We start from the raw sequence: 284,512 nt of genomic DNA on the forward strand, positions 1-284,512 counted from the left end.
AGCAGCAGGCCAGGTCAGTGAGTCTCAGAGCCTGGGTCTAGAGCAGCAGGTTGCTGCTTGCCATATAGATGTACCCTGAGATGACAGGGCACACAGGGAAATCAGAGAGAGGAACTTGGTGGTATGGGGGTTTATGTAGCATCCTTCTTGTGGACAGCCCATCAGCTGTGACTCTGCAGGAGGGATGGGGTGGGGAAGGTGTCAGATGCATTAGGGAGATGTGGGAGAAGAAGATGTCTGGGCCACAGACACTGGCTTGGATGTGATGGGATGTTATAAGGCACAAGGCCTGAAATGTCATCTGGCAAGGAATCATGTGATGGGTGGAAATTTTGTTTACATCCCTTGCCCATGGAAAACCTGGATCCCTAGTGTTATTGTCCAACAAGTACACATGGGTGTCCCCACTATGTGTATTTATTTTTGTAATCGGAATGATTTATTTGGGATACGTGTCATAATTTACTCCTTCAAAGACAAGTTGCTGTTACAATCTGACCGATATTGAAACCCTGGCTGCCTGGACTGACTGGAACATCCTACATGAAGCTGAAAATTCAAGTGGTCTCTGGCTTCAGGTTGTATCTCAATGCCTCTGTGTGAGCTCGATACACCCAACAGTGCATTCAGAGGAGACTGCATTCAGGACTAGCCTGTGCACTCTTCCCAAAACACAGGGTGGATGCGCAAATGGCTGAGTGGAGCCGCAGCGGGAAGAAGTCAGCAAAATAATAGGCTGGCTGGGTGAATCATCCATTTCTTCTGCTATCTGGTGGCATTTACATGTGATGTGAGGCAGGAGGTCAGTTTCCAGTCTCAGGCTAGGTCTACACTACAGACCTACATTGGTATAACGAATTGTGAAAAAAATCCGCCCCCCTGAGCATCATAATCATACCGGCCTAACTCCCTGTGTAGACAGGGCTATGTTGGTGGGAGCGCTTCTCCTACTGACATAGCTACTGCCTCTCAGGGAAGTGGACTAGCTACGCTGACAGGAGAAGCTCTCCTACTGGTGTAGGAGCAGCTTTGCTATAGTGGCTGCAATGGTGCAGCTGTAGCGTTGTATAAACTCTCCGTAGTGAAGGGCCCAAATCAAAGCCGTGAACACACGCTGCTTTTTGAATCTGTATCTGAAGTTTGCAGCCCAGGCCCTTACCAATATTCCACCTTGAGACAAAGGGGTCCATCAGTCAGTGCACCCAGTTCTCAGCTGAATTCTGCCCTCAGTTAGGCCCCAGTTCACATACACAGGTGTTTAAAGTTTAACAAGTGCTTAAGTGACTTGATCAAGAGGGATGGATTTAAGTGTGTACTTAAAATTGTTTGTATTTAAGCGCTTTGTTGAACTGGGGCCTGTCTGGTTCCAGGGTGCAATCCAGACCAGTGAGAGGTTGAGTCACCACCTGCCCAGTAACCCTGGGTGCCTCAGAATGCTTTGCTGTTGTAGCTCCCAACCTGGGCCACTTACAAACAACTTAAGAGCATGCAGGTAAGAGTCTGAGTAAGGGTATATAGACACAGCCCTGGCCCAACAGCTCTGACCACAGCAGCCTGTCAGCAGCACTCCAGTCACACACTGGCTTCCACCAGCCTTGCAGGGTGACCCCAACATACCCTCAAAATGTGTGTTCTGCACTGACCCACTCCTGAGCAGTTCAGATCTCAGCAGTCTGTTGCCCCTGTAAGGGGTCAATATGCAACAGTTGGCTACTTTAATTGGAGTTACCCAAACAACACTGAATTAGTTTAATTAAAAAAATAAAACAAGTTTATTTAACTGCAAAGAGAGATATTTTAAGTGAGTACAAGTATATGGCATTAAAGACAGAAATGGTTACAAGAGAAATAAAAATAAAATACTTTCTGGTAGCTAAAACTTAATAAGCTAGCAATGTTGCTGACCAAAATCTCAAGTCAGGATCCCCTCAAAGTCAAAGGGCTGATTCTTTTGATTTTGCGGGGATGGGGGGGGGAAGAGAGAGATGGGAAGAGAGAGAAAGAGAGAGATAGGGACAGAGATCAGGAGAGATCCCTTGAGGTGTTTTTTGTCTTTCACTTTTATAGTCCAGTCACCCTTCGAAGTGGATTCTTCTGGGGATTACCCCTCAAAGCAAAGTTTATGCAAACAATAACAAAGGCGACTTTGTAGAGTCTGGTGGTGAAGGTGGCTCCTTGCTCTTTCTTCTCCCCTGTGTATGCTGAAATGCAGATTTGCCTTGTCTCCCACCGTTTCTCCCCCCCCCCTGCAGTCTCAAGAACCCTGTTTACTACTTATATGTAAACTGAGATAAACACATGTGCTCGTGTCTCTTCCAACCCTAATATTCTATGATTCTAGGACAGATCTGTTAAACAACCTTTGCTTAGTCAGGGTTGTGTGGGTTTGAACATGTGCTAACAACATCATACCAGGGAAATTCATAACTTTCCATAGACTGTTGCTGCACACATTTCACCATGATATTATTGACCAGCAAGATATTAGTTTTCAAATGAGACCTTACAAGGCATATTTTGTACAAAGGTTATTACAATGATGTGTAGGATGTGAATACGGGAGTGCTTTCAGTCACAGAGCCTTAGTTTGCAGTATGCCTTGTCCTGTGCTGGTGGGGTATAATTTCTGTCCATTGTGCTCTGGGTTTTGTTTTGTTTTGTTTTTTGTGGGGGTGGGGGAGTGGCACTTCTTTGTACCACTTGGAACTGATTTGAACCTCCAGTGACTCCAGAGAATTAGATTTGAGTGCCTCATCTTATGCTTTCTTTAGTACAACTGGGGAAAATAAAGGTCTTTCCTCCTCACGGTCTAATAATACCTGAATTACAGGGATCTGGCCCCCAGTCATATATCTAAGGCCAACCTGATATGTACAGCAGTAGGCTGAAATCTGAGGACACAAAGAGCAGAGGTAACAAACTAGACTTGCAGTCAGTTCAGCTACGCTGCTTCCCACTTTGTTTCATAGACTCCATTTGTGAATGGCTGCCCAGAGGAAACATTTAGTAATGGGGGGCTTTTTTAAAATAAATCCAAATATCCTTTTTTCCTAGCCATATATTTAAGCAGGTCACTGCAGTGGCTGGTCTCAAATCGAAATCATGCGCTGCTTTTCCTAGCCTCACATACCCATGGCGTTTGCTGCTCGGCAAGATTGTGATGGGCAGGGCTCCGAGATGGAAAGTGAGCAGCATAATTCAATTGATACATTTAGTAAGTAAGCAGAGTTCCCCAGGTGGAAATGCTTGTTATACTAAAAGAGTGGGGTCAAGTGACAATATTGGAAAGGCAACCTTACCCTGCAATTCTGGGGTGGAATCCTGGACCCATTGAAATCAATGGAGGTTTTCCCCTTGATTTCAGTGGAGACAGGATTTTATTTTACCCCTGGGATCGAACGATTGATCATCCCTCATATACCTTGCTCATCACCCTGGAATCTGAGCTGGGGATCAGCAGTATCACAGAAATATTGTACCCCAAACTAGAGCTCAAACAGCTTTGTAAACAGTGAGGACTGCTATTAATTTGTATGACTGATCCAGGAGAACTCATTACTTATCTGTTGAAATTGATTAATTTTTGTTTTTTCACAGCACCTAATTAACCTGAAGAACTCATTTGCACAAAATCTTCCAGTGGCCAAGAGCTTATTAGCATTCAGAATAGAGTTAGATATTTACAGTGATGATGACATCCACCGTTGCATGAGATAGGATAGAATTGTGTAACAGATATAAATCCCAATGCTCCGGGGCATAAGCCAACTCCTAACTGACAGAGGTTAGGGAAAATCTTCCCCAATGCGCAGATTAGTCTATAATTGTTCTTTATGGGGTGTCTTGCCCTTCCTATGCAACATCTGGTACTGGCTATTATAGAGTTTTTTAAGCAGGGATAGAATTCTCTATTCAGTTCTATAGAATGGTTCATAAAGCCTACAGAAGGGCTATCATTTTCTATTGAATTCTATGGGGCTTTTCCATACACTACAATAGTAAGGGAAAGTTCTACCACTGAAGATTTGTTTGACATGTGCGCCCCCTAGAGATGAAGGGAGGGTCAGCATTCTCAAACAGACAAGTCTTTGCAGATAAGCAATGAAACCTGTAAGATACCTAATGGGTGATGTGCTTAGTGGAAACTCGTTAATTCTAACTTTGTTAAGCCACAAACTCCACCGCTCACACAAACAAAAAGCTTTCTCTGTCACCCAGCAAAGATTTAAGAGTGGAAGCACTGTTGTAACCAGAGACTTTCTCATTTCTACAAAATAGCCCCTGGAACATTTTCTGCTTCAGTGTGAGTGTAGGAGCTTAAATAATTACCATGAACTACACTCATCTCAGATAAAGGACCTAAGTACATATTGTGGCACTTATTTATTGTGTTGGTTTGCTTACTTGCTATTTAGCAAAATTAATTCATTTGCTATGGGTATCTAGCGATCTATCCTAGGCTTTTACTGCTGCCCATGACTGTAGTATCTGAATGCCTTCCATACAAAATCTATAGCAATAGCAAAATCCCTAATGTGTCTTTGACTCGTCTCTCTTTTCAGGGTCTAAGTTCTGCATGGGGTAGGCTTTTAGTTTTTTTGGCTTTTAAAATTTTTTTATTAATTCACCTTTATTGTTTTTTATGATTGGTTTATTAAAGGTTTTTGTTTGGTTGGCCAGTTTAGGGTTTTTGGGGTGTTGTAATAACTGGGCTGACAAATGTACCCTAATTGTGGGAAAGTGGATAAAAGTTTACAGAATGTTTCAATCACCTATAACAATATATGGTGATGGGAAAAGGGGAGACAGAGAGACTGAGTGGTGGGTTTCAGTCCAGCACCTAATAGGCCGGTGCCCACATCACACAAAGCACCACTCAGCTGGCACTAGCTGGCACCCTCTGCAGAGAGGTTGAGCATTGAATGGACATGGAGACTGAACTCCAGTCTTATCCCTGGAAATGGTTTCTCCAGGTCAGGTCATTGGTGGGGGGCACTGGTGGGTAAGGGTGAATGGCTGGTGCCCATGCTGTGCCAGGCCTCTGGTTAGACAGAGGGTGACATCCAGAGGCAGTACAGTCATGTGATTTAGTGAAATGGTCTGTGAGACCTGGATTCTATTTACACATCTACCATTTACCTTCTGTGTGACCTCGGCTGACTTCACCTCCATTTCCCCTCCCACGCTTTATCTCTCAGTCTCTTTGGAGCAGGGACTCTCCCCCCCCCCAGGGTGTTCATATGGTACCCAGCACACTACACTATTGTAACATTAGTAATAATTAGGAGGTCACTCATGAGGGCTTTCACCAGCACTACGCTTTCTGGGGGGATGGAAGAGGGGGAAGAATCCTGAGAAAAGCAGGGGGGAAACCTCTGATTTCTAATGTAGGGAAGATGCTCAGGGTTTTTCCTGTGTTATAGATTATACACCTGCAGGTTAAAGAGAACATCTACACATGAGCAGATAAACCCCAGAGGTTTAGAAATGGATACTTTGTATACTTGCTACTTTTGCTTTTGTTCCGTCTGTTTCTTTTAGAGCAGTATACATTTTGGCTATTTAAATTTTGTTACAATTCATGGGTTGAGTAGGGCCCTAATAATTTTACAGCATCTTTTAATAATAAATGATCATCAGACCACTTATAGAATGTATTACATATTCAAAGTATTATACACACACTTATTAATTAATCTCTAATTAATCCAAAACCTCTAGCTAATTAGCCATTTAAAGTTAAGGCTGGTACTGCCTGTTGGAGATGCAGAGCTCTGTATCAATGCTAAGTATGATCATATTTTTATTATTAATTGTGAAGATTCAACAAACGCCATTAATGACCAGTAATGCTAATACTGTGTTCACTGAGGCACTAGTGCCTGATTCTGAACTCACATCTGTGTAAATCAGGAGAAACTCACTGACATCTAATGAAATCTGTCCATCTATCTATAGTGTACTATTGCTGTGGTTTCTGTGCAGCTGGAGTGGAGTTATACCAATGTGATAGCTGTACCTGTGAGATCAGAACCAAGCCCAGGATCTGAATTTGTCCCATTCTTTATTATTATTTTATTTGTTCTTTGTTAAGTGCCAACAGGAAGCCTGGCTCTGTTCTAAATCCAAAATAAGATAATCCTTATCACAAAAGTGTAGAGAAGACAAGATGCAGTGGGGAATTTACAGAAGGGCATAAAGAGAATTATTTATTTATGTTATTAGCTCCTTCACAAAAGGGATGAGGCTTTGGGTCTTTCATCATTTAGTCTCACCTTAGCTATCATCTTGTATATGGTATAGTGCTCCACCACTGATGCCAACCTTTAATGCCCATTAGTCAAATTTCCAACAAGCACCAGTGTACTTGCCGTCATGGAAAGAGCTCTCCATAATAAAACCACAAAGTCACTACACTGTCCTTCAAATGTTGTCTTAAAACAACACAGGGGAAAGCTCCGCTCTGGTACCTACAAAACACTTGACAATGGTTAGGCAGCAAGCATGATGTGATCACTCTTTATGACACTAATGAAAATCATATCACTGATGCCTTAAGTTTCCCCGTCTATTTGTTGTAGCCACCTGTTTGTCTTTCATCATATAGACATAAAGTGCAAGATCTTTGCAACACAGACTTTTATTATGTGTTTGTACAATGCCTAGTCCAGTGGCGCCTGTTCCCTCTGGCACTGTGGGTGTACAAAGAGGAATAATAATAATTTTAGAAAGGGCTTGAATGGAGATATGGAGGCAGCTTTGTGAACTCTGCTAGATGGGGCATTTAGCACGGAAGAAAGCACCAAGACAGGAGTCGGAGAAAGAAATTAACCAAGTTCTGCTCTGATTTGTATCCCCATTGCTTCTGACTGCCCAGGCCGGGGCAATCCTGGGCAGAATTTGGCCTTCCCATCATGCAAGCTCATTGTTAACAAAGTTAGCAGCTTGCCCCAGGGATCAGTAGCATATAAAACACCCGGGAGACCCAAGCGGGCTGTATGATGGAAACACCGCCATTCCTTCCCTCCCGCCCCCAACACTCAGCCTCCCTCCAAAGAAACCTCAGAGGGGCCAGACGAAACAACTACATTTCCCACAACCCCCTCTCAGCCTCGCGAGAGGTGAAACGAGACTTGGCCTGGATAGGGCGGAACACTTTCGGCTGCTGCGGTCTGTTCCGCTCGCTGCCGGCCGGCGTGGTGGCGGTGAGTAGATTCGGAGTGTGGCAGGATCCGATGCCATCCTCGGTAACGGTGTCTTGTGGGCAGATACGGTCTCGTGATATGTGAGCGGGTGGCGATTGTGCCTCGTCCCGGCGATGTATCAGTTGGGTTGGTGCCCGGTTAGCGTGTCGCTTTGGTGGTGTAAGGGCTGCCCCGCTCCCCATCAGCCTGTGCAGAGGATGCTTGGCCGCAAGTCCCATGGCTGCTTTTAGCTTGTTCTCTTCCCGCCCCCGATGGTGGAGTGACTAGGGCCCGGGTGCCCCCGTGTCAGTTGGCGCTGTTCCCTCTGAAGCCACTGGCCCAGCTGGGTATGGGGAAGGTGCTGGGCCAGTAGCTTCAGAGGGAACAGCGCCAACTGACTGTTGGCTCTGGGCTGGTGATAAGATGCCCCAGTTAACCCCCCTGGTTTCTCCTATTGCAGGTCCCTGCCAAAATCATGCACGAGGGAGGAAAGCCGAGAAGCCAGCAGCACCCTGCTGATCCTGGTAAGCGTGCGGCTTAAATGACAGTGCAGGCGCAGGGGAAGGCTGGCAGCTCCCCCTTCCCTGCCTCCGGAAAGCTGCGTTCAAGAGCCTGGGCTGAGGCGCACCCAGTCTCCCTGTAATTCAGGTTTAAAACCCACCCCTACTAGGTCACAGTGACTTGCTGGGCCATTGAGTTGTCTCTTAAAAAAGTTTCTCAACCTTTTTCTTTCTGAGCCCCCCTCCCCCCCCCAAACATGCTATAAAAACTCCATGGCCCACCTGTGCCACAGCAGCTGTGTTTCTGCATATAAAAGCCAGGGCGGCATGCCACAGGGAGCACTGATAAGTTGCTCAGGCTTTGACTTCAGCTCAGGGCCCCCGGCTGCAGTTTTGTGCTGGGATGGGGGCTTTGGCTTTCTGCCCTGGGCGATAGGGAGTCTAACACCAGCCATGCTTGATGGACCCCCTAAAACCTGCTCATGGCCCCCTAGTTGAGAACCACTGCCTTAAACTACTGTAGGGTTCTCTGTATAATATGCACTCATAATGGTTCCTGATTCTACCCACTGGGCATTGCTAATGACCTCTGCTAAATGTGTCTGGGGTGCGTATATGTCACATGAATGTTAAGGTTTGTGATTTAAAGGGACACCACCTATTCAGATACGCTGTTCCAATGACTCCTGTATATTATTGCATACTTTGAAGGGAGAGCTTGAATCCTGCTTTTGTTGCTGAAATCATTTCCTTTTGTCTGTAAACTGAAAAGCACTTCTGGTCTTGGTAGCTCATGGGAAGTGTCTGAGAATTTTCACTTCTAAAGGGAATGGTTTTCCCAAGGAACAGAGACTGAGTCTGTTTTCTTCCTTGCTCAAACTTAAGCATTTTATGCGCTTCTTTGACACTTTAACAGGAAGTCAAGGTAGGTGAAGTAATATCCTTTCAGTGGACCAACTTCTGTTGGTGGAAGGGACAGGCTTTTGGATTGCATGGTGTTCTTAAGGTCTCTCTTGGGTTCCCTTAACAGGGAACGGTCAGTGGAAAATCCAGTCAATATAACAAAGCTAAGTCATGCCAGGTTCTGCTGACTGCTCATGCTAACTACTGTTATACAAAACATGAACATGTAATTGTATACGGTGTGTTTCTCTCTTGCTATGTGGGAGAACTGCACAAACGGAAAACCAAGAGGTTTTGGAAGAGTTCTTTAAAGTCTATAGGGATCTTTTCATTCACGTCAGTAAGGTTTCACCCATTGCCCTAACTGATTTGGGTTAGCAGTAAAGCTAATGATACAATATGCTGCATGTATCTATGATGGACAAAGTAAGCTTTTTAAAAGGTAAAGTCGAACCCAGTTATGAACACCGGAGTTACGAACTGAACAGTCAATCACACACCTCATTTGGAATTGGAAGGACACAATCAGGCAGTAGCAAAGATTAAAAAAAAAGCAAATGCAGTGCAGTACAGTACTGCGTTAAACATAAAATTTCAAAGCTGTATTAAATTTGTTCAACTGTAAACTTTTAAAAGAACAATCATGTTTTGTTCAGCGTTACAAACATTTCAGAGTTATGAACAGCCTCCATTCCCAAGGTGATTATATGCTGAGGTTCTACTGTAAATAAACTTTGCCTTCACTCTTTTCATTCCAGCTAATCTTAGGGGGTTCTGGTAATGGTGACACTTCTTCAGAAAGAAGTGATTGATTTCTTTTTAAGCTGACTTTCCCATCAGCATGAAGTGCTTCTCTAAGCAGTTCTGGTGTGAATTCTACTACAAAAGCAATACTCTGATACAAGAAAGGTTTGTTTTTGGAGCGAGTGATGAGTTTGGCTAATAAACAGCCTTCATGCTGAACTTGCATTGCCTTTGTACAACACAACCTCCAACTGAAATGTCCAAAATAGAAAATGAATAATATTGAAGGTGCATACTGCTGATGCCACCAGGTGTCGTCATCACATAGAATCATAGAATCTCAGGGTTGGAAGGGACCTCAGGAGGTCATCTAGTCCAACCCCCTGCTCAAAGCAGGACCAATCCCCAATTTTTGCCCCAGATCCCTAAATGGCCCCCTCAAGGATTGAACTCTCAACCCTGGGTTTAGCAGGCCAATGCTCAAACCACTGAGCTATCCCTCCCCCCCAGGGTGGAGAGCATGGTAATCAAAGGAACAGATACAGTTAGAGCAGAACCTTTGGCTTTGCATGCGCCAGCTTTTCCAGGTACAGGTCTTAACTGTTTTGAAAACTGAGCTGGTGATGATACAAAGTTATCCCTGTCTGAAAAAGATCTTTTCACTTGTGGAATTGTGATTCTGAGGCTCAGCACTGCAAAGTTGATTTAAGGAAACCCAGAAATGAAAGTTTGTCTGATCATATGTGACTAACCCTAACCCTGTGACCCTGTTCTTAAATTCCCAGGGTGCCGCACCTCTTTCTATTTGGAAATCAAGGATGAGGCTTTTGGATGAGATTATCCCTCCCACTAACTGCCCATGAGTCTCTAAGGAAGGAGGTGAAAATTCCTTTCATCAGCCTTGTTTGTCTGCTCATCTGCACAATGGTGAGGCATATTAGCATTTGTCTTCTGCAGTCAAAAAACTAGGTGCCTTTCATTGTTGTTGGGAAATGGAGGCAAGGCTGCTCTATTTAGTGGTTTTGGATGACTATGTTGTGATCCCTATGGCTAATGAGTGCAGATATAAAAGCTCAATAGCTTGATTATTGTAATTACTCCATCTCTCCCTCCCACCAGTCATGGCTGCTGCTGTGGTGCAGTAGACTCTTGAGTGCAAACCCCTTTGCTTTCAAAGACCACAAGATGAAAGGTAGTGTTCTGTGAATGGGGATTTAAATCTGTCAGTGTGCTAGGCTGGACAGCTGGGTGTTGTGACCGTAAAAGGTGAGTTGGAGAATGGAATATGAAGGGATTAGGTAACACTTCGCGATGGAGACACTTGATGCAGCTCATCCCACAAATATATTTGTTACAAGAATAGAGCTAGTGAAAGAGTAATTAGTTTGTGAATTGATCCAGACTTACACTGAAGCCTTTTTAAGCTTTCTTTGGCTGGAGGGGAGGCATAGATCAGAATCACCAAGTGATGACTCAACAGGGAATATAAAAGCTAAAGGCACCTCCAAAGGATGTGTTAGTTTATTTTCCGTATGTCCAAGTGTATTTCATGTAATAAGCCCTCAAATGTCTTACAGAAAGTGCTGGTGGATTCTTCCTGTATGCGTGAGTCCGGGGGGATTACAACATTTCCACATAACGATTGCCAGAAGCTGGGAATGGGCGACGGGATAGATCACTTGATTACCTGCTCTGTTCAGTCCCACTGGAGCACCTGGCACTGGCCACTGCTGGAAGACAGGATACTGGGTAGATGGACCTTTGGTCTGACCCAGTAGGGCCGTTCTTATGTTATGTTCTTAATGTAGCGCAGGGTGGTCCAACGGTGTCCCCCAAACGTGTCCACTCCACAGCAGACCTGCTCTAGAAAATGGTGTCCGCGGTGCAGCATGACCTTGCATGCACTGTATGTGACGACACATTGTGTGGAGGACATTGGTTTGTAGAGCACATATTTCTGTATGTGTCTGGTGGAGGTGCCCCAAAGCTAGCATCCAGCCATGAGCACTGAAAAGGTTGAACCAAGAAGGATGCTGTTGGCTTGAAATATAGTAAATAAAAATGAATGTTAAAGTAGCTTCAGGTAATGGACCGTCCCCTTCTTGTCCCTGTCAGTGGATGGTTTTACAGCCTTGTCTCTCATGCAGGGGAAACTAACTCTAATCACCCAATGTTGATTGTACAAAGGGCCCAAATTGGGAGGGGGTTGGGGAAGTGGTAGACTTTTTTTTCATTTTCGTAACTACAGGTAACACTTTAAGTTGGTGTCCCAGAAAGCAAGGATTTATAATGAGAAATCTTGGGGTGTGGATGCCTACTCTTGAGTGGGTGACAAGTAAACAGCTGCAAAAAGAAAGTCCTTTGGCCTCCTGCTGGGCAGGTATCTAGCCTGAGCGCTGAGCTGGTGATGATGAGTTATCCCTGTCTGAAAAAGAAACCTTCCTTTGTGGAATTCTGACTCTCTGAGGCTCAGCACTTTCACATCTGCTTTAATGAAACTGGAGGATCAAAGTTTACTTTAAGGACTACTATGATGAATCTTTAACATGTGGCTTGTACTTGCATTCACAGGATGCAATGTGTCTTCCACCCACTGATCCTGCACTAAAGAAAGTGCCTGTCTCAAGCCAGGGGCTGGTAACTTTGACTGCAAGCTGGTAAGGAATTGCTAGAGAAATGTTTGCCTCGGTGCCTTGTGAGAAATCCAAAGGCTTTCTGGTCAGCCGGGGTGGGTCATGGTGTGCAGAGTGCTGATTTCTTGAACCTATTCCTTGCCAGGGAAGCATAGGAATGTAGTGGGTGATCCTTAGTGTGTTCAGCTGTTGCCCTCCTGAGCAGATCGAATCCTGTCTCTTAGCAGGCTATAACCTGACATGTTGAATAACAAAGGGCTGAGGAAATGATGGTCCAAGTGTTGTCGAAAGGAGCAGAACTCAACTTGATGTTGATCATACTTTGAGTCTAGTTTTCCACACATTCCTCCTCCCTGCCAGTTGCTTAATCTTAATGATCATATCTGCGTTATACCTGCAGTGGGAAAGGCTGAAACACTGCAGAGCTCTTCGAGTGTATCCTAACTAGGTTTTCAGTCTGCTTTTCTGTCCCTTGAAGCCTATAAGCCAGTGATGTGAGTTATCCCTGTCTGAAAACTCAGCTGTGAGGGGAAAAACAAATATTCTGAGGCTTTTGGAACCCCCCCCCCCCCCCTCTGCAGTTTATTTTCTTATCTTGGTGACCTTTGTAGAAGATTAAAATCTGAAAGACAAGATAAAGGATAGGCTGTCCTTTGAGTGTCCCATGTGTCTGTGCTGAATCCTATGGGGCAACCATCACAGCTTTGTTCTTGGTGAAATCCTATAGAACGTGCACTCCGTGACATTTTCCAGGAACCACCCTTTTTTGACATAATGGATAAATGGAACCCTTAAAAATAGGCATTGCCCAGTTTAATGTATTCTGTAAAATCTTTGGCAAAAAAAAAAAAATTGGTTGTGGATTTCATGTGTGACAAAGGGTTTTTTAGAGACACTCATGTTGCTTGTCCTGGCTAGTGGGAGAATTTGAGACACGTTTGTGCTTAACTTGAGTGACCAACCTTCTGTTAACCTACAATCTGGTTTTTGCTGGTTACCTTGACCCTGCAATAACACTGTCATTGTTTCTGGCCAAACGAGCTTTGAAGCTTGTTCTGTTGGCAAAATGCTGATTTAACTAATTCTAACAGGTGGGGAGACGTATAGGCAAAACAATGGCTATAATAACTGGATCGTGCCTTCTGTGGTGTGTCTCTTCCTATGGTGTCAGTGAAATCATGATTTGATGGGACATCAGAGGAATGTACTCCTGGAAGCCAGGATTTGGATCAGTCTTTAACTACTTGTTTATCTATGTGCTGTACCACTAGCATGTCAGAGCAAAACCAGTGTTCTACCTCCCCCCTACACTTGGGCCAATAATTACTTCCTATCCCAAAGCGATAGTCAGCAGCCAGATTTGGGATAGTGTTTGTTTCAAGTGCATTGCATAATGCTCTCTTCAGTACGCTGCCCTGTTCAGTGCAAGATGCAAAGTCATTGCTTTCTCCGCAGGGAACACAAGAGCCCTACTGTCCTTTGGTGACACTTTATTTCTCCATCCCCAAATAACACCTTGATTCTTTTATGAAAACAGTAAGAGTAATAGCGTTGAGAGCAAGAGGATTTTCTTGCTCTCGAGGCTAGAGCAAGAGACTGGATATCAAATCAAAGATTTGCATTCTATTTCTGACTCTGTTACTGATTTGCAGCTTGACCATGGTCAAGTCACTTAATTTCTGTAGCCCATGTCACAATGAGGAAAGAGGAGAACTCATACTGACCTTTTTAAGCACTCTGAGATCTTGGATTTAAAAAAAAAAGAGCTTTCAAATGACTGACAATTAACTGTGTTCTTTCTAGCAACACACCGTAATCTAAACTTCAACAGGATTTGAATGTGTGATCGATTTTGCTGGAGGTCCTGGTAACACGTGCATGGTTCCCAGATCTGAAATGAATTGGACAATGGATCCAAAGATAACAGAACTCCTCTAGGCTTGGAGGTTGGTATATGGGATGGGGAGGAATATAGTAGAAAAGCAGTGCATTTGTTTTAAGTGTTTGGTGTTTGATATGCAGTAGATTTGCAGTGAATTCCTGTACAAAACTTTGTTCTGTCATGTGGATTTTTAATGTCACACTTTGGCACAATGTCAGCATTTGTTTAATTAGAAGGCATAATTTATTGGGTAAGAGAAACTGGAGCTGTCTGCTCCCAGGTTGCAAGTAAAACAAAAAGAAGAGAGGGGCTAGAAATAGAAAATTTTAGAAAAGTAAATAATGTTCAGTACTTGTGGAGATTCAGGAACTGGTTCAACGCAAATCTTATTTGCTGTATCTAGGTAGCAGCTGTTTTTTGCAGACTTTACATGTCAGTTGACTTTAAGTCTCTAACTTGAGGATGCTGCTGCAAAAGAGGGAGAATGATCTGAAGCAAGGTCTCAGTCTGTCTCGATATAGTCCTTGTTGATCATTAGTTCTCATTTGGTACCTGATATGTGCTAGTGAAGTCACCTGTGGGCAACTGCAAGATTTCCTTTTTGCTGTTGAGTTTGACATAGCTCCATGGTGTCTGTTAAGGTGGGAATGGGTCTTAGACTTGAGTGCTGCTGAAAAGGGATGATTGCTTGGAGTGACAGGAACATGGCTCCAGGGAGGCTAGCTGTGACGTTAATAGATGCAAGGCTATTCCTGTCAAAGTGCAGGTCTTTTATCATGCCAGTCAGAACTGGCCTGTCCATCATTTCAGTTAAGTCTTGCCAACCTCCTCAAACAATCATCTTTGTATTCCTGGTAAAATAAAGATGGAAGTCTCTTTTGTGTCCTTGGCGCTTGGCCACCTTCCCTACTCTGATTTTTTTTACAATAGATTTGACAGTACAGAAGAAAAGGGCTTGTTAATGTCTCTCTCTTTACTGACTAGATCCTGTTCTGTTTTTTTTCCCCCAGCAGGGCTGGCTGGAGAGAAAGAGAACTGTTGACCAAGGAGGTTTTATCTTTCAGAAATAAATAATAAAAAATATCCAGTGTCTGAGTTTTGGTGATGCTCTAAACTCAAAGTTAAGTGAGTCCAAACAGCCCTTTCACCTGTGATATGTCAGACTCCAGTCTATACTATGACTGCAAGCTGAAGGGCGAGTCCCTCATTACTAAAAGAGGCTACATCACTAGGCTATAGAAAAAGCAAGTACCATGCAGCACTTTACAGGGTTTTGAGAATGTAAGACCCTCCACACTGGGGCTTATGGCTGGAACAGTTTTCAGACTTGGTTACTGCTTTCCATGACTAGCCTACAGCTGCAGAAGGCAAGAGACGTGCTTGCCACCAGTAGGGTATAGTAGAACTGTTCCCTAACTGAGCTAAAGTTCTAGATCATCCACAGCGGGCACTGATGTGGACTTGGACAATTCTCATCTGTCTCAGTTCCCCCATCTGTTCATAGAACCATAGAATATCACGGTTGGAAGGGACCTCAGGAGGTCATCTAGTCCAACCCCCTGCTCAAAGCAGGACCAATCCCCAGTTTTTGCCCCAGATCCCTAACTGGCCCCCTCAAGGACTGAACTCACAACCCTAGGTTTAGCAAGCCAGTGCTCAAACTACTGAGCTATAACATGTGTGCTTTACAGGTATGGAATGAGTCAGTGTGAACACTATTTTCTGTATTTTACAATACAGAAAATCAAACCTGAGACCAGACCCAGTGGCACAGCTAGGTTGAGTTTCTGGGTATCCTGACACTTAGTCTTGTACCCTAGCTGTTCTCCTTTACAGTCTGCAATGCTGAGTGCTGTTCTACAAGGATGACTTGGCCAAACCAGGACTAAACTATTTTTAAATGTTAATTCTTAGGCTCAGAGCAAAGCAAGTGAGTGCTGAGCCCCTGGCTGTATGTGTTAGGATCACTTCCCTCAGCCCTTGCCACTCACAGAGTTCAGAACTATTCATCCTCCCCTCCCATATAGAAATTCACGGCAGCAGTACTCCCAGGTCTAAACCCTGCGATCCTCTGCTGTCCATTCACACTGTATTGCTGCTCTGCTTTCTGTGCCAGCCTCTGCCAGTCATATTCTACCCCCTTCCTTCACCCCAAGCGAAAACAAAAGAAAACATAAAAGATCATTCAACATTTATGCAATTATACAAAGTGGGAGAACGTTTCAAATTACACTCCTCCACTGTGCTTTAGCATCCATCCATCACTAGTCATTACAACCTCCCTGTAGAACAAAACCAACCTGTTGCTGATCTACTCTTTCTAGTTACATGTAATTAACTTACAAAATGTAGCTTCAGGGTAAAGAACTTTCCCTCCTCACTGCAGGCTAGTTGGGTTTTTTATTTAGGTTGATGAGGATTTAGTTTTAAGTAATGGAGTGGTGGGTTCTATCCACCTGTACTAGGGCTGGGGGCCTTCCTCTGAATGTACACAGGCCCCCTAGGTTTGCAATGCAAAAAATGCCCAGGGTCCCATCCGATCAGGTCCACCTGCCCCCAGATTGCTGCAGGGGCCTAATTAAGCTGTGGCAACCCCACTTCCATCTGTTTGAGACCCTCTGTTGACATCACAATGTGGAGTGAAAACCCAAGGAGTGTGGCTGAAGCACAGGTGGGAGAGGGCAATCAGCCTCTGCTGGATTCTGCTAGCAATGGGAGCTCTGTCTGGAAAGTGGAGTGTTTATGTGCATGTGATGGCTCCATAGGCCTTCATACAGTTATGGCTGCCCCCCCCGCTCTACTGAGGAGCAATGTCAACAAGCTCCATCCAGGTCTCTTCAGCTATAGGATTGTGGCTGTGATGTGTCCCATCATGAATGAGTTTGAACACAGAACAAATTAGGCTTTTCAGGGTTGTGGCAGACCCTTGTGATGGAAAGGTGGAAACGGCAGGCGGGGTATTTTTCACACCCAAGCTCTATGCTCAGCATGTAACACTTGAAGGCGATGGGAAGCTGGAATTTGCTGGTGAGCGAGCATCTTCTCAGGGCCATCACGCCCCTTTGGGAGACACGCATTGAACATTCGGGCTTATTGCTGCTGAAATCCCTTTTTCATTTCCCAGTGTCAGAAGTTGCTCCCCACAGGTCTCTTATTTGATGGGAGGAACTGGGGTGTGTCTGGGGTCTGTTGTCTTGAGCCAATCAGCAGGTTCCCTAGAAAGAGACCTCACCACACTTGCTTTGCCATCTCAGCAACATCTGAGCAGAATCCTCAAGGCAGCACCCTCAGCTCGCAGAAGGCAGCCTTGCAATTCACGCAGTCTCCAGCTTGTAAGGCTGGTTTTGGGTGAGCTCTTCGTTTGCCACCTTTGCCCATGAATTCTGGACGGCCCCTGCCAGGGAGAAGGGAGCCCTTGGGGAAGAGGAGGAGGACTACTTTTGTTACAGCAAGAAGGGACGTGCCACCCAGCCTCACCGCTGATACAGCTTCATGATGCCTGCCCTGTACAGGCTCTTCCACAGCTCCGCCTCCAGCAGCATGTCATGGTTGGCATAGAACACCAGAGGCTTCTTCTCCCGCTCGTAGTAGTGGTCTGAAAACTTTCGGTAATTGTCCGTGATAAATCCATAGGCACTGACCTGCAGACAGGGGGAAAAGGGTAACAGAACAGTTGGGAGGCGGGATCAGTGCCCAGCCTGTCCTAGGCAGACTGGACCCCGGGCTTCGGATAAGGAGTTACCTGGTCAGTCAGACGTTGCTGGAGTAGCTGTGTGGGGCACAGTGCTGCCCCGTGTACCTGGTACAGACTTGGTGCTATGTCCTAAATGGTACATCCTGGAAGCCATGTGGCACACTGGAGCAGGCACCATCAGTGAAATAATTCATACCAGGTTGGGGCTCATGTGAGCTCTACCCAAATATTTCTGGGTCCTACAACAGGAGGGTTAAGAACCAAGCCAGGAACATGCTTTAACTCCACCCCACACTCATTCCATCAGCCTTTATTCATGCTGACCAGCAGAGTACTAGGCACTGAAGAAAGGTAGCCCTGAAGGCTCTTACCTGGTCACAGGTATGTAGAGCTGTCAGTAGCATGAGGGCACCAGTACTGGGCATGTACAGATACCCATACTGAGTATTTATTATTTCAGATCTCAGAAATCTGTAACCAAAGAGGGATTATAATAGGTGAGATCAGTGAAACAGAGAGAGATGGGCTGCACTGAATCCCAGTGAACAAGGTGGGTTGCCGAGGAAAGGATGAGACTACATGGCAGTGAATGGAAACACAGTGGCCTGCAAGAAACTGGATTGGCTTGCAATGAATAGGAGCACGTGGGCATAAATCCAAGATGGATCACAGTGGGTTGGGCTCCAGTGACGGGGATGTAATGCACTGAGTGGGACTGGACTGCATTTCAGTGATGCGGGAAGACTGCAGTGAACAGGTGGGATTGAGGTTGGAGGGGTTTGATTGTGGGGCAGGCTTCAGTGAACAGAACTGGGGCAGTTCCAGAGCTATTTGCCGAATGAGCTGGAGTGTTTTGAGACAATGTTTTCCTCAAAGGTGGCGCCTGGTTTTTCTTACCTCGCTGTTAGATAATGTATGAAATCTGGGTGCAGCAGCTTGAACTTTTTTGCAGATGTCTCTGGTCCAAAATATTTCCGCGGGCTGTGGTGGGAAGATCAAAAGGAATAGTTTCATTTCAAGTCAGTATTTAGACAGCTCAGTGTTTATATTACAACCTGAAAAGAATCTGAATATTTAGACTGACCAGTGGTGCCGGTTGTCAGCAGCAGAGGTATCAGACAGAGAAAATATTAAAGAAAAAAAATACAACTCTCTGGAGCGCAGAGTTAACACTTTTCCTCTGAGGCAGAAACTCAGAGAGACACTGAAGAGCTTTCATTTTTATTATGGACTTAAGGTTGCAGCCAGATGTACAGTGTAAGCCTTGTTTTGATTCTGCTCCCCTCTAACTTTGCTTACAAATGAAGGGTGCTTGTGAAAAATTATTGTCATTAATAGAAGGAGGAGAATAATTTGTGTGCAGAGATTTTCTGCATTAAACTACTTCTGGGTTGGGCGTTGGGGAGGTCTGGGCGATACTTTCAGAGCTGCTTCAATCAGGGTTGTGAAAATGAGGTGCTGCTGAGGCCTGAAGACAGAGCAGAGAGAGGAAAGATGGTCCAGTGTTTAGGGCACGAGCCTGGGATGTGGGAGACCTATGTCCCTGCTCTGCCACAGCCTTCCTGTGGGACCTTAGTCAAGTCACTTAAGTCTCTGTACTCTAATCTGTATAATGGCCCTTCTCTCAAAAGGGTGTCGTGAGGATGAATACATATAGACAGTGAGGCACTCAGATACTATTGTAATGTGGGCCACATAAGTACCTTAGAGAGGGCTGAGACACCTTTGCAGAAGGCAGTATGCACTAATGCTGTCTATGCTGTATCCACCCTGCAGCTGGAGGACATCCATTGCCCAGTAGCATTGTGCCTGAGATGGCTCAGGGTGGGCAGAAAGCAGGCTGGAAGCATTACTCACTCATCGCCTCTGTCGTACCCCTCTTGGACACGGCTGCCCAGTATGGCTGACTTCAGCATGACGTAATCGCGTATGTCCGAGGGGATGAAAATATACCGCAGGTCCTGCAGCGGGGCGGGAGGCACAAAATACATACAATGCTTCGGTGTAGCGGGTGCTGTCACACCCTCAGCCCCACTTAGATGCAAGAGCCTCATTCACAAACGCAGGGCAACTAAACATACACATGTTCTTTGGCGGTAAGATTGAGTGTGGGGAGCCGTGGACACCCAGCGCTTCTCAAACATGGAGGAGGTTTCTGGTGGAGCTGAAAGGAACCAGGGAGACCTCACAGGAAGAGTCACGGATTGATGGTCTCAGGGTCTCCTGCACTTTATGTGGGTTCTAAGGTGGTATGTGTCAGTGGTCAGCAAGGCCAAGATGGTCAGCAAAGCTCCATCCCTCAGCGGGTGTTGCCACGGCCTGCATGACTCTCCAGGTCCAATCAAATATTTGCACAACACCTCCCAGCCCTGATGGCTTACCTTGGACTGGGGTATCTGGGTGAAGCCATACTCTCCGTAGGCGATCAGGGAATTCTTCATTGTGTTCACCGTGAAACCATAGAAGGATATCTTGGTCCCGACGTCATCTTCAAAGCCTTTGATCACAGCCCCATTTAGCCTGTGGGTGGAGAAGGGAGAAGACAAAGGCTCTGATTAAGGACTGGTCTTTCACCACAGAGCACTAAGTATGATTCTCCCCCATTGATGCTGCTACTAATTGGGGTTGTGTGCCAGTTTACAGCTGTAGAGTTGTTACCTAAAGTCCCTCACACCTTATTACACGGGGATGGCACAGAGGGCCACACGTGCAGTTTGAAAGGCCTAGAGTCCTGGTTCAAGTTCCCAGCAGGGATGACTCATCCCTCATCCTTCTGAGGTAGCCATGCTGGGTACCATGCAGTTATTGTATGAGGAGAGACAGGAGCGTCACTCAGATGGGATGCTACAAACTGAGGTCTCTCTCGCTTGGGCAATAAATATCTCACAGCCCCTTTACAGCACCAAGGATTTGCTCTGGTGTCCTTGGTGTACATTTCCTCTCCCCTCACTGGTGTGCAGAGTGCTATACTGATGTCTTCCCTTTGGCCGAAGTGCAGGTGCAGTCTTGGAAGCACCGACAGTGGTTACAACTTCCTCCTAATTGCACAAACCCTACCCTGGGGGCAGATAATCCCACAGGATGAGGCTGTGCTGGTACAAAGTGACTGGAACGTGCCTTACAATGGGGCATCCAGGAAAGACCAAAGCAGCCTGAAAGGGGAACTGTGGGATACGGATTTGCCATATGGTCTCTGTTAATGTCAAATAATCTGTTGGAGCATCGGGGCCACATGACAAGCTATCAAGCAGCATCGCCCACAATGGGCAGCAGTAATAGCCATGGCTGCAAGAGGGCATGAAATGTACAGCCGGAGTTGCCCTACTAAGAATGCCCTAGGACCCCATTAGACCTGCCCACTGTTAATACACAAGATCTTTAAGCAGGATCTTCTGCTAGTTAAGGAGCAAAACAGCCCCAATGACCCGGTCCCTGTCAAAGGTAAATGTCCCTGGTTTCCTCAAACTACAGCTCCCAGGATGTGTGGGCTGCTGAGCTCTCCATACCTGAAAACAAAGTCATGGGCATCTATCTCCTTGCCTTGCTGGGATCCATTGAGAATCCCTCCATTCCCGACCACGGCGCAGCGGACGCAGCCTTCAGGGAACCTGGCTTTGTCGAACAGCCAGCTGTTGGCAGAGTCGTTGAGCAGATGCAAGGCGGAAGCAATGGCTGCAGATCCAGGCAAGAAAGAGGCTAGTCAGCACCAGCCTCGTATTGCAAGAGCGGAGGTGCAGGTGTCTACAAGGTTTAAACTGGGCCCAGCTCAGAGCTCAGCAGCCCCGACTTCCACCGGCTCCCCAGCCCTCCCTGGGTGTGTCTGGCTGGCTTGGGAGCAGTGTAAAGGTTACCGTCGGAGTCATGGCTCTTTGCGGTTGGGGCGTATGGAGCTCTCTGCTCTCATTGCCCTACTAGGGGTGCTGAGACAGAAGCAACCCTGCCCTGTCCCTTTCAGGCACAACTCTTCGCAGCTGGTGCTGCCCACACAGCCCCCAAATGCCTCCGTTGTCACCTCACCATTGAGACAGTCGTGCTGCTGGCGGCTGGAGAGGTGCAGAGGGTGGGTGTGGGGTAGGAAGGGAAACAATTCCCAGCAGCCAGTCGCCAGCAACAATGGAGCATGTTGTTTGAGAGCCTTGTGGTTTGAGTTAATCATTGCACAGACACTGGGACCTTTTATTCAGGAAAATGTCACAAGATGTTGATTGCAGCATTTCCTAACAGTCCCCTCCTGCTCCATGGGCTCTAACTCCCTGGGGAGGAGGGGCTTTAGTTGAAAGGTATTTCATTCTCTGGTTACACAGCAGGCGTTTTAATCAAGGCCTAGGCTGTAGGATGATCTCTACCCAGCCATGCCCGTACATGTCCCTCTGGCTAATCTCTCTGTCTACGTGGCAAAGAAGTTCGTAAAACAACCAGTGCCCAGCATTTCCAGCCTGACCTGAGCCTCTTGTCAGAGATCACCCTTTACCCTCAGAGGTGGTTTGCCCAACCTCCCCCACTCCCCTCAGGCACAGGATGAGATGGCTGCTCTACAGAGACGCAGGGAGCAGGGGAAATCTTAGTGTAACCACTTGGTTTGTAAATCTGCTGCCTCACCCCACTCCTCTCATCCCATTCGCCCTCCCCAGCTGCCCTGCTCCCCCCTCCCATCCCGCTCCCCCACCCCAGCTGCCCTGCTCCCCTCCCCCATCGCATCCCGCTCTTCCAACCCAGCTGCCCTGCTCCCCCACTCCAGCTGCCCTGCTCCCCTCCCCCATCCCATCCCACTCCTCCAACCCAGCTGCCCTGCTCCCCCCTCCCATCCCGCTCCCCTACCCCAGCTGCCCTGCTCCCCTCCCCCATCCCATCCCATCCCACTCCTCCAACCCAGCTGCTCTGCTCCCCCCTCCCATCCCATCCCGCTCCCCGGCCCAGCTGCCCTGCTCCCCTCCCCCGATCCCTCCCCCCATCCCAGCTGCCCTGCTCCCCCTTCCCATTCCACTCATCCACTCCAGCTGCCCTGCTCCCCTCCGCCATCCCACTCATCTACTCTAGCTGCCCTGCTCCCCACCCATCCCGCTTGCCCACCCCAGCTGGCCTGCTCCCCCACACCCCAGCTGCCCCACCCCCTCCTCCCATCCCACATAGCCACCCAACTCAAAACAGGAAGCAAGTGCTGGTGGAAGGTGCCTGTCCCAATGCTGGAGGAGCAGTTCTCCCAAAAGCTGCAGCATGGGCAGCTTCCCTGCCCATGTGTCTCCACAGCAGGAGCCACTCCTCGAGGTGAGCAGGGAGCTCACGCTCCGTGGCCATGTTCACTCCTTGGCCTCTCTGCCAGTCAGAGCTCATTAGTTTGGAGGCTTCTATGATATGAGCGTCTGCTAGGAAGCTTGCAGGGGCAGCACTGGGATATAGGGTTATGCTGACACAACTAGAACTGAGCTAGGAATTATAGATGGAAAGCAGGGGACAGACGGCTAAGAGAACTGGTGATGAGATCCATAATCTTCCATCTCTACATCACTTTCCTTTCGTTCTTTTATCCAGCCTATTGTATTTATAATGGACCCAACACAATGGAGGTACCAGTCCCAGCCTCGATTGGCCTCAAGTTGTCCCCCTCAGATGGCTGTTGGGTAGACTATTCTATATATTTTAGCCTGCAGAAGAGAAGAATGAGGGGGGATTTGATAGCTGCTTTCAACTACCTGAAAGGGGGTTCCAAAGAGGATGGCTCTAGACTGTTCTCAATGGTAGCAGATGACAGAACGAGGAGTAATGGTCTCAAGTTGCAGTGGGGGAGGTTTAGATTGGATATTAGGAAAAACTTTTTCACTAAAAGGGTGGTGAAACACTGGAATGCGTTACCTAGGGAGGTGGTAGAATCTCCTTCCTTAGAGGTTTTTAAGGTCAGGCTTGACAAAGCCCTGGCTGGGATGATTTAACTGGGAATTGGTCCTGCTTTGAGCAGGGGGTTGGACTAGATGACCTTCTGGGGTCCCTTCCAACCCTGACATTCTATGATTCTATGATTCCTGGGACCAGGAATGGGGCGTCTGGCATGTCACAAAGGGGTTTGCAGTGTACCATCACTCCCATTACCTGTGTCGGACAAGCCCTGCCAGCCATATGGGACGCTGCGCTCCTTCAGTCTGTTCCGGGTCTCCTGGGTGACGTGCCGTGCCCACATCAGCACTGGGATGTGGAATCGAAAGAGCTTCCCAAACCTGGGGTCCGCCTTCACTTTTGACGTCAGTGACTGAGGGCATGAGCTGGCCTGAAAGAAGAATGAACCACATTTCGGTCTTGAAATCATCCCACACTTCTCCTTAACACCTCCATTCCTTACCAGGTGCCAGGGAGGTGTGAAAGGGATGCACTCACCTATAGACATCTGCTAACCCCACAGGGAAGTTTTTGTATTTCTCTTCAGCACCTGCAGCTGTTTGAATTATTCGTTATTATTGCGAGCCCTAATCATGGACCAGGAAGGTCCCATTGCACTAGGTGCTGTACAAACACAGAACAAAAGGATGGACCCTCTCCCAAGGAGCTTCTATACATATTGGTCTGAGCATAGGACTGTGAGCTGGGAATTCCTAGATCCTGTCCCTGGCTCTGCCACTGACCTGCTGTGTGACCATCGGCAAGTCACTTCCCTGCTCTCTGCCTCAGTTTCCCCATCTGTAAAAGAAGCATGGTGATACCCAATTCACAAGGGGTGTTGGTAGAATCAGTTAATCAAAGCTCACAAATCACTTAGAGATGAAGAGTGCTCTATAAACAATAGCAGTATTGTCTCCTCCACAGACTTATTCTATGTTAAGAGGCTTCCAATACCTTATTAATGATTCCTCATCACAGCTCAAATGTACTTTCCTTGGCTGATTTTAAAGCTTGAAGTCGTAGCCAGACCAAGCATGTCCATGGAAAGCATGAATACAGGGTTGAGGAGCTGAGCACTAGATAGATCCCATCTACAGTGGCCAGGCGAGCCAGTGTGAAAGCCATGCAAAAGCAGAATTCTAAATGGGGTTTTGCCACAGCTTGGCAAGCTAGTGGAGACGGGTAGAACAGTGGGCCCAGTGGTAAGCAAGAGCTGCAGGACTAGGTACTGTGGACCAGATCCGACTCCCACTGACTTCAAATGGCACTGGAGCAAGCTCCTGCCTTGGTAGAACACTGATGTTCCACCACTGTTCTACCATAGTTTGGCTGGTATGAACAGTACAGACCTGGGCTTAGCACTCCCACACGTGCTGCTTAACACTCCTCCTCTTCCACCCACCAGCTATGACTTCTTGCTTATTTATTTTCACTGGGAAGGTGCAGAGAAGGCCAGCTCCTTGCCAGTCACATCCTGGGCAAAACATAATAGAGCTCACATTCAACTCCTGCAGTAGTTCAGTGTCACCACGCAGGCTGTCACTGGTATAGCTGTTTGGATTAAAGAAGAGGTTTCCCCACCTTCACCCCATGCTACAGCTCTTCTGAGGTTCAGAAGAGTTTGGCTTGCTTTTTCATTCGTATCTTTCATGTTCTCGCTTCCTTGGGTTCCACCCAGAGCTGGGTTCTCAGGCACAAACATGCCGTGAGGAAAGTCATTGGCATCCAAAAGCAAATGCCTGTCTCTTGAGAGTCCCAATCCAGTTTGGCAGGAGGTCTGGAGAGAGCTAATGAGTGGCTGAAACTCTGTCTGCTTCTCTAAACCAAACCTCTAACCTTTTCAGAATTGCCTATCCTTCCTGCAAATCTAGGATGACTCAGTCTCTTAGGAGAAGTGCCATGGCGTGTGTGGGTGAGTAAGTCAAATACCTTTCAAATAAACAGACCTTATTTTCAGAGAACATTTCCCCTTCCTTTCTTTTCCCAGACCCCAAACTGACTAAAAACTTTGGAAAGACAAGGACAAAGTGATGAGAATGACAGCACTAAGCATATGCTTATTACCTGTTCCTTGGTGGGTTTAGCCTTCCCAGGCTCAGAAGAATATTTAGATGGCTTCCCTCTGGAAAAAAAGAAGAGAAGAGCTAAATATTCCTTTTGCACTGAATTTCACTTGTGTGCATTTCTCTTTCATGTGCGGGGAAATCATAAGAAGATCCAACAGCTTCTGCTGTAGCTCTTCCTATCCCTCATACTGGGATTCCTGATGGTCTAATGGTTAGTGAATCGGAGGCTGGGAGTCAGGAGACCCGGGGTTTAGTCCCAATTGCAATACTGGGTCAGTGTGTGACCTTGAACTAGTCACTTTGCTTTAAGCGTTCAAATCTATGCACTAATTTTGCGCGCCTTGGGTTTTGGGAGCCCAGTTTGAGATGCTCAGCGATTCAGAGGTGAGCCCTTGTGACTCCATTTGCAGTCAATAAGGAAGAAGATTGGTCCTCTGGTTAAGGCAGTGCTTAATTTGTAATGAAAGAGGTGCTGGGGCTCAAGCCATTGTTTTGTTTTTTTTTTTTTTTTTTTCCATAATTGATGTGGCAAGCCCAGGCACAAATTAAGCACTATCTTAAGGCACTAGACTGACTCTGTGATGGCAGCCCACCTCTATCCCATAGCATGGCCCTTTAAACTTTTGGCCACCAGGCAGATGTATGCAGAGACCTAGGAATAGGAGACATAGGGGGACGGAGTCCCAGGAATAAATAGTGTCTGTGGGGCAAACTTGTTATTATTTCTTTAAGGGCCTGGGACCAGAAGCCTTGCAGAGTGGGTGAGACAAGGCTCCTCTCCCTCCCAGCCAATTGGGATGAGCTTTGGGAAGGGGACCAGCATATATTCTGCTGCCTCCCGCAGAGCGGGGGCAGATGAGGCATTAGCTGGAGCCATTCCATCCCCTCCCTCCCTCCCTCCCTCCGACACACACACACACACACACACAAAGGTGAAAGGGCAGATGAGGGGGGAAAGGGACAACTGAAGGAGAAGCCGGCTGAGGACCTACAGCTGGCTTGAATGAGAACCTAGCTCTAGGAGAAGAGCTAAGGGGAGAGCTATTAAATGCCTGAGGCATAACCCAGCTGCCAGGGAGTGGACTTGAGGGAGCATCTGAGCGGATGGCTGGGAAGAAGACACATGAGGAAACTGAACTACAGACAGAGCAGGGGCAGTGGAGTCTGCAGCCTTGTGAGAGAGGCTGACAAACAAGGCAAAGGCAAGAGTAGCGGTGAGGGATTATAAAGAGCAGCGTTTAGCTGCCCCACGCGGGTCCCTCGGCTGGAACCCAGAGGAGCGGGTGGGCTGGGTTCCCTCCCCAAACAAGAGAGGGAAGTACAAGCCTTGGCACCAGGAGTCCCAGATGGGGACGGAAGGCTGGGCATCATGGCCTGGAGACTCTGGGTTTGTTTTGTTTGGACTTTTCCCTTACCCCTGGAAAGGGCCAGAAATGGAAAGGGGACCTGGCTGGAGGGCTGAGCCATGGAATCTGCCCAGCAACAAGGGGCATGACAGTAAAAAAACCCTGCCACACTGTGGCCTGGCACAAGGGGGGGATGGTGAGCGTGCTCTGGCACAGGCACTCAGGAGTTATGGATTTTGTTACTGCCTCGGCCGACTGCCCGCCGTTACTGTGGGCAAGTCCCTTAATTGTTCTCTGCCCCGGTTCCCACTGTAACTTGGGGGTGACAGCCCCTGTCCATTTAGGCTGAAAACTCTGTGGGGCATTGGTAATGTACAGGCCTGGTGCGGGCTCTCTCCTGGAGGTCAATGCACCAGGGGGAGGGGTGAAGGTGAGATGGGCTGCACAGCCTGGGGGAAGAGCAGCCCTTCCCCTCTCACCAAGGAGTTAGATGAATGGAAAGAAATAAACCACGCGGTGGCCAGTTCCCGTCCAGATAGCACGGAAGGCTGTCACCATCTGGCAGGTGCCTGGGGTCCCTTGTGAGCTGAGGTGCTGGCCTCCTTCCAGTCCAATCACGGGAAAGCAGTTGGGAGTAAGCAAGCCCTTGGCTGGCAGTCTCAGCACAGAGGCAGGGGACTAAACTTCCATCCCATCCTACAGATGGGCCTTCGAGGGCTGGGTTGGGGGCATTGGCAAGACAAGGTAGAAGCTGGTCCTGTTGCTGCCTGGTCTGGGGATACCTAGAGGGCTTTGCTGTGCAGAGCTGTCAGCCCAGTGCCTTCCCCTTGCATAACCGTCACCTGGGAAGGAAAACAACAAAACCCAGCTGTCTGATGCTGATGGAACCATCCCCTGTCTAGAAGGCCACAGTAACTCCCCTGCCCCTCCAATGAGAACAATCGGCAGGGAAAAAACATGAGAGATGGCAACTAATTTCCTCCTTATCCCAGCACTACTCACCTGACCATGCTGCTTTCTCCTCTCAGGTCATGGCTCCCAGTATGTCGGGACATCCCTCCAGGCACCAACAGCAGTGACTCTTGCTGCAGCAGGCTAGAACAGACCACACAGAGAGAGCCTCAGGGGGGAAGGTGCAGCCAAGCCATCACCTCCCGTGTTTATCAGGCCTCCCCGTCCCCTTCAAGTGAGAACAACTGAGCACAGGAGTACCAGCAGCAGCATAGACCAGTCGTGTAACAACCGGATTCATGAGACAACCTGAGATCAGATACATCTGAACATGGCCTGGATGGGCCAAAAGGTAAGGGCCTGAACAACCCCAACAGTATCTGTTTCAGGTAGAGGGGCACTAGACCTGCAAAAGCTGGGGGGCCCTATGGAAAATTCAGGGGCCACTGGCTTGGACAGGCTCCCTGTGACTTGGGTGCTACATCAAACCAGGGGTTTTCCCTCTTCAGTGCTGGGCCCTCAACAGTTTTGCCCATTGTGACATGTACATCTTCTAACATGAGACATGCAGGGAACCAATCTATCCTATAGCACTGTACAATACACCCAAGTGAGGAACTCCAGGCATGCCAGAGGAGCATGAAAGGTGTATAGTATTTTACACCATTAGCCGAGCATTTAGCACCTTTTATGTCTCCAGCACTTCACCAACATTAACTAATACCAAATTGATGAGACCAATGACGGAAGTTGGGGCAATCTGGGAAATTCAAGGGGTCAGATTTGATTGTTTTATTGGAAAAAGTGGGGACACTGGACCATCCTGCAGGTTCCTAAGGAGCCATTCACCTCCGGGAATAAGTCCTTAGTAGAGCTGGTTAAAATTTGGAATTTCCATCGTAGGGGAAACTCCATGATTCCAAAACTTGGTTTTGTCCCGATCTTGGACAAAAAGTCTCTCGAAGAACTTTTTGCAAAATGAAATATTCTGAAAATATTTCACTCTGATCTTATCAAAATGCTTCTTTTAATATGATATCAAAGTCAAAACAGCACAAACAAAACACATTTTGATTACTTCCCAGGAAACATTAGACCAAATTGGAACATTCCCAGGAAACAGTTTGATCTTTGTCCAATCAGCATATTCCGATAAAACTGTTCTATCAGGCAATTTCCGACCAGCTGTAGTCATTGGCATCTGATGGCTATTTCACGGCCCACACGAAATGAGTGGGTGGGTCTCAGAAGAGTTCCTAGTGGGCACATGTCCACATCTGAGAAACTACCCATTCAATTTGCCCAAAGTGGGCATTCTCAGAAGAGAGGCTAAGCTGTTAATGAAGAGGCCAATGGAAACTGAACTCCCCTCCTGCCCCTAGTGGGGTCCCCACACGCAGGAGCACTGACAGTATGGCACAGGGGAAGCTTGTACCGCTGCTGTCCATGCTGTAACTGTCCTGTGGGCAAACAGCAAACCTCAGCTTTCATGGCTGACACCCTTCACAAGCAGAAACGCCCCCTTAAAAAGAGAGGCCACAATTCCAGAGAACCAGGCTAGGTTTTTCTGTCTTTTTTGGTAGCTGAGAACAGAAGCAAGTGGGCTAGGACAGTGTCCTGCCTTTGCCCATGGCTGTGTCTGCTGGGGGTGAGTCTGAAGAGGAGGTTCAGGAAGATGAGGTCATGGTGTTTGGAGTCAGAGGCTGAGGAAAGGAGAGGCATTTTAGGCTGGGATTCAGCGAGCCAGCTTCGTGACCGGTATTTATCATTCAGCAAAAAATGTCCCTGTTTAAACATTAACTGTGGCCCATAAAGGCAGTGATGCAGGGAATGAGAGACAACCCAGCCCCCAAAGGGCACACAACAGGCCAGCCCAGGGTGGGGTGGGGTTAATCTGGCCTTAGCCAGTGCTAACCAGCAGAGAAGCCCCTGGTGTTCCCTCAATATGCTCTGCCTGGAGCAGTGAGAGAAACGGGCCTGCTGGCGTTTCATTGACCCTCAAAGGCACAGTAACGGGCCTGAGTGGGGCTCAGACATGCAGCTTTGCTCCGGCCCTGCATCCCCGGCTGCATCTACACTGGCAAATTTAAGATCCGTAATTACCACCAGTGCAGCTGTAGTGTAGACAGGGCTCCTGTGTATTTAGCATTGTGGCGTTAACCATGTTCTGAGCAGGGCTAGATTCTAGATGACAGAACGGTAAAGATGCTAGCTCCTGGGCTGCACTAGCGCTCTTGCTGCTCCATCTGGGCTAGCAATGGAGCTGGTGCCAGACCAATTCCCAGTTTAGACAAGGGCCCTGGAGACCTGGGTTCAAGCCCTGGCTTGGGATGTTAGTGAGGCTTGTTTGTGGTCTCTGCACCAAGTTGCTTACGACCTGGGACTCTGATCCTGAGAGAGACTGGGCCCCTTCCACTGAAGTCATCATGCTAAACCCAGGGAGGTGCTGAGGACTCATGGCTCCCACTGAAGCCCACGGGAGTGGAGCGTGCTCTCACCCGCTCAGGATTTAGCCCACTAGAAGTCTCTGTTATTCTGTGCAGGCACAAAGGGCAATGGGCTCACTGCCAGGTGGGTCGAGATGCCATTGTCCTGGAGTTCAAAGAAGCAGTGACTAAAGTCAACAGTAAATGCAGATCCAAATCTGCCCCTGTGCTCTGGAGAGATGCGTGGCAGTGAAATGGAAGCTCCATGCCAGCAGCTGGGTGCAGTGAGCTGGAAGTCTGACTTTCCTAGGCCCTCCTTTCTATCCCTTCATTCTGTCCTCAGGCCTGAAAGGTGAGGGGAGTGGTGAGGGATTATCTCCCTGACTCTGCCCCACTGAGAAGGGGCAGCAGCAATAGGTGGGAGTGGCGTCCCCTACAGGTTCATAGAATCATAGAATATCAGGGTTGGAAGGGACCTCAGGAGATCATCTAGTCCAATCCCCTGCTCAAAGCAGGACCAATCCCCAACTAAATCATCCCAGCCAGGGCTTTCTCAAGCCTGACCTTAAAAATATCTAAGGAAGGAGATTCCACCACCTCCCTAGGTAACGCATTCCAGTGTTTCACCACCCTCCTAGTGAAAAAGTTTTTCCTAATATCCCACCTAAACCTCCCCCACTGCAACTTGAGACCATTACTCCTTGTTCTGTCATCAGCTACCACTGAGAACAGTCTAGATCCATCCTCTTTGGAACCCCTTTCGGGTAGTTGAAAGCAGCTATCATATCCCCCCTCATTCTTCTCTTCCGCAGACTAAACAATCCCAGTTCCCTCAGCCCTCTCCTCATAACTCCATGTGTTCCAATCCCCTAATCATTTTTGTTGCCCTCCGCTGGACTCTTTCCAATTTTTCCACATCCTTCTTGTAGTGTGGGGCCCAAAACTGGACACAGTACTCCAGATGAGGCCTCACCAATGTCGAATAGAGGGGAACGATCACGTCCCTCCATCTGCTGGCAATGCCCCTACCTATACATCCCAAAATGCCATTGGCTTTCTTGGCAACAAGGGCACACTGTTGACTCATATCCAGCTTCTCGTCCACTGTAACCCCAGGTCCTTTTCTGCAGAACTGCTGCCGAGCCATTCGGTCCCTAGTCTGTAGCGGTGCGTGGGATTCTTCCATCCTAAGTGCAGGACTCTGTACTTGTCCTTGTTGAATCTCATCAGATTTCTTTTGGCCCAATCCTCTAATATGTCTAAGTCCCTCTGTATCCTATCCCTACCCTCCAGTGTATCTACCTCTCCTCCCAGTTTAGTGTCATCTGCAAACTTGCTGAGGGTGCAATCCACACCATCTTCCAGATAATTTATGAAGATATTGAACAAAACCGGCCCCAGGACCGACCCTTGGGGCACTCCACTTGATACCGGCTGCCAACTAGACATGGAGCCATTGATTATTACCCGTTGAGCCCGACAATCTAGCCAACTTTCTATCCACCTTATAGTCCATTCATCCAGCCCATACTTCTTTAACTTGCTGGCAAGAATACTGTGGGAGACCGTGTCAAAAGCGTTACTAAAGTCAAGGAACAACACGTCCACCGCTTTCCCCTCATCCACAGAGCCAGTTATCTCGTCATAGAAGGCAATTAGATTAGTCAGGCATGACTTGCCCTTGGTGAATCCATGCTGACTGTTCCTGATCACTTTCCTCTCCTCTAAGTGCTTCAGAATTGATTCCTTGAGGACCTGCTCCATGATTTTTCCAGGGACTGAGGTGAGGCTGACTGGTCTGTAGTTCCCAGGATCCTCCTTCTTCCCTTTTTTAAAGATGGGCACTACATTAGCCTTTTTCCAGTCGTCCGGGACTTCCCCGGATCGCCATGAGTTTTCAAAGATAATGGCCAATAGCTCTGCAATCACATCCGCCAACTCCTTTAGCACTCTCGGATGCAGCGCATCCGGCCCCATGGACTTGTGCTCGTCCAGTTTTTCTAAATAGTCCCGAACCACTTCTTTCTCCACAGAGGGCTGGTCACCTCCTCCCCATGCTGTGCTGCCCAGTGCAGCAGTCTGGGAGCTGACCTTGTTCGTGAAGACAGAGGCAAAAAAAGCATTGAGTACATTAGCTTTTTCCACATTCTCTGTCACTAGGTTGCCTCCCTCATTCAGTAAGGGGCCCACACTTTCCTTGACTTTCTTCTTGTTGCTAATATCCCTGACGAAACCCTTCTTGTTACTCTTAACATCTCTTGCTAGCTGCAACTCCAGTTGTGATTTGGCCTTCCCGATTTCACTCCTGCATGCCCAAGCAATATTTTTATACTCTTCCCTGGTCATTTGTCCAATCTTCCACTTCTTGTAAGCTTCTTTTTTGTGTTCAAGATCAGCAAGGATTTCACTGTTAAGCCAAGCTGGTCGCCTGCCATATTTACTATTCTTTCTACACATCGGGATGGTTTGTCCCTGTAATCTCAATCAGGATTCTTTAAAATACAGCCAGCTCTCCTGGACTCCTTTCCTGCTCATGTTATTCTCCCAGGGGATCCTGCCCATCAGTTCCCTGAGGGAGTCAAAGTCTGCTTTTCTGAAGTCCAGGGTCCGTATTCTGCTGCTCTCCTTTCTTCCCTGTGTCAGGATCCTGAACTCGACCATCTCATGGTCACTGCCTCCCAGGTTCCCATCCACTTTTGCTTCCCCTACTAATTCTTCCCGGTTTGTGAGCAGCAGGTCAAGAAGAGCTCTGCCCCTAGTTGGTTCCTCCAGCACTTGCACCAGGAAATTGTCCCCTACACTTTCCAAAAACTTCCTGGATTGTCTGTGCACCGTTGTATTGCTCTCCCAGCAGATATCAGGGTGATTGAAGTCTCCCATGAGAACCAGGGCTTGCGATCTAGTAACTTCCGTGAGTTGCCGGAAGAAAGCCTCGTCCACCTCATCCCCCTGGTCCGGTGGTCTACAGCAGACTCCCACCACGACATCACCCTTGTTGCTCACACTTCTAAACTTAATCCTGAGACACTCAGGTTTTTCTGCAGTTTCATAGTTGCACTCTGAGCAGTCATACTGCTCCCTTACATACAGTGCAACTCCCCCACCTTTTCTGCCCTGCCTGTCCTTCCTGAACAGTTTATACCCATCCATGACAGTACTCCAGTCATGTGAGATATCCCACCAAGTCTTTGTTATTCCAATCACATCATAATTCCTTGACTGTGCCAGGACTTCCAGTTCTCCCTGCTTGTTTCCCAGGCTTCTTGCATTTGTGTATAGGCACTTGAGATAACTCGCTGATATCCCTCTTTCTCAGTATGAGGCAGGACCCCTGCCCTCTCGCGTGCTCCTGCTCGTGCTTCCTCCCAGTATCCCACTTTCCCACTTACCTCAGGGCTTTGGTCTCCTTTCCCCAGTGAACCTAGTTTAAAGCCCTCCTCACTAGGTTAGCCAGCCTGCTTGCGAAGATGCTCTTCCTTCTCTTCGTTAGGTGGAGCCCGTCTCTGCCTAGCACTCCTCCTTCTTGGAACACCATCCCATGGTCAAAGAATCCAAAGCCTTCTCTCCGACACCACCTGCGTAGGTTGGATATCCAGTCTCTTTGGAATGACAGTGCTCACGGCAGTGATTTTCAGTCCAGGAGAACCACACGGGGAAAATTGGGTTTATTCACATTTGCCGAAGGGAATCCCACCCCCTTCATATGCTTCCTGGCATGGCACCAGGAGATCCAAGCTCGGATAGTTCTGGCCCTCCATACCAGCCCTCTGACTTAACATGGCTCCCAAAGTCACCATGGTAACACGACCCAGAGCAGAATGGGAGGTCACTGAGGGGAGGGTGCAGCCTTGGGGTTCCTTTCTTTAAACTACCTACTGTTCCCCTTGGGGTGAGAGGTCACCTGTCAGTAGATCACTTTATGGCAGGAAGCCAGTTGTCACCTGCTCACTGGGGCTGCCCTCTCTGAGCAAGGAGAATTTCTCTGCAAACAATAGTCTCTTTTAGTCACCAGCTCCTGGCCTACTGGATTATTTTCTTTACTCCTTTGCAATTTGAAAAAGACTCATGTTCCTGTTGAGTTTTTTTTTAAATAAACAAACCAAAGAAAGGCCAAGGCCAAATCCCTGGATAGAAACACACTCAAAAGTGGGAAGAGTTCAGTCAGATCCAATATTGAAATCCATGGCTGGCTCCTACATCTATAATGGGCTGAAACTAAGCCTCGGTGTGGACAGCATCTAACTTGAACTTCTCAGCCTCTCCAGTATCTTTTTCTTCCTTAAGCCTCTCTTGGGAGTGATCAGAACAACTGAGGATTAGCTATGACACATCTGCACATCAGCCCACGGAATCCAGCAGCCAGTTCCCGCCACTGGCCAATCCCTCATGTTTCCGATGGAGATAAAAAACACACTTGGGCAACTGTGCAATGCTGTGCCATTTGGGAGTATTCCTACCCTGGAAGCACAACAGTTAACCATCTGTACCACACGCTCAGGTTGCAGATCTACTCATCAAGCCTCCCAGACCTTTTCAAAATGGAGCCTACGTATGTGACTCGCTGACTCCCTGTGAGAATGAATTCCAAAGGCTGAATCTAGGCTGCTGTTCTGCAGGCTCCGGCTAGACTGACTGCATGGGTCCCGCAGGGTGTTGGTACATAGCTGCTGCCAAGAAAGAACCACAGACCTTTGATAGGAGGAGCAAAGGGCATATGCTCTCCCAACCGCCCCATCTCCACCACTCTGTCAACAATGACACCTGTCAGTATATCAGGATCACCTTCAAAACAAACTAAGCCTCAAAGCTGATCAAGGCTGTGCAACAGAGTTGGGGTAATGCCCAGACTGCTCTGAGCAACTGCTTTGACTTCCATGGAAAACCGCCCTCATCCTGAAACCTCTCCGTAGGAAATCGGAGGGCTTACAGTACCAGGTGCTCAGATTGTGTGCGCTGTGTGCAAGAGAGCGATGGATCTAGTGGATGAGAGCTTGCCTTCCCGAGGCTGCAGGCCACCTGCGTACTTGTACTTTCAGAGGCAGGAGAGATAAGTTTACAGCAGCTCCACATTCCAGCCTGCCAGCTGGGACCCCTAAGAAAGGGGAGAAGAGGTTCCTATTCATCAGCAAACAGAAGGTTCACTTCAAAGCGACTCCCGTGGCAGTCTCTGTTCTGGATGAAGGGGGCCATCTGGGGAAGGGATGCGTATCATGAGGTGCCTATATTAAAATGCCTTACTGTGGACGAGACAAGAAGCATGCTGTTAGAGACATTGTCTGAGGAGCCTGGGACAGGTAAAGGCAGGCGGATAATGTAGCCTGCCTCCTGGCCCTTCTTCCCAGGTTTCTGTATGAAAAATGCCAGAGCTCGCTCCGGGATTGGGTTTCCAGATAGCTCCACCAGGTTCCCAGGATGTACGCCATTCCCCAGTGCCCTCTGCCTACTTACCGTGATACCTGGGGTGGGTTCTTGTGTGCTAAACAGGGCTGAATGCACAGCTGCAACCACTGGGGAGCAAAGGGATGTGGCCCCCTCCTTTTGGCCTGCTGAGGGGTCCTCCTTAAACACTGTAATGATAGGGTTGCCTGTAGTGTCACTAAGGATGTCACTTTCGCAGTGGCCTCCTTCCTTGGAGTGAAATCCCTCTTTGTTTTCTAACATACAATACAGGCTGTCTATCTCCTGTGATATCTAGGCGCTGTTTCAGGCTGGGAAAACTTCTGATTTAACTGCTGATCAAACCAAGTGCATGTTTTCCTTTAACCAATGCTCCAGTTGGTGAGGAAGCAAAGATGCTAATTACTGAGCAGCACAAACATAGATCTTACCAGCATTGCCAACACAGTCCTTTCCCCGCCCTTTTCCCCTGTCTCCCCCTTCAAAGAAATCTGCTTTGTCTGCAGTTTGAGCTTCTTTCTGGGCTGAATCTCAGCGAACCTGGTCTCAGCCAGCCACGAGGAACATGGCTCATTCTTGTCTTTTTACCAGCTTAGCTGTTTCCCCCAGCTCCCCCATCGCCACCTTCTGAGCTGCTACTTTTCACTGACGTTCCAGTGGGCTCATGACAGATGGTTGTGCTCCAGGAATTACTCTGGGGGAGTTCTCTGGCCTGTGCTATACAGGAGGTCAGACTAGATGATCTGCGGATTGGTCTGGTACAGCTGGCCTGAATGGCTCTGAACTGGAGGGAAGGAGGAGTGAGTTCTAGTCCCAGCTCTGCTGCTAACCTGCCGTTTGACCGAGGGCAACTTTCTTTCTCTTTCTCCCCCTCTCCCTGCGTTGTCTGATTACATTGTGAACTCTTCAGGGCAGGGATGGTGCCTAACTGTGTATTCACACAGCACTTTGCACAATGAGGCCTGCAGACACTACTGTCATCTGAATAAACTAATGGTGGGCCTGTGTTTCGCTTGATACCTGGCAGTTCAGCAGGCGTTTTTGATTCCCTAACAAATACAGTAATGATGAGTTGCCTTTTTCCCCAGTATGCCTGGCAGGGGTTGAGGACTGCAGCCCCCTTTTAGCTGAAGTTCCCAGCACTTCTGCAGACCTGAAGCAGCAATGAAATGATTGTGATGCTTTCAAGGAGGTGGAAGATGTCCATAGCTGGCATAGCGGGTTGCAGGGTTGCAAAGTGGGCAGCAGAGAACAATCTACCGCTTTGGGTATTTTGGGAGGAGAAAATGACACAGAGTGGAGGTTTGGATTTGAAAGGTAGCCCTTGTACATAGACAGTAACCCCTTTTCATAAAGATTTCTTGTCCCACATACTAGCCTGCTCTTTCTAACTCCCTACGTGCATATTTACACATTCTGAAGGACTCTGGATTGCTGAACAGAGATTGGAGAGAATGGAAGGGGCTATGCAAACAGACTGGTACGTGGTGGGAGGAAGGGAAAAAACAAGACTTCTGATAAGCTACAGGGGAGGCTAGGGTGGAGGAGAGATTGAGATGAGGTTCCAAGTAGGGGTGCTCTAGCAGTGGCCTCTGAGGAGCTCAGGGTCTCTCATCGCCCAGTGGTGAAGATTAGTTTATGACACGGGCGGCCAACCTGAGCCTGAGAAGGAGCCAGAATTTACCAATGTACATTGCCAAAGAGCCACAGTGATACGTCAGCAGCCTATCAGCTCCCCCCGACTCCAACCTGCAGCGCCTCCTGCCCGCCAGCAGTCCCACCAATCAGTGCCTACCACTCCCTCCCCATGTCTCCTGCAATCAGCTGTTCCACGGTATGCAGGAGGCTCTGGTGGGGAGGGGGGAAGAGGGAGGGCATGGCAGAGCAGGGGGTTGAGCACTCCCTGGCACATTGGAAAGTTAGCATCTATAGCTCCAGCCCCGGAGTCAGCACTTATACAAGGAGCCGCATATTAACCCATGAAGAGCCGCATGCGGCTCCAGAGCCACAGGTTGGCCACCCCTGGTTTATGACATTACAGGGCTTTGGTCTGCCCAATCCAGACCCACTACAGGCTCCGGATATTTTTGGCTGACCCAGCGCACGTTCACCCTTGTACGGAAGGAGATTCCTGAGAGAAAGTTTGCCACCTTCAGGCAAAAACTGGAGAAAACCCAACCTGAGCCCCTGCCACCTTCTTCCTCAAGCCTCACCCCTCTGAGACACAGCTCACCCCTGACTCCTCCGCTTGGCCTTTCCTGATGTACTCAGGCTCTCTGGCAAGGCCTCAGCTTCAGGCCAGGTGTAGGCACTGTGACTACATCCGCACTTCAAGCATATAATTTTCAGTTCAAGGAGATAGACTGGTACTAGCTCTGATTGAACTAAAAATAGAGCACGGCCCCGGCAAGTAGGGCTAGCAAACCTGAGTAACTGTATCTGAGTACCTGTCCGAGAGCCTGGATACACACTCAGAACAGCTAGCCACTCTCACTGCTGGAGCGGCCGTGGCTTTGCTCTATTTTTAGCACGCTGGCTTGATTGGAGCTACACCGGGTACGTGTCCTTGAACTGAGAACAGCCCCCCAACTTGAAGGGCAGATATCCCCTGGCGCCTTTTGTGCGGCATGCACCAGGACTTACACTCATGGTGCTGGATTCTTTCCGATTCAGTGATGTGGACCAGATGAGAAACAGGTGCCAAAGACGCTGCTGCCTAGCAACCCGATGTGGGGGATGCCGTCAGCTCCAAGATGTCACCTGCTGGTGACCACATCAAGATGGCAGCTGCTACTGGCAAGCATGGAGGGGCAGGGGTCCCTCAGCACACATAGGAACAGGTCTGAACACTCAAAAATTAGTTATCCTGGTTAGAAACTGTCACAACACGTAGCAGGGTTAAAGTGGCTCTATCCACTTCAAGCCCATGCCTGAATCAATGCCACATAAAGTTAAGCATGAATTGAAAGGCCTTGCTCATGCAGAGCCTTCAGTTGATGCCATCCTCCTTGTGGCTGAAGTACAGAGAGGATAAGAGACCTGCTACTGGTAGCAGCTACGGGAGCTTGCTGTGAAGAGGCAGAGAGCTTTTGGAGTTACAGGAAGCATTCTAGTCTCAGCTCCCCACGTGTGGGTATGCGATCCAGAAAGCAAACTAAATAAATCTACCCTGCCCAAAGAGGTTTGCTCGTTCCAAACTGTCTGGGAAACCAAATTATACCTGTATAGTTTGTTCATAGTGAGGTGTCCATTGCAAAGGGTGCTCAGAGGTTAAAGTGCAGGGCAGCTGTCCAGCTACTGCTGTCCTTACACAGCAGGCTGCTCACTGGTACATGCTTCCTCAAAGTGCAAGCACTGCGGGCCCATCAAAGCAGGGGTCATTGGTGGAATGAGTTTGGAAGTCTTGGGCCGGCAGCAATACGTTTTTGTTTGCTGAACGGGATATGCAGCGGCAAACCACAAGGTGGGTCTTGGTTGTATTTTAATCAAGCACATGAGGCCCCCAGCGGCTGCAGTGTCCACTGCTAGCCAATCGATGGAGCACCTTCGATGGGTTCTGGAGGGAGCCCAGCTCTCCACTGTGACTCCAAGGGCAAAAGGGAGAAATTCACAGTGCTTTCTGGGGGTGATCCATCTAGCTCCCCACAGCCATATCCAATACCCAACATAATTTTTAAAAAATTCCCCATGCTCTATAGAAAGTGGCTGATAACCCCTGTCAGTCATCCCTGCCTGTGTTATAGGAGGGATGGTAGCCAGAGCTGCTCTGCTCTGAAGTTCTCAACCCCGAGCTGCTCCTGGGACAATGCCCTGAGACCACAGAGAGGTTGGGCCCAACAGCAAGGCTTTCCTCAGGTTCTGTATTGTCAGCCAGTCCACTAAAGGTTATACGCTTACATTTAAGCATGTACTTAAGTCCCATTGAAGTCACAGGGATGCTTCTTTGAACTGCGACCATTCCTAAGATCTGTCCCCTCCCAGTCTCTGAATGATCCATCAGACACAGGTAGTCAAGTCACCTGTGCTTAGAAATAGTGTGTCTACCCCAACCCTGCCAAACTGTGATCAGATATTGCCTGGGAAAGGGAATTTAGTTTATCTGAGACTCCCCACCCTTCTTTCTCAGACTCTTTGTTTGCAGAGATGATAAGATCTGAATCTCCGAGGCATATGTCTGTGAAACAATTGAGTGGCACAGAATATTTTGTTCCCTTTCTCCAAGAAAGGTCCTGACTAAAAAGAAAGATCGTCCCCTCCCCTCTCCAGACATTGCATTCCAGGGACCTTACAGTATGTGGAGTTATAAAGAGCTTTAAGTTCTGTACAGACCATTCCTGCTAAAATAAGGCTTAAGGCATATACGTACATCTGACTGGGACTCTACTGCAAAATGCAATCAGCTAAAAAGTAGAGTCAGAGGAGCAGAGTCGTGACATTCAGAGCCGGAATCAGATCTACAGTCGACTGTTCTCAAAGCTGAAGAGCCCTGGTCTGGGCCTATCTCTGATCAAAAACTTACATGTTTCAAGAGAAAGACTGGAAAAATCAAAACAGGTGGAAAAACTTGCAATCTGCCAACAAACCAAGTAACACATGTCTCTCTCCCTCTACTTACCTAGTGTAGGATTTTCACAAGCACTCAGCATTGGCCTTGATGTCAATGGCAACAGAGTTGGGCCAATCGTTTTTGGAAATCCCACCCCTACGATTTTTCTAAGGCTCCTGGCACTGGGAGATCTAAGCACTCCCAGTGGTGATTAAGCACTATATGGTGTCAAACCAGCAGTTTAAACTCACTAGGCCCAATTCATCCTTTTGCTTGCACAGGCACCGGTGCAGGGATCAAGGGAGAGAGAACTTGTGCCTGGCCTTTTAGGGGATCACAAGGGCATGTACAGGCCCCAGTGCTATTTAGAACAACTCTTTACCAGCTGCCCTACTTTGCATGCCCCCTCCCTCCCATAATGGTCACTATGGCCCATTGCAGGGGTGCAGAAGTGCCTAGGTGCAGGCCTGCCCCAGTCATACCAGTTCATGCTCCAGGACACTCCAGCACCCAGGGCTGGTGCAGAGGCTCCCTGCAGTAGGGGGGAATTCCCTGGAGTGTAGGGGAATTTACACCTGGCCTGCAGCCCCTCTGCCACAAGGAGCTGTGGCCCAATTTTAACTGGGGCCCACTCCCTCCAGAAAGTTATTTTTCCTTTAATGGGCTCTCCCTCCTCCCCACAACAGGCTTCCATAGGTAAGTAACTGTTGTCATGACTGTCAAAGGGCTTTGCAGACAGGAGTCGCTCCAGCTTCAAGCTGACTTGTGAGTGACTTCTCTGTCCAGGCCCGGGGCACAGCTTTGCAAGGGACTTCCACCCCATCAAAGGAAGGTTGTTCCCATCTGTTCTGCCTTCCACTGAACCCTCCCCTAATTCCTAGCATTCCTGCAGCAGGGACAGTGGAAGACAGATTAGCAAGAGGTGGTGGCTGCAGTGTTAAAACATCTGTGTTAAAACACCCCTAAGTGGCGGCTTAGGAAGGAGTCATCCCATCCCCCCCCCTTGGGGTTGCTACTACCCCAAAAGCTGTGGGTCAATCCTGAACCTGGGTCCTTCATCTTTAGCTGGAGCAACAGAGACCTCCCACATACCAGCTAAGACCTGATTCTTAGAACAGACCCTGCCCCCTCCCTCAGGCAAGGAACCGCACCCACTTCGCTGCAAGAGCATCGGGAGAGGTTACTCAATCAGGGCCTAAGCTGAAGGCTACTGAAGTCAATGGGAGCCTTTCCACTGTCTTCAGTGGGCTTTGGATCAGGCCCCTGGTGCATTCCTGGAAAGACAGGTGGTTCTGGGCCACTTTAAATTCAAGGTATTTACTGGTGGAGTAGCCGTTTGTTAAAATGCTGCCCCCAATAAGAAGAGTAGGTTTGGCAGGGGCAGTGAGGCTGCCTAGGGAATTAGGAACCTGACTCTCACTGAATTCCAGTGGGATTTGGGGGCCTAACTCCCTTAGGCTTGTTTGAAAATCTCAGCCTCAAGCCCGATGTATTTTATTCAGAGCTTGTCAAACCCTGAGGCATTCCAGGATCTCCTCAGGCCCTGTATTGCCAGGGTGCCTTCCTGTGTGATGTGATGCCTCACATGCACGCACACCTCTGCCGGCAGGTCACTTCCTTGCACGTTTCTGCTGAGCTAAATGATCATGGAGGGAGGCCATGACCTAAAGCAGTAACATCAGGGCCTTGCAAGGCCTGCCAGGAGCTGCAGCCACTCCAGATTCCCTGTCAGGGCATCACGTTGAAAAGTCATGACGTCACCACGTGATGCACCAAAGCACGACTCTGACCTTGTGTCTGCTGGCAACCCTTCCTGGGACCCTTCAGTGTCCCTAACGCATGCAGGTGGGTTGTCTTAATAGCTCTGGAATCTAAAAAGATGGCATTTCCTATGGCTCATTTCCCCATCGCATTCCCTGTAGATACCTCACCTGTGAGCCCGCAGTGGAACTCCGCTGCCTTAAGCACACACTCAGGGGCTAAGCAAATCCACAGGAGAGGGAGCCGAAGCAGGGCCTTCTGAAAAAGGCCTTGCTCTGCAAAGTGCTGAGCACCTGCTGCGAGATGGGGCACTCCCTCCGACGGCTGCCCACCCCTTACAGGATCATACGGGTGGAAAAGGGCAGACGGAGCTATGGAAATGTCAACCATCTTTTCCTATGTGCTAATGTGCTTCACCTCAGTCCCTGGAAAAATCATGGAGCAGGTCCTCAAAGAATCAATCCTGAAGCACTTGCATGAGAGGAAAGTGATCAGGAACAGCCAGCATGGATTCACCAAGGGAAGGTCATGCCTGACTAATCTAATCGCCTTTTATGATGAGATTACTGGTTCTGTGGATGAAGGGAAAGCAGTGGATGTATTGTTTCTTGACTTTAGCAAAGCTTTTGACACGGTCTCCCATAGTATTCTTGTCAGCAAGTTAAGGAAGTATGGGCTGGATGAATGCACTATAAGGTGGGTAGAAAGCTGGCTAAATTGTCGGGCTCAACGGGTAGTGATCAATGGCTCCATGTCTAGTTGGCAGCCGGTATCAAGTGGAGTGCCCCAAGGGTCGGTCCTGGGGCCGGTTTTATTCAATATCTTCATAAATGATCTGGAGGATGGTGTGGATTGCACTCTCAGCAAATTTGCGGATGATACTAAACTGGGAGGAGTGGTAGATACGCTGGAGGGGAGGGATAGGATACAGAAGGACCTAGACCAATTGGAAGATTGGGCCAAAAGGAATCTGATGAGGTTCAATAAGGATAAGTGCAGGGTCCTGCACTTAGGACGGAAGAACCCAATGCACAGCTACAGACTAGGGACCGAATGGCTAGGCAGCAGTTCTGCAGAAAAGGACCTAGGGGTGACAGTGGACGAGAAGCTGGATATGAGTCAGCAGTGTGCCCTTGTTGCCAAGAAGGCCAATGGCATTTTGGGATGTATAAGTAGGGGCATAGCGAGCAGATCGAGGGACGTGATCGTTCCCCTCTATTCGACATTGGTGAGGCCTCATCTGGAGTACTGTGTGCAGTTTTGGGCCCCACACTTCAAGAAGGATGTGGATAAATTGGAGAGAGTCCAGCGAAGGGCAACAAAAATGATTAGGGGTCTGGAACACATGAGTTATGAGGAGAGGCTGAGGGAGCTGGGATTGTTTAGCCTGCAGAAGAGAAGAATGAGGGGGGATTTGATAGCTGCTTTCAACTACCTGAAAGGGGGTTCCAAAGAGGATGGCTCTAGACTGTTCTCAATGGTAGCAGATGACAGAACGAGGAGTAATGGTCTCAAGTTGCAGTGGGGGAGGTTTAGATTGGATATTAGGAAAAACTTTTTCACTAAGAGGGTGGTGAAACACTGGAATGCGTTACCTAGGGAGGTGGTAGAATCTCCTTCCTTAGAGGTTTTTAAGGTCAGGCTTGACAAAGCCCTGGCTGGGATGATTTAACTGGGAATTGGTCCTGCTTTGAGCAGGGGGTTGGACTAGATGACCTTCTGGGGTCCCTTCCAACCCTGATATTCTATGATTCTATGATTCTATGAATAATTAATGACAAGATTAATCATTCCCATCCTGCCAACACCGGACATTTCTAAGTACATCATTTGGAAAAAAAATTAGGAGCCAGGCCTTTATGTTCCATGAACTCCTACGGACTTCGGCATATGAGATTCTGCACTGCTTTACACCCTGTGCAACTGTCACCCGTGAGTGAGTGAGTGAGTGAGTGTGTGTTACAGGTCCCCCTCCGTGCCAAGCCAGAGGATTGCACCTGTAACAAGTAGTCAAGGAGCTTGAGCTCAAGAAGTAGAGGCTCATGCTTGTAGCTCTGGAGCATCATATTTGGATAGTGTGGCATTTTACATCCACTTTGCACAGGTGTGATCAGCTGTGCAAAAGCACTGGAGAATCAGACTCATGGAGCGGAAGTGGGCATGTACATAGGTACGGCTTACATGTATGGAGCACTCTTACCTGGAAGGGTCCCAAACTACACACTAAACATGAGACAACAGTGAAATTCAGCTACCTATAAAATGAAGCAAGGCAGCAAGCTCATCTCCCAATCTTGTAGGTAGTGCAGGAACAGCATGCTTGCTTTAAACTGGGATTGAGTTCTGTGGGCCTAGCGCTTGGCTGTACAGACCAAACAAACACAACACAGCCCCTGGTTATAGAAATGGCCTTGAGGTCAGATACAGATTGACTTAGATTCATGATTCAAGGGAAGTAATTACAATCCAATGGAGTGCACAGAGATAAGGAATTTGGTTCCATGTCTCTGATTGTATCGTTTGGATTTAAGTTAGGGCTTTTGATTTAATATGGGGTGGCAGGTGTTGCTGTTTTGTTTAAAATGTATGGGGGTTAATGACCCAGGCTGGCACTTTGAACCTTGTTTTGGGATTAGGATTTTGATTTTACTAATATATTCCTCCTTTTTAGCATCCCCACTGCCCCCCGGAAGCAGCTCTGTCCAGTGGCTATGGCCCTGGACTGGGGGTCAGGAGTCTTGATTTCTCTTCCCAGCTCTGACACTGATCCTGCTATGTGGGATCTTGGGCAAATCACTTCACCTCGCTATGCCTCTGTTTCCCCATCCATAAAATGGGGACAATAACACTTTCTACAGCACTCTGTAGGATGAAAAGCTCTATATGAGAGCCAAGTTTTCTCCTTCTTGCCTCCTGATTACTAGATGTTGTTGTTCAGTGCAGACACAGGAAGTGTGTGGCTGCCCCACAACTTGTTCACTGCTGCTTGACCGTTAAACAGGGCTGCAGAGAGCAGCAGAGGTAAAGAGGTTTCCAGCTCTGCCACTTCCCAGCAGGAGAAGGATTTGCAGGAGTAGAAATGCATATTAGGGACGGAGAATTTAGCAAAGCTTTGCTAGACGACGGCTAGAAAGGAGGGAGGGTGTGGATCATGTCTGAGATCCTCAGTAATATCCAAATGAATCCCCAGTCCCTACAGCTGGGTGATTCCCACTGTCTTTACATCAGGGGGTAACCGTGTTAGACTGTATCCACAAAAACAAATAAATGCCCAAATAAATCTGTTAGTCTTTAAGGTGCTATTGGACTCCTTGTTGTTACTGTATTTACATATAGCACAGAAAGATGCCGGCACTAGCACCAATCACAGACTCACTTTGCAGGATGATACAGTAAAAACCATCACCCTGAGTTGCTTGTTACATCCACGCTCCTTACATCCATCTACTTGACCTAAGGCTGCGTGGTACAGAGGTGAGCAATGCTCCTAAAGGTAAATGCAAGTGCAAATACTGCGCAAGCTTTGTGATCCTCCCAGCAAAGCAGGATGGATTATGCCCCTGGAAGCAAAATGCCCTGCAGTGAAACTCGCCTCCCACATGCATGGCCACTACATTACAAGCTACTTCAACATTTTCACAATCTGGGTTGGCAGTGGATGGAACCCTCCTAGGGTCCTTTCAGGGCCTGGCGGCTGAGCAGGGTTGATCCCAGGAGATTAGGAAATGGTGTCCATGAAGTTTTGCAGGTGCTGGGAATCACTGCAGGTCAGTGATCACAAGGTGCCATAGGTACCTTCAAAGTGCTGGGGGCCAGGCCTCCAGCAGGTGTATATCAGCACTGCTCTATTGAATTCAGAGGCCTGCATCTCCAGCTGGGATAAATCAGCCTCAGCCCATTGAAGTCCAGGGTCCAGATCTGCAGCTGGGGTAAGTCAATCCGTGTAGCTCTAGTCTAGGTCACCGGAGCTATGCTGATTTACACCAGCTGAAGCTCTAGCGCTGTGTGTATGTGGGGCTCAATCATGTAAACCAATGTAAATGGAGGGCTCTCCGCACCTTGCAGGTTTGGGCCCAGAGAGAGACCTCTGTGCAGCACATTACACAGCCCTTGGCCAAAACATCCCGAGGCTTGACAGAAAGCTAAGGGCAGCCAGAAGCTTGGCTTATCCCTATGCACTTAACATTCCCTGTCTTTTTTACTCCCAGCCCCTTGAGGCCCAGATTAAAATGTCCCTCTTCTCTCCTGCCCTTTGCTGCCTGCCTCACTCTCCAGGGTGGTGTTTTCCACTCTGTTGTCTCCATGTGTGCCCTTTGCTCTCTGTGTGTCCCTCCGTTGCTCCATGTGTGTGTCCTTAGCTGTGTGTGTCTGTCTTTCTCTCCCTGTGAGTGTCTGTCCTTCTCTGTGTCTGTCTGTCTGTCCTTTGCTCTCTCTGTGTGTCTGTCCTTACTCTTTTGCTGTGTCTGTCCTTCACTGTGTCTGTCTGTCTGTCTGTCCTTTGCTCTCTGTGTGTGTGTGTGTGTGTGTCTTTCATTATATGTATCTGTCTGTCCTCCCTTCGCTCCATGTGTGTGTTCTTTGCTGTGTGTGTCCGTCTGTCTGTCTGTCTGTCTGTCCTTCGCTCTGCGTGCAAGTCCGCTGCCCCGGCCCCGCCGCAGAGCATGTGTTGCGCGGCTGCCTACCGCAGGACACGATGTTGTAGCCAGAAGTTCTCCGCAACTGTCTCGTCCCGTCCGCTGTGAGCGCCAACCCCCCCGCCGCCGCCTTCGCCTTCGCCTTACCTGGGCTTCGGGGGAGCCTGCGTGTCTCGGTCGTGCCCACACAGGAGCACCCACAGCGTTACCGCCGCCAGGAGCAGGAGGCAGAGCCGCGCCCAGCGCGGAGCCCCCATCCCGGGGCGAGCAGCCTGGGGCGCCGGGCAGAGCCGCGCCGCGCCGCCGAGCCTCGCCCCCAGCCCCCGGAGCGCAAACTCCGGCCGCCGGCGGGCGTGGAGCGAGGCGGGCACCCGAACGCGCCCAGCTCCCGGGCGGCTGCTTCTCCCGGTGCGCGCCCAGCCCGGCCGCTCGCTTCGGCCCCGCCCCGGCCCCGGCCCCTCCTGCCCTGCCGCTCTCGGGGTCCCTCCGGCGGGGGAGGCGGCACGGCGCGGCGGCGCTGGGCTCGCTGAGCGATGAAAGCGCTTCGAATTGGGAGCCAGGCGGTCAGCGGGTCCGGAGGGAGGGAGGAGATGCCATTTTCGCCCCCCCCCCCCCCGGGGCTGCTTCTTACAACTGTGCAGCAAATGCAGCTGCCTCTCGAGCCTACGCCAAGGCACACCAGGGTTGCACTCTCGGGCCCGGGCGCAGGGCCAGACGGATCTCCCGGACACCCAGAGTAACCCCGCTGCTCCCAGCTCCCCGAGCCAATCCTTGGAAGTGGGCGCTGGGGTCGGTGAGCTCAGAATCTGGCCTGGCAGGCGCCCAGTGTCGCATACCCAGGCTCACCCACTCAGGGGTGTCTCTAGTGTAGACACAGAGAGAGAGAGACAGGATGGGTGAGGTAAGATCTTTTCTTGGACCGACTTCTGTGGGTGAGAGAGAGAAGCTTTGGAGCTACACAGAGCTCTTCTCCAGGTCTGGGAAAGGTACTAAGCCCTGGTCTACACTGCAGACTTATATCGGTAAGCGTTCAGGTCACACTCCCCATCAGTAGCCAGGCTGGGGAAGCTAATGATCCAACCAGCAGACCAAATTCGGTGATGAATCCTGGTGACATGCCAGCTGAGGCATGTTGCACATATGCTAAGAAGAAGGGGTGCAGAAAATCCACACCCCTGAGTGACATAGTTAGATCAGCCTAACCCCCAGTGTAGACAGCACTATGTCAATCGGGGGGCTTCTCCTGCGGACATAGCTACTGCCTCTTCAGGAGGTGGAGTACCTACACCGACAGGAGAAGTTCTCCCATTGGCATAGGTAGCGTCTTCACTAAGGGCTACAGAGGCACAGCTGCACCGGTGCAGTGTTGTAAATGTAGACAAGCCCTAAGAGCATCACAGAGAAATACAAGATTGAACAGATTGTTTAGCATAAGTAGTTAGCACATATTCTAAGGGACAATTTGAGGTGAAGTGGCCTATTAACACCCCTGTAGTCATAGGACAAAAAGAGGAGTTAGTGGATTACAGCTTGTTGTAATAAACCATAAATCCAGTGTTTTTTAAGACCATGATTTTTAGTGTCTAGCAAAGTTATGGATTTAAGCTCCCAGGCTTATAGGTGCCAGCTCCGTGGGTGCTGGAGCACCCACAGAGAAAAATTAGAGGGTGCTAAGCACCGGCAGCCAAGCTCCCCCTGCCCACCAGCATCTCTCACCTGCCCATGGCCCTGTTGACCAACTCCTCCCCCTCCCTCCCAGTGCCTCCCGCCCGCTGCAAACAGGAGCCGCTGTTTCATGGCTTGTAGGTAGCTCTGGGAGGGAGGGGGAAGAGCAGGGATGGGGCACGCTCAGAGGAGGAGGCGGGGAAGAGGCAGGACAGGGTGGGAAGGGGCGGGGGCTTGGAGGAAGGGGTGGAGTGGGGGTGGAGCAGGGGTGGGAAGGGCCGGGGGGGGGCTTGGAGGAAGGGGTGGTGTGGGGGCGGGGCCTGGTGTGAAGGTGGGATCGAGCACCCCTCGGCTAGAGGGGAAGTCTGTGTGTATGCCCAGGCTGATCTTTTGAAAGTGGTGTGCAGGTTTCCTTTGAGGAAGAGGCATAATAAGGCAGACAGAGAGATCACTTTGTGACAAGTATTAACCCACAGGTGACAGGGTGTTTTATCATTTTCCTCGGTGAGTTCATTTGAAAGTGTTGTGATTGTCTCGTTTCACCTACTTAGTTGTTATTGGGGCATTTAGTGCACTGGATAAGGTACACCCCATGTTGTGATAGGCAGATATAGGACCCAGGGATGAGGGATCTTGCAAGGTATGCTGTGGGGAGTGTTGATCATTGTAATAGTGGAGATGTCTGCAGGTTTTGCATCCGTTGTTCTGGCAGAGTCTGGTGCCCCTTTGAGTTGGTGTGTCCTGATCCGTGGGGAGATTGCTTCTGATGATAAGGTTGGGGGGGTTGTTTGTAGGCCAGAAGAGGGGGTTCAGGAAAGATTTATTTCAGGATGGGGTCCCCATCGAGTATGGGTTGTAGTTGTTTGATGATACGCCATATGGATTCAGTGTGGTAGGTGTGGTGGTAGGTAACAAGTAGTGGGTTGAGGTCAGACGGGGTTTTATTTCTGTATTGAAGCAGGTTCTCTTGGGGTATTTGGGTGGCCTGTTCCATGATGTGATGTACTCCTCTGGTGGAATGTCCTTGTTTGGTGAGGGCAATTTTGAGGGCACTATGGTTTATTTCCCCCACTTTTTCCTCAGAGCATATCCTGTAGTATCTGTGTGCCTGGCTGTCGATAACAGATTTCTTGGTGTGTTTAGGGTGGTTACTGGATCTTTGAAGGTAGGTGTGGTGATCCATGAATATCATTGTTTGTAGCATTCCTTTGTTGAAGCTGATTATGGTGTCCAGGAAGTTGATGCTGGTTTGGGAGTTTTCCAGAGAGAGTTTAATGGATGAGTGGTGGTTGTTGACGTTGTGGTGGAAATCTATGAGGCAGTTGAAGTCGTCTGTCCAGAGGATGGAAATATCATCGCTGTATCTCAGGTATATCATTGGTTTCGTTGTGCATTTGTCCAGAAATTCTTCTTCAGGGAGGCCTATTTAGAAGTTGGCATGTGGGGGAGCCATCCTAGCACTCATGGCTGGTCCATGGTTTGGACAAAGGTGTTTGTTGTTTGAATGTAAAAAAATGTAAAAAATTAATGGGTGAGGATGAAGTGGATGAGTTTGGCGATGTGTTTGGGGTGATATCTGAGGGTTGTCCATTGTCTTGTAACTATTTGAGGCAGGCAGCTATGTCATCATTGTTTATACATTTACACAGATGCATATAAACACACTGACACCTGAGGAAGTTGGCTGATGTGATTGCAGAGCCATTGGCCATTATCTCTGAAAGTTTGTGGCGATCAGGGGAGGTCACGGATGATTGGAAAAAGACAAATATAGTGCCCATATTTAAAAAACGGAAGAAAGAGAACCCGGGGAACTACAGACCGGTCAGCCTCACTTCAGTCCCCGGCAAAATCATGGAGCAGGTCCTCAAGGAATCCATTTTGAAGCACCTGGAGGAGAGGAAGGTGATCAGGAGCAGTCAACATGGATTCACCAAGGACAAGTCATGCCTGACCAACCTGATGGTCTTCTATGAAGAGATAACTGGCTCTGAGGATATGGGGAAAGTGGTGGTTGTGATATATCTTGATTTTAGCAAAGCTTTTGATACGGTATCCCATAGTATTCTTGCCGGCAAGTTAAAGAAGTATGGATTGGATGAACGGACTATAAGGTGGATAGAAAGCTGGCTAGGTTGTTGGGCTCAATGGGTAGTGATCCACGGCTCGATGTCTAGTTGGACTGCCCCAGGGGTCAGTCCTGGGGCTGGTTTTGTTCAACATCTTTATTAATGATCTGGATGTTGGGATGAATTACACCCTCAGCAAGTTCGCAGATGACACTAAGCTGGGGGGTTAGGGTCCAGAGTGACCTTGACAAATTGGAGGATTGGGCCAAAAGAAATCTGATGAGGTTCAACAAAGACAAGTGCAGAGTCCTGCAATTAGGAAGGAAGAATCCCATGCACTGCTACAGGCTGGGGTCCAACTGGCTAAGCAGCAGTTCTGCAGAAAAGGACTTGAGGATTACAGTGGATGAGAAGCTGGATATGAGTCAACAATGTGCCCTTGTTGCCAAGAAGGCCAATGGCATATTGGGCTGTATTAGTAGGAGCATTGCCAGCAGATCGAGGGAAGTGATTATTCCCCTCTATTCGGCACTGGTGAGGCCACACCTGGAGTATTGTGTCCAGTTTTGGTCCCTCCACTACAGAAGGGATGTGAACAGATTGGAGAGAGTCCAGCGGAGGGAAACCAAAATGATTAGGGGGTTGGGGCACATGACTTAGAAGGAGAGGCTGAGGGAACGGGGTTATTTAGTCTGCAGAAGAGAAGAGTGAGGGGGGATTTGATAGCAACCTTTAACTACCTGAAGGGGGTTTCCAAAGAGCATGGAGCTAAACTGTTCTCAGTGGTGGCAGATGACAGAACAAGAAGCAACGGTCTCAAGTTGCAGCAGGGGAGGTCTAGGTTGGATATTAGGAAACACTGTTTCATTAGGAGGGTGGTGAAGCACTAGAATGGGTTACCTAGGGAAATGGTGGAATCTCCATCCTTAGAGGTTTTTAAGGCGCGGCTTGACAAAGCCCTGGCTGGGATGATTTAGTTGGTGTTGGTCCTGCTTTGAGCAGGGGATTGGACTAGATGACCTCCTGAGGTCTCTTCCAACCCTAATCTTCTATGATTCTATGACCTGTGCACACATCCTAAATTTTGTCTTTGCCGCTCATCACCTGCTTCAGAGTAGCAGCCGTGTTAGTCTGTATCCATAAAAAGGAAAGGAGTTAGTCTCTAAGGTGCCACAAGTACTCCTTTTCTCATCACCTGCTGTTATTTAAACCTAGAAACACCCACAAACGCTCATAGAGACTTTCTCCCAAATGCACCTGCAGTCTTTCTCATGCATATGAATAGGTGCTGGAACTAAGGTTGTGTGGGGTTCTGCAGCACCCCCTGACTTGAAATGGTTTACATTATATACAGGTTTTAGTTTTGTTCAATGGCTCACAGCCCCCCACTACAAAAATTGTTCCAGCAGCCCTGTGCATATGTACTCTCCATGTGCATGCTGGTATTTAAAACACACTAAAAGGTAGAGCTTCATATTCACACTTTTTCTGAGACACATACACTCTTCTCACAAATTTACATAAGCCATTTCCCACATACACGGATCTAGGAACAGCAACCGAAACTCTCCTTGACACTCATACACATACCTGCAAATATACACATCCACAGATACTTCCTCTATGCACAACACACATTCACAACCTCATGCTCTGATTAAAGCTAGTCAAAATATGAAAAGTAAAGTCTAGAAAAATGTTTAAATACTTTTTCATTTTTCAAAATTTTTTGTATCCAAAAATATATCACGATTTTTGTCATAAATTTTTATCAAATCAAACATTTTCATTTGTAATTTGTTGGTTTCCATTGTCAAAATAAGAAATATCTTACAAGTGAATTTTTTGGCCACGGTGGAATTTAATTTTTCAATTATACAAATCCAATTTTGAAAATGACTTATTTTGAAAATGGGAAACGATAAACAATCAATGAAAAATGTCAACAAAAATAAAAGCAACAACAATTATTTTGCAAAAATAAAAGTCACGGTCTTCAAAAAGATCGGGTGCCCCACTTGGTAAGGCAACTCCCATCTTTTCATGTGCTGTGTATTTATACCTCCCTACTGTATTTTCCACTCCATGCATCTGATGAAGTGGGTTTTAGCCCACGAAAGCTTATGCCCAAATAAATTTGTTAGTCTCTAAGGTGCCACAAGGACTCCTCGTTGTTGTTTTTTAGTAAACATACAGATACTCCACAAAATCTCCAGAAACATTCAATCCATGCGCTACCATCCATAACACAAGCAACCACACTGAACATCCCAATACACACATGTACACACTTACCTCTTTGATGCACACAATCATTGACACATGGTCACACACACTCACCCTCATCCATTCACTATTGGTGATATAGCAGCTGCATCATGATGTTGCTTTGCTTTGTTGACTACGTGAGAGCTTTGCACAGCACGGATGGGCAGCTTTATGGAGAGTCACAAGATGCTACTGCGTTCCTGAGAAACCAAGAGTTGAGGGAGCAGAGAAGCCTTACAAAGGGGCTAGATGCCATATGAGACTTATGCAGCAGAGAAATTACCCAGATGTTTGTATGCATGCCTGGGAGATGACAAAGAGGCAGATTCAAGCCCTATACTTAGAACGGTGCCTCGATATCTGATGGAACACTCATAAAAAGTTATGTAGAGCTTGTGTTTGCTGATGTTTTTGAACTTATGAGAAGGAGTTCATACAGAGCAACGAGAATGCAGCAATCCATCGAAGGCAGAATGCATCACTCTGAAACGTGGAGGAAAATTACAGGGATTAAGGAATACCTTGCATAGTTAATTATATATTTTCTAGATGGGTATATGGTCCGATTCTCCTTTCCGTTATGTAAGAATACATCAGGATGTCAATGGAGTTACATCAGTATAAAGCAGGTGTGCCAGGAGAATCAGGCCCGTCGTATAAGAGGTGCATTATCAATAGAGTTTCTAGCAATCCCTGACAGCCTTTCATGATCCCCATAACTGTGATCAGTGCTCTCAGTAGATAGTATCATTTTACTGATACTTCCCAGCAGGAGCTCCAGGCTGAGAAGTTGAGCAGGAGTCAGAGGGAATCCAGCTCCCACTTGAATGCACAGGAAGAGGGCGATTGCAAGTTGTTGCACAGTACATCCTGATATTTTTTGAAAACAAGTTTTGGTTAATTGAATATTGGAGACTGTTACATTTTTAAACAACTGAGCTGTAGCTCACGAAAGCTTATGCTCAAATAAACTGGTTACTCTCTAAGGTGCCACAAGTACTCCTTTTCTTAATGTACCTTGAAGCAGTTTGGAACCCCCTATTTTCATGTGTCTGCAAATGGGACATTCGTTCCCTGAGCCCTACGCACTCTCGTCAGATTGTCAATCTGGCAGCTCCCTGTTTGTTTGTTAACAGAGCTTGGTTTATGCAGCCTGTTCCAAGTAATTGTGTGGACTTTGTTAGTACTTAGATCTAGGAAATGACATAGCCTTGGGTAAAAATGATACTCGCTGTTTTCCTTCTGGATTACTACTTCTTTTGGGCTAGGATGCATTACGCCAGTGTCCAGAAATTAAGTGATGTTTATCTAGGAGCTGAATAAGTGTAAAATTTTGAGCACTAGTCTCTTAATACTGAAGTTGCCACATAAAAATTAATCCAGGAAGAAGAAATCGAGATAAAAAATAGAGAGTCTCGTTTTTGTCCATGACTTTTTATTGGAAACAAAGCCAGTGACGCTGCTAGAGAGAGAAAAACAAGAACATTTTGCATCTTGTGGCTGTTGGTAGCAAATTGCTGCTGGAAAGCTCTGAATTCGCATGCTGCACGGTGACGCGTCATCACGCTGGGGGAAGGTGATCTCCATACATCACCCAGAGGACTGTGTGTGGATCCAGTTTGTTCAGCAGAGACAAGAGGTGCATTCAGCCAACTGCAGAAAATTTGGCATGAGGAAATCTCCCTCCAGATCAAAATCTGGAGCGATGGAGCTTGTGTTCTGTCAACCTTGCTGTAGAAAGCAGAGCATATGGTGCTCATGAAGGCAATGCTGCAGCATACTGACAGATTCGATAGCAGATGTCCCGGGAGGCTTATGCAAGGCCCTTCAATAGCACACATAAGGAGCACAAACAGGGGAAGATGTGTCTAACAGCCCCTTGCCAGCTCACCCACCAGAAAAGGGGCATGCATTTATGGGCGGAAGCATCCTGCAAAACACCAGCCGGAACTGAAAGCTAGTTGGGAGGGAGTGGATTCCAGGGCTCCATTCCATCTCAGCTGGGGCTTTCGGTGCTACTGCAAGATGAATAATAATGAAGAGATGATTATGGGTCACAGAGATCTGGCAGTCATCAGCACATGTAAAACGCTGACTGCTAATAAGAGCTCCCATGTGTTCCAAGGACCTGTACTGATTGCTGGCCTTTTGGCTGGATGAAACATCAAGTCTGTGTTTGGGTTGGTTCCCTAGCTTTCTGGGGTGGTTTTTTACCAAAGTGACCAGACATTATGGATTCAGGGACACACTGAGCATGAAGATCATTAGTCCCAAGTGACACTATTATAGTGACAGTGGACATAAAGCGGAGCAAGACCTAATATGCAGGATCTGAGATGCTCAGGACAGTGCTGGACTGCTCACAGGCTGCATTAAAAGCATAAGAGCAATAATAATACTTTGCATTTCAACAGTGACTTTCATCTGAAGATTTCAAAATAGCATAACAGCATTAATGAAGAACCCCTCCTGAGTTGGTAGGTATATTTTTATTATCCCATGTTATAGATGGAGAAAAAGGCTTGGAGCAGTAAACCTGGTGAGTCAGTGGCAGAATGGGAATAGAACCCAGGAGTCCTGACCCCCCGGCTCCTACTCTTCCATCTGACCTCCAGTCTAGACAAAACACCCTCCACACTAAAGAAGACTGCTGGTCCGGCAGTGTAGACCTGGGGATGGGAAGTCCTAAGCTTGTCCTGGGTCTTATACTGACTCCTTGGAGAAGTCATTGAACATTTCTGCCTCAGTTTTCCTACATATCGAATGAAGCTAATATTCCCTACCGTGCTGAGGGCTTGGGAGGCTTAGTTAATCTGTGATCATATGCTGAGTGCGCCAGCTGTACTAACGCCCTGTGAGTACTGAAAAAAAGGGTTAATGTTTGAGGAGGAATGTTTTCTCTCTCTGACCATTCAGCCAGCCTCGGAGCCAGAAGAAAACAAGGTGCCCATGATCCGAAGATGTTTTGTACTCGGGCTGTCGCACAGAGAATGGTATTTACTTCAAAACACCCCCAGTGGATGGTTAGATACAATTCACACTTCCAGTGCACAAGGCCTGAGGCAAGGCAATGGAGGTGGCTCTTTCTGAGGAGGCTGGTGAGAGGCTGCTACTTGCGCCCATTACCATAGCATCTGAGCATCTCTCAATCCATTTGTCCTCCTCACCCATGTGAGGGAGGGAAACCCATTGGAGATAGTGCACTCAGGCCCAGGGAGTCGGTGCGTCTTGCCCAACATCGCACACCAAGTCTGTGGCAGAGCGGGAACTGGGACCCAGATCTTCTGGCGCCTAGGCTGGGGCCCCCACCCCTGGACCATCCTTCCTCTCTCCTGGGTGTCCAATTTCCATTGAATTTCAGTGGGGCTTGGGCACCTCACCCCTTACACTGAACATCCCAGCCTTGTTAGATAAATAGACGTTGTCGGGGCTCTTTCGCTGCCTAGGTGGTTCATGTCTCCGAGACATTTGGGTAAGAAACATCCATTAACCCTTTCCTTTGTGAATTATCCCGGAGCTGCTGGACAGCAGTGGGCTGCGGTGATGTTGTTCTGAAGCACAGAGGTTCCAGGGATGCATGGCGTCCAGGAGACGTGGGGGCATCTGCCTGAGGCTCCTGCATCCCTGGTGTGCTTGGCAGCAGACAAGTGGTTAACAGCTGTGTCAAACTACATGTACAGGGGCTGTGCCCTTAGCTCACACCAGCGTGAAATGCTGACAGAGCCATGGGAGGTTAAGTATACATGGGCAGCTGGGGGCCTTAATGCTGAATTTCCTGTCTTTTGTTGGCTTGTGTCACAGGCTGCCCAGAGAATCCCTCCAAACACTCCCATCCCAGATGGTACTGGGCACAATGCACCACGTGAGGAATTACTGTAACCCACATCTGTGGGCCCTTTGACCCTCAAATAAGCTAAACACACAGCCTCAGGGCCACTCCTCAGGCAGAGACATCCGGGAAGAGATGGGCTGTGCCCTAGAGGGCAGGAGGCTCGGGGGATGTCTCCTTCAACAGCACCTTGACTGCCCTGCACTGCAGAGCTGTAGATCCACTGGGGGTTCCCCTGCTCTGCCCCAGGTCACAGCAAGGACTCAGGAGGACACGACAGGGCTCTTTTATGGAGCCCAACAGCCCCGCTCACTGCTTCTGACAGTAGTTGCTCTTGACCCCCATGAGGCACTTTGTTGCCGACCCAAGAGGGGCTGGGAATACTGGCTTAGCACCACCCAGGGGTGGGGAGTGCTGCATAGCTGGAATGGTGTGTGCTGACTGGCTGGTTTCACCCCATCCGCACTCCCCAACCCAGATTCCCCTCCAGTAGACGTGTCCTGATGCTCCTCTCCATGGCATGGTGCAGAGGGGAGCAGGATGGGGCCAGCTCCCTCCCCCGCCAAGGACTGCAGAAGGGGGAGCTGCACCTCTAGAATACCCTATTCCCCCCCCCCAAGTACTGGAGAAGAGAGTGGGAGCAAGGGGATGCATGGGCCCTGCCCACCAGGCCTCTCAGCAAGGCGGGTAGGGCACAGAAGCTAAAGCCAGTGGCAGCATGGGCCTGTTAGCAGGAAGGAAGGACACCCAGCCATCCACACAGGGGTCATCCATGGGCATAAGCCAGAGTCTGTAGGGTTTTCCCAGCCCCACCTATTCCATGCTGCCCCCAGCCCCCCCGGGACATGTGCTTTTAATTCTGCGAATTAGACCTGGGACAGCTTTGGTCACATGCCTCTCCCTCCCACACGATTCCCCGTGGGTTGGCAGCCCGTGGCCTTGGATGAATGCTACCACGTCGGCGAGCCAGAGACGGCAGTGTGCTATTTAAAGGCCTGACAGGGAGGAATGCAGATCCTTCCCCATGGCTGTGAGAAATGCTGCCAGCAGGGAGTAGAAGGCTGTGCGCTGTGGTGTGCGTGGCACCCATGCCAAGGGGCAGGAGCAAAGCAAGGGCAGCCCACTCGCCATTGCAGAGCAGTGAGGGGTCTTCACTTTCCTAGCCAGGAATTAGTGCGTGGTGACTGGCAGTATGGAGCTTTCAGCACTGACCGAGCCCGGGAACCAACACGGGGCCTCCTCCAAAGCTGCCACCTACAGTGGACTCTTGTCTTCCCAAGTGTAGTGATACCTCCGACAGCAGAAAGAAGCTTTCTCTGGCATCCACAGTGCAGTGGGACATCTCAGGGTCAGGACACAGCAGGAGCTTACCTGTCTAAGGTCCCTATTGCTGTGGTATCTGAGCGCCTCCCAACCTCTGGGGTATTTATTCTGACAGCACCTCTGTGGGGAGGGCAGGGCTGTCCCCCACTATTAACAGCACTGACGGGGAACTGAGGCACAGGGAGGCTAAGTGACTTGCCCAAGGTGACACAGGAAGTCTGTGGCAGAGCAGGGCATCGAACGTAGGTCTCTCATGCCCCAGGCTAGAGCCCTAACCACCAGGCCATCCGTCCTCTCTGAGAGCTTAGCAGTCCAGGCCCTGGGCAGTTCTGCAGCAGAGAATGGGGATTTCCAAAATGGGCTTTCCACCTGCTGTGCATCTCAGGTGCAAAAACAGCTCACGTCGCCTGCCTCCACTCCCAGTATTACCTGCCCGTTATACCCCAGAGGGGCATTTTCAGGGGGGTATTAACTCAGTGGGCCAAATTCATCCCCAGTGGACTTATGCCAGAGATGAATTTTGCCCAGTGTGTGAGATGTCAGAGTGATAGATGCATAGCTACAGCCCAGTTAGCTAGCTAGGTATAAATCACCCATTTTACAGAAGGCACAGAGGCTTAAGCCAAGGTCACACAGCAAGTGAGCAGTACAGCTGGGAACAGAACCCAGGAATCCTGATGCCTGGTCTCCTGTGCTAACTCTAAAATATTAGACATACACCCATTGGATTGGAAGCTCTTTGGGGCAGGGACCAGCTGCCTGTCCTGTGTTTGTACAGCACCTTGGACAATGTCCATACTAAATATTGTTTAACATGTATTAATTATTTGTCGTGTGTGTTGCAGAAGAACCTCAGTGCCCTACAACTGGCCCAGGGCCCCACTGCACTAGGTGCTGGATAAACATAGACCAAATAGCTGGGCCCCGCCCAAAGATCGAACAAATAATAAACAGAGGCTTTCCTGGTGGTCACATTCAAACTAGAAAGATACCAAGCATCCTGGGGTGGGGAAAGTTCTCCTACAGCAGGGGAACCTACCGAAATCTGCACTAGGATCTGACCAGTGCAGGGAATAGTCAGAGGCTGTTAATTCCCTGGGCATAATTCCATGAGGGAGGAGCCTCTGAATTAACCTAAAAAATGCACTCTGGACCCTTACAAAGAAGTGCTTGCATTACATGTTTCAGAGTAACAGCCGTGTTAGTCTGTATTCGCAAAAAGAAAAGGAGGACTTGTGGCACCTTAGAGACTAACCAATTTATTTGAGCATGAGCTTTCGTGAGCTACAGCTCACTTCATCAGATGCATATATCCGATGAAGTGAGCTGTAGCTCACGAAAGCTTATGCTCAGATAAATTGGTTAGTCTCTAAGGTGCCACAAGTACTCCTTTTCTTCTTGCATTACATGGTGCTGTAGCCTAGTACCATAGACTCATGGACGTGTAGGGCTGGATGGGAATACACGAGGCCCTCTAGTTTCTGGTCCATTCCACCCCCATCACACTGAGGCAGGACCTCGTCCACCCCTGACAGCTAATCGGGTCTTAAAAGTACCCACTGACCGGGCTTATCTGGCCCTGGGGTGCCGTACTGTGGTGTATCTTGGGGTATCACATTGCACTGTCGTACTGGCCAATGTTATCATCAGTCATATTACTACAGTGCTGTTGAGAGCTGCTGCCATGGACTGTCTCACCATATTACCGCAGCCCTGTCAACCCTGCGTGGAGACAGACCTGAGGAAGATTTTCTGACTGGAGCTCACTCATACTGGGCTGACCCTGGGCACAGAGTAAGGCCATGTCGACACTAGCAAGCTTACAGTGACACAGCTGTGCCGATGCAGATCGCTTATGTAGCCATGCTAGGCCAACGGGTGAGCGCACGCGCCCATCGATGTCATTAAACCACCCCCCCCCACGAGCGGTGAGAGCTATGTCATGCTGGCCACACGGGCGTGACGGTCGGTGGAACGTATGCCGCTCAGAGAGGTGTTTTTTCACACCCCTGAGTGTAGGGCCGGCTCCAGCTTTTTTTTGCTGCCCCAAGCGGCGAAGAAACAAAACAAAATAACCCGATTGAACTGCTGCCGAATTGCCGCCAAAGACCCGGACGTGCCGCCCCCAACAACGGACAGAGTGCCGCCCCTTTCTATTGCCCGCCCCGGGCACCTGCTTCCTTCGCTGGTGCCTGAAGCTGGCCCTGCCTGAGTGACATGAGGTCTATTGACGAAAGCGCGCATGTAGCCATAGCCTTAGCTTGCGTCACAGAGTGGTGCGTTGCATCGTACTGTGCTAGCCAGTCCACCACAACGCACCCTTACGCTGCGTAACAGCAGACCGGGTTGAGCGGCACATGCTGGCCGGTGGGCCTGATCCCTGGCTGCCTGGCACCCTGTGTTGCCATATGGGCCGTCACTGTGCCAAGTAGGTGTAGGTGTGCAGTGCAACCTGCCGGCTCTCACTCTGTTTTACTCTCACTTTCCATGATGAGAAAGGGTGTTAGGCCATAGCGGAGCTACTTGGTATTTATTGCGAATTTAGCCTCTTTGTTGCCTAGTGAATCATTCACAAGTGGATCCTGCAGCCTTTGAAATGGGTTGTTTGTTTGTAACCAGTCACCGAATCCTTTGGACAAATCAGTTCCGCCCAGCCAATTGTGTGTTTGAGAAATGGTCACTTCACATCCTCTCTGCCGCCCTTCCCCCACCCTACTCCCTAGCTCTGCTCCCCGTGCCTGCTGGACTCTGCCCCTGTCCAGCCTCCTGTCCTGAAGAAAGCATAGCTGACGGTCTCCAAGGAGCTGGCAGATTCTAGTGTCTGATCTGAGTGATTTTTTTCAGATGAGGTCAGGCCGCACATCTTCAGTATGTGTGCTAGCCTCAAACACACGGCTTCACCCCTGCACAGTTCAGGACTGGAATAGCGGGGGTCACTGCAGGGGAGGATCGGGATGCATTGGCAGAGCTGTGTGGGGTTTCAGGACTGGAATAGCGGGGGTCACTGCAGGGGAGGATCGGGATGCGTTGGCAGAGCTGTGTGGGGTTTCAGGACTGGAATAGCGGGGGTCACTGCAGGGGAGGATCGGGATGCGTTGGCAGAGCTGTGTGGGGTTTCAGGACTGGAATAGCGGGGGTCACTGCAGGGGAGGATCGGGATGCGTTGGCAGAGCTGTGTGGGGTTTCAGGACTGGAATAGCGGGGGTCACTGCAGGGGAGGATCGGGATGCGTTGGCAGAGCTGTGTGGGGCATGCAGGACTGGAATAGCTGAGGGCACTGCAGGTGAGGTGTCATAAATATAAAGAGAAGGGTAACCACCTTTCTGTATACAGTGCTATAAAATCCCTCCTGGCCAGAGGCAACATCCTGTTACCTGTAAAGGGTTAAGAAGCTCAGCTAAGCTGACTGGCACCTGACCCAAAGGACCAATAAGGAGACAAGATACTTTCAAATCTTGAGGTGGGGAAGGGTTTTGTTTGTGCTCTTTGTTTACGTGGTTGATCTCTCTTGGGACTGAGAAAGGCCAGACAGAAATCCATCTTCTCCAACCCATCCTAATCTAAGTCTCCAAAATTGCAACCAGTATAGGTAAGCCAGGCAAAGCGGATTAGTTTATCTTTTGTTTTATGTGAATTTTCCCTGTGTTAAGAGGGAGGTTTAATCCTGTTTTCTGTAACTTTAAGGTTTTGCCCAGAGGGGGGGATCCTCTGTGTTTTGAATCTGATTACCCTGTAAAGTATTTTCCATCCTGATTTTACAGAGGTGATTCTTTTACCTTTTCTTTAATTAAAATTCTTCTTTTAAGAACCTGATTGATTTTTCATTGTTCTTAAGATCCAAGGGTTTGGGTCTGTGTTCACCTGTACCAATTGGTGAGGATTATTATCAAGCCTTCCCCAGGAAAAGGGGTGTAGGGCTTGGGGGGATATTTTGGGGGAAGACTTCACCAAGTGGGCTCTTTCCCTGTTCTTTGTTTAAAATGCTTGGTGGTGGCAGCATAGGGTTCAAGGCCAAGGCAAAGTCTGTACCTTGGGGAAGTTTTTAACCTAAGCTGGTAAGAATAAGCTTAGGGGGGTCTTTCATGCGGGTCCCCACAATTGTACCCTAGAGTTCAGAGTGGGGAAGGAATCCTGACATGAGGATTGGGGTGGGGCACCTAGGACTGGAATGTCTGCAGGTGAGGATTGGGGTGTGTTGGCAGAGCTGTGTGGGGTTTCAGGACTGCAATAGCTGGGGTCACGGCAGGTGAGGATTGGGATGCGTTGGCAGAGCTGGGGTCACTGCAGGTGAGGACTGGGGTGCGTTGGCAGAGCTGTGTGGGGCACCCAGAACTGGAATGGCTGGGGTCACTGCAGGTGAGGACTGGGGTGTGTTGGCAGAGCTGTGTGGGGTTTCAGGACTGCAATAGCTGGGGTCACGGCAGGTGAGGATTGAGGTGTGTTGACAGAGCTGTGTGGGGTTTCAGGACTGGAATGACACCTTAGCCCTGCACTGTGTGGCCAGAGCTATGCGGGGTCCAGACCAGGAGGGGTGCAGGTTGGAGCCTCCGTTGGCAGAGCCTTGTGGACTGGCTCGCGGGGGAGCTTACACTTACGTCCTTCCCCATCCAGCTCTGTCGGCCTCTCATGTGTTAAGGCCCCTCGTGCTCATCCATCTTCTCCCCACCATAGCCACAGTGTACCCCACATTAGCTATGGCGAGGAGACACGGGCTGATGTGAGCCTTGTTGGGGAGGACGGGGGTCAGGTGGTGAGCTGTAAAAAGGGAGGATTCCTGTCTTGTGCCTGCTGAGAAGGGTGCCTGAGGCCCAGTGTTGGAAAGGCCCCTGGGCACCAGCCATTTGCAGTGTTCCTAGCCCGGCGCCCTGGATTGCCCTTGACTCAGGCTGGGCCTTGTGGCTAATGCTTTTCTGGCCCTCATTGGTGACTGTACCCCTCCCCCCCCACATACCCTAATCCCCTCTTGCCAGCAGAGAAAAGAAAGGAGGGAAGAGAAGAGGAGGAGGGGAGGGCAGGCGACAGAGAAACTTCTTTCAACTTCTTGGGAATAAAAAGGCCCTATTCACTTTGAAGAATAACAGCGCAGAGACGGTCACCTAGCAACCTGGAGCGATTCGGCATGGCCCAGACACTGCCGGTAAGGAACAATGATTCCTTGCCACCCTCCTGAGAGCTCAAAGTCTGGGGGGGGGCCTTCCCAAGAAGAGTGGGGCGGGCTGCCGGGGCTGGGAAAGCCAGGCGTGTTCAGCATGAGAATGGGCTTCCTTTGAGAATGGAAGATGAGATTGTCCCAATCAGCGTGCAGGGGTGGGGGTCAGGCTGGATTCTGATACTGATGTAAATCAGGGACAACTCCACTGGAGCTATACTGGGTATAAGAGAAGAGAGTCAGACCTGCGGGTCTAGTGGTATGCTGGCATCTTTGGAGGGATATCGTCTGTCCTCACCTGCACCCTACACAGCCCTATTTCAGCCTCATCTACAGGGGGGAGGGATTTAAACCTTCTCTTCCCTCCTTCTGAATACACACCTGGACTATAGCGGCTGATCTGGACTCCCTGCACTGAGAAAGGAAACACCTTTAAACCACTTTGCCATCAGCACATGGTAAAGTCCTGCGTGGTACAAGCAAAGCCTTGATTTGCACTGGTGGAACTTACCCCTGCCTACGCTTGGCTCGAGGGTGGGCTAATCCTAATGTAGACAAGGCCAGTACATTTCTCCCACGCCCAGGGTAGATCCAGACAACTGAGGGATTACTGACAAACAGGACCCAGTCACAGTACCCTAGAAGGGCTAAAGGCATGATCCAAAGCTCATTGAAATCAATAGAAGTCTTTCCATTAACTCTAGTGGGCTCTGGATCAGACCTTTAAAGGGTCAAGCTGGATAGGTGCAGCTTTGGTGTGCCGGGAATTGTCTCCTTAGAGCAGCTTTGGGGGCTGTGCAAAACATTCACAACAGGTGACACTGCACGTTTCATCTCAACTCCAATGGGGATCCCAAGGGTAGCTGAAAAGCCCCAGGGAGCCCCCAGCAGAGGCCACACCCAGCCTTCATAAACACGAATAAATGGTTTGACAGACCAAGGTGTGAAGCTGGTCACCCTTTGTAAAGCATATGTATAAAAATAGTGAAACAACTCTGGGTCGAGCTGGCCAGATGACGGTGACAATTTGCGTTGCCAAACAGATCTGAAATTCCTCCCCTTAGAACTCAGGTGCTTCCCTCAGTGGCATTTCCGTGGTCCTGCAGAACGGCCTGGTAAAGGAAAGTCATGTCACTCGCAGCCAGAGTGTTAATAGGAACGTCCCCACATCCCTGCCCCTCCCGCCACCAATTTCTGCAGAGCATTAAAGTGGTTGGGTTTGCTGGAGCGTGCGTGCGTGCGGGTGAGTGAAATAAACACGTTTCTCTTGAGGTTGCAATGAGCAAAAGCCTCCCTAGCCAAAACACAGCTGCGTCGTTCGGCTGCAAACCCCGTCTAGCGTATAGCAGGTCCCAGCTTTGCCATCTCTATATGACACTCAGCGATGAGCGGCGGGGCAAGGAATTACCACAATCGTTTGCCTTGAAATATCTGGGAGGTGCTAACTGCTGTGAGTGCCTGATCCTAGGAGATCCTGAGCGTGTCTGACAAGGTGCTGAGCACCTCAACCACCCATTAGAACAGGACTGGGCCCCAAACGAGTGAGGACGATTCATCAGATGGGGCCCACTGACTGCAGCAAGAACAGATCATCTTACCCCACGCACCATTCACCGGCATAATTAAGCCACCCCCAATGAGCAGCGGTAGCTATGCCAGTGGGAGAGCATCTCCCACCAACATACCGCTGTGCAAACGAGTGCTATTGCTGGCAAAGCCTATGTCGCTCACAGGGGTGCCTTTTTCACACCTCTGAGCGACAAAAGTCTGCTGACATAAGTGCTAATGTAGATGTGGCCTAAACGTCTAGAGCTAAGAGTATTATATTGATAATACAGCGTCATTCTCTAGGATTTTCTGCCAGAGGAGCTCCCAGAGCTATTCTGCTAGTTCAGCCTCGTAAGTAGAGCTGGGCAAAATCTTTGGGCTGAAACTTTTCTTTGCTAAAAAAAAAATGCAGGTTTAGGTCAACTGAAACATTTCGTGAATTCATGTCAAACTCACCAAATTGTTTTGGTCTAAAAAAGCAAAAACAAACAAAAAAATCCCCCAAAACAGAAACAGATTTTTTCAGTTCAAAACAACTTTTCATTTAGAATTTTACTTCATGTTTTTAAAGGTTAAACTCAAAAATGAAACACAATATTTATTGCTGGGTTGATGGGAACATTTTTTCAACCTGAAATAAAATGGTTTTTTTTCACTTTTTTCAGTTTGCTGAAAAAAATATTTTTGTTTCAGGTCAAACCAAAACAATTTTCGGCCAGCAAACCAAAAAGCCAGTTATTGATGCAGCCCTAGTCACAAGTCCCTTAAGAAAGAAAACCTTTTTATACCCATTTTACTGACTATAAACCAAGGCAAAGAAAGGATATGTGACTTTCTCAAGATCACAAGGCAGAATCAGGAATTGAACCCTGGAGTCCTGGTGCCAAATTCCCAAGCACTAACCATTAGACCATATTGGTAACCGCCTGGAAAAAAACTAGCCCCATTTCGATGGGAGCAGTCTAATTGCACACAGGCAAAAAAGAGCTAAACCAGAGTGGGACAATCAGGGCTGGACCGACTTGGGCTGAGCTCAGGAACAAATCCCCCTCCCCAAAACAATCTCCCACCAATTACTCAGAGGGATGGATGGGGACACATGAGCTGCAGCAGAAGAGTGGGGAGCAGGGCAATGGTTATTCTGTGGGCTCAAGCAGGGGTGTTAAATGGGACTCCTGATGCACCATGCAATTGGGGCTCACCACAGCAGTCCAAGCAGACTCCCTGTCCCCAATGACTGCTGCACCTCTCCCAAGAAACCCAGCTGAATGCCAGTTCCGAACTCCATAGATATGTCTGCTGCTAGCAAAAGGCTTCTAGATGGAAACATTCAAGATCCCTCCAACTTGGAATCCTCTCTCCCAATGACAGCGCTGCAAACCAAAGAACTGACAATGGCTTTTGTAGCCCCTACAGTAACAATCAGCCCTGCACCGGCTACATGTGTGGTCTGAGTTGGGAAGGTCCTTGCTGTTTGCTTAGTGCTTCTTTCCTGGCCTGTTGCCGAGGTGCATGGGGTGCATATTACTGGAAGCAACGCCCTGAGACAGAAGATTTCCGTGCCAAAGAATTAACATAACTTCATGAAAAGAAGTAGTATATGACTTGAAGTCAGGACGCACCCCTGCCTTTCAAGTTTCTTTCCCATATGACCCTTTTGCCAGAGAGGGTCAAACTCTCCAACCAATGTCCCTTTGGCCCCAGGTCAGGATCGCTGGTAGAGTTTCATGACATTTGCATCGTGGAGTTTTTTCCACACCCTTCGCTCCAGATCGAAGTCATGATTGGTGTAGAAGATCAGACGTTTCCGCTCCTTGTCATAATAGTGATCCGAATACTTCTGGTAGCCATCTGTGATGAAGCCATAGGCGCTCACCTGGAAAAGCCAGAAGAGTCCAATGGGTTAGAGGGCTTCAGAAATGTGGAAGTCCGGGGCTGGAGGGGTGGGGGAAACAGAGCTTGGAGGGCATGGCTATCAGAGAGGGGAGCTGCTTCCAAATGGAGAGGTAAGTGTGGGGTCCCTGCAGCTGAGGCAAGGGGCAGTTTGCCTCCCAGATTGTTGTATGTAGGGTTCCAGCCAGACCAAGCTAGGAACTTTCACTCCAAAGATTGTCCTTCTGCTCTCACACCAATGCCTTGGAAGTCAGGGGAGTTACGCTCCCAGCCGCACAAGAGGAGGATCAGGTCAGGTCTTCTTAACCCATAGGGGTGTTTTTGCCATTTGTCTTGTCCCCAAGTCACTGGGACACTTAGACTGTCTGCCACCAGGTCAGTCTGCAATGTAGTTCCTTAACTGGCCAACCCAGGTGCTGATGCATGACTCGTACCATGCCCCTTCATCCCATTCCTTCCCCCGTCCTTGAGCATACCCAGAGGCTGAGTGCCTTTCCCATGGGTCTTTCAGGAATATGATCTTCCTGAGACAATATAATCAGGAGACTTAAATCTTCAAGGAGTAAAATCCTAGGTTTGACAGACAGGTCTGTTTTGCAAGAAGCACCTATCCCATACATTTTTATGATTAGGCCCCATTGTGAGTTCCTCACTCAGTTTTCACAGGGTCCAAACTCTCGTTGTTTATGAAGCTTATAATACATTTTTCAGATGGAGAAATGGCAAAGTTAAGGGCCCCTGATTTTCCTTAGTGCTGAGCACTCACAACCCCAAAGGAAGCCCACAGGAGCTGCAGGTGCTCAGTGCTTTTGAAAATCAGGCCCTAAATGACTAACCCAAGCCCAGAGAAGAATTCGGTGGCAGAGCTGGATTCGAATGGAGTTCCTGGCTACCAGCCCCATGCTCAATCCACCATACAAGCTCCCTCTCACCGGCTAGGGACTCCGGGACACTGCCTTTTGCCCATCCCAGGCAGTGTGGTGGGGATCAGTAGCCCTCTGGAGTCCTTACCCGGTCACAGAGATGGAGGGCAGTCAGCAGTAAGAAGGCCCCTGTGGTGGGTCTGTATAGTGCCCAGTAGGACTTATCCAGACTTTCGGATCTCAGAAACCTGCAGCAGGACATAAGAAGGAGGAGCATGGTCTCCAGGTGTGATGGCTTGATTGGGGAGGCAGCCTGTCCCTCCCCCTGTGTCTGATTCATGATGCACACATTCTGAAGGCCAGTGCTACCCACAGTATGTTGAGCATTTCAACATTGAGATAAGGGTCAGCCAACCTTTGATTCAGGTTTGGTCCAGTGCTTAATTTGTGCCAGGGCTTGCCAGGGCTGAGCCTTGGCACATCTAGGCTTGGCAGTTCATAGCCCCGGCACCTCTGGGCTTGCCGCTTCAGTTATGAAAGTACAAAAATTGCTTGAGCCCCAGGACCTCTTTCATTACAAATTAAGCACTGATTTGGTCCAACCACAAAATCAGGCCAGACAGCTGGAAAGTTGGGGGGTCTCTCTCACCCACATGCACCTCCACCCCTCTGAGATGCTGCACTCCCAGAGGCAGATTACGGTTTCCTGGGGCCCTGAGGCAGAGTAAGTGGGTGGCCCTCTCCCCACCCCTTCCACCTACAGTCCCCCCCATGACCCCCACCCTTTTGTGCCTCTTCCCCTGGGCCCCATCCCTGACCCACCCAGGGTCCCCCGGATTCTGCCCCCCCCACTGTGGCCCCCAACCCGTTTACTCCTTTTTGCCCTCCCCATCATGTGGCCCCAAGACCAGAGAAGCTCTGTCCCTGTGCCACATCAGGGCCGCAGCAAGGATCCGGATGCTGGGGCTTCCCCCTCCACTCCCCGTGCTTCTGCGGCGGGACCAGGGTTGGGGCACTGTGGCTTCTCCTGCCCCACCTGCCTGGCGCTTCTGCTGGAGTGTGGGTCGGGCATGGGAGTTTCCCCTGCTGCCCTGTTGCTTCTGCCAGGGACAAACTCGGGGGTGGGGTGTGCGGGTACTGGGTCTTCCCCTGCTGTCCCACACCTGCTACCAGGGATGGGGTCGGAGTGGGGTGTGCTGGGTCTTCCTGCATCCCGCGGCTTCTGCTGGGGAGCAGGGTCAGGACATGGGGGCTTCCCACCTGCCTGGCCGCCCAAGTTCTGGGCAGTGGATTTTTTCTGGGGGCCCCCAGTTGACCAGTGCCCCTGAGCATGGGCCCTGTGATTAATTTGCCACTGTGCACTCCAACAAGCCTTGACTCATCCTGACTCTGGGCTCACTATGTGCTTCTATAGAGCTCAGAATTACTCCCCCAGGTGCCTAACAGGACTTACCGTCCTTTCCCCGCACAGAGGGGTGGGGTGTTTGTCCTGAAGATTGGGTGAATGAATAGCTCCATGATGCATGGAGTCTCATCAGGAAGTACCACCTCTGAAAACAACATGGGACTGCCACACATGGCTGCAACAATGGTGCCCCATCCATCAGAAATACTGGCTTTGTGGGGCTGGTGTCTAAAGTTGATCTCATCCATGACGGTATGATGCACACAGACACATAGGGAGTCTCCTGGATAGCATTTACGGGGCGTTGCACTGGTCAGGTATCCCATGATCCTATCCACTTGTAGGACGCAAAGAGCAGTTGTAGAAGAGGCTCAGAGAAGGGGAATGAAAGCTGTTGGGGGCCCTGTGTGTTTTGTGTAATGATGCATTGATCAGAGACACGAGATAGGAAACAATAAAGTTCTAGCACTCTTTAGCTTGGAAAGGAGCAGAGTCAGAGGAGCTATGGCTGATGTCTGTAAAATAAAGGATGGTCCATTTGGGCTGCAGTTTGCCTTCCCAGGATCTAAGCACAGGTGGGCACTCAAAGGAATTGAAAGGCAACATGTTTTGAAGGGGGGGGCAAAGGAAGTAGTTTTTCCTACACATGGAACCTGCTACGTGTGGACGTTACCACGGCAAATCACTTTGTAGGTTTCTAAAAAAGATTAGACAATTATAAAAGAATAGCAGTGGCAATCACACTAGTTAGCGTAGTAATAAAAAATTATCCATCCTCATCCTTCAGGACATAGAATGCTGGAGGGGTCAGGAAGAAAGTTCATTTTAGGGGGTTTATGGTTTCTATTGAAATATCTAGCACTGGCCTCTGTCAAAAGCAGGACACCAGACAATTTGGCCCTGATCCTGCAATTTGACTTCAGAGGAACTCTGCATGGATGCAGGGGTTCCACCTACACTGATCCATTGGCAGGATCAGGGCATTAATTTGTTCTGATGGGCCAAATTCAATACTCTTTTCTCTTGTATGTTGAAAAGCAAACTGCCCTGTAATCATTCCCTCTCCGCCTCTCAGCTTCTTATGGGTGAAATCCACTCCTTGGTAGAGGGCCAGCATGAGGGCTAGACGACACTGAAGTTCTGCTTAAGTATTACTTGTGTTTGCTCTCTGTATGGGAGTCAATTTCACCCGCTATATGATTGGGATTGTGAGGCAGAGGGTGGGGATGAAAGAATGAAGAAGACAGAACCCAGCAAGCAGCCTTTCAGAGACAGTCTGACAAATGGCACTCGCCATGGCAAATAACCCCCTGCTACTGACCTGTTTTTCGTGTATCTGAGGAAATCAGGGTGAATGACCAGATAATTGTCCAGATTGAAATCCTTACTGAATCTGTCCCGTGGTCTGGGCCTAGGGAAAGGAATGGAAATAGGTGAGTGCTCTAACCACACATTTCACTTTGTGAAAATAATCAGGCCCCATCATGCAAGCTGCTAAGAGATGAAACAGACAGAAATTATGCTAACTTATTCTGGAGCATTTCCCAGAACAGCGCAAAATCTTCACCTTCTTGTAGCTTTATAATATAAGCAATTTGGGGCAGGGGCCATCTTTTCATGGCATGTGTGTACAGGAATTAAAACAATGGGGCCCTGATCCCTCAATGGGGGAAAAAGGAAAAAATAACAACAATAAAGATGTGCCCATAATGGGTTTTTCATGTCACCAGCAGCTCTGAAAAGCTCAAAGAAAAAATTCAGATAGTGTCAAACTGAAACTGAATTTGTTTTAGAATTTTCAGTGCATCAAAAAATTTATAAAAATACTAGTTTGGGGTTGAATAAAATGTGTAGATTGACCCAGAAGGAAATGGTTCATGTTGATGTTGAGAGATTTTCCCCCTTTAAGTTAAAATAAATAAATGAATATGGTTAAAGGTGAATTCAAATCAAAAAGTCAAAACGTTTCATTTTGAAAATGTCAAAAAACATGAAATAAATGTTTCCACGTTTTCAGATTTTTCCTTTTTTGGTTTTTCCTCAATCAAAACAATTTGCCCAAATCTGCACAAACTTGGGAAATATTTTGGTTGACCCAAATCTGCAGTTTTTTTGCTGGAAAAAAGTTTCAGTTGAAAAACTTCACGCAGCTCTAAACAGCACATTTCATTCAGGAGAATCACAAAGTCTTTTACAAGCTACTGATGTACAGGCTGCAGCATTCAGACACCCATCACTGACATGCAGCCACTTCAGGGGCAGCATGTGACGGCCGTTCCTGCAGCAATGCACAAAGGAGCAGATGGGAAGTCTGACTTCTCCAAATGAAATTACAAGGGGAATTTTTCATGCAGCTCTGCACAAAGGGAGGTGAGGCTGCAGCAAGCTTCACTATTCAAGGACAGGGTATATGGCAGCCTGTTTTACCCATACTCATCCAAAAATCCCTTCCTGACGTTCTTGTTCAGCAGGAGAGCCTTCAGCCACTCAAAATCCCTCGTGCCCTCCAGGAAGTGAAGGTACTTGATCTCCTAGAAAACCCACCAAGGAAGAGTTAGTGGCTGACATGAGAGGGAGATGAGCATTAACAATTAATAGCAAACAAGAGCCCGGATTCGCTATGATTCTTGGGCACAGAGCCAAGGTCACTTGTTGCTAATTATATCACCTGGAAACATTTTAAAACAATGTTTCATTTAGAAATGTAGCTAGATTTATTATAAAGAACAAACAAACAAAAAACAGTAAAAACCACCCCAAGAGAAAATGAACAAAAATTGTTTCAGGTCGACCTGAAACTAGTTTTTGGGGAGATTTTTCAGTTTGGCCACAGAACTGAAAAATCAATTGTTCACTCAGCTCCAGTCATGACCCCGATGTCTGTTCCCAACCCCCAGACTGACAACCTCTCAAGTCAGTTAGAAAAAATTAGATTCGATTGAACTGAAAAGTGATCCAAGGCCAACTTCCACCCCACAGCTTCCACTGGATTTCCCCCAGTAACCCAGACATCGGAGCAAAATTCAGTAATGTGATCTCACACCTGTATGGCATATTTCATCTCGAAGGTGCCCAAACCGCTATACAGTGATCAGCTATGAACACAGATCACATCATCCACCTCTGGGATTAATTACAGTAGCTGTTTAGCAGCCTAGAACAACACTGCCAATGCTTTAGAATAGGAAGTGAAGAACACTATTTCAAACTGAAATTGCAGGTGGGTGGATAAGTAGATGAAACATAATCCGGGCATGACACTGGGATTAGTGCCTAGCTCTTGCCAAAATAAATGTAAATAGATGTTTAATGACCACAGATGGTCAGGGCCTCAGTATGATGTCTCCTCCCAAAGAGGCACATCCAGTATCGCATGGAATCCTACCACCATGCCAGGTCATGGCTGACTCAGACGGAAGAGTGATCCAACATAGCTTCTCTACAGCACTTGAGCGTTCCATGAAGACTTGCCATCCAAGTATTGACCCAACCCATCTCCGCTCAGCTAAGGGAGCTGACAAAAATCACAGCACAAGGTGGCTGCAGGCCAAAAGCCTCTACCTTGGAGTGATATAGGGCAGAATGGAGTTGCATTAATGCCAACAGCTGGAACAGGTCACGGTCTCGAGTTGGATCCATGCCGTGCTACCAGCCGGGACAGAGGCCATGGAAGTGAGGAGCGTAGCAAGCCAGGGGTGCTTTGCTTTACTGTGTTGGCTGGCTCAGAGCATTTCCACAGCACACTGCAAAACAACTAGAGCGACACAGCTTAGTGCAGTGCTCAGAACCCTGGGCTACCCCCCCAGCACTCCTAAGCCCAGCTCCTCCAAGGTGCCTCACTCAGTGGGAGTTAGGGCCCTAAATACCTTTGTAGATCTGTACCCTCACACCTAAGTTGGGCTAGTGCAGCACCAGTTTGGCCATAGCTACTTGGAATGACTCAAGTGTCCCTTGCCAGTGTGGACACTTGACTGGGCTAACTCGGGTTCCCAGACCCAGGCGTCCAGACCTGGGCTAACTCTGCTGTGACCTCAGATGCTACCTCTGCCCTGTTGCCCTTCACATGGGTCAGGATCAGAAACGCAGGCCTAAGGCAAAGCAGCACCTTGCCAAGGGCACGTGTACACACGTCACGTGCCTGACTTACTTTTCCCATTGGGATCTTGCTGAATTTGCTCCCCAGCGTCACAACAGAGGCCACCAAGGAGAAGGCTGTGAATCCATAGAAGGACGTTTTTGTTCCCACGTCTTTTTCGTAACCTTTGATCACGGCCCCACTCACCCTGGGCCAGAAAAATCAAACAGAATTGCAAAGTCAGCAGCGTATTGGTTGAATCACTGGGCTGGCATTCACAGCAGGACTGGGGGAACTGGTTTGGCCAAAATAACCTTGAGCCAAAACTACCGTTGAACCTGAGCCATCTAGGAACCACCTCACACTCTGGGGTGGACAGCCACAGCAGGAAATGAATCCAGATGGAACCTTCCCTGAGGCTCAGAAACATGCTGTTCGCACTTTGTTTTGGACTCCCACCCCCATTTTCACTTGCAATCTCTGCACTTGTGGGTCCCAGTGTGGCACTGGAAGTGACACAATACCACAGCCACAGCTATACTTTTTTGTCCCTGCCAGAAATAAGACGACCTGGGAATAGCATAATAAAGCCTGTCCCTATGAGATTTCCAGTCTGAACTACAGACCAGGGAGGTTTGAATAAGGTTGAGCACAAAGGTTATTTAGCCTTGGACTTTGCAGGCCAGTAGCAATGATTTGGAAACATGGTTAAAACATGGCTCTGGAGTTTTTTTGTAGGATCATCTCTATAAAGGCAGTAGACGGGTGTAGAAGGAAGTGGGGGGATAAAGAAAAGTGCATGATGGAGAAAGGAAAGTAACAGGAAGCTGCATCTCTTACCGGAACACGTAGTCATGGGAGTCGATCTCCTGGCCCATTCCAGAGTTGTTTAATATCCCACCGTTCCCCACCACGGCACAGCTGATACAGGTCGGCCTCTGCCTGGTGTTGTTGGCCAAGAGGACCTGCTGGTAGGGGTTGGGTGGCAGCATCGTTATGACCTCCTTCACCACTGGAACACAGACAGGTGGTTTTCCATCAAGGAGGATGAGTGAATGGGGCATTTTGGGAGAGCTCTCAGGCTGGGAAGGGATCACAGAGAAAGTGCCATATGTGAACCAGCCTGTGGGCTGTCTAGCTTGTTATCCTGTTTCTAACAGCGGCCACATGGGATGCTCCAGAGGCAACACCTCCACATCTTTGGAAGGCAACAATACACCATGGAGGGAAATTCCTTCCTGACCCCAACTGGCAATCAGTTTATGGCCTGGAGCATGAGGGCTGACAGCTCACCTAACTGTTATCCTAACTAGCATGGCTGCTGCTGCCTTGCCTATTGGTATACTTGCCCATACCTTCTTGGATACTAAATACACTATTTACTTCAAGAGTCCCTCAACTAAAGGAGCCATCAAAAAAAACACCATAGTCTTTGCAATGAAAAGAAACCATGGGCCCGATTCACCACTGCATTGCTCTTGTTTGACTTCAGTGAAATGCCATGACTTCAGTGGGGTTATATGGGCGTAATGCAGTGGTGAATTAGGGCCCATGCCTCAGAATCAGCACAAAATTGGGAGCTGATGGAGGGGACTAGCCTGCTCCAGGAACTGACAAAGAAGTGGAAGACACCTCCCTGTCCCAGCAGGAGGAACCAGTGTTTGCCCAATGAGGGTGTGTCCCAGCTCGGAAGTTCTGACCCTGCACTTCAAGTGGGGAGAGGGCACCTTGTGAGCATCAGGGAGGGAGCAGGCCCAGCCCAGCCCAGCATCCCCCTGCCGGACTCACATGAGTAATTCATCTCCATAAAGCCGAACGGTGGTTTGAAATGCTCCAGACGTTCCCACTCGCTGTGATTGAAGTGTCTCCTGTCTATGAAGAGCGTGATGTTGGGCAGGAAAAGGTCCCTCAGCCAGGCAGACTTGGTGGCTTTGGCCCTCACGGCATCGGGGCAGCGCTGGAAGCACAGAAGACAGGGTTGCAAGGAAGCAGACTAGGGTTACATGATGGCCACCATCTTGGCCGCCACATCAGGGACTGAACTAGGGTCTTCATGCTGCAGCAGCTAAGAGCCAAAGTCTTCCAGACGCAGGGTGAGCTAGAATACCCACCCACCCAGGGGCACTTGTGCTTGTCTCGGAAAAATGCCATTATGGTTTTATGATGCAGTGGCTGACCAGGTCTTGCTGAATGGGCTTGCTGCCCCCTGCCCTGAATGAGGCCTCCATGGCCTTATGCTCCTCGACACAGAGCTCATGCCATGCACAGCTGGACATCCCCTTGCACGAGCTCTCAATGTGCATATCTGCCCAGGCCCTAACCACACCTCCTTTCCTTGGAGCCACTCCCCACTTCAGCCTCCCAGTCAGTCACCGTGGTGCACATCCCTTTACAGCTGCTTCCACTGGGTTACATGCCTCCCTGCTTTCTGCATCTCTTCCCACAGTGCAGGCAGCTGTCAGCTCTGAATTAACCCGTTTTAAAAACTGAAGATAAAAGCATCACTCCCTTCAGTGTGCTTCTACTTGCAATGACCAGGAGTCACCTGTTTGCGTGCAGTGACAACAGAACCCTGCACCTGATCAGTTCAATCCTCCCCTACCGTTACAGGCAAAGAGCAGCTGTGGCCTGGCTGATCTTGAGCACAAGCTGACTATATGGCTGTTTGCAGCACTGCTCTTTCAGAAGTTGCATCTCATGCAACTTGCAGGCCAGCCCTTCCTTATGTAACCCACACACCTCCTGAGTGTGGTGTTGGGTCCCCTCTAGTGGCACCGAGACCACTTACAGATTAATGAGTCTGCTCTACAGCCTTAGCTAAGGGCCACATGGCTTTTAGCTCATGCAGTAGAGGCTCATGCATTTAGCTTCAGTAGGGTTACCATACGGCTGTATTTTCCCAGACATGTCCAGCTTTTTGGTTCTTAAATTGCCGTCCGGGAGGAATTTTTAAATATCTAAAAACGTCCAGGATTTTGCCATTATTATTTTTCCCCAAAGAAGAGTTGATCATTCAAGAAAGAAAGTGAATGTTGATCACTTGAGAGAGTGCCCGCTTTTCCCCCCTTGCTCCCAGCGCTTGCACTGCGAAACAGCTGTTTCGCATGGCTGGGAGGGTGGAGGGGGAACGCAGTGCACTCAGGGGAGGAGGTGGGGCCGGGGCGGGGATTTGGGGAAGGGGTCCAATGGGCAGGGAGGGGGCGGAGTTGGAGTGGGGACTTTAGGGAAGGGGTTGGAATGGGGGCGGGGAAGGAGTGGCGTTAGGGTGGGGCTGGGGGGAGTGTCTTCATTTTTGAATGTTCAAATACGGTAACCCTAAGCTTCAGCGGTTCCCTGGTTTGATCCCGCCTACACCCAGCTCAATTCCTCCTTTCCAGCAAGTTAGGGCCCTGGGCTTAGGAGGCTGCCTTAGGCCGGCATTGTAGCAAATCTCACAAGCCACATCACCCCTTCAGGCTGCACTTTGGGCAGCTCAGCAAAGTGAGTGCTGATTGGCAGGAAGAAACTTCCCAAAATCTAGTTACTTCCTGCAGCAAGTTGGCTTTAAGCCCCAAGCTTCCGTGTGCAGCTTCACATCCCTGAAGCTTTACAGCCTAGTCAAGGATTACTGCAGTACACAGTGGGTTGAGTTCTGAGGCTATAGCATTGACTGGAAGATTAACTAAACTCTGCACAAGGCAGTGCGCTAGTTAAAGGCACCTTAATGCTTGTAGGGCAGCTGCTCAAGCCTCCCCTGCATTCATGCTCATCAGCACTTTTCAGATACGCAGGGAAATCATTGCGACATACCCTTGACTGTGAACGCTGCAGGCATTCTTTGGAAAGCTCATGGAGGGGCCACAGACGCTCACAGCCAGACGCTCACAGCCAGTCGCCTTCGGATCCATGAGACTCCCACCTCTGCCACCCAGTGGTAGGTCAACAAACCACAAGGGAGATGTGTTCAGTCTAATCCATGGGTTGGCTGGAGTTACACGTCCCCTTTTGTGGCCCCTCCACACAGAATGTGAGTCTGTTACTCAACCATCACATGAACATAGGGAAAAAACTGGATTGGGTGGCTGCCTGGATAGTTCTGTGTCTGTGAGCTTTTCATCCCTGGTTCTGCACGCTGACAGCATCTACTGTCCAAGGCTCCTCAGATAATTTTACTAGCACTATGGCCTCACTCCACTAATGTGAGTTATTGTTATTTGTATTAAGGTAGCACCTAGAGATCAGTGCCACTAACACACAATCAGGCAACCGCTGACCCCAAAGAGCTTACAATCTAACTAGTCAAGATAGCCAAGAGTGGGAGAAAGGAAGAATTATTATCCCCATTTTACAGATGAGAAAGAGAGGTGAAGTGACTTGCCCAAGGTCACACTGAAAGTCTGTGGCAAAGCTAGGCATAGAACCCAGGGCTCCTGAGCGATACCCGCATTTAATGGCTATAATCACCAGAGCCTCCTTCTTCTTGAGTTAGATGAGTATTAAGTCATGTTACAGGTGGGGAAACAGAGACATTGAACCAGTATGAGCTGGACTTTCAGTGGTGCTAAGCACCCACAGCTCCCATTGATTTCAGCTGTACATTCTGAGAAACTCCACTGCCTTCCACTGAGATCAGACTCCAGCCTGGTGAATACTGAAGGCAATGGGGACAACCACGGTGTGTGCCAGTGTAATACCGACAGACCCCAGTCAGCGGCGGGATCGAACGTGGGGCCTTGGGAGCTTAGTGCATGAGCCTCTACCGCATAAGCTAAAAGCTAACTCACTCTTAGCTAAGGCTGTAGAGCTGACTCATGTGATCTCTCTCTTTAAATGGTCTCGGTGCCACTAGATGAGACAACACCACAAGCAGAAGGTGTGTGGGTTCCAGCAGGTTCCAGCTACTAGCCGCCTCTGTGCACAGGTGGATTTCCTGAATAGCTTTGAAAGCTGCAAATGAAGACTAATGGTCTGGCAGAGGCCTAGAAGGCATCCGCAACCCTCTGAGCCCAGCAATGGCAAAGCAGGAAGGACGGAGGGCAAAGCCCCACTTGACGCTGCTTCGCCAACAGAGGAAACTCTGCGCTGTGTGGGCAAGCGCTGCCAGTCTCCTCTCTTGTGCTAACGAGGACACACCTAATTCTATTTGCTCGGTTTTTATGAGTGCAGCGAAGAGAACGGTGCAGGATGTTCCTATAGGCCTGCTGCCATTCATACAAATACTGTATCAACAGCAAAGTGTTGTTTAACCTCTAGCAGTTTGGCCTCTAGCGACTCAGGTCTTTCCTTCTCTGCCGGCAGCTTCATTACACTGCTCTAGGTTTAGAGCTTGTCACAGCTCCTAAATTCACACAGGGCCAGCGTGGCATAATAGGTGGGTGGATGATTTCTAGGGGAAAACCCAGTGAAGCAAGATGTGCAGGAGATGGTGAGTCAGTAACAAGCACTGCTTCTCCCCTGAGACTCACTATCGGAATCTATACATCCTTAGGGGCTGAGTGATGGATCATATTTTGGGTAAAAATGACGAGCAGTCCTTGTGGCACCTCAGAGACTAACAAATTTATTTGGGCATAAGCTTTCGTGGGCTAGAACCCACTTGAAATCTAAAATTTGAGGTCCCGACATGTGTTCATTAAAGATCCCCTGACACTTTTTGTAAAAGACTCTGGGGATGTCATCCCCCCTGTGCTGGCCAAAATCTAACGTGAGCAATTAAGTTCTGCCTAGTGAAATTTTGTGTAGTTTTAGCTGAATAAAGTGTCCTTAACTTCCTGTCATAACCTGCTACCCAGTGTCACTTTGTGCTGGTCTGCCAGCCGCTGCTCTCCACCCCAGAGGGGGCTGCATTGGAGCAGTGGGCACCGTGATTTCTATGGGGACAAAGTTAATACTTTCATTTGGGGATCCATTTGTGATCCAAGAACCCCTTAATAACAACTGGCAAGGCGGGTTACAGGATCCTGATTCTGGTATGTTCATTCTGGTTCCCCAAAGAATGTCATGGGAGTTCTTACTGGTCATTCATATCATTGTGACATGTATGTACAGATACTGTTGGAGTTATGTACATGTACTGAAAATATGTTTTAAAGTCTGGATCAAGGCGGAGCTGACAAGCAGGCTTTTTGTTAGATAAGGGATGTTGATTCACTGAGTTCGCTGTTGAAAAGTAAATTAAGTACTGTCTCATTCACAGTGGGTCTCCCATCCCCTGTCTATGCTGAAAGACTATAAGAATTTCAGAAAGGAAAACACAGTGGGGGAAGAGAACCTTATATGGAGATATGCTTCAAAGGTTTGCTGGACTATATTTGGGGAACAAAAAAGACACCCCAGCATCCTGCACCTAGAAAGTAAATGGGCAGTGCATTTACATTCATGAAAATGTGATCACAACCAGATTTGGTTGGAAACATTGCAGTAGACTTTGGGTGAGATAAGACTTCTTTAGACAGGAGGTTAGCCTGTTAAGTTTTGTCTCTATGATTTTGTTTTATGTGTAACCTTTTGTTTCCCTCATCCAGAGGTGAAAGTAAGCTGGTATGGTCCAGTATGGTGTGCCGGACCGGACCGGCTTCCTCAGGCTGGCGATTTAAAGGGCCCAGGGCTCCCTGCAGTGGCCGGAGCCCCGGGCCCTGTAAAGCACCACCCTAGCCCTGCCACCGCTACCCCGGGGCTCCGGCAGCCGGGCTTGGGCAGCAATTTAAAGGACCCGGGGCTCCTGCCGCTGCAGGGAGGATTTAAAGGGCCCAGGGCTCCAGCCGCCACCACCACAGCAGCAGAGCTCCGGGCCCTTTAAATCTCCCCTGAGCCTCAGGACTCCCAGCCGCCTCTGCAGCTGGGAGCTCCGGGGGTGATTTAAAGGCCCCGGGGCTCCCAGCCACAGCCGGACTGGGAAAACAGGGATCCACCAGGCAGTACGCTGGGGCAGAGGGATTTATTTCTGGTGGGATAGAAGAGGGATGGGGGGGGGGAAGGATTTCTTTCTCTCTCTTTTTTTTTTTTGCAGCAAAATAAGGACTGCCCCTCCTAAATATATACAATTGGCCTGTGTCAGAGGCTAATCCCAGGGTTGGGCTGGGCAAGATGTGTTAAGGTGATATATATATATCTCAAAAGTTATATATTAAACTTCATTGTTTTGAATGAAAGGCCAAATTCCGTCCTGCCTTACAATCCACACATGCCTCCTTCATTTGAGCTCGGGGCAGCTCCTCTGCATGTAGCTACCTGTCCATGCCAGAGGCTAATCAAGAAATCCATGAAAATAGGTGACTTGGAAAAACTAATGTGGAGGCTAACAAGGAGGTAGATTTATAGGAGACCATCCAGCTGTATACGTGGCCAGAACACATAGTAATCGCTTACCGACTGTGGGGCTGAACTGTCCAAGATATAGCGGTCCTCAAAATCCCACCGAGGCTCGGACTTGAAATCGGCAATCCTCAGCCTTCTCTTTTCTGCCACTGTAGGAGCCTGAGTCGTGACATTCTGCATTGTGGGAGGGGCTACGTTCTGCATCGGGATGCTGGGATGAACCTTGCCTTTTGTAGTGGGTCTCAGCGCACCGGGCTTAGTTGACACAGGGGCCTTTTTTGGTTTTGCTTGGTCTTGGGCTATGGTCTTTGCATTGGCTTCCTTCCCCTTGGGTGCTGGTGGGGCACTCTTATCCTGAGTTTGCATCTTATTGGATGCTGATATTACATTCTTATCCTCTGCTTGCTCCTCCGTGGCCTCTCCTTTATCTGACGCCATTCTCTTAACCATATCTTGCTCCAGCCTATTGCTGTCTGTGCCCAGTATCACATTTAGCTGGCTCGAGGAATCCCCTTCAGCGGGCACAGTGTGGAGCTTGCTCTGTTGGATGTCCCTTTCTGGCATTTCTTTGGCATGTTGCAAATAAATGAGTGGCCTAAATGTAATAAAAAAAGGCAAATATACCACTATACCAGTCGAATGAAGCCCCCTCTATCCCCTCCACCACATTAATGGCTATCTTACCCTCCAAGCATTTTATGACACTAGTGAGTACAGCAATTGCCCTCTCTAGGGCTCCACTTTTATAACCTTCATTGAGTTTCTGCAGGGAATTGTCATTATGCTTTGCTCAAAGGACACCTGCCTGAACTTGATCTTGTTTGTGATTTAGCCATAAAATGGTTATTCAGCATCTTGGACCCACCAGACATGAAATCATGTGATTTGCCCCCCTCCGCCTGTGAAATCAATCATACGTAATTCAGACTATTACACAGGTGGTTTTTGAAATATTAATGACCGTAGCTGGAAATCAATGTAGAGGAAGAGAGGAACCTATTTGCAGCTAGGCACAATCCATGACAATCATCCTAGGACACTGACACATCCCACATGAAAGAGACAGGACTATGGTGTAGTAAGCAGAGCAAAACCTTTATTCAGGATACTGGACAAACACTATACCTGTAGCCCACTTGCTCTCCAGCTCGCATTCTCGCTGAGTAATGCTGATGCACCTCACAATTCCCGGCCAGAATGGGTCTGACTCCTGGTCCAGATTTGGCATCCACGGACTAGATTGCTCACTATACTGCAGGTACTGCAGCTTTTCAATACTTAGAAGAACAAGCACAATGTTGGGAAGAGGTCGTCTGATGTCTAGAAAGACTTCTGTGCGGGCTGCAGGGATACTAGCTACACACCGCTTGACCGAACAAGGTGCAAATGTGGGGGACACTATGACCCAATTCTGCAACGCTGGATGTCCCCTACTCATACTGAAGTCAATAGGAGGGGACGGTGCTTAAGACATGGCAGGATGAAGCTCCATGTGTGACCCAGAGCCAAAATCAGGGACACAAGGAAGTGATTCGAGTAAGGTAAGGTCAGAATGAGGTGAGATTTGTTCCTGTAGTCTAAACGTCACTTTCTATGCAGTCTGCATTTCCGAAGTATGGAACGCACAGCAGTCTGATTTAGAGAACAGGGACTGCTCCTTCCTTGCAGACTGCAGTGACTAGGGACCTCTACTGAGCTGGTGCAGAGCACAGATAAATGCTTGTTTTAAAGAGAATCATCAGTAGAGCCAAAATGTATATTTGCATGCGATCCGCAAACAAGGTACACGGATGCGGATAGCCCCCGATTTGCAGGGCTCTAGCAATCAGTCCCAATGTAACCAGGTACATCCCAGCCTCCCAGTGAGCTCAATGGAATGTTAGTGGGCAATAGCAGCAAGGCAGAAGGAAAACAACAAAAGGGGATGAAGACACAGCACCAAATCCTGCCCTTTGGGGATTACAAGTGAAAACCCGTCTTGCATGTGTACTATAAATGCTGTGCCAGCCCAGGGCAGGGAGTAGCAGCAGCTGGATGGGCTTGTCATACAAGGGATCTCCAGCCACCTGCAAGCAATGGGGCAAAGCAGCTTCAAAGTCACAAAGCTTCATCTTTCACACAAATGGGCTTCAGGCTGCTGGCTCCACAGCATGGGTCTGCCTCTTCCTGCAGTTTCAGTTTCACTCCAGGTTGACTGTCACAGCCGGCTCATGGACAGCCAGACCTAGTGGTCAGAGCCAGGGTCCACAGTCATGAGACAGGAGTCAACAGTTGGTCATGTCAGGATACTGGGATATCAGAAGCAGGAGACAAAGTTGAGATCAGAATCATGAATCGGTAACCAGAGTCAGGCTGGGTCAGAGGCAGGAGGCAAACTGAGATCGGAACCACAAGTCAGACACCAGGAGTCAAGCCACGCTGGAATGCCAGGAAGCCAAGCCACGGGAGCAGGAGCGGGAGGCACCCAATCCAGAATAGGGTGACTCTCAGCTGCATGGACAACTTCCTGTTCCTGTGCTGGGTTTATGTAGAACCTGTGGACCAGCCAGGACCTCCAGCATTCTGTCAGTCAAGTTCCAGGCCTGGAGTCCTCTGGCAGGGTTCAGCTTTTGCCCTAGCCACTGTTAGCAGGTCCCTGGGAAGCAGGTTGGAACTTACTGGCATCTAGAGTCTAAGAAGACCCGCAGTTCCTGATGCTGACCAATGAATGGCCTGAAGTCCTACGGACTTAGCGGCATCGAGGCAGCTGAGCGGATGGATGTAAAGATAGCAGGCCACGTTTTCAGCTCATGTGAATTGGCAAAGCTCCACTGACTTCCTGGGGGAAGCCCAATGCGCCTCAGAGGTGTAACGCCTCTTGTAGCTACCCACCGTGCAGAGGCGCTTGCCTACTGCACCCTCCTGCAGGAAGGCAGCCAGAGTGCATGGTGTGCTCATCTGTCATTTACCAGCACACACTGGAACTGCAGTATGCAATAAAAAAACCCCATAGCAGTTAGCTACATATACCGCACATTACAGTACCCTGCAACAGGGCACATGGCTGGCATCCTGGGAGGAAGGCAGAGATGGACTCTAACAAGGTCACCTTGGCACAACCCACATCAAGTTTGCATTAGGGCAGTGGTCAGGGGTTCTGGAACAATTTGGACTGTGGGGGTGCTGAGTGGCATTGAACCAAACTGGAAACCCTGTTGATGATGGAAACCACTTGAAGTCAGGGGTCCTTTTGTGGTTTTTGAAGAAAAATGATCAAAATGAAAATTTGTGGGTTTTTAAAAATGCATAACAGTTTTCGTTTTTATTTTTGGAAGATTCCCTCACAGTTAACAGTGTTACTTTCTCACACATTTTTATTCCCCACCCCTTTTAAGTGGAAAAAAAAGTGAGGGTTCTCCCCCCACACACGTTCTCTAAAACCCCCTCCTCCCTCGAGATCCTTAAAAACCCTTAAAAAGCCAAAACATTTTTTTTTTTTTTTGGACAAATGAAAAGTAAACAGGAAAACCAACAAATGAAACAAAAATTACTTTCTGTTTTTTGACCATCCGAGATTTTTGCAACGTGTTTGCAAAGTGCTTTGAGCTCCTGAAATGGAAGATTAAAATGGGGCTAATCCTGGCCCCCACAATGCAGGACTACAAGGCTCAGAAAGCTAAGTTACCATGGTAGTTCCACGGTTCACATGGGGTGTCATGTCATGGAGAGGCTATGCAGGGGGACTCCACAACATCTGTGCAGAGCACTGATCCATTGATCTCTGCACTGGTGCGGACATGGGATTTGCAAACTATACACTGACATTTGCTTTTAAAGATATATTGGTTTTAAGGAAACATTGTTCCATGAGGCTTTACTGTATACAGGTAATAACTACCTGGGTCGTATGTCAGATACTAGTGCAGAATGCTTCTGTCTTTTGGCTCGTCAATCCAATGGCTTCATACACACGTCATTTGACATGCAACAGGCAAAGGGACACATCAGCAAGTCCCCAGGAATTTTAGAGGGGTTACATTTTTTAAAGGTTTGAAATACATGGTATTAAATGCCTACATTTTCAGAAATAGCCTCCAATACAGTGTGAGCATAATTACATCCATTTGGAAGCCCCACTGCCTGATTTACAGATACAACCAGGTAATTAGGTCTTTAAATGGATACAGCTGTAAGTGCCATTATTTCCACCTGCAGTAATGGAGGCTGGGGTGATGCCCAGCCAAAAAATCAGAGCCAAAATGTTTAAGTTTTTCTTTAGAAAATCCACTGTTGTCTGCATGCTTTCGAAAGTGACAGACAAGCCTTGTCCACATAGGAAAGTTTTTTGGTATAAACTAAGGTGTGAACTGAAATCAATATAATTTTACCAGTATAACTTCCATGAGGATACAGTTGTTCCAACATAAACCATCTGTTTGATAGGAGAGTTGGAGAGGGCTGAGGGTTTGCATCCCATAGGGATGCAGGGGTGGAAAGGAGTTTCAGGCGGTGACTGTGGGGTTGATTTCCTGTTGGGATGATTATTTTAATGCTGCTAAGATTATATTTGGCAGCTTGAGCCCTTGGACAGGAGTCTTTTTATCATCTGAAATCTAAAGAAAAGAAATAAAAGTGGGTTTTTTTGGTTTAGTTTATCTTGCTTATGGGTTTTAAGGTAAACCAAACAAAGCCATACTTACTCTGGAATAAGAGTGTCCACATGGAGGGTTATAATGAGGTCAGTTTAAATTCACACCTTAGGTTATACTGAACAAACTTCCTAGCCCCAGTCATTGAACTTAACCCAATACCTCTTCACTTCCACAGTGAGGACAGATCTTTGTGGGTTAAGCTGCATGGAACAGTTCCTTTGGGAAGGATCCTACAACTGTACTGCTGGGTTACTTTCTATAATATCATTATTTGCATTATATGAGTGCCTTGATTCTGAATCATACTTTCCTTTGTTTGTTTGCTTGTTTGAGAGATTACCAGTATAATTTTGGCTCAAACTCCAAATCAAATCAGTTTGCAGAGCAAATGTTATGATTCAGCTGCCCCAAACCTAAAGGGGCTCTTTGCATCTCATTCTGCACAGAGGCAGGGTTCTTTCCCTGGCTCCCGAAAAGAACTGAATTTGGAGAGTGGCAGAGTTGGCTTGGATGGTACTTTAGCCCTTGAAATGTAGTCTGCGTGCTTGTTTAGATTAAGGAAATTTGCACTTCCTGTATATTGATTCCCTTTGCATTAAGGGTTTGCTTTGATGCAAATTTCCCTAGATTAGACAAGTCCTGAATTAGAGGTTTTAGAAAACATTAAATATATTTTATGCATAAATAACAATTGTATTAATGGAATATCTGCAGTATTTTTGATATAAATAATGTTTTAATTTAATATTTAGATATCTATAGTCAAAAGACATGATGATATACATAATGTACCATCTTTCTTGTACCGATATTACTCAGATCTTGCTTTCTAGCACAAGGTTTTGGGTGTGTACACACACACACATAAGTATATAAAAGAAAAGGAGTACTTGTGGCACCTTAGAGACTAACAAATTTATTAGAGCATAAGCTTTTGTGAGCTACAGCTCACTTCATCGGATGCAAGAGCTGTAGCTCACGAAAGCTTATGCTCTAATAAATTTGTTAGTCTCTAAGGTGTCACAAGTACTCCTTTTCTTTTTGTGAATACAGACTAACATGGCTGCTACTCTGAAACCTGTCAGTATATAAAAGATTTCACACTTAGAGCTAGAGAGATTGGAGAGAGTACACTACCTGGATAGTTTGTCTTAGAAGGAGCTGGATCTCTTACCTGTGAAGACATTTTTCTGAAAAGCCGAAGAAGGAGCTAAAAGAGACAACGAGGAACAGAAAGACTGTCACAAAAATGGGCCAGAAGATCAACCGGGGCACCTTCACAAATCTCCTCCGGAGAGATCGCATGGCCTCGCTTTAGGCAGGACTGGAGCTGTTCCCCTTCCCTGCTACAGGTGTACTGCACAATGAACAAGCAGGCCGTGTGACTCCTTAGATATCCCTGGCCGGTAGGTGCACACCCCCTGTCCCAGCATGCAGGGATGGTAATAAATTCTGCATGCTGAGCTTTCTCTGCCAGAACAGAAGGCTGGGTGTTGGTTTTTTGGTTTTTGTTTTTTCCATGCCAACACTGTAGCAGCCTTGTGAGGATTCTGTGGGCTTGGCCGGTCCGTGGGCAAACACCTATTGTTCAAACTTGCTTTGCCAATGTTTCTTGATGGTTGATGTAAAATAAATACCCCCTTTCAATCTGTTTCAGGCAAAAACAGGAGCAAATAAAAGCTCGTGTGAATGACGAGGTTAACCATAGCTACACTTAAGAGACTATTTTTCAGAACAGCACCTAGCTGTGGGTTTGGTCAGTTCTAGTGATGTCTATATTATTACACTAGTGCTTGGAAGAGCCAACCACGATCAGGCCCCTGTTGTGCCAAACACTAAACAGACACATAGTAAGAGACCATCCTTGCCCCCCAAAGCTCAATCACTAGATACATAGATGCCAAGGCCATAGGTCTGACCTCTTTATAACCCAGGCCATAGTTTTAAACATGATCCAAAATGACTCATAAGCAAGTCCAAAGTTAAATCCATTATAAGGCATCAGAAATTTGATTGTTAAAGTGAATTTAGTACTTGGGTAAAGTGCCACATTAACAGGCCTGGAGGTGGAAACTTTCTCTTCCTCTCGAGAGCAGGCACAGTTTCAGTGGTGGCAATGCAAGCTTCCCCCAGCCTCCCCCGCTGGGCCTACCAGTCAGACTGCTAATTCAGTAGGTCCAGCTGTGGGACTGGGGTTTGAGCGACAGGCTTCTGTCCCACTGGGGATTGTGTTGAACGTCCACCTCTCCATTTCATAGAGGCCGCCGCTGAACAACAGCTTGTGATCACAACTGAGTTAGGCCACGGCTGGATTCGAATCTGGGTGGCCTACGGCAGAAGTGAAAAGGTCTAGATGGTGCTAGCACTCCCATAAATCACCCCGTTGGGCATGTTAAAGCCATGAAAGTCCAGGTCCCTGAATGGCCGGATCCAGCTTGGCACATTTGTGTTGTGAAGTGTCAGATTTTGGTGGGTCCCCTGTGCAAACATGCCAAGGTAGAAAGACTGAAAGAATTTCTCCCTGTCGGGCCCCAGTGATAGCAACAGTTTAGAGGGTGAGGGGCTGGGGGAAGGGATTTGTTTTACCATTATAACAAAAATACTTCCTCCTAGCAATGGCCAAAAAGCAAAGTCAGCAAGCTGGTTACAACTGCCTCTTCCTGGGAGTGGTTGTATCCTGGTCCTGAAGGATATATGGATGTGTAGCTAAGACAACAGTATTCACCCTGTGAATTCAAAATGGAGGAGGAGTATCTGAGACTTGATACAATGGGCTGGGGCCATTATCTTCCAAAGATAAAACCATCTGCTCTTTGGACTGTTGAGCCACATGGAGAACTATCATCTCTGGCAGGGGTGATTTAGCAGTTTGGAAAGGGGGAGTGGTGAACTCCTCCCGAGTTAAGGAAATCATTCCAAAGCTGTTTACATTTTCACAGGGGCATTTTAACAAGCGGCCCTCCCTGGCGCAACACTGCAGTTAATCCAGGTTTCATGGCTGTACTGCCGAATATGTGGCGCGCCTAACATATCTCACAAACTTTAGGAGAACAACACTGCACCGCCATGCTTTATCAAGGCATCTCCAACACTTTTCTAAGACACTAAAATGACAAAAACTCTGTGTAATTATTGAGCTGTGCAATCCCCTTCTCCTCCCATTTTTGTGTGCCCAGATCAGGTAATTTCCCACACTTTTACTCATTTGGGCATGCAGCCACCCAATTTTCATATGCAAACAAGATGCTTTGCTGTTATAAACAGGAATTACCAGAGTTTGCAACTCTCACTTGTTGCACTTGGCTTGCACAGTCCTTTCAATGTCTTGGCCAGAGAATCTTGTGTATTTGCACTGGTGTTAATGACCCTAGCAGCTGCAAGGAAATAGAAAATCAGGTCCATTGTGTCACGGACCTTTCTAATGATATCTCACAAGACCCATCTTGCATAAAATAGATCTTAGGCTATAATCATGTTCTAACAATATTTCCATGAAGCAGATGGGGTGTAGTGTCACACATTGCTCCTTTCAAACTCATGCACAAGTCAACCTAGTCACAGCTCTCCATTTACACAGTAGTAACTCTTTGCCTATAAAAATTGCTCAAAATGGGATTGATCCAGAGGGCTGTTACCCATCCCTCAGCTCCATTGACTCCACTCTGAGTTCCAAGTGCATAGTACCTCTAGAAAACTAGAATCAGCATGAAAGCTTGTTGTGTTATCATAATACTCCTGTCAAGGTTCCTCCCCCACTCTGAACTCTAGGGTACAGATGTGGGGACCTGCATGAAAAACCTCCTAAGCTTATCTTTACCAGCTTAGGTCAAAACTTCCCCAAGGTACAAAATATTCCACCCGTTGTCCTTGGACTGGCCGCTACCACCACCAAACTAATACTGGTTACTGGGGAAGAGCTGTTTGGACACATCCTTCCCCCCAAAATACTTCCCAAAACCTTGCACCCCACTTCCTGGACAAGGTTTGGTAAAAAGCCTCACCAAATTGCCTAGGTGACTACAGACCCAGACCCTTGGATCTTAAGAACAATGAACAATCCTCCCAACACTTACACCCCCCCTTCCCTGGGAAATGTTGGATAAAAAGCCTCACCAATTTGCATAGGTGACCACAGACCCAAACCCTTGGATCTGAGAACAATGAAAAAGCATTCAGTTTTTTACAAAAAGACTTTTAATAAAAAATAGAAGTAAATAGAAATAAAGAAATCCCCCCTGTAAAATCAGGATGGTAGATATCTTACAGGGTAATTAGATTCCAAAACATAGAGAACCCCTCTAGGCAAAACCTTAAGTTACAAAAAAGATACACAGACAGAAATAGTTATTCTATTCAGCACAATTCTTTTCTCAGCCATTTAAAGAAATCATAATCTAACACATACCTAGCTAGATTACTTACTAAAAGTTCTAAGGCTCCATTCCTGGTCTATCCCTGGCAGAAACCAGCATACAGACAGACACAGACCCTTTGTTTCTCTCCCTCCTCCCAGCTTTTGGAAGTATCTTGTCTCCTCATTGGTCATTTTGGTCAGGTGCCAGCGAGGTTACCTTTAGCTTCTTAACCCTTTACAGGTGAGAGGAGCTTTCCCCTGGCCAGGAGGGATTTCAAAGGGGTTTACCCTTCCCTTTATATTTATGACAACTCCTAACCATGTAAAGGTCTAACACAAAGAGCCTTGGAATAGCACTGACAAGCAGATCTTTATTCCATTGATTCCCTGCCATGCAGTGCACAGGCATTTAACATTCCCACCTCCCAGCCTGCCCATGGAGAGGCGACTTGAACCCGAAGAACCATTCATTTGCTTTTTAAAAGAATGACTTACGGTATATTCTCTCAGGTGAGACACTCTCCTAATTATTCATCAGTCCCCCAAGAGTCGACTTAGATCTCGATTCCACACAGTGTGATATGTGGGCAGACTACGGCACCTGTGCTCAGTGTGGCTCCATCCCCACCCAGCCACTATGCAATCCAGCATAGGGGCCTTAATGATTAAATACAAAATACAGCTTCAGTTGTGAAATATAGTCATTAAACTCCCAGGGCCAAATTCATCCCTGATGTGACTCCACCAACTTCAGTGGAGTTACACCAGAGACCAATGGGGAACATCCTCACAGAGTCAGGTTCAGAATGAATTCAGCTTCTGATTAATTTTTGCTGTGTGATGCTCTCTCTTGCCACAGATTCCATCAGATATCTCTCATCCCCTGTATGACAACCATGTTACCCTAGTTAACCTCTTGTGACACTCTGTACCCTTTTACAGGGCTATGATACATTTTGTATAAAGTATGCCTTGTGAGGTATCAAAAGTATAAAGTATAAAGTATGTCTTGTGAGGTATCAAAAACACATAACTTGCTGATCATTATTATCCTGATAAAATGTGTGTGATGACATTGCATGTAAAGGTATATGATTTCCCTGTACAGTATTACTAGACATGTTCTGAGTCTACAGAGAAGCAGACACAGACCAGTTCTGCAGAGACAAAAGGCTAGCCAACGCCTCAGCCAGGTGTCAGCAAAATCAAATGGAACATCACCTGGTTAAGTGGCCATTCTTTGAAAGGAAAGAGGATGTGGGTGAAAAGCTACATCTTCACAAAAAAACAGCTAGGGGTTCCCATCCACACAGACTTCCTGTCTCCTGAATCTCAGCTGGAATGATTCTTGAAGAAGAGAAAGGACTAGAAGAGGAGAAAGGATGTGTCCCATTTGATTTGTCCCTTTCTCTCTACTTAGGACATCCACACTTGAAGACCAAAGGAAGCAGCTTTGGAGTTGAAGAGGGATCCGGTCTTCTTTCTTGCATATGCACTTCAACTACATTGTAACACTGCTCCTGCAGAAAAAGTCCAGTCCTGCCAGCTTCTGATGCCTCCTGCAGAGTGCCTCCTGTCAATACCTAAGTCTTTCAGTTTATTTATTGAGGAATTATTGGTTTACTTTTACAAAATAAAGCACCATTAAATAAAAAGCCTCTTAGCCCTACCTACTATAGGTGGCACTCTGTACACTGCAGATGTTCTTAAAGTGCATCTCTGCTCTGAAAATGCCTCAAAAATGGCATTCTGGGGCTCCACGTTTATTGTGTAGCAGTGCCTCTAACCTAAATGGGTTCAGCTTACAAGTAAAATGATGTTTATTCTAATCTCCAGCTCTGCAAACTCCAACTAGAATGGCAGACTCAAGCTGGGCTCTTTGCCTTGTGCATTGTCACCAACTCCCGCAGGCCAAATTCTGCCCTCAGGGTATGTCTACACTACGGAATAAGGTCGAATTTATAGAAGTCGGTTTTTTAGTAATCAGTTTTATATATTCGCGTGTGTGTGTCCCCACAGAAAATGCTCTAAGTGCATTAAGTGTATTAACTCGGCGGAGTGCTTCCACAGTACCGAGGCTAGCGTCGACTTCCGGAGCGTTGCACTGTGGGTAGCTATCCCACAGTTCCCGCAGTCTCCGCTGCCCATTGGAATTCTGGGTTGAGATCCCAATGCCTGATGGGGCTAAAACATTGTCGCGGGTGATTCTGGATACATATCGTCAGGCCCCCCTTCCCTCCCTCCCTCCGTGAAAGCAAGGGCAGACAATCATTTCGCGCCTTTTTTCCTGAGTTACCTGTGCAGACGCCATACCACGGCAAGCATGGAGCCTGCTCAGGTAACCATCACCATATGTCTCCTGGGTGCTGGCAGACGCGGTGCGGCATTGCTACACAGTAGCAGCAACCCATTGCCTTCTGGCAGCAGACGGTGCAGTATGACTGGTAGCCGTCTTCGTCATGTCCGAGGTGCTCCTGGCCACGTCGGCTGCGAGCGCCTGGGCAGACATGGGCGCAGGGACTAAATTTGAAGTGACTTGACCAGGTCATTCTCTTTAGTCCTGCAGTCAGTCCTATTGAACCGTCTTATGGTGAGCAGGCAGGCGATACGGATTGCTAGCAGTCGTACTGTACCATCTTCTGCCGGGCAGGCAAGAGATGAGGATGGCTAGCAGTTGTATTGTACCATCTTCTGCCGGGCAGGCAAGAGATGAGGATGGCTAGCAGTCGTACTGTACCATCTTCTGCCGAGCAGCCATGAGATGTGGATGGCATGCAGTCCTTCTGCACCGTCTGCTGCCAGCCAAAGATGTAAAAGATAGATGGAGTGGATCAAAACAAGAAATAGACCAGATTTGTTTTGTACTCATTTGCTTCCCCCCCTCTCCTGACTAGGGGACTCATTCCTCTAGGTCACACTGCAGTCACTCACAGAGAAGGTGCAGCGAGGTAAATCTAGCCATGTATCAATCAGAGGCCAGGCTAACCTCCTTGTTCCAATAAGAACAATAACTTAGGTGCACCATTTCTTATTGGAACCCTCCGTGAAGTCCTGCCTGAAATACTCCTTGATGTAAAGCCACCCCCTTTGTTGATTTTAGCTCCCTGAAGCCAACCCTGTAAGCCGTGTCGTCAGTTGCCCCTCCCTCCGTCAGAGCAACGGCAGACAATCGTTCCGCGCCTTTTTTCTGTGCGGATGCCATACCAAGGGAAGCATGGAGGCCGCTCAGCTCACTTTGGCAATTAGGAGCACTTTAAACACCACACGCATTATCCAGCAGTATATGCAGCACAAGAACCTGGCAGAGCGATACCGGGCGAGGAGGCGACGTCAGCGCAGTCACGTGAGTGATCAGGACATGGACACAGATTTCTCTGAAAGCATGGGCCCTGACAATGCATGCATCATGGTGCTAATGGGGCAGGTTCATGCTGTGGAACGCCGATTCTGGGCTCGGGAAACAAGCACAGACTGGTGGGACCGCATAGTGTTGCAGGTCTGGGACGATTCCCAGTGGCTGCGAAACTTTCGCATGCGTAAGGGTACTTTCATGGAACTTTGTGACTTGCTTTCCCCTGCCCTGAGGCACATGAATACCAAGATGAGAGAAGCCCTCACAGTTGAGAAGCGAGTGGCGATAGCCCTGTGGAAGCTTGCAACGCCAGACAGCTACCGGTCAGTTGGGAATCAATTTGGAGTGGGCAAATCTACTGTTGGGGCTGCTGTGATGCAAGTAGCCCACACAATCAAAGATCTGCTGATATCAAGGGTAGTGACCCTGGGAAATGTGCAGGTCATATTGGATGGCTTTGCTGCAATGGGATTCCCTAACTGTGGTGGGGCCATAGACGGAACCCATATCCCTATCTTGGCACCGGAGCACCAAGCCGCCGAGTACATAAATAGCAAGGGTACTTTTCAATAGTGTTGCAAGCTCTGGTGGATCACAAGGGACGTTTCACCAACATCAACGTGGGATGGCCGGGAAAGGTACATGACGCTCGCATCTTCAGGAACTCTGGTCTGTTTCAAAAGCTGCAGGAAGGGACTTTCTTCCCAGACCAGAAAATAACTGTTGGGGATGTTGAAATGCCTATATGTATCCTTGGGGACCCAGCCTACCCCTTAATGCCATGGCTCATGAAGCCGTACACAGGCAGCCTGGACAGTAGTCAGGAGCTGTTCAACTACAGGCTGAGCAAGTGCAGAATGGTGGTAGAATGTGCATTTGGATGTTTAAAGGCGCGCTGGCGCAGTTTACTGACTCGCTTAGACCTCAGCGAAACCAATATTCCCACTGTTATTACTGCTTGCTGTGTGCTCCACAATATCTGTGAGAGTAAGGGGGAGACGTTTATGGCGGGGTGGGAGGTTGAGGCAAATCGCCTGGCTGCTGGTTACTCGCAGCCAGACACCAGGGCGGTTAGAAGAGCACAGGAGGGCGTGGTACGCATCAGAGAAGCTCTGAAAACCAGTTTCATGACTGGCCAGGCTACGGTGTGAAAGTTCTGTTTGTTTCTCCTTGATGAAAACCCCCTGCCCCTTGGTCACTCTACTTCCCTGTAAGCTAACCACCCTCCCCTCCTCCCTTCGATCACCACTTGCAGAGGCAATAAAGTCATTGTTGCTTCACATTCATGCATTCTTTATTCATTCATCACACAAATAGGGGGATAACTACCAAGGTAGCCCAGGAGGGGTGGGGGAGGAGGGAAGGAAAATGCCACACAGCACTTTAAAAGTTTACAACTTTAAAATTTATTGAATGCCAGCCTTCTTTTTTTTGGGCAATCCTCTGTGGCGGAGTGGCTGGTTGTTCGGTGGCCCCCCCACTGCGTTCTTGGGCATCTGGGTGTGGAGGCTATGGAACTTGGGGAGGAGGGTGGTTGGTTACACAGGGGCTGTAGTGGCAGTCTGTGCTCCAGCTGCCTTTGCTGCAGCTCAACCATACACTGGAGCATACTGGTTTGGTCCTCCAGCAGCCTCAGCATTGAATCCTGCCTCCTCTCATCACGCTGCCGCCACATTTGAGCTTCAGCCCTGTCTTCAGCCCTCCACTTACTCTCTTCAGCCAGCCAACTCTCCTCCCGGTCATTTTGTGCTTTCCTGCACTCTGACATTATTTGCCTCCACGCATTCGTCTGTGCTCTGTCAGTGTTGGAGGACAGCATGAGCTTGGAGAACATTTCATCTCGAGTGCGTTTTTTTTTTTTCTTTCTAAGCTTCACTAGCCTCTGGGAAGGAGAAGATCCTGTGATCATTGAAACACATGCAGCTGGTGGAGAAAAAAAAAGGGACAGCGGTATTTAAAAAGACACATTTTATAAAACAGTGGCTACACTCTTTCAGGGTAAACCTTGCTGTTAACATTACATACATAGCACATGTGCTTTCGTTACAAGGTCGCATTTTGCCTCCCCCCCCCACCGCGTGGCTACCCCCCTCAACCTTCCTCCCTCCCTGTGGCTAACAGCGGGGAACATTTCTGTTTAGCCACAGCAAACAGCACAGCAGGAACAGGCTCCTCTGAGTGTCCCCTGAAGAAAAGCACTCTATTTCAACCAGGTGACCATGAATTATATCTCACTCTCCTGAGGATAACACAGAGAGATAAAGAACGGATGTTGTTTGAACGCCAGCAAACATACACTGCAATGCTTTGTTCTACAATGATTCCCGAGTACGTGTTACTGGCCTGGAGTGGTAAAGTGTCCTACCATGAAGGACGCAATAAGGCTGCCCTCCCCAGAAACCTTTTGCAAAGGTTTTAGGACTACATCTAGGAGAACCGCAAATGCCAGGGCAAAGTAATCCTTTCACATGCTTGCTTTTAAACCATGTATACTATTTTAAAAGGTACACTCACCGGAGGTCCCTTCTCTGCCTGCCGGGTCCAGGAAGCAGCCTTGGGTGGGTTCAGGGGGTACTGGCTCCAGGTCCAGGGTGAGAAACAGTTCCTGGCTGTCGAGAAAACCGGTTTTTCTGCTTGCTTGCTGTGAGCTATCTACAACCTCCTCCTCCTCCTCATCTTCTTCGTCCCCAAAACCTGCTTCCGTATTGCCTCCATCTCCATTGAAGGAGTCAAACAACACGGCTGGGGTAGTGGTGGCTGAACCCCCTAAAATGGCATGCAGCTCATCATAGAAGCAGCATATTTGGGGCTCTGACCCGGAGCGGCCGTTCGCCTCTCTGGTTTTCTGGTAGGCTTGCCTCAGCTCCTTCAGTTTCACGCGGCATTGCTTCGGGTCCCTATTATGGCCTCTGTCCTTCATGCCCTGGGAGATTTTCACAAAGGTTTTGGCATTTCGAAAACTGGAACGGAGTTCTGATAGCACGGATTCCTCTCCCCATACAGCGATCAGATCCCGTACCTCCTGTTCGGTCCATGCTGGAGCTCTTTTGCGATTCTGGAACTCCATCATGGTCACCTCTGCTGATGAGCTCTGCATGGTCACCTGCAGCTTGCCACGCTGGCCAAACAGGAAATGAGATTCAAAAGTTCGCAGTTCTTTTCCTGTCTACCTGGCCAGTGCATCTGAGTTGAGAGTGCTGTCCAGAGCGGTCATAATGGAGCACTCTGGGATAGCTCCCGGAGGCCAATACCATCGAATTGTGTCCACAGTACCCCAAATTCGAGCCGGCAAGGCCGATTTAAGCGCTAATTCACTTGTCAGGGGTGGAGTAAGGAAATCGATTTTAAGAGCCCTTTAAGTCGAAATAAAGGGCTTCATCGTGTGGACGGGTGCAGGTTTACATCGATTTAATGCTGCTAAATTCGACCTAAAGTCCTAGTGTAGACCAGGGCTCAGTTACACCTGTGCTACCCTGCCCGCAGTGGAAACTCAATTCACAGTTCTAGGGCTGATGCATCAGTCAGACTAGGGTCCTGCTCCTACCCCAGAGGGCCAGGTTGGTTCTGCAGGGCTAACAGCAATAAAAAGCAGTTAGTCATTAAAATCAGCATGTGGAAATGACACATGCAGGGAGCAGAGCTGGTGAATGAGAATGTGCCATTTTCATTGTCCCTTTCCTGACCACAACTGCACTTGAACTTGACTTTTAATAACATACTTTCCAGCACTACTGTTTAAGTAACCTCAAGGGTGTGCTTTTGTCTCTAAATCACCCTTTTCTCTAAATGCACATATGCAACTGTTTGTAGTACTACCTTTGTGTATTTTGTGATCAAAGGCTGCATAGCAATCCATGCACACGAGGGGGCAGAGTTAAGGACATTAGGGGAATGTTTGTTGCTGAATGTCCCAACTCTTGCGTAACCAAATAGTCAACTTTATTGCATTAAGGTAGAGCTTTTATTATTTGGGATGTGTGCTATTTTTATTTATGTATTTAGTGGAGGGAGATGGGAAAGGAGATTTGCACTAATGGGTGAAATCTTGGTCACATTTCCCAGCATTCATATCCCAGCCATGTGTTGGCAAGTTTCTTGGGGGATGAATCCCTCCCCCTGCCACAATTCTTTCTCTATCCCCGTGACATTACACCCCATATTCTTCATAGATATATGATTATGATATGAATATGGCCTAAGATATATTTTATGCAAAATGGGTCTTGTAAAGTATCATTGGAAAGGTTATGATTTACTGAATGTGATTATCCAATTTGTATGCATGTATCATTTTTGTATCTGAAGTTAGGGAATATTGATTATAACAATTACAACTGTGTGTGTACTTGGAGAAGTGCCCACCAGACAGTACGCAATCAGCCTTAATCCATTGGGCCACCAGATAGAGACAATGAGTCTTTGGAGATGTGGATCTCCCATCTGCTTGGAGTGCCTTCCTGTGGACATTGCAAATAAACCTGGTTTCATAGTTGCTTTGACACTGCAAGATCACCAGATACAAAATACCACCTTGGCCACTGCTGACTGGTATTTTTCCTCTGTAGGGGGAGGGGGATCAAACAAACGTTTCTCGCTTTAGGTAAATCCTTTTTAAGGCTGGGACGGGGGTTCCAGATAAGATCTTAAGCTTATTATGCATGTTTTGTTTTATTTGCTCAGTAATCTGCTTTGTTCTGTTTGCTATCCCTTATAATCACTTAATACATTTTTGTTTATTATTAAACCCAGTTTGTACAATCTCTAGCTGGGGGACAGGGGAGAGAAGAAGTTGTGCATCTCTCTTTTCATAGTGAGGGAGGGAGAGGGCAAATTTTTATGAGCTTGCACTGTACAGATCTTTCTATACAGCACATGACAGTATTAGTTTGGGTTTATTCCCCAAAGTGGGTGTGCATGTGAGTGCTGGGTGAATCCTCTCACACAGAGCTGACTTCAGTCTGTATCTGTAGCTGGGTGTGGCCTGCTCCAAGAGGCTGGAGAGCCTAATTCAGCAAAACAGGGAGAGGGAATCAGGAGGGGCTCAGTGAAACCTCAGTACATCAGGTGGCATCCTAGAAGTGGGGTTGAAGCTGTCACACACACCCCTTGCTCCTCCCAAGTATGGCTATCCTTTGGCCCAGAAGGGAGAATGGCTGGTGGATCTGCGTGGTCCTGATCCTGCCCTCTACTCCTCCCCCTATAGGGGGACAGGAAGAACACCTGTGTAGCAGAATTATGCTACTTCCACTGTAGCCTTTCAGGACCCCTGATAGCAGCAGAGGCCAGGACTTGTCTCAATATGTTTATCTAGAACAGTGACCTGAATGGGTTCTTTCTCAGGAAGTTTAATGAGAAAGCTGGCATGCAGCCTGCAGGTGGTTTCACTACAACTATTTATGAGTTTTCAGTCTGACATGTGAGGTATTACAGGTACAGTAACTCCCTGTGCAAATAAGAGGGATGACTTGCTGAGCACTGGAGCCTCCAAAAAAGCCCTCAGCAGAGTACTGGGTAGTACTCACCCTTTCTCCATCCCTATTGTGCGGAGCCCACCCTAGAGCAGACCATGGTGCTCTTCCCCACAGCAAGATCCTCACTATGAGGTATCTACCAGAAAACAGCAACTTATCCAGGGAGTCCTTTGCTTGGGTGCCACCCTCAAGCTCAGTCCTCTTCAGGAAAGTAGAGAGTATTGCCCCTTTCTACCACAGGCTCATGTCCACTCTATGTGGAGTTATGTCTACACTAGACTTCTTTCCTTTTGCAATTTCCCAACATTACTATTGCTGGGGCCGCACTTTTGGTGGCAGCAACAGTGAGAGCACTAGTGCAGATAAAGATACCAGCAGCCACCAGCTTATCACATTGTGTAGACAATCTCTGAGCAGTGCGAGATGGCACAGTGCTCACCATGCTGGTGGCCACCCAAAGCCCTGGCCCCACAAGCCCTCCCATCTAGTACACCACTGATGGGAAATTTTACTGAGAAAGCACTAGCCATCTTTTTTCTGTAAAGTACAACTCTGAACCAGGACCCTTAGGTACTCACCCTCTGTGTTCAGGGTAGATGCAACATTTCTAACTTTCAAACAATGGAGTCTCCAACATGGGAATTTCTCTGAGGTCCAGACTGCATGGCCCAGAAGCAAAAGGTTGTAGCACAGCAAATGTTTTGCCATGCCCCGCCACTGCAGTAGACCCGCTAGTCTTCTCAGCTACATCTACAACCAGATGGTTTCCTCACTGAGTTGTTTTAAAAATAAGTAACTAACAGGGAAGACGGGTGGAGAAGATTTTTTTTTTAAATCAGGACTACAACCACCACATTTAATGAACTTAGACAAGAGCTGGGCCCAAACTTTCAAAACAGTCTTGTTTTCAGCCTTCCTCTGTTCTTCTATTCAACACCACTATCACAACAGTGGTACCTTCCATTGAGACACTAACAAAAACTGAGTATCAGGATCCCAACAAGGACAAATCAAGGCCAAGGGACAGACCAGGAGCAAACCTGAGGCAGGGTGTAGCCGAGGAGTTTGTAGTCAGGTCCAGGCCAGGGTCAATACCAAAGGTCAGAGTCTGAGTCAGGTGGTGAAGTCCAAATCAAGCCAAAGTCAAATCAGGAATTTAAGAGCAAGAAGCAGAAGCTATAGAAGATCTGCGCTGTTGCCTGGACACTTCCTGGAATGCCCCTGGGGTTTATATAAAGCAGGGAGCTGATCAGGAATGACGGGGCTGCTGTCTCTCAAACCTCTGAGGCGGTACTTCCCATGGTCTGTGTCCACAGTAGGTCATTGGAAGTGGAGTGCAAGTTGGTTACAGCTGCTGCTGGATGGCAGCTTGGAGTTGCCAGCTGTCTGGTAGCTCTATGGGTCTAGGTTCTAGATCTGTGGGGCCTTACTTTGAGATTGTGGAAACAGCCTTGAGAACTCCAAAAACCCCTCAGATGCCTGGGAACTATGCCCAGCAGCCAAGTCAGAAAAAAAATGAGAACTGTGTGTTAGGACTGGCTGAAAATATTCTGTTGAAACTGTTTTAAGGGAAGGTTGGGTTTTCAACAAAATGAAATTTTTTCAAAAGGGTCTGATTTCTGCAGAATACTTAAATAGCTCATCACAATACTAAATACCCAAGAAGCAAAATAATTTGATTCAAAATGGCACCACTGCATCCCATAGAAGTTGTAGTTTATGTTCCCATTCTTCTCTATGGGCTAAGCTCCCTGGTTAGAGTACATCTTCCATGATGCACCACTTTCCTGCCCTCTTTGTGCGGAGGAGGGGCTGCATCATAGAAGCCCCAACCATGGTGCATCATGGGAGACGTAGTCCAGCCAAAGAACCTAAGCCCATATTGGAGAACAGGAATTAATTCAGGGAGGACCCATAGGCTGTTTTATACAGGAGGTCAGACTAGATGATCACAAAGGTTGCTTCTTACCTTATGACTACAAATAGGAGGATAAGGCATCCAACTACAACTCCTATGAGGCACCACTATTTTGAGTCAAAATATTTGGAGTTTTTTTACAAAAAAAGTCAACATTTTCTACCAAAAATCTCCCTTTCTCATTGACTCCTTCCTTCCTGCCCCCCCCCCCACCCCAGACATTTTGTCAGAATGTTCAGTCGAAGGCCAAAAAAAATGTTCAACCAGCTCTACTCCATGTAGATATTTCTCAGATCTCCATGGCTCACTCTGTTACTATTAAGCAGAGCATCACATCTGTGCACTACACTCAACAGGATCACATCACCACATCATGCCAGAAAACAACAAAGCCAACTGACAACTGTTTCCAAGTGCAAGGTGTTATACCAATAAAATAAAAACCAGCAGGATCTTATTAAAGGGAAAAAGGCAAAATACCACATTTATTGTGACTACAGAAAGAATCATAGTAAGCAGTTAGGGTTTTACCACAGCAACTGGGAAATAGTTAGGACTAGAGAAGCAGAAATAGCTCACACTACAGTTGCATCTGGACACTATTTTTTTTGCATCCTTTCCTAGAAGTCACGATAGCATTGCTGTGCACTGCTAAATAGTTCCACCTTCCAAGTTGCAGATACAAGCACCCAACTAAAATACTTTAGGATCTGTCCAGAGAAAGAGTGCTCTATGAGCTAGTCTTTCCCCATTTTTAGTAAGACAGAAGTGAATTAAGTCACATTAACAGGATTTTACCAGGACATTAGAACAAGTCACAAGTACCAATCTTCAGATCCCCTAACTTCACACATGAGTGAGGCTGTCTGACCCCACAGGGGGAAAAACAAACAAAACTCAACTGTTGGGCTCTGGCTAAGCAAGGTTCCCTCTGCAAAACAGGAAATAATATAATGCATAGCAAGCTTTTCTAGGAGGATTCTGGGCTAACTTACTGCACCTTACTGATCCTGCAAACATACACAAAAGCTCAGCAATGCTCACATTTGAGGGAAAAGCTTCCATGTTAACCTTGAGCTACACCACATTACTTTCTTCTTAGGCACAATAATATCTGCAAGTAGTTTAATTTAAAACAAAAAAAACAAAACACACCAAGAAAACCCCAACTGGACATGTTGCTGCGTAATCACTCAAAGGCTGGAATTGTATGAGGATGATGAGGGCAGCTGGTTAGGGCACTAGCCATTTTCATCTATACTAATCAGAGTCCAGCCAAGAGGCTCTGAGGAATTTTGGTTAAGAGGCAGATCACAAAACATGTGGGGTTGGAGGGTGTGAGCTACATTTGAAATAGAAACGATTTGCACACACTTCTCTCTTCCCCCCCTCCCATTTTACCTCTTTGAAATAAAAGACTTGAAATAATCTTTGTTTTGAACTGCACAGGAACCTTCAGAATTAGAATAGTGAAGCATGCACACAGTGACAGTACCATCCAGTGGACTACTAAGTTATTACCAGTGCATTGTTTGGATTGTTTCTGATTTCTCTACGGTTGCTGGCAAGGTTCAATTCAAAGGATAACGCAGCTGAGCTGTGACAAAAGGTAGGAGAGCACCTAGCTAGATTTCACTGCCTGCTGGAAAGTCCATTTGCGTTACCTATTTCCATCCTTTTCCAAGTCACGTATGCATGAATTGCCTTTTAACAAGGAGATTTATTTTACAGCTAGGGCTCCACAGGCATTTCGCAAACAGAAGCTACCACGGTCATGAGTTAAATCAACATGTATTCCTGATACATGTCCCACTCCCACAGTCAGCGCTGCCAGTTTTGGGGCTGCAGTGAGATCCTATGGGTTCCCTTTCCCCACAAGAGAAGGTGATTGGCTTCTTCACATCTTCCCCTTCCTAATGCCCCCCGTAATTTGGTCTATCATATAAAAACCACAGTCATGGCCAATAAAGTCAACAGGCTGCTGCCAAGAGAAAATGCAGATTGTTTTATGTTTACCGGCCTCTTTGGAGATGGAAATAAGGAAGAGACACAAGACTATACAAGATATTTATCTTTTATTAGTTTTTTTTTTGTCATTTTCAGTACAGTTTGGCAGTTGACAAGTGTCAATGACTGGGAGCATTCAAAATCTGAAACACATGACACTTCCATTTCCTTCATACCCACAGAACGGTTCAACCACAGCCTTCCCAATCTACTACTGTGGGGAGAAAAGCACATGGAAAGGACAGGATTCCATTTTACCTGTTGGAAAAGCAATGCCCCATAGTTGTGGATACTTATTCCCAGATTTTTCAGCTTGGAATGGTCTCTAGTGTGCACCCATCCTTCTCACCTGGAAGTTTAACATTTACATTATGGTAATGCTTAAAAGCCACAACCAAGTTGGACCCCATTGTTCTGGGCACTAAAATGTAAGATACAGTCCTGGGTATAGTCTTAAGAACGGGGAGTCCAGAAGAGGACTGTTTTTCAATGGAAGCATTTAATATTTCTAAGTCAGCATACACCTGGTTTTTGGAAACGCCAAGCACCCACAACTTCCATTGGTGTTGTGGACCCTCAGCACCTCTGAAATGAGGCCCTGTAAATATTAGGCTTCTTAATTAACAGCTTTCACAAAGTTACTATGTTAAGTCTATAGTGGATATGAACATTAAGTTTCCACTAGATTTTATTGAGACAAGTTTGTTATTTAACAGGCTTCATTTTGTGATAGACTATAAAGTTCTCAGAGGTTAAACTTGTGTCATCATGACTATTTTGCACAGGGGGCTGGATACAAAAACCAAGTGCAGAAGACAAGATTGAGTACATCTCATTTTGGACTACAGTAAACAAAAGCAAGTTTATCTCCCTAAACACATCAATGCATAGAAGGTAAAGGTGGAAAAGACCCATTAGAATATCCCAGCAGTCTTCTTGCCAATTTCTGATTATTCTCTACATATTGCAGTGCTTTGCCTGGCCTATTCTTAAGTACTAGTGCTTCCACCTCTTCCCTTACAAAACTATCCATAATCCAAAAGTGTCTCACAATCCAGATTTTTTTCCTACAATTCTGCAAGTTTCCCTCTCAACTGCATAGTTCTATCCTTATGCACCTCACTACATAAACTCATCTCAAACAATTGTTAACTCACGTCACCTCCCCCTTAGCTGTCATTTGTAAAAGCTAGACACACTTACCTTTTAATTCAAGTCACACCCTCTCGCACTCTAATCATTTGTATTGTATCTTCTCTGAACTCCAACCAGCTTGCTGGTTCTGAGCTGTCTAAAAGTGAAAGGGCCATTTCCAGGTGCAGCTGCACTGGAGATGTGTAACAGAATGTTACTTTCTGCTTCTTGATGTGTGTTTGTATATGCAGCCCAAATTGCACTGGCTTTTTTTTTTTTTTTTTTTTTGGTGCAACAACATTAGAAAAACCTCTTATCTGAAGTGATGCCCATCACCACTTCCAAGCCTCTTTCAACATTCCTGTTTTTCTCTGCATATATTTTAATCGTTGCTCCTCAAGGATATTTAGCTAGACTAAGTTCTTTGGGATACAAGTTATTATTTACTATGTGTTTGTACAGGGTCAAATTTTTAAAGTGCAAGTGACTATGCTCAAGTCCCACTGATTTCCATTGAGACTTCAGCTCCTAGGAGCCTGTCTCTTTTGGGACTTAAGTTCGGTTGAAAGCTTTTCCCTTTAGTGTATAGTACAATGGGAATCCAATCTGAGTTGGGGACTCTGTTAGGCACTACTCTAATGCAAATAATAAAATTGCTGGTGTTCAAGTGACATTAATTTTCTGTATTTCTAACCTATGTTCCATTGTGTTGTGTGTCTTCTTCCCCATCAATCTTATGATCTCAAGCAGCACCTGCCTCTCAATAAGAAACAGGGTTCAGATTGCTTCTCACCTGGTAGAAAACCTCTACGTTCTGCACCTTAGCTTTGCCCTGCAGAACTCGGAATCTTTTGCTGTTGCTTGATACCCAACAGATATCTGGGCAGTTGAGATATCTCATGAATTCTTAGGTCTTGCTGTCTTCCTGTTCTGAATGTCTGTAGTAAATGCCCACAGTTCTGTTAATCATCCCTTGCATTATCTATACTCAAACAATTCCTTTCATCACACTTGATAACTTGGTGGTACCCTCCCACCTTCTCCTGTACAGATTAGTCTCCTCTTTACTGACATTCTAGTTCTCAGAATCATCCTGAATTTCTGCTGTGCCAACTTCATAATAATTGTCACAATTTAATCTCCGTTTTCTCTGCACCTGACATTTTTACCCAAATTCTGCCTTACATTATATGTTCAGCTCAACCCACAACCTTAGCACTCACTTTCTGGGGAACACGCTTGGATTCACAGTTTGGGATACATGACATCTGCCAGGAAAAAAAAAAGCATTCCTATAAATAGGAATGCTTCATTTTTATCTTTTGGACTTACCTTGAACGTTGTAGATTATTATTACCCAGTGTTGTTTCCACAAGTGTAGTCTGGAAACGTGCATGTCCCCATGAGCTAATAACTTGGCTCCTCCATTTGACATTGAAAGAGGACTTACAGAAGAGATCATATCCACAAAATCAGTCATAATGCATATAAGTCTTATCTTTGAGGCAAGAAACTAAATCCAGATAGTTGATAAAAAACTAAAGATAAACAGAAAAGGAGGACTTGAGGCACCTTAGAGACTAACAAATTTATTTGAGCATAAGCTTTCGTGAACTACAGCTCACTTCATCGGACGAAAGCTTATGCTCAAATAAATTTGTTAGTCTCTAAGGTGCCACAAGTACTCCTTTTCTTTTTGCAGATACAGACTAACATGGCTGCTACTCTGAAAAGATAAACAGCAGTCCTAATATTTTTCCAAGGACTGCCCTGTTCAAACCTCGCAGTGATCAGCAATCTTCTAAAAAAACTAGACAGATAATTTTATAACCTTAACATTGCAGCATCCAAAAAGGTTTTTTGTTCTTTCAATCCTGGTGCATTCCTTCTGCCTTGTCAATGCATGAGTCTTTGGCACCGATAATAATCTCTTAATATTGGGGAAAAACAAGTGCTGCTTTTGCAAATTTTTACAGATTGTGCTCTTAGGACCCTGGAAAATAGGAGTAAAATTGGATATGGTGTTTAGGAGATATGTTGCATCTGAATAAGTGAGGTTTTTATCCACGAAAGCTTATGCTCAAATAAATCTGTTAGTCTGTCCGGTGCCACCAGACTCCTTGTTGTTTTAATAATAAATAATAATAATAATAATAAAAAAAGTGATCTGACTTCTTGAACTAATTTTAGCTCACCATAACTCCAAAATGGGTTGGCCTAGGAACTCCTCATTGTTTTAGCTTGTTGTATCTTAGTGAGAACTGCTGCCTTTGATTAATTCTGAGGAACATATTAGTGGAAGTTATTCAAAATACCATCCACCATTCCTTTTGCATTAAATGCAGATAGCCACAATGAGAGAGTGTGGGAGGGAAGGCAGCAGGTAGGAAACAAAGAGGTGTGGCCTACGGGAAGAAACCCATGTGGAGCACTCAAATGCGAGTCTAGGACTGAAAGAAAGCCACATGGCTACATCTACAAGGGCTCCTGCTTTCTTTAAGGCCAAATGCCAGCAGAGTACTACTGCATCTCTTCACTGAAATGGATTATATTCAGAAAATTACCCAGACAATGCCCCAAAGAGTGCCTTACTTTGACCCCCTAGCACAGACGCATAATTACTGTACCTAGAACTACAAACGCAAGACTAAAAGTTAAGTAGCTTACATGAGCCACAGCATGAAGATCACACCTTCACATTGGATACTTTTGTACAAAACGAAACCCATGCACTCCACAGCTCGGCAAACAGGAGCAGATTTAAGATGTCTGCAGCCCCTGGCTGTGAACTTAGTCCTCATCAAAACCATCTTCATTTGAAAGCCCTGCATTAAAAGTTCTCCATCTTACACATTAAGTACAACAGGCCATTTCCAGCATAAATCCAAGTTTAACCAGAACGTCGGGGGGGTTAAACTTGGATTTATGCTGGAAATGGCCCACCTTGATTATCATGCACATTGTAAGGAGAGTGGTCACTTTGGATGAGCTATTACCAGCAGGAGAGTGAGTTTGTGTGTGTGTGTGTGGGGGGGGGAGGCGGAGGGTGAGAAAACCTGGATTTGTGCTGGAAATGGCCCAACTTGATGATCACTTTAGATAAGCTATTACCAGCAGGAGAGTGGGGTGGGAGGAGGTATTGTTTCATGGTCTCTGTGTATATAATGTCTTCTGCAGTTTCCACAGTATGCATCCGATGAAGTGAGCTGTAGATCACGAAAGCTCATGCTCAAATAAATTGGTTAGTCTCTAAGGTGCCACAAGTACTCCTTTTCTTTTTGCAAGTTTAGAAAAGCAGGCACAAACCAGTTCCTCAGAAACAAAAGACAAACCAGCAACTAAGCCAGGTAGCTTAAGTCAACAAAGTCAAGTAGATTATCACCTAGTTAAGTGACCATTCTTTGGCAGGAAGAAAGGTGTGAGAAATTTACATGAAATGGAAAACAGCTGGGAGTTCCCATGTAAACAGACTGGCTGCCCCCTGAATCCCAGCTGGAGATGATCTTCAAGGAGGGGAGAAAGGTACAAGAATAGAGAAAACACACACACACCACAAATTACCTCTCTCCTCCATTTCTCTATGCTCATGGCAGGAACAGCAGTGTAAAAGACACCCCAGGCTGGAGATCTGAGGGGACACAGCTGTCCATCTGTCCAGATTGTACCCTGGATAATGTCACAGGTCATCACCAAGGGCATGGCATACCCATATTCAGTATCCTACAAGTAACTGTTGCATAGACAAGGACTATGGGACAACTTGGATTCCCTATGTAGTTTCCAGGAAAATAGACTATAGCAACAAAGCCAAATATCTGGATATATTTCTTTGCATATTGTCTTTGAAGATCAAGCTATTAAATTGTCAGCAACAATCAAACAGAAGTGATACATACAGAATACACACATATATGCACTAATAATGATGTTCCGGTTTTCTTTTCTCTATATATTATTGATACTTACCCATCTCCGCAAAGTACTTTGAAACCTACAGATAAAAAGCTCCATGTAAGTTTAAGTATTATTAGACATTCAAAACTATATTCTAGACTTTCCCAAGTAAATGCAAGCATTCAACAAAAAATTTATGCTATATATCCATGGGAAAGTGCATCTTACCAGATAAGATGACAAAGACTTGTTCATAAATAGAAAAGAATACAGCAATTCATAAGAGTAACACAAACTTGTTATTTGACTCTGTATAAACCAAAAGAATTAAATTGTATTTGCATACCACTTCTTACCTCTTCTTATGAGGCTGTAACACACTTACTGCATCTTACCAAAGGCTAATTATATTAACTCCATAGAAGTTCATTAATATAGGTAATTTTACAAGATTCAGTGCTCTACAACAGCAAAAAAGTGGGGGCAAGCCTCTTATTTAGGAACTTAAATTTAGGCATCCAGTTTGAAAATTCTGGCCTAATTCAGTAACACTGTCCTTTTCCCCACATATGTTTTGTATGTAGCTAATACTTCTAGGGAATCAGTCTTCCGTTAAACATTCAGAATGGAAATACATTGCATTTGAAAGTTCCATTTAAAAGGTTAAATACACCCAAACCAATGACAATGTAACCATGGGCAGAGACCAGAGCTGGAAAGTTGAAGCCACCACTGGCCTTTGTTCCCTGTGCTAGAGGATCAATTATGTTACTGAGATGTCAGAACTGTCACCTAGACACAGCAGAAGGTCAAACTACATGACCTAACAGCATCTCTAAGGCCTGACTGCCCTTTCAAATCTGTGCAAGTCAGGAGTAGCTCCATTAAAGTAAATGGCGTTTATATCAGTGTAGAGTGAGACAAGTATCACACTGCCCTCAATTTCTTATTTTAAATTCTCTGCTTGGCCTTTGGGGAGGGACAAAAGAGAAGGCAACAATATAATAAAATAATTTGTTAATGCCACCTGACAGCCAGAGCATCATTCATTAGTATTTATTACAAATGATCTACCCTTTAAGGGGAATGGTCTGATCATGCTGGTTTGAAAAAGGAGCAGAGAAACAAAGGGTTAACTCCTTGAGAATCCCATTTTTCTAGGTATGTATATCAAAATGATTGTAGTAGCTCAGTACCACATGCAAGTTCTAGCCAAGACTAGATCAAAAACAGAGGCTGGTACAAGCTAATAAGTGAAAAGTTACCACAGCATTTACAAAGAAATACCGTGTAATTGCTTTCACTACAATATTAATCACTCTGGAGCACTGACATTTAGGCCTATAAAGCCTTATTCACAGAGCTACCAGGCACAGGCATAGGGAAAAGACTGGCACTCTAATTGCTATATTAAAAGTTTTACTCAGCACTACTCTGACGTTTCACTTCATACTAAGAAAAATTAAGTTGTCTGACAAATTAAATTTTAATTACATTTTCATTTCTGAGTGTCGCTGACAGACATCAAGAGTGGCATTGTGCCAGTGCCATTACAGAAACCAAATAGGGGTGAAAAAAAAAATTTGTAAGCATGCGTCAGTCCTACCTGAAAATCACAGGAATGCCAGTGTATGTTGTTTATAATCTTTAATGAAGTAGTAATGAATTTTACTTAAAAGTCCCCCACAATGGGAACAGCTCTCCCCTTCATGTTAACTTTCGGGTTGCAATGCAAAGCAAAATGCATGCAAGGTTCTGCTATTCTGCAGAAAGCTAAACACTGGTAGGCACTTCACCAAGGCATACAAATATATCACAGCTTTGAAGAGAACACAAAAGTCATAACTTTATTAATGTACAAAAGGGTACAGTGTTGTTCACACTACAAATACGTTCCTCCTACAAAAATGCTCAACAACTATGTATTGCCAATTGAAAGAGGTCATCAGCCAATTTCTCCACTCTTGGGAGATTCTGGTATTATTACAGCCTTGCCTTAGAGAGGTGCTCTGTAAACCTCCCAGACCACCCCAGATTTTCCACCTCACGTCTTCCAAAAGATGCACAGGTAATGGACAACTTTTCTTCTTGCCCATTTCTGGCAATTAAGCTTATGGTATTCTAACCCCCTTTTGCCCCCGTTCCAGACTCCCCTGCAAAGACAGGAAGTCGTGGAGTTACTGCCATTCCCAGTCTGATGACCTCTCGGTATAAGCCACTTAATAAACAAAATATACACGTGTTTTTGCCAGTGTATCATCAACAGCATTATTCTGATCCCTCTAAGCGATGACTTGTAGGCTTAACACAAACATAGGGAAAGAATTAGATGGCATTTCAACAGTCAGCTCTTTGATCGCTGTTCATATAAATGATCTCAAAACAAGAAAAAGTTTCTCACTGGATCCTCATGAGAAAATTTCCACTAGTTATGTGTTCTTTATAGAAGTACAAAATATATATATAATCCCTAGCTACTGGGCACTTAATATCTTTAACATACCCCTTGAGGTAGGTAAATGGGTAAATTTGAAATGGGACTACGAAATGGTAAGATGACTTGTTTGCAAGTCAGCATCCAAGCCAGTAGTGTGCTGGAAGGTAGAGTCCTTGAGTATAGCCAGAAATTAATGTGTTATTTGAGGACAGATTGCAGAGCAACTGATGGTGAGGAAGCCAGTTTTGTCAAAACCTCTATTGCAGAGCAGGTTACAGAATCAGTGTCCTGTTACTAGTCAGACACTAGATGGAAGCTAAACTCAAATGAGAGTGGGATATATGATACTTGTAAGCCCTATGTACTTCTTAGTGTTAACACAGGATTAATCATGAAGAGCAAGAGAAAGACAAAAGGAAGTGCAGGTCCTCTACTCAAAAGGGAAGCAGAGCGAATAACTGACTACATCAAGAAGGCTGAGTGTTTAATGCCTATTTCACTTCAGTCTTCACTGAAAAGGTTAATAGTGTGAGTATCTGGTCACAATATTAACAAAGGGGAAGGAACGCAAGCCAAAATAGGGAAGAACATGTTAAAGAACATTTAGATAAGTTAGATGTATTCAAGTTGCTAGGTCCTGATGAAATTCATCCTATGGTACTTATGGAAATAGCTGAAGCAACCTCATAACCATAAGCAAAGATCTTTGAGAATTCATGGATACTGGGTGAATAACTCAAAGACTGGAGAAGGGCAAAAATAGTACTTATCTTCAAAAAGGGGAACAAAGAGGACCCAAGGAATTATAGACCAGTTAGCCTAACTTGGATGTATGGAAAGATACTGGAACAAATTAACCACCAATCAATTTGTAAGCACCTAGAAGATAGCAGGGTTATAAGAAACAGCAAATCATGCCAAACCAACCTAATTTCCTTCTTTGACAGGGTTACTGGCCTAGTGGATGAGGGGAAGCATTAGACATGATATACCTTGATTTTTAGTAAGGCTTTTGACACAGACCCACATGACATTCTCATAAGCAAAACAGGTAAATGTGGTCTAGATTAAATTACTATCAGGTGAGTATACAACTGATTGAAAGACCATACTCAAAAAGAGTAGTTATCAATGGTTTGCTGTCAAACTGGTAGGGATGAATCTAGTGGGGTCCCACAGGGGTTAGTCCTGGGTCTGGTCACTATTCACGATTTTCATTAATAATATGGATAATGCTGTGGAGAACATGCTTATAAAATCTGCAGTTGACACCATGCTGGGAGGGGTTGCATGCACGTTGGAGGACATGATTAGAATTCAAAACGACTGAAACTGGAAAACTGGTTGAAGTTAGAATCCACAGGACATTAGATTTCTTTGCTTGTCTCACTCGACCTCCACCTTTTCATTCTGAATCAGCTGCAGTGCACTCTCTGCTACAGTTCCTTGCCATTCCTCCATTCACTGAAAGTCAAGTAATCGCCAGAGATGCAAGGTGGGTGAGGTAACATCTTTTATTAGATCAACTTCTGTTGGTGAGACTCTCTCTCTAACATCCTGGGATTGAAACCACTACAACGACACTGCATACAAGTAACCTTCAGCTCATAGCATGACTTCTTTTGACAGTTAGAAGTTTACATTTCCTGCACCTCCAAATCCAAACTGACTAAGATTTTCTGTTATTTAGTTACTGCTTACAGATCAACATCTTCCCTGCCACTCATTCACTGTTACGGTGGTAATACCACAGTGACATTAGAGGCTGCAAAGTACCCCAGTCATGTAAGCAAAAAAGAAGTGTCACTACCAAAGAAGAACAGAGGAAGACCGAAGCGCCAATGTGAAGATGGGGAAGGGGTAGCAGTGGGAAGGGGGCAGGAAGAGTCGGCAGTGTGCCAGGTATTCCCTGCTTTTGTTGGAGGATTCCTTGGAAGCCTCAGATGTGAACTTCAGTTCCCTCAGTCCATAATTTAAGATTTATTTAACTCAAACATCTGAGAATCTATTAGGAGAAAATAGAAGTGTTAACAAAAACAAGAAATATTAAACAGTCTGAATAAAAAATAAAAAAAAACAACAAAAACCATAATTAACTGAGAAGAGGTAGCCTGGCTTCTCAAATGTCCTATTCCTAATTTTTTCCAGTCACCCATCATCTTCTAGGGGTGACAGGGATCTACAGAAAATCATAGACTCATTTCTACTTCTCCTGCACCATCATATGTATATCAATCTCTTTAGGGTTTTTCTTCCATACATCATAAAGAAGCAGGAAAAAAAAAAAAAAAAACACACACAAATCATCTTTAGACTACTTCTAAAGATAAAGCATCATTCCCTGGAACCCACAGTCTCTACATCTTGTGTGGCCGCGGAGTGCATTATACGACTCCGTAGGCTGAAGCCCTCCCACTCCACTCACCTAGTACCATGCTTCTAATAGGGGACTCTGGTGGGAAAAATGACAATATGGGCTTCATATTGTAGGCCTCTGCTTGTTCCTCAGATCCCAGGGGGTTGGGCTTAGGTTCCTTTATCCTATCAATGGATGGTACAAGGTTCACTAAGGTTGTGCGTTCCTGGCTAATGGGCTTCTTCTTTCTCTTGCGTTCCGTCACAAGTAAGGTGGGGGTCCAGGTGAGTTGTTGTGGCTCACTGCTCTTGCCACTTGTGTCTCTGCTTCCCCTTCCTAGGTCCTCCTCAGAGGAACAGTCCACTTCCAGTTCTGTTTTCACTGCAGCCACTGCCACTGGGTCCAGCCAGCCACTCCCACCAGCTGCTACCACAGCCTTGAAGGCTTCCAAAAGGGCTGGACTATTGTTGTCATCAGACCAGGGCAATTTGAGGAGCTTGGCTTCCGGAGTCCCACACACAGGGATGTTGCTGTTGTGCCTCTTTGTGGCTGCCATTGAAACCACAGAACCCTTGAAGGCCAACGTGCTGCTGCTGTTGGGCTCCACTGTAGATACAGATGTCCCACCGTTGTCTTGGCAGTGGGGTGGCCGCCCGTGACCCAAAAGAGGGAGACTGAATGATCTCATTGGCCACCTTCGCCGTGGGACCCGTTGCTTCGGAGCTTGAGGCCACGGACATGGCCACAGGGCCTGAGGTTGCTGTGCTCCCACCATAATGACAGGTTTCAGAGTAACAGCCGTGTTAGTCTGTATTCGCAAAAAGAAAAGAAGTAGAAAGCTTATGCTCAAATAAATTGGTTAGTCCCTAAGGTGCCACAAGTCCTCCTTCTCTCTTTGTGCTCCCACCGGCCGCCTTCGCCTTAGGTTGCTGCTGTCGTCGCCACCGTCAACGTCCCACCAGCCACCTTCATTGTCGTCTCTGCTGTGCTCCAGTCAGCCTCCTTCGCCACAGGACTCAAGCCCACCCCCCCACTCCCAGCGTCTACCTTTGCCATGGGGCCCGGGGCTACCAGGGTCCCGCTCCCACCAGCCACCTTCGCCATGGGGCCCGAGGTTGCCGCCGCTGCCACTGTCACGCTCCCGCAGGCCATCTTCACCGAGGGGCCTGAGGCCGCCGCCGCCGCCTCCGCTGCGCTCCCGCCTGAGGCCGCCGTCAGTGCAGAGCCCGCCGCGCTCCCTGCCCCCCCCCAGCCATCTTGGGGGTCTGCCGCTCCAGCCGCCTTAGCCGTAGGGCCCGATGCCGCGCTCCCACCGGCTGCTTTCGCCTTGGGGGCGGCTGCCGTCCCTGGCCGCGGCCGCCATCCCCGCTGCCGGCCGCTCTCTTCCTGCGAGCGACTTGCCAGGGCTGCGGGCACCGGCCCTGGAACGGGGCCCGGGCGGGGGGGACAGCGGGCCCCGCGGGGCAGGCGCCAGACCCGGTTACCTTGACGCTGCTGCTGCCGCCGCCGCCGCCTCAGCTGCCAGTCGCTGAAATCTGAGAGAAGGGTGAGAACTAGCCGCCGGGCGGGGCCGCGCCAGCCGCCTAATGACCTGGCTTGGATTTACACAGCCGCCACTTACCCGTACCCAGCCCCACCATCTTGACACTGCACATGCGCACAACGCGCGGGGCGACATCGGCCGCTTCCATCCGGCCATTTCTTGGGCCCCCACATGGCAACTATGAAGTTTAGAGCGATAATATCGGGGAACCATCCAGATGTTACGCATGCGCAAAGCACGAGCATCAGTCGCCAGCCCCGAGTAGGCGCATGCGCAGAGCGCGCGTTAGGCGTTGTAGACGGCTCGCGCGCGGCGCGTAACGGTTCTCGCAGCCGCTTCCGGAGGCAAGACATATTTTCCCTGTCCGGGGCGGCTCTGCGAACACGCATGCGCTGTATTGGATTTAGGGGCTGTTCTAGTTGAGTCGTTGTCCTGCTGCGCAGGTTGACTACGGAATCCTGCCAGGGACAGTTCAAGCCAAAGTTACAACTGCGTTGGGAAAGGGGAGCCTGTCACTCCCTGGGATCGCTCAGAGTGCCTTCGGTCCTCCCACCGTGCATACCTGCCCCCGACGGCATCTTCCCACAGCCTGTGTGATGTTGGGGCGCCCCGGGGCCTCGCAGGTCGGGGTTACCATGGCAGCAACTCAGGATCTTAGGCGGGGTTGCCATGATGACAGACCAGGGAGTCTGTTCCCATGGCAGCCAAATGGGGTCTTAGCTGGGGATTCCCATGGCAGGGTCTCGCTGCGGCGCTTAAGCAGCCTGCATGTTTAGTCTGTGTGTTTGCCATCGCCCTGTGTACAATCAGTTGTTTCCCCTACCTGTTATTGTCATTCATCGTTTATATAGTGGCAGGGCCTAGGAGCCTCAGCTGTGGATCAGCTTCCCAGTGTGCTAGGTGCTGTACAAACATAACCAAAGGAGGGTTCCTGATGCAAAGAGTTTATACAGTCTCAGTATAAAATGAGATCAGCTAATCAGTTTTTTCCTTGCTGAAAACTCCTTATCAACATCAGCACAGGAGCTGAAAAAACCATATAATTTTTTTAATGAGCTAAAAAAGAATTGGGGCACACGCTTCAAAGTGGTTGCTATAGTGGAATCTTGGTTCTTTTAAAATTTAAATTAAAAGTGCCGTTTAACTTGTCATACCCTACACAGATACATTTCAACAGTAATATCCAAATTAAAGGTGGCCTGTAGATTTAAAAAGAAAAAATCTGTAATATTGAATCCGCAACCTGTCAAGTGGGACTTGCCATTCCTTGAACTCCCATCTCTGGATTTCAGGGCTTGCCAAACAGGAAAATTTACCAGCATTACTATACTGGTATAATTATACTGCTATATTTATACCAGTCTAGCTCCCTGTGAGGACACTTATTCAGAATAACAGTGGCCTCTTTTTAGATTTATTTTAGGAGAAAAAGGCTACTGGTATTCCTAATAAGAGTGTCTACATGGGGAAATATACAGTGTAACTATAGTACTATAATTATACTGGTATAGTAATGCTGGTAAATTGACCAGTGTAAACACGCCCTTTTTGATGGATCAGAAGTGGAGAGGAAACTTGTAGTCAGTTTATTAAAGAAGGGAATTTCCCCAAAGTTTTTGTACCTTCAAATTCTTGCACACAAAATGACTTTGTGTTTCTCTTCTACAAGACAAACTAATATCAGATAGATGTACAAAAGGCTTATCTTTATTAAAGCTTTCTAAGAAAGTACACTGTTTTCCCCACATGTTAAGAAACTGAACATTAAACCGGCAGAGGGTTCTAATCTCACAATCCCTTTAACTATTATGCTCTTAGCGTAGCTCAGGAAGATCGTAGTATAATTGGCTTAATTTCTTTTTACATTGGGTCTTGTCAGCTCTGGCAAATTTCTGAGAATCTTTCATCATTACACAACCACTGCCGAAATTTTAACCACCCATGTCACATACCTCTAAACAGGGTTGGACAGGACAGGGGTTAAAATGCCAGCAGATGGTCTACACTGGTGCTTCTACCATTGCTGTCATCAGTGATAGCGTATTGTTAGGAGATTTTCAGAACTCCACCTGTGTAGAAGCAGCCCAAATGTAAAGGAAAAAAATTTAAAAAGCCAAAGGAATAATCCTGAAACTACAGGATTTTCAGACATGTAAGTCAAATTAACCATGATTTCATGGTAAAGCCAGCATGATCTCGTAGTAAATATGCCTGCAAGCAAGTCCTCCACCCAAGTGAAAAAAATTAGAAAGTAAGATTTTTTAAAAAGTTATATGTAATTGTGTCATGGAATATACATGGTGAAGAAGTGTTCTGCTAGTGAGATGGTTTCTCCAACCTAAAGGGCTAATGTAAAGAAATCTTAGTTTTTCAAGCGATTATTCCTTAGAATGGGGCGGGGCTGGAAGTTGTTAAATGGATGTTGGGTGACATCAACAGTGTCATAAACTAGAAAGAAAAGGAGTACTTGTGGCACCTTAGAGACTAACCAATTTATTTGAGCATGAGCTTTCGTGAGCTACAGCTCACTTCATCGGATGCATGCCGTGGAAACTGCAGCAGACTTTATTTATACACAGAGAATATGAAAAAATACCTCCTCCCACCCCACTGTCCTGCTGGTAATAGCTTATCTAAAGTGATCATCAGGTGGGCCATTTCCAGCACAAATCCAGGTTTTCTCACCCTCCACCCCCCCCCCCCCGCCACACACAAATTCACTCTCCTGCTGGTGATAGCCCATCCAAAGTGACAACTCTTTACACAATGTGCATGATAATAAAGTTGGGCCATTTCCTGCACAAATCCAGGTTCTCTCACCCCCTCACCCCCCTCCCAAAAACCACACACACAAACTCACTATCCTGCTGGTAATAGCTCATCCAAAGTGACCATTCTCCCTACAATGTGCATAATTAAGGTGGGCCATTTCCAGCACAAATCCAGGTTTTCTCACATCCCCCCCACCCCCATACACACACAAACTCACTCTCCTGCTGGTAATAGCTCATCCAAACTGACCACTCTCCAAGTTTAAATCCAAGTGAAACCAGAACATCTGGGGGGGGAGGGTAGGAAAAAACAAGAGGAAATAGGCTACCTTGCATAATGACTTAGCCACTCCCAGTCTCTATTTAAGCCTAAATTAATAGTATCCAATTTGCAAATGAATTCCAATTCAGCAGTTTCTCGCTGGAGTCTGGATTTGAAGTTTTTTTGTTTTAAGATAGCGACCTTCATGTCTGTGATTGCGTGACCAGAGAGATTGAAGTGTTCTCCGACTGGTTTATGAATGTTATAATTCTTGACATCTGATTTGTGTCCATTTATTCTTTTACGTAGAGACTGTCCAGTTTGACCAATGTACATGGCAGAGGGGCATTGCTGGCACATGATGGCATATATCACATTGGTGGATGTGCAGGTATACGAGCCTCTGATAGTGTGGCTGATGTTATTAGGCCCTGTGATGGTGTCCCCTGAATAGATATGTGGGCACTAGAAAATGTCTCCTGATGTCAAGGTTTTAAAAGATTTCATAAAAGAAGAGAGAAACTGGTGCATACCAAATATATGGAATGCACTGCAATTTTCTTGGTGAACTAAAAGTGCCAACGTCTGGCAAGAGCTGTTCAAAATACTTATCATGAAATAAAACACATTTGAAACATGCCCTTTTTTGTGAATTCACAGCGCTTCCATGAAATGGAGTTACCCACAAACATTCTGCATCAAGGAAAATTTAATCCAAGTTGGGCATGGTAATTCCTCTTAATAATTTCACTGCATCTTTTGGCAGTGTATTTACTAGTGGGTTTTGTTACTTGGTTGAAGTTATGTGGTATTTCTTCAGGCCACCTGATAGGCAGAATCTATGCACTCAAGAGGATCATCAGGAACCATCTTGACTTGTTTTGGAAGGGTAGGGTGTGGAGGAGGAAGGGACATGCCCTTAAAGGATTCGAGAAACTGGAACAGATTCCTAATCCAAGTACCAATGCATTCGATTTGGCTATTTATTTAATAAACAATGGGATTGGCAACCAGAGTGTGAGAGAGCTGTTTAATTCAGCACCTCTTGATGCTGATGCCCCTTTATTAATTATTATTTGTATCATGATAGCGCTCAGGAGCTCTAATCCTGGACCAGGCCCCATTGTGCTAGGGGCTGCACAAACACAGAACAAAGACAGTTTCTTCCCCAAAGAGCTTACAATCTGCAACAGGTGTTCCTGCCTGCTGCCATTGATGTTGGTGGCTCTCCTTTCTTGGCAGAGCATGGCTGGGCAGCCAGCAGCAGGACTGAATACCCCATTTTATACGTGTTCTTGAAGCGTGCGCTGTTCCTTTCATGGGACCCAGGACCATGGCTAGGATCCACATTAAACATTACATTACAAGCCCATTTTTCATCCAAGGAATAGTATTTCCAAACTTTGGACATTCTGCCCTTTCTCCTCCACCATCAGCTACATCACCTGACCTGACTCCCATCCTCTACCTACAACTACAACCTACCTTAACTATATCTAAAACCTGCTGTCCCTCACTCTGCCCTGGTCTACACTAGGACTTTAGGTCGAATTTAGCAGCATTAAATCGATGTAAACCTGCACCCGTCCACACGATGAAGCCCTTTATTTCGACTTAAAGGGCTCTTAAAATTGATTTCCTTACTCCACGCCTGACAAGTGGATTAGCGCTTAAATCGGCCTTGCCGGCTTGAATTTGGGGTACTGTGGACACAATTTGACGGTATTGGCCTCCAGGAGCTATCCCAGAGTGCTCCATTGTGACCGCTCTGGACAGCACTCTCAACTCAGATGCACTGGCCAGGTAGACAGGAAAAGAACCGCGAACTTTTGAATCTCATTTCCTGTTTGGCCAGCGTGGCAAGCTGCAGGTGACCATGCAGAGCTCATCAGCAGAGGTGACCATGATGGAGTCCCAGAATCGCAAAAGAGCTCCAGCATGGAGCGAATGGGAGGTACGGGATCTGATCGCTGTATGGGGAGAGGAATCCGTGCTATCAGAACTCCGTTCAAGTTTTTGAAATGCCAAAACCTTTGTCAAAATCTCCCAGGGCATGAAGGACAGAGGCCATAACAGGGAACCAAAGCAGTGCCGCGTGAAACTGAAGGAGCTGAGGCAAGCCTACCAGAAAACCAGAGAGGCGAACGGCCGCTCCGGGTCAGAGCCCCAAATATGCCGCTTCTATGATGAGCTGCATGCCATTTTAGGGGGTTCAGCCACCACTACCCCAGCCGTGTTGTTTGACCCCTTCAATGGAGATGGAGGCAACACGGAAGCAGGTTTTGGGGACGATGATGGTGATGAGGAGGAGGTTGTAGATAGCTCACAGCAAGCAAGCGGAGAAACCGGTTTTCTCGATAGCCAGGAACTGTTTCTCACCCTGGACCTGGAGCCAGTACCCCCCGAACCCACCCAAGGCTGCCTCCTGGACGCGGCGGTCGGAGAAGGGACCTCCGGTGAGAGTGTACCTTTTAAAATAGTATACATGGTTTAAAAGCAAGCATGTGAAAGGATTACTTTGCCCTGGCATTCATGGCTCTCCTGGATGTACTCCCAAAGCCTTTGCAAAAGGTTTCTGGGGAGGGCAGCCTTATTGCGTCCTTCATGGTAGGACACTTTACCACTCCAGGCCAGTAACACGTACTCGGGAATCATTGTACAACAAAGCATTGCAGTGTATGTTTGCTGGCGTTCAAACAACATCCGTTCTTTATCTCTCTGTGTTATCCTCAGGAGAGTGAGATATAATTCATGGTCACCTGGTTGAAATAGAGTGCTTTTCTTCAGGGGACACTCAGAGGAGCCTGTTCCTGCTGGGCTGTTTGCCTGTGGCTAAACAGAAATGTTCCCCGCTGTTAGCCACGGGGAAGGGGGAGTGTTGAGGGGGTAGCCACGCGGTGGGGGGAGGCAAAATGCGACCTTGTAACAAAAGCACATGTGCTATGTATGTAATGTTAACAGCAAAGTTACCCTGAAAGAGTGTAGCCACTGTTTTATAAAATGTGTCTTTTTAAATACTGCTGTCCCTTTTTTTTTCTCCACCAGCTGCATGTGTTTCAATGATCACAGGATCTTCTCCTTCCCAGAGGCTAGTGAAGATTAGAAAGAAAAAAAAACGCACTCGAGATGAAATGTTCTCCGATGAAATGCTGTCCTCCCACACTGACAGAGCACAGACGAATGCGTGGAGGCAAATAATGTCAGAGTGCAGGAAAGCACAAAATGACCTGGAGGAGAGATGGCGGGTTGAAGAGAGTAAGTGGCGGGCTGAAGAGAGTAAATGGCGGGCTGAAGACAGGGCTGAAGCTCAAATGTGGCGGCAGCGTGATGAGAGGAGGCAGGATTCAATGCTGAGGCTGCTGGAGGACCAAACCAGTATGCTCCAGTGTATGGTTGAGCTGCAACAAAGGCAGCTGGAGCACAGACTGCCACTACAGCCCCTGTGTAACCAACCACCCTCCTCCCCAAGTTCCGTAGCCTCCACACCCAGACGCCCAAGAACACGGTGGGGGGGCCACCGAACAACCAGCCACTCCGCCACAGAGGATTGCCCAAAAAAAAGAAGGCTGGCATTCAATAAATTTTAAAGTTGTAAACTTTTAAAGTGCTGTGTGGCATTTTCCTTCCCTCCTCCACCACCCCTCCTGGGCTACCTTGGTAGTCATCCCCCTATTTGTGTGATGAATGAATAAAGAATGCATGAATGTGAAGCAACAATGACTTTATTGCCTCTGCAAGCGGTGATCGAAGGGAGGAGGGAAGGGTGGTTAGCTTACAGGGAAGTAGAGTGAACCAAGGGGCGGGGGGTTTCATCAAGGAGAAACAAACAGAACTTTCACACCGTAGCCTGGCCAGTCATGAAACTGGTTTTCAAAGCTTCTCTGATGCGTACCGCGCCCTCCTGTGCTCTTCTAACCGCCCTGGTGTCTGGCTGCGCGTAACCAGCAGCCAGGCGATTTGCCTCAACCTCCCACCCCGCCATAAATGTCTCCCCCTTACTCTCACAGATATTGTGGAGCACACAGCAAGCAGTAATAACAGTGGGAATATTGGTTTCGCTGAGGTCTAAGCGAGTCAGTAAACTGCGCCAGCGCGCCTTTAAACGTCCAAATGCACATTCTACCACCATTCTGCACTTGCTCAGCCTGTAACTGAACAGCTCCTGACTACTGTCCAGGCTGCCTGTGTACGGCTTCATGAGCCATGGCATTAAGGGGTAGGCTGCGTCCCCAAGGATACATATAGGCATTTCAACATCCCCAACAGTTATTTTCTGGTCTGGGAAGAAAGTCCCTTCCTGCAGCTTTTGAAACAGACCAGAGTTCCTGAAGATGCGAGCGTCATGTACCTTTCCCGGCCATCCCACGTTGATGTTGGTGAAACGTCCCTTGTGATCCACCAGAGCTTGCAGCACTATCGAAAAGTACCCCTTGCGGTTTATGTACTCGGCGGCTTGGTGCTCCGGTGCCAAGATAGGGATATGGGTTCCGTCTATGGCCCCACCACAGTTAGGGAATCCCATTGCAGCAAAGCCATCCACTATGACCTGCACATTTCCCAGGGTCACTACCTCTGATATCAGCAGATCTTTGATTGCGTGGGCTACTTGCATCACAGCAGCCCCAACAGTAGATTTGCCCACTCCAAATTGATTCCCAACTGACCGGTAGCTGTCTGGCGTTGCAAGCTTCCACAGGGCTATCGCCACTCGCTTCTCAACTGTGAGGGCTGCTCTCATCTTGGTATTCATGTGCTTCAGGGCAGGGGAAAGCAAGTCACAAGGTTCCATGAAAGTGCCCTTACGCATGCGAAAGTTTCGCAGCCACTGGGAATCGTCCCAGACCTGCAACACTATGCGGTCCCACCAGTCTGTGCTTGTTTCCCGAGCCCAGAATCGGCGTTCCACAGCATGACCCTGCCCCATTAGCACCATGATGCATGCATTGTCAGGGCCCATGCTTTCAGAGAAATCTGTGTCCATGTCCTGATCACTCACGTGACCGCGCTGATGTCGCCTCCTCGCCCGGTATCTTTCTGTCAGGTTCTGGTGCTGCATATACTGCTGGATAATGCGTGTGGTGTTTAATGTGCTCCTAATTGCCAAAGTGAGCTGAGCGGCCTCCATGCTTGCCTTGGTATGGCGTCCGCACAGAAAAAAGGCGCGGAACGATTGTCTGCCGTTGCTCTGACGGAGGGAGGGGCGACTGACGACACGGCTTACAGGGTTGGCTTCAGGGAGCTAAAATCAACAAAGGGGGTGGCTTTACATCAAGGAGTATTTCAGGCAGGACTTCACGGAGGGTTCCAATAAGAAATGGTGCACCTAAGTTATTGTTCTTATTGGAACAAGGAGGTTAGCCTGGCCTCTGATTGATACATGGCTAGATTTACGTCGCTGCACCTTCTCTGTGAGTGACTGCAGTGTGACCTAGAGGAATGAGTCCCCTAGACAGGGGAAGGGGGGAAGCAAATGAGTACAAAACAAATCTGGTCTATTTCTTGTTTTGATCCACTCCATCTATCTTTTACATCTTTGGCTGGCAGCAGACGGTGCAGAAGGACTGCATGCCATCCACATCTCATGGCTGCTCGGCAGAAGATGGTACAGTACGACTGCTAGCCATCCTCATCTCTTGCCTGCCCGGCAGAAGATGGTACAGTACGACTGCTAGCAATCCGTATCGCCTGCCTGCTCACCAAAAGACGGTTCAATCGGACTGACTGCAGGACTAAAGAGAATGATCTGGTCAAGTCACTCCAAATTTAGTCCCTGCGCCCATGTCTGCCCAGGCGCTCCCAGCCGATGTGGCCAGGAGCACCTCGGACACGACGAGGACGGCTACCAGTCGTACTGCACCGTCTGCTGCCAGAAGGCAATGGGTTGCTGCTACTGTGTAGCAATGCCATACCGCGTCTGCGAGCACCCAGGAGACATACGGTGACGGTTACCTGAGCGGGCTCCATGCTTGCCGTGGTATGGCGTCTGCACAGGTAACTCAGGAAAAAAGGCGCGAAACGATTGTCTGCCCTTGCTTTCACGGAGGGAGGGAGGGAAGGGGGGCCTGACGATATGTATCCAGAACCACCCGCGACAATGTTTTAGCCCCATTAGGCATTGGGATCTCAACCCAGAATTCTAATGGGCAGCGGAGACTGCGGGAACTGTGGGATAGCTACCCACAGTGCAACGCTCCGGAAGTCGACGCTAGCCTCGGTACTGTGGAAGCACTCTGCCGAGTTACTGCACTTAGAGTATTTTCTGTGGGGACACACACACTCGAATATATAAAACCGATTTCTAAAAGAATGACTTCTATAAATTCGACCTTATTCCATAGTGTAGACATACCCTCTGTTTCACAAAGGACTATGACATAGATGTAAATCAGTTTCTCACTGTGCTTCCCATCCTCTTGCCTCTGTCCAAAGATCATTTTCAAAGATGGCCACTGTCTTGCTTCCACTCAAAAATTCCAATGGAAGTGGCATTTTCTGCTGCTGCATAATGCAATGAGAAAAACAGCAGTTGCCCCATACTTTTATGGAGAAGCAAAATTGGGGGTGGGGGGAATGAAATTTCCCAAACTGAAATGGAAAAGTTATTTGCATGAAACATAGTTTGACTGAACATTCTGTTCCACGTAGGTTTCGATGGTGATTATAGATGCAGACTATGCCCATAAGCAGATAGTTGATCTGGGTGACAGCAAAAATGCACTTACAGAAGTTATTCACATACTGTGCCTGGCAGCTTTATCCTCCTTCAGAATCACTGGTTTCCAGCCAAAAAACTTTAATGAATCATCTGACATCAGCCCTATACTGTCTGAATAATCGATAGGCATGATCCTGACTGACCGTATATGCTGCATTTGGGAGCATATTCTCCACCGTGGGAAAACAGACACGTGCTAGCTCTGCTTGAACCAGTGCACCAAGAATAGCAGCGTGGCTGTGGTGGCCTGGGCAGCGGCTCCGTCTAGCTGCCCGAGTATGTACACAGGGGGTTGAACATGATTGTACTTGTGTGGCTAGCCCAAGCTGCTTCCTGTACCACAATGGCTCAAGCTCCTGTGTGTGTCTGTCTATGAACACTGGGAAACACACTCTCAGCTGCAGTGCAGATATACCCTAAAGGGGTAACCTCCCATTTTATCCACATTAGAGTGTGCAGCCGCTGCTGTTTTACTTTACTCTGATTCCTTCAGACACCAAGATGATGGAGGATCAGAGTGAAGAAATACATACTTACAAAGCATACTCAGAATACAGTTACAGATTTCACCATGCTGTATGGTCTGGCTCTTACTAACTGGTCAGAAAGAGTTGAAATATCTCTGCATGAGATGAAAATACAGCAATAGCTCCTTTAGGAAAACCAGTAAAGATAGAAATTACAAGTCTTTGAAATATTTGAAAGAGGCCTATTCATTTTTACAAACCATCCAAAAAATGAAACTGATTATGCATTTAGTGACAGTTTTATAGCACTAGTCTCCAGTGTCTCATATGATAAGGGCTGAGGCAGCTGGCAGGCCATAGACTGTAATGGCTGTGAGCCTACATGTCATAAAGTTTAAGCTGCTCCTTCATGTCTCCTTCCGTCATCTCTCCAAATGTCTCACTGTTTTCCTTCATGAGCCTGAAGATGGCAGTCAGCTGCTCTCTCTGAACCCTGTCAAGAAGAAAAGTAAAAAGAGAAATAGCCACCCTTCAAGAGGCACTGTGATCAGCAATGATGGAGTTTATTTTGAACTTTCTTAGGGCTTGTCTACAGACACTCTTCTATTCTGAAATAAGAGTGTCTACACATGGAGTTATTCTAGAATTGTTATTGCACTTTAAATATTACCTTAATCCAAATTAACTTTCAAGTGTACACAAGCCGTTAGTCTGCTACTGGGAAATGAGTGATCAGAGAGAGAAGTCATTCTTGCGTTGGGGTTTACTAGGTTTTTTCCCCAGTGTTGAGTAATGGGCATCAGGAGTTGGCCCTGAACCTAGCACATGGACATATTCTGTTATAACTACCCCTAATTTTTTTTAAGGGGAAGGAGGAGAGGGTTCCGTTTTGTTACTAGCTGGGATTGGTTACAGGACTGATGTGGTCTCACTGCAAGTCTCCCTGAGAGTGCAGCGAGTTCCCCACCTATTACATGCAGTCCTTGGCTCTCCTGCCTCAGATTATGAGAACTAAAGGAGCCGTGGTGTTATGACTGTAACAAGGGTGGAACAAGGCTTTGCTATTATATAAACCTCAAAGCTTTTACTGCCCTTCTATCCCACATGAGAACAGTCTGTTGACCCACAGCAGGTCAGAAATGCAGAGCTGGTGCTGTCCACACAGATTCAAACGCCCCCAGCACCACTGGTCCCTGGTGCAGGCTGCTGACAGTGGGTGGAGGATTGGCCTTCCGTCTCTGCGGTCCCAAAACCCACCTTCCCAGGATTCTCTGCTTCTGGCACAGCCAGCCCTCCTGTCTATAGTAGTAGATTCTCATTCCAGTGGCCAAACCTATCCTCACAAGTCTCTTCCTTACCTCCCAGATATTCTGGCACCCTGCCCTGGTAATAAACTCTAGGGACTCTTTTGCCGCAGCTGAGACAGACAACGGGAGAGTGTGCAGCAAGAGTTTTCGCTAACAAATGAAAGCATCAGAATTTTGTTTCACTCCATGGTGACGATACCACCATGGAATGAGTCTCTGGAGGTTGTGCTGGGAAGCAGATATTGCAAGTGGCAATCTCACAAGCACAGGAAGATGGACGATCAGAACTCAGCTGGTGTTAAGCTATGTCTTCACTGCACTAAAAGCTGTGGTTTTACATCAAGATAGCGATATCAACGTAAAATCCTAGGGGAGACAAGTCCATATAGCTAGATGAGGTTGATCCTATAACCCCCACCCCCCAACCTGGGGTTAACCTCAACTAGATACAAAGAGTTAAAAATTACCTGTGTTTTGTCTCCACTAGGATTTTACCTCAAAATAGGTATCTTGAGTTAGTTACTTTGATGTAGAAATACACCTTTTTTGGTAGTGAAATCACAGTTTTAGGAATATGGCTGCGTAAAACTTAAGCGGGAAGCTGCTTAGAAGTTGTGGCGATGAGAGTGGTATAAATGTCTAGAGCAGACAAAAGACCTGAAAAGCTCTGTGTAGCTCAAAAGCTTGTTTTTTTCACCAATAAAAAAATATTACCTCACCCCCCATCTCTCTCTAGAGAAGACAGAAGCAGTTTCAATTTGTGGGGGAAACAACAGAGCAGAGCATTGGTCCATCAACAGCAATCCCACTGGGAATTTTGCATTAAAAACCAAAATCAATGGTAGATGAGCCATCGTCACAGGTGAACAGAAGAGCTTTCAATCTGGGAAGCACAACCTGGAACTGGAAGGGTTGTGCATGTTCCTTACACCTACTGATAAACATTAATAATACCAATCAGAAGTGGTGACAAGTGAGCTGCATTTCCCACCCTGCTTTAACTTTGGTGCTATCAACATTGTGGGGGAAACAGAATTCTGAAAAAGCAGAGCTTAGCAAACAGAAGCAGCTATTGTGCCAGTTACTTTGTTCTACAATCAAAATGCATGTGGCTGTAGCATTTAAAGACTATATATATTCTGTTAATGAGCTAGGATCTTTTGTTATGAAATGAAATCTTCTCTGTACAGCCTTGGCTTGGAGCAGTCTTTATACCCCTGCTGAACCAATGGAATCTCAAGTCTATAACCCTCAAGAATCCCGTTGTCTCTCATATACTTTTCTCACTTACAAGAGAATGCATTAAACTGACCTTTTCAGAATATGAAAAAGGAAGGGAGACACAGCAGTTACAGATCCTCATATTTTATTTCAGAACTTCATTGGATTCCAGGGGGGCATATCTCCTATCTAGTCTGGAGAAATTCAGTATGTGTTCTTCTCCTTACACAGGCACCGTTGAAGTTTACTCCAGCTGGGAACAAAAATTAGTTCTGGTTCTTTTCCTTATTGTTCCCAAGCAGCTTAATAGATTGTGAAAAAGTCTAAACACAATTGCAACTTTCAGTGACCTATACTTCTTTTCTAGTATGGTCACAGAAAAGTCTCAATGTGTTTTTTTGTTTGTTTTTGTTTTTACCCGGTATCAATGCACTTGGCTTTCACTCATCACTGACAAAATAGGCTAAGGCTGGGATTTTCAAAACAGCTGAACTCTTGTTGAAAATCAATGGTAGTTCTGCTCCTTATTCCCTTAGCTCTTTGAAAATTTCAACTCAAGATTTTCAGAAGTAATTAATGATTGGAGGCACCTCACTTGAGACCCTGCAAATGGACCTGATTTTCAGAAAGTGCTGAGGACTCACCTTCTGAAAATGAGGTCTCTGTACAGGGTTTTGGCTACCCAAAAATGGAGGCTCCCAAAATAACCTTGTCACATTTGAAAATCTTGGCCAAAGATTCTGCAATTGGAACTTCACGAATACTACAGATGGTGCAGGAGCAAAAACAGAGTCCAGCTCATCTCTCCCAGCTTCACTGACTCTGCCTGGCTCCAACAGAAGTAAAATCAAAAGGTTTCAGGGTGAGATTTTTAACAGTGTTGGCCGAACTCTGCTCCCACTGAAGTCAATGGAACTAGTTGTGGAGTAAGATATCCTTATTCACAGAGTGACATCACAGTCTGGCCCTCTGTCACTAAAGTCCTGACTCTGGGCACGTATAGGAAGCAAATCTGCTGAGTAAGACTTTACAATTTCTCTGTTGCTTTCCACAGCAGTAACACCCTGTAAAAGCACCATGATTATTTCGCTGCAGCAAGGACAGTGTCTTCCTCCACATTCTGTGTGACACCAAGTCCTTATTGGGTATTTTCACGTGAATAAGAATTCCCTGCTAGTGCAGCAAAAGCAGTGAAAGATATGGGATGCAGATGTAATGCTATAAATCATCACTAGAGAAGTTCTGTGGAAGAGAGAAGGAGGGAAAAAAAGCAAAAGGTATAAACAACACAATGCCCATCCAAATAAACTATTCAAAGATTTATTGAACTGAACAAAGGCAATTTACAGTTTCAAGCCACTAGAATTACAGTCCTGTGTATAAGAGCCACCTTCAGATGAAAAAAAAAAAAAAAAAAAAGGTAAAAAAATACCCAGACAGCCTTTTTGTTGTTGTTAAAGAAATAGCTTAACTCGCTGCCACTTGCAAAATCTGAGCTCAGCTATAGACTTTGCTTGCTTGATGTACATTTTGCCGTATAACTTAAACATATCTGTATATAAGGCATTCTTTGCATAGTCACATGCTTGGAACGTCAAATCTGCCAGCCAGCACGAATTGGAGACAGAATGGCCAGTCACATTGGGTACCTTGAAGCAGAGCGGCCTTGTGTGTCTAGGATTCATAAGCAATCCATTTAATGTGCTAGCAGTTACCGGCTTGGAAGGGGCAGCTTCCTTAAAGCTGAAGCCTCCGGCTGTTTGTGAAATGAGCCCTTTTTACAGACAAACATTCTCCAAACCCAGGCGCGGCAAAGAACGACCGAGTAAATAGTTTCAAGTATTGTCTGTGTAGGAATAAAACAAAGCAGCCTGGTTTTTTATATGCTTGAAGCTTTAGCTAAGAGGCGGCCTTTCCACAAAAATGAAGGGAAACTTGGAGGACAGATTCCAACTATGCTGTAATGCTGCAGGACAGGAAGTGATATCACCAGAGGACTCAAAACCCTCTTCCCATGGAAGGACTTCCAGCAAATCAACCCGACCCTATTTGAAGTTAGATCTCAATTGAGCGGGTGCTGATGCCCAGCAGAGCTCATCTCCTGTGTATGACAAGGCTCAGAAGAGGAGCTGAACCTCGGGCAAAGCAGGCAGGCCAGCAACAGTGACAAAAGGGTATGGGAAAGAGAAAGGGGTATTAGAACAGTAAGGTGGTGTGGAGAAGGGAACGGGAAACGCTGTTGGCACCCCCAGAAACTCATCATAATCCAGAGAGAGCCCTCAATTTCAGGGCTACCTCCTCCACCCTCTCCCTCTTGGGAACTGGAGCAGGGAAAAGTAAATCCAGGCACTACCAATCATTAACAAAGCTTGGGCTCCTCAACGGGAAGTCACCACAAACAGTAGAGCTACAAGACAAACCAATCTCACTTCTCAGATCTGCCCTCTACCTAAACTAAAGGATCAGCTCTCTGCTGAAATGATTACAGAGCAAGATTAAGTCAGTCCAGCGATAGTCTGTCAAACCCCGCCCCCCTCCCAATGCTAAACAATGTTTTAAATCTCCAGCTGTAATTTTCAAAGCTAAAGGATGAGTTTGGTCCCTGGAGGAAATGGCTTGGATACTCGGGTACAACATCTGGGTAGATCTAAGATAACATCTGGCTTTTGCCCATTTCCTCTAAAGGAACAATACAGATTTCAGGGTAGGGCAGACAGAGTGTGATTAACACAACTCAGTAGACTTACTGAATTTTTGGTGTTCACTCTGGGTTCTGTTTGGGGGGTCTCAGTCCCATATTAGGTCTTGAACCCCCAAACACAATTCCAGTCATGGCTCTAGCCTGGTCGCATCCAGGGACCCAAGCAAGAGATTCTCCTTAACCTTGATACCACAAGGAGTTATTTTGAAGAACCCAACTTCAGCCAAGGAGAAAGTCCCGAGTTTTGAGGGTTTATTGTTTTTTTCTTTTGTTTGTGTGTTTGGTTGGTTTTGGTATTTCTCTCAAGCCTTTAAGATGCCAAGGGAAAAGCCTTTAGGAGGAGGTTAGGGATAACTTCATATAGTCTTCAGTTCTGCAAAGAGAAACAAGGAGAAAAGAAGAGAATTCATTTCAGTCATTTCACCTTTTGAGTTTGGTTTGTTAATTATTTTTGTAACGAGCAAGGGAAAAGGACTTGGTGCTGGAGGGGGAGGCAAAGAAAGTTTCTGATTCACAAAGAGCCATTTGCAGACTGTAGTGCCTCAAAGTAAGAGGCTTTTTGCTTCATCAATTGCAGCAAGATAGTCTAAACCCAAACAACAGAGTAAGCCAAAAAAATGACTGCATGCCCTCCTGATTGGTACCCAGTACAATTCAGACCCTTCTGACCTACAAATTGGGTGCTGTGGCAGCTCCTGTTCTGAGTGGACCCAGAGCAGTCCAGAGCACCTGGATTACCTGCCTGGCTCAATACTCCTCAGCACACGCTAAGCCAGCGGGGGGAGGTAAGCCCTGGGGTGAACACGTGACTGCTTCGCTAACAGTCTCATGCTATCGGCAGCAGGCTTGAGCATGCAAAGACAAAGACTGTTCTTTCTAAAATCTTCCTCCAGAAAAAATACCTATTGCTCTAGTGCTGCCTGTCCCTTTTGTATTAAACAGGACATAGTCACATGGCAGGCCCTGGGGGGGGGGGGCGGGGGTGTCAATCCATAAACACGACTACTCTGCTTTTCATTGGAGGATCTCGGATTGCTTTGGGAGTGGTGAAGCTCAGCACCTGCCAAGGAGGTAGGGAAGATGCTTTGGACTAATATTCTAGATGGACAGACTGAGGTGCAGAGAGGCTAAATGACTTTTCCAAGGTCTCATATCAAGTCATTGCCAGAGCCAGGGCTAGAACACAGTAGTTCTGTCACTGCTCTCTGGCTCTAACCATTAGGAATTCTCCATTCGTGGAAAGGCTAAGCTTTGTCTCTAGACTACTGTTCATACTTTTTATAGGATGCCTCTCAGAGCAGGCAGGGATAACCTCCAAGGGTAGGAAGGCAAGCCCAAACATGCCTCAACTCTTCAGCTGCATGCCCACTTCTTTCATAGACTAAGTCCCATTTGGCATATTTCTGCTCCTAATTTCAGTTGAAGTAGATCTCCACACCTATAACGTAGTAGTGTCTTCAGCATCAGGCAGGGGTACAGTCCCTCCGTGCAAAATACCCTCACCTCCCAACAGGTAAGTGAGCCTAGTTTATGGGCTAGATCCAGACTGGAGATGCACACTGAGCATCAGTCAAGCTTCTCTACTACCGGGCTGTGTACAAGCAAGCTTAGCAGCTGCCCAGTTTAGAATAAAGGAAATACTTCAGAGGGGATAATCGCTCTGGAGGATTCACTGTGCAGGGGGAGTGAGGGGGGTGGGGGTCAGGTCATTATTACCCTGCCATGGTTGGGAAGAGAAGGAGAATCAGATTCCATAATTCGGGGAATAAGCTGATTGCTGTAGGGGCAAACCATATGGCCCAGATCCCCATTTACACTAGCCCCTTTACACCACTCTGGTGCTTTAAAGTAGGAGCAAATCACATTTACACCTTCTTTAAGGTGCCAGCATGGGGTAAAGGGACCGTAATGTAAATGAGAACCTTGCCCTGTGTTTCCATGGACAGGTGGAAGCCAGACTCCCTGTTCTGGACTGGCCCATGGCTGTATGCATTGTGGGAGTCTCTTAGCAGACCTCTCCACCTAGGACCCGGGCCACTGCAGCTGTTAGATGATTAAAGCACAAAACATCTCTTTCAAAAAGCAGCCAGGTTGATATGTCTTCTATTCCAGCCCCCTCCCTTCCTACCCTTCATCCCCAAACAAGCTGGGAAGGGGAGAGTCAGACTGCCACATACTGTCTGGGCCTGGCATCAAAGCTTGAGTGTCTCCTCAAGAGAGTCGCTAATGGAGGTCCACACTCCTCACTCCACACTTTCATCTAAGGCTAAAAATCCTCTCTATGCCAAATGCTATTAACCCGATTGCATATGAATTCACATGGTGCTAAAGGCTCAGTTTAGGCTCCTTCTTTACAGGGAGGCCCATCCCTTCAGCAGGGACAGGGATTGTCCAAATGCTCCCTGCCCAAGGGCCAGATTGGTAACTCGCCCAGAACTGCACCCAGCTGGTATAGCAGAGGCACCTTCACCTAGCACGAGGGGAGGTTTGGATGCTGCAGGTCCCAGAAGGCCATGCTCCACCTTGATCCCAGCAGAATCCCGTCAGGCGGGGACATGCCATCTCCGTGGGTGGCACCTCCCGAGGAGAGATGGGGGCAGGTGCAGGCCAGGCCGTTAGAACTCTATGGAGTGCTCCGGCCCTGCTCTTTGGTCCCCTCTAAGTGAAGGAAATCAAGACTTCTGGTCACGGACCTCCCTCTTCACAGGTAGAGCAGAGTCTCCGGTGCCGCCCCTTCCCACAGCTGATGTGGCACAGCAGGGGTGCAGTAGGAAGGGTGTAGAAGTTACTCCAGTCAATGTGAGGTAACAGGACTCCATACTATGCACCCGCTGGAGGAGTTCCTACAGTCCAGGCGTTAGACTAGGTGGGGTGGAAATGGTGGCACCACAGCTTACCCATGGAGGACACAGAATCAGGGGAGAAGCACCATCTAGCAACTGGCCAGTGGGACTGGAGCCAAAAGCTCCCGAGTCCCTTTCCTTCCTTTTCCATTTCAAATGCCTCCCTCCTCCACCCTCCATCATGAACACATCGGGGTTTAGTTGAAACCTGAAGCTTCCTCTCGGACTTTGGGAAGAGTCCTTTAGGCTTTCTGTGGCTCTGTTTCCTCATCCAAATGGGACTGACTACCAGCCTCCGGGGAGAGCGGGATAGCCTAAGCAGTGCTGACAGAGCAAAGGGGAAGGCACTTTCCATGCACTGGCTGAAGGGGACAGGGATGTGGCACTGTGAGGTCAGCTAAGTTGTCCTTCAGACACATGAAAAACACACCAGATGGGCCAGCTATTAAGCACTTGGATTAACCCTTGCTAAACATTGAGGTGCAGACCCAGACTTTCAGGGGATATGGTGTAGCTCCCAGCGCAGGTTCCGTTTGCTTACTGAAGGAGATAGGAATGCCTTTGCAGGCTGCATACGGTGGCAGCTGATTAACTTAGGCCCCGATTTTCAGAAGCGTTGACTTTGCCCGGAGCACCAGCTGCTCAGCCTCTGGTGTCTATGAAATCCAGAAAGGAGAAGCAGAAGCTTGGCTGGCTCCATGAAGGGCCAACCCCCTCCCAGTCCAGAGTGAAAACACGCTTGATCCTGATGGGATGTCAATGAGGAAGGGCCACCGGAACTGGGTAGACCAGGGCATTGGGTGGAAGAGTTTCTCTCAGCATCCCAGCCCACCTTTGGCCTCCCAGTTCTTCCTGTGAGGGATGTTCCCACCGCCACCTTTCCTCCATACCATCCCTTGCAGGTACTGAGCCCCTTTTTAATTACCATCTTAAACTTGGTACAGGGTCCGGCTCACAAGGGGTGCCCAGTATATCAAACTGCCTCCCATGGCTGGGACCTTAACTGTTCTCCTTGATTCACCACAGCCCTCTGAGGTTATGTTGAGTATGAGGAAGGGGGCATCGAACCTGAGTTCTCTGGCTGCTTCTGCCAGTGGGTGAGGCATGGAGAGACTGCTTCAGCATAGAGAAAACATTAGAGACCGCTGACACTTAGAAAGAGAGACGAAGAGGGAAGGTAAAGGGCTATGGAACAAGCTTTAATCAATGGGAATCCAAATGCCTCCTGCAGCATGGAGTTAACAAGAAGTCAAAAGGCTAAATACACAAAGTGACCTCCAGAAGTACCCACCCTATCCATCATTTCACAGGGACACTAGGCAAGTGGTATTTTGAAAAGAGTTTACATGATTTAGGACCACAAGCCCCATTGACTTTCAGTAGGACTTGTGCTCCTGGGGCTTGTCTACACTGAAAATGCTACCGCGGCACAGCTGCAGAGCTTCAGTGTAGACGCTTCGTACGCCGACGGCAGGAATTCTCTGGTTGGTGTAGGTAATCCACCTCCCCGAGAGGTGGTAGATAGCTTGATGGAAGAAATCTTCTGTTGACCTAGCGCCTTCTATACCGGGGTTCAGGTTGGCTTAACTACATTGCTCAGGAGTGTGGATTTTTCACACCCTTGACTGACAGAGTTAAACCGACTGACTTTTCTAGTGTAGACCAGGCCTACGTCCCTTCAGCTCCTGAAAATCCTGCCCAAAGGGCCAGACTCCAAAGTGATGAGTAAAGTGGAGCAAAAGGCAGACTTATGGGTACTTCTGGCCCCTTGGCATATAAATTACACCAGGTTTTGGCTTGTAACTTATGCATTGTCTGGGCATTCAGCCCAAGTTCCTCTACAGGCACCCGCTGCTCCCTGCTATGGGAGAATGCAGGTGTGCCAGAGGTTTGAGACTCCCAGTGAGTTAGGAGATGGAGAATGGCAAGCTGCCCATGGGAACACAGGACTAAGCAAAGCAGAAGCTGATGAAGACAGGTCATGAATAATGGACCGGGGAGACACAGAGAAGCAGCCATGAGCCAGACGAGAATTGGGGAGCTGAGCAGAGACAGGAAAAGAATCCAGCAGCTCAAAGCGGGACCCATATTCTCAGCCCAACACAGTGAAAGAGAAGAGACTCGAAACCTATGGAAAAAGCTGGCAGGAGCTCTCAAAGCTCCCCCGTTGCCACACACAGGACACGGGCAATATTTTCTATATGTGACTCTTATGATTTTTTTACGTGCAGCACCCCATTTGTAGAGGGTGTTCTACCAAACAGGGGAGAGGGGGCGGCTTTCTTCCAAGAGGACTGTGTGATCCCCTGCCCCAGAAAAGTTTAAGTCTGAGTATTAAGCGTGGGGAGGGAAACGGGGATTTTTCCATTATGCTGTTGGCTCTCGGTTATGGAAGCATCGTGTGTGGCTCCAGATCATAGTTAAGGCTGCAGTGAGATTAGTGGCTATATTGGAAAACAATAAATGGGCCAGAGCTTAACTCTTTTCGATTAGAAGACCTTTTTGGTAGGGACTCAGTGGGAAGAGGTAAATATTTGGCCAGAAAAGGGGAGGGGAGGGTTGGCACTTCTGCAGCTATGCCTGGGGACAGGTTAGCCCCAACTGCAGTGTGGGCCCAACATAGACCCACCGGAGAAACACAGGACTCCTATCAGAGATGTGGTAGGGAGGGGAAAACATTTCTTGGCGTTGGACTTTTTTTTGGCTGAATGGCAATATGCATTGCATTGCCTATAATGCTCTCTGCTGCTAGACAGGGCCATCATTCTGACCTAAATAAAACAGCAGGTGCCAACCCCTTCTCCTCACTGCTTGTCCCTCGCCCCAGGACACCTATCATGCTGCAGAAGATGAAAAGCAAAAAAGGAACAGCAACAAAAAAACTTACCAGCCTCTCTCATCCAAAAGAAGCGCCATGCTGGACAGGAAAGCACAGCTGCCAAAGAAGGGGCCAGGGAGAAAGCAAGCAGCAAAGGGGAAGAGATGAAGGAGGAAGGGAAAATGCCCACCCCATCCCCATGCTACACAAAGGAGAAAGCAAGCAGAATGCACTGATGAGCAAGCAGAGGGGAGCATGCGATGAACATGGTAGGAGAGCCCAGGAGCTGGGAATGCTAATGGAGACCTGTCCAGCTACAGCCCCACCCCCTGTGCACCCTTGGGGGAAACAGTAATGGACGAGTTCGAAATATATCCAGCGAATAGACTGTCAGAGCGTCAACCAGCCCCTTGCAGCCCTTGTCTGTTCTGGAGGAGTCGCCACCATTGCTCTCCAGTTTAAAACCACCACCTTCCCTCTATATGTCCAGCTGTACCCCCGTTTCGATCCTAGGTTCATGTCGTGATGCTACATCACGGCAGGGTCTCTTCTCCCCATCCTTAACTAGGGGTGAGCGCAGACTGGAAAACCAGCTCTCCCACCCCGTCCCTTTGAATTTCAAGAACTTCAGATTCAGGCAAGACCCAAAGTGGAAAGGGGCCAATTTTCCAGTTCTAAATTGAGGCCCAAGAGAATGGAAATCTCATGAGATCAGCTCATAATATATTATAACTCCCCTGGGGCTGGACTCCAGTTTAGCCTTGAACCCTAGCCTAAGCCTAAACCAGATCCAAGTATCACCCCCTCAGCTCATTTCTACTAAGAACTTGGCAGGAGAGTGGAGGGGAGGGGGACATTCAGAAGGAGGGAAAGAATTTCCCCGCAAAGAGTTCAACTGGTTGGTTGGATAATGAGTCCACTTCCCCGAGTTGGGACAATCCCCTCCCCCTGGCATCTTTCTGCAGCTTCCCCAGCCTTGAGCAAGGCAGGGATTTCTCAAAGCAATTGCAGATTTGGCTGCACAACGCACATGAAATATGCAGGGTGGGATAGAGAAGCTACAGTCTAGTGGATCGTTTAGTCCCTAATTCCAGTGGCTCCCACTAAGTAGCAAACTCACATACTAAGGAATCTTGCCTCCCAATGAGTTTGTCCTACTTGTGGGTTTGAAGTCCGGATCCAAATCAAAAGGGTTCACTTTGCCCTGTAGAGGGCGCTCCTACTCCAGGCATATTATGGCTTTGCTGGAAAAATAACCCCTGAAGCTCGAAGGATGGGGAGGAATTCGCACGCTCAGGATCAGGGTTCCACTTCTCCTTCCTGACCAACCTCACCCTTGGGCAAATCTGGGGGCGAACATCTTCCCCCAACCCATTCTGACATTAATACAAGCTGGGCTTAGCTGACATCCTAAAGTTGCAGCCAAGAATGTCTGGAGTGTTATGGGTTGCCCCTTTCTATGCCTGCAGCCCACGCAAGAATTAGAAGCATCTATGATGTTTGAGTTGACACCCACCAGTGAAAGGTGATTATGCTGAAAATACAGCTGCCACCCTTTCTCTCTCCAACTCACAGGGATGACCCTGTTTCCCCCCTAGGATTAGAGACCCTACAGGGGACTTCTGGCTATGTTCACCTTCTCCTAAGCCCCTGGAATGAGGGGTGGAGGAGGGAGAAGAGACCCTCCCACAAACACTCATGCTGAGTCAAACACACTTGCTCTCTCCTTTCTCCAGCCCAGGTCAGCCAATGAATCTGGGAAGGGAGGCGTGTTAAGAAAGGCACAGACTCCTGTGGGGGCTGACTCCTGTGTCCCACTAACGTCCACACTAGTTTTGCCAAGCACTTTACAAGGACCAGGCTCTGGGCCAAGAAAAGAGGTCACAAAAGGATTAACTGACCAAAAGGAATTATTCCTCTTTAAAAACACCGGTCTGCCAGCCCTGCAGAAGTTTACAGAGTTGGGTGAAGTCCTGATCATCTTCCTGCCCAGTTGCAAAAAATTCTTTTTGGAGTTGGAGCAAAGTTTGGGAAGCAGCTGACAAAGGCTACTTTAAAAATAGTCAGTGTATCTCAGTCACTGTAGTTGCATTTAAGAGCACTGCCTGTACCCCCTTTTGGCCCAGCCACCAGGACAGCTGCACCTGTGCCAGCACCTCATGGAGCCAGGTTAAACCATTACAAGCAGTGATTTGCACGGGTACAGCATGAAACCGGGGTAAACCACACCAGTGAAAATTGTGGATTAGCCTGTTTGCACCAGTGGTTTGCATTGGGGCAGCTACACTTATGGCTGGCAACTGATGGCCAGAACTGGGGCAAATCACTAGTGCAGAAGACAAGACTTAAGAAACAGGATCTGGTAAACCACGTTTAGCCAAAACATTCACCAGTCTGGTCACCTCCTTCTGTTTTTCTGAGAAGTGCCTCTATTTTTAAGACTGAAATGATCAGAGACAGGAAATTGCAGCAGCTAGTACATTATATACTCCTCCCCATATCAGGGCATTTAGGGCAGATTTAGGGATAAATCCTCAATTTGGATCAAGCAAAGTGGTGCAAAAATATCTGCAGTTTTGAGGCAATGCGGGGTGGCATGAAGCAGAAATGGCTTTCTATTAAATAACCCTTTCTGCTGCATTCCCTTCCCCTTTCCTGCATGGGGCTGACAACTCCTCCAGGCACAGACAAGAGATGCTATCAGATAAACAACCAAAACGCCTTTCTGTGCGACTTTAGCCGGCACAACCTAAGGCACAACTTGCGATGGCTCCGTCATCCAGGCTGTGACCCTAGTTTTCAAACTTGGGGGGCTAAAGTGGATTTAGGGGCCTAACTTCCAAGTTTCAAAGGCCGAGCACACAAGCGTGACAGACAGAGCCTAAGAGATGCTGAGCACAAGTGGCTTTTACTGCAGAGGTCACAGCTGCTCAGTACAGGCCAGATCAAGCCATAGCTAGAGGAGGCAAAGGTCTGTATATCCCGTTTCTCTAGATCAGTTTGTGCTGCTGATGGAAAATGAGATGGGGGCACAGAGGAGAGTAGATTTATTAATTTGTTATGAGGAGGGAGTGGGGGGGGTGAGGGAGGTGGGACAGACATGGTTACTTCATTTAAAAACAAAAACAAAACAAAACATACTAGCAGAGGTTATCAGGTGGTACCACTACTTCTAAGAAACATCATCTCCTTACCAAAAAGATTTGCAAGAATGTTTGTGGCCGAGGACCTAAGGTACTTGCTACAGGGATGTGAGGTCAGAGGTCAGTTCAATCCTGCAATATAAACGCAGCAAACCTGGGTCATATCAAAACAGCAGCATTGTCAGGAGGTGCCTGGCAGCGGGGCGGTGGGGAGAGGAGAGGGGGGGAGGATGTAAAGGGGTATGAGGCAGGACGAAGGAGGCGGCTGAGCTGCACTGCTACTCTCAACTGATCTGCTTAGCATCTTACCTGTGGGCAGCTCTGCCCCAATATAGCAGCTAGAGAAGAGGAAGCTGTGAAGCCTGAAATGAAAAGTTGCTGACGCCACAGCCGAGATCCAGAAGACAAGAAACCAGAAACAAAACACAAGCTTCTGACAAACACACAGAAACATGGAACATTGACAAGAAAATAAAGGAGCCGTTAGGAGAAATTCAGCAGTCGGCCAATGCCCCTTCACATGGAACGCCGAGCAGAACTTTGAAAAGAACCCCCAAGTGGAAGAGCCAACTCCAGGTGTGTTCTCGACAGGTTTCAGGTGTGACGGTACCTCACAGGAAAAAGGAATTAAATGGAAATAGGGGATGGATCCTGTGTGTCAATGCACCTGATGAGGAAGCCATCTTGTAGAATCAACCTTTCTCCAGGATTAATTTCACGGGGTGAAATCCTGGCCCTGATGAAGACAAGGGTCAAACTTCTATTGACTTCAGTGTCCTAGGATTTCAGCCCACAGATTCTAAGGTCAGAAGGGATCATTATGATCACCTCGTCTTACGTCTTGCAGAACAGGAACTCCAGGCCATAACTTCAAACAACAATGCCTGCATTCAGCCCATAACTTCTGGTTGAGCTAGAGCACACAGTACGATAGAGGCTGGTTTAAACACTTGTAGAGTAGGACAGTCTTTCGGTTCAATAGGTGTTCCAAGAGTAATTTCTATAGAACCCTATTGGTGTCATTCACTTTCAGTTCTACAGGACTTGTCCATAAGGGCTCTGTCTGAGTGGAAATGGTGGGATGAAGCTACCAGACATGGCCAACTTGCTACATGTTAGCGAGTGGAGAGTTTGGTCCGGATAGAAATATAAAGAAAGGGGAAACGCAAATCAAGTTTTTACTGCTGTCACCAATACAGGGTCACCACAGATACAGCAGAGCTAGCTGGAGCCTGTTCTGCCTCATGGATCAGTAACAAAACTAGCAACAAAGTTTTGTTCCAGATTCTTTACAACTGATGATGGGTAAGAGAGAGAAAGAGCCCAGCATGACTCTCAGATCCCCAGGGAAGTTTGAAGCTTCTGGGGCACAGGGGGAGGGGAAATTCTCTGCTGAGTTATAAATGGAGCAAGTTTGAACTGGAGCAAAACTAAATACAGAACCCCACAGTGTCACCTATATGGAAAGTCACTCTTCTGACTACAGCACTTTTCCAATGTGCCGGTAAGAAGGATGTGGGTAAAATGCCTTTGCCATCGGGCTGCAAGGTAACCTGAAAGTTTCTAACTCCAGTGCAAAGTAACAGTTAAAGGTGATCTCCACACAGTGAGCTGGAAAGGGTACACAGCCAGGGGAAAGCAAGGCTCACTCATGGGAACCTAACTTCAGGGCAGTCAACGGGAATCCTAGTGAGTATTTTTTCTTGTTTGGGCAGGAGTTTGATTTTGCTAGGCTTCTCTGCACATAGCCCAGCAATCAGGAGTTTATCCTGCACTTCTTCCCCTAAGATTACAGCCCTCAATCCCAGAGAAACACATCACCAGCTGAACTGGGCCCATCTCATCCCAAAGGTGCATTTTACGAGGCGGACATGTCAGTTTTCTAGGAGACTAGGAACACAGCAAGTCATTCACTGCTCCTTTACCTCCTCAAAGCCAGCGAGGCCCCTCTCTCACTGCTTGGCACTGAAAGGATGATGAGAAGACAGCCTCAGAGGGTTCCTGAGGGGAAAATCCCATAAGACTGTCGGTTCTGGCTCAGCTTTGCCAGGATCAAGATGGCAGCAATCTATAATTCATTAGCTTTCTGTTATATCTCCCAAGACCAGGGGAACCTGGCTTATGACACACATGTCCTGGGCTGGATCCTCTCATAGACTGCCTATGTTACAAGTTCCCAATTTGCTTTCAACAGGTCCTCATCAGACCATGGCTCTCCTATGCCCCAGCACACAAGGCTGTGGGATAAAACAGAGGGCTTGCGTCTCCCTTGCCTCACATCCTGTGCGGGCAGTTACACCAGTACAGAGCAGGTGTACAATGTTACCCTTCCGATTTAGCAGCTTTTTACACCCACTCTGCAGTAACGTATGTGATTACCCAAGTTGCAGGGCAATGGAGAATCAGGCTCCAGGGCTTCCACTACAGAAGCAGAGGTGGATATTTCCTTCGTTGTACCATAGGGGAAGTAGACTTTAAAGTGAAAAGACAACAGTTTGAACCCCACTTGCCGCATCACAAAGGCCAACCCATTAGCAATGGAAGAGAGCTGCCTAACCCACTATCCTGGCAGTTAGTAAGCTAGAAAACCAGCATTATCCCCAACCCTGGACAGGAGGAATCACCAAGGCCTTGAAGCTAAATTTGCCTAACAGCTAAGTCTGAGATGCAGTGACAAGGGTATAAACTTCCTTCACTTCACTCAAGTCTTTAGTAACTATAGATCTACCATAGGCTTTTTTATCATACCTGCCACCCATGGCATTGACCCAAAACACTGGGCCTGGAAAACTCTGCTCCACTGTAACTGTCCCAAGAAAATTCAGTCCATCAGACAGCTTATAGAGACGTGTGTGTGTGTTCTCACAGTGGAGATAGTCATCTGAATAGGAATGAACAGCTTAAGAGACAAGAGTCCCTTAGGCAGCCTTTGAGAATTCATCAGCGACGCAACTTTCATTACTGTTCTGAAAAGGCAATGGGTAAAAACCCCAGAATATGCTGTGTTATGTAGGGAGAAAATCTGGGCTCTGTTGTTTGGAGGTAAGGCAAACCTTCCCCTCTGGCCTGAACGAAAGGGAACTGCAGAAGTTGGGTGGGTAGCAGGGTACAGTACCGGTAGTTATCACTCTAGACACTGTCTGGAGGCAATTGTTAAGAACATACCCCAGTTAATAGAATGCAGTCTCAGCAGAGAAGCCCCATAGAGTTAGTGACTGTACAGCAATGTACACACTAGTTTGCTGGTAGCTAGTGGCACCTAGGAGGGACTGGCTGGGAGGGGGTGGGAATGCCCCCATCGCCAAGGTTTTTGCACTCGCTCAAAATTTCTTAAGCTGCAGTGGCCTGACCGCTTTTGAGCGGTGGTTTTTTGGTACTAAATCATACAGCTGTGCGGGAGCAGTATGGAGCGTTGCTTCAGCTGCATGGTCACAGTGCCACTGAAATCTGACCCACGAGAGGCTTTGCGACCTGGCGCATGGGGTTGCGACGCCAGTCAAATTTGGCCTAGCTACCCCTCCGTACAGACACACGGGGGATCAGCTAAATGGTGTTGCAACGTGGCTCACAGGAAGTCTCTTCCTGTTTCGCGGAGTGCAGGGGAGTCACTGAGAGCTTGACGTCTGGCAGCACCAGCTCATGCACTGAGTAGGTAAGAAAGAGAGGAGACTCCCCAGCTGCGGGAAACCCAGGGTCTCTGTGGGGGGAGAAGGAACGAGGCAGGGAGGGATGGGATGGGATGAGCAGGGACTGGAACAGGGTCCCTGCTGGGGGTGAGGAGGAAATGGAATTTGCCCCACCTAAGAAATATCTGAATTGGTGCCATTGCTCGTAGTCACTGAGCTGAGAACAGCGGTTCATTCAAAATGGGGTTTTATGCACAGGCTGCGGTTTGGCGGGGGGGCTTAGTCTGGGCTTTATCAGATTGCAAGATGGCAACTCAATCTGCCAAGTTCATTTTATGAAAACGTGGCAAGCCCTGGGGCGTAAAGAGCCTTGGAAAGCACCCCACGTAGAATTCTAGAGGAGCAGCAAACTTCAGGCCTTCTCAGCAAGCAACTGTGAACTTGATCCACAGAAATCAGAGGTGGGAAAGAGCCACTAGGCCATCTGGGACCTGGGTTTCATAGCTGCTGAGTACCTGTGCTTCCCAATGACCTCATTTGATTTTGTGAGTGCTCAGCACTTCTGAATGTCAGGTTCTCTGTTCTCCCCTGCCCTCTCCAGGTTGTACCATAGGATTATCTCATATAAATTTTACAATGACTTGAATGGTTATCATCATCCCTTTACATTCAGGCTGCAGGGCACAATCTTATTGTATTAATGGAAAATAATACTAAAGCCCTACATTAACTTCTGGGTCCCAGCATCTCTGGGTTTTAGTCAATCTCTGAAAACTCTCATTTCTGAGACCTTCCATGAAAACACACCAGGTAAGTGATGTAGAAAGGAAGATGGGGCCAAAGCCTCAGCAGGACTAAATCAACATGGTTCTGATAAAGGCAGTGGAGCTATGCTGATTTACCCCAGATGAGGTTCCTGCCCTTGATTTCAGTGGAGCTGTGCCAATTTACACAAGTTGAGGATCTGCCTCTAAGGCCCAGATCTTCAAAAGGCATTTAGGCACCTAACTCCCATTGATTTCCGTGGGAGTTAGGCACCTAATGCTTTTGAGGATCTGACCCAAAGTATCTACAGAAGGAGCTTGAGCAGATACAAGGGAACCCAGTGTCATGGTCTCCCCACGTTCCAAATCCAGGTTGCTTCTAACAGCTCTCCAACCTCTCTTAAAGGGACAGGTCCAGACCAAAAGCACTGGCCAGACATTCACACCACAGCTCCCGCTGCTACTCATGGAGGAGAGGGGTTAAAATCGACACCGTGCTGCAAGAGGATGGCCGCAAGGTGGCCTTTTGTCCAAAGTAAGAGGAAGCTCAACGTACCTTTGCTCCTCCTCGAGTTCTTCTTTGGTCATCATTGTCTTATACTGGTTCCCCCTCAGCTTTCCGGGGCTGTATTTAAAGGAGATCTGCTCGTCCGCTGCTGGAGAGAGAGAGCAGTTGTGTGAGAAAGGAGACCCTGGTGAGTTCTGGCAGGCGGTCAATGGGATGGATGGATCCCTTGCGCTCCTCCTGTTGCACCCTAGAGTGGGAGAGGCGCCACCCTGGAAGCACATTTGACAGCTAAACACCGACTGGAGGCACGAAAATCTTCAACAAAGTTATGTGATGCCAGTGGAAGCCGAACAGTACCTTTAACAAGACCCTGGCCTGGTCATTCAGGGAGAGGGTTAGAGTCCTGCCTACAGCTGACTAACATCACAACCATCTAATGCTGTTGGCGTCACTGAGTCTGCCCAACTCACCTGGAGTTGGCAACAATCTGTGGTCCAACGTTAGTGACCTATCCCCTTTGAAATGAGATACAACTAAATTCTACCGCATAGGGAACTTGTTGGGCTATTTCTCTCCCCTGGAGTCAGAGCTCTGGAGACTCATTGGGCTTAGCAGGAGGATGGTAACCGTAGCCTGCAGAATTCATCTCTATTTCTGTCTGGACATTCCTTTCCCCCCTTCCCCAGGAGCTAGGACCCCCATGCTCATGCTTTGGGTTTGTGAATAATCGCTCAGGAGACCATGCTGTAAGCACACTGGGCATGTAACACATAATCTATTCAAAATCACGATGATCCAGTCACCCTGGCCATGCCCCGGGCTTCGAAATCACAACATTCCAGCAGCCAGGAGCATTGCAAGAAAGCTTGAGAAATGGCTTTGGGAAAGGGAGACACCATGTGGCAAATTCCTGGGCTGCAAACAGAGATGGTCCAAAGCATTCTTGACCCGATCAACAGCTGTGATTGCAGTGGTCATGAAGTCCTGCCAATGGATAGACACAACGGGAAAAGGATCCTCTTTATTACCCAGTTTGGGTCGCATCCCTTTGGGAGAACGCAGTGTTTTCAACCCCGGGGTCCACAGACTGTCTAAAATTTCCAAAGGGGTCCGCACCTATATTTGAAATATTTAGGGGTCTGCAAATGAAAAAAGGTTGAAAACCACTGCTCTGTTGCAGGCATTCTCTCCTCTGCCCAAGCCCCTAGATCACATCTCTTTGCTAATTAAAACTCTGTAGCTCACAGATGTGGAGCCAGAGCTTTAGCTTCTCCAAGCAGATTTTGCTCAAGCTCTTTGTTTATTTTTACCCACTCCTCAGGGTCATCTTCCTGCACAAAGTCAGCCCAAAATGCATCCCAGGAGGGCCAGGGCTCGTGCATATTTGTTGGCTTTATAAAAAAATAAATAAAACGTCTAGCGGCTGTGTTGAGATAAAGTCAACGCTCCAGGGACCATAGGGCCATGTTGCCTCCTGCCAGATACTCTAGCATGGCTCCTTCCGGCACAGGAGAAGGATACAGACCAGAGGTGTTGTAAATATCCCTTGTACCTGCCCTAGCTAGTGCGAGAAAGAGAGAACTTTTGAACCTTGGAAGGATCCAGCCTTTGTTTGCTAATCCTCTTGTCTTTGCCTGATCAAGCTATTTTCTCCTACTTCCCAAGCTCAAGGTCTGGAAAAACAGAGGTCAAAAACTGCCACCACATTGCTTTTCTGTCCACAGCTGAGCTCCAAACACTTTCCAGGCCTCAGAATACCCATGGGGCAGGCAAGTACAAGCCTCAATTTACAGGTGGGGAAACCGAGATGTGAAATGACTTGCCGAAGGCCGCTTGCAGTGTTGTGTAGTCATGTGAGTCCCAGAATATTAGGGAGACATGGTGGGTGAGGTGATCACCAACCTTGTCTCACCACGGCCACACAGGCAGAGCCAGGAATAGAACCCAGGTGTCATGTTTATTACATGACAGTCATTGCTAGGGTAAAAAAATATCCCACAGAGCATGCATCCAGGTTTTAGTGTGAACCGATGTTTACTGGTACAAACCTGTTAAAACTGCAGACTTAACAGGAAACAGAGGTTCCCAGTCAGAACTTCTCCTCATCCACCACCTCCACAAATATTTCACATTTCACTCCCCAGTTGCTGCACCTCAGTGTGTCAACAAGCCTCACGCTGATCCTGGTCAGTTTTCCACTGGGGAAGATTCCGAATCAAGGGCTAATCATTTAGCCGTAGCACTGGAGTGAAAACAAAGGCCGCTGTCTGGCCTCTTGTGAAAAGCTACACCCATTGCCCAACAGCTCAGCAAACCTAAGCCTGTCACAGTGCCCTCGCTCCACAGCCCAGAAAACGCAGCTCCGTAAAGACTCATTTCCCTCAATGGAAAAAACTCAGCACTGGCAGGCAAACAAGCCTGATCAACTGGAAGCAAACAGAGATTAGGCTCAGTTAACCAGGCACTAAAAACGAGCCTTAAAAGTGCCGTTGAAACATGCCTTTAACTGGTTGTTGCTCGGGGAGATATCAGGCCTGAGTCTCCTCTTACTTGCACTGGTGTAAATCAGGAGTCATTTCTCTGAAGTCAGTGGAGTTTCACTAAGGTATGTGAAAGGAGAATCAGGCTTTATCGGTGCCCTTCACATCACAAATCTTTATTCTTAACATCTTTTACTTGATAGAAAACCAAGCCGGTTTTCCCTCCCCGAACAGGGGCTGTTCAGATCAGAGTGAAGAAGGGACTCTAGAAATTGAGTGGAAGGGGAATAGCCATTCGCCCATCTGCCTGCCAACCTGTGCTTGTAGGTTTTGAAGGAAAGAGCTGGAAGTTTTCAGTGCTCAAGGGCTTTCTTTCTCTTCAGATTGGAGATAAGTGTCAGGAAATACATTGAAAATTCTAGGCATGATTTTTCCCAGGAACTGCAAAATATTTACGAGTATAAAATGACCTACTTAAATAGAACAGCCGTGAGGTGAGTTTTAAAAAAAGATATTTGTCTTGTGTATTTCCCCCGCCAATGTCGGCAGGTTTCCAAGACGCTGGGTTTGCAGGGTATTTTCTTACTGGCTGTCATTTGGTAAAAAGAAAAGAATCCTAATTCAAATCTACCTCTCCACACCCAGTGCTTCTTACTCTCCTAGACACCTTGGCTCTAGCTCCAGGAACCTGCCAGCTCCCCAGAGGTTTCTGTACAACTTTGCTTGTTGAAAGAAAAGAAGAATGGTGTCTTGTGTTTAGGCCATTCAACTAGTATTTAGAGAGACCTGAATTCTATTCCTGGCTCTGCCACAGACTTCCTGCGTGTTCTTGGGTAAATCACTTAATCGCACCGTGCCTCAGTTTCCCCATGTGTAAAATGGGGACAATAATACTTTCCCACCTCACAGAAGATGTGATAACTGTGAGGTGCTCAGACACTACTGCAATGGAGGCCATATAAGTGCGTAAATAGAAAATGCATTAAAGAAATAAAAAGGTAGCTGGCTGACAATCCGAGATCCTTGTGGTTATACTAGATGCGCACACATGGCTTAGTATCCCCACTGGCCAGACTGAGTCATCATCTTATCCAGCCCATTAAAATGCCTGAATTATTTAGAACATTCCTTTAAAAGGGAATGAATTGCAGCCTGCATGTCTACAGTACCATTTATCCAAGGACAGGATGGTTAGTTAAGCGTCACAACTCCCTCTGCCTCCCCATCCCAGTAGTGGAAAAGGGAACACTTAACCTTACCCGGAAATGCAGCCACTTCAGGGATGGGACATAGTAACACTTTAACAGCACCCAGCAATACAGTTTAGGGCAGGAACTGAAGATCATAGCATCTATTTCAAATAGGGTGACCAGATAGCAAGGGTGAAAAATCGGGACAGGGTGGGGGGTAATTGGCACCTATATAAAACAAAGTCCCAAATATTGGGACTGTCCCTATAAAACTGGGACATCTGGTCACCCTAATTTCAAACTGCTGGAGGAATTCAGGCACGCAGAATGGGGTTACCCATCTCACTTCCTTTTTCCCTTTTACCATTGAACAAGGAGTCAGGGGGAGGAAAAAAACAGAAGAGAGAAAAGTGTTCAGGTTCTGTTTTTTCTTTTCTTCTAATAAAACAATGACGACGACAACGACAACGACAATGTCACCGACACTGAAGAACCCAAGCCCGGGCAAGTGAGTGCCCGGGCAAACAGCAGTTTGGGAAGGGAAATGCAGAGGCTGGAGATGGGCAGCTTAGTGAGATTCCGATCAGTTTCCGTGGCTGAGCTTTGTAACTGAGCCTGAGGAATTTAGCGCGGAAAACTGTGGCCTAAGCGCTTTGTTAATGTTGGCCCAAGGCTCTTGAAGACAGAAAGGAGGAGAACTGAGCAAGAGAATTTTAACAGCTTGGAAAAGGCTGGAGCCTTGATCCTTTACCGTAATGCTGGCCGGGGGCACATCATCGTGAAGGCCCTCATTTAGCAAAACAAGCCGGTGTGGCCGCCTATTGCTAATGTGGCAGGTACTGCCATGCAGGCGGCCTGTAGCAGGCACCATGCACGGAGCCTTGTGCTGCAGGGACTGGGGCAGCGCAGACAACCCAGAGCAGGAGGAGGGGGTGCTTTTTCCAGGTGTGAGAAGATAGGGAAGAGCCGTGAGCCCCTCAACACTGACCCCACTAGCCAGTGAAAGTGGGGGGCCAATGGCCAATAGAGGGACTCCTAATTCAGCCCCACTCCAAGCATGGGTTTGCCATAGCTCTGACTCCTTGGTAGCACAGGTTCCAAATCCCAGCGTCATTAGCCCAGGCTGACCTCCTCCTGAGAGACTGGTGGCTCTCTTACAGTTTTGAACAACAGACTGGTTGCAAGAGCAGCTGCAGTTTGCCACAGGATACTGGGCCCAGACTCCCCTCCCCATCCCTTGTGTGGCCTGCTGTGTGCCCTCTCCCACCCCAGAGGCAGCTGCATTTCAGACAGTAGAACTGAAGGTCTACAGGAGATTAAGGGAATTTGTCAGGATAAAAGGCAACACAGTTGAGTGGCATGTGCCCTAGACTGGGAGTCAGGACACCTGAGTTCTAATCACAGCTCCGCCACCCACTGGTTGTGTTCCCCTGGGGCAAGTCAGGCCAGCTCGCAGTGCCAGGCTCTGTCCCACACACTCCCCTCTCTACGAAACGGTGATAGCGGCTCCCTGCCTTGAAGGTGCATTGCAAGGATTAGCATCTGTCATAAGCCTCCTGCGCCAGAGGGATTGTGACGGGGGCTGCAAAGGCTAGCAAGGAAGTGGGACAGGGAGGAGGGATTCTTACCACCCCGGCCCCCCCCAGGATGGAGGCTATAAGCCATCACATTGACCGTGGTGCTGCTGTGGGACAGTCTCCTGGTCAACACACACACACTTGCCTGCCATCATCTAGTTTGGGGTAGGGGAGAGGGGGGAAGAGTTATGAGCAAGGTTCCTGTGTTGTTGTCCCAATTAATCTATTAATCATTTTCTAATAAAGTCATTGACGAATCAGTTAAACACAGCTCTAGCTAAACCCTCTGGAGATCCCTGGTGCCTTCAAGGAGCTTTTTGCCAGGCTTTGTTCTCGTGTTATGCCAACGGCTGGAAGCAAAAGGCGCAGCACATCTGTCATCAGGATGTGGAGGGAGCTGCTGGGGTGAAACCAATATAAGGAGAAGGGAGGTGAGAGGAACCCACGAGAGCCGCCGTCGAGCTGGTGTGCCACACGCAGTCTTAAAAGGATTAAGCCCCGGGAGGGGGCAGCTGCATTCATACATTGCTGGCCTGTCCTCAGCTCTCCATCCTCTCTGCAGTGTGGAACCCAGTAGCAGCATGGCTCATCCTGGTCCCCTCCCCCTCCCCACCCACCCCCACCCAGGGCCTGCCAGGCTGCCGCCGCAATGACAAATGCCAGTGATGCTATCTGTTCTTTGTGCTCCGCTGACTCTAGCCCAACCCAGCGAATTAATAGCTCAATAATCAGGAGGAAGAGGAAGCTGTCAGCTGCTGAGGGGAGCTAATCCCCAGCCTTCCCCCCAGAGGCTTGCAGCTGAGCAGCTTCCAGGCCTTGCTGACCAGGGGCTATATTTATAGCAAGTGACAGCCTTGCCCTGGTCCCCCAGCATTGTCCTAGAACAGGCCCTCCCACCCCAGACTCTGTGCCTGGCACACAATGAGCAGGGCGAAGAATGCCCAGGCCATTGCATTCCTGCAGCCCTCCCTTCTCTTTCCACTCTCTCTGCCAGCTGGGAATTTAAAGGGACAGAGACCTCAAGCCTCATTCTTGCTGGGACAGAGTTTTTAAGTTGACGAAGGTGTAAATTGATTGGGTTCTGATCTCAATGGCAGAGTTCTGTGGTGGTCCCCTCAACTGGTGAGGTTGCCATTTGTTTCATGTTACCCCAGGTCTGTGCTTTCTATTAAGTCCTCTGTCCCCGCCCTCCCACCACACTGTCTAGCCCACAACTCTCCTGGATTCTGCCACTGGGGCATTATCATTGCCAAAGTTCCAAGAACAGAGATTTGTCAGCCTGCCGAACGCCCCCCACCACTCCCATGGTCTGATTGTACTGTGCACACTTAAAGTCAGATGCCCCTTGTGTTACTGAAACACTGAGTGTGTTTGCACACAATGTGGGTCTGGTGGAAGCAGGGGCACTGGAACAATGCGTACAGTGGGGTGCTGAGAGCCACTGAAACAAACTGTAAATCCTGTATATCATGGAAACCACTTCAAGACGCGGGTATGGCAGCACCCGCAGCACCCCTAGTTCCAGCACCTATGGGTGGAAGGAAACACACCCCACAAACTGAAAGGTGATCTGTATGGGGGAGGAGAAAAGGGGGTGTCACCTGCCACTCTATTTTTTCAGGGGGCAGCGGCAGATTATTTCTTTATGGAGTATGAAAAAAGGCCCCGCAACGTGCGTTGAGGGGTTTTATACAGTTTTTCCTCCTTGTGTTTCATGACCCTGGACACACTGGCCTTGTCTCCCATTTTGCCTAGAACTCTAGAAGAGGGAAATTTCACTCTCAGTATTCAGGAGCTTCCAGCTCAGACCCAAGCTGGCCCTTGGCAAGGTGGCACTATCTACGTCCTCTCTCCCACCAGCTGCTGCATCGCCAGCACTTACCATCGTCCAGCTCTGGTTCCTTCACCACCAGTCTCTCTTTTTCCCAGGCTTGATCTTCCTCCTGGAGAGAATGAAGAGCAGAGCAGTTCAGAGGGGAGAACAGTGTGTGGAGCAAACGGAGCTCCCCGAGGCGGCATGGTTCGGTGAATCAGACAATGGACTGGGACATGGCAGACTTGGGTTCAATTTCTGGCTCTGCCATTTGGCTGCTGGGTGAGCCTTGGGCAAATCATTTCCCCTCTGTGATTCAGTTTCCCCATCTAAAATAGGGGTAATGATACTAACCTGCATAGAGATCTATGGATGAAAAGAGCTAGTTTTTATTAATAAGATTATATATTACACACACACTACAGTAAAAGAACATTATGGTTGCCTGTGCATCCTTAATTTGCCCTCTCCCTTGTGCACATACATTATGATACAGTCTTTAATTATGTTGTCACATGCTGTATTTTCCACAGGACCCCTGCCCTATTTGTTGCCCAGGACGGACAGTGCTCATTTAATGATCCGCTATTCAGTATTTTCTCTTCATTATGTTTTCTCTTCATTATTCCATGCGTGGCCCTACGTCTTATTTACAGCACACAATTCAAATCCTGATCTGAAGGGAGAGTTATTGATTTTCTAGGGCACTACAGTATCCGAGTGCTCCACAAACGTTTGTTTATCTTTGTGGCGCTCCCGTGAGATGAGCCATCACCTGTTTTCTCACAGTACTTGGCATATTCAGGCACCGCTCCTAGTGCTTTCAGGTGCAGTTGAGCATACTCACGCTTTTGCAAGTCAGACCCTGGCTTCTTGTGAGCTCTTCCCCACCCACAACCTTCTTCTTTCCACTCCACTAGTTCCCAGTCCCAGTCTCCCCTAGTCTAATCTCAGCCCCCTCGCCCATTTCCCTCCTTGGCTTCCAGTCCCAATGTCTTTGGCCAGCCACCCTCATTTCCTCCCAGTCTTCACCCAACTCCCAGTTTCCGTCTCGTTCCCCTCCATCAGCTGCCCCTCCATTAGCTTCCAGTCCCCCCTGTGTCTCCCAGGTCTGGCTCTTATCCACTCTGCATTTGATTCAATCAGCTTCCTCCTCCACATGATGTTATGTAGAAGCATCCTCTAATTTCCTATGCCTGATCTAGATCCAGCAAGGCCCAGAAGTCAGGAATTGCAACGGCAGGGAAAGTCCTCCTCAATGCCAGGTTGGTGCCTTTTCAGCGAGGATGGACTCTTCTGGGAATTAAGCTGCAAGGCATAGCAGAGACTTGATAGAGCATTAGCAAATTGCGAGTTTTCAAAAGCTTATTACTTGACCAAATGCAGGCAATTTTCACAGGTATGTCAAAAGGCACATCCCTGATACAAAGGCCGCCTCCCTGCCTTTCAAGACCCTGCTCCAACACATGTGGGTGCTAGAACATACTTCAGCCCAAACTATTAAACTTTGGTAAAGACGTAAGCAACGGAACCCAGAGTCTTGTAAAGGGAAGAGTCTGGCAACTCTAACAATCTGCAGGGGTAGGAGCACTGCCAGCTCCATCCTTGGCCCACGGCGCGAAATGAGCCCAGCCTCTCGGTCCTACAGGCCAGCTCCATCCTTGGCCCACGGCGCGAAATGAGCCCAGCCTCTCGGTCCTACAGGCCAGCTCCATCCTTGGCCCACGGCGCGAAATGAGCCCAGCCTCTCGGTCCTACAGGCCAGCTCCATCCTTGGCCCACGGCGCGAAATGAGCCCAGCCTCTCGGTCCTACAGGCCAGCTCCATCCTTGGCCCACGGCGCGAAACAAGCCCAGCCTCTCGGTCCTACAGGCCAGCCCAGGGCTAACAACTAAACCGCAAAAAGGAATAATGAACAAGCAGCATCTCATTTTTTAAAATTTACCATGGGGCAGGATCCAAAATCCGTGGCACCTCAGAGAGGGCTGTAAGGGGCCACGGTTATTGGGGTGGGGGCATGGGGAAGAAAACTGCCCCGGACTTTGATCAGGATACTCTCCATGGAGGATGGGCTGGAAAAAGGGAGAAGAAAACTACAGTCTTCTTCCTCCAAAATCATAGTGATGCCTCCAGAGTGTCTCCCATCCTCTCTCCAACACACACACACACGAGTCTAGTACTCAGATTCTGCAATGCACATCAGAAAGGCAGCAGGCAGAGTGTTCTCTCTCTGTCTCCCCAGTACTGGCAAGGAGACTCGCAGTTTGTCAGAATCCAGAGGGTGCGCAGTCCTGGCTCCTGCCTCCACCCCGGCTCGTCTGGCTTCCCACGTTTGAGTCAAAACGATCGCTCCTTCACAGCTGCCCCAGCTTGCTGGGGGTGCACAGGGCAGGGGCTGGGTCTGTGTGCGAGCAGAAAGAGCCAGGAGAAGCTGCCATGCTCAGTTAGGGAGGAAGGGGGTTGAGAAGCCACATGGGAGAGGAGACAAGGAGAACCAAGATGGCTGGGAGGGCCGACTCGCTGAGTCACGGGCAGGCGTTGTGCAGGTGAACTCAGTCAGCAATGCAGAGATGAAAGGCAGGACAGGAGCTGCCCCCTTGCAGAACAGGCCAGTGGAGTTTCTCAGCACAGTTTTATAATAAACATCAGGAATTTGGGTTGTAGCCCAGAGCCCAGGACCGGGCACGTTATGTCATCAGCGGGGAATGAGCATTATTCACGGCCATTTGGGCTCCTCTTGCACCTCCGGTCCCTGGGTCGCGGACAGCCCACACGCCCATCATCTCTCACACATTCTACCACAGCTATTTTGGTCCACACTTCCAAAAATGGAAGCTCCCTTTCACTCTCCATTCATCTCTTCCCAGGCCAGCATGGTTGGGGGCGGAGCGATGGATGGGGGAGCCCACAGAGCCCTTTCTTTTATGAACAGTGGTGGAAAGAATGTCAGCAGCATTGCCGGGAGGGCAACTCGGCTCAGGTGCTGAGCCTTAGGCTGGCACTGGCATAAGCCAGCTGGCTAGCACTGCCCTGGGACTCCTGGGAGCAGTTCCTTCGCAAAGTCACACTCTCTCAGTTAGCAATGAAGCTGCAGAGGTGCCTAGGAGGAGCTCCCCATGCCTGTGTGCAGATGGGCATATTTTTGGGAAGGGATAGTAGGTGGGGAGAGAAGCAGGCTCAGTGGTCAGATTTCCAGGTAGTCCTTGGGAGCTCCCCCTGGCCTGCATTGCACAGGAGGGCACCAACAGTGTGGAAAATCCTCTCAACCAGGAGCTGTGGGTCCCACCAAGCCCAGCAGGACATCCTGAGGCTCTGGGTCCCGCCAGAGTCTGTAGTCCCATAACTCCTCATGCAGAAGAATTTCTCAGCTCCAGTACAGGTGAAGAATTATCTACAGCAGGGAACAATGAGAGTTTTTGAATCCAGCCCAGCATCCTTAGAGCCGGCAGCAGACCAACTCAGGCTCCCATTAGGAAGAGGGTAATACCCATCTGAGCACAGCCCCATCCCTCCCTCTCTGCATGCTGGGGTGCAACGTTATCCTGCGTGAACTGCGTTGAGACAGAAGTGAGAGCTCCCATCTGTCAGCATCAGGAAACCCCAGACCTGGGAAGTGCATGGTGCTGTACATGGGGAGGGTTAGAAGGGACTACAAGGGTCCTCTAGTCTACCCCCCAGGGTCTTATCCTGGCTACTCATTTTGTCCATTTCAACCTTTACACGCCCACTCTTGATTCCCTACCACTCACTACACACCTTAGCTGAGCCAGCCCCCCCTCCTATCTCCAAGATCCCCGCACTTTCACAGGGGCAACTCCAGAATAAATACAGACTGTGGGCAGTGGAGTGATTATTCCGGAATAAAGAATTATTTTTGGACTCTGGAACATGCCAGGGCATTTTTACTAACACATGCAATTCTACACTTGCATTCAAGGCATGACTGCACATGTACAGGGCCTGTGAGGTCATGCTGCATGGAGGATCCCAAAATGACATCCTCTGTGCATGTTCAGGGCCCAGATGGAATCATCCTGTGAGCACAGCTGGTCAGGAAGACGTATTCAGGGCTTACATGGGCACATAGTGCAGGTGTTGCGTACATAGACGGCACCCCACTGTTTGGAATGCAGCGCCCACATGGGAATGGTTATGCCCATAAGTTTCCCCGTGTAGACAAGCCCTTACCCACCCCAGGTAGAGGGCAGCCAGCCAGGAAGCAAACATTAACTCAGCTCCTCAGCGGGTGCAGCTCCATGGGAGTCAGGAGAGCTACGGTAGCTTACAGCAGCCGAGGATGTGGCCTGACGGTTTTCATGGCCACCACTGTGCTTCGGAAATTACTCTGCGCCTCTGACAGCAAATCTGCTACCCTTGGACTCCTGGGTGCACTTCGGATTGACAGGACAGGCTTCTTAACCCACTTCCATAGCTAGATCTGTGACCCAGTTCAAGGGCCTTGGTGCTTTGCATTACTTGCCAACTCATTAACGTGGGGAAGAGACCTCTGCCGGATAGCAGAGCCATTGGCCTGTGTGCAGTCTATAAGCAGTGACTCTATACCCCGAAGCCTCGCTCCTCTTTATGAAGTAGTTGGCATCTCTGTGCAGCCAAGAACCTCCCAGCTTTTAATCACCCAACCACGTGGGCTTTGCCCCTCTGCAGCTGGCATTAGCTTGGAACAATACATGACTCGGGTAGCATGGCTCTCTCATGTCAGCGCAGTTACCATGGTTCACAGGCAGCCCCAGCAGCAACCCTGCCGCCAGGCCCGGGCCCACCCAGAACTTGGTTCACTGTGCTCGAATGGACTTTTCAGAAGAGCCCTAAGGGGAGGGCAATCCCACACTCCCACCCCTCTTGGGATTGCCTCTGCCCATTTCTAAAGCTGTCGTCGTGGACTCTTATTTGGATACACACAGGCCTGATCACAAAAGCGCGAGAGATGCTGCAGCATCTGGACTGTTGTGGCAAACCCCAATAAAGCGAGCCCATGGCAGAGAGAGCCCGTGGGCACGTCTAACTAACCAACCCTTGGAGTTACCAGCCTTTGTATTAGACAGGTAAACCCCATAACGGACTTGCAGATCCACCCGCCCACCCCACTGCTCCATTTCTGGGCCTCTCCTGAGCACAGACTGACCTTCAAGCTCAGAGGCAACACGTGGGGGAGGAGGCACGTGGGGTCACATGTCCCCTCACCCCTCCAGATTTCTGCCAGGGTTTGTATGCCCTGCCCTGAACCCTGCTACATACCATCAGAACCTTGAAATTGTGCCCCCCACCTCCCCATCAACAATCATGCGTCGTCTCTGTTTCATTGGTGAATACCAAGCTGAGACCTAAAAAGCTTGATTCACTTGTGACCCAAGCCAGAATTTGGACCCAAGGAGCCAAATGAACCTACAGTCAAGAGTTTTTCAACGGCATGAACAAAGGCGGGTCCAAGCTAAAAGGACTGGCTCCTAAGGGCCCACGAAAGCAGCTGGAAGTATACCTAAGGCAAAGGCATCACGGCTGTTCCAAGGCTTGGCCTGTCTAGATTTCCTGGCAGGGTGATAAGAACCGCTCCCCTAGATGCCAGTGCACTGAGTCTTGGCTAGCAGGCTGCAGGAGGAGTTTGGAGAGGAGAGGCACGCAGCCTCTTACCCAGTCAGCACTTGCAGGGTCTGTGTGACAGACTCGCCTCCCCTGGACAGCTGCTCATTCCAGAGGGTCTTTGCAGCCCTTCAGCCACCTGCCAACATGCCCAGCCTGGTACAGAGCTCAGTGCTGCCTGTTTGCTGAGAGCCCTGCCAGCTTCGGAAGCGGAGCTGCGCAGCCATTTGTTTAAATCCTGCCCAGCCCTATTTCCTACCTGCCCCGCCAACCCTTCACGCCACAAACTCTTCTCCCTGACTTTGACAGTACTGCACCTAGCAGAGAGCCGATGCTAACACAGGGGAAGGGATACAGAGCCACTGTGTCCAATTTGCTTCACAACAGGCAGGACCAGGCCGAGACCTGCAGCACCCTCCCAGCTGCAGGCTAGAAGAGAGGCTCACAAAGGTGTCAGCGTTGGGATGGGAGGGGATAACGGGGATGTGTCCCCATCCGCCCTCCCCACGCCTCTCTCAGGGAGTTTCGTATGAGCACTCCCTGCCTCTGAGGAGACATGCCAACATGCCGAGTGAGAGCTACAGTCCCCAGCTAGGGGTGGGGGGGAATACCGGGGGAGAGCATCTCAAGCCACCGGAGCAACAGCTCTCCCCTTCGCACTGTGTAGCCCCTGTGACAAGATGGGAGGCAGGGAGAGGGGGATACTGGCAGCTGAAGGGGCTCGGGAAGTGCAGCTTGTAGCCCCACAGTGGAGAGGGGAGCTCCATGACAGATGGGACTCAGTGACAGAGGCCTGAGGACACTCCTACTGCCCCAGGAGGGTATGGGGAGTGCATGGAGGCCTTCAGGGCAGGGGAACAAAGCCAGTAGATAGGGCGGGGGGGGGGGGGGGGGGGTTAGTGAGGCGAAAGTGGGAGTAGCTGGTGGGTTTGGTGCCCTTCCTTGCTGCCCCAAAGTGCTTACAATCTAAATGGACAAGACCACAGGGTGGAAGAAAGGGAGGATTATGATCCCCCTATACAGGTGGGGAATTGAGGCACAGAGTGGCTAAGTGACTTGCCCAAGGTCACGCAGGGAGTCAGAGACATTACAGGACTGCTCCACGTCCATAGGGATGTAAATAGTTAGCTGACAGAGAAGGGACCAGCAGATGGTGCACTATAATATCTGGCACAGCTCCTGGGTTTTTGCAGGACGAATGAAACTGGTTGTTGTTATGCTCCAACAGCAGCTTTGGCTTCCTTTGTGCAGCTCTTGACACTGAGCTTTTAACCTGCCAGGAACTGAACCGAGAGCTCCTGAATCCCAGTGTAGAATAATCAGCTCATGAAAAGGGTTCACTCCAGACCCCATTCACTTCCCAAAGTGTGAAATAGAGGGATGGGGCTTCACCCTGCTTTCAGAGCGGGCGGCTGCCCGGCCTGGACACTGCAGATGCAGACGGGGTTTGGTTTTTAACCCCAGCCGAGCCCTGAGTGTGACTGAGGCTCCAGGACCTGTGGAAGCCTAACCAACTGCAGCAGCTCCGGCAGGCAGACAGCCCAGCCAGCCCAGGCTCTGCGCAAAGCTGGGCCCTGAGCTCTGCCCAGTTGGAAAGCGGCCAGGGGGAGGTGCAGGGAGACATTTTAGGGACATCAGGGCAAGCTGCCCCTCCAAGCAAAGGGAGCATTAGAGTTGGGAGAAGGGGACGCATCAGCTGGCAGCAGAATCCGAAGCACCCTGGCTAGGTGAGCCCATAAACCCTGTGCTCTCCTGGCCTCTCCTCTCCCCACAATTCGCTGGCTGCATCAACAAGCACAGGCTCCTAGGGAGGACACCTCCCCGCAGTGAAAAGTCCTGCTTGCCTTAGGGAGGCAGGACACAGCGATAATTATCTGGGAGCATCTGGAGGACAGTTACACATGCAGTTCGGGCCAGCTGCTGTAACAGACAAAGATCACGTCACTGCAGGCTTAACGACAGACCTCATTATGCAGCAGCTGCCCAGTGCCAAAGACATAGTTCAGCCACCCTGGCCGATGCAGCCCTCAGTGACCCCTGCCTGCTCCTGCTACCTCTGCCATACCTGGCCCATTCTACAGCACCTCCCCTGCTGGTGCCTTCAAGCAAAAACACTGCAGTGAAATGCCTTCTCTTTCAGAGTCTCTGAACACTTTGCAGACAGTCACACCTCACAGCACACATGGGAGGGGTGGGAGTTATGACGACACCCCAGGAGACAGGCACAGAGAGGTTAAGTCACCCACCTGAGGTCACAGAGTGTCAGCTTTCCAGCTGGGAACAAAACCCAGCATCCTGACTCCCAGCATCACCGCAAAACAAGGCCACTTTCCAACACAACCCTCCAAAAACAAAAGGGTAGCATAGCATGCTTCCAAAGGCAGTCTTGCCAACCCCAAACGTGAAAAATACTCTCAATCAGGCACCCCCAAAACCACAAGGTTGGCTTAAAAATCATGAGATTTACAAATAATAATAAAAATAACCAAAATTATTTGTTATTTGCCTTCTGGTGTTTGAACCTTTAGGATGAACTTAGGTCATCCGAGCTTGAAACTTCCTTTCCTGGAATTTTTTAAATAACAGCTGAGCTTCTCATGTATTCACATGACTCCAGCAGCTGGGGCTTTAAGAAAAACACCAATTATTATGAGATTTGCAATCAAATCCCAAGAATGCTGCAATGCTGAAAAAAGTTAAGAGCTTGGCCTTTAACTGAATTAAGAACAGGCAGGATGGTCCAGAGGTGGTAGCTAGGCTGTCCTGCGTTCTAGTCCTGGCTCTGCCAGTCTGGGGCCTTGAAGTCTGCTAGGGACTTTGCTATTGATCTGATGTGGAAGACAGTCAGGATACATGATAGGTGGCAGTGTAAAACCTTAAGATAGACAAGTCACACCACCTCCTGCCTCAGTTTCCCTACCTGTAAAATCAGGATAACAATAGCGATCTACCCACCTCCCACTCGTGGTGAGACTGACTTAATACCTGTAGAGTGCTTTGAATGCACCCAACTGTTAATGATTAGCCCACTCAAAGTCCTAACCCCTGGACCAGGAAGTGAGAGAGAGAGGAAATGGGAAGGATCAGAAAAAGAGACTGTCAGGAGGGAGGCCCAGCTCACTCTCTGCTATACAAGTCTGTCCCCTCACTCCACCCCCCACCCATTGGCAAAGTCATATCATAATCTGTTTTTAAACTCAATGCTGGACAATGCAAGCCATTACCTCACCTCTTCCCATTTCCTCTGTGCAGCCCAAACCCTCCCTGCGAGGAGCTCCCTCAAGCCCAAGTCTCCCCTCCCTTTAGCAAAGGGGGCAACCGAAATCTGGCCAAGTGGGCTGGTGCGTCTAGCTGCCCTTCGTTGTTGGGAGGCGAAGCTTCAGTTTCCCCAGAGTGGCTGGGGCAGAACAGCGTGTCTCTTACCCTGGCAGGAGGAGGGAGGAGCGAGTAGCCAGCCTCCAGGAGAGGGGAGGGAAAGCGTGTGCTTTGGAATAACTACCCAGGCCCCACGCAGACGTGAGTAACACATTGCCATTTATGGCTGCACTTTCTGATCCAAGCCTGATGCAAGACATTGCAAGAGTGAGAAAGAAAGGGGCAGAGAGGAGAGGGAATAAAAAAGAAGAGCCGAGAGAAAAGGGGGAAAGAAGGGACTTCTTCTCTGCAGAGTTTGGCCGAGCAGATGGTCACCACACAGAACATCCCCTCTGACCCAAATCACACCACTCAGCCTCGTTTGTGCATCTAGGAAAGCAGCTGTTACAGCATAAAACCTCCTTGCTCCCCCATGAAATAATCCTGGCCAGTGAGGCTCTGAGGGGCCAAGAAAGGACATGCCATGCGAGCCACCTCAGGCCTGGCTGCAATTCAGTGTATAAATGCCCCCTCCACCCCTTCCCCATCACCAGCTCAGCGCTGCCCCCGTCCCAAGCCCATGTAGCCGGGGAGTTCCAGTTCTCCCATGCACCAAGAAACAGCTGCAGAAGCAAGTGGGCAGCTGCCTCGGGCAGGGAACCCCACTGGGGCTATGGGGCAATATTCTTCCCTTCTAGCCCATAGGGAGACATCAAATTCTGCCTTGCCCAGCCCAATTGTGCCCTGCCAGGCAAAAATATACATGTCTCCATCGGCTGGGTGAAAAGGCTGGTGTGGCGGTGGAGAGGTCATGGCGGGGGAGTTTCTGAGGGGATGAGGGTAGAGGACAGAATGAGGAGAGGCAGGTCCTCGGTGCCCTGGACCCGTTTCACATCCCGATTTGCAAGTGACCCAGCCACTCCGCCCCACATCCCATCTCATAGAATCATAGAATATCAGGGCTGGAAGGGACCTCAGAAGATCATCTAGCCCAACCCCCTGCTCAAAGCAGGACCAATCCCCAATTTTTGCCCCAGATCCCTAAATGGCCCCCTCAAGGATTGAACTCACAACCCTGGGTTTAGCAGGCCAATGCTCAAACCACTGAGCTATCCCTCCCCCCCAAACTCAAGGACACTCAACCAGGACACTCAAACAGCTCCTGTGTTAGGCGTATGTACGGAGAAGAGGGGGAAGACACGGGGTGGGGGATGTGCTTTCGGGTAAGGCAATCATGTGCATTAGAGGGTGAAGGGACCGGGCAAAGCTGCCCTCCGGTTGGGAGCAGGTGGGAGAAAGGTACCAACCCTAGCTCGCACCCCTGGGATGGAGACCCAGCACCGCAGGCCTCTCCCCAGGCAGGGCCCAGCCAAATAGTCGCCTGGTTCCAGCAGACGAAAGCACGAGGACTCCAGGACTCCATGCAATGAAACACGTTGCCGGCTGCAGCTTGGCTCTTCGAAGTGGAAATCCCGGACATGGCTGGAGAGTGGGTGAATTTGAGCGTTTGAGGGGAGCAGGGCCTCTCGGGCCAGGGGCTGAGGGGCTGTTTTGGACAGGGCAGCGTTCTTGAGCCTGGCACTTTCCAAACCTGGCCCGGGGGAGCTGTCAATTATTTCAGAGGGGGAAGCAGCAGTGCAGATAGCTCCCCTGCCTGCCAAAGCTATTCACAGCTGTGGTGGCATGAGATGGAGTCGAGGGCCACCAGGGAGTCAGAAGGGCAAGGTCAGCCAGTTCTCCTGCTGCACCGGCCATTCCCTTCGGCCAAGACAGCACTTTGCTGTGGCTAGATCCTGAGGTAATGGAGGGCGGAGAGTTGGGCTGGGCCGTACATAGCGGTGGTTGACACTATGACTGGATGTCTCTTTTCCGCCTCTCATTTCTAGGATCACGAGACCAGAGCTGTGTGAAGCCCAGACCTTGGGCCAGACCTGGGGACCTAGACCATCTTGTGAGCCACATTCGGTTCCGCTGTGGGTGAGAGACAGGGGGCAGAGGCACTGGCTGGCCGCTGGCGACTGAGGAGTTAATCCTCAGTTCAGTCACCCCTTCCCCTTGCCCAAGTGCTCAAAGGAAGGGCAATGAAGTGGGGCTTAGGGTGCCAATAAATACCTTTGGGAAGGAGGCAGGAGCCATGTTGGGGGTTGAGCTCTAAGCCAGGATGGTTTTGAATTGATCTATTTTTGCTTCCCTGTTACAGACATTCCTGTGGTGGAAGAGCCCTGCCAGTGGCCTCCCCATCCTGCGAGTCCTTCCCGCAGCAGCCGGGGGAAGCCAGGCGCTCATTGTGCTGCCTCTCTGAGATTTAGACTTGAAAGCTGGCGAGAACCTCCCTGCCTTTAGCGGGCTTGACCCTCTCTGAAGAGCAAATCCCTCCATGGCTGGGTGACCTAGCCCACCTCCCACCTACCCGCTGGCTACTAGGTTTAATAAAACTTTCCTAGGGAGAGTCCAACTGCCCGGATGGATTGTTGTTCCTTTGCACCCCCAATCCTCAATAGCCTCCATGCCCCCCTAAGGCCTTATCTGTGTTAGCACTTTCCCCTGGGACTGTCATACTGCTGGTAGGAACGTTGGGAGTGCTAGTGTAGACCAGCTGCCGGCATTTTAACCCTGGGGTCATGCAGACCAGCTCTGGACAGGGGGGCTAAACCCCAGCAGCTGGTCTGTCCTAGCCCCCCCTGCTCACACAGGTGGGGCAGCACCAGGACTAAAATGCTAGTCTAGATAAAGCCCAGATAGGGCTGTAGCCAATCTGCTTTGTAAACCACTTGCTTAAACCACTGGCCCAGCTGACCTCTCCTGCCCTGCTCCCCAGCTCAGCTAGCAACACCACCAGCAATCTCCCCTTCTCCCCTGTGCCATGTGTCCACGACACATTTCCCTGCCTTTGAGAGCCTTTTTCTCCAGGAGAACTGGCTCAGCCTCTCCCCTCCCCGCCTGCCGGTTACTGCCACTGAGCCGCTGCAGCCTGCCAGCCAAGGGGCTTGTGCTCCCGTCGAAGGTGCATCCTGAACTGGCCAAAGGGGCAGGTCCACCCAGGAGAGACTCCATGGCTCAGCACAGAAGGCACTTCTTAGGCTTGTCTCGTTTTTTAGCACTGAACTCTCTGCACACACCGTTCCCTTAGGGCAGACTGGGAACCCTGGGGAACAGGGCTCTCAGGAGCTAGTCACATGCCCTGCCGGCTGCACCTGAGACCCCTGCAGCATCCCAGATGGGGAATTATCGCCAAGGCAGCACCAAGCCCAGGCAGCTCCTTTACAGTCAGATTTCTGGCTGCGCGAATCTCAAGTTATTTATTCCCCTCCCTGCCCGAGGTCTCCGATCTCCCTTGTGAGCTGTGACAGAAGGGCTGCGTCGCAATCAGACTCCTCTGTCTCCTTGGGATGTCTTGTGTCTGTCAGCACCAGGCCCCTGGCTACATTCGCCCTGCAGTTTGCTAAGTCAGTGTAGTCACAGGTTGGGCGGCCGGCCCTAACACCTCCCAACTGTGTTTAAGAAACCAAAGGAGGCTGTGTCTCTAGCGGTTAGAGGGCAGGACTAACCGGTCAGGACTCTAGCAGTTAGAGGGCAGGGAGTCAGCGGGTTCTAGTCCCCCACTGTGTGACCGTGGGCAAGTCACGGCACCTTGATGTGCCTCAGTTTCCCCACCTGTAAAGCTGGGATAAACCTCACCCACTGATTTAAAAGCACTCAATGATTTTTGGATGAAAGGGGCTGTAAGTGCAAAGTATATCCTCCTCTTCCAGGGAAATCCGCAATTGCTATGGCCAATCTGGATTTAAAAGCTTAGCAAGTGGCTAGCAACAAAATTGAATTGGGGAGGGGAGGGGAGTAGTTATACACCCTGGCCCAGTGGAGTAGTTATACAGTAGTCTCATGAACTGGCTAGTGTCTGTGAACCACTGCCCTCTACTGGATGGAATCAGAACGGTCTGACGGGGCATCATAGACCCTATACTGCTAATGAAGATTTTCCTTTAGCCTCAGCAGACTGGGCCTGTGCTTCTTAGAGCAGGAGGATCAGAGTTTTACCCCCACAGCTACCTCCAGGAAGTTCAAAGTGGCTACAGTGAACAACACAGTAACAGCTCTAGAGTCCCCAGAACTGGCACCTCCTCAGAAACACACCCCAGATTTGGGGGAAGACAGGGACATGAGAAAGAGAAAGTGATAGACACATACAAAGGGGAGATAACATTCAGGTCCCGCTTGTGTCCCAAACTTCTGATTTGGAATCCTACAGGAAAAGGCTGAACGTAGTTTTCATAAGCAGCCCATACCAGGCCAGGCAGAATCAGGAGCATGGGATGGAAGGGCAGACACCACACTCCTGCAGCAGCATTCGACGAACCCAAATCTATCCCAAAAGAGCTGCTGATAGCCACTTAAAGCCTGTCTCATGAGACATTATGACAAGGGAAGATCTCATCCCCACAGGTACTGGGGAAGGGAGAAGCATGGCAAGAGCTGGTATTTATGGGATGAATTGGTTACTTCCCAGTGTGGGGGAGGCTGCTGGGTTAATCTCTGTCTGTAGCAGGACAATCATATTTTTAAACACACCAGAGGTCAGAGGTATCCAGAGCCCTTGGATAAGTACTTTGCAGTTTTTATTTTCTTTGGATTCGCATGAAACATTGCAATGCATTGTGGATCAGAGCATGCACATAGTAATAAAGATGCTGGCATGATGCATGCTATGGGGTGGGGGAGAAGGCCTTGCAAAACCTCACTTCACAGGGGAAGGGATTTTCACAGGCAGACAAAATCTCTTTAGTGCTTTCACTATCCTTGTGGTAGCATCTGGACAAGTGCATTTTGTGCCTGAGCGGATAGTTTCCATGCCGATCTTGCAAAGCTGCTGTGACTTCGGCCCCAATCCTGCAGGCTGAACTGAGGGGCTCCACATAGGGCACAGATCAGCATGCAGGACTGAGGCTTGAACCCAGCAGCAGCTGGATTTCCCCATCACACTGAAACTCTGCTCCCTCCTTACAGTTTCTCTCCACCTCTCTCCCTTTGCCCTGTTCAAATCCTGGTCTTAGCTTCCCAAGTGGCTATTCACAAGAGCTACCCCATGCTCAGCTGATGCCAGGGGTAACCGTCACAGCCTCCCAGCCACCCACACAGCAGGGCCATCAGAGCAGCTCAGCTAATATCCGCCCCCAGCCATAAATTAGGGCCTTGTCTGCCTGAAAAGTGATACCCCAGGTGGGAGGCCCGCTGACGTGGCAGGGGAAGTATCAGTTTATCTGGAGAAGAAGGCCAGCATTGTCTTAGCACAGTTCACCTTCCACGTGGCCTGCCCTCTCACAGCCTGGGCTCCCTGCAAGAAGCCCAAGGCTGATCACTGCTCTGCAGTCTTAGTGCCATTGTTTGCTCGGGCCGACAGGCGGTTTCTAGTGCAAGGCGCTTGGACCTGGTGGTTAACCCTCTGCAGGACGGGCTTGATCCAAAGCCCACTGAAGTCACTGGAAAAAAACCTCCCCTTGACTTCAGTGGGCTGTGGATAAAGCACTGGGTGGGCTGGAGATCACTGAGCCCACCCTCACCCAGAGGTACCCAGGAAAGGAGATTGTTTACCTTCCCCATATCTGTAACCGCAGGAGATCTCTGTCCTGTGATGGCTCCTACCCAGAGACATTCAGACACCCTCTCTGCTGCTTCATGGAAAACAACCCCTTTAAAAGGCTGTTCTGCCAGGGTTGTCTGTCTCCCCCCCACCCACACCTCTTCCCTATTTTGGTTTTTGTTACCAGGGCTGCTCACACAGGAAAATTGAAAAGGGCAGTTTTTCTGGGAGGACCAGGGCTTTGTAACATTTCTCTCTCACCTCGGACAACAGCCCTGAGGCTTTCCTTAGAACAGACAGCAGGGGAGGAGCATTCCCTAGTGACTAGGGCACTGGATTGGGAGTCAGGAGACCTGGGCTTTATTCCCATCTTTGCCACCAGACCTGCTGGGTGAAATTGGGCAACTGACTTCCTGTCTCAGCCTCTGTTTCCCCTCCCACCCTTTGTCTATTTGGATTATGAGCTCTCCAGGGCAGGAACTCTCTCTTTGTAGGTGTTTTGTACAGTGCCTGGTACTGTAATAAGAATAGAATTGGGATTTTCAGATTAAGTTTCTCACAGGAACCAGACTGGTCAATTTCAAAGATGGCTTGGTCTGGTTCTCACACTCAGAAAGAACTCATGATATAAACTCATCTTGTGTTAATGGAGCTGACAGCATGACCAGGGGGTGTTTATCCGAGAGCAGACGATTAGACACCAATCAAAAATCAAGTACTTTGGCAGGATCAGTTTTTAATCAAAGGAAGGGGGAAATGTTACTGGTGATTAAAGAAGTCAGGACTCCAGGGTTCTCTTCCCCGGCTGTGCCGCTCACTTGCTTTGTGAGCTCAGGCAAGTCACTTCACCTCAGTCTTTGGTGTCCCCATCTGTGAAATGAGTCTGAATCCTTACCTGTTTCACAGGTTGGTTGCAAAAATGAATATGTTCATAACATGCTTTGAGATCCTTCCACAAAGGTGCTAGGGGAGTGCTGAGCATTCTATTCACCTGGGGCCGAATCCTGAAAAGTGCCGAGTACTGCACATTGCCATTGACCTCAGTAGGAGTCGAGAATGTTCAGCACCTTACAGGACGGGGCAGCTTGTAAGAATCTGCTTTAGAACAGAGCCATTTTGCTCCCTCACTTCCAATACGTCCCAGTTCTCAGGATCCTGCCAGCAAAGCAGATTGTGACAGCCAAAATGATAAAACCACCTGGAGCAGTTATCTGCCCTGCTGGCAAGGATCTGATCCCTTTTGTTCACTCAGTGCTGGCCTCAGCTTCTCTGTTAGGATCATCCCAAGGAAGCTGGGCCAGAGCCTGGACGTTTTCACACCCGCAGCTGGAAGCACCTGGAGAAGGCAACATCAGGGAGCGCTCGGACACTGAGCTCACTTTCGAAACAACACATGGACAAACTCTGTAATTAACTTCAAGTCATTAGAAGGAGAGGGAGATTCTCACAGGCAAGGGGTGTCCGGTAGCAAGGGCCCCGGTTTGGTTGTCAGGGAACCTGGGTTCTGTTCCCAGATCTGCCACTGAGCTAGTCACTGCACCTCTTACCCAGCTTTCTGCGGGATAGGAATACCTCTCCCCAACCCTTCTTTCCAAAGCACTTTGAGATCTAGGGCTGGAGAGTGCCCTGTAAAGCCCTAATACCTTTTGAATGTCTGTTCCTTTCCACTAGCATTAACCAAGATGGTGTCTGTAAGGGGCATTTGTGTGGAAAGGATGAGCGTGGCCTGTTGTTAGCAATAAGCTACCCCGGGCCTTGTCTCATCTACTCTTTGCTAGGAGGCAGCTCCCCTCTTGTCTGACCCATGACAGTTATTGGCCAGGCGCTAGATCCCATTTAAAACTGCTTCCACATCAAGGCTTTGCAGCATGACAAGCAGCTGGGAAACTTGAACTGCTTCTGAAACAGCCCAAGTCGGCTCACCCGGCGGTAAGGCACTAAGATGCAAGCTTCTCTGGCCACCTGGCCTCTGCACCGACTCACCCTGCGTCAGGGCCAGCAAGAGCAGAGGTCAGGAGAGCCCATGCTGTGTGTTCGCCCCTCATCCCGTAGAAGAGGGGTCACCACATTCCATCCTACTAGACTATGTAGATCAAAACAAGTGAAAGAAATACAAGCCAGGCAGACTTGGTATCCTTTGGGGGAGGGAGAAAAGATCTTTGTCATACCCTTCATATGATATCAAAGCACTTTACAGACATTAGCTAAGCCTTAGGCCCCACCTCATGGGGGTGCTGTATTGCAGTCATATCACAAAAGGGGAAATGGAGGCATAGAACTCCTAAGGGGCTTCCACAAGTTCACACAGTAAGCAAACAAGCAGCAGAGGCAGGCACAGAACCCAGGAGTCCTGGTGCCCAGTTCCACTGCTCTAGCCAAGAGACCATACATCATCTCGGTACACTGAAGAGTAACAGACTCTGAAGCAAGAGAAAGTGGGTGAGGTAATCTCTTTTACTGGACCAGCTTCTTCCAGTAAAAGATATACTGCCACACCCACCTTGTCTCTCTATTATCCTGGGGCCAACAAGGCTACACCACCGCTGCGTACAACTTGGAAGCTGTCGGAGGAAGAGGAGCAGAGAAAGTTACACAGACACTGCTGGTTGGCAGTGCTAAGGGAAAGGTCAGCCTGCCATGAGCATATACTAGGGAAAATAATCGGAGACAGCAGAATTCATGACCTCAGCCAGTCAGCACAAAAGATTAAGACACACCAGTGCTGCTTGCTCAGAAAAGCATTTCTCCCTCAATGTTCTGGTTGATTGGTTAATGGCTGCAGTGAAATCAGACCACTCCGAGGCAGTACATCTGCTGAGGAAGGGAAGAAACCCACGCTGGCACTGCAGAACACCCCCCGCCCCCCCAGTCTGATGTATTGATTCATTTATAAAGCTCTCAGCCCGTATAGCAAACCCCTGCCATTGCTACGGAACAGACAGCCCAGCCGACTGCGTCTGGGAATCTTGTGTGCGGAGTCATTTGGGGGACTGCAGTTTTCCAGATTAGATTAGACCCATTGAACAGGACATATTTGTACCAGCCCCAGAAGTTGCCTAGAAGATGGCTGCAGCTAGGATGTTGGACCTGAATCTAGAATCTACTGAGGGACAGAGACAGCTCCACACCCCCGAGTCTAACCTTGGTGCTGTCTGGATAGCACCAGCTTAGCTCAGCTCCATTCTACCTCTCTCGTCCCCCTGCCCATTCCTGGGGCACCTTTCGCATCTACTAAAAGCCTCTAGCATACGCAGAGGTTATGGGGTACATGATTGCCTAGTGCTGCCCCAAACACATTCTGTAACAACAAACACAACCAAGAACTGCTCTCTCGGCCCCTCTCCTCCAGGGGTGCGGAGGGAGGTTATCAGCCCAAGGACAGGGAGAGCTCTCACACTCCAGACAGTCTGCTGATGGGAGAATCAGCATGAGGCCAGTCGCTGGCAAAGTCACACCCCAGCCTTGGGGTATTCGGCATGGTCTGAAAATTCCTCTGAGAGAGGGGGCGTGGGGAGAGCTAAATACCTTCCCCCAAGACAGAGACCCTGTCGTTTTTACAGTAGCCAGAGAAAGATGCCTCTCCGTCTAGGTGAGCAGCTGCCAAGAAGTACAGCGATGGGGCATTAGCGGTTTGGTATTAAGTCCCTGCCACCCCTTCCCTACACATGCACACCCACTCCCCTTTGGGACGGCACATCATCTTCCCTCCGCTCTACTGTCCTGAATCAAATTGTTTAGCTAGTGCACTTGTTGTAAAACTAAACGCCCTACTCAGAGGAGTCCTAGCACAAGCTAGATCTCTCTCTCTCTCTCCCACACTCACTCACTCAGCACCAAAAAATGTCCCCCTCCCACCCTCTCCATCCACAGGCTTAGGTCCACCAGAGAGAGGCTGTTTGGAGCGTGACCTGAATGAAGTCATTCTTCTCAGGGGAAAAATAAAATGCCTTGCATGGCAGAGAAGACCTATTTTAACTCACTTTGGGAACCTGGGGGTTTAGGAGGGGAAAGAGGGTGATGGAGGGAAGGAGGCGTAGCCCAGGAGCGTGCTTGTCAGGGAGCAGGGTGGGCAGGGAGAGGAGAAAGGGGCACAGCAGGGAACCAAGCTATTGCCCCAAGTTTGTTTCCCTTGGGAGTTTGCAAGCCACAGAACTGGGCTCTGCTCTTGGGGGCAGTCAGGGCTGGCCTGGGGCAGGGTTCCTGGTGGCACAGAGCAGTTTCCCTCACCCTGTTTTGTCAAAGGAAGCGCTGCAGTGAGTCCATGCCCTGGTTAAGTGCCAGGCAGGGTCAGTGTCCCAGCTGTGCTCCTCTAACTGATTAGTCATCAAGATGGGCTCTTTTGGGGAGCTAAGTGCACCAGCCTTCAAGCAGCACAGCAAGCTGCCTGCCTGCAGGCAAGCAAGGTGGAATCACTCCTATCGGCCACCTCCCTGGCTGCCTAAAATCGCTTCAGGTCCAGCCCTCCATTGCCTTCTGCCTGCTTCATGGCCCTTCTCATGCTCTCCTCCCCCACCCCAGCACTCATCTAGCATCAGCCTGCTCTATCCTCTCCCACAAGCTCAACAACGGTGGCGCAGGAGCCTTCTCCTCTGCAGCAACTGCTGTTCGAAACAGACTCTCCACATCTCATCTACACACGCCTCTCCTTCTAGAGCACATCAGAGGCCAGTTTCTATGGGAGACAGATCCGGTTTATACATCACCGGACCCTAGTCCAGTGGTTCTCAACTTGTGGTCCATGGACCCCTAGGGGTCTGCAGACTATGTCTAATATTTCCAAAGGGGTCGGCACCTCCATTCAAAAAATTTTTAAGGGGTCCACTAATGAAAAAACGTGGAGAACCACAATCCTAGTCCACCCACAAATGCCCTGTGCTTTATGGTCTCTCCTGTATCTGACACATACACAAGTATGCTTTGCTCCAGACATACTTTACAAGGAGACAGCCATGCCACCCTACAGACTCCTAACCTTCAACAGTGCAAGGTACTGAAGGGGTTAAATAAGATTTGGGGACACAACCCATGTTTTAAGATGGGGTTGGGGAGAGAGGCAGAGAAACTAACTGCAGTCTGCCAACAAGCCTGTGGAGCCCAGACAGAACTGTGGAGACAACAAGCCAACTGGGGAAGGAGATCAGACAAGCTGGCTGAGACACCTTCACTGTGGGCAGGGGTCTCATCTCATTTGCCCAGCCCCATCGCTGAGCAATGAAGAGACGCCTTCAGCTGCAATCACTCTCCTTGTGAGTAAAACCAGCAGGCTCCTATCAGTACCTCTGGAAACGTCCTGACTAGCTTCTCCACCCACTGACCAAACCCAGCCAGGTTCTGGAGTGAACTCTGAGCAAGCTGGGGGATGGTGCAAGCCAAGGTGCATGATAACGGTCACCCTGATCAAGTTACTGGTTTGAGCATGAGCATCCAACCCCAACAGAGGTTAGTTTAAAAGGATCCGAGCTGCTTTGGTTAGCAAAGCTCTGAAATAGGGACTATGTATGAGAGAGAGGATGAAGAGACCTTCAAACAAAAGCCATGCAGCAGCCATAAGCCTGGAGGGAAGCCAAGAATGCGGATGGGAACCCTCTATAAAGTCAGAAAGAACGAGGAGTACTTGTGGCACCTTAAAGACCAACAAATGTATTAGTCTCTAAGGCTCCACAAGGACTCCTCGTTCTTTCTGCTGATACAAACTAACACAGCTACCACTCTGAAATCTATAAAGACAGCAACTTCAACAGGATGCTGCCCGTTTCTAGCCAGAAAAGCTGGGACACATACCGGACCCTGCAGCTGGCTGAGGAGTGCAGAGAAACCTGGCTAATAAGCTTTTCAACAGCAAGACTAGTGAACAGGCCAGCTCCCATCAGGGCTAGTATCTTCCCAACTTATGTCTCCAGGTATCATCCTCTTTATTCCAGAGGCAAAGTACTCCCATTATGAGACCAATGATACGGACAATCCTCAGTGGGACAAGAGATAAAGAGGTCCTAAGGAACAACATGACCAAGCTAGAGTAGCTCGATTTTCAGAGGTGCTGCCCATGCATAAGTCCCACTGAACTCAGGCGTTGTGAGAGCTCAGCACCTCGGGAAGTGAGAAGCTAAGTAAAGTTGAGCATGGATGCTGCCCAGGCCCCACTACAGAGACGTTACAGATCAGGAAGAGCATGGTTAAAATATAGGCCTGCATCCGTGTGCCAAAGTCACCAAGCCTGCTTCAGTCTTCTTTCCATACTAATTAATAGGGCTTGGCAAATCATCTAGCACATTACGAAGCCTTAACCACACTTTACAGGTAGGGAAATGAAGGAACAGAGTGACTTGGCCAAGGTCACATAGTGAGCCAAGAATTGTAAATTCTCCAGGGCAGGGGCTGGCTCTGTTGTGTCTATTGTACCATGGCCAGGACATTTTAAAAGTAAAACTAACAACAACATAACTACGCATCTCTGGCCCCCAGGCCTGTGCTCTCTCCACTGGAGCATCCTGTCTGGAGTGTGGCTTTTAAATAGACATCGCCCCCCTCCCCCAACACATACTTTTTTTTTTTTTTTTAAAGCCACCTTTAAGCTACTCACCCAATGACCCACAGATGCAAAGTGCCTTTGAAAATAACCACCAGGCAAACCCTAGGGGAAAGCTTTTGGTAACTGCAATTCAGCAGGTTCAGGCAATTCATGTTTAAAGGAGTGTGAGAAAAGCAGCAGGCCCAGTTTACCATCCGTTGGCGACTGGCCCCCTGGAGTCCTGGCTGTGCTGGAGGAGGGATAGCAATGAAGCATGAGCTCTTCACCCACCTTGGATTGCTCATTTATTTTTTAAACAGCCAAGATCTGGTGCGGTGGGAGGATTTACTTTTGCTGCACGCCACTGGGTGACTGCCGCACACACTGCGGATACCCAGGGCACTTTTCAGGGCTACTGGACACTGAGTCTAGACTCTGGGAGCCGTCTCATGCCGAGACTGCAGGACAGGGCGTTCAAATCTCTCCTTCCTTGGCATGGGGAAGGAGGGGCACTGGAGACCACCTCACAAGGGCTCATCCCCCATATATGCAGGGCCGCAAGAAGCCAGCCTGTACCAGAGACATCTAGATAGAGGGTGCAAAAAGGAGACTGGGGGGGAGAACCCTCTGAACCCTTTCTCCTTATCTGGATTAGTGAGGCCAGTGATAGAGAGGAAGGAGCTTCACCAGCCAGATTTGCAGCCTCAGGTCAGCTCAAGCAAAGATTCATCTGGCTTGCATTCAATTTTCAGAATCTATTTTTTTAGATTTCAGAGTAACAGCCGTGTTAGTCTGTATTCGCAAAAAGAAAAGGAGTACTTGTGGCACCTTAGAGACTAACCAATTTATTTGAGCATAAGCTTTCGTGAGCTACAGCTCACTTCATCGGATGCATACCGATGAAGCAGTAGGGACGGGGGTCCGGGGGAAGGGCTGCGAGTTAAAATCCGAAATCAATATTTCAGTGGAGCAGCACGAAGCAGCATCCCCCCCCCCGCCCCCAGAAGCAACCAGCCTGTCATACCCCATTAGATCAGAGGAGGTGGGAAGGAGAGAGATCAAACAGATCTGAGGTTTGGGGCAGGGTGGGATGAGCTGGAGGCCACAAAGAAAAACAAAACTGGCTGGCTAGAGGCATTTCTGGGCCAAGTGCGTGAGATCCGCACAGGCCCTGCGCACAGCACTGTATGGGTGTGCCTGGCCTGCCAGGGGGTCAGGACAGACACCAGGTTTCGGGCCAACCCCAGCATTTGCTGCTGCTGTCACACACACACACAGGCAACAGCCACACAACTTCTAGGTGGGGAGCTGCACACACGCCATTCCCACAGGCAGGGCTGCTGGCCCAACGCGTGCGGGGGGAGGTGCCGAGAGCCACGGAACCCGACTGTCCCCCCCTATAACGGGCACCAAGCCAGGGGGTGCTGCAGCTCCCCCAATTCCAGCACCTACCCCCACAGGGCCAGGCAGCAGGATCCAACCCAACTTCCCAAAGTCGTACAAGAAAGACAAGCTCCCCGCTCCTACCTTGCTCTCCTCCTCCTCCTCCTCCTCTTCTTCTTCTTCCTCCGCCGCCTCAGCAGCCTGGCGGGGGACGTTCATCTCCTGAGGGTGACCCTGCTGGTCCGCTTTTGCAGTCCTTGCCGCCACCCCCACCGCCTCCTCCTCGGGCCGCGGCTCTTCGTTCTCCGCGGCTCTCTTCGCCTTCCCCTCTTCAGCCCCAATCTCCTCCACCAGGATCCTTCTCCCCTCGTCCTTCGCTCCTTCCTCGCCCTTCTCCCCCCTCGGGATCCCCTCCTCCTTCAGCGCGTCTCCCTCCTTCCCTTCCCCCTCGCCATCCTTCCTTTCCTCCCCCGGCTCGGCTGCCGCGCTGGCCCCTGCCTCCTTGCCCTGGGACCCTTCCCCCTTGGCTGGCTCGGCAGCTTTGTCCCCGTCAGCCGCTCTCAGCTTCACAAAGACCGAAGCCAGGATCACAGCCAGGACCGTGAACAGCAGCGGGACCGCCAGGTACAGATCCACGGCCACATCCATCTCTGGGCAGGAGCCGATTTGCAATGGACCCAAGGGCGTTGCTTGTTTTTTTTTTGGTCTGGCTCCCCTGCGCGGCTGCTGCCTGGGAACAACTGACCAGCTCTGGTTAATTTCAAGGGGCAGCGCAATCTACCCGCAGCTGTGAGCGAAATCCCGGCTCTGCTAAAGCTGGATAGGGTTTCACAACATACCCAGCAGCAGCGTCACTTCCCAGGGCCCTGCCCTCCGCTGCCTTCCCACCGCGCAGGCAGCCCAAGTTAGCAGGTTTTCTCTCTCTCCCCCTTTCTCCTTCAGCGTGTTCTCAGCCCGGGTCCAGCCCCCCCAGAGCACTGAGAACCGGGTTTCCACTCCCCTAGGAAAGGGGTGGGTGATGTTGGGAATGAGCAAGCTAGCCTGATGGAAATGGTCAGCTCTGCGAGAAGCGGGCTGGGTCCAAAAGGCTCTTTCCAGAAAGTTCTGGGGACTCATCGAGATATTAATTTAAATGAGCCTTGTTTAGCCTAGTGTCTGTAGCAGTGTTGAGGCAGCGCCCTCGTCCTCCTCTGTAGGGCACCTGGCACTCAGAGCCTCCCCTGGAGCCCAATCAATTTCAGTGCCTGGGCATCTACTGACTTGGATCTGACTGCAGGATAGGGGGACCTTGTAGTGAATAGTTTACACCTTATTATCCCTTTGTTCAGTAATGGAAGGGCTGCTCTTGGGAAAGGTGGATCTGGAGGTAAGAGGAAGCCAGAGTTCCAGAGTGCCTCCCCTTCCTCCCCCCCTCCATGCTGGAATTGACAGGAAGCCCTTGCTTGTGGACTGGCCAGGCCGCCCTTTGCATGGATAAAAAGGACTAGCAAGGAAAATTAGATGTCTGTATTACTCCCATCTGTCAGATGGGGTTAGCTATACTTAGGCTGTGGAATGGGTCTCCCAAAGGGAGTGATGGGACATTGCGTGGCAGATTTAAAAACTAGACTGGGCCAAATGCTTCATGAGGATCAATCCTGCATTGGACACAGCTTGGACTGGGTGATTTGTCAGGTCTTGAAGTCTGCCATCTAGCATTCCCTGCCTGTGGGAGGCTCAGTAAAGGTATGCAAAGCACTTTGAAAATAGAAGGTGTTCTATGAGTGCTAATTACTGTTGCCACAGTGGAGCATCAGGGGAGCAGACAATGGAATCTGGCTCCCAATTCTGCCCCAGCAAACCTTCCGTGGTTGCATAGGTGAGTGGGCAGTTTATTGATTGACTAAAAAATAGCCCCCTCTCCTCAATCCAAATTAAATCCCAAGGAAGGGGGAAATGGACTGGAGCTGATTCTTGCTGCTCTGGGTAATCCTATCAAGCAGGAGCTCTTTAGCCTATGGATAACTGTATTCTTAGTAACAAACAACCACAGCACTTAATCTTCTTCTCTGTGCAGCTTTAGGTTTCGTGGGAGATCATCATAGCCCCACTACAGCTCAACCCAAACAATAATGAATGATTTACAGCTACTCGGTCAAACACATTTTTTGTTAACTCTCCCCTCCACTCTTGAGACTGGTAATGTTATGGGCATCAGAAATTTTGACTCATTAAATAGAGGTAATGGAAAAAGAATGTGGTATGCCATAGAAAGAATCCTCCGTCATCTCGGTTGTCCTTGTGTGCTATAGCTGGTGAAGGCTACCTCTTTCTCAAACTGTCTCCTGTTATAATGGCTCATTATTCCCCAGGTGGGCCTTGTCAGGCTGATAGCCTGGCTTCTCTCAGCTCCCTTTTTGGCACTGAATGGAATATGATTATTAGGGCATGGCAAATTCCCCACTCTTCGGCTCTGGCTGATATTCCTAGGCACAGGTCATGCCTCAGTTAGCACCTTGCATCCCAGGATCTCACATCACTACAAATGAGCTGAGCTTCACAACCCCCAGGTGACCCAGGGACATTGTTCCTATTTTACAGAAGGGGAAACTGAGGCACAGAGCAGTTCAGGCCAAATTGTTTCATAGCAGCCTCTGATGTGAGAGCCTCAGTTTTCAGGTGCCTGACTGTAGACACCTGGAACCTGATTTTCAGAGATGTTGTGCACCCTTAACTCCAGCTAATGTCTGTGGGATCTGCAGGGACTCAACACCTCTGAAAAACCAGCCAGAGGTCTTGGAAGTTTGGCATCCAATAATGCTGGGATGTCTTTGAAAAGGTCACCCAGTGAGTCAGTGGAAGAGCAGCAACAGAGCTCAGATCTCCTGAGTCCAGCCTCTGGCTCTAATCACTAGACCTTGCTCTCCCTCCACTCTTCAGATGCCCTTTGGTCTCCTGAATATAATTTTCCTCCACCTCCGAATAACAGTCTCCCACAATGGGCCCTGAATACGCCATACACATTTACCTATTTGCTGAGGATAGCTGGTGGCCCTCCCCTCTTTTCTATTGTTCTCGAGGGGCAGGTGGATGCTGGCTCATTGTGCATCTTTTTTTGCACCTGCCAGGTAGACCTGCTCCCAGTCCAGCATGTATTGGGGAAGTCTGGGGGAGAGGGGAGCAGAGAGGCAGGCTGGGCAGTCTACCAAGCTCCATCATCTCCTCCTCGCATAAATTCTGCCCCTTAAACTCAAGGTGCTCTAGATCCCTGAAAAGCCAAGCTTGTGTAAGCCAGCTGCTTCCTCCACTGGCCTCCCTGAAGGTCTGGGCTCATAGGGACCTCCTTTCCTGGATCTCAAAGGAGGACAGCCATTGGGGGAGACCTTCCCGTGCCTTTGGAGACCAAGAAGAGGGGGGATTCCAAGCCAGCAGCAGGATTAATGCCCCTGGCTCTTGTCTGACTGCAGCAGACTAAGGGACAGGAGGCCACGAATTCACATAGCAGGAACACAGGCTGGAAACACTCAGCTTGCTGAACATGGCTGATCTTCACATTATCTGCCAAATTAGCTATTCAGGTTCCCTTCCCTGTTGATTGTTGCTCTGCTCTAGCTCTGCTCCTGCCCACGATGTAAAAAGACTCAGTAGGGCGCTTGGCAGCATGGATTGCCAAGGGTGCAATACAGTTGGTCAATCAACCCTGTCTTACCCTCCACCGTGTGTGTGTCCATTCAATTTTTGGCCTCTCTGTTGCCATTGCCAGCGCCAAGGGGATCAGGTAGTGCTAACTGTGATGGTGTTTAATGCTCTGGGGACATACATCACCCAGCACTCCACTCACTAAGATTAAAAAGGGGGGTAAAATACTGTTTGTTAATGGGTACAGCCCTTTTTCAATGGGTAGGGCTAGCTTTTGAGAAAGCTGGTGTATTTGTGAGTCATCTTTGAAGAGCATGTTGCCCTCTACTGGGAAAAGGTTGGCTCTACATCAGACAGTCAACTGTCAACAGGGGTATGAAATAATCCATGGAAAAGGGCTAGCCTACACAGAAAGGCAGACAGTGGCTTTGTAAAAGCATAGTGATCATCAGACTAAGAGGAGCCATCTCTGCCAACTATTTGTAGATGGATCCAATCAGAGGGGCTGAAAAAAGCTGGAGATTTTAACTAACAAAAAAGGAAGAGAAAAGCCAAAAGGAGATGATTTAACAAAGGGCATTTCCCCAGGGACAGAAAATCCAGTTGAGGTACTTAAGAATGTGACCTGCTGCTAGTTTCCCAACTCTATATATTCAGTTAGTGGGCAGAGGAGTTAGATCTACTTGTCCGCTCAGGAGCCTCTGGCACAGAAGGGACACACCCATTCACAGTAGAGCTAAAGCAACCTGGGAGAGTTTCATCTCGCTCTAGCGAGACAAGATCCTGCTCTATTCAGGTATAATCCTGGCTCAATACATCAGCTGCGTTACTGCCCACATGGGATGAAAACTGTGCTAGCAACAACCCTACTAAGGGCTCTATATTCTCAAAACTGCCAGATTGGGGTGTTTTGGGTCATGCTTGAAAATCTTTCCTGCATGGATGGGAGTGCTATCCTGCTAGCCAAGGAAACTGCTAGCAAACGCCATGCTTCAACACCATTATTGTTAACAAGGCTGCCTGCAATAGTAGCATGCACAGGTCTGACAAGAGGTAAATTTATCTCATCAGTCCAACAGGGCCATGTTAGTTTCCTACCTTACAGATAACGGCGCATGAGGGTTGATGTGGCCTCCTGGAAGCAGATGGACAGCTTCAGAGGAGGCCTTTGTAGTAATGACCTAGGTGTCAACCACAGCCCCTCCCCACCAGCAACCGCTCCTTTCCTCAGACAGAGGTTGAAAATAGTCTGGGTCCGGGATGATGTATGCAATGGCAGTGGACAGTTGTCCCCACCCCCAACTCTGAGTGAATATGCATGGCTGATGCGGAGAGGGTTCTAGCACTTGTTTTCTAACGAGGACAGATAGCAGCTCCAGTCACACACAGTTATAACAACATGATCTTCCAACATAGTAGTTTTGCTAGCACAGGGTCCTGAACTACAGTTATTTGCTGCACAATTTTAAATAAATTAATAGATTGATCCTGTCCCCAAAGGGAAGGCCAAACTGACTTATAATTGAGGGGCCCATCATGCTTTCTGTAACAAGCACTGAGAAGAATCTAGCCCCATCTATTGCCAAAGAAAAGGCCCTAGGTTGGGTCCACCCAGAGGTGCTTTTGAAATTCCCCTACTCTGTTCTTGCGCCAGAGCATCTCCACTGGCAATGGTGGGAGCACTAGTGCGGCTGCTGTTTTAACCACCCTATCATCGGTCTCTGCTCACAGCAGATTCTGTGCTGACTTCACCAACTCACTGTATAAACTTAGGCAAGACACCCAAGCCACCACTTCAAATGTCCACCAACTCTGGGTGCCTTCATTTTTGAGTAGTCAACCTGCACCCCTGATTCTCAGAGCTACTAAGCACCCATGGCTTCTATTGACATCAGCTGGAGTTATGAGAGTCCAGCTTCACTGAAAATCAGGCCCCAGGAGTCTCATGTTGGGTACCCCAAACTCACAAGGTCCATGGAAAACACTGGCCAGACGTGCCTCAGTTTGCCCTTATCCAAAATCTACAAACCAGGTGCAGCTGTGCGATATGGGTGGTGCCTTGTAAAGCACTATGAAATCCCTGCATGGAAGGGCCTGTTGTGCACTATTTTTTTTTAACAACAGGGATTTGCCCAACCCAACCATGGCAGCCACATTGTATTTAGTGCTGGTTAGGTGGCCCTTGCTAAGCAGCTGTGTGGGAACACGCCGTTCTAGCATACTGTTGTGAGGATACTGCACATGCTGCATTCGAGATTCACTGTGAAACATCATTGTTTCTAACCCTCTTTCTGAGGTCCATGACATTCACTTTACATAAGACCCTGTAAGGAGGGGGCCATTTTTACCTTATTTGGCAAGTGTGCCTCTAATTGAGGCTAAGAGGGGAAAGATGGCAGAGCTAGGCAGGCCTTCAATGCTGTCACATAATTACAGCTTTACATTCTAACTGATGTAAGCTCCTTGAGCAGCTCATTAGCAGCAATTAAACAGAGGATCAATGTGCCCATCCTCTATGCTAGAGGGAGGAGCCATGGTGCAATTGCAGTAAAAGAATCAAAGAAATCTGAGGAAGAATAGAGCAAGGCCATAGCAGTCCTTCTAGGCTACAACAGCAGACAGCCTAAATTTGGGGACATATGAACGCATATATCATGGGAATTCTAGGGATGAAAAGCAGGACAGCCCTTGCAAAAATACTTCTGCAGCTCAGCATTAATCCAAACTGCAGCCCTTAACAATGTTAGCATTTCGATGGCTCCATCTCCATCAAGATGTTAACTCTCCCGAAGGACATGTGTTGGGGGCTGGATTAGTTTAACAATGTGGCTGCTGTTGGTTCACTGTTTAGTTCCAGCCAGTTTTCCAGCAGGCAAGGGAAGAGAGAGCAATTGTGCATCTCTTGCATTGCAAGAGCTCCACAGAGGGAAAAGTAATAAAGTTTGTTTTTCAAATCAATTCTCGGCAGGGAGAGGCGCAAACTTGAAAGGAATGGATCTAGGCTGAGGCATAAGTCAGTAACATTCTTGTCCGGCGTGGCCACAAATTCATTTCCCCTTCAGATCTTTTTCTTTCCACAATTTCTGGAATATTTTTAAAATAAGTTTCTTAGATTCCACAGGGCTTTCTCTCCCTCCCTGCTGACACATGCTTCGTGCTAACTTGTCGACCCTAGGAATCTGGTTTCCTAAAAGGCCCGTAATAAAACTTACAACAAACCCTGTGATAAGTTCCAATACATGTACACATGTATATAGGCAGGCTTAACGTATAGGTGAGTCCCATCTAGTCTCTGCCAGTGACAACTGGAATAGTCCAGTGTCCTCCAGGAAGGCTAACTCATAAATTCACCAGAAGAAAAACCAAAGCACTTAACAAGAAGTGGAGAGGGGCAAATCACTGCACTGCACTTTGAATTTAACCCTTTCCTGGTGATCCTCTACACTGCATGTGTCAGCTCTATTGGCTTCAACGCAACCCCATCTACTCACAAGATCAAGTCCACTGCTGGCTTGTGACAAGAGAGCCATGCAGCAGGAAGCAAATTTCCAGCAATTCACTTATTTGTCCCCCTCCCTCCCACCGATTGCAGTCTGACAATGAATATTAGATATGGGGGTCCCTCTCCCGGCCACCATCATGTCCCTAGTAGCTTTCCATGGTGGCACAAGCTTCCAAAGTGTGTACTGGCCTCATCTGATACAAACATGCAGCACAGGGCTATGACTGAGACAGGGATACTGTGAGATAAACAATGAGACTGACACTTCCCCCCCATGCTTCCTCTTAACTACTACTGTAACTAATCTGTCTGCTGCTATAGCACGGCAGATGACAAAGGCACCTGCTACACATATGTAGTTTTTCCAGATCGCTAGATGAAAAATAATAACTGACAAATAGAGTAATGCAAAATAATCATTTTATTTAAAATAAAAAGCAACACAATCATCATCCAGACAAAACAATTCAGAGCATCACAGCTCTGCCCGGCAGGACGGAAAAGAGAAGTTAGTGGCAATGATAGGGCTTGTAACTGTGGAATGAATCAGCAGGCTCCATTGCCCCCCTCCCAAGAAGAACACACAGCACTGTCTCTGGGAGTCCAGCTTGCACAGAGGTTTCACAGTGCCACCCAAAAGGAAAAGGACCTCTAGATTAATCTTACCAGAGGTGGACATCTCTCTAGTAAGCAGCTGGGAGAAGAAGTTGGCATTAATCTGACCACAGTTAGAGAAAGGAGGAAGGGAAGCCACTACTAGCTTCTATGAAGCCACAGGCTCCCCCTGCCCTATGTGTATGGAGCAGGTATCTTCAAAGAAACATGCATCCTATGAACTGTAGTTATATTTCTGACAAGATTTCACCAGTCAGTCCCTTTAACCTGTAACAAGGGAAGAGGTGAACTTGGGATACAACTGATTCAGACCAGCTCCTAAACAGGGCTAGAAAAGCAGTGCCCTATCTCAGAAGAGAGGACAGCAAAGCTGACATGCAGTAGCAAACCTGGGATCTTAATTCAGCAAGTTTAGGCACCAATACATTTTCGTCTCAGAGCTCAATGAAACCTACCCCTACATTTGGCACAGTTCACGTAGGGTGAATTGGTTTTGAATTGGGTACTTTTGAAGTTATCGCTGAGCAGGTGCCCAGAAGCATTGAACCTTTGTGACTGTAGCACTTGTTAGTGGGAGGACCTAGTGACAGTTTAGAAAGAAGTGTCTAGCCTGCTTAATAGGGGCTTAACCAGAGTCAGTCATTTGTAACATCTTTTGCAGAAGAATCAAAGTGTTTTACAACCATTAATTCAAAGTAGCCTCACAACGCCCCTGCAAGGTATGTATTATTGCCATTTTATAGCTAGGACACCAAACACATAGAGAGGTTAAGCTATTTGGCCAAAGTCACACAGCATGAAAGTGGTGGACCTAAGAACACAACCCAGCAGTCCTGAGTAAGGTTGGCTGGAAAACAAGAATTCTGTTTCACAAAAAATGCTGAGGTTCACATTCCAGCAGGCTAGTCAGTCCCTTTCGCTCTGCTGCTGAAGCTATTCCACTTTGTATAAATCATAAAATATTCAGCAGATTAGTGCCTGGTGCTATAGGCATGTGATTAGGGCACTTACCTGAGATGTAGCAGACCCAGGTTTAAGTCCCTATTATCAGGCATAGCAGGGATTTAAATCTGGGTCTCCTGCATCTCAGGTGAGTGCCTTGGCTATTCTGGGTCTGTCTCTCTGGTTTTGAGTAAAAATTCCACCCTAGACTTGAGGAAACTTCCCAACAAAGTTTTCATGAAACCCAGTATACCTCTATGCAAAGTCAACCTGTTCCGATGAAGAACATTCGAGCAGCTCTAGTTCAGAATCCCAGCCCTTGTACCAGACTGCCTGAACAGAGCCATTGCTTCTCAGGTGAGGCAAGAGATGGCTTTGTGGAAGTCATCTTACAGTTGCTGACATTACCTTTCCTATTGCTAGTTTCAAATGTTACCTTATAGACCATTCAATACGAGGAGACTGTGTCCATTTTAAACGACAGCTTTATTGTCACACCACTGATACGTTCATAGGCATGGAGAAGTGCTCTGCCCTCTGGAGCATCAGACTGCTATTGCTAGAAAAGGAGCAGCTTTCTTGGCAGTGGGAGGCAGGTTAGTTTCCCCACAACAGATTTCAAGTGCTCAGGCCCAGACTTCTTTCATACAGTAAAATAATAAGATGAGGCACAGCTGTAACCATGCTGATGAAGGCAACGGCTAGCCACCTCAGAGCCAGGCAATGGCCGAAACCGCAGCCCTGAGAGCCTTATAATCCAGGTTAACCCTTGCCATTAGGAGGGGGATACTCTAATCCTGTAGCCACCGCAGCCCCCTATCTTGTTCTAAGTGATAGCAGCTGCAGCCTGCTCCATTTTATGAAGATAATGTGCAGCATGCAGGCTCTGGGCAAGCTGCCAATGTACCCCCTGAGCTAGGCAGACTACAGGCATCCTTGGCCAGGGAATCTGGATATTTTCACACAAAACCGTCTTTAGATCTAAGCAGCCTTAAGGAAGGGTCCCCCTGCAGGAAAGACTGCAGCAGTTTTGAAGAGAAGTCTGCGTATTTGTGTTCCATTGCCACAAATGCACCCCTTGGATTCCCTGCTTAGGGATGCACTGATGAGCCACCTGCCTCACACCTCCAAACTCCCTCCCACTTCTCTGCTACATAAAAGTGACTGGCACAAAGGAGACTTGGAAACAAAGGTCTGTACTGCTGATGAACCAAAATAAGTAGGGCTCGCTTTTACAACAGACTGAGTCATATCCTGAGACGAGAGAGGGAACACAAATAGTAAAGGACAAGTTAAAAACCAACATTCAGGAGATCTACTTAATACACTGTATACAGAAAATTCACAGTTAAGGTTGCCAATCTGCATTTTAATTCAGCCACTAGTGCAGTGATTCCCAAACTTTTTACCTCATGCCCCCTTCAGCCACTGCTGGGCGGGCAGCCAGGACCCCGGATGTGGGGCCAGCGGCTGTGTCTGGGAGCGTATCCCCGGGCACAGGGCTGGCAGCCAGGAGATCCCCAGGCACAGACCAGGAGCAGGGCAGCACTCCCTCCACACCCCCTGTGAGGGTTGGTCTGGGCCCCCACTGCACCCCCCCCAGAGGGCGTGCCCCATTACTGAAGACCTCTGCACTAATGCCTAGGCATTGCAGCTTATATGAGAGAGAGTGCACTGCCCCTCTGTTTTCAGTTCCCCTCTCCCAAACAGCAAAACTGAAATGAGGGTGCAAAGAGAAACAGCCCAAGTAGCTGGCTCTTGGGTGCGGTGTTCTTTGTATCAGCGAAAGATGTTATTCCCGCTCCCCCACAAGCACAGCCTCCCTCTGGCTGGGAGCAGGCTATAGGAAAGCTTTAACGCACGGGCCCTGGTAAATTAATATCAACCATCCTAGTAGATTGCTTGGGGATGAGAGTTTATCTTGGCACAATACCACTGCAGGTGTGTGAACCCAAGCATCACGTGTTATTTTAAAATGTTTAAGACAAAATACTCACCCCTCCTGTACTCTTTTACAGATTCCAGAGCAAGTGCTGCTCAGCTCCTAAACACATGATCTCAAAGAGACAGCTGCTTTCTGGGGCTGAATGAAGTCTGTAATTCAGTTATGTAGTTTTCCCCCTACACCTAAGGTTCATGGGTAACTGCTGATAGATGGTGACTTTCAGTGGCTTCTACTATACAAGAAGCCACTCATCTCTTGTTCCCTCAAGTCCCAATACTACACCCAAGTGCCAGTTCATCTCTTTTATACTTAATATGGCAGGTACCAAGCAGAAGTACGTATGATCATTGCTGGTTAAGGTGTCACATCTTAGACTATTTGGATTTAGTCAGAGTGTACACAGATTAATATGACCACATAAGATGCTTCTCACAGATAGCCATTTCTAGTCATTTGAAGTCACCTCGGTGTTCAGAGTACATAACAGAGTTAGTCTCCCTTCCAGCACTCTGGTACAATATACACTGGATGTTTGTGTAGAGCAAAGGTGCTGAGATCCTCTCCTAGTTTCAACACGTGCAGTACATGTAAATGTATGACAACGACAAAGCACGGTAGGTTTCTGGATGTAGCTGCTGGTTTTAAAACAGGTATCAGACTGCTTTCCTTGCCAACTTCATGAACTGTAAGACACATGGCATGTCCTTGCCCAGAGCTGGGTTATTTTCTGATCATATAGTGCACTTTTTTGGGGGTACAGAAGGGCACTAAGCATTGCACAGTCATTTAGACTTGGGAATTCTCCCCAATAGTTAGCAAGGAGTCATCTTTAGTCAGCACATGGTGGAAGATAGGAGTTTGGATCAAAGTAGCAATGAAGACTTGAGAAGGATCATAAGAGTAGATAGGAGCTGAGAGGGGTAGAACAAAGCTGGCTGCTAACGGAGCTTCGAGTGGCAGCTGCCTCTAGACGGTTCTTGTTATCTCTCAGGGGTGAGTGCGGCTTCCGCAAGATTCCCTAATCCTGTCAAAAAAAGTACAACTGCCTGTCATGACGATAACCTTTCCTCCAGTATCACAATGCAAGACAGCAGGATGCTGCCAAAGAAAAGGACTACTTTTTTTTTTTTTTTAAATAAAGCTGCTGAGGTGTTTGACAAGGCTTAGAAACAATTCTGCTTATATTGATGGTATTCCTCAACACAACTGCAGCAGAAACCCCAGCCAGCACTACAATGTCATCTAAGGAGTTGGCAGAGGTAACAAGCAAATCATGAGCTGCAACACAGAAAGGCCTGGAAGAGACATCTGGGAAACAGAGAGGGGCTCTTGGACAAGGTGCTAACTTATTAGTCTTTTGTAATATATACCAAATATTAAAATGAATGTTTTCACCGCAGGAGGCTGAAAAAATGCAGAAAGGATGGAGCTCTGCAATATAGCTTGCATTTCTAAGAGATTAGGAAACCAGGATCTGTGTTCATTAGCTTCTGCTGCTCATTCTCAGCCTGAAGTCAGAACTGGCTGCTAGAACTGAAATGGACAGTATCATAAGAGGGGATTAGAACCTCAGCTGGGAAATAAGATGCTTGTTCAGTTAACTCTAAACGTTTAAGGATAGTTTGGTGTTTTGACTCTATTCAAAGACTAGAGAAGTTGAGTGCTGTATCCCTTAAAGTTAGATAGCCATATATACACTAAATGAGCAGACAGGGGCCTACACGGGCACATTACACTTGCGTCTCGGAAGCGAGGCTCCTCCAGCTGGGTCAGTACTATGTGCATCTTTCTGTTAATTCATCACAGAGATTACAACCAAAAGACAGATTCAGAGCAACCCAAGGTCTGTGATGAATTAGAGGATGCATAAATGAATGTGAGAGGGTTGGCACAAGCAGCACTTTAGTGTGGTTAGCTTGTACCTTCTACCCAAGGGAATCAGCGACAACTGCTCAGAAGCAGGATGGTTTCTAAATCCAGCATTTTGCCACAGCTTCTTAGTAGTAAATATCTCCCAAATGCCTAACACTTTCCGATCCTCCTTACGTTAGAGTCCATGGATGGGAGAAAGGACCATGTCCCAATAAATTCACACCAAGTGAATTCTGTTGTCATTTATTTAAAGTGTCCCCCTCCACAAATCAGCTAAGATCTCAGTCTTGGGCACAGCTCCTTTTTTTTTTTTCCCCCTTTCTTTCTTTTTTTTAAAAGTGTTAAAGCAACAAGGCCTTAGAATGAAATTTATAATCTGTTAATCCTTACAAAAACAGAATAGTAGGCAGAACTGAAGTAGTCCAGGCAACAGTGAAGTAGGAAAAACTAAGTAGGTAGTTGCTTGAAGCTTTTCAGTTTGGACAATCAGGTGATCAAGACTTGTTCTACGCTGGTTATTCCTCCCTTTACCAATTTACCACACAATTATGCTCCTCAGTGGCACAGAATCGGACATTCCACTTTCCCCACAAAATGCCACGCTACTCCCAAGGCCACCCCCAGCAATTGGAGCATTCCTTCTATATTAAAAAATGATTAGAAAAAAGTTATAAAAAACTGTTTATTAAATAATGTAAAATTTCTCCTTGGTACTTTCTTTTTTAAAGAGAAGATCTTAGGTTCCTGTTTGGAGTAGGCCAATGTAATTAGAATTGGGGAAGGAGGGAGAGGAGAGAGGATATCACCAGTGGCAAGCTGTTTCACAATCTAGATAGTCCCCTCATCCTCCCCCCCATCCCATGCACGATGGAACAGCCTAACCTAACCCTACCATCTCTGCATTAAAATGTCTTTTGTTTGGAAAAAAGAAAGAGCTGTCACATCTGGTCACCTGGAGGAGCTGCGCTCTTTGCTCACACAGTCATCTTGAGAGGTAGTGTCACCATTACCCATCATGCTGCAAGTCCTCCTCTTTTTCCGCCGATGCATCATCCCTTCGGTCTCAGAGCCAGAATCACACTAAATACAGAGAAAGACAAAATGACAGAACTAATCGATATAGGGAAATACAAACCTTCAGTTATTACTCAGAAGATCTGACAGCGAACCACACCTGTGCTAGTACAGTCACCAGAGAAGTTATCGTGCATATTCTTCCCTGAAACATCAAAATTCCTGTCCACGAGAGCATGTTTAGAGTAAGGGACTAAGAACTAGGACTTCCAGATCAGTTCCTTGCCCTGCAACTCACTGCAATACACTTTGGGTAAGATTTTCAGGTATTCCAATCAGGCACCCAAAAGCCCCTGATTTTCAGACTGAGTGCTCAGAACTTTCTGAGACGTCAAGTCACTTAAGGTGTCTCTCAAGTTGGGCAACCAAAATCACTAGTCACGTTTGAAAAAAAAATCTTGGCCCTAAATCTGTGGCCTTGTTCCCCATTTATAAAATAAGGATAGTTTTACTTGTTTGTTTAAGGCTAGATACATATTTGTAAAGTCAATAAAGAACCTCAGGTGAAAGGTGCTGTGCAAGTACTAAACTAGTCAAATTTTCTCAAAGGCTGTAAAGGTTGGTGGGAACTCAAACTCACCCTCCCTCCCAGTAAGGATTTTTGGACGAGAATCTCTCATTCAGTTTCCTCTGAACACCTGAGAGAATTAGTTATGACATTTAATAAGAGTAAGTTAATAGATATAGCTACTGAGTGGCAAAAGAAGAAAGTTTGAAGGATGGGAGAGAAAATGAAAAGAATGTTTCCAGGTGTCAGAACGTGACACTGTCTGGCCGGAGAGAGGTGGCAGGGCCTACACGAGTCCCTATTCATGGGAGTGACAAGGTCTCAAAGAAGTTAGGAGTACATCTGTGCAACTTAAAAGCAAGGGAAGATGATCTGCAAGGAGCTGGATGCCAAAACAAATGGGAAGCCAGTGAAGCCATTGGAAGATGGTGAAAGCAGCAGCACAAAGTACATTAAGCATAAAAGCATAAAGAGTCTGTGGTCCCGAGAATCAGGAACATCTCATAGCCAAGTTTGTTTTGGCAAGAGGAGTGGACCACCCCTCACAGAAGACTAAAGCTTTCACCAAGATCCCCACTGGTCCAGTTCTTTGCTTTATACTTGCACACTATTAGCTTCCTCTGCAATTTCGGATTTAACTTTGGAGTCTAACATTTATTCAACAGTTATCTTCAAACCCACTTGAGAGTTGTGAGTCAGGGAGATGGTATGTATTTTTAGAAAAGAAACAGACATGACTCCTTCGACAACTGGTGTGATGCAGCAGGGAGGAGGGAGTGTTGACCTGGGAACGTGGCAGGGGATATCCACTGGGGATAGGAGACCTGAGATCCTGTAACCTGAGCCAGGAGGGGGAGGTAACACCTCTGCCCGGGAAACTGGACAAAGGCTGCAGGAGAGGGTTTGGTTTGGTTTGAGTTTGGTGCTGGAACACAGGGAACCCCAGGGCTGGGGTCTAAGCTCCCTGCCCCTCCAGAAGGACTTGACTGAGGAGTCCTGGTTGTACCCATGAGCTTTGTTTTAGCCTGTGTTCCTATTGTCAAATAAACCTTCCGCTTTACCGGCTGGCTGAGAGTCACCGTGAATCCCAGGAACAGGGGTGCAGGGCCCGGACTCCCCCACACTCCGTGACAACTGGTGGCAGAAGTGGGATGTACTGCACCCCGTGAATGGCGCTTCCTGCAGTAAGTGCCTGGGGAAGAGTAAAATGAAGGGGGATTGACGGGGACCAGGCATGCTGAAGACTCAGAGAGGGACGGTTTCAGGGGGTGGTTAACCCCTGGGAGCGTGTGACCAGAGAGAAGGACTTTTGCAGTAACAGGGTCCCCTGGTGGATTGCAGCGAGCGGTCCCAGGGGTGGAGGAGTCTGCAGCTTGACCCTGGCAAAGAGATGGTGACCTCAAGAAGGACTGGCACCCTACGAGTTCTTCCTGGAACCCGTGGAAAGCTGCACAGGCCTGCGAGTGGCCAGCAGAGAGATGTATGCTAAACGCCTTAAGAGTGACCTGATGGAGCTGTGCAGGCAGAGGGGGCTGCACATTGGGAGGTCCACCAAGGAACAGCTGATTGCCCAGTTGGAGGAGAAGGATCACTTGGATGACTCGATCCTTGTCCCTGAGGGAAGCCGCCCGGTGGATGCAGCGTGGGCCCTGAGGCCTGACCAGGCTGAGAGGGGTCAGACTGCTGCCGAGGACCTCCCGAGACCCTTCCTACCTATGCCTAGGGGAGGGGTTATGGGAAGCCCAGTGAATACTGAGGGCACCCTCACCCCAGCAGCCAGCAGGGGATCCTCCCGGCGGAGCTCCTCATCCCTGGAGCAGAGGCGACTGGAATGGGAGAGGGAGATGAAAATGAGGGAGCTGGAGGATCATGAAAAGCAGCGTCAGCAGGAGCGGGAGAAGGAGAAACAGAGGCAGCATGAAGAGAAGCAGAGACAGCATGAGCTGGAGCTGGCCAGACTGAGGAGTAGTGGGGCCCCGGCTGAGGTGAGTAAGGGGGGACCCAAGACTGCAAGGAGCTTTAATAAGTGCTTCCTGGCCCAGCGTAAGGAGCGGGAGGACATAGATAGCTTCCTGACGGCCTTTGACAATGCCTGCTAGATGCACAGGGTTGACCCTGCAGACAGACTCCAGTTTTTCACCCCCTTACTGGGCCCCAAATCCGTGGAGGTGTACAGCCAAATGAAAGGGGCAGATGCAGGGGACTACGAACTGTTCAAAAAGGCCCTGCTCTGTGAGTTTGGGCTGACCCCCGAGATTTACTGGAAAAGGTTCCGGAGTCAGTGTAAAACGCCTGAGGTCACATACCTACAACTGGTCAACCGAATGCAGGGATATGTCCGCAAGTGGACAGCTGGGGCCCAAGCTAAAGGGGACCTGCTTGACCTAACTGTACATATGAACAGTGCCCTTCCGACCTGAGGCTATGGTTGGTGGACAAAAAGCTAGAGAACCCACAGCATGCAGGGCAGCTGGCCGACGAGTTTGTGAACAGTCGGTCGGGGGTAGCAGGGAGGAGTCCCAAAAGAACAGGCCCCCCACAATGTAGAGAGAGAGTCACCATGGGACCTCCCAGTGGGGAAACATGGAGAACCCCCTCCCAAGGGGAATGCATGGCGTCAGGACCATCCGACCTGCTCGAGGGGACCAACGTGACATGAGCTGCTATCACTGTGGCCAGAGAGGCCACGTATGGACCCAGTGCTCCAGGCTCAGGGACAGACTGAGCAGACCCAACCTACACAGGGTTAACTGGGTAGGGACCCAGCTGGACGAGGGGCAGATGGCCCAGGCAAGGGGGGCTGCCAGCTTCCACCTGCTCAGGAGGGAAGAGTACCCCAGGCCAGCTCCTCCAGAGTGCTGGATGCTCTGGACTCAGGGTTCCCAGTTTACAGGGTGGGCGAGGGGCTGTCCCTCTGGAGAGAGGGCCTTGTTCCCCTGGAGGTGGATGGGAGGAAGGTCAATGGATACTGGCAATGGCCTGGCCTGAGGTGGTGGCCCCAGATCGGGTGGTGCCCAATACCTACCTGACCCTGACAGGGGTGGGCGGGACCCCATTCAAGGTGCCCATGGCAAGGGTACACCTGAAATGCGGGGCCAAGGAGGGCCCCAAGGACGTGGCGGTGCACCACCATTTGCCCACTGAGGTTTTGATGGGGGGAGGGACCTAGAGGACTGGCCAAGCAACCCCCAGAATGCCCTGGTTGTGATCTGTAGTGAGAGCCGGCGAGGGGCACTGCGGCCCGACCTTGGGGAGGGTACCACACCGGAGGCGCAGGACCCTACACTAATGGGGAGGAAGCACAGAGGGGCATGGCTCAGAGAGGCTGTAGCCTCAGACCTGGCCAGCGAGAGGGAACCGGTCCCCATCCGTTCCCCAGCCGCTGAGTTCCAGGCCGAGGTGCAGAAAGATCCCTCCTTGCGGAAGCTCAGGGACCTGGCCGACCTCATTGTGGTATGGACCATGAGGAGAGGTTGCCAGGAGAGGTTCCTGTACTGAGAATGGGCTCCCCCAGGGGAAGTGGAGTCCTGTGGGATCAGGAGGCAGCTTGTGGTCCCCCAGAAGTATCGCCGCAAGCTACTGTACCTGGCCCATGACATCCCCCTCTCAGGGCACCAGGGAATCCAGCGCACCCGGCAGAGGTTGCTACAGAACTTTTACTGGCCTGGGGTCTTTACCACTGTCCGGCAGTATTGCCGATCCTGCGACCCCTGTCAGAGGGTGGGGAAGGCCTGGGACAAGGGGAAAGCGCCTTTGAGACCTTTGCCCATCATAGAGGAGCTTTTCCAGAAGGTGGCCATGGACACAGTGGAACCTCTCAGCAAGACGACCCGGTCGGGGAAGAAATACATTCTGGTGGTGGTAGATTTTGCCACCCGCTACCCCGAGGCAGTGCCCTTAGCTTCCATTGAAGCAGACACCGTGGCAGATGCGCTCCTGACCATTTTCAGCCGAGTGGGGTTCCCCAAGGAAGTCTTGACAGACCAAGGATCCAACTTCATGTCGGCCGTGCTCCAGTGCTTGTGGGAGAAATGTGGGGTCTGGCACAACTGGGCCTCAGCTTATCACCCCCAGTCCAATGGGCTGGTGGAGAGGTTCAATGGGACACTAAAGATGATGTTGAAAACCTTTATGAACCAGCACCCGCAGGATTGGGACAAGTACTTACCTCACCTGCTGTTCGCGTTCAGGGAGGTACCCCAGGAGTCTATCGGATTTTCGCCTTTCAAACTGTTATATGGAAGGAGGGTAAGGGGCCCCCTGGACCTGATGAGAGACGAATGGGAGGGGAAGACCACTCCCAATGGAGAGTCAGTGGTAGAGTACGTCCTGATCTTCCGAGAGAGACTTGCTGAACTCATGGGCCTGGCCAGGGAGAATCTGGCCAGAGCCCAGAAGCAGCAGGTCTGGTATGACTGCACGGCATGGGCCCGTGCCTACGCCACCGGGGATCAGGTGATGGTTCTCATCCCTGTGAGAAAGAATAAACTACAGGCTGCCTGGGAAGGCCCTTTCAAGGTTATCAAGCAGCTAAATGAGGTAAACTATGTGGTGGAGCTGTCTAACTGGGTACACATATTATCCCAGGGGGAATGTGGTTTTGGCCGTGTGTGGACATTGGGAGGAGCAGGGTGATGACCCGTTAGTAGATCTATTTCCTGGGACCAGAGCTGGTTCACCGCTGGAAACAATTCCTCTCTCGGATCAACTAACTCCTGCCCAGCAAGCTGAGATCAGGGGGGTGCTGCATCCGTACCGACACCTGTTTTCCAACCAGCCTGGACGCACTAATCTGACGGTCCACCAGGTGCAGACAGGATCGCACCCGCCGATAAGATGCTCCCCCTTCCGAGTCACAGGGAAAACTGCTCAGGACCTGGAAAGAGAGGTCAGGGACATGCTGGCTTTGGGGGTGATCCAGCCATCTGCCAGCCCTTGGGCCTCGCCAGTGGTGCTGGTCCCCAAAAAGGACAGGTTGATCTGGTTCTGTGTGGACTATCGGAAGCTCAATGCCATCACTGTATCTGATGCCTACCCCATGTCCAGGCCTGACAAGCTCCTAGACAAATTGGGAGGAGCTCGATACCTTACCACCATGGATCTTACAAAGGGATACTGGCAAGTGCCGCTGGATGCAGATACCTGGCTGAAATCTGCCTTTATCACCCCTCTGGGGCTCTATGAGTTCCTGACCCTGCCTTTCGGCCTCAAGGGAGCGCCGGCCACCTTCCAGCGCCTGGTGGATCAGCTACTGAAGGGGATGGAGAGTTTTGCTGTGGCATATATTGATGACATCTGTGTCTTTAGCCAGACCTGGGAGCACCATGTGTCCCAGGTTAGACAAGTGCTGGACCAACTCCAGGAGGCTGGGCTGATCATAAAAGCTGAGAAGTGCAAGGTGGGGATGGCTGAAGTATCTTACCTGGGCCATCGGGTGGGTAGCGGCCACCTAATGCTGGAACCAGCTAAGGTGGAGGTGATCAGAGACTCGCCCGCTCCCCACACCAAAAAGCAGGTCCCAAGCCTTTATTGGGTTGGCAGGATACTATCCAAGGTTTGTGCCCTGCTTTAGCACCATAGCCACCCCCATCACCGAGCTGTGCAAGAAGGGGAAGCCAGACAAGGTGGTGTGGACTGAGCAGTGCCAGGAGGCTTTCTGGGCGCTGAAGGAGGCTCTAGTCAGTGGCCCAGTTCTGGCAAACCCAGACTTTGACAAGCCCTTTATGGCGTTCACTGACACCTCAGACACGGGACTGGGGGCGGTGTTAATGCAGGAGGATGAAAAGGGGGAAGAGACACCCCATCGTGTACCTGAGCAAGAAGTTGCTACCCTGGGAGCAACACTACGCGGCCATCGAGAAGGAATGCCTGGACATGGTGTGGGCCTCAAGAAACTAGAGCCATATCTCTTTGGGCAACACTTCACCATGTACATCGACCACGCTCCCCTGACCTGGCTGCACCAGATGAAAGGAGCCAACGCCAAACTCCTGAGGTGGAGCCTGCTCCTGCAGGATTATGACATGGACGTGGTCCATGTGAAGGGAAGTGCCAACATGATAGCAGATGCGTTGTCCCAGAGAGGGGGCCCTGAACTTCCCCAGGTCACTGGTCAGAGTGACCCCGCTCAGTTCAGTCTCGAAGAGGGGAGAGATGTGACGTAGCAGGAAGGATGGAGTGTTGACCTGCGAATGTGGCAGGAGAGTTTCACTGGGGATGGGAGACCTGAGAGCCTATAACCTGAGCCAGGAGGGGGAAGCAACACCTCTGCTCGGGAAACTGGACAAAGGCTGCAGGAGAGAGCCTGCTGCGCGCGCGCGGGGTGGGGGTGGGGTGGTGTTGGTTTCAGTTTGGTGCTGGGTGGTGGAACGCAGGGAACCCCAGGGCTGGGGTCTAAGCTCCCTGCCCCCCAGAAGGACTTGACTGAGGGGTCCTGGTTGTACCCACGAGCTGTGTTTTAGACTGTGTTCCTATTGTCCAACAAACCTTCCGCTTTACTGGCTGGCTGAGAGTCACGGTGAATCCCAGGAACAGGGGTGCAGGGCCCAGACTCCCCCACACTCCGTGGCAACTGGTTGAAAAGGGTAGCGTAGTCATAGGCTAAGGGTCATTTGCAGTGGCAAATCCTTACCTCTGAATCAGAGTCTGAGGAGCTGGAGCTGGAGGAACTGGAGGAATCACTGGAACTATCAGAAGCAATACCTGTTGATTCTTGTAGATCAACTGAATCAGCCAACACTGCCAGCTCAGGATGCTCTTGTTTTAGGATCCTAAACACAACCATCATGATTCGCATTTAGAACACATAATGAGAAACAAAAGAATGTTTTAATTTACACTAGCATACTCCACAAAATCTGTCCATTGCCACATTAGTAAAAAAGCAACAGACAATGATTCGCTAGTAAGGTGCATCACCTAACATTGTGCAACTTCCTGCACTCTAGCTTTGATGGCTTTTTATATAGTTTCCATAGTTATTTTACCTCAATTTAATATTCTAACACAGAATATCAGAGTAGAGGACATTAACAAGGTTTTGATATCAATAAGGTCCTCCAGAAGGGAGGATAGAATTAGCAGTGGTAACAGAGTTGCTTTTTTAAAATTATTCTTAAAGTAGTTAGAAGTAAACTGTGCTTATATTCAGAGGTTACTGGGTGAGAAAAATACCTTGAATTTAAAGGTTTCCATAAGATGCTAGCTCGGGCCACTAGACAGCTCTAGAGATCAGTAAGACATATGAAACCTTTCACTTCTAGATTAAATGGATAAACATGAGTCACCTCAACAGTGATCTAAAGTTGTTGCTACCTGATGGCTAGTTAGCAGAATCTCAGCTCCTCCCACTAGAGCAGCGTCCATGTCACAAGAACCACATCACAATTAGCCTCATTGGTGGTGGTCTCTGCAGAGCCAGAGAGTGAATGGAAAGGGAGAAGAAGATACTCTCACCATAGTAGTAATCTCTTCAGATCAGGGGAAAAGATGCATCCCTTCCAGGGGATAGCAGACTTCAATCTTCAAGGCAAACAACAGAACTCCCATCTCTACGCCCGCTAACGTAAATCCTTTCACCAGTACTACATTCCCCTTAAATGCTTAGGGCAGCAACTCCCAGTACATTGGATCACGTACCACCTTCTTAAAAAAACCGTGAAGTAACTGATGGAACATCAAACACATGCAGCACCCGTGGAACATGAACCACACTTTGGGAATCCCTGACTTAGGGCATTAGTTTACCAACCTACTGCCTCTACATTTTATCATGCTTGGCAAAGAATTTTCAGATTGCATCGTCTGAGTTTCATGCATATCACTTGAACGCATCAAGTCAGCTCCATGAGAGGTGAAATCCAGATCAGATCCTTCCCCAAACAGCAAGGCTAAGCTACCAACTCATAGGGGAGGGAGCCAAGAAAAGTTGCTCTAAAAAGCAGGCCATAGTTTAGAAAACATGTCTTTAAAATGACACAATGTGTTTTTCCCCCAAGAAAGTCACATGTGAGTATTTACTGTTAGTGTTATTCCAGCTGCATGTCTCGCTTTGAAAGAAGTGTTTGGACTATCCCTTCAACTACCTGGAAATCAGAAATAGGAACAGAATTTACTGCACCGTTACCTGTACCACTTCCTTGATAATTTCGGCCTCCCTCTTACTGTCTTGTGCCATACCACAGGGAAGTTGGTACAGCTGGCAAAGTTCTGTGTGATGGCAATGGTTGTATCGAGATTGAGAACTACGTGCCACCAGCCACCTACAAAATGCAAGAGCAACTTTTAAATACACTTTTTATATCGTTTACCTAAAGTACTGTAGATACATCTATCTAAGATATTTAATATGGCCCCTATCGCCACAGTATCTGAGCACCTCGCAGCCTTTAACACATTTTCCCTCAACACCCCAGTGCTGTTATTTTACAGATGGAAAACTGATGCACCAAGAGACTAAGTGGCTTACCTAAAGTCACACATGATGTCTGTGGCAAAGCAGGGAACTGAACTTGATTCTCCCAAGTCCCAGGCAAGGGCCCTAACCACTGAAATATCCTTCCTCTGCAGCTAGAATCAACAATAGCTAATGGAGCCCATATTAAGAGGTGGGGTTGTATGTATATTAAGACCTTTCTGTGGTTATGAATTTGTGTGTATATTATAAGTCATAACCACAGTTGTACACATCTCATGACAATCAAGTTCAGAACACTATAAGCCTCCATAAAAGGCTGTACTGACATACTTTTATAGTACAATAATACAGTATACAATCAGTTGGTTCAACCGCTCATTTTAGGGATTTAAACCTTCGGTTCTTCTTTTGAGTTTCTGAACCCTGATTGTCAAACCTTCATACTAGGGGGTCCCTTCACTCACACTCCGACATCTTCCCCATATGACGACCAAATACAGAAGACTGCCTGCAGGCTTTTTACCTAGCTCTCTTATTCCAGAATTTCCCCCTGTACATAAGCCCCTATTGGAAAGCTGTAATCCTTTGACTCAGTGCAGTATTAATAGAAATGCTATGCCCTTTTAATAGAGACACTTTTAGAAGCTACGGCATAATCTTTCATTTGAAATTAAAGTTGTGGAAAAACTAAGATGGATGGGATCTGTCTGCATCTTTCCACAACTCTTTCCTCACACCCCCTGTCATTTGTTACACTGTCAGTAACCCCAAGAAAACAGAGAATAAGAGAAAGTTATTTGTCTTCAAAGGCCTCTATTCTTTCATGCTTTGATTACTTCCTCACTGTATAGTTTAGTTCAGGATCACTTTCCCAAACACACTGCATGTTGTGTGTCTCATGTCCTGCTTGTTATGCCATCAGTCCCCTGTAACAGGGGAACATACTTCGCATTTATGTTTTGGATATTCAAAGAGCAACACAAAAATGGTTTGAAACAATGTACAGTTTTGGAAAATGGAGGACAAGTGTGTATACTTTTTCAACAAGGATACATCTAAATATGTGTTCTCCCATACTACTACAAATTTCCATTGGAGACAGCCACACATACCTGGCACAAAGACGGTCTCGCCTGGTTTTTGCACAATTTCCAGAGGTTTGAATTCAGCGGGCCAGGTGGGGAGCTGCGTCCTAGGGTATATGATACTGAACCAAGTGATCGCCTCATCCTGCTGGTTCCCTCCTTCTTCCCGCGTCACTTTGATCAACTCTCTGGGAGTGCTGGTAGGGAAGAGGCACCAACGCTTATGTCCGTGGACTAAGGCATTCCAAGCACTGGTTCCCAGAGGGTCAATATGAATTCCTGTTCCTGACCGAGGTGGGCCCATTACAAACCATCTGCACATGGGGGAAAAAAAACATCCAGGTGCATTACAAGAGATAATTACTTTCTTCTATGAACTTTCCTTTCCATTAAGCAAGCATGTTTCCCTTCCATTTCTACCACAGCCTGAAATTAACATGGCTCTCTATATATTTCTTTGTGCACCCAAAGCAGAGTTTGCAGCAAAGCATTGACTATAGGGATTGTTAGTTTAATACTGCAGCAAAAGGTGCATAACATTTTTTGCCTAGGACCTATACAAATAATGGCAATTGTTTTCTTAGTTTCTTGGAGCAAGGGTTTGTTTATATTACAATAAAAATAGTTTAGAAACCAGAAACTGTTTCTCAGTAGATTAGGATTATATCTATTTTAAGGGCATAAACCACCTGGTGTATAAAACGGTAATTGTGTTTTTCTAAGCTTTTTCTTGGTTGTGAGTAGCATCTATAGATGTATTGTTCTACAATTCTTGTTCCAATGAGGAATAAACAAAAACCATCTTCAGGTAAGGGATAAGAAGATGAAGTTAAGACAGCTCCCATCACCCACATACTGTTCACTTTTGACTTTCTATTCACTACTGCATCATTTATCTGGTCATAGTTAATTCCCCAATAGCCTCATTGGGAAGATATGCAAGTGTGCAAGTCATTTTTCTCCATGCAGAGAACTACTGCTTCGAAGGTTTAAAGTTACACCCATCCTTAGTGATCTCAATTGGTCTGGGACAGTATATGAAAATGTACATAAGAATGTTATCATACTAGATACTGATATCTTAAGTGTGGTTAATCATTACTAGATGTCCACAAGAGAAGGAAATAAATGCAGGTTTCTACTTCCTGTGTGGGCAGAAGAGAGATTATGAATTCAGCACTCAAACAAGGGAATTGTGAGGACTATTTCAATAAGATGCTTTGAGATCATCAATTATGACTAGCAAAAAGAAAAGGAGTACTTGCGGCACCTTAGAGACTAACAAATTTATTTGAGCATAAGCTTTCATGAGCTACAGCTCACCAGATGACAGTGCTGGAAATGGCAAAAAGCCCCACACAAGAATTGTTCACATCTCTGAGCTACATAGTTGGATCGATGTTAACTTTGTACTGCAGGCCAGTCCAAATGTGTGTGGAGCATCTAAATCAGCTTTCGGAAAGACTTTGCTACTTTGAGACAATTACAGTTAATTGATAGACAGTTAAGGTAAAAACTCTAGTGTAGAAGCCCATTGACTTTTCAGAGGCAGAGCTTATATGAAATATGGAGCTAACATGAACTAGCTAAGTCTAACCTAAACCTGACACCTTCCTAGGACTGGTCTACATTGGAAACTTACATCCACAACCCTGAGACACAGTTATGCTGACCGAACCCCTGGTGTAGACAGCATTAGATTGATGGAAGAATTCTTCCATCAACCTACCTACTGCCTCTCAGGGGAGGGTGGATTACCTCTGCAGACAGATACTGTCTACATTGAAGAGCTACAACAGCACTGTTGCTGTAGAGTTTTAGCCCTAATCTAGACATGACCTAAAATACTGCTTGCTTTAGCAGGTCTGGGCTTAAGCACAACCAAAGTCTCATTGAAGACTAATAGTAAACTTGACCCCAGTAACATAATTTGAAAATTCAAAGGCACTTTATAGCCACACAACATGGCTCTGGGGTAGGCATTATTTTCATTTTACAGATGAGGAAACTGAGGCACAGAGCAACTTGTCTAAAGTCACAAAGCAAGTCTGTACCAAGAGCTCTTAACAGAACTCAGGAGTCCTTATTCTGAGTTTTCTCCTCTCTGTTCTGTATTTGCATGATAATCTTGAGATATTTATAATCAAAGTAATTTTAGTTTGCTCATGAGCAACTGACAGAAGAAACTGGAATCCCCATCTCATCGCCACCCCATGGATACTGTACCTATAAGGTGGTCTGCGCTTCTCTCCTGCATATTGGAATAGATCATCAGTGAAGAACGTGGGCACTTTGTAGTCTTCCAGAAGTTTCCTACGCTTAGGGTGCTCTCCATAGCTACTGTCGAAGATGTAAAGGGGGCTGTCATCACGTGTGTTCTCCATATACTCTATGTAATATTTCATCTTCATCTTCACAGAGTACCCATCATTGTCCTCACCACACTTGAACTTCTGGTTCCTGTACTTGCGTTTCAGGCGTTCTAGAGTCCACTTCTCTTGGGCAGACCAGCCCATCTGAGCATTCAACAGGACTACAGGCTTATAAGGCTTTTCATACCGCTCAACAAATTCTTCCACCGATAAGTGGAGTGCATCTGCCCTTTCCACATTATCCTGTAAAATCAGAGAACAGTTGGGAAAAAAGAACTGCAATGCACCACAAACTGTCTTCATCACCACAGGCCAAGTTTCTAAAGGTCGGTGCCTAAAATTATTTCTACACTATAGCTGTAGTACCATAGTGTAAATACTTCCTACAGTGACAGAACAGGTTTTTTCCATTGCTGTAGGTAGTCCAACACCCCAAGCAGCAGTAGCTAGGTTGATGGAAGCATTCTTCCATTGACCTAGTTGCATCTTCACAGAGGTTAAGTTGGCATAGCTACAGCACTCTGAGATGTGAATTCGTCACACCCCTGAGTGCTGTAACTATGTCAATCTAACTTGTAAATTTACCAGATGCAACTTAGGTCTGGCCTACACTTACATGGGCAAATCTAGAGGATACACTTGCATTCAAATCTAGAGGATATGGAGACATTACACAGACTGCATGCCATTTTAGGCTTCACCTGCACAATACTGCACTGTCAGCTCCCAAATGTAATAAGCCTCTGTCCCTGCTCCTACACACATCACTATCACAAGATATATGAGCATATTTAAATTTTGCTTAATGCTCTTCACTGTAGAGGTGATGCAAGATGCACTAGAGGTAAGGAAATCCACAGCCTGCAGCCTGGCAAACAGTTCCCCTTGCACAGCATTTTACTCTGCTATTTGTGATGTGAGAATTTATTTTTTCCTCCCCCTGATACCATGGGGAAGGGATTTAGAAGCTACCTTTGAATTCAGTAGGCATGCCTGCGTTAAGTAAAAATACACACCACTATAGAAAACAGGTTTTCCCAGGTCCCTTGTCAACAATCCTGTTTTTATTATTTTGTTTTTTATTATTCATCCTCCGATTCCCCCATCCTGTCTTCCTCAGACGTTTCTATGCATCTCCCAGACTCTCCTTTCAAGTCACCTAGTTAAATATTGTAGGAGCAACAATCATGCAGCACTAGGGCAGTTAACCAAATGACAATAGCTTTTTTCCATTTCCAAGCATTTTCCTTTCCTTTAAGCCCACATATTGCCCATTATCTACAGTTCCTGCCCCCTCCCCTCACTCATACTCCAGCATCAAAAACGTGCTTGACGAGCTTCTGGGAAGGGGAGAGCTCCACCCCTGAATTCTAGGAGTCACACTCACTGAAGAGCAGCAGGAGGCGCTCTCTCCCTCTCTCAAGTAAGGAGGCAGCTACTTCTTGTAAGAAGGCAACGCGATGCATGCCAACCCTCTGCCATGATCTGGCCAGTCCACTGCTCTCCCACAGTTTGAACGATGCCCAATTTAGACTAAAGCTCTTTGGGCCAGGCACTGGCAATTTCTTAGCTGCCTGCAAAGTACCAGCTGTACCTCTAGCTGTGAATAATTTGCTGGCTTCACGGTACTAGACCACCAGTCCGACAGCACTGCGCTGCTCTCCCAGTACAACCTCCTGCCTCCAGGTCAGTGGCTCTCAAACTTTTTTTTACCGGTGACCCCTTTCACATAGCAAGCCGCTGAGTGAGACCCCCCCCCCAACCTTATATATTAAAAACACTTTTTTATATATTTAACACCATTATAAATGCTGGAGGCAAAGCGGGATTTGGGGTAGAGGCTGACAGCTCATGACCCTCCATGTAATAACCTCACAACCCCCTGAGGGGTCCCAACTCCCAGTTTGAGAACCCCTGCTCTAGGGAACCACAGAGCCACCTGTCCCCTCCCCCACTCCTCTTCATATGTGGGGCAGTTAAAGGGGACCGGGGGGGGGTCTCCCATCTTCCCCTTTGCGAGTTCCCACACACACCTTGGATGGTTGCTCTGGGGACACACCAAGCCCCTTGCTAGGTGCTTCTTCCTGGGGCATCTGGGGGGGGGGGGCGCTCCACCGTTCCTTTACCAGAGACCTAGGCTCTTAACCCCAAGATCCGAGTTTAGCCTGGAGATCTCATTGCCAAGGAATCAACACCCCCGGGCCAGGCTGCACCGTAAAGCCCCCCCCCGCTTTGGAGGAGCTCAGCTCTGGGACTGGGCGTCCGCCCCCCCCCCTTTTGGAGGAGCTCAGCTCTGGGACTGGGCGCCCCCTCCCGGCCGGCCCCCACGTGCACCTCCCCAGGCTCGGGTCTGGCAGGAGCCGACCCCCGGGCTCCCCCCAGCCCGGTCCGCACCGTGCAGGCCGCCGGGCTCAGCGGGAAGGTCTCGCAGTAGTTGTGCCGGGTCCAGTCCAGCGAGTCCTTCAGCTCGGGCCGGGCGCTGCGCTTCGCCTCCCGGATCCGCTTCTTGCTCTTGTGGTTCATGCTCGGCGACCCGGGGCCGGGGCCCGCCGCCTCCTCCGCTCCCGGACGGGCCCCGACAGCCGCCTCCTCCGCTCCAGGCCCCAGGACCCGCTGCTGCTGCCGCCGGCACCGCTAGGGAATCCCGGCCCCGTCGCCGGCTCCGTTCCTGGCCAGGGCCCAGGGCCGCCCGGGACTCCGCCAAACCTGCGGCCTGGAGGCTTCGAGAAATTTCACCCCTGTCGCTACCTCGACCTCAGCCAGACCGGAGCCCCGCCCACGAGCGCCGCGGCGCGATCCTATTGGTCATTGCCGTGTCTTCCGCCACGCGCCCCTGCCCATCCCCAGCAATGATTGGCCGTGCTGGACCCGGAGAGGTGGGGTCTTTGCCGCCATCTTGGGAAGGAAACGTCAGAGGTAGGGAGGGGACAAGAAGGGAGGCAGCTAGGGCTGAGCAGGGTAGCTCCCTCCTTCACCCATCCTCCTTTCTTGTGCTTCTCTTCTCCGGGTTCCCCCGCGCTCCACTTTCTCTGTGCTCTCCCTGATGTCCTTCCCTTCTTCTCTCCATCCTCCTCCACTTCCACTCACTCCCAGCCCCTTGACTTTTCAGACACTTAAATGTACAGAGCAGCACTCTCAATCCCTTCCCTCTGACTCCTAGGGGAGCTCAGGTGACTCAGCTTATCATGGGGCTCTGCAGGGTTAAAATGGGGGGGGGGGTCTGTAGCCAGTGGAATCACCACAGTGACAGATTAGCTTTTACCTTTTGTAACAACTGTTCCTCTGAGTTTGTCTCTATTGTATTGTTTTCATTGGTTCAATGACACAACACAGACAGAAACATTGTAAAGAAACCCAAACTTTTTCAACAAGCCATCATCCCCATAAGAACAATATTGATTTGTGCAAAGCTCCCAAACACTGGGTTTTTGGAAACAGACTTCTAAAAACGATGGAATGATGGAAACCAGGGTAGATCTTGAGATCATGGGTTGCAGGAGGGAATTCCAGACAGAGTTCCATTTAACATAAATTTCAAGAGATGGAAATTTAGGGCAAAATTGTACAGTGTTAAAACACTGCATTGGCAAAACTCCCACTGAAATCAGCATGAGTTTTAATGACAGCAAGAAAAGGCTTTCTGTCTTCCATATGATTCCACTAAGATCAGCAGTTTTCAAGCTTTCCTATTTTGTGATCCCATGTTACAAGAGAAAAAATTTCCAGGTTCTCTCTCTCACCTACTCATGAAGAAAGGGAAGGTGGCCATGACCTTCAGCTTGAGCGACCATTTCTTAAACCTAATTTAAGGCTTGATCCTGCAGATTTGCTTATTGGAGTAAAAGACTTCTCACATGATTGTCACAGGATCAAACTCCTTAATTATTGTAACTTCCCACAAACTGAGACAGTAAACTCTTCAGGGCAAGTATTTGGTTAGAGAAGAGATCATCATACACTAATAGCTCATTCTACCTCTCTAGGGTGCCTAGAAAAAATCAGGACCACAATTATGCAATAATCTATGGGTCAAATCCTGCATTCCGTATGCCTGCAAATCTTCTATTGACTTCAAAGGGAGCAGGATCAAAACTCAGGTTTAGTCTGGAGTGGGAGTACAGGATTTGGACTTCAAATGCCCACTGCCATTTAAATATTTGCTGTTTTCCTAAGGGAAGGCGGGGGTGGTGTGGGCCTGGATAATAGCCCAGAAATTTACTGTGCTTTATTCTCCTGCAAGGCACAGGGTGATCAGACCTCCGGATGTTATCGGGATCATCACCCAATATTAAAGGCTTTGTCTTATATGAGCAACTACACCCCCTTCCCCAAAAAAATCCCAATTCGTCATACTTGCTGTTGGTCACCCTAACTTCAGAGTCACGCTGCAGCAGCCGACTCAGAGCACGTGCGCCGCTGCTGGGGAGGAGCTAGGAGACTGTGGGAAGGGATTAAAAGAAGGAAGGGGCCGGACCTTTGTGCCATTTTATCTTCCCGGGTCTCAGACCCCCCCCCCCTCAGCCAGCTAATGGTGGTTGGATCTTGACAAGACTCTGCCTTAAACGTTCCTGCCTGTGATTGGTCTGTTATGGTGTCAGTCAGATGATGGGTGAAGTCAGCACAGGGGAAGAAAGAAGTGCGTGCGTTATTGTGGCAGCAGCCGCCTGGCGGGAGGAGTGGTTGCAATGTGCGAGGAGGGCCCGCGGTTCCATATCAAGGAGTACAGGTTTGCGGAAGAGCAGGACAAGCGAGAAAGAGAAGAGTCGAGGCCAGAGTTGGTGGTGCTGATTCCTGAGGTGCTGATACATTTACACCTGTAGCCCTTCAGTTCGTTGTGAAGCCTGATTTCCTGCCTCCCCTGATCGGGGGCACAGAGGCCAGGAGGAACGCTGAACCATGTGGGAATGGAAAAGAGGGGCAGGATTTTTTTTTTTTTTTTTAGAACAACGAAAAGGCATAGATTTTGTATTCTTTCCCTGGATTTCTTTGTATCCCTTTGTGCTTATCCAGTCCAATAAATTCAGACTCACAATATGCTTCTGTATAGCAGAATGACAGGTTTCAGAGTAGCAGCCGTGTTAGTCTGTATTCGCAAAAAGAGAAGGAGTACTTGTGGCACCTTAGAGACTAACCAATTTATTTGAGCATGAGCTTTCGTGAGCATCCGATGAAGTGAGCTGTAGCTCACGAAAGCTCATGCTCAAATAAATTGGTTAGTCTCTAAGGTGCCACAAGTCCTCCTTTTCTTTTTGTATAGCAGAAATCACTGTATGCCCTTAGCATAAGGAGGCTCCAGCCTAGACTGGGGCCTCTGGGCATTACTAGAAAAAATAAAGTGGGGGATGGGGATGGGACATTCTAGGAAAGTTGAAAGTAAATTTTACAAATTGTTTGGCTCATAAGTGCAGGTGTAGTTCTAGCACAGAATTTACTATTCTACTGTGCTGGATGCTTAAAGATGAAGTAGTAACTATGGAATCTATGGAATGTAATGATCAAATAGTGGTTTTATTTTTGAATTTCTACATTCATTAAATTTGTACAAATAGTTCACATCTGAGGTTTCTAACTATTGCATAATTTGAATTGGTTGAAAATACTTTTTAAAAAAATGTTATTTGTGAGAATGCATTAAGAAAACAAAAAACCTATTTAGTACTCACTTTTTTAGAAGCCCTGCAAGTGACCTGCCTTTCTGACAAGTGCCTTAGGCCCTATCTCTACAACTCAGTCAAATTTAGCTGTTGCTGAAATGCACCATGTAACCTGTTTGTTCTCACCTGTATAGATTCCTCAGGGCCATGTAATAATTAGGCTAAAACCATTATTCAATCCCAATCATTTGTAAATTCATTTATTTCGACTGTGTAGACACAGAGGGTCTTCATTTTCTTTAAATTGTGAAGAACTGATAATAGACATAATTGGGTCTAAAATGCACTGAATCACCAGATCTAGGCACAAATTGACTTTAAGAGGAGTTTTGCCTGAATAAAGACTATAGGAGAGATCTTTCACCACAGAAAAATGGGATGAAATCAAGAAAAAGTAATTCTAGGCTAAATTTCAGGAAAAAAAATGTAACAGATTCCCTTTGATCCTGAATTCCTTACTAATGTGTGCCTGCCTATGCTCTTTTGCTGCAATAGGACTACTTAACTGAGTGAAGATTCCAGAACCAGACCATTAGATTGTGGAATAATATCCCAAAGCAAGATGACAGAAGTGTCATTGCTTGATGTATTTCAAATTTGTACTGATAAAGCACAAGACTGCATACTTAAATCTTTACTGATCTAGAAAAGTTAACCAGAAGGAGTGTGAGGCAAGAGCCTTAGCTAATCAAGTGGGAAAGCTCTAGCCATATGCAAAATAGCTTACTTAGTTGTAGAGATGTGCAATTTGTTTGCAAATACATATGAGCAGAAAATAACAGGTCAATTGAAGTAGGGATAGCTCAGGATGAGGCTCAAAATGAGTGACTAAAGCAGGACTAGAGTAAAAATGCACGTATGTAATATTTTTCTGCCTCTTTCAAAGTGTTTTGTGGTGCTGCCAAAGATCATAGAAGGGTCTTATTGTTTCAGGTCCTGGATTCCCAATATGGCATGTATGTTTGGCCCTGTGCTGTGGTTCTTGCTCAGTACCTATGGTTTCACAGAAGAATGCTACCTGGCAAGAGAATTTTGGAGGTAAAAGTAGTCTTGAAAGATTTTTGATCATACAAACTTACCTTTAAAAAAATTAGTAGGCTCAGGGTTACTGTGTCTTAACTCTCAGTTTTAGTTTTGATTTCCTTTTTTATTTAGGTCAGCGGCAGGATGCTTTTTTCCTATTTCTGCTTCAGTATTATCATAATTCTAGATGATCCTCCTTAGTGATCTGCTTTTTGGTTTTTCTTATTTTCTGTTCTGCCCATGTGTCTTAAAATGGTGTAATCTCTGATCCAATTTATGTAAAAATAATTACTGTGGTAACTTTTTTTGTGGCTGGAGATTCATGAAGCAGTTTGCAAGTTCTTTTGGTCAAACATTAGAAAAATTCCAAAATACTCAAAGGAGTGATAAAGTAAAACCAAAATTAAAGCAGAGACTTTTGCAGGCTGATTTATGGAAGCAGCAGTTATGAGCCATTGAAAGGGCTTCCTGTTAAATATAAGTTTTACTCATCTATGAACTTCAGGATTTAGCTTTGTGAATAACATGTTTCAGCAGGTAGGATTTCATCCAGTTCACTATATTTACAAGAACAGAAAGAGGTAAGATACATGACATTCTTAAATTTGTATCTGTGGTGTACCACTGCTGCTACAGATCAATTACAAATGTCTTATTCTTCTGAGGAGGGCAGTTCAGAGGTGAACATGTAGTTTTAAAGTTACCATGAATTCAACTAAAGAATGGCATAATTAAACAGCTTGAGACAAGATACAGAATATACTCCCCCATCCTTCAGTTATCCTTTGCATTAAATATAATTTATGAATGAGATTAAAGTCTTTTATTTTATTTAGATTGGAGCAGGCATGAGCCTACCTGGTATAGTAGCTGCTAAATGTGGGGCTGAAGTTATACTGTCAGATACTGAAGAGCTGCCTCAGTGCTTGAAGAACTGTGAGCGAAGCTGTCGGATAAATAACCTTCTAGGGGTACACATTCTAGGACTCACATGGGGCCAAATATCTCCCAATCTGCTCTCTCTGCCTGAAGTAGACATTATTCTAGCCTCTGATGTATTTTTTGAACCAGAAGGTTAGTGACTATTCATAAACAAATAAAAGGGTCTTAAATGTATAACAGTAAGCTCTAGAAAGTTAAGTGACAGTAGTATTTAATTTAGTCATGGCAGTGTCACCAACTCCACATAGCAGGAAGTCACCAGCCAAACCCTGAAGTTGCTAGATGTAGCTGTTTTAAGTACTCAAAAATGTCACTGAACAAAATTTTGAGAGTAACAATTTATATATGTATGTATGTGAGTATAGTCACAATAATTCACAAGTGGCTCAACAGTGTTGATAAAATCCATTCCATGCTCTTATTACACTCTGCACACCTGGAGCAACTGCCAACAGTATTCTGTCATCAGCAGGTATGTGCCCTCAGCTCTTTGGGAAGGGCACTCTGTACACTGCAGTCCAGGCTGGCTAGGGTTAGTTAATTTCAGCTGAGCCTCCCTTTATTGACAGCTTGGATTTGAGCCACAGGTTAGTCCTCTTGGTATCCAGGTGAGCAGCCAGAACCAGGGGGAAGAGGGCATTCACCTGACCTTGGTGCTACCGCGAGCCAAGAAAATAGATTTAAAAACTAATCCACTAGCCAAATGCCTTTCCCCCATTTCTGGAAACAGCTGGGCAACTAACCCCAAGCCAGGGAAAGGAGTAAAGGGCAACTAAAAACAAGACAGCTCCACCTGTGATCCTGTAGTAAGGGCTTCATTCCTGGAGGCACAAGGTCCTGTCTCATCCCACCCCACCTTCCAAGCCCTGGAATAGGATTTCTTCTAAGGATATGCTCAACTGGGCCATGACAGTGACTTGGTGTGCAACAGAATGTAGTAAGAAGAATCTGAAAGGGATTTTAACAACACTATTGAGCTACTTGTGAATGACTGACTATAGATGTTGGTGACTTTCTCTGAATGTCACTGTAATTCAGAGTGAAAGTTGCTAGATTTGACACTTATTTTCTTGCTAGAGAAACTAAAATGTCACTCAATCTAGTGACAAAGTTACTAAGTTAGTAACACTGGAGTTCTGAGGAAGCAAAAAATTGTGACAGCACCAAGAAAACACACCCTAATCAACTGCAAATTAATGCATGCTTGAAGTCATGTCTGGGTGCTTAATTGACTTTAATAGTTCTTGGGGAACAAAACTCCATGGTAAAAAAAATCAAAATATTAAAGGGGATGAAAATTAAGTTAATAGCTAACTGAAAATTATCATTCCTAACTTTAAACTAACAAACAGTTGTTCTAAGGCTTACTCTAGAACTATTCTCCAAACATACCTCTCCTTAGACAATTGTAGTTTCCTGAAGGTATTCTAATTAGTGCAGTTAATCTGCCAACACATTTCAGCATGCACATAACCAGAAGATCAAATTGTTTAAAATCTATATGCAGATTTTGAAGATATTATAACTACAGTGTACTTCTTGATGAAGAGGAACCCAGATGCTCAGTTCTGGACTACGTATCAGGTCCGAAGGTAATCTCAGGAGAAATTGACTTGTTTGCATTTTGTTTTAAGGCTCTAAAGTCAACAAAATTAGTAATCCAAACTTGACACTCCTTTAAAAGTTACAGTAATACTAGATACTCCAGTCAGGTTCAGGACTCTCCTGTTAGATTGTGTTCAGACAGCTTTCCCCCTAACTTTCACAAGTTTACAAAGCAACATTGAGGTACAGCCTGTTACATTAGTAGTTTGCAGTTATATAAACTACCTCAACTCCCTTGCCTTCATACTGAACATTGACCTCCTCTAGGCATCACAACAGAAGTGATATTAGAGGCATTATCAATTCATAGATGGCAAGATTTTTGCCAGTGATGCCAAAGTGCAATGTCACAGTTATGTAGGAAAGGGCAGAGTTTTGACCCAAAAAAGGCCTTAAGCCATTTAACTGAATAAAAGAAACACATGGGTAGAAGGTTTTTGTATTTTAAGTTTGTCACTTCTGTAGTTACTGTACTTGTTCATGCACTATAGGTGAATGATAGAAGTACAATCCTAGTTCAGTGCTTTTTCTATCAAAACAGTACATCTGCCATTTCTTCCCTTCAGTTCTAACTGGTCTATTGAAGCTTTGCTGTACAAATGGAAGCTGAAGAATGTTCATGTTCCCTTATGGTCTTTTAATGCTGACAAGGAACAGTTGGCTAGCTCGCCTCTCCCAGGAAGACATACCATTGAAATGATGATCATCTCACTAGCAGGAGCAAGTGATACTTAAGTTTATTCTAGTTGCTGATTTAAGAAAGTATCTCAAAACTGACTGCACTCCACTTCAAGCAAGTTTTGGACAAACAGCATTTCTATCTGTTGAGTCAATAAGTTTGGGGAAATTAATGCCACTTGATCAAGAAGCCAGAATGCATTTCTTCCACAGACCCATGCTATCAAGTCATTTATCATACCCCTAATGGCTTTAGTGTAATTTTTGGGAAAGCAGGTATACGGATTACTACAGTAATTTTAACAATTATTTCATCTTATCTTACATTGTATGAATGATACATTGAGAGTGTTTGGTTGTGACTTTCTTCTAAAAAGTTGTTTGTACCTAGAGAATAAAATTAAGGATTTTTACATCTACTTTAATTGCATCACAGGAATAGGAGAAAGACAAACTTATGAAATTCTAGCAAAACAGTCACATCTAAATACTCTAGCTTACCATGCTGAATTTATAAATGGCCAAGTTGTGGTTTTCTTCAAAGTTTTAGTTAGGGACTTGACTATTACATGTTCAGCCTGAAAGTTATTTCTTACCTGTTTTCCAGTTTAAGATCTAAACATAGTGAAACAATTTAAGTTTAAGGATCTGAACAATGTTCATTTTATGCCATTGTCCTTTCTGTATTTAAGATGTAATTACATGAACAGTAAGATTTTCCTGGAACAAAGTTCTAGTTTAAGGGCTCACAATTTACTTTAGACACTAATTTTTAGTGCACATCTACACAAAATTAACTCCATTGTTGATGTTTATACTGGAAAAAGTGCGCCTTGTTTCTGTTTAAAGTGAATGCAATCTTGAAAGTGCTTAAAGTATAGACAAGCCCTCTGATATTCATATCTCTTAAGTCTGAAGATTAGGTAATCAAGATCTCTAAAGTGCATTAAACCAGTATTTTGATACAGATTTTTTTAATGTAGCGTTTGCAGGTTGAAATTACAACTCCAGTGGTGTCTAGCTCAAAAATACTATTACTTCACAATATTAGCTACCTTCACTTTTAAGCTGGCACAAAGGCAAATCCAACAAGTACTGTTGTTCATTGCTTGTTCTTTTAACAAACAGGATGTCAAGCAACCAGGTCTGCCACTTGGCACCTTGCCTAAGCAATCAATATTTAAGGTTTGTATTGTTCAAAAAGAAATGTTTGTTACTAAGATGATATACTAAAATTAGTGTTGAAACAGCCACTCCCTATTGATACAAGTTAAAAGCAGTAGACAGGAATAAGTTACTGAAGAGACCTTAAACATTCACAATATAATTGAGATTGTTACAGGCTAAAATAAATGCTGACTCAGACATTAGATTGAGAAAAGTTAACACCAAGAAAAATGTTTAATAGTAACTACAGGGACAGTGGTTATAGTACATAATGTCATAAGCAAAAGATACACCAATCAGTACTTACAAAGGAATGAAACATTTGCTCTTAACATTACATTTCTTATATGCAAGTTCATAAATGTAGTTGGTAAGATTTTACCATTCTGGAAAAAATAAGGTGTGTATATCATCAGCTAGATGTGCTCACTGTATGCTCCATTATTTTTATGCAAGGCCCGGGTGACTGGAAGTGCAGTTGTCAGGCATTTTAATTAACTGGACAGCCATTTGTTTCTGCACGACAAGGCATCGTTACACAGGAGCAATCAGGAGAAAACAGGAAACAGCCAAGCACTCTGCACTGCAACACGCCACCTTAACAGCTAACCAGCATTACTCAACTGCTACACAACTGCGCCTAGTGCACAAAAATACATAAGAGAAGAGATTAGAATTTAGTCTGATAAAACAATCCTTTCAAAATCAATTGTCACCTGAAAAGTTTTATACAAATTTGGAATAGACAATACTATTTAAATTCAAAGTAAATAGCATTTACAAGAAGTTTACATTTGCAGTTTTGAAGAATTTTATTTAAGGAATGAAGGCAAATTGAGACCACTTCCTTGACAGTCAGCTACTCAGCATGTAATGGCTGCATGTTTCCTCAACATGAAACTTGAGGCAACAAATTAAGTTACCATCAGTTTTGTTTTGTTTTTTTTTTTTAAAATTCAAACAAAAGTCGGTACTATATAAACAAAAATGAAAATTTACCTCAAATATCCAAGCCAATAATGAAATCGGTAGTCGTTCACTTCACTAAATTACAAGAAATTTGAATAACAGCAACAAAATGGCACATAAAATGTAAAGTCTGCCATTTGAGGCTCAACTTAAACAAGTAAAAAGTTAAAACAAAAATGTTACAAAATAACCTTTTCAACAGCTGGTTGCTTGCGCCTGGGGTCTCTCCAGTGGACTGAAGATGCATAGGATCTTTTCCCCCAGAGGTGTCCTTTATGTAGGCTTCTCGTTTATCTGATGCATCTAGGTTTGAAGAGAGTACAGTTCAGCCACATTTCCACTATACACCTTCCCAATTACGTGGATGACTTCAAGTATGCTTCTGGTTGTGATTCAACTGGCCTTGCCTAATTTAATTAAGTTTTATTAAGGATTATGTATAGTGCTTCACATGCCCCCCTCACCCCCCATTTGTCACCACATTACCTCTAAGTCAAAGGCCAAATTTGAAATTCGAAGGTGATAGTGAAGAAGCGTTTAATAGTCACATTAGTTTAAACTTTGAGTTAGTGAAGAGCAAGCATCAGGCTGCAAATCATACACTTAACCTGAATTCAGCCCATATAAGAAACTAACATTTTTGTAATACTTTATAAAGACTTAATTTTATCTTTCAACTGGCATTCAATACAGTATCACTAATTTTAATACACAATTATTTAACCTTACAGCTATCTTAGGCCCATTTCCATTTTAAAAACAGGACCAAACAGTTTGAGGGGTTAAAGACACACTATCCTTTCCCCACCCAGTATATCCTTAGTCTCTAAAGTTCATTTGAGGAAAAACTAGTTTCCATTTTTATTGGATTGCATTTGCCACTTCTATAAGAACTTTTTTTTTTACCTCCAGTCAGTACAATGACCACTGAACTGATTTTCCATTATAAAAGGATAGTGTATCTTTAACTTTTAAAGACAAACCTGCTCCAAAACACGCCCACAGAAACTGGTCCCTGGAGGATCAGCCAAATCAGTTAAAATCTGCAATACTGGCCAATATTCTTTTAGCAAACAGGAGACCGCAGCTTTAAAGGGGAAAATGCAGATGTTGGATAAAAAACAGCAAGAAATAGTCATTTTCATTAATAGGATGCGTCTCATACAATATTTCATTAAAACCAAACCATTAATCTCTAAACATGAAAATATGTCCTTTGCAGAAATTTATTTCCCTAGCCAAATAACTGAAAAGTCTGCTCAAAAAGCTAACAGTGTGTCCCAATAGGATTCACTTGATTCAGGTTGTTAATATGGTAAGAACTACCCCTATACACCCCACTTAAGTGTTATCAGGAAGTAACATGCAAATTGCATAGAGTTCCAACTACATTACCATTTTCCTAAGAGGATACAGCTCCTTCCTCTTCAGGAGATTTGGGGGGACTCTTAGACCTGGATCTGGATTTAGATTCCCTCTTTGAGACTGGTGGGGGGCTTCTAGATCTGGATCTGGACCTCGACCTGGATCGGGATCTGGAGACAGATGACGACTTGGATTTGGATCTCCTGGCAGACCTAGACTTAGAGGTGGAGCGAGATCGGGAGCGTGTGCGGGATCTGGACTTGGACCGACTGTAGCGGGATCGACTGCGGGACCTGGAGCGGCTCCTGCTCCTGGATCGGCTACGGCGGCGTCTTCTGGGGCTAGAACGTTAAAAATCACTCGGTTAGACGCGAGAAAGGCGTGATGCGCTGGGTCGGGCAGGGTGGAAGTGGAACAGGTGTCCCCCCCACCCCCGCGGCGGTTACAAGACGCCATTATTCCGAGGAAGCGGGCTGGGGCTGAGCCTGGCATCCGCCCCCGGACGCTCCCCGCCGCCATGGACACCACGTGCTTCTGTAAGCCTGCGTTTTCGCGCCGCTCCTGCCTTCCCAACCAGGAAACACCCTTCCCCCAGCGCGTCACGTAGGGGCCCCTGGTTCCCCCAGGCTGCACCTCCGCTGCCCCCTGAACCCATAGCTCCCACCCTCAACCCTGCGCCTCTCAAGTCCTCTATAGCCCCGGGAGAGCAGCCCCTCCCCCCACCTAACACTCCTGCCTTGCCGGTCTCTCACCTGCGGCTGCGACGTCCGTAGCCGCCACCTCCGTATCGGCGCGGCGGCGGCCCCCGTCGGCTGTGATGTGAGTCCGGGGGCCTCCCGTACCGGGCCATCTGGACGCGGAGCTCCCGGCCGTCCAGCACTGCGCCGTCCATGGCGTCCATCGCATCCTCGGCATCGCGCTTGTCGTGGAAGCGGACGAAGGCAAAGCCGCGGCTCTCCTTGGTGTAGCGGTCCCGGGGGATGTAGACGTCTCCCACCCGCCCGTACTTCTCGAAGACCCGCCTTAGCGTGTCTGGAGACGTGCGGTAGGTCAGGTTATCCACCTTGAGGGAAGTCATGCCCTCCACATCAGGCGGGGGGCGCCCGTAGCTCATGGCGGGCAGAGGCCCCCGAGGGGCGGCGGGACCGAGGGGAGAAACCTGGCGAAGAGATCAGCAGAGTCGGGACGCTCACGCTAGGGAACGGACACCGAAGCGGGCCCCGAACTTTAGGCCAGAAAGGTGGAAAGCTACAGGCCGTGTGATGAGTCCGTAGAGGCGGCCCGGTGGAGATACGGTCGAAAAGGGCGAAGGGCAAAGGCAGTGCAACGGCCACCCGCCTCTTACCGCCGCTACTAGCAAATGAGCGAGGTGGAGCCCGCGCCCTCCTACTTAACGCCACAAAATGGCCGCTTCTGACCCGGAAGCGAAGGTGGTCCGAGCGCGCCACCGCCGGGTCCTCTCCGTAACCGACATTTTCAGTTCATTATTTTTCATCCCTTTGCGCGTTTTACAGAAGCGGCCGCGAAACATCCGCGGCGGGTACGCCTCTAAATAGATATTTCGGCTATCCGAGAAAGTGGCCGTTGGGGCGGCCTGGCCGTGACCCCGGAAGGGATTGACTGAGGCGGGGAAATTTTGAACGAAATGTGTCCCGAAAATCGAGACAAAGATCGAGGGTGAATGTTCGCCCATTTGAGAAAGGAGAAAAAAAACCCCTAAACGTGAAATTTCTGGGAGGAGCCTGCCGTGGCGAAGCAGGGCGAAGCCGTTGAGGAAGGAAACGAGTCAAAATGGCGGACGATCAGCAGAAAGGGCTGGTGGGTGTGAGGGGGGAGGGAAGGTGTGAGCCAGGCTGTGTCATGTGTGAGTGACAGGGCCAGAAACACGGGCACTGGCGGGAGGGAGCTGTAACAACGTTAGATACAAAAAGAAAAGGAGGACTTGTGGCACCTTAGAGACTAACCAAGATACAAGCTGGGCACATGACATTCACCAGTATCCTGGACTGATCAGTTACGAACCTCTCACTTCAGAGATACTGGGGAGGGCACTTTCCCCTCCCCCCCATGCACCGTGTAGGCCCCTGCTCACCCCCTCATGCGGGATGGGAACCATGTCGTATGCCCCTCACAGGCACACACACATGTTGCTGTTGTGCTGGTCAGTCCCCATTAAAGTCCCATTTCTCCCCCACACCTACATCGCCACAATATGGGATCCATGTATGAAGCCCCCCACTCGTCCTGCCATGGTGCAGCAGATGCCTGTGAAGGTCCCTACATATACATAGGCACTTCCTTTTCACTCTGCATTCACGCCCACCTAGATGCAAAAGATGGCATTTTAACACCCCCCCCCCCCCCCCCAAATCCATAGTGTGGGGGATACAACCTGAAGCCCTCAGCACATCCATGCACACCTCTGTTGTTGTAAGGCCAGCATGAAGCCCTATGTCAAGCTGCTATGTGCTGCAAGTGTAGTGTTAGGGCATTGTGTGAAACTCCTTCCTTTTCTCTCTCCCGCCAAACACACACTCCCTGCAATTATGCTGGGGTGTCCCAGGCAAGTGGCACCCCCTCCTCCTGCCAAAGTGTGGAGGCAGTTTGTGAAAGCAGCGCTCCCTCCCAAATACATCCTGCCACTTTGTTTGGGGTGCCACATGAAAGCGCCTCACATTTACACACATTTTTCATCCTGTGGTTGGGAATGCTGCACACAAGCTCCTCACACATATAAACATTGCCACGCTACTGGGGACATGGTGTCTAAAAGTGCTGCAAACATTCATGCACTTCCATAGTGCTGGGAGTGCCATGTGAACTCTCCAGGCATGTATATACCCTCTCCGGCCATGTGAAAGCTCCCCAAGGATACCTCATCATATTGCTTGGATTGCTGTGGAAAAGCCCTTATAAGTGATCTGTGAGAGTATTGCTGCTGTTGTGTGAAAGCTTACATGCACATTGCCAAGATTTTGGGGTGCCATATGAAAGCTGCACAAGCACACGTATGCTGCCACGTTGCTGCTGGCGTCGTATAAAAACCTCCCTGACCCCAAGGCATGGGTATCACCTCTCAGTAGGTTCCACATCTCCACTCCAAGGTGCTAGGACATCACATATACACTTCAGTGGCACAAAAGACTGCTAGCATTTTTTTTTTCAGATTTCCCACTGCTGCACTGCCACAGTGTAGCTCCACTAGTGGGATTGTAGCAATAGTGGGAGTACTAGGGTAGACTGGGATTTGGAATTGTTACTTTTCTGTTGTCTACACCTGCTCAAATTGGTGCAGAGGAGATACAATTGGCAGGGACGCCTCTAGAGTTTTTGCTGTCCCAAGCAGTGAAAAAAACCGCCGCCGCAGACGGCAAAAGGGAGAAGCTGCCGCCGAATTGCTGCTGTGGCTGGCGGGACAGAGGGGCCGCCGCCGAATTGCCGCCGCTGTGGAAACACTGCCGCCCCAAGCACCTGCTTGGAACGTTGGTGCCTGGAGCCAGCCCTGACAATCGGCCTATCCATACTAGCACTGTGACCATACTCCACTAACGAGTGGTGCACCACTCCTTAATTTAAATTAATATTAATATTAATTTAAATTTCCTTAATTTAGATTACTAATGCAAGGTATTACCTGCATGAGTAATCTAAATTAAGGAAATAATGTCTCACTTCTTGTTTTTATGTCTGTTTTATTGCTTCTTGTTATTTATTCGTTTCACATAGAACAGTGAGATTTAAAATTTCTCTTTGAATCACACCACAAAAATCCTTCATATCAGGAGAGATTTAAAAATCTGCTTTACAGTGAATCCCTCAAAATGGTAGAGGGAGTCTCCCTCCTATGTCTCTTAGCTCTGGTCTACACTACGAGTTTAGGTCGAATTTAGCAGCATTAGGTTAATTTAACCCTGCACCCGTCCACACAATGAAGCCTGTTTTGTTGACTTAAAGGGCTCTTAAAATCGATTTCTGTACTCCTCCCTGGCGAGGGGTTTAGTGCTAAAATCGACCTTGCTGGGTCGAATTTGGTGTAGTGTGGATGCAATTTGACAGTACTGGCCTCCGGGAGCTATCCCAGAGTGCTCCATTGTGACTGCTCTGGACAGCACTTTCAACTCAGATGCACTGGCCAGGTAGACAGGAAAAGCCCCGGGAACTTTTGAATTTCATTTCCAGTTTGGCCAGCATAATGAGCTGATCAGCACAGGTGACCATGCAGAGCTCATCAGCACAGGTGACCATGGAGTCCCAGAATCACAAAAGAGCTCCAGAATGGGCTGAACAGGAGGTACTGGATCTGATCACTGTATGGGGAGAAGAATCCGTCCAGGCAGAACTCCGTTCTAAAAGACAAAATGCCAGTATATTTGCCAAAATCTCCAAGGGCACGATGGACTGATGCTACAACAGGGACACAGCAGTGCCGCCTGAAAGCTATGGAGCTGAGGCAAGCCTACCAAAAAACAAAGGATGGATATGGCCGCTCCGGGTCAAAGCCCCATACATGCACTTCTGTGATGAGCTACATGCAATTCTAGGAGGGGCGCCTACCACTACCCCACCACTGTCCGTGGACACCTGCAAGGGGGGAGTCTCACGCAACAGGGATGAGGATTTTGTGGACGAGGAGGTTGAGGATAGCGCACAGCAAGCAAGCGGAGAATCTCTTCTCCCCGGCAGCCGGGAACTGTTCATCACCCTTGAGCCAATACCCTCCCAGCCCTGCCAAGGCGGGCTCCCGAACCATGAAGCCGGAGAAGGCACCTCTGGTGAGTGTACCTTTGTAAATATAATACAGGGTTTAAAAGCAAGCATGTTTAATGATTAATTTGCCCTAAAGACTTGGGAAGCATTTGCGGCCAGCATAGCTACTGGAAAAGTCTGTTAACGTGTCTGGGGATAGAGCGGAAATCCTCCAGGGACATCTCCATGAAGCTCTCCTGGAGGTACTCTAAAAGCCTTTGCCATGCGGTGGCAGGAGGCCCGTTCATGTTGAGCTGTTTGCGTTTGGCTAAGAGGGATCTTCCCTGATAGTAGCCACGCGGGGGCGGGACATGCGGGGGTGGTGGTGAAGCACATGTGCTATGTATTGTGAATCGCTTGATTCAGTGTAAAATAGTCTTCCCTTTGTTCTCTAAAATGTATCTTTTAAAATACTACTCTCCCTTTTTTCCTCCCGCCGCTGCAAATGTTTCTACGCTCCCCCTATCATCTCCATCCCAGAGGCTAGCACAGATTAGAAGGCAAAAAAAAAAAAAAAAATGCACTCGCGATGACATGTTCTCAGAGCTCATGCAGTCGTCCCGCACTGAAAGAGCTCAGCAGAATGCATGGAGGCAAACAATGGCAGAGTCCAGGAAAGCGTTAAATGAAAGCAATGAGAGGAGGGAGGAGCACGCTGAGAGGAGGCAGGATGCAATGCTGAGCCTAATGGGGGAGCAAACTGACATGCTCAGGCGTCTGGTGGAGCTGCAGGAAAGATAGCAGGAGCACAAACCGCCGCTGCAGCCACTGTATAACCGCCTGCCCTCCTCCCCAAGTTCCATATCCTCCTCACCCAGACGCCCAAGAACGCGGGTGGGGAGGCTACAGGCACCCAGCCACTCCACCCCAGAGGACTGCCCAAGCAACAGAAGGCTGGTATTCAATAAGTTTTGAACTGTAGTGTGGCCTTGTCCTTCCCTCCTCCCCTCATCCCCACCCCACCCAGTGCTTCCCTCCTCACTCACCCCTCCCGGGCTACCTTGTGAGTTTTCCCCCTATTTGTGTGATGAATTAATAAAGAATGCATGATTTTGAAACAATAGTGACTTTATTGCCTCTGAAAGTGGTGATCAGAGTGGGGAGGTCAGTTGGCTTACAGGGAAGTAGAGTCAACCAAGGGGGCGGGTTTTCATCAAGGAGAAACAAACAGAACTGTCACACCGTAGCCTGGCTAGTCATGAAACTGGTTTCCAAAGCTTCTCTGTTGCGCAGGGCACCCAGCTGTGCTCTTCTAATCACCCTGGTGTCTGGCTGTGCATAATCGGCCACCAGGTGATTTGCCTCAGCCTCCCACCTCGCCATAAACGTCTCCCCCTTACTCTCACAGATATTGTGGAGCACACAGCAAGCAGCAATAACAATGGGAATATTGACAGGTTTCAGAGTAACAGCCGTGTTAGTCTGTATTCGCAAAAAGAAAAGGAGTACTTGTGGCACCTTAGAGACTAACCAATTTATTAGAGCATAAGCTTTCGTGAGCTACAGCTCACTTCATCAGATGCATATCGTGGAAACTGCAGCAGACTTTATATATACACAGAGAATATGAAACAATACCTCCTCCCACCCCACTGTCCTGCTGGTAATAGCTTATCTAAAGTGATCATCAGGTGGGCCATTTCCAGCACAAATCCAGGTTTTCTCACCCTCCACCCCCCCACACAAATTCACTCTCCTGCTGGTGATAGCTCATCCAAAGTGACAACTCTTTACACAATGTGCATGACAATCAAGTTGGGCTATTTCCTGCACAAATCCAGGTTTTCTCACATCCCCCCCACCCCCTTTTGCTGAGGTCTAACCTAGTCAGTAAACTGCGCCAGCGAGCTTTTAAGTGTCCAAATGCACATTCTACCACCATTCTGCACTTGCTCAGCCAATAGCTGAACTGCTTTTTACCACTGTCCAGGGTGCCTGTGTATGAAACGTCCCTTGTGAACCACCAGTGCTTGCAGCACCATTGAAAAGTACCCCTTGCGGTTTATGTACTGGCTGTCAAGGTGGTCTGGTCCCAAGATAGGGATATGCCTTCCGTCTATCGCTCCACCACAGTTAGGGAACCCCATTGCAGCAAAGCCATCCACTATGACCTGCACTTTTCCCAGAGTCACTACCCTTGATAGCAGCAGCTCAGTGATTGCATTGGCTACGTGGATCACAGCAGCCCGCACAGTAGATTTACCCCTTCCAAATTGATTCCCGACTGACCGGTAGCTGTCTGGCGTTGCAAGCTTCCAGAAGGCTATCTCCACTTGCTTCTCAACTGTGAGGGCTGCTCTCATCTTGGTATTCTTGCGCTTCAGGGCAGGGGAAAGCAAGTCACAAAGTTCCATGAAAGTGCCCTTACGCATGCAAAAGTTTTGCAGCCACTGGGAATCGTTGCAGACCTGCAACACTGTGAGGTCCCACCAGTCTGTGCTTGTTTCCCGAGCCCAGAATCGGCGTTCCATAGCAGGAACCTGCCCCATTACCACCATGATGTCCAAATTGTCAGGGCCCATGCTTTGAGAGAGGTCTGTGTTCATGTCCTCATCACTATCGTGATCGCGCTGTCGTCGCCTCCTCAACTGCTTTTGCAGGTTCTGCACATGCTGCAGGACAATGCACGAGGTGTTTACAATGCTCACAACAGCAGCGGTGAGCTGAGTGGGCTCCATACTTGCCATGGTATGTCGTCTGCAGGGGAGCAGGAGAGCAGAGTTGCAGCGGAAGCGGTGGATGATGACGGATGCCACAAGAATAGATATTTATACAGAATGACGAGAGGACCTGTGAGGTGGATTCATGGCACCAGGAGAGCAGGAGAACAGAGTTGCAGCAGAAGCGGTGGATGATGACGACAGTTAGCAGTCCTACTGCACCGTCTGCTGACAGGAGTATGGTGTCTGCACGAAAATGAAGCACGAAACGATTGTCTGTCGTTGCTTTCATAGAGGGAGGGGCGACTGACAACATCCAAAACTATCCACGACAATGTTTTTGCCCCATCAGGCATTGGGAGCTCCACCCAGAATTCCAATGGGCAGCGGAGACTGCGAGAACTGTGGGTTAGCTACCCACAGTGCAACGCTTTGAAAGTTGACACTAGCGACAGTACTGTGGATGCACTCCGCCGACTTAATGCTCTTAGTGGGGACACACACAATCGACTGTATAAAATCGCTTCTTAAAAATCGACTTCTTTAAGTTCGACCTAATTTCGTAGTGTAGACATACCCTTAGAAATCTCCTGTTGTAAGTGTTCATAATGTAGAAATGGGGGGAAAGAGCTACTGTTCCCAAGTACATAACCAAGGCTTTGCTCCTGCAATGTGATCCATGCAGGCATCCCCTTTGAGCCCTGGCTCTTATTCCAAGTCAATACTCATAAGAGTAGTGTTATTGACTAGTATAAGTAACAAGAAAGCTCTAGTTTCAAATAAAATGCTGTACAATTTTGCAAAATAATTGCTGAGAAATCTTTAAAATACTTAATAAGTAATACAGTGGTTTTGACTGTTGTTGGAATGGTAGGTTGTGGATAAGCCTTTCAGGATAGGAAGAAATGCTGGGTGAAGCCATTGGACTTCAGTGAAGTCCATGGGAGTTTTGTCACTGACTTCAACTTGGCCAGTTTTACCCTATGTCTTTGTATGTGTTTGTGCAGCAGTTAGCACAATCCTGATTGGCGCCTCTAGGTACTCTTGTAATACAAGTGCTAAATAATAATAGCAGGAAGTGGGGGTAGAGTTAACATGAGATGTCTGACTTTCTTTTTCTGCTTTACTCACTTTTTAAAATAGGGATCTTCTGATCTTGAGGATTACTTACTTTAATTTTTTTTTACAAAACTCAATACATAAATATATTAGCAATTAAACAGGTTTTTTGTTGGAAGGATTTCAAGGAAAAATATTGAATGATGGTAGAGGCAGCTATTTCATTTCCTTTTCAGAGTGAATGAGTGACACACAGAAACAGCGAGAGAGACTGTGCATGTGTGTCAGTGACAATGAAATGTTTCCTTTCCTTTCTTTTCTGCTGTATTGTTGAAAGGACGTCCTGAGCTTTTCAGTCTTCATTTATGAATGCTCTTTGCGTGACTGAAGGCAGTAGGTGACAGTTTTCTTAAAAGACTTTCTGAAAGATTTGGTTTCTTGCCCAAAGTATTATTGTCTAAAGGTTACAGAATATTATTTACAGTAACCACAAACATACTATTGTTATTTTAAGTAATATTCTAGATTTACTCTTTTTTTAAGTCGGAGAAATGCTGAAACTGCATTTCCCAGAGTGCATGAGGGTGTTCTAGCCTGATTAGTCAGCTGACCTGGATTGTGAAATATTCCTTATTTCCTGTTCAGCATTAATGGACATGGCTTGTGTGTATGAGTGTCCTTTCTTTCCTTTGTCAGGTGATTTAATGTCTTTTGACTAAAATCTTATTCAGAGCAATGGTGGCAAGGAAGTGAGCTGATTTACTAACTCAGCAGGTCGGAAACTACTTCTAGGGGGAAGGGATGTCATGAAGAAATAATATACTGCACTCTGCATATCTTCATATGAAAGGATCTAAATAATCTTCACAACGCCTACTAAACCGTTGACTTGGTTTTTTTTCAGTATTATTGGTTTTTTAATTTTCTTTTCTTTACAGTGGAGACTAGACCTCTTGACTTGCCAGTGAATACAGTACTTTTTAACACTTAACAATTAGTTTTAAATAACCTGTTTGTGAGGGGTTTTTTCCTTGTGGTTTTTTTTTTTTTTTTACAGAACTTAAAAGGGAGCTTTAAAAGGAAAATAGAACTTCTTCAGACTGAAGAGGACAACTTCCTAAGAAAAAACAAAATGTCTCCTAAATTGAAAAAGCTTTTTAACATAATTATTTTAGGAATTGCTTTTATGTTTATCTTTACTGCCTTTCAAACGTGTGGAAATGTTGCGGTAAGTGCAAATATCAAAACACTCCACATCCTCACCTTTCTTTCTGACACCCCAGTTTTAAGGGTTATTTTGTTTAGGGATCTAAGATGCATGATAGCATTACATTTTATCTTTTTGTGTTTCTCTTGATTTAGTATTTGCACAGGTACTTAAGTAATCTGTTTCTTTAAGAGAGTATAGCAATGAAATAATGGTATGGGACAATACATGGTTGCTTAGAAAAAAATTAAGTTAATTAAACACATTCATCTTAATAATATCTGCTCTGGCAATTATCTGTCTAGCAATTGAATTAAACTGGATCTTGTCATGTTTCTGAGCTTTTTTATAATTTCGCTGTAAAACACATGACCACGATGCTATTTTTTGTAACTTTGTCACCTAATTTCTCCTGGTTAATTAATCTTCCTTAATCTCACATTTTCTCTGTGTAATGACAAACAGGAGATTGAAGGGGTATGAATACAGTATCTGGCGAGTGGTCATACTGTCACAACTGACAGAACTGCCAAGTCACTTTATAATTTACTGCCAGTCTCTCTCTCCTTTACTGCAGGCAAATTGGACATAAAAATAATTCAATTTATCTTTAGAAGCAGACTGCCCTTTTATTACTTTTATTATTATAAACCTATGTTTGCCATATTTAGAGACTCTCTTTTCTTATTTTCAGGAGGAATTCCCTGTTTGTAGGTGTATAAAGGTTGCTTTACCATGTTGTATGATTAATTTATGGTGGAGGAGACTGATCTTGTGGTTAAAGCACAGAACAGAGAGTTTGCAAATAGAGGTTCAATTTGTGATTGCTACAGACCATGTCCATGTCTCAGTTTCCATTTCTATAAAAATGGGGCTCATACTGTTTTACATTAAAGAGGTGTTGGGAGGCCTAATTTGTTAATGTCTGTTAAATACTTTGAGATCTAAAGGCACTATAGAATCACAAAATAATAGTTATTGTTTCAAATGGACAGCTTCACCCCAAGCATCTTTGTGGGGTGAACTTTTATAAATAAAAGCTGTATACAGTTTTGTTGTAGCCATATTAGTCCCAGGATATTACATTAAAAGATGCACAGCATAGCCGCTCTTTGTTGGCAGGAGAGAGCTCTCCCACTGACAAAAAACTTCCACCCCCCAATGAGCAGCGGTAGCTTTGTCGACAGGAGAGCTCTTCTGCCGATAAAGCACTGTTCACACCGGCCCTTTTTAGTCGGTAAACGTTTTGTCGTTCGGGGTGGTATTGTTTTTTTCACACCCCTGAACAATAAAAATTTTACCAACGAAAGTCCAGTGTAGACAAAGCCTTAGAGAGAGAGACAAGGTAAGTGAGGTAATATCTTTTATTGGACCAACTTCTGTTGATGAGAGAGAGCTTGTCCAATAAAAGATACTACCTCACCCATCTTGTCTCTCATAAATAAAAGTGTCTGCAAGAAATATCCATTGCCTGGCAGTGAATGAATCAGGACTTAGGTTCCATTGTTCAAATTGCAGTTGCCCCGGGACCAAACCAGCATACCAGAAAACCAGTTGACAGAGGGAGAGTGTAGGAAGGAAGGCCTAGATCCACAAAGGAGCTTAGTCTCAGATCCCTCTAAGGTATTTAGGTGCCCTAACTTCTCTTGAAATCAACAGAAGTTGGGAGCCTAAAAACCTCTGAGGTTCAGGGCCTTAGGCTGTAATTAATAAATGTGGTTTTCAAAGGCTTGCATACTGCTCATTTGAAAAGAGAAGGGAGTGTAGAGTAATTAGAAAAGGGGGATGGAAGTCAAAATTTTGATGTCCAGTCCTTGACTCTGCCACTAAATCTGAACAAGTTGCAGTTCAGTTTCCCTAACTGTACAATGGGTGTAATAGTTACTTCCTCACATAGGTTATACAAGGTTTAACGGCCATTTCTAAACTACTTTTAGTTCCTTGGGTGTTATTAACAATCAGTTCTAACTTTGCTCTCTTATGCTAATCTGTCTGTAGTTTTCAGATTAAAAAAAAACTATAAAATGTACTTTTTGTATTATTATTTATAATTTTCTCTACACAGCAAACCGTTATCACGAATTTAAACAACACAAATTTTCATGGCAGTGGCTATACCAGGTAAGTTACAGTGATATTTTTGTCCTTTTGTTACTTTAAGAGGCATAGCTAGTCTTAATGAAATCTTATAGGGACATGCTCTTACGTGATTGTATTGTTCTGCTGAACTCACACGTTAAAAACAAAATTATGTTATCATACTTAAACACAGCTTAATTTTGCATGTATATCTTTCTATTTAAATGAACCACATTAATGTTTTGCACTTTTTCTGTGTAGGGAAAAACAATGCCGTACTTTGCTTTTTATCTTGGGTCATGCAGTCTGTGCTGAAATTATTGAAAAGTAAAGCAGCTAACTAAGGCGTTGATCCTACAAACTTATCTGCATGTGTGGACCTTTGTACAGGGTCTGCCTGTGCAGATCAGCTTGCAGGAGAGATTTCAACAGTCACATGGAAGGGAACACTCTGAAAGATAGGAGGAAAATCAGGGTATCAGAGCTGTGGAAACCAGTAAGTGAGCTGCAGCTCACGAAAGCTTATGCTCAAATAAATTTGTTAGTCTCTAAGGTGCCACAAGTACTCCTTTTCTTTTTGCAGTTTTTTAATGTTTATTATTTTGCCATAGCAACCAAAGTCCCTAATCATGATCAGGGGCCTGTTGTGCTGGGACTCTGCAATCATTTAGGAAGACTTGGTTGCTGCCCTGAAGAGTTTACAATCTAATTTAAGATAAGGTGCAACAAACAAGGGTAAATAACAATAGAAGGGAAAGAGAGGCTAAAATAATAAGATCACGCAGTTACATAGGCTAGCGATATGTTTGATGTAATAGTTTTGAATCATTTGAAAAATGTCCTTAAATAAATAAAATTGGCTACACTATCCAATACTCTTGAATTTCATTTGAAATGCTTATTTGTCTTTATTATTTATTTGTGTAGCATGGCCATTATTTATGGGGTGTTCTCTGCATCAAATCTTATTTCACCTTCAGTGGTTGCTGTAGTGGGACCTCAGTTATCCATGTTTGTTAGTGGTCTATTTTACAGGTAAGTAATTCATTTAAATCTGTAGTTTCTGTTTCTTATGTATTTCCTCCCTTTACTTCAAAAGGTACCATGTCATGCATGAAATTGTACTGGTTGAGGAAGGCAGGGTTTGGCTTCTTGTAGTGATACTAGTGTTGCTCTTGAGTCACTTGGAATGTCACTTCAGAGCACTCCCTCCCCCAGAGACAGTGACCGTGTTATTTCCACAGCTTTGGCAGGCCTGGCTGACCTTGTAGTAAAGACCCAAGATCAGGCCTCAGTCTAATGACTGTATTAGAAAAATAGCATTAAATGTTTAGGATAATAAAAACTGTTTTGTTTCAAATCTTATTGACTTGGAGTCTTTTCAAAATGAGTTTAGGAATAAGTACTTGATTTGGAGGAAGCTAAGATACAAATCTGATTGTTAAAAAGCATAATCACATAACATTGCGCACATTCAATTTGAATATAATACATTGTTATATTTTAGCATATACATTGCGGTTTTTATCCAGCCTTTCACATGGTCCTTCTACACTGCTTCTGTTTTCATTGGGATAGCAGCTGCTGGTAAGTATTGCACTTAGTGTGTATCTGCTTGTACTTCTTCACTACATTTGTCTCTCTCTCTCGAAACTATTTTTCCTCCTTTCTCAGCAACTTTTTTGCTTGAATTTCAGTACTTTGGACTGCACAGGGAAATTGCCTGACAATAAATTCAGATGAAAACACTATTGGGAGAAACAGTGGAATTTTCTGGGCACTTTTACAGTCCAGGTAACTTTCCTTTATTAAGTCTTTCCCTGTGGTTACATGCACCCTGTACTTGCTGTTGTTGTTCAATGAGAGAGCAAGGGAGACTTTTGTCTCCAATACTTCAGAGTGATGCTCCGCAGACTATGAAACGAAAGGAAAAGCTGGAGGTGACAATTGTTGCTGATACTGAGCAATGCTTAATGGTAAATAGGAGTTATATACTGCAGGTCTTTCCTCCTGATGGACTAAAGTTAATGTCATTTCTGATATCTTGGATCCCTTTGAAATGTAGAGCTGGCCTTATGAAGGTGAATCCTCAATTTTGTTTTACATTTCTATGGGGCTAGCAGTTTGACTTGGACAGTGTGAGGACAGGCACCCTCTCTCTCTTTAACATTTACACCATATTCTTTTATATATAATTTGTTACCATAATAAATACTATATTCCTGTGTTATCCCTCTTTTGTTTGCAGCTTGTTTTTTGGAAATCTTTATATATACTTTGCTTGGCGTGGGAAAATTCATATATCAGGTTTGTATTACTTGCTTTGTGTGTAGAATACTTTGATGTATCATAATGTATGAAAAAATGGATAAAACAATGAAGTAGGAAGCAGCCATAGCCTATGTCTACATTACGGACCTTACAGCGGCACAGCTGCACTGTGCCGCTGTAAGGTCTCCTGTGTAGTCCCTCTATGCTGGCGGGAGAGAGCTCCCCCACCGGCATAATTAAGCCACCCCCAACCCAAGTGGCGATAGCTGTGTTGGCGGGAGATGCACACTGGTGTTTTTGTCTGTGAAACTTTTGTCGGGGTGTTTTTTGCACATCCCGACTGACAAAAGTGCTAGTGTAGACATAGCCATAGTTGTGACAGCTAGAAACATAGGGAACAGCAGGTAAAATTTGTGTTTGTTTTCTGGGGAGTATTTTAGTTTTAGGCTTTGTCTACACTAGCAATTGAAAGACAAAACGTTTGTTGTTCAGAGGTGTTAAAACACCCTCCCCCCCCGAAAGAAAAAAGTTTTGTCGACGACACAGGCTGGTGTGAACAGCGCTTTGTAGTCAGGAGTGCTCTCCTGCCAACAACACTAATGCCGCTCATTGGGGCTGGAAGTTATTTGTTGGTGGGAGAGCGCTCTCCTGCCGACAAACAGCGGCTACACTGTGCACCTTTTAGCAGCACGACTGTTGCGCCATAGCCGTGTCGCAAAAAGCTGCGTAGTATAGACATAACCTTAGTATGTAAAGCCATGTAATACAAGAGCTGTGAATATCTCCAGTGTTCCTGGCTGCTGTTCCCTTTGCCTTCTTTCAGGACTTGTGTACAGAGGGAAATTGATCAGAATAGTTGTCACAGAGTCCCCGGGCAATGCTCTGGAACTGCTCCCTACGAAGCCAGTCAGGACTCTGGGGAAGTCTCCTTTCTGTGAGCAGACTGTCTGCAGGGCACACAGCTCACACAGCTTCCATCTTCCTGGGTCTGACCTTGGAGCATTCAGCATCCTCTCTGCCCCTCCTTGCGCTTCCCACAGCGAGTCCGCCCAGGCGGGGTCCTGGGGAAGCCAGAGGGTCCTGCACCCCAACTCCGCAATAAGACATAACTCTCAGCGAGCCAGTAAAACAGAGGTTTATTAGAAGACAGGAACATGGTCTAACACAGAGCTTGTAGGTGCAGAGAACAGGATCCCCTCAGCTGGCTCCATTTTGGGGGACAGTGAGCCAGACAACCATGTCTGCACTTCACTCCATGTCCCCAACCAGCCCCAACTGACTCTCTCCAGCCCCTCCTCCTCTGGGCTTTGTCCCTTTCCTGGGCCAGGAGGCCACCGGATTCCTTTGTTCTCCAACCCTTTAGCTCTCACCTTGCAGGGGGGAAGGGCCCGGCCATCTGTTGCCAGGAAACAGGGTGTTGGCCATTCTCTATGTCCAGACCCCTGCACACACCTGCCCTCTAGGGCTCTGCAACGATCATACACCCTTATCCCACCACCTAGATACTTAAGAACTGCATAGGGGAAACTGAGGCACCCGCACACTATTCAGAGGAAACATTAAGAACAGTCGCACTTCATCACAATAGTTTATTGCAGAATTCCATAATAGCTTCCCATGTGAAGACTCTTATTCTGAAATAAGAATGTCTACATGGGGAGCTGTTCTGGAATAGCTATTACACTTTAAATTCACATCCTCCCTTTTCCAAAATAATATCCTGGTGCAGACAAACCCTCAGTGTCCCTGTCTTGATACAGATAATCAAGGTTAATTTCCTGTTTGAATTATAATTAATATTGTGGCTGGAGCCTTCCAAATCTATCAGAGTAGAACTTGGAGCAAAGTGCACTCATATTCAGTGGAGAAAGTGACAGGTGGACAAAGCTGTAGGGCTCCATACAGAACATCTGGGACCTGAGTTGCTCTGAAAAGGTGGAGGCAGGGACTGATATATATCGGTAGTGGTTGTCAACTCAGGGCTTGGCTACACTTGTGAGTTACAGCGCAATAAAGGAGCCCCAGGCGCACTAGGTCACTACCCGTCCACACTGGCAAGGCATGTAGAGCACTCTGACTCCGCGGCTACAGCGCTGCTGGTACTCCACCTTGGCGAGTGGAATAACGTTTGCTGCGCCCCCGGTGGAGCGCTGCGGCACCAGTGTGAACGAGGTGTTGCATTACTGCGCTCTGTTGACCTCTGGAAACGTCCCATAATCCCCTTAATTCAAGTGGCCACTCTTGTCATTGTTTTGAACTCGCTGTAGGAATGCGGATATGCCCTTTCAAAGCTTGGTTTCTGACAGCTGGCTGCTTATCTGCTCCGGGACAAAGGAACCATTACTGAGGAATGCTGCTTGTTTTGAGTGAGTTAGAGAGAGGCGGGGCGGGGTGGGGGGGGAGGGAGGTCTGCTGCTGTCTGAATTTACAAGACAGCATGCTGACACGCTCTCAACCCCCCAAAAATCCACTCTCTCTCCCTCCACATACACACAAAACACTCTCTGTCACACTCCATCCACTCCCTGCATTTGAAAAGCATGTTGCAGCCACTTGCACGCTGGGATAACTATCACAATGCACTGCTCTTTGTGGCATTGCAAAAGCTGCTAATGTGGCCACGCCAGTGCGCTTCCAGCTGAGAGTGTAAACACTCTACAGCGTTTTCCCTGCTGCGGTCTCCGAAGGCTGGTTTAACTCCCAGCGCTCTTCAACTGCAAATGTAGCCATGCCCTAAGAAGCCAACTGATTTATATGGAAACTGTGACAAAGCTTGTGTTTTAATATAATCATTCAGAAAACCCAGAAAAAAAAACGAATTGTAATATGAAATGGAGTTGATGATCCTGCTGTAAGGTGTATGTGAGGAGGAGGGTTTCCTATATTATGTACTAAAAAAGAACTCAGATATCTGATAGACCGTTCAACTATTCACATCTTTAAAACATGAAACCTTTTCCCTGTAGGACATCCTTCCAAATAAATGGAATTTTCAACCTCATTTGATAAACATTTTAGGAGGATGTTTCTGCTAAAGACAATTTGAAATGTTGACTTTTAAATGATCATTTCAAACTTCGCAGTTAGCATCCTCTTGTGCTGAAAAGAGCAGTTCTCAGCTCTGTTACTGTACTATTGATTCAGGCTCTTTGCAGACTGAGTAGCACAGCCTACATATAAAAATAAAAAATTCAAACATCCAAGAATTAAAATGAAAGCTTAAATTCTGCCAAAAACATAAATCTGTGGAATCTGAAATTCTATGAGTCCTAATTTATATTGCTCCTGCTAATCACCTCGGATTACAGCATTTAGCAGAACTCACACTGAAGTTTTCCTTTAACTTTAAGTGAATTAAAGTCCCTTGAAGCATGTTGAAATAATTTAGGAGTCTCCTTCCATTTCATTAGAAGGTGAATGTTCCTACATTTGAACATCAGTCCCTCCTTGCCACACTTTATTTCAGGTTCCCACAAGAGCTGTTTACACATGCACATAAAATACTATTTTTAAAACTACACACACACAGACAGATTGTTATTGATTTGGAATCTTACACAGGTTTTTTTTAAAAATGTATTTTAAAAAAATTCTGTTCACCTTTAAGCCATTGGAGAAATAAGTATGAGTGTGTAGGCAGTATCTTTAGGGTTGAGAAGTGGGAGCCCAAAGGTTAGTTTGTCTCAGGACAACTCATGATTAGCTGCTTCTCAGCAATTTTTCTGCCTGATGAATAGGGGAAGCCTCTGCACAAAAGAGTTTACTGTGCCAAGCAAGTTGGTTAGTGTAGAGGGACTGGTGCATGGAACATCAGGTACCTTTCCTCCAGATGCTCACTGTTATCTTCTGTCAAATTGTGAGGTTTCATGAGCCTATAGCTTTTGAAATGTATAGCTCTACCAGTTTATAGTATCACATGATGTAACATTAGTTCCTGGGGCTGGAGAGGAAGGCAGTTTTTTCTAATCAGTGTAGGGAAGATGATGTAGCCTCTGCCCTGCAAGCAATAATGGATACTGTTATTGAACAGCCTCTGCACTTTCTCTTCCCTTTTATTTACCCCCACTTAGCCACAGCCAAAAGTGGTGGTGATATTCTTTGATCAGCCAGTATTCCATTGGCATATCAGCAATGACAAAGGAACTTGCCAAACATGCGGGACACTTTGCCACACGGGTAGTAAGTCAGACAACACCACTGAAATTAATATGTATTATATACACCTCTTTATAAATTGTACCTTGCTTTAGCATGGGAACTTCTTAGCTATCTGCACCATTATTTGTGGAGATAGTTTACTAGACTTGAATTGTTTTATGCAGACCTGTGTGTGACACCTTTTTGATTTTCCACAGAGAGTGATCGCAGGACTGTCTTCATTGCTCTAACTGTCTTCAGTCTCGTGGGCACATTTCTGTTCTTTCTGATTAGGAAATCAGAGGAGTCAAACACACTGGAGGAGGAAGTCTCCTCCACTGATGAAAGCACTGTAGACAACTCGTAAGTGCTTATGGCAATAACACATTACCACCCAGCCAAGCACGTGTGTACCTAGTGCATAATGGAAAACTCCTTATTTGCTTCTCCCTCTGAACCAAAAGCATCTAGAATTTGAATAAAGTATAGGAGAGTCCCTGGAGCTATTACCTAGTTGATGCAATCCTTACTTGTTCTCCTCATAGGCGGTACACTTGAGCATGGGATAGGGCATAACAAATAGTGTTTTTTCATTGGTGAGTAAGGGTCTTTGGGGAGACTTCATTTATCTCCCTCCTCTCACTATTAAGCGTATGTATGTTCTTTCATATTTTTCCTTGCCCTTATCTCCAAACAGTAACTATTGGTCTCTAACCATGGAAGTGATTTGGGGATAGAAGCAGAACAGAGTGGGGTTTATGAAGGTAAAAAAAGACCGGGGGTCAGATTGGGATGAGACTGTTTACTTCCCTTCTAAAAGCACATTCTCAATTTGTGTCTCTGCAATAATTCTGCAAGAGAGGGCTGACTTCCTTATTGAGCAGCACAGAAAGAACCTTCAGAGCCTCTCCGAGAATTATAGGAAGCTTGATTCACTCTTATCAGAATTTGTATCTGGTAGTCAAGTGCCTTTGTAGTTCTAAGAGCTTTGTAGGTTTCTAAACCCTTTTATCCACACCCCTTACCTTAAACAATTCTTCCATTGTCCTTTATTAGTTATTTGAAGCTAAGTGGTTTGTAATTTTGGTTTGCTGGTGGAGATAGGGCTTAGAATTCTTACTACTTTGTCTTTTTGGCAGGTGCTTTGTGTATGGGTCTGGATTTTCAAAAGCATCCGCTCAACAAGGCCTGTCGTATCAGTAGCAATGGAGGCTGATTATCTGGCCAACAGTTTTAAAAAAATATCATGCCACAGTGGTAGGCAAGGGTTGTTTGGAAAGATTTAATAACATGTAGAGATCTGTTCAGCTATCAGTTATTATTTAGCTGCAGATCACACATAAATGACCTAGGTATCATGCTGATGTGCACATTAGAAATGCATAGCTATAAGCACTAAAGTCTCTCTGAAACAGTATTTGCAGATACAGTTATTTTATTAGCCAGCTGTAGGATGATTAGAAAGACGAGAGCACATGTAGTGGAGAGAACAAGTCTGATACAGACAAAGCCCAGAGACATAGTGCTATAAAAGAGGATACTCTGTGAATGACATACACCCCCACTAAAGGTAGATATCTTTTTCAACTAGAGGATTATTTCACAAAAATGTTTTATTAAACATAGTGTGTTGAAATTGCTAATTATGGGCAGGAAAATGTACAGAAAACAAAAATATGAATTTGTCTATTTTCCATCATAATGGTAAAAGCATGGTTATCTCTGGTTCATCTTTCTGATCTTAAGAAAATATTTACACAGGTCTATCCAAAGCAAAGCGACGAGGGCAGTGGATGCATTTAGTAAGTATTATTGCACTTTAGAACCATTTCTCAAAAATATTACAACAGATCTATGAACTGTCAAATGATCCTATTTGTACACAACCATATATAAATAATTTTAAACAGAAATTTGGCTTTAATAATGCAGGGCAATAGACCTGCAGTCTCCCCTTCCTTAATCCTGAGACACTTAATCTTCTTTGTTTATCACTCAGCTAAACAACCCTCACAGTTCCCTCCTCTGTTCTTCATTCAGCCAATGTATCATGTAGCCCAGATCCTTCATATCCCAGATCAGTCCAGGATCTTTAGAGTCTTCAGTGGTGGTGCCTGCTTTAAAGTGATATGACACTGAGGCAAAGAGTAGGCTGCATTTGTGTTTTGAAGGCTCTAGGCACCTCCTGGTTCAAGGCTCAGTGGAAAGAGCAAAGATCTCATTCTGTGGAGATTAAAGAGGACTGTTGAACAATTGTGCGAGTTACTGAGTTGAGAGGGAAGCAAAGGATATTTGACAGTCTCAGGACAGAAGTGAAACAAGTCTAGGGAGGTGAAAAAGAGGGTTAACACTAGAAAGGGAGGACAGGATGTGAGAGGGAGAGATCATGGGGATGAGGGGAGGAAAAAAGGAAAAGCCACTCTATGAAAGTAAAAATGTTTCCCATTAAAGAAAGAGCAAGATGAAGTATAAGTTACCTTTTGTATGAATTTACATCAACATTTACAATAAAGTTCAACAATTTAAAAAATAAAAATTCTTCATTCGGATACATGTGTGCAGCTCCCACTGGAGCTTGTAAGTAGTGGCACTTAACTGTTGATATCTGAAGGCAGAATTTGGCCCAAACACATTTAGAAAAACTCAATTACTGTAAAATAAAAATATTCTGAATTGAGATTACAAGAGTACAGTACATAAAACCACTCAGCCTTTAGTCACTGGAAAATGTATTTGGTTGATTTCCCTCTCTACCCTGCCCCCCCACAATAAAACCCTTTCAGATTGGCCTTTTAAGTTAAAGGCCCCCTTTGTAGCAGCCTTATTTAATCAAAGAGAGAAAAAATCAGTACATGATTTGCATCGCTTTAACATATTTGTGCCTTTGGTAAACAGCAAAAGAAAATAAATGCACCCTTAATGTCAGTGAATTTTATTCATTTATATTTTTTCTTTGCAGAGAGATCTATTAAACTGTACTTCACCAAAGAGATTTTGCTCCTTAGTGTTACAACAGCTTATACAGGTAATGAAACAGGCAAAAGGACACAATCATTTGCTAGTGCCAGGGCATTTTATGGGACACTAAATGAGTACCCCTCAATCAGGATCATATTCCTGTATCCCAGTATATATTACTTTAATGTATTGGAGTTTATTACCATTTTGTAGTATTTTTGTACTCTGTTTCTGAAAAATGCTCTTCTATAGATTAATTTTTTTGTACCCAACCCTGCCAAAATTATGGGATTTAATAAGAGTTGTTAAACCCAGTTTAAGGTCAGCCAATTTATATCTTGGCTAGGGCATGGTTTATGAGTCTGCTTTATTACACAGTTTGTCCTTGTTCATACTGGCCAGATTAAATCATGTTAGAACACAATTAAACTGCAGTAAAGTCTAATAATGGTAATTAAACTCATTTTTGTAGATGAGGTCTTTAATATCAGCTCCATCAGACTTGCAATGAAGTGTAGGAGACTTTTGTAAGAGCCCTTGTCCTAAAACCATGTGTGCATTAGGAAAATGTTGCAAAGACTTCCTACATTGCAATCACTGATTTGACTCTGTAGTAGGGCAGCCTCCACGTGGAGTGCCCTCCTAAGGCAGGTCTCTACACAATAAAAACATAAGAATGGCCATACTGGGTCAGACCAAAGGACAAGGTCCATCTAGCCCAGTATCCTGTCTTCTGACAGTGGCCAATGCCAAGTGCCCCACAGGGAATGAACAGAGCAGGTAATCATCAAGTGATCCATCCCCTGTTGCCCATTCCCAGCTTCTGGCAAACAGAGGCTAGGGGCACCATGCCTGCCCATCAGCCATTGATGGACCTGTCCTCCATGAATTTATTTAATTTTTTGAACCCTGTTATAGTCTTGGCCTTCAGAACGTTCTCTGACAAAGAGTTTCACAGGTTAACTGTGCATTGTGTGAAGAAATACTTCCTTTTGTTTGTTTTAACCTGCTGCCTATTTCATTTGGTGACCCCTAGTTCTTGTGTTATGAGAAGGAGTGAATAACACTTCCTTATTTACTTTCTCTACAGCAGTCATGGTTTTATAGACCTCTATCATATCCCCCCTTAGTTGTCTCTTTTCCAAGCTGAAAAGTCCCGGTCTTATTCATTTCTCCTCATACGGAAGCTGTTTCATACCCCTAGTCATTTTTGTTGTCCTTTTCTGAACCTTTTCCAATTCCAATATATCTTTTTTGAGATGGGACGAACATATCTGCACACAGTTTTCAAGATGTGGGCGTACCATGGATTTATATAGAGGCAATATGATATTTTCTGTCTTATTATCTATCCCTTTCTTAATGATTCTTAACATTCTGTTCACTTTTTTGACTGCCACTGAACATTGAGTGAGTGTTTTCAGAGAACTATCCATATGAAGCCAAGATCTCTCTCTTGATTGGTTACAGCTAATTTACACCCCATCATTTTATATGTATAGTTGGGGTTATGTTTTCCAATGCATTACTTCGCATTTATGAACATTGAATTTCATCTGCCATTTTGTTGCCAAGTCACACTGTTTTGTGAGACCCTTTGGTAGCTTTTCGCAGTCTGCTTTGGACTTAATTGTCCTGAGTAGTTTGATATCATCTGCAAATTTTGCCACCTCACTGTTTATGCCTTTTTCCAGATCATTTATGAATATGTTGAATAATACTGGTCCAAGTACAGATCCCTGGGAGACACCACTTTCTCCTTGCACCTGCCTCAGTTTCCTGTTTGTTTGCCCATGACAGACTCTCAGGCTTGGTCTACACTGTAAAGTTATAGCTGCATGCCTGTGTCAGTCACAGGTGTGAAAAAACTACATCCCTTACTGACTTAGTTATGCTGACAAAATATAGTCACAGCTATGTCGATGGAAGAGGGCTTCCATTGACATAGCCAACTTTATTCAGGGAAGTGGTATTCCTATGCTGACAGGAAAACCCAAACTGTTGTTGAAGGCTGGATCTACACTACAGGGCTATGCTGGCATACCCATGCCAGTATAGTCTCCGTAGTGCAGATATACCTTCAGTGTTTGATACAAAACCTGCCTCTGGGCATAATTTGTTCATATATACCAGTGCAGTAATTCCCCTAAAGCCCTTGCAACAAAACTGTTCTTGACAAACTCACAGTAAAAATACTAAGATACAACAATTTTTCCAGTCCTCTCTTCAGGGACAGTGCCTCCAGATCACCCACCTGAGAGTCAATGTGGCACGGTGTTCCCATTTCCTTTTTGCTCTACTCTCCAGGCCGTCCATCTGAGTGCCCAGTCTCATGAACTTTACCACAGTCCTCAAGTCAGGTTGCCCACAAGAGAGCTCCTCACTATGTTCCACACCTCAGGACTCCCTGCCTAAGTCCTACCCATGCTGAGAGCCCAACCTCTTGCTTCGAGGCCCAGCTTCTTCTCACCAGGCTGGATAGGGGTCACTGGCCAAGCCTTCTGCTCATCAGAGGCTCCCAGTTAGGTCAGGTCTCACCAACAATTCTGTTCCAGCTCTCTGCAGAACTCAGCTCTCTCTACCAGGTCTCCTATAGCTCTATCCAAGCAACTTTTTGCTCACTCTCTCTCTTTATATACTTCTAGTCTCTGATTCTCTGAGCTTTGTCTCTCATGTTCTCAGACAGTTGAGCTTTCATCTGGTGACCACCTTCCTCTAGGGGCCAGGACAGGTGCCCTGTTTTAAGACCAGTTGGTGGTCAGTTGACTAGACACATGTCCACACCCCTGAGCAACGTAGATAAGTCAGCTTAATCCCTAGTGTAGAAAGTGCTGAGTTGATAGAAGAAATCAATGGGAGTTTTATCAGGTTTCAGAGTAGCAGCCATGTTAGTCTGTATCTGCAAAAGGAACAGGAGTACTTATGGCACTTTAGAGACTAACAAATTTATTTGAGCATAAGCTTTCGTGGGCTACAGCCCACTTCATCGGATGCAATAGAATGGAACATATTAATTCAAGCTCAGCAGTTTCTCATTGGAGTCTGTTTTTGAAGCTTTTCTGTTGCAAAATTGCTACCTTTAAGTCTGTTACTGAGTGGCCAGAGAGGATGAAGTGTTCTCCTACCGGTTTTTGAATGTTACGATTCCTGATGTCAGATTTGTGTCCATTTATTCTTTTGCGTAGAATTTTTTCTCTTAATGGGAGTTTTGTGTAATTCAAGCTGCATTGGGCTCTTAAAGTAACCATGTCAGAAACTTAGTCTAGCTTGAAATATGTTGCTGCCATCTGGTGGCTCAAATTCACCATTACCATCTGTATTGTAAAGTGATTTGGTACAATTCATTGTAAGAGCTCCAAAAGCAGATAATGATTCTGAATTGTTGTGGTCTGTTATTGAAACTGTTCAAAGTTTTGTGAGGCTTTACTGCTCACATGCCATGTAAAATCACCTACTATTACTAGATCTTTATATGGTGTACTATATTTTCTGCAGTAGCAAAGGCCAAAGAGGTTTACTTAAGAGTTCATTTTTGGCCTGGCTTTGTGTTGGTTTAAGCAAATCTCTTTGCACTGTTGTAAATATACTTGCTATGGAAGAGTTGACATTTATAAAATGGACTCTATATATTGAAAAGTCTTATTGCATGACTCATGGTTCTGTGGTCACCCTAGTTGGGACTCAGCCATGTTACCTTCCCTCATGTTAATGACAGTACCAGGGTAGAGAAGTACCAAGCAAAACATTGGTCTTATCTTAGAGTTTAGTTTTACTTTTATTAAGTTTTAGTTAATTATAAGTGTATTGAAAGTAGTAGTACATATTAGGAGCTTAACCTGGAATCTGTCATTTCCTTTATAAGTCTTTGGACAAGGGCTCTTTTTCACAAATGCCATCACTGGACCAAAAAAAAGAAGAATTTTTTCCTGCATTGAAGTCAGGCTTTAAAGACTTGATTATTTGACTGTTTCCCTGAAATGATATTTATAATAATTCTGTGGCACTTTTCATCTGCAAGAATTCCCAAAACAGTTTGAAAACTGAAATACATATTGTCTATAGGGATCACATTGCTCATCACTAAAATAGACCTACCTCTGGGATGGAACACAGCAGCTGGTCAACATTCCGCAATAACAGTACATCACAGGTTAGGACAAGGCATGAAAAATACCACATCTTATTAGATCGTTAGGGGAAGTGTATTAATTAAACACAGCTATTTATAGAGCACCTTAGGTATTTTTTTTAGCTGTGAAATATATAAAGTTTATGAAACGAACAAAATTTGTGTAGGAAAGTATTAACAATCCAAGGGCAGTTTGTCTAGTGGTTAGAGCATGAGACTAGTAGTCAGAAGCTCTATTATTAACTCTACTTCTGACTGATATGTGGCCTTGAGTAAGTCACTTAGCATTTTTGGGCTAGTTTTTCCCTCTGTAAAATGGGGATAATAATGGTTACTTACTTCATGTTAGGGGTGTTATGAGGATTAGGGATTTTTTGTAAAGCACTTTGAAGATCATAGAATCATAGAATATCAGGGTTGGAAGGGACCCCAGAAGGTCATCTAGTCCAACCCCCTGCTCAAAGCAGGACCAATTCCCAGTTAAATCATCCCAGCCAGGGCGTTGAAGATGAAGAGTATACGATAAATATTATGAATGGATATAATACACAAAATAAACAAAGTGGTATATGGTCACCACAACAGTGATGCTTCATGGTATAGGTGAATATTTGTGCAGAATTTAACAAGTCAGAAAAGAGTTGCCCAAGCCGAGATCTAGCCAGAAATGACCAATGTCTTTCTGTGTTGTAGTGACCTCAGAAACATAGCATTAGTGCAGCCCATGTTGCAGTACCTGTTTCTGTGAAAGCCACTACAAGTCTTAAGGTTCTCACAGGGTTCCAAATTTTGTAATGTGCTTTTTTGAAGTGTATGTAAATGACTGAAGCAATGTTTTGGCTGCTGCTGGCAGCAGGCCTACTTAATATAATATTAAATGATCATTCTAGGTGTGTCACTGGGGCTATAGGTTTGACATCCCCATTGTATAATCTTATAACCAACTTCCAGTTATATATTATTCCACAATATCTGAAAGTACTGATACAGAATAGGTGTGTGGTTATATTGTCATACATTTATTAAGTGGTGGGAGGTCAAAGACCCATGGTAAAATCTTACTCCCATTGAAGTCAATGTAACTTTTTCCATTGACTTCAATGGAGCCAGAATTTCACCCCAGGTGCAGATATGACACTAACTTCACATGTCATGGTGTGTGGGTTTTTCTAAAATAGTTTATGTATTCTGACTTATGAAAGTCATATAATTATATGTCTTGGAATACTCCTAAACTAATGTGATTGCATCTACAATCTTCGTCTTTTAACCATGTATTTGTGAGAGACAATGGTTAGACAAAAGGAACTTTTGCATAATGGTGTCTGAAATAATGCATAATACTACAGCTGTCAACTTTTGTCTGCCTTTCCTTAAAGGTCTGGAATTAACATTCTTTTCTGGAGTATATGGAACCTGTATTGGTGCTGTGAATAGATTTGGCACTGAAGAGAAAAGTCTTATTGGACTCTCTGGTATTTTTATTGGCGTTGGAGAAATTTTAGGTGAGTCTAAAGAAATTAAAGTTTAAGTTTAAAAAATGAAGTTGTTGAGATTATTGAAAAGGTTGTTTCTACACAAATGTACAGTGCACTACACATGTCAGACTTGCAGCAAAAGTTGCATATGCAAGAAGTAAAGTACAACTAAGATCTGCTACAATACTTGGCGGGGTTAGACTAGATGACCGTTGCGGTCCCTTCTAACCCTATGATTCTGTGCTTCATTATTGTGCTGCATCTTATGTAATCATTTACACTAGTACAAACTGAATGCAGAGAAGGATGTGGAATATTACCAGATAAGAGTCTTAGCATTTTCCACCCACTTTGCATTGGTATAAATGACTATGTAAGACGACAACAATAGTGAATCCAGTCTATAGTGTTAATAGGCAATTTTTAGCATTTGTACATCATGCTTTTATGGTTAGCTGCATCTGATTTACATTTTTGTATTGGCAAAAAGAAAAGGAGGACTTGTGGCACCTTAGAGACTAACAAATGTATTTGAGCATAAGCTTTCGTGAGCTACAGCATTCGATGAAGTGAGCTGTAGCTCACGAAAGCTTATGCTCAAATACATTTGTTAGTCTCTAAGGTGCTACAAGTACTCCTTTTCTTTTTGCAAATACAGACTAACAGCTGCTACTCTGGAACTGATTTTTGTATTGCTAAGTCTAAACCTTCTTTTTTATAATAAAAAGCTAAGGTTGTATGCTTAGAGGTGAAAGACTAAACATATATCAAAGGTAAACTTAGTACTCAATTAAAATGACTGAATACAAATCTCAGTTGACTAAATCAAAATCTCCTACCCTTTGCTTACACTAGAGCATTTTGGTGTAGCTAACACCATTGAAATCCCCCAACTTGTGAAACACCCTGAATCCACACAGGCATTCACAACATGGTTGTAATTGCACTTGCTCTGAATGAGGCTAAGCACAGTATCATCCACCACTATTACCCTCCAGCAAGGGTTCTCAAACTTCATTGCACTGCAACTCCCTTCCGATAACAAAAATTACTGCATGACCCCATGCAGGGGGACCAAAGCCAAAGCCCAAGGCTTTCAGCCCCAGGTCAGGGCGCTGTAACCTGAGCCCCACCACCCACAGCTCAGGTCTTGGGCTGTGGCCCTGGGCAGTAGAGCTCAGGCTCTGGCTTAGCAAGTCTAATGCCAACCCTGGCGACCCCATTAAAATGGTGTCACAACCCACATTGGGGTCCTGACTCACAGTTTGAGACCTACTGTCCTTCACCATTGCAATCCCTCTGAAGATAGTAAGTACTGGCAGAGCAGCTGCAACAATACAATTAGCCCTTTCAGTACTGTTCCACAAAGCTCCTGCCCACCTTTCACTGATGGCTCTGACAGCCCAGAGAACTCACCTCTGTTACCTGTCAAGTTGCATCCCTCCCCCCGTGGAACCAAGGTACCATTTGGTTGATCTCAGCTCTGCCAGTCCCTCCTTCAGGGTCTATCATAGATAAATTTCTAATGTACATTTTCAACATGTGCTGCCATATCTGAAGTTTGGATTCTTTCTTTACACTGTACATATACAATTAAATGGAAACTTTTTAAACATGTTTCTTTCTTTTTGTCATTAATCCTAATAATTATGTATTCTTTTCCCCTCCTATAGGTGGAGGATTCTTTGGCTTAGTGAACAAAGATAATCGCTTTGGCAGGAACCCAGTTGTGATGCTTGGCATTGTGGTCCATTTTTTAGCCTTTTATTTAATTTTTTACAACATACCAAATGATGCCCCCATTGCTTCCTTCAAAGGAACAGATAATAGTGCTTATATGAATCCAAGGTACAAAGTGTTCTGTTTCTCTTGATCAGCATAATTTGAAAGCATAGAAATGTAAGGCTGTGGTATGGGCCTTAAGAGGTCTTCTAGTCCATCCTCCTGCACTGAGGCAGGATTAAATATACCATGACCATCCCTGACAGGTGTTAGTCTTCCCTGTTTTTAAAAACCTCCAGTGACAAGGATTACACAACCTCCCTTGGTAACCTGTTCCAGAGGTTGACTATCCTTATACAGTAAAAAGAAAGTTTTTCCTGATACCTAATTTAAATCTTCCTTGCTGCAGATTAAGCAGATTACTTCTTGTCCTATCCTGGCTGGATGTGGAAAAGAGTTTATCGCTGTCCTCTTTTTAACAACCTTGGAGAGAAGCAGCTTGTTATTCTGTTGGAAAGACAGCTTCAAGCTCTTTTCATTGACTAGTGATCAAGATCCTAGAGAACGTTTCCATCCACAGTTCTCCATTCTCAGTAGCTTCAGATGTTATAGCAATTCATACCAAAATGTAGGCGGTTAAATGGCAGGTCAGAATGGTGTCAGTTCATATTAAGTGCATTGTTTGTGAACATTATTACTGATGGTCTGAGAAATTACTTTAGTTATCGTAGATGCCAGTGATTTCCGTTATTCTAATATACCAGAGGGCACAACTATACCACACACTATGACAGCAATTTCTAAAGCCAATTGAATACTCATTGTCCAGGTCCACTCCATTAACTTGTGGCCAGATTCTGCCTGTCCATTACATGGGTGCTCAGTTTGGGGAGTGGGCATCAGAAGCTTTCTTGCCTTGTGCATGCATGACCCCCGTAAGGGCCAAGAAGAATTCTAATCTCTGTGGTCAGGATATTGCAGGGATCACTCTGTTTCTGTGCCCACATTGTTCTACCATCTTGCTTCCTCCACACACACATATGAAGGAGAATGAGTTGGAAGGCAGCAATCCCATGTTTAAATACAAGTAACTGCTAATTTGCCAACGTAAGAAATTGTGAACATATTAATGGACTTGTGTTAAGCATTATATCTGAAATTTTCTGCAATTTGAAAGGTGCTTTTTAAGCCTCCCATATTCATAGAGTTTTCATGCTCTCCATATCTGGTGGCTGCAGGCATTAAGATCCAGATATGCTTGCCCATTAACAGAAGAGGAGTCCCAAAGTGAGGTAGTTGTTTTAGCAGCTCCAATTCAGTGTAGGATTGACTGGCTGTAGCACTGGCAGAAAATTTAGAATTTCAGAGTACAAAAATCCTGTAAGGAAATATATCTACCACCCACATCAGTAGTTTTCCATCAAAATTCAAACCTGAATTCAATTTTCTACTTTTATTTCCAAGACAAGTCTGACAAAACAGGTTGTTTATATTGAGAATCTCTATGGGTACTAGCACTAGCCAGTAGCTGAATATCCCTATTAAAGTTGGTTTCATTTTTCCCTGCAGCAAAGAGTTGGCAATTTTATGCAGCTTTCTGTTGGGACTAGGAGACAGCTGCTTTAACACCCAACTCCTCAGTATTTTGGGGTTCCTTTATTCAGAAGACAGTGCACCTGCCTTCGCTGTCTTCAAATTTGTCCAGGTATTATATTGCGTCAAATAGCAAAGTCACTGTGTATGTGAAGATGTCTTTTGGGTATATGAATAATTAGTATTCTACTGAAATAAGGCAGATTTTTTTAGTGAGCTCAATAAATTTAATACTATCCTTCCCAGAAAGGATGGGAGCCTGTTCTGTCTTTTATGCAAAAACTGGTTAAAGTAGTAGCCCTTGGTTCAGGAGAACAATATAAAAGTGCTGTGTTAATGTATTGAGCAATCAGACACTCTCAGGTTTTTGAGTGTGAGCTATCGATAATGGTGGGTTCTGCTTTAATGTCTAAAGGCATGTTCAGATATGCAGATTCTGATTTTTGGTTTAAATATTTATTTACTGGAAGAAGTCTTTGGAGATTGGGTAGTAGGTAACAGCAAATGTATTGGTTAAATGTTGGTTTCCAAGTTTTTTAAAGTTTGTACCACATGTCACTTAGAGTTACCGGTTGTGCCCAGTACTTGGTGAGGGGAACCTGGGCATAAGAAGAATTGAAATGGTCATTTCACATGTCTTAAGCCATCACCCCGAAACTATTTATAATTATGTCAGTTGTGGACTAAATTAGAAGCCCTTCTCATAAATGATTGCTTTCTCCTATTCTGAATGGGTTGATAAATAGCAGACATGAAGCCCAGGTGGAAACCTTTGTGGTTTTGAGCTTTCCCAGATCCTGGATTGTGATGATCAGAAAACTGAGGCATGAAGAGGTGACAAGATTTGCCCAGGGTCACACAATAAATTGTGTGAAATAAACAGAGCCCAGGTGTTCTGACTCCCAGCCATGTGCCTAATCCACTAGATCACAGCTGCTGTGTTTGTAAGGACTTTATTATTTCCAGTGATTTCCCGATGCACCATTCTGTTTTGATAACATTATCCAAGATAATTAAGTATTTAACGTGATGATGGGTCAGCCTAATTATAAAAGTTCTTTAATCTAGCTGGGAGCTAATGAGTATTGTAGGTTGAATCCTTAACAAGGGTAGAGTGCATTTAAGAGCTACACTTGGTAGAAATTTGCAGTTATGTCATACATGCATGCCTCTGGTTCTGTAATAAAGTGCTGTAATACTGGGAAAAGATTATTCAGGTTATTGTTTTATATTCTGTACTCATTCCTTGGATGTGTTGTGCATGAGACACAGTGGTTTCAGTAACAGAGAATTGCATATAGGATACTATAAACACCCTTGTGTGCGGTGTTCAATTCATCCAGTGAACTTAAATGACAGAAGTTAAAACTGAATTTTCTGTGTATCAGACCAAAATAAATATAGTGAAGCCTTTTTACATTTAATATCTGATAAAGGAGTATATTTCTAAGAGAATTAAAGGCTAAATATCTTTCTGTATGCATGTCAGTAATGATAATCTTTACATAGAACAGCTAGACTGCATACCTGAAGTGATAGCTTGTGTTTTGTGTTTTTTCTTTCAGTCCATCTGTGCTGCAATCGCATTTTTCTACAGCAACTACCTTCTTCTTCAGTGGCAGCTCCTGATCATGGCAGTGGTTGGGTTCTTTGGAACAATCTCCTTCTTTACTGTGGAGTGGGAAGCAGCAGCATTTGTCGCCCGTGGCTCTGACTACAGGAGCATTTGATTCAGGTGTTCCATCAGCCTGATGTGAGGAGATGCACAGAAACATATTTATTGAAATGACTTGAGAAGGTGAAAAGATCACATTAGAGAGGCCAGGATGAAGGAAGCCTCTGTTAAAGCCCTTTCAGTGTAACTGACAGGAACAGTCATAATGAAACATAGAAAAACAAAATGCCAAAATTAAAAGGCTTTCTTTCTTATTTTAATTGACATTGATGTGCAGAAATCACATATTAGAAAATGGAAGGAAAATGGGATCTGTGCATTGAACAATTTTATTCGGATACATCCCTTTGCTGAGTGCCTATTTCTCTCTTTGTGATCAGGTACTATAGAAATTCTAGTTTCATTCCTCTCAAATAGTTTTATTTTTACTTAGATCCAAGCTCTGCAGACTCTTATCTTGTAAAAATTCCTTCTGTGTATGAGGATACAGTGTGCTGCAGCATGTCTACATATCCGAGAAGCCAATCTAACCCATGGACTTCTGTGGCAATAGAGGTGTTTTAAGGGGAACATTTTGTGATGCTGTGCCCCTCCATCCCTTGGTTCCTAAGTATATAACATTGTTGATACCCTATTTTATAGCTTAAAATTTTATCTAGGATCAGTTTTTAAAAAAAGAGAGATCGTAAGTATTATGGGCTGATGTAAAGTATATTAGATACATTTGGACAAGATTTTCTTTATTGAAGCTTATCAGAAGGCTAAGTAAAGTCCAAGATGATTAAGGGCCTGAACCTGAGAAGTGTGGAGCAACTTAATCCCCATTTATATCAACAGGTATTGTGAGTGCTCAGCACCTCTCAGGATCAGGCTATAGATTAGGTTGGCTGCCAGAATGTTCTCCAGGAAATGCTATACAAGGAGTCATAAAGACACGGCTCTCAGCCTGCAAACATTGGGTTCACTGGCATTACTCATGGTTAAAGTTACTCAGGTGTACAAGTATTTACAAGATCAGGGCTTACATTAGTTAGATGTACATGTTAGTAATGGCATCTTGTGATGGGCACGCTTTCCCATTTACCACTTTAAAGCCTGGTTAGAGGGGAAAGAGGACTGTAAAAATTGTCTCTTGTTACTGTACATACAGTATCTGCTCCATGTACATCATCTAAGTAATATATGAATAGCTGATTAATAAAATATGTTTGTCACTCAATAGAACATAGGAAGAACATGCAATAATTTATTCTGCATCATCAAAAAAACTTGGCAGCTAAATTTTGGATGCAGAATTGTTATACTGTAATTGGTGATAATGTAGGCAGCAGATACAACACACCTAGATTTTGTTTACCTAGTTGAACTTTCAGTGCTGGCAGTTAGGTTTTGACTAGTAAACAAATTGATCTGAAGCAATTGAGAATAGATCTGAACACCAAGGTGGAAACTTTTTAAAACACTTTATTAGAAACGTTCTTAGTTCGATTTTTAGTGAGGTACCATCCTTTGTTAGACTGCAAACCTTTTGATGAGCACAGTTGGTATGTTGACTTCTTGTATTTAAAGATGATTAAGAAAGAATTAAATGATGTTTCAGTTTCTCATACTATGTCATAACTACTTAGTGAGCATGGAGGATAAATTTGGTATTGAATTAGGGGAACCCTGTGTCTTTCTGTATCTCCGGGCCAGTCTCAAAGTGGTGCATCACGTGAAATCCTCATGTGGCACAACTAGGGTGACTAGATGTCCCGATTTTTAGTTCTTTGTCCCACATCCCGACCGATGCACGGTCGGGACGCCATTTGTCCCGATGTTGTGGCTTTGGCCGCTCCGGCCACTTTTTTTTTTTTTTTTGCTTCCCCCCTATGTCCCGATATTTTGTCCATTGCATCTGGTCACCCTAGGCACAACCAAGCCTGTGCATAGTAAAATGGCACTGTACACAAATTTAGGGGTATTGGCTTTGGGTTCATTCCAGGTTTCTGCTGTGAGGTCAGAAAGGTGTTAGTGAGAGAATTATTGAAACCCCAGATACTTAGCTGGGAAGAGGATAGGTGAGGGAAACTCAAGGAAACCTTATTGGTCAGCAGGAGTTTCACTGAATAAAGTGTAAAAGGGAGTGAGATGGAGAAGAAAATGAAAGGGGAGAAAGGGTTAATATAACAATTCTACGTTGTCAGTCAAACTAAAGGGGAAATTCAGGGCATGGAATCAAATTGAATCAATGTATATGATGTAGCTGGCTGCACATTAGTGCCTCCCATCCACTTCTTTTATTCAGTAATTTCAAATATAATGACAGGTTTCAAAGTAGCAGCTGTGGTCGTCTGTATTTGCAAAAAGAAAAGGAGTACTTGTGGCACCTTAGAGATTAACAAATTTGTTAGTCTCTAAGATGCCACAAGTACTCCTTTTCTTTTTTCAAATATAATATTTTTTATATACCATTCATGAGGGGGGAAAAGTAAAGACACTAGGAAATCCTTCAGTGATTAGGTATTTTCCTACTGCATTCTTTTTTTATATTTTCTTCAAAGTACCAAAAGGCATAGAGAACTTTAATTAAGAGAGAAAAAAAATCAAGCTTCATACTATTCTTGGAGTCTGTTCTCCACACACCAGTGAGAGAAGATTTTAATTGCTAAAAGATCACAAGGAGCATTCTGTTTGGTAATACATGGGTGAACAAATTGGTGCTTATGGTGATGAGTGCCTTGCAAATGCATTAAAAATAATACAATTTCATTTTAGAAGGTAATACTTACGATGAGATTGCTTTTAAAAATGGTGCTTTATTAATGGATGTCTGTGTGCAGTGTTGTTCATCTGGGATAACAGAAGTATGCAGAGTGCTTTAGTAAAATCTGTAGGGAAAGATTTTCACCTCTAAATTTTCACAATTTCAGCAAGTATTTTGGATCTGATTTTCAGAGGTGCTGAGTACCGACCTCTCACTGCTGACAATTAGAGTTGGGGGTTCTCAGCACCTGTGAACATCCAGAGCATTTGTCTTTTTCTATTCTATCTGATTTGACTCAAAACCAGATAATGTAAGACACAAGGAAGGCTCAGAATTACTTATTAGGTTATTAAAGTGAACTAAGTTTTCTTTTTTGAGCCAAATTTGATAAGAAATTGACAAAATTCTTCAAGCCACATTATGAATGTCAAACATTTTAAAACTGCATACCCTATAAATATATGCACTACTGTTGTAGCCCTGTTGGTCCCATGATATTAGAGACACAAGGTAGGTGAAGTAATATCTTTTATTTATTTATTTATTGGACCAACTTCTGTTGGTGAAAGAGACAAGCTTTCGAGATACACAGAGCCTGACCTGAGGAAGAGCTCTGTGTAGCTTGGAAGCTTGTCTTTCTCTTTATCATGTTTTAATTTGAATTTTTAAGAAAAGTAGAAAAACCCTCAATTATCCAGGCAATCATGTAACTACATCTAAACTCGCAGACTTATTCCTGTGGAATGTCAGGACATGAAAAATACATTCAGCTGCACAGGATAAAGCACATTAGTCAGCTGTTTTGGATACAATGATCAGCAGTAAAAAGGTTAGTAATGTTGACATCTAATTATGCTCCCATCTCTGTAAGCATTTCTAAAGCTCCTATCACCATATCTAAGCACTGGCAGTAAGGGCCAATTGAGATGAATGGGGTAAAGTCACATTTCTCTTGGCATTTGAATCACTGCCCACTGAATTCAGTTGTGGTCTTTCCATTTTTTTCAATGTGAATTTGATCAGGGCCAGGCTTTCTGTGAATTTCTTGTAGTCTGGTTTGCATGCTTCAAAATCACTAGTGCATTGGTTTATATTGGGAAAATTATCTCCAGAAGCAGAACTGTAAATAGAACTTGGTTAGCTGCAAAGACATATATTTGTTTGTTTATTGTACCCTTTACTTTTAATGCTGTAATGGTTTCAACTTCCTGTGATGTTACTTTGTGAGTCCTCTAAACAAATGGCAAAATCCTTTAGGAAGAAAGAGGAAGTAAAAACTGATATTCCTGACTTTTGAATGCAACCCCCCGCCCCCTTGATTTTTTTTAAAAAATAGGCCTATATTAATCAGAAAAAGCATAAGGGTATATGTACATTTCTCTTCATTTTGCAGTTCTCAAAAGTTTAGATTCTTATGAAAACAGCAAAATGTATGGAAAGATGTTTTGCAGTCTGGATGTCTATATTCCTTGTTCTTCACTAATTGATATGTTCTAATTTGTATGGTTTTAATTTTGAGTATAATCTACACTAGTAGGTAGGGATGAGAAGGGAAACTCTCATAGTGGTTTATTTTACAAAACCAGGGCCAAATGCTCAGCTGGTATAAATTGGCAAACCTCCAATTGACTTCAGTGAAGCTATACCAGTTTCTATCAGCTGAAGATCGGGACCCAAAAGTTGTAGTGCTCCATGGCTACTACTCTGTTTGAATGTTGCGAACTATTCTCACAGAAATTACCCGATGAGTTTGTCTTCACTAGAAAATTAGGTCATGTTTGAAGAGTTGTGTTAAGTAGCACAATGTTAAACACAACTTTGCAGTCAATATAGACAGGGACCATTTTGTTTAACATCATGCCAGATGGAGATGGGTATACCCAGCTCGAACCATAGCTTTAGCTGTGATCAGCTGTCAGAATGCTAATCTTGATTTTTCTCTACAATGAATGCAAAATCATGTTTAACATGACCTAATTTTCTAGCAAAGATGAGTCTTATAAGGCTGTGTCTATGCTGATTCTTCTGGAGTTCTTGCAGCTGTTCCAGTGCTAGCAATGGTGGAAGGAGTAGCAGAGACCAGCTTCCAGTGTATTTTTCAACATGTCTTCTAACCTTTTGTAGGTGACATGGTGGTAAAATGTCAGCCCTAGTAGAATTTCAAAGAAAACACAGGTTTCAGAGTAGCAGCCATGTTAGTCTGTATCCGCAAAAAGAAAAGGAGTACTTGTGGCACCTTAGAGACTAACAAATTTATTTGATGCATCCGATGAAGTGAGCTGTAGCACACGAAAGCTTATGCTCAAATAAATTTGTTAGCCTCTAAGGTGCCACAAGTCCTCCTTTTCTTTTTTAGAGAAAACACAGTAAGGAACGTTTAAGGGCTAGTCCACACTAGAAGTGCTAAAGTGGCCGGGCTGCAGTGTTGCAGCTGTAGTGCTTCAGCATAGACACTACCTGCACCAGTGGGAGAACCCCTTGCATTGGTGTAGGTAATCCACGTCCCCAACAAGCAGCAGCTAAGTCAGTGGAAGAATTCTTCTGTTAACCTAGCGCTGTGTACACCGGTGGCTAGCTTGGCTTAACTACATTGCTCAGAGGTGTGAAAAATCTACACCCCTGAGTGGCATAGCTGGGTCGACCTCTTTTTAGTGTAGACCAGGTCTAAGAGATTTCTGTTTTACAAGACACTCCACAATGACACGTCACCTGTTTGGTTCAGTAGCTGAGACTCCTGTTTTTTACAATTTCCATTAGCACACTCAACTAATGTCACTTTAGAAACTGTATAGCACTATGTAAAGTGCTAATGAGCAAGCAGTGAAAGAAATATGCTCAGAGCTATAGGAGTGCAATGGAAAGGACATTTGGAAGCAGAGAGAGAGAGAGAGAGTGTCAGAAAGAGCATGTGAGGGGAGAGGTGGTCAGGGTTCAATGAAAAGGATGTTTAGGGAATTAGTTGTTGGCATTAATTCAATTTCTGTTCTGCTAAATTATTATTTCAGTATTGACAAGCCCTCCTCCAAGCCATCTTTTCTGTTTTGTTTACATTTTGATGTCATGCAGAAGTCTTATTAAAATAGTTTTAAGCCTTTTTTACATTAAAAATGGTGTCTTTGGTTATAATTGAGGTCACATTAACTGAAAGTGGAGCCATGTGATGACTGTTACAATGAAAACACTGATCGTATGCAAGTGTTTTGAGTAAAAACAGACTCCTTACTATATTTCTTTTGTGGTTACAGCCACACAAATAAAAGTGAATCATGGCCTGTATTTTTGCTAATTTGCTTATTAAGTTGTCGGAATTGTTGTTGTCACTGTTTTAAGCTGTGCACTCATGCCAGAGGCTTTGTGAAGTTAAGTCAAAATATGTGGGCTGATTGATCTCGGAAAGTCTTTGCATCAACTATATTGGCTTGCTTTAGAAAATGAATGTGTCCTGGAACACCAGCACTCCATTTCAGTCAGGAAGGATTTCACTTTGTGCTAGTCATCATGGCATAGAGAGAGTAGAATATTGAGATGTCTGTGGAAATACAGATCTGACTTCCACTCCCTGATTAGTTTTCTCATCTCACTCCATTTGCAAGCCCATTTTATGAAGACTAGACCCAATCAGTGAAAGGAAGATTTGGTTCCATCCAGTTTTATAGCATGGGATTTATCTACCACCCATAAACATACTTCTCAAGTTCTGATATTCCCTTCACAACTCCTTTCACATGTCCCTATGATATGCCCTTATAAAATCAATGTAGCTATAGCCTTGTTGGTCTCAGGATATTAGAGAGACAAAGTGGGTGAGGTAATATCTTTTCTTGGATCAACTTCTGTTGGTGAGAGACAAGCTTGAAAGCTTGTCTCTCTCACCAACAGAAGTTGATCCAAGAAAAGATTCTCTCACCCACCTTGTCTCTTGTAAAATCAGTCAGTTTAATGGGCTCCATCTTTGGAACCTATTTAAGAGTCAGATTAGACGCAAGTGAGGAGAGATTTTTGTTCAATCTGATAGCTAGTTGGCTAGAATGTACCATTTGGACCAAACAGTTTTCTTCAGGTGATGAAGAACTGAAAGGTGATGGTTCTAGTAAACTAGAAAAGTAGCAACTCGAGTAACAATTCAGTTGGCTGTCAGATGCCAAAACTGTGGATGATGAGTGAGGGCAGATGGACAAAAATCTGAAAACTGCAGTGTGGGTAGGAAGCACCTGCATGCAGAAGGACCAGCACAGAGGAAGCTGCTCTGCTGCATTTTCCTCTGAGGATGCTGCATATCTCACATCCACAAAATTCAGTGTGTTCCTACTAGTGCGAGGATTGGATCCTTTCAATATTCTGATTTCTGAGGAGATAAGAACAGCCATACTAGGTCACACTAAAGTCCATCTAGCCTAGTGTTCTATCTTCTGACAGTGGCCAATGCCAAATGCTGCAGAAGGAATAAACAGTTGAGCCATTCCCTGTCATCCAGTCCCAGCTTCTGGTGTTTGGAGGTTTAGGGAAACCTGGGCCGTGTGCGTCCGTTGTATTCATGACTATCTTGGCTAACAGCCACTAATGGACCTCTCTTCTATCAACATACCTTATGTTTATTTAAAATCTGCTGCCTATTAAATTAATTAGGTGATCTATAGTTCTTGTGTTATGTGAATTACATACACTACCCTATTCATTCATTTTGTCTACATCATTCATGATTTTATAAGAACATAAGAAAGGCCAAACTGCATTAGATCAGTAGTCCATCTAGCCCAGTATCCTGTCTTCTGACAATGGCCAATGCCAGGTGCATCAGAGGGAATGAACAGAACAGGTAATCATCCAATGATCCATCCCCTGTTGCCCATTCACAGACATCATATCCCGCCTTTATCATCTCATGTTGATCTGTGTGTCTGATAATTCTGTTCTTTACTATAATTTCAGCCAATTTGCCTGGTACTGAAATTGGGCTTACCAGAATCACCTGAGGAGCCCTTTTTAAAAAAATCAGCAGTAGATTAGTTACTCTCCAGTCATCTGGAAAGATGCTGGTTTAAGCAATGGGTTACATACCAGTTAGTAGTTCTGCTGTTTCATATTTAAGTTCCTTCCTTGAATCTCTGTATTCAAAACAGTTACTTTTTGTAAAGAATTGGAATTAACAAAATAGACTCAGATTTGTTTTCTTTCCAAAAAGCCATGTGTGTCTCAGGACATTTTGGAGTTCTCACTTCACATTTATGGCATGAGGGAAAAAATATAGAAAGAAGGTTTGTGACTCAAATGAAAAATTACTCATTCTGTCATATTAAAGGAAAATAGCCATTTGTTTAGGTCACTTATTGACATTAGCTCCAATTAAGCAAGCACAGCAAGTGTAATGGTCTCTGCTTATTGTCAGGGCCATTCATCTTATGGTAATGGCTGCCCTACATGGGTTTGTTTCTAATATTAATCTTTTTAAAGAAAAAAATACATAAATAACCTGTTTGAAAGAGCCTCATAGTTATACATTATTTATTTCATGATTGCAGGAGAGGGAATGGGATATACAGCTCTGTTAACTGTTCCAGTGCTAAATGATTGTACCAGGGAAAGCTGAAATGTGTTCTCCCCCCACTGCAGGCGGGACACTCACAGGCAAGTCATTCAAATGTACATTCAATAGAAATGTGCTTCACTGGGACCTAAGTGTATTCTGGTAGCAGTGAATGAAGTTTCTAATCTACTGATTTTCCTCCTTTTTAATATAAGCAGCTATTTTAGAAGCAGATTTAATTGCCGGCTCTGGGCCTTATAGGGCTGTCTGCACTGTCACACGGGGACCTAGCTTTTGCTCTTTGGGCCCACGTATGGCTACTTCAGCCAACAGGGGCTGATTATCTTTGGAGTGGTAATTAGTTAGAGTGGGAATTATTTATTCATGTCACAGTAGCATCAACAGGTCCCAGTGGAGATTGCCACAGAAGAAGGATGGTTAGTGGATAGGGCTGTGGGAGATATAGGTTCCATTTCTGGCTCAGCTACAGACTTCCTTTGTGTTCTGCTGTGACCATTTGTTTGACTGGAGCTAGTTGCAAGGACTGTTTGGCCCTGAGGTTGTTTGTTTGAAAACTGAATTGGGAGTGCTTTCCTCCAGGTAGGCCTTGAGTGGTTGATTGGAGGGAAGGCTTTGATCCGGGCCAACTGCTTTTGAAGCTAGCAGCCTTATAAAAAAGCAGCCAGTTGCAAATCAAGTGAACAGCGAACAGAGGACAGACAAAAAGGTTTGCCTGGGAGTTCGCCTGCGGGGAGTTCCCCCAGAGTGCTTTTGCCGTTCAGGCTTCTGTGAGCAGTAAATACGATATCTGAAGAGGCTCTGAGAAGGAAGACATTATGGATAGTGGGCAATCAGCTGTTGTGACCTGCACAGGATGTGCCATGTTCCTCTTTCTCCCAGAGGATAGAAGCAACTTCGTCTGTATGGAGGGCAAGCTGGTCTCCATATTGGAAGAGAAGGTTTAAGGACTAGAGAACCAAGTAGCAACTCTGTTTCAGAGTTGATTCAGAGAGAATGAAGACTTTCTGGATAGAAGTCAGCGTTTGGTACTGCAGGCACAGCATGCTGAAGAATCAGAGAGGGCAGTGCAGAACGGGGAAGAAAATTGGCAGCATGTGATCTCCAGAAGAAAAGGGAGAAGCCACGTACCTCCAATGCAGATAGAGGTAAACTGTTTTCAGGCTCTCTGCACAGGTATTATGGTGGAGAATGGTTTGGAAGAGTTATCTGAGGGAAGGAATCAGAAGGAGACCCCAACAACTGGAAGGTATGGGATACATTCTCCTAGGGATGGGGGTTCCACAACTACCACTCCCAAGAGGAGATGGTGGTGGTGGTCCGAGACTCCTTCCTAAGTGGGATGGAATCATCCGTCTGCCGTCCAGACTGGGAGACTCGAGAAGCGTGCTGCTTGTCTGGAGCTAGAATTCAGGATGTGACGGAGTGTCTGCCAAGACTGATTAAGCCCTTGAACCGCTATCCCTTCCTACTTCTCCACATGGGCACCACTGATACTGCCAAGAATGACTGACTGGATCACGGCAGACTACATGGCTCTGGGAAGAAGGATAAAGGAGTTTGAGGTGCAAGTTGTGTTCTTGTCCATCCTCCCTGTTGAAGGAAAAGGCTCAGGTAGGGACCATCAAATTGTGGAGGTAAATGCATGGTTATGCAGGTGATGTCGGAGAGAGGGCTTTGGATTCTTTGACCAAGGATGTTGTTCCAGGAAGAAGGATTGCTAGGAAGAGATGGGATCCACCTAACGAAGAGAGGGAAGAGCCATCTTCGCAGGCAGGCTAGCTAACATAGTGAGGAGGGCTTTAAGCTAGGTTCGCCGGGGAATGGTGACTTAAGCCCAGAGGTAAGTGGGGTACTGGGAGGAAACAAGAAGGAGGTTGCAACAGGGGAGGTCTCCTGATTCATACTGAGAAATGAGGGCAATCAGCTAATTATCTTAGGTGCCCATACACGAATGCAAGAAGCCTGGGAAACAAGCAGGAACAATTGGATGTTCTGGCATAGCCAAGGAACTAGGATGTGATTGGAATAACAGAGACTTGGTGGGGTAACTCACATGACTGGAGCACTGTCATGGATGGGTATAAACTGTTCAGGAAGGACAGGAGGAGGAGGAGGAGGAGGAAAGGTGGAGGAGTTGCACTGTAAGTAAGAGAGCAGTATGATTGCTCAGAGCTTCAATGTGAAACTGGAGAAAAGCCTGTTGAGAGTCTTCAGGTTAAGTTTAGAGGCAAGAGCAACAAGGGTGATGTCATGCTGGGTGTCTGCTACAGACCACCAGAGCAGGAGGATGAGGTAGATGAGGCTCTTTGGACAACTAGCAGAAGTTTCTAGATCACAGGGCATGGTTCTCATGGGGGACTTCAATCACCCTGACATCTGCTGGGAGAGCAATACAGCAGGACACAGACAATCCAGGAAGTTTTTGGAGAGTGTTGGGAACAACTTCCTGGTGCATGTGCTGGAGGAAACAACTAGGGGCCATGCTCCTCTTGACCTGCTGCTCGCAAACAGGGAAGAATTGGTAGGGGAAGAAGAAGTGGGTGGCAACCTGGACAGCAGTGACCATGAAATGGTCAAGTTCAGGATCCTGATAAAAGGAAGAAAGGAGAGTAGCAGAATATGGACCCTGGAATTCAGAAAAGCAGATTTTGACTCCCTCAGGGAACTGATGGGCAGGATCCCTTGGGAGGCTAATATGAGGGGGAAAGGAGTCCAGGAGAGCTGGCTATAATTTTAAAGAAGTCTTATTGAGGATGCAGGAAGAAACCATCCCAATGTGCAGAAAGAATAGCAAATATGGCAGGTGACCAGCTTGGCTTAACAGAGAAATCTTCAGCGAGCTTAAAACACAAAAAGGAAGCTTAAAGAAGTGGAAACTTGGACAGATAACTAGGGAGGAGTATAAAAATATTGCTCAAGCATGCAAAGGTGTAATAAGGAAAGCCAAAGCACAATTGGAGTTGCAGCTAGCAAGGGATGTGAAGGGTAACAAGAAGGGTTTCTACAGGGATGTTAGCAACAAGAAGAAGGTCAGAGAAAGCGTGGGACCCTTACTGAATGGGGGAGGCAACCTAGTGACAGATGATGTGGAAAATGCAGAAGTACTCAATGCTTTTTTTGCCTCGGTCTTCACAGACAAGGTCAGCTCCCAGACTGATGCACTGGGCAGTATGAGTGGCCTTCAGTGGTGAAAGAACAGGTTAAGGACTATTTAGAAAAGCTGGACATGCACAAGTCCATGGGGCCAGATCTAATGCATCCGAGGGTGCTGAGGGAGTTGGCTGTTGTGATTGCAGAGCCATTGGCCATTATCTTTGAAAACTTGTGGCAATTGGGGGAGGTCCTGGATGATTGGAAAAAGGCAAATATAGTGCCCATCTTTAAAAAAGGGAAGAAGGAGAATCCAGGGAACTACAGTCCAATCAGCCTCACCTCAGTCCCTGGAAAAATGATAGAGCAGGTCCTCAAGGAATCCATTTTGAAGCACTTGGAGGAGAGGAAAGTGATCAGGAACAGTCAACATGGATTCACCAAGGGCAAGTCATGCCTGACCAACCTGATTGCCTTCTATGATGAGAGAACTAGCTCTGAGGATATGGGGAAAGTGGTGGATGTGATATATCTTGACTTTAGCAAAGCTTTTGATATGGTCTCCCACCATATTCTTGCAGCAAGTTAAAAAAGTATGGATTGGATGAGTGGACTATAAGGTGGATAGAAAGCTGGCTAGATAGTCAGGCTCAATGGGTAGTAATCCACGGCTTGATGTCTAGTTGGCAGCTGGTATCAAGTGGAGTGCCCCAGGGGTCAGTCCTGGGCCAGTTTTTTTCAACAGCTTCATTAAGGATCTGGATGATGGTATGGATTGCACCCTCAGCAAGTTCACAGATGACATTAAGCTGTGGGGAAAGGTAGATATGCTGGAAGGTAGGGATAGGGTCCAGAGTGATCTAGACAAATGGGAGGACTGGGCCAAAAGAAATCTGATGAGGTTCAACAAGGACAAGTGCAGAGTCATGCACTTAGGAAGGAAGAATCCCATGCACTGCTGCAGGCTGGGACCAACTGGCTAAGTGGCAGTTCTGCAAAAAAGGACCTGGGAATTACAGTGGACGAGAAGCTGGATATGAGTCAACAGTGTGCCCTTGTTGCCAAGAAGTTCCAACGGCATATTGGGGTGCATTAGTAGGAGCATTGCCAGCAGATCGAGGGAAGTGATTATTCCCCTCTATTTGGCACTGGTGAGGCCACATCTGGAGTATTGCATCCAGTTTTGGGCCCCCCACTACAGAAAGGATGTGGACAAATTGGAGAGAGAGTCCAGCGGAGGGTAACGAAAATGATTAGCGGCTGGGGCACATGACTTACCAGGAGAGGCTGAGAGAACTAGGCTTATTTAATCTGCAGAAGAGAGGAGTGAGGGGGGATTTGATAGCAACCTTCAACTACCGGAAGATGGGTTCCAAAGAGGATGGAGCTAGGCTGTTCTCAGTGGTGGCAGATGATAGAACAAGGAGCAATGGTCTCAAGTTGCAGTGTGAGAGGTCTAGGATGGATATTAGGAAAAACTATTTCACTGGGAGGGTGGTGAAGCACTGGAATGGATTACCTAGGGAGGTGGTGGAATCTCCATCCTTAGAGCTTTTTAAGGCTTGGTTTGACAAAGCCTTGGCTGGGATGATTTAGTTGGTGTTGGTCCTGCTTTGAGCAGGGGATTGGACTAGATGACCTCCTGAGGTCTCTTCCAACCCTAATCTTCTATGACTATGATCTGAGCCAAGTTGCTCAATGTACTTTGAGCTTCATTTTTACAGCTGGGGATAGTTCCCTACCTCACAGAGGTCCTCTGAGGATACAATTCATTAATGATTGTGAGGTGCTCGTGCTATAGTGATGTTGGCCACATATGTACATAAACAGAATGGCATTACAGTAGCACCGAGAGACCCCAACTGAGATCAGGGCCCATTGTGGTAGGAACTTCGTGGGTCTGTTGTCTATTTAGACTGTCCAAGAGTGGGAGGGAAAAATAGGTGAATCCACACTAGGAAAAAAAAGATGGTAAAAAACACGCTTCTTTTCCCAGTGAAGACAAGGCCAGAACAGTGAAGTGACTTTAAGGTCACACAGTAAATCAGTGACAGATCTGGGAACAGTCTGCTTGTCAGCTATGTCTGGCCCAAAGCATTTTAAACAATGTGTCTAAAAATCCCTTACTCTCAGTTGCTCAACTCTCACTCTTGTGTGATGCTTTCACTTCACTAAGTCTCCAGTCACCAAAGAGTCAGAGCAAACCAACCCAAAAAACACCCAGGGGAAGAAATATCAGGCTTTCTTCATATGTCACGGGCACATGCCCAATTTTCAATTTCCATCACAGGTCCCTTTTTGCCCCTTTAGTCAATTACAAAGAAATGAAGGGCTCCAAAGGGAATTTATGGGTGCCTTCCTGCCTGGAAGTTTGATGGCTGTGATGTGACAGTGCTCTGAATACATAGCATAGACGGAATCCTCCCATGTATGCAACGTGCTTCATCAGCAATGGACTGAATGCATTTGTCTTAATGGTAGAAGTTTGAGACCCCACCTAAGAATTGGGGGTTGAAGTTTCTGAAACTGTGGGCTGCAGCTCTGTTATTTCTTTAAAACACACGTACATTCCCCACTCAACCAGGAATGAGTGATAGAGAAAAGCAGCAAGAGGATAGCAGTGGACTCTTAAATATTTTCCCCCCCATGATAAAATTTCCACATTGTCTGATCCTGAATTTATAGACTGCTGCTTTTCACAGTATGCATTTTATAACAGCAGCAGCAAAAAGAAATGACAGAAACAAGTACTGTATCACAATGTCAGTAGGCCCAATTTAATATAGGCTGGGGACTACACGTCAGTCTGCTCATGTTTAACTTTCAGGTGTCTGCCTCTATGTGGGTGTCAGTGCCTCAAACTTGAAGCATAACAAAATTGGTCTCTATTCCCCCACAGTGAAACAGCAGTGAGTTGCAATTCCTCATCTGTAGTTGGAGCCAACAGCCTGTGTGTGGTGGGAAGCTGACACTTGTCATTACCTTGTTAGATCACGTTGGACTTAGGACATCAGTCAGTATTAAATCCACCAATGGGAATGACAAATTATCCCATAGTTTAAAGTTTTAAAAGAATACTACAGGAGCGAAATCCTGGAAGTAAAACTGAAACATACAAGTGTTACCATTGGATTACAGTGTATATTATTGCAGAGTGAACACACTGAAGTTTAACAGCAATAGCACTAGTTAAACCCAGCAAAGCCTGTGAATAATAATAATCATACTATATGAGAACCTAATTCTGGAAGGTACTGAGCATTTGTTGTACAGTGCTGAAAGCGCTCCCTATTCTCATTAACATCAGTGGCAGCTGAGGGCACTCAGTCCCACTCACAAGGCACTCAGCACTCTGCACGATTAGTCCTTAACTCCTCCCTTAAGGCTCCTTGCTTGTATCACTGTGATTTTATTTTAGATCTATGACCCTGAGGGGGCTGCAGGCTGAGTTTCATTTCATACAAAGAAAAATCAGATTTAAAAGATTACAAGACAATAAAATGCTTTTAAGAGTCGGCAGTGAACAAATAAGCCTCCATCATAGGTATTGGGAGGACATGATGGCTTCAACTGGTGCAATATAGAAGCCTGAGGTTCCAAATGTGCTACCCAGATAACTCACCCAAGTGGTGCGGAATTCTCAGACACTTCATATAACACCACTCATTAGTGAAGCTGCCTGTCAAACTTTGCTAGAGAGAGGGCAATTACTATAGCTAGCGCTGTAGTGTGCAAAGAGTGCTTTTTTCCAGCAGTCTAGCCAGACAAGCACCTTTCACACACTCCTATTTTGATGCCTCACATCCCTCCTAGCCACCAGTAGACTCCTGCTCTTAAATTTTTTTTGGGGGGGAGGCGCGCGCGGGGAATTACAGCATGTCAGTGATAGGCAGCAGAGCTGCTCTGGATCGACCCACTGAGCAACTCGAGGGATTTAGGCAAGGAGGCTTCACATGTCTGCAAAAGCTTCCCGATATATTCTTAAAAACATAAGAAAAGTCAGACCAATGGGCCGACTAGCCCAGTATCTGGTCTCCAAGCAGCCGGGAGTGTATAGAATAGGGGAACTCTGGAGAAATCCATGCCTGTCTTTCCTCCTGGCTTCTAGGAGTCAGAGGTTTTTAGGGTCAGCCTGAGCATGAGGTTGCACCCCATTCTTGCCTAAAGGGATAGTGCCTAAACTGTCGCCTCTTCCTTGATATAATCTAGGCTGATACATCATCTTAGTTGTTACATAGTCTTGATTCTAAATAGAAGTTTCATTTTAATCAGCTGTTACATTGTTCTGAGACATTTAACCACAGGATCATACATACCATCTTTTCCTGGGATGCATAAAAAAAGATGTGCACTTCTCCTTGCTGACTCTGAGGCAGCGTTTTACCACAGCCCCCTACATTGTGTACACCCCTGGTGCCATCATGAATGGTGCACAGGCACCAAACAGGGAGACAGCCTGGCTTCTGCTGCACAGAAGTCCGTGGGGCTCAGGAAGGTGCAGGAATCTGCCAAGCTAGAATACTTTATGACAGGGGTTCTGAAACTTCATTGTACTGTGACACTCTGTCAACAAAAACTACTACATGACCCCAAGAGGGGGGACCAAAGCCTAAGCCCACTGCCCAGGGTGGGGGGTCGGACAAAGCTGAATCCCCAAGGGCTTCGGCCCCAGGCAGGGGGCCTATAACCTGAAACCCTCAGGTTTTGGCCCTGGGCAATGAGGTTTGGGCTTCAGCCTCAGCCCCCAGCAAGGCTAACGCCAGCCCTAGTGACCCCATTAAAACAGGGCTGCAACCCACTTTGGGGTCCCGACCCCACAGTTTGAGAACTGCTGCCTTATGAGATCTGTGCCTAAAAGGTTAGTCTGTGCTGTGGGTATAGAACAGAAGGGTGGGGCGGGGGAAGAACGGAACTGGCAATCAAACTCCTGGGGCTTGCTGCCTGGGAATCCAATCAGATGGCTTTGCAGGGAACACCAGTTTTTCTTGAACTATCCCTGTTGCAAGGATCTCATCTGTTAGCCACTGCCCTTTGGAAAAACATTTACAAATAGGCAAGTCCATCTACTGAGTGGTTTTAGTTTTCCTCTTTTTAATTCCCCACTTATGGAACAGTGCAAAAGGGAAATTTGAAAAACGCACACGTAGTTGCAAAGAAAATTCCATTTTACCTGAGTCTCTCTGAACTGATACAGTCCCGCATCTGGCCAGCTTTGTGACAACCCAGGATGATGTGCTCAGGGGAGGCTTAAGTGAACCCAAAACCAGCCCAGTCATTTTTGTGGAACACCATTTTTCTTTAAAAGCTTATTTTGACAGTCCTTCTGTGCTGCCTGAGCCGAAGCCTGGTTAGCTGGGGCTTCATCTCCTATGTCAGTGGTTCTCTCAGTGTTTAGGTTTTATTTGTAGGTGACCCTTAAACTTCTAGCTTGCTCTATCCCATTCTTTTCCAAGTCTCTACTACTTGACCTAAAGGACTATAGGCCTGGTCCAACGCTCATTGAAGGTAATGGCATGACTCCACCTGACTTTGGATCATGCCTTAAGGTCCCTAACTGGTAGCTGCAGCAAACTCATTAGCCTCTTCTGTGGATCAGCCGCTAGGACTGTTGAAAGACCACCACCACCAGTCAGCAGGGTGAAATCGATTCTGATGCTTGGGCTGATGAATGAATAGCTAGGGTAGTTTTGCAAAGCTGCTCTCGTGGGTCAAACCCAAATCTTTCATCTGTGCTCTAAAGAAGTCTGTGTTCTGATCCAAACTTTCAGGCTTTTCCCCCATCTCCAATTCTGGCTTCACTTCAGGATCAAAGGGAAAGACAAACTTGGATTCACGAGGGCGCAAAGCCTTTGGTTCAGCACTACTAGCTGGGGCAAACAGCAAATATGATGAAAAAGTATCATGGCAGTAAAGGAAAATGGATTTAAATTCATCGAAGATAGGAGTGCTCCCCACCTGTTACATAAGCCCCTCTTGCGACATCCGTAGTGCAGTACTGGAACGAGGCCATCTCCAATTCCATGGCCAGAGCACTCCCCTGAAGAGAGTAGAGCAGCTGTCTCTGAATCGGAGATTTCTGGATGCAGGCGGCTGCAAGCATTCTGTGCTCAATAGACCAGAACAGCTCAGGGCTCACTCCAGTCTGGCAGGTAAATGCGGGTTAAACGTGCTTATTTAAAATCCATATGGAATGTACAATGCCTAGCACAACTGGGGCCTCTGGGTGCTAGTGGCACACAAATATAATAAAGCAGAAGATTATTTTTCCTATTAAAACAGGTCAGTTACTAAATTCTAATGCACTGTATTAAAATAAAGAGATGGCAGGTGGAAACAATTTGGCATAATGCAAAGATAGGACCTGATTCTCCAAAGAGCTGTGTGTGTGTATGGCCCACTGTGCCTGCCTGAAACCCCTTTTCTTCAGCAGGCCGCTGTGTGGGTACAAGGGTTTCTCTGCAGGGAGCTTGTTGCAGGACAGGGGCTGTATGCAGTAAAAAATTATTCTGTTACCTTTTAAACTCATGGGATGTGCTGGGGTGGGTTTTTCTCTCCTCTTCGTCTTATTTTGACATGAGTGGAGGATAACAGTGTACCATGAAAGATTAAACGCTGTTTCAAAAATTGACAAGGTTGGAGCATTATGGGATTAGCTAGAATATGTCAAAATAGAAAGAAGTTGGTCATAGCCAGATAAATTACAACCAACTAAAAGTATGGTGTGGTGGCCAGGAATGCAATATTCTCCTGCAAACCGCTGACTATTTTTAGAAACAAAGAGTAAGAGGGATAATTTCCTGGGGAATGACTGAAGTGCCTGATGAACATGTTTTCCTCTATTGGAATTAAAGGGTTAATATAGCTCTAACAGCTTATTGTGCTTTCTACAAAGCACTGTGCACAGGCATTTGCTGACTCATCTTCAGAACACCCTTCTGAGGTAGGGAAATATGACCCCATTTTACAGACTGGGACAATCTGGGAGAGAAGGTGAAGTGACTTTCACAAGATCGCTAGCAGAATGAGGATTAGAACTCACAACTACTTGCTGCCTAACCCCGTGCTCAGGCTTCTGGATCATGATGCTTCACAATAATAGTGTTCTGTATGCAGATAGCACTTTCTATCCAGGGCACTGAAAGCACAGTGAAGTCTTATTACTTCCCCTTGTGGCACTAGGTCAGTGTTATTGCATCCACTGTAGAAGGTGGTAAACTGAGGCAGAAGGCAAGGGTTCAAGCCTGTACCAAGTGCCCTGTCTACTTGTGTATCTATGCCATTCTAATCACTGTGGTAGCTGAGTGGTTCAGTAGGTCACCATGTGGTTTGCGGATCGCTGCAGGGTAGCGATGGGTAATTTTTGGTGGATATTAGGGTTATCACTGCAGATGGGGGTGGAGATAGGGTATGGAGAGAGAGGTTTTGCATTTGGTTCTGAATGAACCAAGATCTCTTCAGAGAGGGGGTTCCACACTGGGAGACGGGGGACCAAGAAAAAAGTTGCCAACTCCATGGAAGCTATTAGAGGGGCTGGTATCTTGGGAATGCAGACTGGACAAATACCCTGAACTGGGTCCCCAAGTCTAAAGCACAGCTTGGAGTTAAGACTTTTGGCCTAGCAGCCCTGACAGAGCCCCTTGAACGTGGAGTTTGCAAGGGCGCTGGAACAATTTGTATAGTGAGGGTGCTGAGAGCCATTGAACCAAACTGAAAACCCTCTATGTGATGGAAGCTGCTTCAAGCCAGGGGTGCAGCAGCACTCCTAGTTCCAGCACCTGTGGGGGTTTGTTTGCAGAGTTTGTTCATAGGGTAGTTGCCTTTGTGCATTTTAAACTGAAGAGAGCTCAATGTTTTAGAAAGCTGACTGCTGAATAGTGGCTCGGGCTTAATTTAACTGAATAAAATCTAACAGGCACATTTTGCGCTTGCTGTTCCTATTCATTTGGAGTTCTGGGCATGCAGCACCGTGTCTCAAGGTAAACTGATGCCTCCAAAATTACTTTTGAAAATGTTTCAGAGTAACAGCCCTGTTAGTCTGTATTTGTAAAAAAGAAAAGGAGTACTTGTGGCACCTTAGAGACTAACCAATTTATTTGAGCATAAGCTTCCGTGAGCTACAGCTCACTTCATCGGAAGCTTATGCTCAAATAAATTGGTTAGTCTCTAAGGTGCCACAAGTACTCCTTTTCTTTTTGAAAATGTTGGCTCCCACCGTTGGCTGCTTTACCTGGATTGGCCTGTAGAGGGTGCTGTTCACTCACTGGAGTGTCTGTCCTCCCATTCCAGAATACAAGGTCTGGCGTGTCATTTCTAGCTGCTCTTTGTATTAAACTATGCCATGAAAGTGCCCTTTCAACTATCTCACTCCCACTGCCAACAGCACACTTTCAATTAAATCCAACTCAGGTCAGCTCTGACAAGAAGGCTCCCTTGTAACTCAGGGAGGTTATCAACCAGCATATTCCTGAAATGCAACTTAAAAAAAAAAAATCTTTTGCTGGAACCCAACCATGTTCTATTTGATATTTTTTTCCTCCTTGGCAACTTTATTTGCCGAGGCATTGGTGTGGAGCTTAGGTTACACTTGGTTTAGTAAGCCAGTTTTTCAGTGCACCAAGAGGTATGGTTGCCAAGCCTCCAGGATTGTCCTGGAGTCTCCAGGAATTTAAAATTAATCTGTAATTAGAGATTGTGTCATGGGAGGAAACCTCCAGGAATACATCCAACCAAAATGGGCTACCCCACCAAGAGGTGGTAAGAAGTACAGAATGTTAGTTATTAGCTGCTGCCTGCACAGAACTTAGAAAACAACCAACCATATATCCAGAGTTATCATAATTAATGACAACAAAAACGTTGGAAGGGATATTAAACCTTGTGCTCCAGGGTTTAAACCCAGCCTCTAACTCTATGAGACCACAGTGGAACCTGTAATGGAGGGCAGATTGTCCCACATGTGCCTACTATGAAGTTTCTTGCCCCTTCCTCTCAGACGTCTGGATCTGGCCACTGCCTGAGACAGCATATTGGTCTTAATGGACCTTGGCTCTGATCCAGCCTGGCAATTTGTATGTTCCCAGATACTTATATAGGTTGTTAGTAATGATGATTGTTACTAGTTAAGGATAGTTAGTGTGTGTGATGCTGTACAATGGAGAGATGACGATAAGGCCCATGGCTGAAGCTGCAAGTTTGATTTGTATATTCGGGGTCCCACTAACAGAGAATACAGACAAATTGGACAGTATGGTTATTTATTTGTTTTGATTGTGTGTATAGTCAGCTACAGCCATTAACAGCATCTGGGGAATCTGACCTACTGCCTCCCAGTGGCTTTTCCCACAGTGCAAATGCATAAGACTCCAATGCCTTTTTCCACTCCTTTAAGCCCCTGCAATCAGTGAAAAGGCTCCCATTGATTTCTGCGGGCTTTGGATCATACCCTAAAGCAGCATTGCTGTTTGTTGCATCTGTGCTAGGGGGCACTCATTACTGAGCTGGTGCTCAGGGGGATAAGCACCCACCACTCCCACTGACTCAGTCCATGGGAGTTTCAAGTGCTCAGCAACTCTACAAACCACGTCAGACACCCCTGCACCAAGGTAACAGGGGAAATCTCTGCATTGGTTCCCATCTGTGCCTACTGAAGTCAATGGAAAGTCTTCATTTAGTGGCCTTTGGAATGGGCCTTTAATACCAAGGAGAGGCAGAGTGGACTAGTGCCTAGCACATAGGAGACCTGAATTCTGTTCCTCACTCTGCCACTAGTTTGCTAGGTGATCTTGAGCAGGTCACGTCTTTGTGCCTCAGTTTCCCTATCTGTAAAAGGCATATGATGATACAGACCTTCTTTGTGAAGTGCTTTGAGGTCTACTGATGAAAAGTGCCATCTCAGAGCATAGGACTCAGGAAGAGAGAGGTGGCTTTTGCCATATCTAATCACTCTGCTGCAATTTGAATTAATGTCCCAGAATGCAACATGCTCCATGAACAGCTGTGCTTCTCATCCTCTAAATTATCCTGATACCACTCATAGAATATCAGGGTTGGAAGGGACCCCAGAAGGTCATCTAGTCCAACCCCCTGCTTGAAGCAGGACCAATTCCCAGTTAAATCATCCCAGCCAGGGCTTTGTCAAGCCTGACCTTAAAAACCTCTAAGGAAGGAGATTCTACCACCTCCCTAGGTAACGCATTCCAGTGTTTCACCACCCTCTTAGTGAAAAAGTTTTTTCTAATATCCAACCTAAACCTCCCCCACTGCAACTTGAGACCATTACTCCTCGTTCTGTTATCTGCTACCATTGAGAACAGTCTAGAGCCATCCTCTTTGGAACCCCCTTTCAGGTAGTTGAAAGCAGCTATCAAATCCCCCCTCATTCTTCTCTTCTGCAGACTAAACAATCCCAGCTCCCTCAGCCTCTCCTCATAAGTCATGTGTTCCAGACCCCTAATCATTTTTGTTGCCCTTCACTGGACTCTCTCCAATTTATCCACATCCTTCTCGTAGTGTGGGGCCCAAAACTGGACAGTACTCCAGATGAGGCCTCACCAATGTCGAATAGAGGGGAACGATCACGTCCCTCGATCTGCTTGCTATGCCCCTACCTATACATCCCAAAATGCCATTGGCCTTCTTGGCAACAAGGGCACACTGCTGACTCATATCCAGCTTCTCGTCCACTGTCACCCCTAGGTCCTTTTCCGCAGACCAATTCAAGTTCAGTTCCAGCTGCTCTGTGAGTGGCAGTCTGTAAGGAGGGATTAGCCGAGACTGGCACAGTCCTGTTCTCCCCAGCTTGGTGTTTCTTTGTGGCAGCCCTCACTGACTGAGGTTAATACTCTGTAGGGTTGATAAAGCTGCTGGGTTACATTAGCCTCCCCTCTTACGTAGTACAGAGATAATTGCAGCCATTTGAATTAACGAGCCTGTCCTGCCAGGCTCCAGGGTGAAGCCTCAACATAGGAGATTGGCAAGGCTAAGTGGTGTTTAAGTTTGGATCCCAGTTTTAATAGCAAAACTTTGTCGCTCAGGGTGACTTGTGAATTCTGTGCCAGACGCCCCCTTCTTCTGGGATTTGAAAGCAGAAGCAAGGACACATCCAGAATATGAACAGACGACATGCTACGCTGCTGCCCAGAGGGCGAGCCCTGGGCATTGCCAAGACACCAGTGATGAATGGAGGGGAGCTTGCTAAGGATTGTTGAGCTGCCTCAGAATGAGAGGAGTGGTATGTTAGGGAGGCAGGCTGTTTCAACACCTTCCCCCCACAGGAGAGATACAGACACAAGACCAGCAATTACAGCTACCTGAGACAGATGGGTCATTGAGAGCCAATGCCAGAGTAAGCAGGCTTAATGATTCTGAAACCAGTTTGAATAGGGTGGACCACGCTGGGGAGAAGCCATTTTGAGAGACATTGTCACAGACAGGAGGTTTGGAGTTGACGGGAGAGAATGTCTTTCTGTGCTGTTCCCCTCACTTTAGAGGAAAGCCCATTTAATATAGTTTGTAGCGAAGGCTAAATATGTGAGTAGGCTGCTTTCCTACAACGTAAAACCACTTTCTCTGATATTTTGTTCAGAGTGCTTAATGAATGTACCTTCTCAAGAAAGTGGATAGTCAATCTCACTGGTCACAGGCTCCCAAAGGGCAGGAAAGGCAAATGCCCCAAATGCCATTGGATCTGCAGGATGTTAGGTACATGGTGCAGCACCATCAGGCCTTGGTCTGAGATTCCACCCCAGACAGGTAAGGAGAAGAGGCTCAAAACCTACTATGGGTGCACTCAGAGAAAGCAGAAAGGGGGCAGAGACGCTACTAGCCCTGTAAGCATGACATCCCAATGGGAAGCTGAGTGGCAGCCCAAGGACCAGCAACATAAGGAGTAAATAGGCTGTTACAAAATGATTTCAGAGTCCTTCAGGGCTCAAACCCATTCAGATTCATGTTTAGCCCCACCTTCTAAGGCCCGGTCTATACACAGATTTTGTACTGATATAACTGTGCTAGGTAAGGGTGTGATTTTCTAACCAGCGTAGTTATTTCAGTACAACCCCTAGCATGGACAGATATACTGTTAGAGAGGTGCCTTATGCCAGTACAGCTTATTCCTCTTCCCATACAGAAGTCATCATTTTTCTTTATTGGCATCTTTAGTCTGCAAAAGACAGTGGGAATTGCAGCCTATGACAGATGGTTTGCAATGTCTCACGTGACTGACTAGTCCAATCCAAGATTTGCATGACCTTTGGCAGTTATTGCAAATGTATGTATCTTGGTTGGGAGCTGCTTGCTATACCAATACCTTTTATACCACTATAACAGTGTTCACACTAGGGGTGGTGTACCACCCCAACTGTACTGGTATAGTTAAAGCAGTACCACATGCGCATACAGACAAGCTCCAAGAAAGGATCAACCACCACATCCTTGCAGGCAAAACTCACCCTAGCACAGTGTCTCTCTCTCTCTCTACTGGCCTATTTAAGGAAGAGAATACCAGTTAGCTCAAGCAATAGATCTATAGATTTTTAAGGCCAGCAGGGATCAGTAGAGGCTTACACTTTTTGAACATCCTGGGTTCAAACCCCACTGACAAGCCAAGTGGATGGTAGCTTTATACAGACACTCTTGAGCAGCCACCTTGCCTTCTTCTCTATACTACACAGCCCCAAGCATATGGAGGACACTCAATAAATGACAAGATGGCCAATGTTAGTATGGTGGATCCTGCACTTTTCTTGGTAGGGAGGCTAAGATGCCACCCCTTGCCCACCAAGGTCCCCACTAGTGGCCCAGGAAGGTGGTAGAGGAGGGAAGCAGGGGAGAGGTTTGGGTTTGCTCTCACTCTGAACTCCTCTCAACTCCTGCAGGTTCTTACCCTCTTCCCCCTAGGGTAGGGTACCTTCAATCCTTAGACACTGGGGAGGGAGTCTCCCTCACTTCAGTTCTCTGATCTTTGAAGTCTTGTAGCACACCTCCAAGCTCCAGTCCTCTTTCCTCCCTTACTGCCTGAAGCAGGGGGGTTTTATTACGTTCCTGACAGGGCCTTAATTGACTGCAGGTGCTCTAATTAACCTGTAGCCACCCTTCCTAGTCTACAGGGAACCATGCCTTAATTAGCCTTGGGCTTATATATTTCCCCTCTAGCACTCTACCACTGCTCCCTGGTCCTCCTGTATCACACAAGTAATAAAGAAGTATTTCATCACACACACCCCTACCCACCCAGCCTCTGGAACTGTTTGCCAGAAGATGTTGTGAAGGCCAAAAGTATAACTGGGTTCGGAAAAGAATTAGAAAAGCTCGTGGAGGACAGGTCCATCAATGACTATTGCCAACAGGGTCAGTGATGCAACCCCTTGCTCTGGGTGTCTCTAAACCTCTGACTACCAGATGCTGGGACTAGGTGACAAGGGACGGATCGCTCAATAATTACCCTGCTTTGTTCATTCCCTCTGAAGCATCTGGCACTGGTCCCTGTTGGAAGACAGGATACTGGGCTAGGTGGACAATTGGTCTGACCCAGTATGGCCGTTCTTATATCCTAGTTAATTGTTCTTCTTCCCAAATGCTCATTGGCCCTAAGTGTTTTTTGCTTTGTTTTGTTTTTTGTGGGTGGGAGCATTAGGGGCTTATGACAGAGATATTAGAACACCCATCTGTGGAGATAGGAGAACAGGGCAATCGCTTGTGGTAATGGGAAGATGGCAGTTTATTGGCCAGCGAACCTGAGAATTCACCCCCATCTCCAAGAGGAATTAGAGTCCAAGGATCTGTGGCCACAGAGCCCAAGAATCCCTGACAGGTCACAGGAGCTGAGAATCTACATCCCCAACAGGCCACAGGAACTGAGACTCCACAGGCTGGGGGTCACAAGAGTCCCCTTTTCCTTGCCAGGCCTGAGAACCCCCATCTCCCTCACCCAAGACCCCAAAATCCATGCCTTTCCCACAGAGAATCCACAGGACAGCCCCCATTCCATTGTACCAAATGGAAACCTGATGCTGGAAATGAAGGGGAGGTTGAAACGTTGGTGTTTGAAATGGAGGCAGGACAGACACAATTGGTTTGGCCTGTGAATTGATGTGCAACAGCAAATTTTTTACCTGCATGTATGGTATAAGCTGCTTCCCTAATGGGCACAGATGTCCATTCCTGAGCAGCCAGGCCCGCTTTTTAATATTTCTAAATACAGTTAGAAGCTGGATACATTTTAATTCTGATCTTTAGATGATAAAGTGTAAAAATCACATCCCCAATGAGCAAGCAATGTGCCCAGTAGGCACCTAGTGTGGATGCAGTTCTAAGGATCTGGGTTTCAGACAATTAGGGCCAGTAGGTTATATAACAAGTACCAAGGCCAATATATAATGGGCACGGTGTAAGTGCCTGGGGACAGACGAGATTAAATATCAGACATGTGGGACCGGACACAGCCCTGGTGTGGGCTAGTGGCACTCTGTTATGGAGTCAGTGGAATGGCATTCACTGATCCCTTTGCTGGTGGGAACTCCACTGCTGCCATATTTCAGTCTGAGCCACTGTTGGCTCCTGGGGGGCACCAAGAGAAGGGACCAGATACTTTCACACTGTCTTTGCAACCAGATGTTTTCAGGCACAGAGGTAAGGGAACACCACATGTTACAGAATGATTTTTTTTTCACCTCAATAGCATTCTGATCAAAATCGAGTCTTGGGCATCTCCCCAAGTGTGCTCTTGCCAAGGTCCCTCCCCAGCCTGAGCTTTCATGCAGCTGGGGAAGGGAAGGCGCCAAGAAATAAAACACACTCCTCTGTGTGCTTGAGATGTATGTGGTAGGCCTCACAGTCTTTTTCCATCCCTCCCTGCATGCTGGCAGTGAGGAGAGTATCACTGTGGACTGCTTTCTGCCTACCTTTTTGTTCCAAGGCTAGCAGTGAGTTTGTGTGATTGGACAGTCCGCCTCAGGGGGCCTGATCACTAGAGTCCAAAGTTCTGGCAAACAGCGGGAAAAACCCCCTCCCCGTCACATTGTCTAGCTTTGGCCTGTCAGCTCCTAAAATGCCTACCATCGCCTGACATAGACAGTTCTGCCCCACTCCGCCAGCCCCACTGCATCCACCCTTCAAATGCAGACACTGGCATGCAGCAGCAAATGCGGGCTGGGCCCCGGTGGAGAGTTTCTAGCAGGTTGAGAGACTCAGCTGTTCTCCCCCAGCATGGAGAGTCACTGGGTGGGATTTGTGCTGTTCTCCAAGTCAGGAGCTGCTGTAACGCACCTGGGCACGGACAGCGCCAATTGCATTACCGACCTGGGAAATGCTCCCTGGAGTGAAAATGAGAGGACCTAGAGATGCCCCTTTCTCCTTCTAATCTGATTGGTGATGGCACAGGCCCCATAGCCCCCTACCTTAGCTGAGCTCCCTGAGCTAGGCACCTGGCTAGACAGCTGAGCTCCCCTCTTTTGCTGCAGGCTGGAACTGTATTTGTGTTTATTAGTTTCATTAGTGCCCATGGGGACAGGGGCTAAGCCATCTCCAAGCCCCCCCAGCCTTCTCCCCAGACCCATGCAGGGACTCCGGGACTCTCCAAAGATATGTCCGTGTCTAGTCCTTTCGTTCCTCATTCTCTCTCATTGTTTCCGACAATGGCGGCCACTCTCTGTCTCCAGTGCTAATAAGAAGCCTTTCCCACAAGCCATTGCTGTTTATTAACAGGAGATACCCTGGTGCAGCCAGACAGCTTGTCTAGGCTGGATTCCTGCCCAAGGCTGCTCATATCATATGACTTAACAGCTCACTTTGAAATGCCATGACAGGCATAAAGCTATCTGCTTCTCATAGTAGCTTAGCTCTGCAAGCTGCTAAATGCAATGCCCTGGATGTACATGGCAGATTGGAATTCTCCAAATGGTGCTAAAGTTCCCATCACAGAAGCGCTATCTGATGATCTCAAAGCACTGTACAAGCACTGATGGGGGGGGGGGGGAGGGGAGCACGATCTAGTGGATAGAACATTGACCTGCAACTCAAGAGACCAGGTTCTATTCCCAGCTGACACTGGCCTACTGGGCAAGTCACTTCACTGCTCCGGGTCTCAATTTCCCTACTTATATAATAGGAATAATGATACTTACCTCCTTGTCCTTTGTAAAGTGATTTAAGATCTATAGATAAAAAGTTTTGCATAAAAGAGTTACTTATTATTAAATGAAACTTCACAATTCCCCTAGGAGGTAGGTACAGTAGAACCTCAGAGTTATGAATACCTCGGGAATAGAGGTTCGTAACTCAGAAATATTCATAAGTGAATAAAACGTTATGGTTGTTCTTTCAAAAGTTTACAACTGACTATTGACTTAATACAACTTTGAAACTTTACTATGCTGAAGGAAAATGCTGCTTTTAACCATCTTCATTTAACTGAAGCAAGCACAGAAACAATTTCCCTACCTGGTCAATTTTTTTTTTTAATTTTCCCCTTATTTTTTAGTGGTTTACGTTTAACACAGTACTGTACAATAATTGCTTTTTTGGGGGTCTCAGCTGCCTGATTGTGTACTTCCAGTTCCAAAAGAGGTTTGTGGTTGACTGGTCCGTTCGTAACTCTGGTGTTCGTAATTCTGAGGTTTTACTGTACAACTATCCCTGTTCTACAGGTTGGGAAATAGAGGCAGAAGGATTTTGTCCCTTGATGAAAGACAGAGAGAGGTTAAATGACTTGTTCAGAGTCACAAAGTGAGGGAGTGATAGAGATAAGAACAGAGCTCAGAACTCCTGATTTGTAGTCTCCTGCTTTAACCAGTAGGAAACACCTTCCCCCACTTCCCACCCTCCAACCCCCCTCCTCCCTCCAGACAGAAAATAGCTGAATTTTCAAATGCTTTGGTACCTGAGTCCCAGGCTCCATAGGCAGGGAATTATTTGAGGTGGGGAAATTAGTTTTGAAATGAACAGAATATCCCAAGCAATGAGAGGCCTGTCATGATGTTCTGAGGAAGGATCTCATGCAGAGACAGCAGCCCTGGCCCAACAGAATGTCCTAGACCCAGAGTGTAGTTTCCCATTGAGATCGTTAACCTCTTTGAGCCAAGGTCACCATAAGCAAGAGCGACTCTAATGACATCTTTGACATTGCACCTGTATGCAACAGCAGTAATTCAGCCCTTCAGGTTTAAAGTGAAGACCCCCTGTTGGGATGTGGGAAAGAGACATTTTAAGAGGGGCAGAGGAAGGAGATTTTCAGGAGTTTGTCACTTTTTCCTACCAACAATTGACATTTTGATGAATGTTTTTGCCAAAAGTTTTGAAATTCAATTTTTTCCCCAACCAGCTCCAGAGAATATACAGTGGGGAGAAAACTCTTTGAGAACAAAGCTGCATGGTGGTGTGTGATGGCATCAGAATCACCTTCATTGGCACTATAACCTCGTTGTTCAGTAATAATGTGTGGCTCTTTTGATCCGGAGAAATCAAAGCGCTTCACAAAGGAGGGAAGCATCTTTATCATCTCCATCTTGCAAATGATGCATAGAGCAGTGACATGGTTTGCCAGAAGCCACCCAGCAGCAGAACAACGAACAAAACCCAGGTCTCCTCACTTCCCAGACAATGCTCTAATCCATTAGCCACTCTGCCTCTCCAAGTTCAAGTGATCCACGGGGGCTTTAGGGAGATCATGAATATTATGGTGATGCGGCCCTTATAAGTATCTGGATAGATCATAGAATCATAGAATATCAGGGTTGGAAGGGACCCCAGAAGGTCATCTAGTCCAACCCCCTGCTCAAAGCAGGACCAATTCCCAGATCATGAGTGCAAAGCTCAAAGCAAAGCCCGGGCTGGTACAAAGCCAAAGCAGATAGGAACTGAAGGAAACATTTGCCAGTGAAGTAAAACAGCCCCATCAAGCTACATGGATGAAGAGGCACAAAGCAATCGGAACACCAATTTGCCCCCACACTTGGTGCATCATCAAACATTCATTCAGCACTCATCATCAAACATTCATTCACTCTAGCACCGCGGAACTCTGCTATTGCTTTTAATAAATATTATGTTAATCAGAGCTGGTTCCTCCTGGGACTGTATATATTTATACAGCACAGGCACCAGACTTGAGGGCCTGAGAGAGTCTTACAAATTACTTATTTAGTTAGTTAAATTATAAGATCTTTGGGGAAGCATTTCCTGAGTGCTCAGGACAATGAAGTGCCTGGCTGAGGCTTCTAGGTGTTACTGAAATAAAAGGAATTATAAAAATATTTTAGCCCCATACCGTATTGAGGCAGAAGATGGACATACACTTCAACTGGTAATCACTCAGGAAGGATTTCAGTTTCTATGCAGAACTAAAGTCTCCAGATGTGCTGTTTCATCAGATGAAGAGAAAGAGGAATTTGTAGATCATCAAAGAAAACCCAAAGTCACTATGGGAGCCTATAGGTGATGGAAATTGCTGGCTAGTCAGAGATGTTATAACCCACATTGTGGGGGACCTGTGTTTTTGTTAGGTCTTGACTGTTTTCCTTGGGAAGGAGCAGTGGGAAAAGTGAGTGCACCTTGAGAGGCGCAGCACAGAATCTGGCCCGAAATCCCTGCCCAATGTTTCCAAGGACAAGCACCTGGCCCACGAGCTGCACAGCCCTTTGAGGCAGCTGTACCATTTTGTTTGTGCCAAAAGCCTTTGGAAGGTTTGAGAGAGACACAAATACAAACAGGGCAGTTTAGTTCCCTAGCGGCAAAAAACAGCATTGCTGAGCGGTGCCTCTAAAAACTCCATCTGGACTCAAAAGTTCATTGCACATTTATCATCCTAGCTTTCCTATCTCACTCCTCCCCCTCCTCTGCTTCTTTCCTCCCTCACCCATCACTTTCTCTCTCTCCTCCCCACCCCTCTTCTGGCTCCTCCTTTTTTGTAATGCTTAGTAAATAGCTAAGGGACACTGCTACCTTTTAAAACCAGGGCTGAAATAAAAAGCAGCAAAGCTAGCACTTTCAGGGTGATTGAGTGGCACAAGAGATACAGGTCTGGTGGTCTGAGCCTGGAACTCTCAAGTGCTTATCCTGACTCCCTCTCTAGCCTTAAGTGAGTCACTGTATCCCTCTCTGCCTCAGTTTCCCCATCTGCAAGATGGGGATATTGCTAAAATCCTCATGGTGCACTTATTGCTGCTTTGGAGAAAAGTATTAATTATAATTAATATGTAGTTGCAGCTGTCTGTGACTCTTGTTCTGGTTTAGCTTTCACCTTTATGGGGAGCTGCTCCAGTCTGACATGGGTTACCCACAGCATGCTAGCAGGGTAGCATTTAGGACTCTGGAGGGACTATAACTGGGATATTCTGGCTGTAAACAGATGTGCTGAGAACTCTACTACCAAGTTTAATTCTTAAGGAACTGTCTGCTCCCCGGATGTAAGGTTATTAAGAACTGATGGTTTCCCCAGGGTTTGTGGGAGCCTCTAGGGGGTGCTGTACCAAGGAGGCAGCTGGGAAGAAGGCTTAAAGCAATGTATATGCTTCTTATTGTGAAAGATCTGGAGAGATTTGGGGTGTCATATGTCAGGAGGGATTTGACCATGGTGATTTACCCCTGTTCATGCATTAGTGCTCCTGCTGGAGCAGGAAAATAAGGGAGACTCTGAAGTCTGAGTTTTCTTTCTCCTCCCAGCTTCCTCTGGGCTGAAAGGGCTGATCTGTGCGTGTCTCATCTCCCTATAAAGCGGTAGATTCAAGGGTACCTCTTATGGTAAGAGAGCATCATCTTGTGAGCACACAGCAGAGTATTCGCAGAGACACACCTGGGGGCCCGTGACCATTTCCCATGGTTGCTGTTTTTGCGACCGCTCTCTGGAGACGTCGAGCTGTGCTTAGGTCCTAGGATAGGTCGTCTGGCACAAAGCCCCTGGAGTTAGAGAGAGCACTGCTGCAGACAGTGAGCAACATTTTCAAATTCAGAGGGCTAAAGCTCCGCCCCTAAAGAACACTGGGCTGATTTCCCAGGGGGCAGAGCACCTGGCAGCTCCCCGCTGATTTCAGGGGGAGCCAAGGGTGCTCAGCACCTCAGAAAGGCCAGCAGCTGTTATTTAGGGGTCACAGTTTCCAAAGCGCCTCAGTGACTTATGCACCCAAGTTCCATTTTCAAAAGCGACTTTGGGCCAGACTGTTTAAAGGTATTTAGGCATCTAACTCCCATGGGATTTATGCACCTAAATGTGTTTTAGAAATCTTGCCTTTAGGCACTAGAAGTCAATGTCTCCTTGGAAGTACATAGGACTTTGGCTCCTCTCTGCCTAACTTTAGGCACCTATGTTTGAAAATGCTGTCAAATACTCTTGGTGGGGCACAACGGGAAGGGAGAAGGCAGGGGGCACAGCCCCCCGACACATACCCCCCACCCCCACCCTGTCTGGCTCTGAGTGGAGACCCTGCAGCTGCAGCCTCCCCTCCCAGACATGCCTGAGACAACAGTGCAGGGCAGCCCTGTGACTGGGGACCCGCCACCTGTACAGAAGGTAGCAGGCTGGAGTCCCTGCCAGAATCCTGACGCTGTGGGCTGGGCTGGGAGGCCTCAGCACTTCCCCAAGTCTCCTGCCCTGGGCAGGGCAGCAGCAAGGAGTGGGGTAGCAATCCAGATCCTGGGGTTTCCATGGGGAGTGGGGTGCTAGGGCCTGTCGTACCACATGATGCCTGCCTCTGCACTCTCCAGGCTGTGCCCTGCCCTGGCTCTGGCGGCCTGGGCTCAGCAAGTCCCAGCACTTTCCTTCCCTGGCTGCAGACCCATAAGCCTGTCCATGGCTGGGTCTGCCCTCAGCAAGCCATGCACCAAGCCGAGCCATGCCTGCGGGGCATCCAGGGACAGGTGCCCTACTGGGGAGGAGACTTCTCCCTGGGTCCCCTCCGAGGAAAATTCTGGTTGCGCTTCTGACTCTTGGCAAAGTTCTCTAGGACATTGAGCGATTCAGACAGGGGACTGGCTGGTAAGAAAACCACATGATTGATAATTTCCCCCTAGAGCTCTGCCCATCCTCAGTAGGGAGGGAGCAGTTACTGTGAAGAATGTCCCTTAAACGGTGCCCAAGAATGTGGGGTTCTGGCTCTATTCACATGGGTAATTCCCACCCCTGCCCCACCCCAATCCTAAGCGTGCATCAGGAGAAAGGGACTTTTGCAGAAGTCGTGCCCATTGAGTTAATCTTAATAAATGTAATCTAACACCTCACTGCAGAGCCCCTCAGGAAATCGGCTAACCAGGAGAAAGCTGAGATCAAAGATAAGCCTCTTAATCCATTATCAGCAAATGCAATCAGATTCCCCATCTGCTATCAAAGGCCCGACAAGCCAGCCACACTTAAGAGTCGGTAATAAGCTAGCGGTATGCACAAGAGCCTCATTTCCTCCTCACCGTCTCCATCTCCCCCTTGAATGAGGACACGTACTGTCTTGGGTTATTGGCCTTGCTGAGAAGTCTGCGTCTCCCCTTTGAAGGTGCCAGTGGATCTGGTGGGCTGAGAAACATCTACACAAAACTCGGATGAAAAACAAGCACCGGGTGGTTTATGTGCCCACATAGAATGGAGTGCCGTACACTCTAGCACACAGAAGGGTGAGTAAGAGGCACCCTTGGCCAGGAGTAGCTTTGTGTGCCATCTGCAGAAGGAGGCGGCAGATGTAGACTGCTTACATTCCATTTTATTTATAACAGTTCTGCCGCTGCTGGATGGGAAGAGCAGGATTTTATTAGCTGATTTATGAACCGGTTCTGAACACAGCATCCTTCCACTTTAATCCTTAAAGTCCAGGGGCTTTGCACATACAAAAGCAGAGATTTGCAGCTCATGCTGGCCCTGCAGTCACTGTGCATCCTAATTGATTGCATTACTGTGCCAATGGGGCCACCAATTAGGCTAGAGGGCCCCTTGTGTTAGGTGCTGTTCATGGATGTAGTAAGGGACAGAGCTGGCTCTGAAGAGTTTACAATCCGAGTAGACAAGGGTTTAAGAATGTGCCTGCTGGATTTTTCAGGAGGCCACGTTCATTAGCTGACTCGGCTGAGGGCAAGGAGCTGGGTCTGGGTTCAGCTGTGGGGCCCTGGCAGTAGGGGAGGTCTAAGAAATGTGCCTTACACTTGGAATGGAGCTAGTGTGACTTGGGCTGGCCCTTCGTTCCGGGTGGAGTTCATGCCACAGTCTCAGACTATCCCCCAGGAAAGTTCTGACTGCTGCACAGTTGAACTTTACCCTTCTTCTAGAAAGTTCCTTTGAACCCGAGTGAAGGTGTTGACCATGGTCTTCATCCCAGAGCTTTAGCCGATCTTCTAAGTATTGTGAGCCCAGGCCATTGAGTGCTTTGAAGATAAAGACTGAGACCCTGATTTGATGGTCTATGGAAGCCAGTGTATAAAGGGGAGATGCAAAATTTGGATTTAAATTCAAATTTAAATTTAAACCGGAATTTTGCCACACTTTGGAGGGGTTGGGATCCGGGTGGCACATCTGCTGTCTCAAGCAAGATGCTGCTGCTGCCTGGCAGCACTGCATTTTATCCATTCAACAGGTTAGATTTTCAATAGAGCTCAGCCACCAGCAGCTGCAAATGAGAACAGAAACTGCTACGTGCGGAGCGCTTGTGAAAACCTGGCCATTTCACTGAGATGCCAAAAATCAAGCGAGGTCTTTGGGAAGTCTGGTCCCACCTGCGGGTTTTGAGAACTTGTAAGCCTCACTGTACATATGCCCTGGGCTACTAGTGCAGGGAAAGCCTGCTAGCAGCCAAGCTTAACAGTGGGGAGATGCAGAATGCACAGTGTGCTGATCACCACTGCGAGGTGAGATCGCACCAGAGGCAGCTGAGTTTGTCCACCGAGGGAGGAGAAATGAATTCAACAGGATGACCCCCCACACACACGCACACCCCACTCTTCCCCAGTGTTTGCGGGATCTGGCCCTAAGTGTTCAGTAAAGATTTCAGGAGGGATGGAGTCCATAAGGACCTTATGTCACATCAGAGCTCTCAGTCGCCTTGTGGGGTGACATGAGGCGGAGCAGGAGGACACATTTGTGTGTACAGAACTGGAATGATCGATTCTGTTCACTGTTAACAAAAGAGCAGGTTCTACAATGCTGCAGGTTTAGGTATGTGTGTGCAATGGAGCTAGGCTGATCTACACCAGCTGAGCAGCTGGGTCTAGTGTTTTTAACTATTTTATACTCCGTAGCAATGGACATTTGTAGGTTGACTTATTTTTCATAGTAAGTTCTGTTGCAGAATAATAGGCTAGTGTTGTAGGGCCAGACTGATTTCAATAGAGATACCTTGATTTACACCATCTGAGGAGCTGGCCCCCATCTATTGGAAATAGATCCTTGAATAGGAAATGGGGCTGCTCAGTCTCCTGCTGATTTCTTATTTTGATCTCTGCATATATTTGTGCCCATTTCAGTGGTCAGAGTGAAGGCGGGGTAGGTGGGGGAGTTGGAATAGGCAGAGAGGGGGTGATGCAGCCTCTCCTGTGGGAGGTGGTGAGCCGGGCCTACGTTCCTTTCACTAAACAAAATCAAGGAGTCGGAATGGAAGCCATGGAGTCTGAAGTCCTTCCTCTCGCTTCAGAACAGTCACCTCAGCAAGACACCCCAGCTCCATGCCTCCGACCTAACCAGGAGGGCCCATTTTGTGGGGAGGGAGCGTTCCCTCTCCATGGCCCACTTAATCTTTGCCCTCTTTGATGAGCTGGCCAGCCAGTGCCCATGAGTGCCACGTGCGACAGTGGCTTCGGTGGGCAGGTTTTCTCTGCTGGCCCTTTCACTCCAGCGCTGCAGTCCCAGTCTGAGTTCCAAGGGAAATCAGGACAGGCCTGGTACATTTGGCAGGTAGTTATGGAACCAACCTGGGTTTAATTCCTGTTGGCTCCCTACCCCAGCCTAACTCTGAAATGGTTCATTCACAGATCTGCTCCTGACTGGCTGGCTGACTTTGGGCAAATCAGCTAACTTTAATACACTTCCAGTTTCTCCTTTCTAGGGGTATGTCTTCTGGGCAATTCAGGTGATCGGCACCCGGGCTGGAGCACTCTGGCTAGCTGAGCCCAAGCAGGGTGTAGTCGGTCTGTAACAGAAATCACCACTGAGCCTAAGTGGACAAGAGGGGGCTGAATGGCAATGACTGAGTTAACACAAGTGAAAGAAAAAACGACAAAAACACCCCCCCACATTCCCCCCCCCACAATAAAGGGTGGGTATAAAATGGTTTAATTTAGTAACTCATTTCCTATCAAATTATTTCTTAAAAAACTGGCATTTGCCTGAACTACCTCTATTTTTACAGAATAAAGTGGCTGTGTAAATTAGTAAACGTTTGGCATGCTTGTAAATATGGTTTTTAATTACGTTAAAAGGCTCTGTCAAGGTGGTTTTTATAATTTTTAATAGGATACGTTTCCCCCCCTGCCCCGCCCCACAGTTGGATGCAACCCTTTTGGTTTGATGGTTGGCTCAACAGGAGCCAGCGTCCTGGAGAAAGGAAAAAGCTCATTTATAAGTTTGAAGTCTGCTCCCCATTCCCATATGTTTTTCTCTTCATTGCTGCAGTTCTCTCTGGTTGCTTGGGCTCCAGCTCAGCAAAGCACTTAAGCATATGCTTGAATCCCATTGAATTCACCGTGGTTGGAGTTCTGGATTTAGGAGACGTGGCTTAAATTTCCTGATCTTCCACAGACCTCTTGGTAAAGTCATTTAGTTTCTCTGACCACCACAGTGTAATACTGGGTACTAGAAGATGTGGGCAGATTTTTTTCAGCAAATAGTAAATTTGCTGAAAAATGCATTTTGGGGGAGCTGGAAAAAAAACATCCTGAAAAACAAAAATTTGGGAAATGTCAAAACGTTTTGATTTGATACGTCATTTAGAAAATAGTGCTCTGATTCAACGTGAACAGACTGCTTTTGTTTTTCGTTTTGTCAAGAGAAACCCCCAAAATTTCAGTTTCAGTCAGAAAAATTTTTTATTTTAGTTCAGCCACCACACCAAAGGGTCAATCATTTGCTCAGCTCTAGCTGCTACTGCACCCCTCCCTCCCCGGGGTGAGGAGTATAAATGTTAAAGAGCGTAAGGTGCTCAGATACTCCAGTGATGGGGGCCAGAGACATACCTTAGACAAATAAACTTCTTACATGCTTAAAGTTAAACACATGTGTAAGTGCTTGGCTGAATCTGGGGCTTTGTGCAGGTCTAATATGTATGCAAATGCCCACTGACCTGTCTCGTACAGGGAGTAACCTTAAACATTAAAAAAAATTTCTGGGAAATTTCCCTAGTTTTTTGGGGAGTTGGAGTGGGGTGTTTTTTCTACTTTGGCCCTGACTACACCTCTGACTTGATTCTGCTTTTCAGGAGTGCCACTGAAATCAATGGAATCAAACCACTAGCCAACCTAGTGTGAAGTGTGGCTAGGGCACTAGCCTGAGTTAGGCTCCTGGGGTCAATTCCTAGCTCTGCCTCTGATCTTCTGGGTGACCTTGGTCAAGTCACCACCTCTGATGCTCCTCCCACATTTAGGGTTGCCATCTCCGAGATGCAGAAAAAACAGAGTCTAGCCACGCCCCCACAGCCTGAACTTCCTTTCCCCTCTCAGGCACCTCCCCCACCCAGGCCTCAAAATCCCTGGCCCATGAGCCTCTACACTCATCCCATCCAAAGAACCTCAGCCCAAGAGGGAGCCCCAGTACCATCCTCTCCCAGGAGCTCCTGCCTCCCCCACCATAGTCCTCTCTCCTTTCCCCTCCCTGCTGGCGAGCCTCAGGTTCATCCATCTTGCTTTTTGATCCCTGGCACTGGGAGGAGTAGGAGCCTGAGCTGCCACTGTTTCGTCATGTTGAAGGCCTAGCACACAGAGCAGGACCTGGGTACTGGGCCAGCAGCGCTCCCAGCCATGTGACCGGCGCACCATAGTTAGAAGATGGCTGTGCGTCTGCTGTCGCCACCATGCGTGTGTGCCGCTTACAGGTGGGAAAACAGCCCTCCACCCCAACAACAAAAAAACACCCCCAACACACTGCAACCAGCAAAGCAGTAGAAAAGCCAGCCCTGCAGCAACCCTACACCCATTGCCCGGACCACAAGGAAAGCGGATTGCAAAGGCAGAAATAAGTATCTTTATGGATCGATAATTAGATGGCAGTGAAAATGACAAAGCCTGGATCCTCTCAATGGGTGCGTGGGCAAATACAGCAAATATCTGAGCACGCCTCTCTTCCATGCCATGCTTTCTTGCCTCAGTAGAACCAGATCAATGTGTGTCACATTAGACAGTATCTGTGACAGGGCTGCTTAGCAGTGGGTGCTGCTAACCAAGGGTGCTGGAACCATTTTTATAGTGGGAGTGCTGAGAGCCATCGAACCAAAAGGTAAACCTTGTGTAATGGAAGCCACTTCAAGCCAGGGGGTACGGTAGCTCCCCCAGCATCCCTAGTTCCAGCACCTATGCTGCTAACCCACAGAAGCATCTTTTCTGTGGGAGAGAACCTCCAGCAAGCTGCACAGGAATAAACCACCTTTCAGCACCTGGCAGCAGTAAGCAGGAAGAACAGACGTGTCCTTAACACCAAAAATCAGAGCTGGCCAGAACTCAGCATTCCCATTCAGTGAGAAAGCCCGACAGTTTGAAATTTCCTTTTGTCCCACATGGGAACGAAAAGTCAAAACTTCCCCCAAATTCTTTAGGAAATATCAAAACAACTTTCCTCTGTTTTAACTTGATTGTTTTGATGATCATATTGTAAAGGGCAAAATGAAGCACTTCAACTGCATTAAAATGAAACATTTTGATAATCTTTTGCCCAAAATGTTGACAAAATTGATACATTCCTGCGAAACATTTTGGTTTAGTTGACTCAGCATTTGCTGACAGAAAACTGTTCTGTTAGAAAATTTTCAACCAGGCCTACAAACTATGTACTATGAAGTAAATGCTGCGGAGAGCAAGAGACCTGCAGTGCCAGGCTCAGTCCCAGAGCAGGCCCTTTCTGACTGGACAGAGCTGGATTTTAAGGGCTACATCCCACATCCTGAGAGCTGATGAGCATCTGTGGGAGTTGCCTGTGTGCCCAGCACATCTCTGGATTGCAGCCCTAAATGAAGGGCCCCCTCTTGGGGTAACAATGCCAGCAAACAGCTGGGGACTTGTCTGGGAACAGGGAGAAGGGAGGCTGACCCCAGTGCCCCCTGGAGGCGGCATTCACAGGTGTAAATTAACAATGGCCATGACAGAAACTCTGTCCCTGCTGTGCTGTTAGAGGGGCAGTTGTACAGTGGCAGCTGGAACGTCGCAATAAGGAGAGGCCAGAATGACGGTGGAGGCATTGTTTTCTGCCATCCAGAAGGACAACAGTGCCACAAAACAGAACTGGCCTACACTACACATGTGTTTAGTCTGAGCCCTGCACCGCCCACGGTCACTTGTGAAGCGTCGTGTGCAAATTATTTACTCATAAACTACACGCAGTAACATCCGACAGTTATAAACCACAAGCTACAAGAGCCGGTAACCATATAAACCCCGTGCTAGATTACCCCACGTCAGTCTGTCTGATCTAGCTGCTAATCTGTGGTTTCTCTTTAATGGTGACCGTTACAAGAGGGCTCTGTAAAAAGAGAGGTCGGTTACCCTGTATGTGAATAGTTACCAGGTAAAGTGCCAGTAGATGGCACTCAAGAACATGGTCCTGGGATTGGTTTTGTTGTTATGGTGCAATGCAAATGACTTCTTGTGTGCAGCTCCTTACATCAGCTTTTAATCCCCACCAACAGAATACTCCAAAGACTATCAACTTCCTGCTATGGTTGCGTCTACATTACCAGCAAGGGGTGGGATTCCCCTGCTCATGCTAGCAGGATGCAGCGGCGGCAGCACGAGGAGTGGTGGCGGCAGAGGCATGGCTGTGGGTATGTGCTCAGCATGGCCCCGCTGAGCCTCTGCTGTACCTCGCCGTGCTACTATGGCTACTCTGCTGTTTACACTCACGCCAGCTCAAGTAGAGCTCAGCGCAAGCAGAGAATCAAACCCCTTGCTCGTAGTGTAGACGTAGCCTATCAGAATGCTACAAGTGTACTCCACGCACCGGGCAGGCACTCTATGTGGCTCGGTCTCTCTCTCTGGTCGTTAGAGTATGTAGTAGTTTGTGAGTGGACGTGGTCCTTCAGCTCAAGCAAAGGTGGCCCACGCTTTGAGGTCCCAGGTTCAGTGCCCATACGTGACCCATCTGGGGACGTTACACAATAATAAACTACGAGTGAAATCTGGATCCTATTTAAATCAATGACAAAGCTTCCACTGATTTCAGTGGGGTGAGGATTCCGCCCCATGTCATTATAAATCCCCGATGATATAGCAAGCTGTACTCTATACAAACCACACACTATAATTAATAACCCATACCCTTATAAACCAGAGGCTATAATGATCCATCTCCTTAGAAGCCGCAGCTTCTGTAATAACCCTATCACAGATGCCATGATGACCCATCTCCATATAAACAACTTAAGGTGACTTTTCTCTGGATAAACAAAATGCTATAACTCATCACTGGGTAGACAACATGCTCATTAAACATGGCTACAAGCCATTTCCTGATCAATGCCATGCTACAGTAACGCTGTTCGGTTAACACCTACTGATGGGAGGATGTTATCTACTACTCCCCTCCTCTTTGTAGGCAAAGCTCGGCACACGTGCAGATGGTTTGTAAATGATAGATGAGGGCTGGGCACAGTGTCCATGTACAGCAGCACTACTGGCCTTTGTCCTCCTAGCTGGCAGCATCTCAGGAGCTCAGGTTTCTGGCCTTCCTTCTGAGGAAGGCTCTGTAATTGAAATGTCTGAAACATGCTGCAGGCAGAGATGGCCTGGCTCAGTTGAATTTTCCCTGGCATTCTTTAAACAAACAAAACAGCGTAACATGGTGAGGGAGGGGGCGTCAGAGTCTGTCAGAGAGAAAACTTGATGGAGTCAGGTCCCTCCAGCCTTGTCTGTGCTACTGGCATAGCTGCACGGTGCAGTTGGGCTTTGCTGCCCTTAGCGTAGACACGTGGCACTGGTGTAAATTGTGACTGCGTTGATTTACCCTGGTGAAATTACCCTGGTCATTAGCAGAGGGACAAACTGGAGGGACTGGGACGAAGGCTCTGGTTCAGCTTACAAGCACTTTTCGGTTGTGATACTCTCTTCCGACTCGGTTACAACCAACACAGCTGAGCTGTGCCCGTGCCCCAGTTTTTCTGCACACACGTCGCCACTGTGTGTGTAGATTCATCCCTGCCTCACTGTATTTGTATCAGTGCATTCTGGGAGAAGCTGGGCCGCTGGACTGCAATGCTTCAGTAGGGGATGGAGTGCTCGGAGGACACGCACACAAGAGCGATACCTCCAAGCAGATGGGACAATGTGCCCTGAAACGTCCCACTGCACAGACAACTGTGAGGAAGGAGAGCTCACACAGGCAGGTACATAGGCCTGGGAGTCCTCTTTGAAAAAGTCTTTCCACCATAAGTGACACTCACAGTTTCAACACCCCTTTTATCATCAAACTCCCACCTCCCCAAAAAGCCCACCCCAGAGGTTTGACCCCGAGAAGGAAGGAGAGCCACAGACTCCAGGAAGTCTACTAGAGGCTTCACTACTCCTATGCATTTTATGTGGAAGGCGTTCAGATACTACTGTGATGGGCTTCAGTGTAAAACTCTAAGATAGGTAGATGCCATCCACACTGCAAAAAAGCCAGGCTATGATCTGCTTCAAGGCAACCACCATTTGCCAGCCTAGGCCCGGACCTCAACTCAGCAAAGTGCTTAAGCATGTACTAAACATTAAGCACAACTTTGGGCTGACTGGCAGCACGTGTTTCAAGCAGAGTTGGTTGAAACCTTGAATTTCCATTTCACAGTATGTTTTGGAATTTGTTTTTGGTCCAAATCAGAACAAATCTAAACATTGGCAAAACTTCCCACAAAACAAATTAAAAAAAAAAAATCCATTCTGAAAATTTTGTTTCCGAACAATTTCATTTCAAAATAAAATTTGTTTCAACTTTTTAACTTTTGTGGGAAATTTCATCAGAATAGATATGATTTCAGGAAAGAAACTGGCTTAGACAAAAACAGCATTTTCCAATGGAAAATGGTTTAAAAAAAAAAAAAACCTCTCTGACCAGTTCTAGCTTAAAATTTAGCATATGCTCCAGTGTTTTGCTGAACAGGGATGGACTGAAGCCCACACTGAAAGTTGATGATTTGCCAGACGGGGGTCATGGTTAGGTGGCACAGTTCCTAGCAGGGTATTTATTAGCTATGTGCAGACACAACCACATTTAGCGCCAATCTTGCCACTAACTGGTTACCAATTTGGCTAACCCCTTCCTTAGAAGTTTTTAAGGTCATGCTTGACAAA

The 284,512-nt window shown here is 47.0% G+C and overlaps 8 protein-coding genes, 1 long non-coding RNA gene and 2 other non-coding genes across 27 annotated transcripts; 5 read left to right on the forward strand and 6 right to left on the reverse strand.

Moving 5' to 3' along the window:
* The first annotated feature begins 7,127 nt into the window (after window positions 1-7,127).
* LOC140897885 (uncharacterized) lies at window positions 7,128-14,929 on the forward strand. Of its 3 annotated transcripts, none has more exons than XR_012154848.1 (6): window positions 7,128-7,205; window positions 7,645-7,708; window positions 10,117-10,258; window positions 10,909-11,988; window positions 13,768-13,910; window positions 14,857-14,929. It is a non-coding gene; the product is annotated as an uncharacterized LOC140897885 (long non-coding RNA). The 3 variants fall into 3 exon arrangements; XR_012154849.1 differs by having other exon boundaries at window positions 11,903-11,988; XR_012154847.1 differs by having other exon boundaries at window positions 10,117-11,988.
* LOC140898423 (small nucleolar RNA R38) lies at window positions 9,944-10,021 on the forward strand. The gene has a single exon (XR_012154983.1). It is a non-coding gene; the product is annotated as a small nucleolar RNA R38 (small nucleolar RNA).
* Window positions 11,728-11,804, forward strand: LOC140898424 (small nucleolar RNA R38). The gene has a single exon (XR_012154984.1). It is a non-coding gene; the product is annotated as a small nucleolar RNA R38 (small nucleolar RNA).
* Window positions 14,930-16,022: 1,093 nt separating the features above from the next.
* Window positions 16,023-47,299, reverse strand: ST6GALNAC2 (ST6 N-acetylgalactosaminide alpha-2,6-sialyltransferase 2). The gene is made up of 10 exons (XM_073311076.2): window positions 46,683-47,299; window positions 27,823-27,915; window positions 25,473-25,530; window positions 23,625-23,799; window positions 21,047-21,212; window positions 19,922-20,060; window positions 19,398-19,501; window positions 18,438-18,521; window positions 17,912-18,011; window positions 16,023-17,487 (listed from the first exon to the last, which is right to left on the reverse strand). The coding sequence occupies exons 1-10, from the start codon at window positions 46,790-46,792 to the stop codon at window positions 17,320-17,322; spliced, it is 1,197 nt and encodes a 398-aa protein (XP_073167177.1). The 5' UTR covers window positions 46,793-47,299; the 3' UTR covers window positions 16,023-17,319.
* Window positions 47,300-64,984: 17,685 nt separating this feature from the next.
* On the reverse strand, window positions 64,985-113,404 carry ST6GALNAC1 (ST6 N-acetylgalactosaminide alpha-2,6-sialyltransferase 1). 3 transcript variants are annotated; one of them, XM_073311073.2, is made up of 9 exons: window positions 113,094-113,404; window positions 79,970-80,513; window positions 74,411-74,579; window positions 73,463-73,634; window positions 72,695-72,830; window positions 70,975-71,078; window positions 69,869-69,958; window positions 67,291-67,390; window positions 64,985-66,262 (listed from the first exon to the last, which is right to left on the reverse strand). In XM_073311073.2, the coding sequence occupies exons 1-9, from the start codon at window positions 113,402-113,404 to the stop codon at window positions 66,092-66,094; spliced, it is 1,797 nt and encodes a 598-aa protein (XP_073167174.1). In that variant the 3' UTR covers window positions 64,985-66,091. The 3 variants fall into 3 exon arrangements, with proteins under 3 accessions (XP_073167174.1, XP_073167175.2, XP_073167176.1); XM_073311074.2 differs by having other exon boundaries at window positions 112,957-113,176; XM_073311075.2 differs by lacking the exon at window positions 113,094-113,404 and adding an exon at window positions 85,724-88,496.
* On the reverse strand, window positions 93,140-113,047 carry LOC140897884 (uncharacterized). Of its 2 annotated transcripts, XM_078848843.1 has the most exons (3): window positions 111,542-113,047; window positions 94,770-111,121; window positions 93,140-94,178 (listed from the first exon to the last, which is right to left on the reverse strand). In XM_078848843.1, the coding sequence occupies exons 2-3, from the start codon at window positions 95,350-95,352 to the stop codon at window positions 93,655-93,657; spliced, it is 1,107 nt and encodes a 368-aa protein (XP_078704969.1). In that variant the 5' UTR covers window positions 95,353-111,121; window positions 111,542-113,047; the 3' UTR covers window positions 93,140-93,654. The 2 variants fall into 2 exon arrangements, with proteins under 2 accessions (XP_078704969.1, XP_073167179.1); XM_073311078.2 differs by having other exon boundaries at window positions 94,770-113,047.
* Window positions 113,405-123,458: 10,054 nt separating the features above from the next.
* MXRA7 (matrix remodeling associated 7) lies at window positions 123,459-172,663 on the reverse strand. 4 transcript variants are annotated; one of them, XM_073310437.2, is made up of 5 exons: window positions 171,787-172,651; window positions 149,291-149,351; window positions 142,210-142,309; window positions 137,315-137,395; window positions 127,065-128,832 (listed from the first exon to the last, which is right to left on the reverse strand). In XM_073310437.2, the coding sequence occupies exons 1-4, from the start codon at window positions 172,288-172,290 to the stop codon at window positions 137,362-137,364; spliced, it is 699 nt and encodes a 232-aa protein (XP_073166538.1). In that variant the 5' UTR covers window positions 172,291-172,651; the 3' UTR covers window positions 127,065-128,832; window positions 137,315-137,361. The 4 variants fall into 4 exon arrangements, with proteins under 4 accessions (XP_073166536.1, XP_073166535.1, XP_073166538.1 ...); XM_073310435.2 differs by lacking the exons at window positions 127,065-128,832; window positions 137,315-137,395 and adding an exon at window positions 123,459-123,723 and having other exon boundaries at window positions 142,210-142,306; window positions 171,787-172,663; XM_073310434.1 differs by lacking the exons at window positions 127,065-128,832; window positions 137,315-137,395 and adding an exon at window positions 123,469-123,723.
* Window positions 172,664-179,165: 6,502 nt separating this feature from the next.
* Window positions 179,166-200,473, reverse strand: JMJD6 (jumonji domain containing 6, arginine demethylase and lysine hydroxylase). 3 transcript variants are annotated; one of them, XM_073310495.1, is made up of 8 exons: window positions 199,986-200,043; window positions 198,608-198,750; window positions 197,446-197,834; window positions 195,247-195,533; window positions 193,844-193,979; window positions 192,350-192,488; window positions 185,089-185,216; window positions 179,166-183,288 (listed from the first exon to the last, which is right to left on the reverse strand). In XM_073310495.1, the coding sequence occupies exons 3-8, from the start codon at window positions 197,733-197,735 to the stop codon at window positions 183,252-183,254; spliced, it is 1,017 nt and encodes a 338-aa protein (XP_073166596.1). In that variant the 5' UTR covers window positions 197,736-197,834; window positions 198,608-198,750; window positions 199,986-200,043; the 3' UTR covers window positions 179,166-183,251. The 3 variants fall into 3 exon arrangements, with proteins under 3 accessions (XP_073166596.1, XP_073166594.1, XP_073166595.1); XM_073310493.2 differs by lacking the exon at window positions 198,608-198,750 and having other exon boundaries at window positions 199,986-200,473; XM_073310494.1 differs by lacking the exons at window positions 198,608-198,750; window positions 199,986-200,043 and adding an exon at window positions 199,625-199,843.
* Window positions 200,474-202,122: 1,649 nt separating this feature from the next.
* On the forward strand, window positions 202,123-209,608 carry METTL23 (methyltransferase 23, arginine). The gene is made up of 5 exons (XM_073310496.2): window positions 202,123-202,387; window positions 204,179-204,283; window positions 205,105-205,342; window positions 206,718-206,802; window positions 207,382-209,608. The coding sequence occupies exons 1-5, from the start codon at window positions 202,277-202,279 to the stop codon at window positions 207,548-207,550; spliced, it is 708 nt and encodes a 235-aa protein (XP_073166597.1). The 5' UTR covers window positions 202,123-202,276; the 3' UTR covers window positions 207,551-209,608.
* Window positions 208,866-212,391, reverse strand: SRSF2 (serine and arginine rich splicing factor 2). Of its 3 annotated transcripts, none has more exons than XR_012154769.2 (4): window positions 211,747-212,391; window positions 211,025-211,335; window positions 210,613-210,716; window positions 208,866-209,932 (listed from the first exon to the last, which is right to left on the reverse strand). XR_012154769.2 is itself a non-coding variant. In XM_073310497.2 (3 exons), exons 1-2 carry the CDS (start codon window positions 212,106-212,108, stop codon window positions 211,032-211,034), a joined length of 666 nt encoding a protein of 221 aa, XP_073166598.1. In that variant the 5' UTR covers window positions 212,109-212,389; the 3' UTR covers window positions 208,866-209,932; window positions 211,025-211,031. The 3 variants fall into 3 exon arrangements, 1 of the variants encoding a protein (XP_073166598.1); XR_012154768.2 differs by lacking the exon at window positions 210,613-210,716 and having other exon boundaries at window positions 208,866-209,300; window positions 209,821-209,932; window positions 211,747-212,389; XM_073310497.2 differs by lacking the exon at window positions 210,613-210,716 and having other exon boundaries at window positions 211,747-212,389.
* On the forward strand, window positions 211,556-251,079 carry MFSD11 (major facilitator superfamily domain containing 11). Of its 5 annotated transcripts, none has more exons than XM_073310489.2 (14): window positions 211,556-212,812; window positions 220,517-220,687; window positions 222,732-222,787; window positions 223,673-223,780; window positions 224,253-224,332; window positions 224,443-224,539; window positions 224,994-225,052; window positions 229,372-229,516; window positions 230,915-230,955; window positions 232,113-232,178; window positions 237,620-237,745; window positions 239,392-239,566; window positions 241,010-241,145; window positions 242,599-251,079. In XM_073310489.2, exons 1-14 carry the CDS (start codon window positions 212,786-212,788, stop codon window positions 242,761-242,763), a joined length of 1,452 nt encoding a protein of 483 aa, XP_073166590.1. In that variant the 5' UTR covers window positions 211,556-212,785; the 3' UTR covers window positions 242,764-251,079. The 5 variants fall into 5 exon arrangements, with proteins under 5 accessions (XP_073166590.1, XP_073166591.1, XP_073166587.1 ...); XM_073310486.2 differs by lacking the exon at window positions 211,556-212,812 and adding an exon at window positions 212,830-215,766; XM_073310488.2 differs by lacking the exon at window positions 211,556-212,812 and adding an exon at window positions 220,027-220,155.
* Window positions 251,080-284,512: the final 33,433 nt, after the last annotated feature.

Source organism: Lepidochelys kempii, chromosome 14, assembly GCF_965140285.1.
Source record: "Lepidochelys kempii isolate rLepKem1 chromosome 14, rLepKem1.hap1, whole genome shotgun sequence".
NCBI lineage: Eukaryota > Metazoa > Chordata > Testudines > Cheloniidae > Lepidochelys > Lepidochelys kempii.

What these genes read in the sequence shown, in the direction of transcription:
- METTL23 (XM_073310496.2), top strand. Translation starts at nt 202,277, where the DNA reads ATGTGCGAGGAGGGCCCGCGGTTCCATATCAAGGAGTACAGGTTTGCG. An exon ending in TGGTGGTGCTGATTCCTGAG is followed by an intron (nt 202,388 to 204,178) that starts GTGCTGATACAT and finishes TTATTGTTTCAG; the next exon opens with GTCCTGGATTCCCAATATGG. An exon ending in ACTACGTATCAGGTCCGAAG is followed by an intron (nt 206,803 to 207,381) that starts GTAATCTCAGGA and finishes TCTTCCCTTCAG; the next exon opens with TTCTAACTGGTCTATTGAAG.
- ST6GALNAC2 (XM_073311076.2), bottom strand. Translation starts at nt 46,792, where the DNA reads ATGGGGGCTCCGCGCTGGGCGCGGCTCTGCCTCCTGCTCCTGGCGGCG. An exon ending in CAGGCTCCCCCGAAGCCCAG is followed by an intron (nt 27,916 to 46,682) that starts GTAAGGCGAAGG and finishes GGTCTGTTCTAG; the next exon opens with CCTGCTGCAGCAAGAGTCAC. An exon ending in CTAAACCCACCAAGGAACAG is followed by an intron (nt 23,800 to 25,472) that starts GTAATAAGCATA and finishes TTCTTCTTTCAG; the next exon opens with GCCAGCTCATGCCCTCAGTC.
- MFSD11 (XM_073310486.2), top strand. Translation starts at nt 215,605, where the DNA reads ATGAGGATTTTGTGGACGAGGAGGTTGAGGATAGCGCACAGCAAGCAA. An exon ending in GTTAGTGGTCTATTTTACAG is followed by an intron (nt 223,781 to 224,252) that starts GTAAGTAATTCA and finishes GTTATATTTTAG; the next exon opens with CATATACATTGCGGTTTTTA. An exon ending in AGTGCTTATATGAATCCAAG is followed by an intron (nt 239,567 to 241,009) that starts GTACAAAGTGTT and finishes TTTTCCCTGCAG; the next exon opens with CAAAGAGTTGGCAATTTTAT.
- LOC140897884 (XM_078848843.1), bottom strand. Translation starts at nt 95,352, where the DNA reads ATGCAGAGCTCATCAGCAGAGGTGACCATGATGGAGTTCCAGAATCGC. An exon ending in AGGCAGAGAAGGGACCTCCG is followed by an intron (nt 94,179 to 94,769) that starts GTGAGTGTACCT and finishes TTTCTCCACCAG; the next exon opens with CTGCATGTGTTTCAATGATC.
- JMJD6 (XM_073310493.2), bottom strand. Translation starts at nt 200,114, where the DNA reads ATGAACCACAAGAGCAAGAAGCGGATCCGGGAGGCGAAGCGCAGCGCC. An exon ending in TGAGCCCGGCGGCCTGCACG is followed by an intron (nt 197,835 to 199,985) that starts GTGCGGACCGGG and finishes CTGATTTTACAG; the next exon opens with GATAATGTGGAAAGGGCAGA. An exon ending in TTATCAAGGAAGTGGTACAG is followed by an intron (nt 192,489 to 193,843) that starts GTAACGGTGCAG and finishes GGTTGTGTTTAG; the next exon opens with GATCCTAAAACAAGAGCATC.
- SRSF2 (XM_073310497.2), bottom strand. Translation starts at nt 212,108, where the DNA reads ATGAGCTACGGGCGCCCCCCGCCTGATGTGGAGGGCATGACTTCCCTC. An exon ending in TACGGACGTCGCAGCCGCAG is followed by an intron (nt 211,336 to 211,746) that starts GTGAGAGACCGG and finishes TTAACGTTCTAG; the next exon opens with CCCCAGAAGACGCCGCCGTA.
- MXRA7 (XM_073310434.1), bottom strand. Translation starts at nt 172,290, where the DNA reads ATGGATGTGGCCGTGGATCTGTACCTGGCGGTCCCGCTGCTGTTCACG. An exon ending in AGGAGGAGGAGGAGAGCAAG is followed by an intron (nt 149,352 to 171,786) that starts GTAGGAGCGGGG and finishes CATTCTCTCCAG; the next exon opens with GAGGAAGATCAAGCCTGGGA. An exon ending in GGAACCAGAGCTGGACGATG is followed by an intron (nt 142,310 to 149,290) that starts GTAAGTGCTGGC and finishes CTCTCTCTCCAG; the next exon opens with CAGCGGACGAGCAGATCTCC.
- ST6GALNAC1 (XM_073311073.2), bottom strand. Translation starts at nt 113,404, where the DNA reads ATGCGTGTTCGCAGAGCCGCCCCGGACAGGGAAAATATGTCTTGCCTC. An exon ending in GATGGTGGGGCTGGGTACGG is followed by an intron (nt 80,514 to 113,093) that starts GTAAGTGGCGGC and finishes TATTACATTTAG; the next exon opens with GCCACTCATTTATTTGCAAC. An exon ending in TATGGAGATGAATTACTCAT is followed by an intron (nt 73,635 to 74,410) that starts GTGAGTCCGGCA and finishes TCTGTGTTCCAG; the next exon opens with TGGTGAAGGAGGTCATAACG.